Consider the following 288,358-nt stretch of genomic DNA (forward strand, 5'->3'; position numbering starts at 1 on the left):
TTCAATTGACAAAGTGCGTGTAATCACTCCTTTAATCACATATCTGCCAACTCCCATCAACACCTCACACTGAGGTTCATGATATATTATTACTGATGTGGGACTCACATACCAATAGAATTATTTAAATCCTCATTGTCCAGCACGCAGACATTCAGTGTGTACATAAAGGCCTGCTAACAAATGACAATGTTCATTTGAAATAGTAATTAAAGGCATTCCCAAAAGGCGACGCTTGTGCATTTTACTTGAACCCACCAGGCAGGTTCGTGTGTGTAAACCGCACTTCTGTCAAACTGTACTGCTGCGAAGTTAACCAATTGGCTTTTATTTCTCTGACTTGAAGGGAAGATAATTAACTCCACAAAAGCAAACAGGCTGTGTGAGCGGGGTAATTTTAAAGGCCAGGGTCAAGATTAATTTAACGAAAAGAAAATACATCTTGAAAAATACAGCTGTGTGGGGGCGCTCATCCCCGTGTCATGGCAGCATCAGCGTGGCGCGCGGGCTTTGGAAGAGACAGCAGTGTCATCCTCCGAGAGCCATGAGCTCTGGACTGGCCCACACCAGTCTGAAATGAGGGTGCCTCGAAAATGCAGTTTCTGAAAGAGATTCACTGAAGTGCATTTACGTCATTCATGGTAAACTACATGACTGAAGAGTGCACGTGGATGCAACATGCAAATTGTTATGAGCAAATTTCGGGCCAGATGTACGAACGTTTTTTGCTGTTGCAAACGGGAAATCGTCCCGTTTGCAACCACAAAATTGGTCTGGCCCATGTATAAACCCTATTTTGCGAGTCTGTAACCAACTACCGACTCGCAAAATAGGGTTTGTAACTCGCTATTAGGAAGGGGCGTGCCAAGGGCATCCCTTCCTAAAAGCGAGTCCAAATGGTATGTATCATTGTTTTGCGACTGCAACCACTCGCAGTTTACCACCTACTTCAAGTACGTGAAAAGCCACTTGCAAACTAGAAGGGGCTTCCCCTTTGTGAATGTGTGCGAAAATATTTTGTAAGAGCAGGCATTTTTCATTTTTACTGCATCGCGATTTCCTTTAAGGAAAATGGGCCGCATTAAAAAAAAACATGCTTTATTAAAAAAGCAGTCACAGACATGGTGGTCTGCTGACCCCAGCAGGCCACCATCCCTGGTTAGGAGTGCTAGCCATTCCTAATGGGGTCGCAAATAGCACCTGCCTGATGAGTATTAATGAGGCAGGCAATTGGCGACCCCATTAGGAATCACTAAAAGTGTCTGAGACACTGCTGTAAATTGCATTTTGCAAGTCGCAAATTGCGAGTCGCAAAGCGACACAATATGCGGCTCGCAAAATTTAAGGGTCGTACATCTGGCCCCAAAAAACTTATAGCATCATAAATTTAGATCAACATGATCTGACAAACAGTATGCAGTATAGGTGACCCTTGCTCAAGGTTCCCTTTTGAAGGTCAAAATCCATCACATTATTTAACATATGACTTATAGGGTCGTCTTACATGAGTGCCACGAGGGCGCAATGAGCGTTTGCGCCTGCTTTGCACACCCTCTGGGCACTTTGGCATTACAGAAGGGGGCACAGACGCTAGTGCGGCCCCTTCTGTCTTACTGATAGTGCTGGCGCGCGTAAAGCGCCAGCGCTATCTTCAGGGGCATTCCCTCATTTGCCTGGGGGTGTGCCCTCATGCAAATGAGGAAATTCCTTTGACTCTGTGCCCCTGCCCTATTACAGATGCGGGCGCAGAGGCAAAGAAGCCCCCAGGAGGTGCACTCACAGTGAGCCATCTTAAAGGTGGAGTACTGTCAGCGTGCCTTCTTATGGTAGCCGCTGGAGGGGGAAGGGGATCCATGGACCCCCAGATATCCCCTTGCAGGTGCGTGCACTGACTGCACCTGCATGCAAGGGAATCTCTACTCTCCCTTAAAAGTGCCGGCAGGTTGCTGCCCGCACTGTGAAAACACGGAGCGGCTTCAGGGCAGCAGCTTCGTTTTTGATAGGAATGCGCTGCTTCCAGCGCAGAGTGAGTTCGTGGCTGCCCTGGGGGCAGTGCATTCCATGTAATCGGGCGAACTTTCCCTGTTTGCGCCTAGCGCACCTATTTTAAGGTGCATCGGGCGCAAACAGGGAAAGTGCACCCTTTTCATAATAGAACCCATAGAGTAAATCAAGTTCATTCATTTGCATTCACATGTTGCAAGCAGGCGACCAATCATTTTGAAGTGCATTTCCAATGCAGCTATTAGATAATTTCCGGTTTGTGGATTGCTTCTTGTGGAGGCTGCGCACGACAGCTTTCGGCCAGACCTGCAGTACCTGCCTGGGCATCCTCCTAGGGTCTGTTCTCATCCTCAGCTTTTTCATAAAATGTATGATTTTTATGAAAATCAAAAATTTCAATGCCAATGTCATAGGCAGATAAAAAAAAATCACTTTTCAATGAACAGTGCACCTGAACATTACCTACACAGTGACGAATGCCACCATATGTGTAATATATATTTATGCTGTGGCAGTGAAAATAAATGTGGCCATACATCACATTATTTAGAGCGACTGTAGCAACACACACACACTGACACATTTATTACTGGAGTGCAAAGGTCAAATTTAAGTTTATAACCACAGTAGGGCGAACCTGACATGAGAAAATCAGTGTTGCCTCACAGATTGCGTATTACAATTGTTGTACACCTCTTCCATGTGATTTTACATTGCGCCACAAACTTAACCCCCTGCATCATGATTTAGTTAAAATATATATTTTTTAAAGCAAACTTGAAAAAATGCCATAGTACCGGCCATATTAGCAGAAGTGCAGAATTAAATATATTACAATTGTTGAGGGAGTAGAGGGGCGTTATAACCCACTTGAGGTTAGCCTCGTGTGAATCATAACCACGACCCACTCTCAGCAACGGTGATAAACAGCATATGACACTCTGTGTAAGTATACTATAGTCGAGCCTGCGGTGATAAACAGCATATGACACTCTGTGTAAGTATACTATAGTCGAGCCTGCGGTGATAAACAGCATATGACACTCTGTGTAAGTATACTATAGTCGAGCCTGCGGTGATAAACAGCATATGACACTCTGTGTAAGTATACTATAGTCGAGCCTGCGGTGATAAACAGCATATTACACTCTGTGTAAGTATACTATAGTCGAGCCTGCGGTGATAAACAGCATATTACACTCTGTGTAAGTATACTATAGTCGAGCCTGCGGTGATAAACAGCATATGACACTCTGTGTAAGTATACTATAGTCGAGCCTGCGGTGATAAACAGCATATGACACTCTGTGTAAGTATATTATATTGGAGCCTGCGTGATGAACAGCACATTACACTCTGCGTAAGTATATTATATTGGAGCCTGAGTGATGAACAGCATATTACACTCTCTGTAAGTATACTATATTGGAGCCTGCGGTGATGAACAGCATATTACACTCTCTGTAAGTATACTATAGTCGAGCCTGCGGTGATAAACAGCATATGACACTCTGTGTAAGTATACTATAGTCGAGCCTGCGGTGATAAACAGCATATTACACTCTGTGTAAGTATACTATAGTCGAGCCTGCGGTGATAAACAGCATATTACACTCTGTGTAAGTATACTATAGTCGAGCCTGCGGTGATAAACAGCATATGACACTCTGTGTAAGTATACTATAGTCGAGCCTGCGGTGATAAACAGCATATGACACTCTGTGTAAGTATATTATATTGGAGCCTGCGTGATGAACAGCACATTACACTCTGCGTAAGTATATTATATTGGAGCCTGAGTGATGAACAGCATATTACACTCTCTGTAAGTATACTATATTGGAGCCTGCGGTGATGAACAGCATATTACACTCTCTGTAAGTATACTATATTGGAGCCTGCGTGATGAACAGCATATTACACTCTCTGTAAGTATACTATATTGGAGTCTGCGTGATGAACAGCATATTACACTCTCTGTAAGTATACTATATTGGAGCCTGCTGTGGTGAACAGCACATTACACTCTGTGTAAGTATATTATGTTGGAGCCTTCAGTGATAAACAGCATATTACACTCTGTGTAAGTATACTATAGTCGAGCCTGCGGTGATAAACAGCATATTACACTCTGTGTAAGTATACTATAGTCGAGCCTGCGGTGATAAACAGCATATGACACTCTGTGTAAGTATACTATAGTCGAGCCTGCGGTGATAAACAGCATATGACACTCTGTGTAAGTATATTATATTGGAGCCTGCGTGATGAACAGCACATTACACTCTGCGTAAGTATATTATATTGGAGCCTGAGTGATGAACAGCATATTACACTCTCTGTAAGTATACTATATTGGAGCCTGCGGTGATGAACAGCATATTACACTCTCTGTAAGTATACTATATTGGAGCCTGCGTGATGAACAGCATATTACACTCCCTGTAAGTATACTATATTGGAGTCTGCGTGATGAACAGCATATTACACTCTCTGTAAGTATACTATATTGGAGCCTGCTGTGGTGAACAGCACATTACACTCTGTGTAAGTATATTATGTTGGAGCCTTCAGTGATGAACAGCATATTACACTCTGTGTAAGTATATTATATTCACCGGCTTAGCTAGAGCTTGTGGCGCCCGGGGCTATCCCTCAGATTGCCACTCCTGGGGGGTAGGGGGGGGGCTGGGGAAAGGGCGGCAAGCACTTGAAAAAGGACCGAGAGACACGTAGTATCACCGCTAATAGTTACCTCGATCATGCAAGTTACATGCACATACATAACACGGTCCAAGGCTACACAGTTGAATACACCGGTGACTGGCAGTGACTGGCAGTACAAAAGAGAACACACAGACTGCATGATCTATCTGGGGACTCAGAAAAACCGTATGTGACATCCATCAGAGAGCTGTATGAACAATTCCCTGGTAATCCCCTCAACACAATGCAAACATGCACGTACATAACATTGTTCAGGGATCCATCATCTACAGCTGACATTAAATGACCATTCATCATGGTCCCCCCATTAAAGCAGTGCACTTTGTGATCTGCATGGTACATGTTCTTTGCAGCAGGCACATTAACCTTCTGTGCTACCTTTCCAGGAGTCAACCCTTCCACTAGACAAAACTGGGATGTCTCTCTAGGAGGAACATTAATCACCGAAGTTATCATGACATTTTTATTGTTTCTGAAAATTGCTGGAGGCCAGGAAAGTGGCAGCAATTTTTTTTAAACCATAATATACTTGCAAACACTACGCACCCACCCGAAATAGGTACCCAGTGCGGTCACACCGTTTGCACCGCTCTAACCTGCTCAAGGTTCAAGTGACCTCAGTGACAGAGTCACAGTGACTAGATCACTGTCGCTCTAGGGTGTTCTGCTTCGTAGGCCTGCCCGCAAGACTGGAGATGAACTTCAGTATGGATTGTGGTGGACAGGCATTCAAGGTTAACTCACAATTGACACCACTAGGGTACACCTGATTGTGCTAAGACATCAAGCCTTCTAAGGTCTAGTGGGGCCTTGTAAGGTCTAGCATGGGAATGTGCTCCCTCAGTAGAGGGGTCTGGTGGACTGGTCATGAAGGATGAACCCAGCTCCCCAGTTCCAAATTCGACAGCTCTGGCCATAGTGCCACATCCTCTCCCCCACTGAACACCATACTGCCCCACTGAGAGAAACTCACACTGCCTTCAGCTATAACCTAATTGTGCCCGCTATAAACACTTGGATGTGGCTCAATTCAAATTATGCACTTGATAAGAGTCATATGCTGCCTAAAAAAAAAAAGTAAAAGCAAACACTTATAGGGAATGCAAGATTAAGTAAAGCATGTGAAATGTAAGCAGAAAACAACATGGTTACCTTAACGATCTCTCACTCACTATTCAGAAATCAGCGAGTGGTTTTACCTGAAAAGTTAAGGACATGACTACAGGGCCCTGAAGGGAACCGTTTCAATGTCCATTGCTTTTATCCTTAATAAACGTAAGCAGTATGGTTTAAAAAGACCACATCCATAAACAGAGCCATGGTGCACATTTTGTTTTCCAATCCATCCATCAACCAGGTATTGCAGTAGCTCCAGGAATGGTGCACTTCCCCACCTGGGGACAACAATGCTGTTCAAAGAAAGACGAGAAAACAAAAGTAGCGCTTCACTGCAAAGTCTGTAAAGTGAGGCTGATGTGTTTGGATGTGAATAAAACCAATCTGGCCACTTTAAAACCACTCTGTCTTGCTTTATTTAGTTATGTATTTATTTTTCATATTTAAAACCTTCTATTTCTCTCCATCCCGCTGCACTTTGGAATAGAAAAATGTCAGAAAAAGGGCATTTCTCGCAAGAGTGTTTTTCGTTTTTGGATCCATTTCACAGGGAAGCAACTAAATGAAAGAAGGAAAGAGGTTGTGAACCGTTTCTTCAAGTCACGGTTTTCGGTAAGTGAGGAGCAAGACAGAACGAGAGGGAATAATAGGAAGAGAGGGGGGGACAGCTGCCAGCACAGAAAAGAAGAGGACATTGCCTGACTCCTATTCCTCTCTGCCCGTCCCCGAACGTCCAGGAAAGCAAGCCGAGCCTTATCTGAATGTCTTTGTCCTCCCCCAAAATAGTGCCGCCCGGGGCGGACCGCCCCCCCCTAGCTACGCCACTGATTATATTGGAGCCTGCTGTGATGAACAGCACATTACACTCTGCGTAATTTATTACATTGAAACCTGCAGTCTCCCGTCTCTAATTTCCTCATTGCAGGCAACTTGCGACTTCTCTAGACATCCGTAATAACGAAACGGCATACTTGACCAACTGCAGACAGTTATTACAGTTGAGTTCTGACATCACAAGGCCTTCTTCCAGAGCCAGTGGAAGGTTAATGCACCTCACAGGTCGCAATTACAGCTGCCGCAGCAACAACGAAAAAACACAAGAACTTGCCTTTCCTTTTTCATGCCTGTTTTTTAAAATGAACACTGACCAGCAGAAAGAAGGTATTTATGGCACCATGGGGCATATTTACAAGAACTTAACGCTGCCATAGCGTCAATTTATTGAAGTTACGGGTGCTTTTTTTTATAGCCTCATTTACAACTTCACACTACCTCCAGTTAGTGGCAATTTTACGGCATAAATGTGAATTTTGAAGATCACTACTTCTGTTAGCGGGACATAATGAAAATGAGATGCAAGGTAGGTGTCCCTTTGAAAAAATTGCAGCTAAACACACAGCTCAACATTTACAAGGAAATACCAGTATGTCAATAAACCCCCAAAACTGCAGCTAACTCAAATTAGCAGCAGTTTGCTAACGTCAATACTTACCCGTCTTAAAAATGGTGCAAACACACCTGTATAAAGGAAGACAATCCCAGATCATCATTGGCAACCTCAATGACTCCATAGAGCTACTATTACTGCAACTTGGAGCGCCAAGAAGACCTCCACCACCACAGAGGAAGCGCCGCAGAAGAGAGCAGGTCTACCGCCAAAGGAGCACCCTCATACACCTCTGTCCGAATGAGGCGATAGCTCATTACAGGCTAAAAAGGTCCTCCATTCTACGCGTCCTCAACCAGAAAGCGCCATGGTTGCAGGCTACACCCCAGCGCAGCACAAACATCCCTCCGCAGACCAAGCTACTTGCTGTGCTGCACCTTGGCCTCAGGCACCTTCCAACCTACCATTGCCAGAGTGGCCGGAGTCTACCAGGCATCTTTCTCCAGGTTTCTTCCCACTGTCTTGGATGCCATCATCAGTCTGATGCTGCAGCATCCACGCTTTCCCAGCACTGCACAAGAACAACTCACAAACAAGCAAGGCTCCTATGCCATTGCTGGTTTCTCTCATGTGTTGGGGCAATGGACTGCATCCATGTGGAACTTGTGCCTCCTGCCGATACTGCACACATCTACAGGAACAGGAAGCAGGCACACTCAATGAATGTGCAGGCAATTGTCGACCATCTTGGTGACGTCGCCAAGTATCCAGGCAGCGACCATTATTCATACATCTTCCACCAATCGGTCATCAACCAGCGGTTCCAGAATGGCATCTATGGAAATGGACTGCTTGTTGGTAGTACAAACTGAACACACCACACACCTCAAGTCACTCAGTCATGTAGCTCAACTATGTGAGAATACACATGCAGCAAATTGCATTGTGCATATATTGTTACTGGGCCAACTACTATACACAAACACCTAATGGCTTAAGAACAACATATATGTAATTAGTTCCAACAAGGGAGTAGGCTAGAAATACTCTCACAAATCACTAAGTCACTCAAGGAATACAGATCTTGCAGAACTCATCAGAAAAACATTGCAGGAATCAATGCAGCGGGAGCCACAAGACGTGCTTGCGCTGTGCTGCATTAATTCTGAAACAAAGGAATGCATCATATGTACAACAAGATGACAGATCACTCTGCTATCAATTAGTTGACATGCACCATCACAGGCACCCATGCGCCATGGTGCAAGGGTGCCTGCGTCATGGGGAGGAAAGTATTTCTGCCTGAAGGGACACCATGTTGCACAGAAACAATCAGAAAAGTGGATGTTCTCTTCCTATGTGTTGTGTCAGAATGCAGGATGCATAGAAAGAGCATACAAATAAGAGAAATGTAAATGTATCTCCATGTTGCGCATCCCTACATATACCCTGATGCATTTCCAGGTATACAATTTGTACCAAAGCCGGAAATGTAGGCAACAAAATGGGTATTGTGTGGGAAAATAAACATCAACACCCATGCGCCCCCCCAACACTCAATAAATCGGCTTCAAAGTTGCCATATCCCCAATGCAATTAATAGACATGTGCTTTGGCTTGACATGTCCCAGTAAGTAGAGTGCACCAGGTAGCAATGCTGCTGCGTCTCACACAGTGACCCGCCTGGGGTGCAAGGGCGTAGTAACTAAGCCACATTGAGTACAACATTTAGCATTCAAGTGCTTCTGGTGCCAGCTACAAAAGTACAAAATCACACAATGATGGATATTGCAGATGTACATTCATAGTAATGTGCAAAAAGTCAAGGTGTCAAGGTACCCATACACCCTGACAGTTACAACATGGGGGTATTACACAGGACCGGGCCAATGGCATCATAGTTATGTGCAGTCTGTATAGTATAGGCAATTCAATTGCATTGATGCAGGTCGTTGGTATGTACCACACCATGTGGAAGGAGAAAGTAGAAAGCCGCACAATGGACACAAAGTCAAAATGTCTACTTCAGCTGATCAAGGTTATGCACTGTCACCATGGGTGATGACCCCCATCAAAGAGCCCCACACACAGGCCCAGAGAGACTATAATGTGGCACTGGGACGCACAAGGGCCATTGTGGAACGGATGTTTGGAGTCCTCAAATCCAGGTTTCATTGCCTGGACATTTTGGCGGGGAAGATTCCTGTACAGGCTCGAATTGGTCTGCAAAATAATACTGGTCTGTTGTATATTGCACAATATCTGCGTAAGGACTAATACACCTCTGCCAGAAGACCAGAAAGAGCTGGACAATCTGGAGGATGGGCTGAATGAAGAAGTTGATGCAACCCACCCTACAACTTCAGCAGCTGCACCATCAAGGAAGGAGGCCATCATCCTAACTTCTTTTCATAATGTCAACTCTCCAATGTGTTGTATCACTCATAGCTTTGAACAAAAGGTCCCACCTTGTGATGTAGCACAATAAAATATCACTTCAACAATATCTTGCCTGCTTGGTTTGTGACTTCAGAGAGGGAACAATCATGTAAAGTCACGTTATCAAAACAACAGTGTCACAGAGATCAATTACCTAGCAGGGGATATGACACCAACTAAAGTAAGACCGGGAACGGGCAAATGTTTTGGGCATCGGAACTTCTGACTGCATATGGTTTATCATTGAGAAATAAAAAGATCTTGTTGTGTGGTCTCCTGAGCACAATCAGGTCTGTTTTCACACAAGAGCGTAGTACTCCATACAATGTGTGTCTGATGCATCATTGTAGCTGGGGTCGCACAGCTCTAATCCATTTTAAAGTTTCGAAACACAACATCTCTGTGTAATCTGTGCCCCTGGAAAAATGGTCACTGACAAAAGTCACAAAGATAAATGACAATCGTGGACTGGATCAACGTTAGGGTGTGGAGGATGAAGAATCGAAGGATGGTAGAGCCAGACTAACTGATGAATCAATACAGTGCAGGGAATGCTTTCACCACCAGGCATACTCACATATTCTGCATTAGCAAGTGACACTCCCTCCCTAGCTGACACGTGTCACTGTAATGACAAATAAGCACGCCTTGCATCACTAACACGGTGCATGATTCATCATTCAACACTGCACTGATCTAACAATGCAATATTTTTATCTGCACAAACAATGACACATAACTCAGCCATGGGTCAACTGGCAAGGCATCGGCAATCACCAACATGTATGTAGGACCAGAGACAGGGCAATGCAATGGCAAGAAAGTGTTGATGTCACATGCCCAACAACATGAGTGTGGCATGGCAATAAATGTGGAGAACTGGCTATATCCTCATCCCATCACACTCACTCTGTGTTGACAACTCAAAGACAGAGAAAAGGCATACACATGAGCGAAGTGCAATAGGGAAACCAATCAGTACAACCAAAACATGCAAGTAACCTAAAACCAATTACATTAGTAATGGTCAATGTATTGTGTAAGACGGACCACGAAAAAACATGGTAGCACAATGAATTTGCTTCACCTCTCTCTGGACTGCTACTACAAGTTTACCAATTCCAATGGCATGATGTGTGTAATCTAGAGATTAACCACACTCTACAAGTCAAAGTATCCCTACATCTGCAGGCACAGATGAACAGTTGAACACAAATACACAATGCATCTAAAATGAAATGAGCATGTCACATACCGTTGTATATCTCAAGTTATGTGAAAAATACTCATGAACACATATTGTTGCGCAAGATGGCCAGGCACTATGTATGACGTGTGTTGCAGTCCAGTGTGGCCAACCAGCCACTCTCCTCCAGTCAGGTGTATGCTAGCCAGAAATCTCCGCCGGGATAGCATTAAGGGAAATCCACCATACACCCAAGAGCTCACCACCATGGGGCGAGGAAAGGCTCTAATCCTCTGCTAATGACGTCACATATTACATCACTCATGACATGGTCAGTGGCATCACTCTTGACATCACTGATGACATCATCCTTGTGATAGAGTGACGGTCGCGCAAGTTATAGTTATCTGAACTAACTATAACGGGGGAATTTCATTGGTTTTTTACGAGTGAAATATCCACCTAACTATAACATGTGTGAAACCTATGGTTTTTTAAGTGAATTTGCAAGGTTTTTTAAATGCTAATTCCTAACTATAACGTGTGTGAAACCTATGGTTTTTTCAGTGAATTTGTACATTTTTTTAAATGCTAAGTTATGTATGTATTATTATTTATTTTATATATTTTTTTTACAATAAACTAGGTATTACATTTTTTAAACTTTTTTTTAATGGTTTTTCACCGTGCGCGCACCCCCGCGATTTTAAAAAAACAAAAATTAAATGTTTTTTTCTGCCTTCAGGGTCCTTTAGGGACCCCCTGACAAAGGCTAGGGGGTCAGGAACTCTCTACCCTGCCCCCTTTTCACGTTCGCCACCTTCCTTTTCCACTCTCGCACTGAAAACAAACAAAATGGTGTCCGTCACTTCCTGATTTCGACCGATTCGAACGTTGACTGACATGTAACCACCAGTCAGAATTACGCTCGTGCACGTTAGGGTGCACGCACCGTGCGCGCACGGTACGCGCACGGTGCACGGCTATAGATATTTATGTGCTTTAACTGCAATTTTCTCAGGAACTACTGAACAGATTGACTCCATATATGCAAAAGGCACATCCCTGACCTGAGGACTACCTCTCTGCCAAATTTCAAATAATTCTGTTCAGCCGTTCGGGCTGTACCTTCGACTAAACTCATCAGACCTAACTTTGGCAAGCAGATACCATGTTCCACAGTGCCCACGGAAATCTTGGTGGTACAAGCAGTGTGCATACGGCTCTTGTCCAGACACGACCCATGGGCCTCCTCCACTCCATGTCCAACCTTCTCCTAACCTGGCTTCAAACCGCCACGCCCTCTCCGAATATTTAACTCAGCCAGCAGAATCTGTCAGTCACAATTTCACAAGTCTGGGTACAGCAGTGTACACCAAGTCTGTAGGGGAACCTTCAGATGCAGGAGATTTTTTTATATATATATATATATATATATTTTTATATATATATACAGCGCAAACTAGACCAGAAGATATCAGGTATCAGAGCGCTTTACATGAGCACCAGTTTTGTTACAGAAAGACTCATTCATTTTTGTTAGGTACGGGAAGATTAAGTGATTTGCCCAGAATCACAGGATGTTGAGCGTCATTGTCGAGACTCGAACCCGTTTCTCCAGCTTCGAGGTCGACCATTCCAGCCATAAGGCTACATCCCCTTCCCAAGAGATGCAACTGGCCCCTCTTAGGTGCAAAGTCACAGGTCTCCTGTCACACAAGATTTGCTCAGGTCATGGCCCTTACCCTCCACAGCGTCCGGCCAGCACACCCTCCTCCGGCATGATGATGCTAAAAGGCGAAGCCCAACATTGGCAATCTCCCCTGTCACCCCATTGTAGTGTTGGTGCGTGTCATGCAATGCAGACTACCCTTTATTGTTGAGCAGGAGCACTTCGACGGATCACAGCTACAAGGTGCACCGTGCGGGCTTCTCATGTCAGCAATGTGTACATGTGACATGCCAGACTTTGCCACCAGGTAAGGGTGATTGCTGACATGCCAATGTCTACAGCCAGGGACCACAGGCTCGTGCATAATGCACGTACCGCCTCTAACTTCAGTCTGCCGTAATTCTGCAGCACCTGTGCTTACCACTCTGGGTCTCAAACAAAGGTGCAGCGTGGCCTCAAGGCCATGGGGACTGTCTGCGCTTCCAGACATTGGACACCATGCTGTTGTAAGCAGTGCGCAATGTAAAGTGCTGCATTGCTGTTTTCGCTCACACTATGCCACTTTTCAGACATGAGGCACACATTCAACATTTCCTCTTCACCTGGGACTCTGGGTCTACATCATGTCTGTTCCTGGCTTTGTGGGGGTTGTTGACCTGTGCAGAATTTGGTTATTCTGGTGCATACATTTCCTAATTCCTCATCAAAGGTGTCTTTGTAAGCTCTTTCAGCCTCAAGAGGCAGACAAGTGACGGAGGGCTGACTTACGACAAATATTTTGACCCTTAACTGTCCAGCTGTCATTTTCTTTTCTCTCTAGCTTCAAGATGTGTATGGCTGTCATGCTAGAGTGAGGGGCAATTCAGTCTGCCACTAGCTGATCCTTACACCATATAACGACGTATTATACATATGTCAATAACATGACAATGGATGTGGCCGATAGACACCGTACAAAAAGATTTGCCGCTGTGCAACCTCTAAAACGCATAGCACATCTTGAAATCATGCCCATGAGGGCTTTGCTCAGACCATTGCAAATCTGCATGCATTTGACTCCAGCTAAGCAAATACTCAAATGTGATTCTGTAGTCAACCTTTGCGTTGTATGCAGCGTCATAAATCTTCAATGCAAGTAGTGAATGCTTGTTGTTCAAGTTCATGTGTGTTGCAAGCCCTTAAAACTGGTACAGACATCACAGCAATGTATAATGTAACAGTCTCATATGTAGTCACACATACAACCAGTGGTAATCATTATGACTACCACTGATGCATGCATTATCTATCACACATGACAATATCTAGATATGCATCAATGTGAGGAACGGGTACATGTTGACAGCTCAGGTTTACTGACATCAAGACAAAGGAGAATGACCAAAGTCACCTGCACAACACAGATCACACACCATAACCATATGGTGTTGTTAGGCATGCAATATCCTGCAATATGGTACATTTGCTGATCAACTAGCACTTAGCGTAAAAAATGTGGCAGCGTCTTTCCATAAGTGATAATTTTTTTCAGAACCGCCATGGAAAACACTCGTTTTATACATGTTTCTACAATGAAAAATTCCTGCTTACCTCTTGGCAGCTAAGGTTTTCTCGCGGAGTACAAAAACGTGCCGTCAACACCCAAGAAGTGATGTCAGTCTGCATCCTGTTTCATGGAGGAGTACTGTACACTTTCTCTTTTAACCACACTGTTAGTGTGAGTTGTGGAGGTGTTTAAAGGTGTCTGCTGGTGTTGTTCTGTAACAGAGTGGTTTGACATCTAATCTACTGTCCCTACTGTCCCTGTTAGCTTGTCGGGAGTTTGTTTTAGGGGTATATTTTTAAGCTTTAACAGTTTTTGGGGTATTTACTTGGATTTTATTTTTGAATAGTTGGTTTAGTTGTGTGTTTGGAGATGCTGGGTGTGTGTAGGGAGGGCCAGATGTCAGGGGGGGCATTGAGGGGCTTCCCCTGGCTGGTTTTATTTTTACCATGGATGAGAGAGAGTGGGGGACGGGTCCTGCAGGGCTATGATGTCAAGATCAGGAAGGTGAGGTGAGAGCACCTCCGCAACCACATGATGTTTACCTGCTGGATGGACAGGACTGTCCATTAGTGAAAACACTGATGGCAGGATGGGGTCGGACGCGAGGGAGACCTATTGGATCACCTGTGGATCATTGTTGGCAGGCAAGGTGGTAAGTAAATGACAAAAGTTGTATGATATCACAGTGTGGTTTCTCTGTTAACAACTGTAGTCAGTGACACAATTTAATATACCCAACAGGATGCTGCCATCCACATTTGGTAAACTGAAGCTGCCTAGTGTGCCTGCGTTAATGTGCATGATTGACCATGTGCAGGAATGTGTTCCCTTCTGCACATAAACAATCAGAAAGTGTTTTATCATGTTTCTATGTGTGCTGCGCAAGGCAGCATACATAGATAGTGGCGAACACGATTCGTCTGTGAGGACTCGCAATGTGCAGGAAGAGCCTATGTGAGCTCCTATTATGAGCCCCAATGTACCCCAATGTAGGTCTAGGTAGTCGCACAACCTTTTACCTACATTTGCCCTACCTTGCTCTATATTACGGCTCCGGTGCTGACCTTTTACCTAGTTAGGTGCGAATAAATCTTGTGTGGTTTTCTTCCAAAACTAGCCTCATTTATTATGCATGAAGATTCTTAGTGTCACAGCAGGATTACCATCTTCTGCATAATAACTCTGTACAAAGGTCACCACTATTGTCATCCTTGGCCCACAGTACCAATACAGATCTAGGTACCTTTCGGGTATATGAGTACCACATCTAAGCAGGGCAAACCAGAGGAGAAGCTTCAATGCTGACATGAGACCCTGATGTCCCTGCACGCAGACACTCCAGAGCACAATGGTCTGGCATCCCTCGCGGGGTGTCTAACTCGATACCAAGACGGGGTCCTTCATTCGCTCACATCAGGTAATGGGGTTGGTTCTTGACAAGGGGGATTCTTGGCTATACACCTACATACATACTAGGCACACTTAGGTACATCTAGTTAGGGTTTGAATCTTAGGAGTACTCATGTATACTGCCATGTAACTATACACCTGCATATATTCATTGTTTTAGCACGATGGTAGAATTCTACCTTTCATTTACTCTGTTGGTGCTTATAACCATATACTTTAGTTTCCGTCCAATGGTTGTTGCAGCACATGTATTTTATACTAGAATAACGCTGGTTCAATAAATGTTTATTGAAAACGTCCCCACAGTTTATTCTGTATATCTCTCTGAGAACATGTGAGCATGACTGACTGAGTGAAAAGTACTGTACTGTTTGCACGATCCCGGAGGGGTTCGAGAGTTGTCATGTTCCATGTTCGATAGTTGCCAGAAACTATTCACTCCGTGGTAAGGTAGTGGGGCTTATAGTGGCACTGTGAGCTAGCTGGTCTACAGACTGACCTATCCTTTGGTGGTGTCTGGAACCAGTCTGGACATCAATCCCTTAGTTTATGTTGTCTACACGCACAGATCCTATATAGATTTGTGAGAACTACATGACACTGCACAACACAACACACATGGCAAAACACAAAACTTGATGGAATCACTCGTCTATCCCCGTTTTGCCGGGCACTAAGGATTTTTTAACAGTTCCCAATGTAGGCGCAGGACCATTTGTGTGCCACCATCTTAAATCTGCTCCATTGCAATATGATATGGGTGTTGTGGTGTAATGCCTATCGCAACACCCATTCCCATAGGAACACTTCACACAAAGTTCCGTGTGAAAGGCTGCCTTATACACAATGCAGGATCAAACCACGTCAAGTGTCACAACCATGTGAAAAATGATAGGCCCATATTGACAACACAACATCAAGAAAAGTGACGTTGTGGAGGCAAATAGTGCCTTGTGAAGGTGTCACTCAAGTTGTAGTCACAATATGATCACGTATACTTGCAGGATTGTCTTGTAGTCCACAAGGCTGAAATGGTCATGTGTTGTGTATCAGATAGGCAAAGCAGATACCTTCATGTATGCAACATGAACAGAGACATAACTGTTACAGTTCATCAAATTGAATGTAGATGACTTCAATAATGAACATGACACATGTGAAAAGTCATGTCTAATACAATTTTATTTAACATGTGTCACAGCTGGGACACCATTGATTACTCAGAGGGCCGTTGATGCCTTCATGGACCCACACGCCACTTGTGAGTGCCTCTGTCATATATTTAGCATTTTGTGAGAACAGAAACATTTCAGATGAATGCTCCTGTATTTAGTTGAGCACAGTCTGGGTGTGCATTACATGGACCTCATCTCTAGTGTGATGAGGCAGCATTAAGTTGAGATTTAGGCACCTATTTATGATGTACTGATGGAGAACAGCATTAGCCTTCATAACTTTACGTTGCACAACCCCAGTTTTCTCAATTCATCCCTGCACCGTACTAGGCACTATGTGGCTTATTTCAGTGCTTTGCCCTGTAATTGAGCATTTTTTGCAGCATCCAAACCATGTAGGCACTCTGCCACCATTGTGCAAGTGGGCCTGCTTTGGTGCTAGCCATAAAAACTGGACACTGTTATGATGAGAATTAGTGTTTGCACCTTATCATGGCACGTTTGTTGCTAACATGCATTTGCAACATGTTGGAGCAGATTGGCAAACAATTTGGAATGACAACACCCTACATCATTCTTTTCAAAGGGTGCCCATGTACATTCTTTTTTATCTGATGTTCGCTCCTATGGTATCCATTGTGTCCCTACTTTTCATTTTCTTTGGATGCTGTGGCTGTGGGTGCTCACGCCCAGATCAATGCTGTATGAAATTGTCACACAATGGGCCAGCAATTTGCATAGTATTGTGATATCAAGTGTTAATTTGTATCCAATTCACAAAGTTATATGCCTTTTTGGTAAAGTATCATGTATACATGGCAGCTTTGGTTCACGTTGCATGACTACAGCTACATGAAATTGAATTGGGTTAATCTCAATCAATCAGGGGTTTATAAAGCGCGCTACTCACCCGTGAGGGTCTCAAGACGCTGGGGGGGTGGGGGTAGCTCCGGATCAGTCGAAGAGCCAGGTCTTGAGGCTCCTCCTGAAAGTGTGCAGTATGGGGGAGCGTCTGATGTTGACTGGGAGCTTGTTCCAGGTCTTTGCTGCAACGTAGGAGAAAGCTCTTTCGCCTGCTCTGGTTCTGCGGATGCGAGGGTTCTCTGCCAGGGCAAGGTCGGCAGAGCAGAGGTTCCTTTTGGGTACGTGGAAGGAGACTCTTTTGTTAAGGTATTTGGGTCCGATGTTGTGAAGGGATTTGCAGGCGTGAGTGAGAAGCTTAAATGTTACTCTCTTCTCGATGGGGAGCCAGTGGAGGTCTTGTAGGTGCTGGGTCATGTGCTTGTGTCGTGGCGTTGCGAGGACTAGTCTGGCTGCGGTGTTCTGGATGGTTTGGAGCTTGTGTAGCAGGGTTTTGTTGATTCCGGCATAGAGGGCGTTACCAAAGTCCAGTCTGTTGGTTATGAGTACGTGGGTGACGGTCTTTCTGCATTCGGAGGGGATCCACTTGAAGGTCTTACGGAGGATGCGGAGGGAGTTGAAGCAGGTTGAGGCGACGGCATTGGTCTGGCGGGTCATGGTGAGGGAGGAGTCTAGAATGATGCTGAGGTTCCTGGTGTGGTCTGTCTGGGTGGGTGGATTTCTGAGCACAGGAGGCCACCAGGAGCTGTCCCACGCAGTGGGGGAGGGTCCAAGGACGAGAACCTCTGTCTTCTCTGAGTTCAGTTTTTGGCAGATGTCGCTCATCCAGGCTGCAATGTCATTCATTCCTTCTTGGAAGCTGAGTCTGGTGTCTTCGGGGTTCATCCTGGCTGATGACGGCTTATAGCCAGAAACCGGTCCTAGGATGCTTGATTCCGGTCCAGGGAAGACATGGCTTGGCAGTTCGGGCTGGACTGTTCCCATGAGGCACAGGGTCAAGACTGATTTGCATATGGCCATGTCTAAACTGGGGTGGTGAAGTGGGCAAAAGAACAATGATTTTACCCAGATCTCTTGACTGGGGGAGAATGTCTGCATTTTCAGCATTCCGTCCATCATTTGTTTGTTGTAACGAGGTTCCTGGTGTGGTCTGTCTGGGTGGGTGGATTTCTGAGCACAGGAGGCCACCAGGAGCTGTCCCACGCAGTGGGGGAGGGTCCAAGGACGAGAACCTCTGTCTTCTCTGAGTTCAGTTTTTGGCAGATGTCGCTCATCCAGGCTGCAATGTCATTCATTCCTTCTTGGAAGCTGAGTCTGGTGTCTTCGGGGTTCTTCGTGAGAGAGAGGATGAGCTGGGTGTCAACGGCGTAAGACACTATGCTGAGCCCATGCTGTCTGATGATGGCGGCAAGGGGGGCCATGTAGATGTTGAAGAGCGTGGGGCTGAGCGAGGATCCTTGGGGTACTCCACAGTTTATCGTTGTAGGCTTGGAGAGGAAGGGGGGGGAGTTTGATCCTTTGGGTTCTGCTGGAGAGAAAGGGGCGTATCCAGTGGAGGGCGGTTCCTCATATACCGGCGTTGTGGAGTCTGGCTGTGAGGGTGCGGTGAGAGACGGTGTCGAAGGCTGCGGAGAGGTCTATCAGGATGAGGGCCGCAGTGTGGTCCTGGTCGAGTAGCATTCGGATGTCATCAGTGGCGGCAAGGAGGGCAGTCTGGGTGCTGTGGTTGCTGCAGAATCCGGACTGCGAGTGGTCGAGGATGGCGTTCTTTTCGATGAAGGTGGTCAGCCGGGCGTTGATGAATCTCTCGGTGACTTTGGCTGCGAAGGGAAGGAGAGAGATGGGCCGGTAGTCTTTCAAGTCTGTTGGGTCGGCCCGGGGTGTCTTGAGGAGGGGCTTGACCTCTGTCCGCTTCCAGTCATTGGGGAAGATGCCGGATTCGAGAGAGGTGTTGATGGTCCGGCCTAGATCGAGTGCTATGGTGGCGGCGGCTCTGTGGTAGATGTGCAGTGGGCATTGGTCCGTGGGAGCTCCTGAGTGGGTGTTCTTCATGGTCGTGTCTTCAGTAGTAGCAGGTTTCCAGGTGGTGATGGTCGGCTGGTTGTCGGTGGTGGGGAAGGGGGTGGTGTCCGGAGTCTGTTTACTGAAGTTGTCGTAGAGGGCCTTGATTTTCAGGTGGAAGAAGGAGTTGAGCTTGTTGCAGAGGTCCTGGGATGGTGTGACATCCGTGGCTTCGCTGGGGGGTTTGGAGAACTGCTGTATGATGTTGAAGAGTTCTTTTGCGATACTGGTGTTGGTGTGGATTTTGTTCTTGATGAAGGTCCGCTTGGTGGCTCTTATGCACTAGTGGTATTCATTCATGGCGTTCTCGCGTCAGCAGGAGCGCCTGGCTTCTTGGAGGTCAGAGGTGAACCAGGCGGCCTTCAGGGGGTGTTGTTTGACGGGGAGGTGGAGGGGTGTGAGCTTATCAGCACAGCCGTCGATCCAGCGGTGTAGTTCTTTGGCTCAGAGTTGGCGTCAGTCGTGGTGGAGGGGGGGTCATGGAGGAGGGTGGTGTTGAGGTGTTCCTCTGTGATATTGCTCCAGCTCCTTCGTGGTGGGCGCAGGGTGGGTTTGGATGCAGTGGTGGTGGTGAAGGTGAAGTGTACGCAGTGGTGGTCTGTCCAGAGGGGCTGCGTGGTGTGGCTGAATTGGATGTTTGTCCCTCCTGCGAAGATGGGGGTCGAGAGTGTGTCCAGCTCTGTGGGTGGGGGTGGTGACGAGCTGCTTCAGTCCGAGGTTGGTGAGGTTGTCAAGAAGGTTGGTGGAGTGGGAGTCGCTGCGGTTGTCGAGGTGGAAGTTCAGGTCTCCGATGAGAATGCAGTCTATGGAGGCGATGGCGTGGGGTGCGACGAGGTCGGCAATGGTGGTGGCGGAAGAGGTGTGAGTGCCGGGGGTCTGTAGATGAGGGTCCCGCACAGCATGGTTCTGGGGCACAAAGGAGACAAAAATCAGCAAGGGGCACAAGGGCAGACTCGGGTACAAGGAGACAGAAAGCAGCAAAGAGGAGCGGTTGCACTTGATGGCGGAGCTGCGGGGGGAAGAGCAGGTCTCTGACCAAGAGGTCAGGGGTCTTGCTCGCACTCCCTCACAGCAGCCGCCATTAAGTAGGGGAGGGGGCGCAGCTGGGAGGCGGGAAGCGGGAACCGGCAGGGGGGAGGGGCCGTGGGGGCAGCAACAGTGGGAAGGAAGAGAGGAGGCAGAAAACAGGCGCGAGGGGGAGAAATAACAGGAAAAAGGCACAGAACAGGCACAAAAAAAGCAGAAAAGCAGAAGAGTGGCACAAAGGCAGACTCAGGCACAAAGGAAACAGAGATCAGCAAGAGGCTCAATGGCAGACACGGGCACAAAGGAAACCGAATCAGCAAGGGGCACAAAGGCAGACACGGGCACAAAGGAGACCGAATCAGCAAGGGGCACAAGGGCAGACACGGCACAAAGGAGACAGAAATCAGCAAAAGGAAAAAGGCACAGAGACAGAACGGGCACAAAAAACAACAAAAAAAGTCAGAAAAGCAGAAGAGGGGAACAAGGGCAGACTTGGGCACAAAGGAGACAGAGTTCAGCAAGAAGTACAAGGGCAGACACGGCCACAAAGGAGACAGAAATCAGCAAAAGGAAAAAGGCACAGAGACAGAACGGTCTGAAAAAAAGGCAGAAAAGCAGAAGAGTGGTACAAGGGCAGACGCGGGCACAAAGAGACAGAAAGCAGCAAAGAGGAGCAGTGGCACTTGACGGCGGAGCTCGGGGGGGGAGAGCAGGTCTCTGACCAAGAGGCCAGGGGTCTGTATTGACTAATTTAGTCAGTGTATATTGTGAAGTTCCGATAACACTTTTACTAAGGCATAAATGCAAATTGTGTATGTCTCTCCAGCTGATGCATGTGGGTTTCACAGTGTACATACAGAAGGGGAAACATTTGAGGGATGTTGGTGATGGGTATGACCAGACATGGAATCCATGTACACCTTGGCCTGAGATAGCTGTCACCGATGATAAGTTCAGTCGAGCAATAGTTGTGAGTGACAGGTATTACTCCAAAGAGGCAGACTCATACACAAGCTGTGAGCTGGTGTACGTGACAATATTGGATGAGTGGCATGACCCAGAGGCACACCTTGTTTGAATGAGTCAATACAACTGTAAGACATAATTAGGTGCCCAAATTGTATTCCTGACATTAATCACTGCCTTGCTTCAAATCTAGTCAATGTTTGACTTGTTGGTGCAATCACAAGGCCCCTATCGCCACCGCAACTTTTAGCACAACATTGTGGTTGCAAGAGTGGCTTAGCCTTAGTCACAAGAGAGCGCTAATCCACTTAACGTTGCTTAGCACTAACTTGTGCGTTAGACCCTCCCTTTCACATCATATTTTGGGTGAAAGGGGTGGGCAATGTTACATCGGAAAGACCATTTTTTGGTATGCTCGTCCATATCTACAAGGGCAGCGTGATGATGGGGGACAGCGTAATAGTTAAGACTATGGCAAACATGTTCCTCAAATATGTGCCAGAATGACAAGTGTTTATTTACTCATCATATTTGCCGTTACTATGTGTGCTGCGTTATGCGGCACACATGGAAACAACAAAAGGCCACTGATTGTTCATGCGCAGGAAGGTGAGCCTTCCAGCACATAAACAATCTTCTGCTGACCGCAGACACCCTTGCACACCTCTTACATGCAGCTTTGTAGGTCAATGTAGAAAGTCCATGACTGTTACATCTAGGTTGTTCATTGATTTGGACGGTTGCCCTGAATGCCAACAGTAAGGGCCATATTTATAAGCCCCTGTTGCACCTGTTATGTCGTCCACTCAGACCTTCCTGTAGTGCTGGTTGTTTTACCTTATTTACAATGCAGAATTAATCTACTTCATGTGGCTTAACACTGCATTGTGGATAAGGCACCCTTACATAGGCAACTTTGTGTATGACTCTTGGTCACTAGATTTTGGGGTAGAGATTCAACTGCACCCCCCATTGATGTTGGCACTGCCACCTTTTTTTGTAGTGTTGAATGATGAAGAGGACACTCATGCACGTAAGACAAGGGATACAGCGATGAGGAGAGGAGATGTGCTTGGATTCCCCTAATATTAGATTACAATATGTGATTCAAGGTGGTCAACACACATTGACACAGGTCAAGCCCATGAATGGATGTTTATGTGCAGAGAGGAGCATGTTCCTGTTCATAAACTATCATTGCCTCTTTCCCGACACCCTGGCACTTTTGTGAAAGGGTACCTGTATTGATGCAGGCTAGTTTCAGACTGTGCCTGTCGGTATGACAGGCACAGTAGCAAACGCAGGGGTGCATTTCTTTTTTCTATTTAGTACAGGAGCATGATTTTTCATCAAGGTGAAGCATTATATTTGCAATTTGTACTTGAACACACTTCACCATCCTGTGGTTCAGCTACTACAAAGCTGCTACATAACCGACAACTTTTAATATGTATATCACTGACATCATTTGTGTAGCATTGTTTTTGTTGTAGGTGTGGAGCACGATGTGAGTCAGCTTTGGTATGTGTGCTGAACACATGTGTGTGTCCAATTTTCCCTCCGTGTGTTTGAGACTGAGGTCAGGACACAAAACTGACTGGCACACAGCTATGTGACCATGGTGGCGATTTTTGTTTCATGTAGCAGCTAGTCTTGCTCATTTGGTGGCTTGCTACAACCGAAAGATGTTGCAATGTCTAAGACGGTGACACGTATCATGCAGCACCCCAGGGAATGCATTTCTTGTCTTGATGGTATGAATTTAGTACATATGCTCCTTAGACCAGATTTTGAACAAACGTGGTGCCGCAACAATTTAAAGTGTTCATGGCAGCATGTGTCTACAGACACAGGATTGGGCCAGAGTTAATATGGGTGTGCCCTCCCCTTTTGTTTTCCGCAGCAGTGACAATGATCACTTAATGCAAGCAGGAGGACATCGGACTTTGAGGCAGCCTTCTGCGCTTGTTGCACAGCAGACATCACAGGTATGGACACATAGATGATACATACTGTCGGGGTCATGTTAATTTGATGCATTTGTTACTGGAAGGATGTTTACAGACATCAATAGCTATGCATTTTATCACTGCCGCTGTTGCCTTTACTTAAGGCACAGTTTCCATGCATGTCAATATGTGCCTTGGACCTCCAACACCAGGATCATGGTGACGATAACATTCTGCCAACGAAACATCACAATAAGATACTTTCATGTGGATAACTGCATTTTGAGGTATTATAGCAAGACAATGTGTGGCCAAATGGCATGCATCATTGCATCCTTGTGAATGAGGTCCATTCCCACCCTTTACTCACCATGGACGTAAGGGGGAATGGGCGGAGTCTGTAGCCTGTGATCTTTAGTGGTTGTGTTTTACTGATAGTCGCCCCTTTTCAACTGTGACACCAAGGAATGCATGCACGGGTATTCACAATAAAAATCATGCTGTAATGTGATGAAAGGACAACACAGTAATTACTGTGTTGGTTATAAAGGACAAGGGAACCCAATCAGATTGGTCAGGGACCTTGGGTAGTCATGAGTTTTAAACACAGTGGTCCCTAGACAAGGACAATGGATTTTTTCTGAAAAATGAATATGGAACCAGAATCAGAGCTATATTTGAAGCTGTCCAGCCAGACAGATATATTTTTAATTCTGAGATTGTAAAATCGAATCAATGAAGTGGGACACAAGCCTGCGTCCTACTTGGTGAACATGCAAAAAAAGGCAAAAAACAAACAGGAAAGCTCAGGCAGAGCGGTTAGCTTGCATGTTATACATTTGCTTTGGTTGCTTCGAACATCCTTACTGAGAACGTGGCTCTTGCCCAATCCATTACGGCATCCTTTACTCAGGCATGTAAACACAATGGGTTTATACACCAGGGTGGTCCCCCGGGACTTTGAAGGGATACAGAATTTTAGCTTCTATAGTCCTACTTCTTTGTTGTGTGTCACAATGTAAACTCAATGTCCTGATGATGATCCCAATATTGCTCAAACAGGTTCAAAACGTCGTCGACCATATGTACTCTGCAAACACTTTACCACTGCATATTATTTATATGTAGGAACTTTGGCAAACTTTATTATTTTCGGCCGGGCTTTGCTCCGCTGCCCCCCCTCGAGTGACTGTCCTTGTGGTCGTTGTCCCCCCCTGAGTGACTCTCTTCGTGGCAGGGCTTTACAGCGTGACCAGGACTTCAACCCCCAGCAGCCCCGCTGACAACGAGCACGCCGCCGACGCTGATAACGGGCGCCAGGAGGTGTATAAAGGTCTGGGCGGGGACGAGGCCCCTGTGGAACTTTGACAAACTTTATTATTTTCGGCCGGGCTTTGCTCCTCTGCCCCCCCTCGAGTGGCTGTCCTTGTGGTCGCTGTCCCCCCCTGGGTGACTCTCTTCGTGGCAGGGCTTTACAGCGTGACCAGGACTTCAACCCCCAGCAGCCCCGCTGACAACGAGCACGCCGCCGATGCTGATAACGGGCGCCAGGAGGCGTATAAAGGTCTGGGCGGAACCTCGTCCCGCGGGACACGTGCGGGACGTGCCGGGAGAATCCCGGGACAAGGGCGGGACCATCTGTGGCCGTCAGGGGCCGAAGGAGGGTGGGCTGGGCCATCCCATTGACATTTGTAGAACTAAGTAAGGTCGTATTACTGTATGTGCGCTAGGACACTGCCAATCGTGATATAAGCTTATAAATTATTGCTGACTAAACTTGTTAATCGCCTACACTGCCATTTTGTATATATTGAGCGATTATGTCGAGACGCCGATTAAAACCTGTTACAGATACCAAATCGAATACCATAGATACATATTTAACAAAAGCAGTGAGTGCACTGGCTGAGGAAATAGATTGTACTGAAAGACGGATCTCAATGGGAACAGGCACAAGGAGTGGGGACCAGGTTAATGTGACTGCAGAGGTTCATATAACTAGAGAGGAAGGAGTGATCATTGCAGATGGGTCACCAAGCATAACCTCTGTTATAGCTTTGGTTGATACAGAGAATTCACATAGCACCCAGATTCCAATTATACCTGATTTACCTAACTCCTTCTCCCCCCTACAGCCTGTGAATGTAGCGAAAGGTGGCAAAAGGAAAAACACAGGTCAGGGAATTAGTAAGACAGTCAAAGGAAAGCATATAGTTACAAGAGGGACGTCGCAAAAACAGAAAGTAGAATCGGATAGCGGGAAACCTATCTGCTCTAATAGTATTAGTATGAAGGTTCTTACCGGGAACATTACTGAAATAATCCGACCATTATATGAGAAAATAGATATTTTGACCAGAGAGGTTTACAGACTTGGTGGGCATATGGACAACCATAGATCGCAAGTTCAACTAGCTACTTCAAGAGACCAGATTAATATGACAACAAATAATGCCCCTACGAATTTAGTAACTAATAATTCGTCAAAATCAGCACTGGTCGATGCTAATAGAGGTCTAACTATTGCTAGTAATTTAGATAATAGGAAAAACCCAGAGGAAATGAACCAATTAATCGAAGTTGAAAGTATTATGCCAACAAATGGTAAAGGAACTCAAAGGATTGAAACCTTAGAACAGGTAGGAAAGCCACGTAATATAGAAAATTTTAATAATACTCATATACCAGCGGCCATTAACTTACCACCAGAATGCGGGCCATATGTCGCTGTTCTTTCCAATGTACCCAAATTGCGGGAAGGGCAAGTAGAAAACAACCAAACTCTAAAAAACAAAACTCTGCACTGGTTATCTAAATATTGTGGTTTTCCCACAATGAGGGCCGATCAGATAATACTGACCCAAAGGGTTGGATGGATAGGCCCATTACCAAAAATCTTTGATGGGGACTGCATAATAATTAATTTTAAGACACCAGGTTGGGTTTATAAATCAATAATTAACGCGCCTCCACCATCTAGCTGGGATTTTAATATGACACTATTGCCATTGGGATACTTTTATAGACATTTGCTTGCAAGTGATCATGTTGCAAGCCAAAAGACCTACCATCCAACTGTTAATTCAATGTCCTTAACAGCAAACCGTGTTACATGTTCTGCTATCCCGCTGTTTAACAGATTTCAACCCCTGGATACATTGGAGGATAACGATTGATGAGAGAGCCCCGAGGTTGTATCTCTAACCAAAGGTAAAGTCAGTGGGGTAGACTACGGGCCAGTTGTCAGCAGAAACGAAATTAGTAAATATACAAAACCCAAGCAGGTGGCCTTAGATAATTATATTATTGGGAATGATGTTTCTGTTGTATAAATGATATTAACAAGCGAGAAGTTGGGTCACTGAATACCGAAACTGCAGCAAATGCAATTACAATAAGTCCAAGAATGGAAAAAAAAATACATGGGGGTTATACATTTATAACCTGGAACATTGCAGGTCTTGGTAAAAAACTAGATACACTTTTTTGGCAGGACTTTATGTCCTGTAATAATGATTTTATCTGTTTACAAGAAACATGGAGTACAGATCCGGTTGTGGTCGAAGGATATTCGTCATATTGTTTAAATGCTATACCGTCCACAATAGGAAGAGTCAAGGGAGGACTGCTGTTACTTATATCAAACAAAATACTTGGGTGTAAAGTCGTAAGCTACTCGTCTATATGTAATCACAGCCAAATATTGAGATTCGAGTTCCCAAAGGGTAAGGATTTGATATTAATTAATCATTATAATTCTATCTTTTCCAGTGACAGGGGAGATTTACTGGAGGAATTAGAAAAGGAAATTGATAGGGTTTTGGCACTTTCTGGTAAACTTGCCATTATCCTTTGGGTGGGTGATTTTAATATACGGAACATGTCTCTCAACTCAAGTTAATTCTTGTGGCTTTATGAAAGTTGATAGTAGTAAAAACGAGAATGACGATGATATATTGCACTTTCCCCATTGTAGATATGGTACAACTCTAAGGGCCTCATGTAGGTAGCCAAATACCGGTCGGTAACGGCCGATTTTCGGTAATTATACCGTTACCGACCGGTATTTTGGCCATTGGTATGTAGGGGGACATATTTTGCTTTCGGAATTTACCGAATCGGTAAAATTACCGAATCGGTAATAATACCGAATCGGTAATGTTACCGAATCGGTAACTTTTCCGAATCGGTAATTTTACCGATTCGGTAAATTCCGAAAGCAAAATCGAGATGTAGGGGGAGTGTGTGTGTGTGTTTATGAGTCGGTATTTACCACCAACTTATAGTTGGTGGTAAATAATGAATGTATGTGTAAATGCATTTTTACGCGCGTAGCAGTGTGCAATGTGGCATACATACATGCCCTTAGGGCATGTATGTGTGCCACATGTGCACACATGGCCGAATCAGGGGTGCAACAGGGTGTCAATGTGACACCCTGCCACCCTTGTATGTGTTCCCCCCATTACCGAATCGGTATTTACTGATTCGGTAATGAGGCATACCTTCCCATCAATGGGAAGGTATGCCTCATTACCGATTCGGTAAATACCGATTCGGTAATTACCGACTAGTAACGAATCGGTAAAAATTACCGACTCATTACCTACATACGAGTTACCACTTCTTAAATACCGAGTCGGTACGGCTCGGTATTTAAGAAGTGGTAACTGGTACGCTACCTACATGAGGCCCTAAATATGTTAATGGCAAAATTCGACCTTGATTTATTAGACTGTTTTTTTGAAACAATTTTTATTGAAAGAAATGTACACCTTTAGTAATACAGGCTTCATCCTCATAACACAGTTCGTTATCAAATCTATCATCGTATAACACTCATTAACCGTATTTTGTCCTTGCGACTACCATGTTCACACATCCTACTGTCTGTCCCATCTAATCTCCCGTACTCTTGTCGTGACCTCCCCTATAGTGCAATGTTGCCCATCCTTTATTCGCTTAGTTCGGACTCTGAGGCCGACCGAGGGGGTTCACATATATTACCCCTGAATGTGTTCCATTTTCCCCAAATCCGCTGCCATCTACGGGGGCACCCCCTGCCGCTACACATCACCCCTTCCGCCAACATGGCCCCGTCTAGATCCCGACACCACCTCGTGGGGGAGGGGGCTGACTGCGCCCCCCACTGTTGTGCAATGTTTCTTTTTGCTAGTGCCATACCGAGGGCCACCCAGGTTTGGTCGGCGCGGTTAAGATCCGTGGCATCCCACACATTAAGTAGACACATCCGTGGCTCCGGGGGGATATCATGCCCGGTCACCCGGGAGACTGTTGCCATAACCTCCCTCCAGTATAGGGCGATGTCAGGACATTCCCATATGGTGTGATAGAAGGTGCCATGCAGGCCGCATCCCCGCAGACAGAACGGAGATACTGCCCTTCCTATTTTGTGAAGTGTGGGTCTCGTGTAATATACTCGATGTAGTATTTTAAGTTGCACCAGCTTTAGTTTTGATGGGACCGCCACCTCCCGCAGAGACGCAAGTGCCTCCCGCCATTCATGTTCGTCCATTGCTCCCACCTCTACCTCCCAGTTCCTTTTAAGGATCTCTGTAGGGTCTTTTTGGTGGTCCACCAGCTTACGGTATGTCAGTGATATATCGATTTCTTTGTCAGGTGGTCCGTAAGCAATCGATCCTCAAGCGGGGAGGATTCGGGTAGTTTAGTCCCGCTAGGTATGGCTCTCTTCATTGCGTGTTGTATTTGCAAAAATCGAAAGTGCTCTGTCCGCGTCATCTGAAACTCTGTCTGCAGCTTCTCGAAAGATATCATCTCCCCTTTCTTCCAGAGGTCGCCGACCCTGGAGATGCCTATGAGGTCCCACCCCGCAAATTCTTTACTCAAGTGTAGCATACCTATCTTAGGGGAGACCCACAACGGCGTCTGCTGCGTAATCACCCCCTCCCATCCCAACCTTCTCTGTGCCATGTGCCAAACCTGAATGGTGTGTGCTGTGGGGCCCGTCAGTCTAGTCTTCTTGGTTTTGTCGTATAGGGCGTGGAGGACTCCCATTAGTCCCAACAGGTGCCTGTCCATACGTAAAGCTGGGTCGTCTTGTGGCATGTGTAGCCATTGATTGACTATTATGAGCTGGGAGGCCCAGTAATAGAGACGTATGTTAGGCAGAGCGATTCCCCCATCGTACCAACTCCGCACCAATTTATTGAAAGCTATTCTGTGAGGTTTACCCTCCCACAACAGACAGCCCACTTCTGCCTCGACCGATTTAAAGTATGATTCCGGGACCACCATGGGCGCGTTCTGCAGTGCGTAAAGGAAACGAGGTAGAGCCATCATTTTGAACAATGCTGCTCTCCCCAGCAGCGTCAGCGGAAGGGAGTGCCAGTGCTTGACGTCGCTCTTTCATCTTTTCAAGGGCGGAAGCAGGTTGCGTTCAAGGAATAGTGCTGGATCAGGCGTGATGTTTATGCCGAGGTACTTGAAACCCTCCCTTGCCACCGATATCGTCACACCCTGAGGGAGCCGTGGTGTGGTCCCATGTAGGACGTTAAGAACTGATTTCGCCCAGTTGATCGAGTAACCTGAGAATCTACCATAGGATTCGCAGATGTCAAGTAGGCTACCTATGGATTGCTCCGGCCGTGTCAAGTATACCAAGATATCGTCCGCGTATAGTGAGATATGGTCATCCCAGTTCTCCGTCCATCTTAGCCCCGATATAACTGGATCCTGTCTTACCCATGCCGCCAACGGCTCCAGCGCTAGGGCGAAGAGCAGTGGGGAGAGAGGACACACCTGTCTCGTTCCTCGCCCCAATCCAAAGTCTCTCGAGAGTCGGCCATTCACCACCACTTGCGCCAGAGGTTCTGTATATAGCAACCGCACCCATGAGCAAAATTTGGGCCCGAAACCAAACTTCGTGAGCACTGCGAAGAGAAAGGGCCACTCCATTCGGTCGAAGGCCATAGTCGCGTCCAGCGAGATAATAACTGCGTCTTCGTGGATGTAGGGGCCACTGGCCAATATGCCGTGCAAGCGTCTCAGATTCATTGCAGTGTTGCGCCCTGGCATAAAGCCTGACTGGTCCGGGTGGATCAGTGTTCGCAAATGGGGCTGTATGCGGGTCGCTAATATTTTAGCCAATTTCTTGGCTTCCACGTTGAGAAGTGAGATAGGTCTGTAGGAGGTACACTAGTGTGGGGGCTTCCCGGGCTTCAGTATCGTGACCAATGTTGCGACCCTTAGGTCACGGGGAAGTTTGCCTTCTTTCAGACTGGCTTGATACATTTTCAGCAAGTGCGGCACCACCGTATCCGCCTCCCGTTTGAACAACTCCACCGGAATCCCATTGGGCCCCGACGCTTTCCCCGACTGGAGGCAGTTAACCGCTAGGGCGACCTCCTCTACTGAGAGATCTTTTTCTAGTGCCAGAGCGTCTTCCAATGTCAGTCTTGGAAGTTGTATATCTTTTAGGAATATAAAATTATCCTCAGAGGTAGTCGCCACCGCAGAGGTGTACACCTGCTCATAGTGATTCGCAAAAGCCGTCACTATGTCATCAGGGTTCGTCACGACCACCCCGGAGGGCAGTGTGAGCCGTGCCACCCAACGGCTGGCTTTCTCTTTTTTGTCGAGCCATGCTAGCAATTTGCCCGCTTTATCCCCATTTTCGTATATTGTATGTTGTGTTTTTGTGAGACGCATCCGGGCTGTCTCCTCAAGATAGTCTCTGTTTGCTTGTTGAGCGAGGTTGCGTGTGTGCGCGTTTGCATCTGTGGGGTCTCTGGCGTGGTCTCTCTCTGCCGTGGCCACTGTTTCCTCTAGCTTAAGAACTTGATGTGCCGAGTCCCGTTTATGGGCCGTGATTACTGCGATGGCCTGTCCGCGTAGTACAGCTTTATATGCCTCCCATAGAACGAGGGGCGAGGAGACAGACTGTATGTTCTCCTGAAAATAGTGTTTCGTCGTTTTATGTAATGTTTTTCTTACGCCTGGGTCCTTCATGTACCCGGGATGGATCGGGAAAGTACGTCTCTTTCCCGGGAGGCCTGAGGAATAGGTGAATAACATCGGCGAGTGATCCGATATACCCCTGGGAAGGTGTTTAATCTCCTGCATTCGGTCAATACAGGTAGGGGAGGTGAGAAAGTAGTCAATACACGAGAGACTGTTGTGCGCGCTAGCTTGATGTGTGTATTGACGATCTGTGGGGTATCGCATGCGCCAACTATCCAGGAGCCCCATTGCATCCATAAACTCCCGCAATGGCGAGGGAGCTGCACCCTAGAGGAGTGCCTGTCCCACTCCCCGTCCACCGTGGCATTGAAATCGCCCCCTACTATCAGATCCCCAGGGGGAAGGCCCAGAAGGAAACCTCCCAGAGCCTGAAAAGCCAGCGAGTGCAGTGCTGGGGGGATGTATACCGTAACAAAGTTGAAGTTGCGTCCCTCCCATTGTCCCAACATCTTCGCAAATCGTCCCTGGTCGTCTGTCCATGTCCTGGTCACCACCAAGGGGCAGCCTTTATGGAGGAGGATCCCCACTCCCCTGGAACCGGAGGTAAACTCCGAGTGTGCTATCATTTTAAAGCCCCATCTATCAAGCGCTTTCACGGCCGTGCCGACCAAATGGGTCTCTTGTAGGAGAGCCACGGACGGCGAGTGTCTCTTGATGTATTGTAGCACCAACCCCCTCTTAATCTTGTGACCCAGGCCGTTTACATTCCACGATAACACGGTCAACGGGGCGGCCGTGGCCTGTCGATCAATCTGTTGTACACTCGCCGTAGTCATGATATTGCTTGTATTGCGTGCGTGTGCACCCATGCGTCTCGGACCAATCCTGTGTTATATTCACCCATACAAACTCAAGGTGTCTACTGAACAATGAAAAACAAAGAAAAAACAAAAAAAACATAAAACAATCCACTAAGAAGAAACCTCCCCCTTCCATCACCCCCCTCCCTGCTCCCCTGCCAGGTGGATCCCCAACTACCCGCCACCCCAACATAGCAGAGTGCTTTAATCCAATAAACACAACTTGCGTGTAGGGGGGGGAGAAGTCAAAGAGCTGTTGCAGTTCTCCCCAACCTCAAAGAGAGTCTTGCAACCATGATCGCTGTGCATCGTCTCGATTGGTCCTGCTACCCTTATCCATCGTGAGCCGAATCTGCGAGGGAGGGTCGCCATGTCCATGTCTTCCTCGCTTAGTCAAGACATTCCTCGTACTAGGCTCACCACCTTCCATCGTCGTCGGTCTTAATGTAGCTTCTCGCCCTATTGCTCCCCGGCATGCGTTCTTGCAGGATTTGACTCCTTCCGCTCCTTTCCGGATAACTTAAGGTCTTCCTCCTCATCATTATCTTGTCGTTGTCGCCTCCTTTGTCGCCCGTTACCCTCCACTCGCTGCCAACCCTCAAGCCAGTCATAGGCCTCCTCCGGCATTTCAAAGAAACACGTCTTCCCATCCGCTACTACCCTCAGTTTTGCCGGAAACAGCATTGAGTACGGAAGCCCCCTGCTGCGAAGTTCCTTTTATACCTCCATGAAGCTTCGTCGACGCTGGGCAACCGCCGCCGTGTAATCCGGAAAGAAGGAGATCTGGGAATTTTGGATGCGTACCGGCGGCGCCACCCTTGCTGTTTGTAGGATGGTGTCTCGATCCCGAACGTTGAAGATGCGGGCCAATATAGGTCGGGGGGCGCCCCAGGTTTGGGCTTGCCCCCCGGTACTCTGTGCGCCCTTTCCACGGAGAAGTGGGTGGAGAGCCCCCGCGGCTGAAGCTTCGACTGTATGAGCTCCTCTACGTAAAGGTCCATGGCGGGACCCCCCTCGCTCTTGGGGACCCCCGTGATGCGAACGTTATTCCGCCTGGAGCACCCTTCCTGATCCTCCAACTTTGCCGCCATAAGTCTATTTTCAGTCTCCAACCGACCAACTCTCTGGAGCAACGAGGCGGTATTTTTAGTGAGGGTTTTCGCCACCTGCTCCACTTCTGTCACCCTGGCGGTCATTTTTGAAAAATCAGCCCGGAGGAGGGAAACCTCGGTGGAGATCGAACCCACCGTGGATTGCACATTGGTAAGAGCTGCCATGATATCCTCCAGCGTAACCTTGGTTGTTCCCCCGGAATCCGGGGTCCCATCCGACAGTTCCTTACGCTCCGACGGGCCATGCAAGTCTTTGGCGAATGCATATTTGTCAAGTTTTGCCTGTGCAGTCGTGCGCTGGCCCCTGCCCCCCATCTTCTCCTGGTCCGTTCAGTTGTGCCAGGTAATCTCTGTCACCTGCCGCTGGAGCCGATGCCCAGCGCGGCCTCTCGGTTTTCCCTGCTCGCTGTGCAATAACTGGTCGGTGGGTTCTGGGGCCTGCGCTGCCGCCCACCCACCGCTAGAAGCAGTTCTTTTCTTTCTTGGGGTTTGAATCTCCCCTTGCTGGAGATCCTGGGTGTCACAGCGCCGCTGGAGTTCCGCGCCTGCCAACGCTCGTCGTCTCTGCTTTCCCGGATCCTTCCCACGTTGGTTGGGCTGGTGGAGGCCCTTCACCGAATAACGTTGGGATCGCAGCTCCGCCTGAGTGCCACCTTGAACCCCCACGTACGGTTCTCAGTAAATCGTAGGGGCCCCCGGGAGGACCCGACCTCCCCCCCCAACCTCGCAGTCCAGGCCAAGCTGTTTATGCGCCCTCTCTCTGCTTCCTGGCGTGTGGCCTCATGCGTCTGGGCCGGCCCCCCTGTTTTTGCTCCGGGGCACACTGCTCGCCTATGCCAGTGCGATCTTTCCTGATATCTTCACCACCGGCGATGCGCCCCCTTCAGGCGTCCCTTCCCTTCCCCGCCGGGCCTCACCTTCAATATCCGGGTTTTTAACAAAAGACAGACCCCGGCTGCAGGTACTTGGCAGGGCCGCTCTGTCTCGCGCTCCCTCCGTTGCTTCTCCAGTCCCAGTGGGACACAGTTCATAGGGGCCACAGAGGGGACCGAGCCTCGATCTCCCCTCACACCCTCAGAGCCCAGTTATGTGTGCGCTCCCTCCTTGGTACCTGGCATTCGGCATTTAACCGCGCGTGACTCAGCCGGCTCCCTGTGGTCACGCGTCCGGGCACCCATGCACCGGTGCCGCTGCGGGCGTTTCTGGTGTGATCGCCACCGGGATGCAGGTTGTAAACACCCCCGGCGTCTCCCTCCTCCACCGCTGCTCTCTACGTTTTTCCGGGCCGGCCACCTCACGTCCCCCGCCGGTCCTCACCGCGAGGGTCAGGGTCTCCAGCAAATCCAGGCCCCGGCTGCAGGCGCCGGACAGGGCTGTGTCCTCCCGCACACCCCACGTCGCTTTCCGGGTCTTATTGCGGACCTACTGCCGGACCAGACGATGCCTCACGACCTCCGCCGCCGTTAGCTGTCTTTGGGGCAGGATTTGTGTACGGATGAAGTGCCGGCTATTCAGGGGAAACTCCGCCGCTCTCGGAGCTCCTCTAGTTTGCGGCCATCGTTGTTGGCTGCAGGCCACGCCCCCCGATTTATTAGACTGTTCATTTAGTAGGGGTTATATTAAATGTCCAACCTTTACAGGACGAAATGCCTTTAGTAATATAGACCACATTTTATTTTCCAAAAATAGTTTTTACACTGATTTATGGATATCTGAACAGGCAGTGAGTGATCATAATAGTATTTCCATAGTAATTTTAGACTGGGGTAACAAATTGGTGAATACCGAGGATTGTATTTTAAATATTCTTCCTGTTAGATCTAATGGTTTGAGAATCAAATGGACTGAAGTACACCCACCCAAAGTCCAAAAGGAGGTGGTTACAAACTGTAGAAATGAAATTGATTACTGCCTCAGTGAAGAGTTCCTTCCTGACACCTTGTTAGAGGCTTTCTCGGATATTAACAAATTAATAAAGATCCTATTAACCAAATATACTAAAAATTTGGAAAAAACACGTCCGAGGTGGTTTGATTCAAAATGTACACTAGTATTACAAAAATTAAAGCTGGCACTGAGGACTATTCCCCGAAATCAATTGTACATACATGAGATGCGAGTAGCATACAAGCAAGCTATATTAACCCACAAAAAAGAACTTCAAGTAGATGCATGGGATAAACTAAATTTGGCAGCTACCACTAATAACAGCAAACTCTTTTGGGAAACTGTAAACAGTCCCTATTTGCGAGATAAATGTACACCGGAATTGACGTACCAAGTGAACTGTACTGAATGGATCGAACACTACACTAATATCTTTAACCCAGATAAGGTGCCTTTAACCACAACATCAAACATAGATCCTACTTGGCCTTTATTACCTATGTTAATTGATGTGGATGAAGTACAGGAAGGGCTAATTAATAGTAAAGAAGGAAAAGCACCAGGTCCGGACGGTGTTCCGATCGATCTATATAAAAATGAAATGGACCTATGGGCCCCAATTCTTACGAGGGTTTTTAATATTGCGGCTACAGGGAACTTCCCGAAATCCTGGGGACAATCTTTAATCATTCCACTATTTAAAAAGGGTTCCCGCTCTGAAGCCTGTAATTATCGTCCAATATCTTTATTGGATTCTTCAATAAAGGTTATGAATAGGGTCCTTTTGAAAAGGTTGGAAACATGGGCAACAGACCACAAGATTTTAACTCCAGTCCAATATGGATTTAGGAAAGGTCTTGGTACCCTTGAACAATGTGTGAATCTGGATCTGTTAATTAATAAATATACACTAGTGAAAGGGGGTAGCTTTTTTTATGTTTTGCTGATTTAAGCAGTGCCTTTGACTTAGTGGACCACTCTCTTTTGTGGTCTGTACTGCTTGAATCTGGGGCACCGGAAGAGATAGTATTCTTTCTGGCACGAGTGTATGAGAAACTATCCTGTAGTGTACGATAGGGGCCAACTGGTGAAGGAACCCCCTTCTTTGACGTGAGAAGAGGTATTAGGCAGGGGTGTGTTTTGGCCCCTCTTTTATTTTCCCTATTCATTAATCAAATAGCCACGGTTTTAAATCAGATTCCAGCAGATGCACCGATGATAGATAAAAAGGCAGTGCCAATACTACTATATGCTGACGATGCCGTTTTATTATCCCGTACCCCACTCGGCCTTCAACAGCTTATTAATAATTTTTCAGATTTTATTAAAGGCAGGAAACTCATAATTAAGAAATCAAAAACTTATATTATGACATGTGGTAAAAAGTCGAACTCATCAAGATCTTTTTTTTTAGATGGTTTTAAAATTCATGCTGTTACTTCCTTTTGTTATTTAGGCATCACTTTCGCCGGAAGTGGTAAATGGACCAAGGAACATGAAAATATTAGATATAAAATGATTAGAAATACCAATGGAATCTTTAGGTTTGCAGCTAAATTAGGGGACCGGAGGGTAAAGGACATGGTGAATATATACAATGCAAGATGTGTCTCCTCAGCCCTTTACGGGGCCGGAATATGGGGTCATTATCCGGCTGTTCAACTCCAATTAGATGAAAATAGTTTTCTTAAAAGATTGTTGAGTGTTTAAGGACTGTTTAAAGTTGGACTTCTGTACCAGTATACCGTGGATGAGTTTCATTAACCATTGGTGTAAATGTTTATTTGATTTTAATATTCTTGATGAGGCTGAGCACACAGTAACATTATCCAAAAAAGAGATAAAAGACTGTTTTATATCCTTTAAGAGGGGGAACGAGATAATAATATATCTGAGACCCAAAAAACACTTGTGTTCTACAGGCAACTTGAACTTAAAAGTGGATTCCAGCAGTATTTGGAAGATGTAACAAGAACTTCACACCGATTTGTATTATCTCGTCTCAGGCTGGGAATTGTCTACCATCTCGTAGCCTTCCCGGACATGGGTAAACGTTCCAAAGCCAAGTGCCCATGTGACAACATCTCTAATCAGAGTTGCTGCCATTTTTTACTTTTCTGTAAATTTTATGTATCACTTAGGAAATACTATCTAAAACCGATCTTTTTAAAATATAACATTCGTTTAACCGTAAATCAGGGGTCTTCAAACTGTGGGGCGCGACCCCCAGGGGCGCCGTGGAGTGATGCAAAGGGGGTCGCGCCTTCCCAGTCACACTTCTGCCCGGCCCAAGGGCTTCAGCCCCCCCCCCACACTTCCCCGTCCTGTGTCTCAGCCCGGCTGCTGCAGTGAAACTTGAGCTGCTGGGGGCTCAGCTGGGCAGTGTCTGGATTCCTATCTCCGGCACCCCCGTGTTTTTTTCACAGGTCTTTAAAGACCATTTGCATTTTAACATGCCTTTGTAAACTGCTTACAGAGGCTTAGGTTTTTTTGCTGGTTGCAGTACCCCCTGGGTCCCCACTGTGCCTATTCCTTACATTTGGATTTTACATTCACTGCCGTAGTGTGAGAATGCATTTCATGGAAAGGAATACAAAGTTGGCTTCCTGGGGGCGCCGTGTGTGAAAGTTTATTGTGCTTTTGAAGCACCTGCTGCAGCGTTTCTTTCCCGGCAATTACCAGGCCTCACATAAATGTCAAGATAACTCGTGTGATTAATTATCTTCCTGGAGAGAGATCAGTGTTTTGTATAGTTGAGGTTTTGACTTAGGTGAAGTTAGTGCAGAGGGTTAATATGCCTGCTGCAAAGAACGTGTACCAAGTAGATTACAGAGTGCGTATGATGTGAAGAGATCAGCAGGTTACTGCTTTCAAAAGAGACATCCTTTTGTTACTTGCAATTTATAACTTAAAGTCCTGATATAGAATAGTGAGCTATTAACTTTCATCCTAGAACAGCATGCACACTACAAAGAATACCTTATTAGACCATTGATTAATGTTGCAAAAAGGGTTAATTTGGCTAGAAATCAATTCTTATTATTAAAGGAAACTTGGTCACTGTTAAAGGGTGCTAGTGAGAGAATCCGTGGTGGGGGTGGTCATTGGGGGGGCACCAACAAACATTGTCGCACAGGGCACCACCAGCACTAAAGCCGGCCCTGGGAAGTATGCACAGATAAGCGCTGAAAATACCGCTTTAGGTGACTGCTTTTTTTTGTACCGACTGGGCCATCAAAATAATCTGCTGGTAACCCTAACCATAGGACTGGAAGTTTGTTGCAGGATCAGCACATTATTTATTTCCTTCACCCTCGATCCCCGATTAATGCCGCAATAGTTTAACTTAGATCTTAAAGTCTACGCCCCGTCAATAACATGCTGAGTTACTTCATGGGTCTGGGAATGCACCCTGCATTCAGACAACTCATTCCTCATTCTCGCCCTTTATTGTCACGCTCACCTTGCACTCACAGTGATCACAATGCACTCACACTGATCACCATGCACTTGCACCATTCACCCGCTCACCTTGCACTCACAGTGATCACTCTGCACTCAAAATGCACTTGTCCTGCTCACACTATACCTCAACCTGCAGTCACACGAGTACACTACTCATCCTGCACTCATGTGACACTTCACTCACCTGTCCCCGTCACTACTCAATATGCAACTCACTCAAACAAGCCCATCAGTAATCATACATTCATTCATACCATTCTGAACTTGCATCCGCACCCAAAATGAGAGAGGACAGCAAGGGAGTGAGAGAATTTGATTGAAGAGGTCAGGGATGAGGAGAAATGTGAATTGCCGAAGAGAAGTGTGGACACGCAAGAAGTGAGTGTGATCCAAAGGTGAGGGCTTCTGTTAGAACAAAGGGGAGATGTGAAAGAGGAATTGGGGGACTGGAGAGGTGTAAGATACAAATAGACAAAAATTTGAATGAAGAGACGAGGTGAATGAGAAGTGCTGAGGGGCACGGGAGGTGACAGGGCCAGAGAGGCCATGAGATAAATGTGAGAGACTGTTAGAGATGAGGGCAGTGAAAGGACAGAATGGCAAGGTGAAGTGAGAGGTTGAATGGGGAGAGTTCAGAAGTTGTAAAAAGGGGTGAAAGAAAATGACCTGCAAAGTGAGAGAGGGATGCGGGGTTAGGAGAGGAGAGAGGGATGGAAGGGAGGGGGTGAGAGGAAAGCTGCATGGGTAAACGGCTTAACTCTACACAAAACCGCCAGGGTTTTAAGGGACCCCTGCTTCTTCCGGTCAGGGCCAGGTGAGCTTCCAATGTGGCAGCACGTATTGCTGCAGAGTGGAAGGCCCTTCACAAAGGTTGACGTGAAATCTTTCTGATGATAATTGCTGTTTTTTGGTTATAAATGGGTACTGATTGGGTGAAATCTTTCCTCAGCGTTACTTTGTGTAACAAATATCAAAATAATGAAGCAATGCTATCCCAAAATACGCGGCATCACATAACCTCATTTACATTTTCATCCCACGCAATTTAGTCAACCGGTTTAGACATTTTTGTCAGGAGGGGGTCCTTACGCCTCAAAATGTTGACAGGGGGGTCTCGGTATCCAAAAGTTTGAAGACCTCTGCCGTAAATGCTATGAGATTACTATGTAAACTGGAGACTCCAGATATCTGTTTTTATGTGGCTAGTTTTATTATGAAATGTAGAGCTGTTAGACAGTACTTTGAAAAATATTGTCTTTTTGCAAATTTTCACATAAACATATGGCACTTTATAGCGATTTGTTTAGCCTTATGTACTGTAATAGTTGGTTAAGATATTGCAAAATTGCACATTTATATATTATAAGTAGATGTCTTTCATTATGAATCTGTACAGCTTTTTGTACTGTAAAAGTTACTCAGGTATTGCCATTTTGCACATTAGAGTATGTCACTTTATAGCGAATTTGCACAGTTTTATATATTGAAATAATTTTATGAATCGATACTTTTATTTTAATTTTGGCATTTTGTAGCATAACGCACTTTGATGTTCTATTATGAACATGTATTATAGTAATTATTTAGACGGAGGAGTACTGTTAATATTGTGTTTGTAATAATTATATATGAGGAAGATTTTATAAATGTTGATTTAATTGTTCAGCTTATATGGTTGTGTCATGCAAACCGAATAAAAGCTTATTGAACTGAACTATTTATATGTAACGGTGTCTCACAATATTGCTGCTTGCACCAAATCAAATGTATAACATGCGAGCTAACCGCTCTGCCTTAGCTTTCCTGTTTGTTTTTGCCTTTTTTTGTATGTACACCAAGTAGGACACAGGCTTGTGTCCCCCTTCATTGTTTCGATTTTACATTCTCAGAATTAAAAATATAGCTGTCCGGCTGGACAGCTTCAGATATAGCGCTGATTCTGGTTCTATATTCATTTTTCTGAAAAATCCATTGTCGTTGTCTAGGGTCCACTGTGTTTAAAACTCATGACTACCCAAGGTCCCTGACCAATCTGATTGGGTACCCTTGTCCTTTATAACCAACACAGTCATTACAACACAGCTCACCTTAGGGCAGAGGCAGGTGAAATGATGGAAAGTGTCCTTGTTAGTAACAGCTCTACTCCCGCTGGGTGTGGACACTTCTGGTGACACCTTTGCTTCAGCCTCACACTCTGATGTACTGAACCCTGCCTGCCTGTGGTCTGCTGATGACCGCGGCCCCCGCAGGGGGCCAATCGGCGGTCGGTGCCTTAGTGCCCCCGGGGCACCGGTCACCCCTCCCACTGGGGGGGGGGGGGCGGGGACGCAGACCGGAGCCCCCCTCCTCGGGCTGGCCGGAAGTGACGCGCAATGCATGTCACTTCCTGGCCCTGGTGTGAGGGGGAGGCTATTTAGCCTTCCCCCACCCTCCCGGCGACCTCTTTTGCCCTTGGATCGCCCATAAAATAACCCACCCATTACATATTCTGGAATTATATAATAAACCTGCAGCATTGTTACCCAACACCAACTGTCTTGTGTGTGTCTTTTGGGTAACCTATTATGGGGGAGGGGGGACAGCGGGGTGCCCCTGGGGGTACTATGTGGGCTGAGCGCCATGTTTCAATCACTGCAGCAGTCGGGCAGAAAGGGCAAGCCTGGCGTAAGAGTGGGTGAGATTAGTGCAATTTCCTTGTTGAATCTGTGTGCAAATATCTGACATATTTAAGAACTAGTTTCAACATGCTGTGACTGCCCCTCAAGGGGGGGGGGGGTTCACCAATCCTTCCTCTTCCTCCTCCCCTCGATATGAAAGTGGTGAAGGCGGTGCTGTGCAGCTGAAGGAGCACGGTCTTAAACCGGAGGAGAAGCAGCACCCTGTGTGTGCTGTGGAGTGCGAGGACTGCCCATATATTGTAAAAACAAATACAAACACCATGAAGGATAGAAAATAAAAATAAAAAAAACACAAGCTACATGTAGGGCATGGATGGGGAGGGAGAGAGGAGGGAACAATGGAGGAAGGATCCGGAGATTTCTGTTATCAACATAGGGCACGCATCGTGCGGCGTCCATGCGGGCGGGGGCAAGAGGGTGATTTTAAAAGTTAAGCCAACGCCAAAAAACAAAAGTAAAAGCGTGCACAGCATGCTACAAATACGGCCGCCATTACTAAAGCTGGCGTCCCACCAGTGCTCTTTAAATTTAATTAGGCAAAGAATTCACCAGAAGGCAATATCGAAAGGACACAAGTAAAAGGTCCAGTCGCCATGGGAGGGTACAAATGGAGACAAGGCTGTTTACAAATCAGACGCCAGCATTTACGAAGGACACTGACACAAGCCAATGGCAAATATGGGCAGAAAGTAGGTGAAGCTTCCATTACATACTCCCCTACAACAAGTCTCCCCTAGAGCAGCGCATGCACGCTGACTCTAGGCTCGACCTAAAAAGGGCCATTTTCAAGCAGTACATTTAGTGCAAATGCTGCCTTTCCTAATGGAACGTAACCATTTTAGGTGATAGCAGTCTAGTCTAGTGACGCAAGCTTACTTCGAGCATCACGTAATTATTGTGCATAGTGTGAAATATTGAACACGTTTACTTACCTAGTATACAGAGCTAAGAGGAGGAATGCTGAGATTGTTTTCAGAAGCTACGTATTCTAATATATATTTCAGACTCGCCAACTTGCCGTCAGGCAATGCATATGACGTCACACGAAAATGATCAGTGCTACATTAGATACACTCCAGGAGGTTTGTGACTGTGCTTATATTGAGTGAGTTAGTGTGTTTACAAAGCGCCCATTGTGGCTAAACCTCTTTCAGTGCTCTGAAGGAGCTTGCTGCCTGCTTGAACCCTGCAAAACAGCCAATGAAATGATCAACATCACCTGTGCTTGTAAAACGCATGTAAGTTTCCCTGTAAGTGGGAAAGTGAGCTTAGAAACTGGTGCATATTTGAATAGATAATAGTGTGGCCTTAATGCGCTTGAGCCCTGCTGGCAGAGTAAAGACACAAGTCTTAAATAAAACCGCTCCATCAACCCACTGAGCCATGGGTCCCAATTCACAGGGGAAAATTTGGAATCTACACCCCTAGTTCTATGACGTCACCCAGTTGCAGATTTATGAATGGGATTTACTCCTGCCATTGATGGGAGTAATGCTATGACTGCTTCCAGGATGGGAAGGGTGGGTGTTGGAAAGAAGGCTGTGATTACCCACAAAGTAACATACCATAGCATCATACTAGACGCATCGCTCACAATGAACCGCCAGATCAACGCCGTATCCTCGTCCTGCTTCAACACCCTCCGCATACTCTAAAAAACACTCAGATGGATCCCATCCGAATCCAAAAAAACGGTCATGCATGCTCTCCTCAGTAGCAGACTGGACTACGGCAACGCTCTCTATGCCAGCATCAACAAGAAACTACTTCGCAAACTCCGGACCATCCAGAACGCCGTAGCCAGACTGCTCCTAGACATCTCCCGTTGCAGTCACATCACCGAACAACTCCGCGATCTCCACTGGCTCCCCATCGAAAGAAGAATAACCTTCAAACACCTCACTCATGCATACAAGGCCCTCTACAACACCGGACCAACATACCTGAACAACCGCCTCTCCTTCCACGCACCCAAATGACACCTCGATCAGCTGACCTCTCTCTGGCTACCATTCCACGCATCTACAAGACCAGAATGGGGAAAAGTCCTTCTCCTACCTCGCAGCCAAGGCCTGGAACGACCTTCCCCTCCACCTCCGGCAAACTCTAACTCTGCTCCAGTTCAGGAAGGACCTCAAGACCTGGCTCTTCGGATGACCCCAGCACTCAACGGAGCCCCAGTTCCTTGAGACCCTCCCTGGAGAGTGGTTGCACTTTACCAACCCCTGATTGATTGATTGAACATACCTGGGCATGCACTAGCCACACCTGTTAGCACTCACACACCACCCCTAGAGTGAGCTTCACTGGCCTGTACAACATTACACGGCGGTGCACTCTTTTTACACGAGTGAGGGATTCCACCGAGGTCATATTTTGTGAACTCCTCGCATGGAAACCCACCATTTGCATGTGCGAGTCAGACTAACGCGCAGAGATCCACCCACTGCCATCTCAGCAGCGAAAAGGAAAAATTGCGGCACTTTCCTTTGTAGTTGAGCTCCAGAGACGCCCCCTCCTGGGCCATTCTTGCATCTCTCGGGAGGAACCTCTGATAGGGGGGTGTACAAACAACGCTGCAAAGCTGCACTGCAGGCTCCCGGGAGAGCAATCTCTGACAGTGCTTCAGAACAGCCTGGGAGGTTCTCGAAAGTAAGCCCACAACCTGGCTCACAATAAAGGTGTCAAAGTCCACTGCTCTCGCAGCAAAGGTCTGACGGGCCCCCCTGTATGAACAGTAGTGGTACATCTGTCACTCATGTTTACTTTCAGCTTGTGCCCTGACCTACGACCTCTGGTTCTGCATTTCCTTAACTCCCACATGAGGCGCCTGGCTTATTTCTATGATGGTGAGTGCAAAGTGGGCGATACCACCAGGAAAGGGGTGGATTTATGCCATCCTTGCCTATTTATGCCTCTGCCAAATGTTGTTGGGTGCAGGTCAGCGGTTCCTAACCCGTGGTCCGGAAACCCCTGGGGTCCACTATGCCTACTCAGACGGTCCACGAATGCTTAAAAAATTAAATACAAATAAAGTGTACATAAACAGAAAAGAAAAATGTAAAATTGGAAATTCTAATGTGGTTGCAAAACTGTTGTAGGTTATTCCTAGATGACACGTCTGTGAATGGACTCAGGGCATTATTGGCACACGGAAGGCCCATTTCAGTGTGGTGTGCAGCACTGTGTCCGATTACATATTTTAGCAGTGAATACTGTAGTGTAGGGGTCAAGGGTTGGAAGAACAGCCCATACCAAGGTTATTGGAGGTAAGTATAGGTTTATTTACACATAGTTAAATCACTACATTGGGAGAGTGCTGGGGAGAAGTCCGCTCCGCTCGCCGGCTCCGAGCGATCTCACGGCACCCAAAATGGCCACCGCGCTCTACGTCATCACGCCGTGCGTGAAGACTAGAGCGCGACGCTACATATCTCCCTTCTTTATGGACAAACATTTTTCACATAAGGTAACTCTGACAGTCTACTTGCGGGCGGACTCATTCCCGTCTCCCATCTCAAAGTCTCTATACTTCGACGGTCTTACCACTGCTCTCCCGGTGCGGATGCATCTCACTGGTGTGCCATACGTGTACTCAGTCCCCTCTTGGGAGTTTCTCGCCTCACCACATTCAGTACTCAGGGGGAGTCCCCTGCTCGGAGATCCACTGTAGTTTTCCGAGAGCTCCGAGGCACCGGAATTGTTCCCGACCTCTGCTTCTGCATCTCTCTCTCTTTCTCCGGGGTTTCCTGTGCTTGCTTCGGCTGGGTTGGCTTCAGCTTCTAGGGTCTGGGGAGGTATCACCTGTCCTCTTTCTCTTCCGTTCCATCGCAAAATCTTGTTGCATTTAGACATCCTGTCCTGTGACCAAACTTTCCCATCACTCAGTAAGGCTGACCGGTTCTATACCTCTTCCACTTGGAAGGGTGCACTGAATTTGCTGTCCCCTTTCCTTCTTAACTGGGCTAGTTTAACTCGAACCCACTCTCCTCTCTCTAGCTCCGTCTCCTTGACATTTCTTCTTTTGTTGAAGTGTTCTGTGTATATTCTTTGTGCTTTTTCTAGGTTGTGGTGCACTACTTGCTCGTGATGGTGCGCTCCTTCCATGCTACATTGTCTTTCGTGAATGGGTCTCTACCCCTTAGGATCTAAAAAAGGGCTGTATCCTGTGCTGGTCGGGGTAATCCTGTAAGCCCACAACATGCTCTTCAATTCCTTCTCCCAGTCCTTTCCTGTTCCTATCGCTGACTGTACTGACCCCCTGATGACTCTGTTAAACCTCTCGGCTAGTCCATTTCCTGCTGGATGATATATGGATGTGTGTTTGGCCTTTATGCCATTCCTTCCCATGTATGCGTTCCACTTCTCAAATGCAAACTGGGGCCCATTGTCGCTTAGGATGGAGCGTGGAATACCTTCCCTAAGGAAAACAGCCGTTAGGAACTTTAATATTTTGTCCGTGTCCATGTCTTCCTGTACGTCCACCTCCGGCCACTTGGAGTACCAGTCTACGAGTACTAACACGTATTTCTGGATTCCCTGACCATCCAAGATCGGACCCAGAATGTCTATCGATAGGTCCTCCCATGGGTTATCAGGGTTGTCAAACTTCCCTAAGGGTGGTCGCATAAGGCTCTGGGACTTGTCCGCTCTTTGGCATTGGTCACACTCTCGCACGTGCCTTTCTATCTGGTTGTCCATCGCCAGCCACCAGTACATCTGCTTCGCCCTGAGCTTTGTCTTTACGATGCCCAGGTGTCACTCGTGAATGAGAGCCAGTAAATGCGGGATCAACTTGTTGGGGGGAACTACCTTCTCTCCTCTCCTCAGGAAGATCCCTTGGTCGCAAACTGATAATTCCTCTCTTACTTCAAAGAATTTCCTGAGCGCCACCTCCATATGCCTCTTCTCCGGCCATCCCTTTAGTAAGCAGTGCTTAACTGCTCCTATGTCTGCGTCGGTCTCGTACGCTTCCTTCCACTCTTGTTCACTTATCACTCGTTTGTGATCTTCCATGAATGCCACTTTGGTATCCTCCTCTTCAGCCGTGCTTGGAGCTTCCTCCATAGCTGATGCTCGACTGAGGTAGTCAGCTACCCTGTTCTTTTGTCCTAGAATGTGTTCCACATCATACCTATAGTCTAATAATTTCAACGTCATCTTCGCGATGCGGGGTGTCGCCGTAGCATGTCCTGACGACGTGAGAAATTTGACTAGGGGCTTGTGGTCTGTTCTCAGCTTGAATCTCGTGCCCCATAGGAACTGGCGGAACTTTTCCATGGCCCAGACTATCGCCAACATTTCTTTTTCTATCACGCTATACTTCTGTTCCGTGGGAGACAATGATCTCGATGCAAAGCTGAGGGTGGACAGTTCTCCTCCTTTCGACTCCTACATTAAAACTGCTCCTAGACCCCTCTCGCTCGCATCCGTCATCAAGACTGATCTAGCCTGCTGATCGTATCCACACAGGGGTACGGCTGTGCTGCTGTCCATTTTTGTCCTCTGGAACTCTTCTTGTGTTTCTTTTGTCCGTTCGAAGTTGATCTTGTCCCGGAGGAGTTGTCGCAAGTGGTGTGTTTTTGTTGCAAAGTGCTGTACGAATTTGCTATAGAACTCGGCCATGCCAAGGAATGACCTGACTTCCTCCTTGGTCCTTGGGGGTGGTGCTTCACATATCGCCTTGACATTGGACCGTTTGGGTGTGATGCCTTGGTCGCTGATCACGTGCCCTAAGTATGTGACCGACGTCATACCAAACCGGCACTTGTCCCAATCTGCCGTGAGTCCATTGCGTTCCAGGACTTGTAGGACTTTCGACAACTTGGCATCGTGGTCTGCTTTGTTCATGCCCATTACCAGGATGTCATCTTGGAAGTACTGCACTCCTTCTACTTCACGGAATAGCTTGTGCATTAGTTTCTGAAATACGGCAGCCGCCGAAGCCAGTCCAAACGGCATCCTGCGGAACTGATAGCACCCGAAAGGAGTTATGAATGATGTCAACTTCCTGCACGTATGGTGCAGTGCTATCTGGTGGTATGCTGAGGTGAGATCGATGGTCGAGAACCATTCACCCCCTTGGTTTTTGCTAGCATCTCGTAAATTCTTGGTAGAGGGAACTTTTCTACTATTATGTTTTTGTTCAACTCCCTCAGGTCCACACACAGACGTATTTTTCCGTTCGGTTTCATGGCGACCACCAATGGAGCCAACCACTCCGCACTTGTTATCGGTTCAATGATTCCGTTTTCTTCTAGCCTGTGTAATTCTTGTTGTACCTGTTCTCTGGTCGCCAGCGGGATATTCCTCACCTTGTGGCACACCGGTTTTGCGTCTGCTTTGAGCTCTATCTTGTGTGTGAATTTCGTTAATTTGCCGACCTTGCCGCCGAACACAGTGGGAAATTCTTCCTTCAGTTTTCCTACATCTGGCCGCTGGTCCTCACAGGTCATCAGGACTTGTGTGATGCCTCCAGGGTTCAACTGTATTCCCAGATCTCCTTGGTCTATCCACCCTAGGACTGAAGGACCCTTCTCTGCCACATACAACTTGCACCTAGCACTTCGTTACTTGAATTCGAATTTCAGACTGCGGTATCCCACCATGGGAATGGGGTTTCCCGTGAATGTGACCGGACGGATGTCTGGGGGCTCCAGGTGGCAACCCATGTGGCTCTTGAAGTGTTCGTCCCACACATTTCGTTGTATTATGGTGTAGGGGGATCCGGAATCTGCTACCATCTGTATTGGTATTCCTCCTGTCACCAGGTCGCATAGGGGTTTCTCAGAGCGGTTGCAGTTGATCCCTAGTATGTGTTCGTCTATGCACAGCACACTGTCGTCATCCTCATCATTTTCTCCTTCCTCTTCTGCCTCTTGTGCGACATACTTGACCGCTATTTTTTTTTGCTTGCGGCGACACACTTTTTCGTAATGCCCAACTATCCCACAAACCATGCATTTGGCCTTGAATGCCGGACACCGCTTGTCATACGCTGGGTGAGACAGACTGCCGCACCTGTAGCACGTGTTCTTGCTTTCGTTGCCTGGTTTCCTCGCCTGTGCTGGTCTGGACGTCCATTTGGTCTGTGTCCTCGTGTCCCCTGTTGCTCCCTTGCCTCTCTCTGGTGGTTCTGCTTCCGTAACTTTGTTCACCATGAGCCTAGGGACCGTCTCTTTTTTCGCCGCCTCCGCAGATCTCTTCGAAAGCTCCGCCTTTTTTACCATGGCTATGACTTCCTTCAGGGTCGCCTCTCCATTGACCCATAGCTTGTCCTGTATCATCGAGTTAGTGGTGTGCATGACTAGTTGGTCCTTGATGAATTCATCATGTAATGTACCGAACTTACATGTGACTGCCAATTTCCTCAACGCTGCTACGTATTCATCTATGGACTCTCCCACTGCTTGTTTCCTTTGTTGGAAGTTGTATCTGTCTATGGACGTGCACACCGCTGGTCTGTAGTGTTTATTTAAATCATCTATCGCGTGCTGGAACACATCGTCATCCGCTGCCTGCCTTGGCGTGGGAACTATGTTCTGGAATACTCTGATGCCTTCCGGACCTAGGTTGTGAAGCAATATCCTCTTCCTCCTTTTGCTGGGAAATGCTTCTCCATTCTCGTCCTCCAGGGCTTCTAGATAGTTCATAAAGTATTCCCTCCAGTCCTCCCATTTCATCGAGGGATCTCCCAGTTTGGGTAGGAAGGGGCTCTACTCCCTGGCGACTCCTCTTCTCCCCTCGGATTGCCTGGCACGCTTTGTCTTTGCAGACGTGGGGGCTCTGTTGCGCCGCCGCTCCACCCCCTCTGCTATGCTCTGCCTGCTCCGCCAGGGCCTCCCTCGCTTCCTCTCACTTTTAGGAGGTGAATGACCTTGTTTCTGCGCTTGGGTGCCTGTTTTTCCTGGGCCTCTCTTCACTCCGCGTTAGTAGACCGACGTGTATCTGCCGCGCCCGAACTCGCCCGCACTTTCTGCGCATTAGTGTGCTTCGGGGCCATCTGTTGTCTATGGCGCCGATCCTCCCTGTCTCGTGGTCAGGCCCTCTTATCACTGCAGCTCCGGGCACCACCGCCTAGTGTGATGTGCGTTTCCGCGTGTTTTGCTGCTTCTTGCGCCGTGCGTCCCCTCTGCTGCGCTCTCCCTGGATGTGTACCTGTTATTGGTCGATGGCTGTGTCTCCGGAGCACCTGGCCACGTGTTTCACCCAGGTCAGTTGCTTCTTGGCCCTCTTCCTTGCTGATCCCAGATCCTCGTCATTGTAGTGTAGGGGTCAAGGGTTGGAAGAACAGCCCATACCAAGGTTATTGGAGGTAAGTATAGGTTTATTTACACATAGTTAAATCACTACATTGGGAGAGCGCTGGGGAGACGTCCGCTCCGCTCGCCGGCTCCGCACGATCTCGCGGCACCCAAAATGGCCACCGCGCTCTACGTCATCACGCCGTGCGTGAAGACTAGAGCGTGACGCTACAAATACACCTTTGGAAAAATAAATGCCCCTATACACTAGGGAGAGAAAGCCAATTAAATCAGTCAAATAATAAACTGGCACCATCTCACACTGTGATGAAGAGTGCTCCGGGGAACAGTTTAGGGAAATCAAAAGAGAGGTTCTGGCAGTTTGATTACAAGGCACAGAGACCCATAGAATCCACCGCTCTCCATGTGGTTGCAGAACTGGGAGCCATTGAAGCCGGCCGAGCAGCTCAGCAAATGCTAGTTCTAACTAGGGTGTGGCGTAACGGTCCGACCTTGGAGCTGGGGGACCAGTCTCGAGTCTCGGCGTCGGCTCAACATCCTGTGATTCTGGGTAAATCACTTAATCTCCCCCCGCCTACCAGAAATGAATGTGTCCTTGTGTAACATAACTGGTGCTCATGTAATGCGCTCCAATTCCTTCCTGTCGAGTTTGCGCTATATAAAACTGCAAAAAAAAAACACTTAGGGGGAGATTTACAAAAAAGGCATGCAACGCAGTGCAGTGCCTTGCGAGGCTGTGCTGCGTTGCGCGACAGGGAGGGAGCAGGAGAGCACCACATCTTCAGAGATATGGCTCTCTCCTCCCCTTTCCCTTGCGCAGGCGCTGATTTCAGCGGCCGTGCGCCATGCACACACCCTAGCGCTAGCGTGTGTGCATGAGTCTAGCATAGGTTTTGTACAGGAAGGGTAACCTTCTTGTACAAAATACTAATGGGCAGATTTACAAGAACTGGCGCATCTCTGCATATTAGCAGGGATGCGCCAGTTAAAATGCGACATGCAAAAATACCCTTGCGGCACCACGGATGCGTCGCATTTACAATGCGCCGCACTGTGGCGCAAGGATAGACAGATGCGTGTCGCATCTTTTGTCGTAAGGGCAGCCCATTACTGGAGTTGTGTCGCAAGCACGACGCAACTCCAGTAGTGCTCAGGGGCGGCCTATACTTATTGTGCTGCGTCACTCCTTACGCCTGCTTCAAGCAGGCATAAGGTTTTGACGCAGTGGTGTCGTAAAAGTGACTCAGTGAAATCTTGTAGATTTCACTGCGTCACTTTTACGAGGCTTTCTTGTGTCGGAACGCCCACCCTGCATACATTATACCTGACGCAGGTATAACGTAGCGCAGGGCTTTACAACGTGACGCATCTCCCTAGATGCGTCATGTTGTAAATATGTTGCAGCGTGGTGCATTGTTTACGACACCGCTTCGTCACAAAAGTGATGCAGCGGCTGCGTAAAAGTGTCGCAAGGGGCTTGTAAATCTGCTCCAAAGCCTAGACGCGATGGAATGCTTTTCTCGCTTTGCATGCGTGCTGCACAGTGCAGCACAGCACACATGCCAATCGGAAAAGCATGAAGAAATTAAAGCATTTCTCCTAAGAGTGCCTCCTTGGAAGGGGCGTTAACTTTTTGTGCAAAGCCATGTCTACAAATCTTTGTAAATATGGTTTTGCGTCAAAAGGCATGGGTGCTTGCATGGGAACGCCCATGTTACACCCATGTATCGCCCCCTGGGCGCTAAGTAACTCAGAGCTGTGCTTTGCGCTGCTTTGCGCTACTTTGAGGGTGCTGCGCTTTTAGGTAGTGCTCATATTTCGATTTGCTGTTTCGTAGCACAGTAAACCCCAGCACGATGCTGCAACACAAAAAGATGATGGACGGACTGTTGAACATTGTCAAACATTCACCCCCGGTCACAGATCTGGGTTTAATCCATCCTTTTTTTGCTCACCACGCCACCCCAGTTCAGACATGCAGATATGCAAATCAGTCTTGACCCTGTGCCTCATGGGAACAGTCCAGCTCGAACTGCCAAGCCATGTCTTCCCTGGACAGGAATCAAGCATCCTAGGACCGCTTTCAGGCTTTCAGCCGTCATCAGCCAGGATAGCTTGACTCCAGTGACGTAGTGAGCACGGGACCCCCGTCTGGGCATACCCTTCCCACGTCTGGGCATACCCTTCCCACATAGGGTGAAAATGCAACACAAAAAGATAATGGACGGAATGTTGAACATTGTCAAACATTCACCTCCAGTCACAGATCTGGGTTTACTGCGGCAGCACAGTAAAGCCTGCAAAAAACATGCAATAACTTCACTCCAAAAGGAAGCGCACAGACCTGCAGCGCGCGCGCAGACCACGGCACCGTGACGTGTATGTCCGGGTGCTCTCACCCACCTCAATTGTGCTCATTGTTTGTCAGAAATGCCGCTGACCGCGGCCCACGCAGGGGGCCACTCGGCGGTCGGCGCCTTAGTGGCCCCGGGGCCCCGGTCACCCCTCCCCACTCCCTCCTTCGGGGGGGGCGGGGGGCAGGGATCCTGATGGTTGCCCCCCTTCGTGTCGGGGGCCGGAAGTGACGCGCAATGCGCGTCACTTCCTGGGCCCAGGTGCTGTGCTTACTAAGGGAGTTGGTCCGGGCATGCCTGCGCATCAATGTCGAGTTTAAAGCCAGGCACATTGAGGGTATTCAAAATGTGGCCGCTGACGCTCTTTCTCGTTTTCAGTGTCTCCGATTCAGGGAGGCCTGGCCGCGGGCGAGAGCGCAGATGACCCCATTCCCGGACCATCTATGGAGGATCCTGCAGTGGGACTGAGCCTGAAGGAGATGGGAGAAAGAGCTCTGGCCCCAGGTACCAGAAAGCGCTACAGCGCCCACATGGCAACATTCAGAGCAACTTCTGTAGCGCTGGGTACTTCAGGGGCTGCGTTGGTGTCCCAGGTCCGAGCATTCCTGGTGTGGGCTAGGGGACAGGGGAAAAGCCGTTCATGGGTAGGCAGCCACTTGGCGGCTGTAAGCCACGACACCAAGTTGTCTGGCGGGGCGGATCCCACTAACTCCTATCCCATCCGGGCCGCCTTGAAGGGCTGGGCTAGGGAGGAGCCCAGGGCCCCTGATAATCGGGCCCCCATTGATTTCGAAATCCTGAAAGGCATGCTAGGGGCCCTCGAGCTAGTCACCTACTCTCATTACGAGGCCACGCTGTTTTCAGCCACGTTCTGCTTAGCATTTTTTGGGGCTTTCAGAGTCAGCGAGTTAGTGGCTAGGTCCAAGGTCGACTTTTCAGGGGATGCGCTGGGAATTTCAGATGTGTCCATTTCCGGGTCACTGACCATTCATTTACGCAAGTCCAAGACTGACCAGGCGGGGCGGGGGATCAGGGTGGTTCTTCAGCCTCTAGGTGACCCCAGGTTCTGCCCAGTACAATGGGTAAAGGTGTTGTTGGAGTGCAGACCGCCCGGCCCTGGCTATCTTCTGTTGCATTCAAATGGTACCCCCGTAACTAGATACCAGTTCGAGCAGGTAATCAGGGCCAGCTTAGCCAAGGCGGGGCTCGCCCGGCCGGACAGAAGGTATTCCAGCCACTCCTTCCGCATAGGCGCTGCCACTGCCGCTCACCTGGCGGGATTGGAGGCCGCTCAGGTGAAGAAATTGGGGCGTTGGGAATCTGATTGCTTTAAGATATATGTTCGCCCGTGAGGCAGCTTTTAGTAATGTGTTGGTGATTTTATAGTTTGTATCGTTGCAATCACCCTTTCTGATTAAATAACTTGTGTGTACACCATGTCTCCTCTTTATTAGGGCGAGTGGTGTGGGTGATCGGGCATTCATTTGTCGCCCGGGCGGCCCAATGGGCATCGCACCGGAATTGGATGCGACACTTCCCTCAGACTGAAGTCGAATGGATGGGGGTGCCGGGGATGAGATGGTTCGAACTCAGGAATAAGATCGAGCAGAGACTAAGAGCACACGGGTCCACCTTGCCCCACCTGTTGGTGATACACCTGGGTGGAAACGACCTTGTTACCCTAGGGAGACGATTGCTGTTATTAGCCATGAAAAGAGACTTAGGGGAAATCTGCAAGCGTCTGGGCGAGTGTGAGATCGTGTGGTCGGAGATCATTCCCCGCAGGTCTTGGCGGGGAGCTAAATCCCTAGAAGCGGTAGAGCATTCCAGGAGGCGCATTAATGGAGCAATGCGTAAGTTCACATCCCAAAGGGGTCTGGGCTTTATTCGTCATGAGATGATTCGGGGGAATGTAAAGGGGTACTTCGACTTGGATGGAGTACACCTCTCCCAAATAGGCATGGACCTGTTTTTATTGGATTTAAGCGAAGCATTGGTGAATAGAGGGTGCAGGTAAAGAGCTAGGTTGGTGGGGGGCCCTGGCTGCGACGGTTAGCCGCCTCCAGGGCTGTGGCGGAGTTACAGGGCGATCTGGAAGCAGGCCGGTACAAAGGGTACCTCTGCGCGGCACCACGTGGTGCCTGAGCCAAAACGAGGAGCCTCCAGAGAGGTCCCGGAAGCCGGTCGGCGCCCCGCTAGGCCTGCGGGCGGTTGTGGGCCTGAACAACCGGGGGTTTGCTATGCGACGCTCCGCCCCGAGAGGGGGGGTGTGAGTAGAATTTCAACGGCACGTGAACGAAAAAAGAATCACTTGGGGGGGGCAGCGCTTGCGGGTCGTTCCCGTGCTGCCCGGCTCATCAGGCGGGGCAGGTGAAGTAGATGGCCGCCTGCCCTTGGATCGCCCGTAAGATAACCCACCAATTACATACCCTGGAATTATGTAATAAATCCTGCCCACTTACAACTGTTTCTTGTGTCTTCTTTGGGTAACCTAATTTGGGGGAGGGGGGAAAGCGGGGTGCCCCTGGGGGTACTATGCCGCTGACCGCGGCCCCCGCAGGGGGCCACTCGGCGGTCGGCGCCTTAGTGGCCCCGGGGCCCCGGTCACCCCTCCTTCGGGGGGGGCGGGGGGCAGGGATCTTGATGGTTGCCCCCCTTCGTGTCGGGGGCCGGAAGTGACGCGCAATGCGCGTCACTTCCTGGGCCCAGGTGTGAGGGGAAGGCTATTTAGCCTTCCCCCACCCTCACTGGCGATCTCTTTGTCGCCCACCTCGCCTTTTACCCTCCCTACCGCTTACCCGGCGTGGTGTGGTGGGGTGGGGTTTTTTGCTGAACGTTTTAATGATTTCCTTTTCGTTGCAGGCGGAGTTACAGGGCGATCTGGAAGCAGGCCGGTACAAAGGGTACCTCTGCGCGGCACCACGTGGTGCCTGAGCCAAAACGAGGAGCCTCCAGAGAGGTCCCGGAAGCCGGTCGGCGCCCCGCTAGGCCTGCGGGCGGTTGTGGGCCTGAACAACCGGGGGTTTGCTATGCGACGCTCCGCCCCGAGAGGGGGGGTGTGAGTAGAATTTCAACGGCACGTGAACGAAAAAAGAATCACTTGGGGGGGCAGCGCTTGCGGGTCGTTCCCGTGCTGCCCGGCTCATCAGGCGGGGCAGGTGAAGTAGATGGCCGCCTGCCCTTGGATCGCCCGTAAGATAACCCACCAATTACATACCCTGGAATTATGTAATAAATCCTGCCCACTTACAACTGTTTCTTGTGTCTTCTTTGGGTAACCTAATTTGGGGGAGGGGGGAAAGCGGGGTGCCCCTGGGGGTACTATGAAGCGAGGCTGCGTTCGCTCTTCCTGGGAGCCAAACCCACTGTGACCAGGGACGGCCTTAGGCATGTGCAAGCTGTGCACCTGCACAGGGCCACCAAACCCCCCAGGGGCCACCACAAGGAATCGGATACAATACATATTCGTGGCGGCCCCTGGCAGGGATTTGGCGCATGAACGACTGAGGCGTGCTAAATCCAATGTGATGCACGCTGAATGGTTGTTCTTATACTCTTTTTCTTTCTAACCCAGTCTCGTCTTTGTGTGGGGTCGGCCTTGTTTCGGGCTCTTCTGGTAGGTCTTGTGCTTGTTTAGAACTTTTTTTTCAGGAGAATCAAGCTTGTTTTAATAGTCCAGATCTGGCACCTCCGGAGGCTCGCATGCGCGCGCATTCGCAGTGCCCGCGAGTCCTGCAGCGAAGGGGTTACAGAAGCGCCACGCATCACTGGCGGCAGGAGGGGTGGCAGCACCCGTGCCCGGCGTGCAGCGAGCAGCACCGAGACCGGCCGAGGCCATGCACCGGCGCGCCTAGAGACCCTGGGCAAGAAAGGCCGCCTTGCAGAGGATAGCATGCCAGTGTGCAACCTTTGGTGCCAGCTGCGAGGTGAGCAGCCCGAGGGTCAGGGCATGGGGAGGGGGAGTGAGGAGGTCAGCGTGTGCCACTGCAGAGTGAACCCGAGGGAAGGTGAGCCATTGGACGAGGGTGTGGGGAGCCCTGGGGAGGAGGGCAGATCAGGCTTAGGAATGTATCCCAGCCCGTGGGGGTGAGGAGCCGGGGGCGTGGGGAAGGTTGGGTGAGGATGTTATTGTAGATGGTGTGTGCTTTGGGTCTGGGTGGAGGTAAGCCATGTGAGGTGGTGAGCTGGAGGTATTCTGGTGGTCATGGGAAGGGAGGGCATGATGAATCGTGAGAGAGAGCCTCTCTCTCACGATTCATCTCTGAGAGGGCGCGGGTCGGAGAGGTGGTCACCGTGCGCCAGCGGTAGGGAGTGGTACAGATCGGCGCTGTATGTTGAGGGAAGTGTGAGTCAGGAGTGCAGAGGCGGTGTTTACTTGTGGCTGAGGGGAGGCATGGTGACTTTTGGAGGTGTAACTTGGGAGGCACGTTCGTATTGGGGGGAAGAGGAGAGCAGGGTACGAGGTGTTAGGCGTAATGTTAAGGATTCATTAAAATGATTACAATTACTTATCAACAATCATGAAAACAGAGTATGAAGCTGATACTTGTGATCTAATGAGTGGATCTGCCTGCACAAATCTTTGAAAACATCGAGTGTTCGAATGTACTTGGCATTTGGTTATGTCTGTTTATATGGTGTTGAGGCAGACATGAAATGCAAGCACCTATGGATGGACGCCTGGAATAGGATGGCAGTGCCTACCCATGTTAACTCAATCTAATGCCCTTTTGCAGAGACCTTGGTAGGAGACTGGCTTCTTGATCATTTCTTTAATTGCATTCCAGTGCTTGTCATGTGACTAGCAGAGAAAACTAGTTTAACTAGTCCTCAGTTTGCAATTGGTGAAGCAGCCTTCTCTGTCCATACTAGGGGCATAGTTACCATTGGTTCAGCAAGTACAGTGGTACTGAGACCCAAAACCCTCAGGGGCCCATTGAACCCTGATAATTGCTATATTTTACTTCCTGAGCAGCAGCCAAAGGGGCCATTTTCCTTGCTTATGCCACGACCCATGGGGTCGTTGGTACGCTGTGCTAGTGATTCATACGTTTGCTTGAAAGTTGTCTCCTGAGTGGATGTTCCTTGCACATTAATTTTGCTTCAGTGAACCTCTAGTGCCTTTTCATAGCCTTAGGACTCACTGTAATTAATCCTGGTTTAATAGGTGCTCTGAAAGCGAGCAGAACTGGTTGCTGGAATATGGCACTATACAAGAAACCTTAATTAAATATATTGTATTTTGTCTTTTGACAATGTGGTAAAGTGGACGAGTCTTTGGTTACCTGTAGGCTGTCTTCAGGATCAGTTAGTGACGTACTGAGACAGGTCTCTGTGTGCCATGATTTCAAGGTAGCTTACTCTCTTCCTGCTAAGGTCACTTCCCAAATAGATCATGAACTATTCTCCAGGCTCTACTGTTCTCAGTGGACTGAGAAAACAGACCTTGTATGCCAAGTCACATGATCTACCCTATAGTTTTATAACACTCTTCAAATAAACCTTCCATATGTGGCTAGTCCTCATAATGTGTCATACATGTAGTGGGAAGGGTAATTACAATCAATCAGTCAGGGTTTGTAAAGCTCAGCTGCTTCACACATAAGGGTCTCGAGGCGGTGTGGGATTCATGCTGCTGGATCATGCTGCTTGTTGGTTGAACAGCGAGGTCTTGTGGTCCTTCCTGAACTGCTGGAGCGATGGTGAGGCTCTGAGGTGCAGAGGGAGGGTTTTCAGGTCTTCACTGCCAGGTGGGAGAAGTAGCGGCCTCCACTGTTTTATCAGCGGCTGCATTGGGTGGCTGCTAGGGAGATGGTTCTGGAACATATTTTCCTGGTAGGTTGCTGGAAATTCACTCGTTCATTAAGGTATGCTGGTCCTTCATTGTGTAGTCCAGGGAAGACATGGCTTGGCAGTTCGGGCTGGACTGTTCCCATGAGGCACAGGGTCAAGGCTGATTTGCATATGGCCATGTCTGAACTGGGGTGGTGTGGTGAGCAAAAAAACGATGGATTTAGGCCCAGATCTCTGTACTGGGGTGAATGTATGACATTGTTCTGCATTCTGTCCATCAACTGTTGTTTTTGCAAGAAAATAAAAATGACACATCAAAATCTTTCAGCAGCCGCCACTGCTGATTGTCTTCTTTTTTTCCCTACCCACTGCTAGCCTCGCCCGCTGCATTGCAAGCAAAATGAAGAGAATTCGAGTACACAAATCTGGTTATTCGAAACGAAAGAGAAAGGTGGCTCAGCAGGCTTTCGTAGTGTCACAGGAAGGAGCAATCCTGAACTTTATCACCCAAGGGAAACCTAAAGATGGAGAATCCTCTGGCCAGAGTACTGCTGACGCACTCGGTAAAACAGGCGCTGACGACCATAAAGAAGAACAAAAAAATGATGATATCCATGAGTAGAATGATACTCATGAGCAGACCAATGAAAATGAACAAGGTGACTGAAATTGATACAAACATGCAGCAATTACCAACTCAGGATGAGGATTATTACAAAAGACCCTCAGACAGAGAAACTGAAACATCATTCATCGGTCCATCAACATCTGGCATTCTGAAGGAGGTTCAGAGTTTACAGACGGATGATGCTGGTATTGAAAAGGAAGCCAAAGAACAAGACCATGTTACAGACCCGTGTTCTGAATATGATTTATGTGATTGGAGGGATCCATCTTTGTGGCCGAACTCTCTTACGGACGCGCAACGTGTTTTTCTTGTTGAAAGGGGTCCCTCCAGAGACCCAGATTCTAAAACAAAGTATCCAAGTGATGAGCACTCAAAAAGTAAACGTTGTTTTTCTGTTACCATGTTACTGGTCATCTAACGCCTTTTCTGGACGTTTTATTAAAACACCTTCCTGAGCTCCGACCCTTCCGGGGCCCCCTACCTGCGCTCCCTGCACAGGGCCACCATGAGCCTAGAGCCGCCCCTGCTGTGACTTGCAGGGCGCATCCATAGCTCAGCCCCAGCAACAGGCACAAAACGCACCGAGCTATCCCCGATTCAGTGTCAGCTGCCCCGGCCCTGTGGTGCTTTGGTCAGCAGGGCGTTCATGGAGGCACCTTCCGCTTTTTATGAATTTCCTCTTTTTTTCTGAGATCTTATTTTTAAACTTGTTCAGCAGATTTCGGGAGCATTTGCGCAATTTCAAGCACATGGGTTCGCTCTAGCTTGACTCGAGGAGGGGAGGCGGTCCTTGTGGAGAAACTCTTCCCCTTTCCCTCTCTGTGGTCGGGCGGACAATGCCCCCTGCCAGAGGGCGGAGGGCCAACAAAGGCCAGATAAAGGATTACTAGCAGGGTGACTAGCCCCGCCCACCCACAGCCTCTAGGTTACCTCGGGCGTCCCCAGTCACTGCTGCTGAGGCGAGGGCAGGAGAGGAGCGTCAACCCTCGGTTCACCCCTGCAATGGCTGCCTGGGTCCCCCTGCTTCTGGCCGCCCTGGTGGCGGGGTGCGTGCGAGGTGAGCTCTTAGATGGACGAACGTGTGCCGTACCAGATATTGCAGGGCTTAATTTGTGCCGGTGGTGGCAGGTGGTGGGCATCAGCAGGGGTTTAAAAAGAACCTGCTAAAGTGACATGAACAGAAATGGGGTGCAGGGTGGTGGAAGAGAGAGGCATGACATGGAATCCAAACTAGGGGGCCTTCGTATTGTTGTCACTTGGCAGCTCGGAAACGGTATTTTAAGCAAAGGTTTGGGCCCTGAACTTCTATTATTATTTACTTTTTTACAAACTAATCACTGCCGCTGTGTGTGAGGGAAGCTTCCATTGCAGCCGCCTGTGCAATTTAAGTCAGAGATGCACTCACCGCAGCCACGTGTTTTGCAAATGTCCTTTGCTGACAGCAAAGTTTGTTTTATCCTTTGCACGCTCTACTATGGAAGCTTTGTATGTGAAGGACGCTTGCCTAGCTGCTGCCTGCGATGTTTCTAAGGGAGCCATACATTCTGTGCTTTACTTACGTAGGAGACTCGAGTTTCCTGCAGCGCCTCCCTCCAGGCACACCATTCACACAGCTTTCTGCAATCTGCACACATAAGCGACACTACTGCAGAGCGCATGCAAGGGCCAAATCAATAGTGGTTTTCTCAAAATATGTGTGGATTTTCACTTGTAAATAGATTTACACGTTGATCTAATTTACACCAGCATGATTTAACATGTGTGCTATTAAGATTCTTAAAGGGGCATGCTGGGGGTGTTTCAGGGTGGGAACAACTGCAAAAGTTGATGAAAACTTATATATTCCCAAATTCCTAAACATGCATAAAACTTCGTGGGTAAATCTACTCTCTCTGGAAACATCTGTATGTTACTACATCCCCTGTCACGACATCGCCTGACAGTACACCCCTTTACCACTACGTTACCTGGCTTTACCTCATCTTTGGTGGTGGGAGGCCCTCAAACAAGATTTTTAATTAAAATGACCTTTGACCTGTTTTTGTTTACTGAAATAATCCCTACACGTAACCTATTTTATGTAATTTTTATTCGACAATGTATGTCAGGCAATAAAGTGGAGGGACTGTAGTGGGGCCACCCTGAATAGGGTCAGAGTTTTACTCCTGGTAAAGCAGGAATGGAAAGTGGAGGGAGCCACCCCAAACCCGGAGGAAGAAAAATAAGTTAGCCAAGGAAAACACACTTAGGAATTCAATTTTCTCAAATGGAAATTATTTTTCTTAATTGTTTTGTAATGCACTGGTTTATGAATAGCGGTGGTGTTGAGAAAATAGCCCGCCAGTTCTAGAAACTGTCTTGTTCCCGAGTCATTCAGGCACATCTGTTCCATTCCCAGATGTGTCAATGTTAACATGTTGTTATTCCCCGAAAGTTGCGGTAGTAGGTGCTTCCTAGGTGGAACCCAAGGATTCTTTGTAAAAAGAGAGAAAGGGGTATTTGTGCTGTTTAGTGAATTGAGACACAGAAGTACAAATAAGACTCTGTGTTGTACAAAACATGAATTTGTACTTGTAAAGGGATTTACCAAAGCATAACATTTTGCCATATCTCACAAATAGAAAGCTTGAAGTGTTTTTTTTATACTTTCTATAATTTATTTCATAATATTTTATAGTTTTGGAACTGTACTGTCTCTGTTCTTTTGCAGCTCCACACACACACTTCTTGTTTTTACATATTTCTTACAAATCTGATATTTTCATACTCTCACAGATTCAGTTCAGCACTTTCTCATAATAATTCTAACATGCACTTTGCATCAAATGCATTACAACACCTTTTGACAAGGCTTTCAATATTTACAATACCCTTTCCTATTTTGAAATCACTGTCTTCTTTATTACAAGATTATATTTATTGACACACCCTTGTTAATTTACATTACTGCATCATATTTTCAAAACCAGCACTGTCTTGTACATATGATAGCAAAATGTCATATTTATTGTAGTATCTTCCTGCATGCCCACATTCCTTCCTCTCATCCACTATATCACTCATTCACATGTATCACCAGACTCTCAAATGTTTTGTCTTGGTCTCATAGTTAATGCACCTCTTTCTACGTCAATCTTTAAATTGTTCATCATATTATTTATATCTTCAGTCCGGAATATTTTTTTTACAAATCTCTTTCAAGAAAACCAGTGAAATTATATCTTAATACTTTAACAATAAATTATAACCAGGGCCACTGGAATTATGGGATTGTGCGGCTGTGGCATTTTCGTGTAATTTCAGATTTGCCACATTTGCCACATAATCCATAATCTACTGCATGACCTGCCATAAAAATTGTTACAGGCTCGAATAGTTCAAAAGTTAATTAAAATACAGCAACTCTTGTTTCTGTGTAGTGGATGGCCCTTCGAAAAGCTTGACCGGTCACCTTTCTGTTGCTTATAGCTATATTTGGGTGTTGAACTGGTGATAATGAGGTGCAACCAATGCTATAATTTGATCCTCCTTGCCGCATAATTCCAGTGGCTCTAATTATAACTCCTGAAGATGTAAAGTTTGCAAGAATTGGTGAAAAACATTTCAAAGAGTGTACAGGAACGAAGACATGAATAATATGAAATAAAATTGGGAGAATGTAATGATGAAGAATTATCATGTAAAATGAATTTGAAACTACAAAGGAATGCTGTGCACATCTCACAAAAGAAGTGTACCTCAAACTCCAGTGCAGCAAGGCCCTTTGTTGTGCTGCGTTGCGTGATTGTGAGAGAGCTGAAAACGCCATATATACTAAGGTATGACGCTCTTCAGCTCTCGCCCTGCACTGGTGCACTAAAGTCTGCCTAGCGCCAGTGCAGGCACCCTTGCACCATGTTGCAAGCGTGCGTTTGTTGCAGGCAGGATTCTTTTGAGCAGGAAGAGACACTTTTCTGCACAAAACAATCCTTAGAGGCATATTCCGGTTTCTATGTGTGCTACAGAATGCAGTACACACGGAAAGAGGAAATAATGAGGAGAAATAAAGATATACTTCCGGGTTGGCACACAATTTTGGCACATACAGAGGTTTACAAGTCTTTGTGAATCTGAGTTTGTGTCCAAATGCATGGGTACACCGATGCACCGCCCATGAAACACCTACCCAATGCAAAGTGAGGCAGGGCTACGGAATGTGTTGCGTTACTTTCTATTTAGTAAACCAATCAATGTGGCTTTGTGTGCCTTGGTAAATGCCAAAAACAATTTAGCATCAGGCCTGCAGTTCAAAAGTGATGTAACCCAGACACATCATAGTCAATGTCCCCCCCCCCCCCCCCCCCCCCCCCCAGTGTTGTTAGCACTAGATTCCAAACTTTGGCACTGGGCCAGAGAAGGCACCAGGGGACAGATTTACTAACATTTTGCATCGTGTATGCACCACTCTTTTGGCCCAGCCACTACGCAAAATGTTATTTGAGATTTGCAAAACCATGCAAATCAGATTTGCGTGGGATTAATTTCAAAATGTAATGCGAGGCCTCATAGAAGGAGGCGCAATGAGGAGAAATATTGTTATTTTTACCCATTACTTCCTCTTCCAATGAGTGGTGCATTCTGTAGCATACATAGAACGAGGAAAATGCCTTTAAAGAGTGTTTTTATGCAGGAAGATATGCCTTCCTGCTCAAAAACAATCCTTCCTGTAACGCAGACACCTTTGCACCATAGTGCAAGGATGCCTGCGTTGTCACCAGGCAGCACACATTGCACAAGCACTGGGAGGTAGGGAAATGTTCCATATCTTAGTAGACGTGGCGCATTTGCTCTCTCCCTTTCACGCAACGCAGTGCAGAATCTTTGCAGGCTGCCCTGCGTTGCGTGAATTGTAAGTAAATCCGCCCCTAGGTTTGTGGATACACTTGCCACTGGGACAGAGTAAATCAGGGAGTGAAAGAGGCAGACACTGCCAATGGGATAGAGTCATTTTAAATGCTAGAATGAAATTCTAACTTGGACACAGGGAATTAAATTAACTCAGTTTGTAATATTCATAAGGCATTGCCCCTCTTGAGGCTCATCTTGTTGGGAACTCTCTAAATTATGCACTGGACGCCCTAACATCTGAGAAAGACAACAGCCACGCAGATGGCAAAGGACTGACTGTGTAAAAAACATGGAAACATGCAGATAAATGCATGCTACATGCTACAATGAAAAGGCACGGGGAATTCGGCGTCAGTCAGATGAAGACATTTTTGTTTTAGTAAAAGGCAAAAAATAGTAATATGGCAAAGATCATGTGGACATAAGTGTGCACATTTTTGGTTTTATTTCACAAGAACACAGGCTGTTTTCAGGCTGATGAGGTGGCGGCTTAAGCAGAAAGATAGCGGGCAGAAATCTAACTTTGGCTCATTAAAAGTCTCATCCTTTGAAAATTGGTTGTTTTTGTTTCTGCTTTTTACAAACTGCTGCAACCTAGTCATAATGAAAATAAAGCAATTTGCTGTGGTGATGTGGGCCCACATGCTTCTAATAATGGTGACACAGAGGCAGTAGAGATACTTGGTTGACTAGCCCAGAGCATGTGCATCCGGCTCCTTTTATTACCAGGGTCACCTGACCGGTGATGCCTGTGATGAGTGGGTGTTAAATGTGGGTGCAGCCGAAGACTCAACTCTAGAATGTGTCCAGTAGGGCACTACACCCCTCCCAAACTTTATTGGAAAAGAAACAAACAAAAGTCCAACCTATGAAAAAACAAACAACATTACACAGCGCCTGAGGCTCTTCAGGCGATCTGCTGGGTAGTGCTGGATCTCTGGACTGCAGGGCCAGGAAGTTTCAGTTCACTTCGGCGATGTAGTTCGGACCGGACTGGTCTCACGGTGTTGGAAACTATTTACACAGTTTATTCGGGGAGCATCTGGAGCGGTGGTGGTGGCCACTTCGGAGATCTTCTATAAAAAAACAATAGTTTTATTTATTGAATTTGACCTGTAAAAAGTCACTGACCATCAGTATGCATATCTCTGAATATGTTACATCAGATAGGTATGACAAGAGAGTGCATATTTCACTCAGTCCAGCGATTTGGATAATTGTCCATTGTGCTTCGCCATTTCCAATTCGACTGTTGGGGATATACACAGGTCACCTCTGTGCCTATTCCACCCGCCCCATTTCTTAACCCATTTCTAGGGGCATCCGCGAGATTTATACACTTCTTTCTCAGCAATCATGCACTTATCCATTTCAGCCGCCCAAAGTCTGGTCAATGGCCTGTCTGCTGCCTCCCATTTCATTGCGATTGCTCTCTTGACTAACGGGTACCCTAGTGTGGCAAACTGCTGTTCTACTTCCGTGAGGTCAGTCGCTTCCCAATTATTAAGGCGCCCCAGCGGTGGTGTAAGTTTTAGCTGCTTCCCAGTTGCATCCTGCATGTGTTTCGTTGCCCCATCCCATAAATAGCGTATGTGTGGACATTCCCATATAGTATGACAGAAGGAAGCCTCTTGATAACATCGGCGTAGGCATAAAGCACTCTGTCTAGTTCCCATTTTTCCTAAGGTCACTCCCGTAAGATATGTTCTATGGAGAATTTTTAATTGGATTAGTCGGAAACGAAGAGTGATGGCTGCTTCCCTTGGGGACATCAGTGCCGTCTGCCAGTCCTCGTCCTCAATATGGCCAATATCGGTCTGCCACCTATCCCTCAGAGCCTGAAATGAATCTGGATTTGTTACAGAGTTTACGATATGTCAGTGATATAGCTTTGTCCAGAATGGGCTCAGAGAGCAGTCGGTCCTCCAGGGGGGACAATTCCGGCAGATTACCTAGGTCTGGTAAAGCTGTTGTAAGTGTGTGGCGAATCTGCAGGAAGCGAAATATCTCCCCCTGGGCTAGGTCATATTTCTGCTGTAGTTCATTAAATGTAAGGATTTTGCCCTTCTTTACTAAATGGCCTATTGTGGAGATTCTGATTGTGTCCCATTTATCAAAGCCTAGTTAGTAACACAAGAGCCCAAGTTGTTGAATAGACCACAGTGGTGTGGCCTAAATCAATACCCCGGTCCACCCCAGCCATTTAGTTACCTGATGCCAAATGCTGACCGTCTGTGCAGTAGGGCCCACGTACCTCCCTTTCCGGGTCTTCATATATAGAGCTCCGAGGCACCCCTCTCTTCCCATCTGGTATCTGTCTAGCATGTAAGCTGGGTCCATCGGAGAACGGTATAGCCAGTGATTTATTTCCACTAATTATGAGGCCCAGTAATAAAGTCGTATGTCCGGAAGTGCGATCCCTCCATCATACCACCCCTTAGTCAGTTTTTGCAGCACTATGCGAGGCGCTCCCCCGTCCCATAGAAGTGATCGGACCTCACTTTCAATACTTTTAAAATGAGAGTCTGGGACCTTATAGGGGCAATTTTGAAGGATATATATAAAATCGGTAAGAGCCATCATTTTAAACAGGGCAGCTCTGCCTAGCAGAGAGAGAGGCAAAGATCTCCAGTGTTTAACATCATTACGCCGTTGTTCTAGGGGAGCGGCTAGATTTTTATCATAAAAAAGGAGGGGATCCGGTGTAACATAAACCCCTAGATAGCGGAATCTGTCAAAGGCTATTTAAATCTTGAATCCCGATTGAAGCCGGGGGACTGGACCGCGAAGGACAAACAGCACCGATTTGGACCAGTTGATGGCATACCCGGAGTATTTGGCAACATTAAAAAAAATATTCAAGAAGCAGTGTATTGAGGCATACGGGGACGCTAGATATACCAGGATATCATCCGCTTATAGCGAGATCTCATTTTCGTGACCTTCCGCCTATTTCAGCCCTCTGACTGAGATGTCCCCTCTCACCCAGGATGCCAATGGTTCAAGGATTAAGGAAAAAATCAGGGGGGATAATGGGCAACCTTGCCTGGTGCCTCTGCCCAGTGGAAACACTCGGGACGTGCGGTTGTTAACCTTTACTTGTCCCCGCAAGTCTGTATAGAGGAGCCTAACCCACCCCAGAAACTTCAGGCCGAACCCCAGGCGTCCCAACACCTCGAAGAGATAGGGCCACTCTATAGAGTCGAACGCCATGCAAGTGTCTAAGAGAGCACCCCTGCATCTTCATCTAGAAAGGTTTAGCGCCCCAAGACATTGTAAATGCGGCGAATGTTTAGGGCCGTGTTTCTCCCTGGCATAAAACCAGATTGAAGTTAAAACAAACAATCCCTTGGATGCCAGTACATATGATACCACCAAGCCCACTGCTAGGTTGAAATGTAACTAATTTAACCCACATCCTATTCAGAGAACAACCTATACAGAAACACGAATCATCAACAGACTCATTCAATTATAAAAATACAAAACATTTTTATTTCATCGTTAATGTCACAATAAAAACCATCTAATTAAAAACTTTTTTCCTTTTTTAAAAATCTCACTAACATGTATCTCATACTTCATATAGACAAATCATGCAATGATCACAATTTTATGCAGGACATACGTCACAATATAAACACAAGAGAAAAAGAAGAAGTTTCTAGACAATACACTCTGTCTTTAGGTGTAACATAGCAAATGGGGTATTAAAAACCCAGCCCGGTTGCACTCCTCGTTTTGCAACTTCAGGATCGGATTAACCCTAAGATTATGTCAATCAATATGCGTCAACGCGTTTCGATGGTTTAGCTTTTCATTCCATCTTTATCAAGACTGTAGATTAATTTTTCTCTGTTATTGTCCTGTATAAGGCAAACATACATGTAGAAATATGTTTATATATATCTAATACACAAATGATCTCAAATAACAATAGCCCCCCAAGCGTTGTTACTATAATGCACAACCATATTCCATAGTACGCAATATGCGACATTTACACAGTGTTAATAATTTGTTCCCCCTTTTTTTTCACTTAAGTTGTCTCTCTCTCAGTTTGGTCAGTACAATCAAGACAGTATAAAACGGTATACCCCTTTCCATGTCTATCCCAGGGCATCTTTTGCCTATTTATCATCCCACTTTATCCTCTTTTTTGGAAATAAACGGTGGACTATCCCATTACCTTTGTTATGGGAGGAAGGCATTCAGCTGTTATATTTTACATGTATTTTCTCTTCTCTCTAATTTCTTCTTTTTGCCCACAGTTGGTCTTTGAACAAAAAGAGAAGAAAAAGCCGTTTTGTTTGCTATTTTAATTTTCATATTACATCCCTTATACATAATTTGTTGCGGACAAGCTTCCTACATTGCTTGTAATTATTTTTTAATTTTTTGGATGTGTGGATCCCACACCAGTTCGTTTGTTGTATTCAATATTTTAAAATAGGTCCGTCCACAGATTTTGCCAGGAATTAGCACCTACAACATAAATATAGCATTTATTTAATGCTCTATCTTGACGTTTGTACGTTAAACTAAGTTTCTACTTTCATATTGACATACCTTATTAGCGTGTTTATTGTATGCGCAATGCCCTCAGAGACAACCAAACTTCTCTTTCTTAAAAATCGGGGGGATTCCAAATACTCCAAATAAAACCAGATTGGTCAGCATGGACCAATGAGGGAACAATTGACACCAGGAGGGAGGCCAGGAGCTTTGCCAGCACCTTCGCCTCGACATTGATTAATGAAATTAGTCGGTAGGATCCGCAAATGTCATCAGGTTTACCCGGTTTCCGAATGACAACGATAGAAGCCAGATGCTGGTCATCCGGTAGAACCCCTTCCTCAAGGCTCTCGTTGTACATGCTGCGAAGATGGGGTGCGACCCGCTGGGCCGTAGATTTAAGAAATTCAATAGGGCCTTCCCAGACTGGGTACTATATATGGATTTGCATATTTGTTCATCAGTCAGATCCTCCTCCATGACACTTCTTTCTGACTCTGACAGGGTGGGTAGGCGCTTATCAGCCAGCAATTGACCGGAGTCCTCAGCCGTATACGTAGTGGAGGAGGTATAAACTTTTTCTAGTGTAGTGATGATAGCTATCTCCCTATGTACAATGCTAAGTTAGCACAACCGCGTTAGATGTTAGAAAGCCATCTTGCCGCTTTTGCTGCTTTTGCACGCGACACTGTTATTGCATGTTATTATTTGAGAAATGCTTACTCGACTTTGCTTCACATGAGAACTGTCTGTTGTTAACATCCTTAACAGTGAGCAGCGACCTTGCTCTGTACATTGTGTAAAGAAACAGTCTGGGTCGCTAGACGGTGCATGTTGTTGGGTGCAGGTTGATCGGCCCACTTTTTAGCCATAACATGCACGCAGCTGCAGATACCTGAAAGACGAGTGCTTTTAATATTGTAGTGCAGCATGTTTTAGATTCATTCGGCAGAAGAGCGTTCCCAGGAGAGAGCCTAGCTGATCCTGTGATGTGATTCCACTAAGCTGATCCATAAGGTATGGGGTCCCCCATGCAAGCCTATGAGACCTTCTATTAGTATAATAATAATAATACTATTAGTTTACTAGCGAAAGGAAGGTGGCTGATTTCCACTGTCATTTCACTATGATTGCTCCTTTCATATTCTATGGTATTGTAACAATGCTGATGGTTCTGATCTTGACCATTTGTCTGCTTTTGTTAGCCAAAGTACTGCATCTTAGGACACGAGGTTTATAAAATAAACTCTTTAAACTTTAACCGTGTCTCTGTTTATTCTGTTGTGGACTGATATGAGAATAATAACGAAAAGGTATTTCTGATTCCCACCATTCCTGAGAATATTCTACGTCCCTTGTTCTGGGTTGTCTATACATTGGGACCGCCGAGCTAAACCTCGGATAACGAATGGGGCACTAAGCTAGTCGGATAAGGGGTTCTGAGGGGAGTTTTTGGTACACCACAATTCTCTGAGGTCCTGGGTTCCTGCGCATAGTTCTGTGCATAGCAGAATCCCTGCAACACTAGATGGTCAGCAAACGCCTCCGCAATGTCTTGTGGATCAGAGAGCTGACCCGCTCCGCTGATGGTCAGTTTGGGTACCCATCGTTCTCCTTGTTCCCGGCCCTGTCTCCCATCTCATAGACCCTATGCTGCGTTCGCAGTAGTCTAGCCGCGTCTTCTCCCTCGCTAGAGTTTTGTATTCGAGCTACTTGACAGTCAAGTGATGCAGGGTGTCCTTACAAGCGCCTCCAACTGCAGGAGTTCACTCTCCAGCTGGGTAAGGTGTTGATTTTGTTTTGCGACATACCCCACTTTCAGTGCCTGGGCCTGCCCATTTATTACCACCTTATAGCCTTATAGGCTTCCCATATAATCTGTGCCGAGTCCACGGAGCCGAAGTTTTCATTAAAATAGTGGTCTGTCTGTGTAAGTAGAGTCTCTTTTATATCTGGAATTCTGAGCAACCAGGGATTGAGGACGATAGCGTTACGACACCGTCTAGTATGATAAGTAAGCTCAACCCACACCGGCGAGTGATCTGAGATGCATCTCGGGAGACCAACATCTGCAAGGTGTGTGAGAAAATAATCTATGCAGGACATGCTCTTGTGTGCGTTGGAGTAGTACGTATAATGAGTAATGTCTGGCTGTAGGGCACGCCACACATCCGTCATGCCCATAGCTCACGTGAAGTCAACCATCTGTGTATTTGGCCACGTCAGGGGACGTAGGGGATGTCTGTCTCTTTGGTCGTCCATAGTCATATTAAAGTCCCCCCCAAAATTAGAGTTCCAATGGGGAGATCTACCAAGATTTTCCCCAAGTCCACGAGCGCCTCCCGACCCAATGCGGGGGGAAGATAGGCCGAGACCACATTTAACGGTTTCCCTTCCCAGCTAGCCTCCAGAACTGCAAATCTTCCCTGAGGGTCTGCCCAAATGCAGGTGAGAGTGAGTGCGAGGCTTTTTTGAACTAGGATGCCCGTCCCCCTCGAGCCTGAGGTAAATCCTGCATGGACCAGCAGCTTATAACCCCACCGCATGAAGGCCTTATAGTTATTCCCCACCAAGTGTGTTTCTTGCAGCAATACCATATCAGGGGCCTTTCTCTTGAGATATTGCAACACAACTCCGCACTTTATCTTGTCCCCCAACCCATTCACGTTCCACGTTAAAATGGACAGTGACGTTTCTATCGGAGTTCCCGCCATAGTGTATGTGCAAAGAGCATGTGGAAACCTATGGGCACCCTGTGAGGGGCAGCCGCCATATTCGATACCATCATGACCAGGTGGGTCGACATGGGAGGGCCTTTGTGTACAGCTCGACTAAAGAACCACTTGATTGCATATCTGACATTTGAAACGAGAACAGAGGCAACCGAATCAGATTTTCGACATTCTGTGATGAAAATAAACCCAACAAACATCGCCACACAAACCCATATGACTATCTTACAAACCTCAGGCAGATCCCCCCCACCCAGCTCCCCACTCCCCGAAATTACCCCTCCCCCGATACCCAACACTCCCCTCCCTGCCCCCCTGCCTGTGGATTTCGAACTACCCACTTCCCAAACATAGCAGAGTGCCTGTCGCCCCTCCCCCATCTAAGAGTGCCTGGTCTACAGCAACTAGCCCTCCCCCACTAAAGCTACCTGTTTTTCCAAGACAGAAGCAGTCATGGGAGACACCCAGACCCCGCCTTCGACCATCATCGCAAATGACAAAATGTTCACAAATGTTCAACATCTGGGAGTGCTCAAGTGGAATGGCTATGCCCCTCCCAGTAACAATGAGGCTACGCCTGAGTCCAATGAAGACAATAACCGACCCCCCAAGAGTCACTTATCTGTTGTCCATGAAGTCTCTTGCAAATGTCAGAGCCCTCTCGTAATTAGCTTCGGGATGTCGAGTCCGTTGCTGTACTTTGGGAGTTGTTCTAGGTCCCCCGAGGAGGAGTAGGGATGTCGTGCCTGGATCCCCCTGGTCGCCCTCTATGGGGTTTCTCCGCTCGGCGCCAGCCTTCGATCCAGTCCCAGACCTCCTCTGGTGTAGAGAAGAACCAGGCTTTGCCTCCATCCTCGACTCAAAGCTTCGCAGGAAACACCATGGCATATTTCACCTCCTTATCCCGCAGTGCTTTTTTCACTGCTAAGAAACTGCGTCGCTGCGTTTGGAAATTTTGTCGTGAAGTCCGGGAAAAAGGAGATAGCGCTGTTGTCCAACTTGATTGGCAGATTCGCCCTGGCTGTTTGAAGGATGACGTCATAGTCCCTAAAGTAAACAATTCTAGCAATTATCTGGCAGGGGGGAGCACCCAGCCGAGGCCTCCCACCCAGGACTCGATTAGCTTGCTCCACCGAGAAATAGTTTGAAAGGTTCTTGGTTTGGAGATGCTTCAGTATCAAATCTTCCATAAATAGGTCAGTAGCAGGACCCTCCGCACGTTCCGGCACTCCCAAAATGCGCACATAATTGCGCCGAGCCCTGCCTTCATAATCATCGAGCTGCTGCTCCATTTTTGCTTGTTTATTTTGCAATTGAAGGACTTGTTGCTTAAGCGTGGAGGTGTCTTTATGAAGCTCAGCAGTGGTATCTTCCACTTCTTTTACTCTGTCATCCATTTTCCGGAGATCGGCCCTGATAAGGGAGACCTCCACATTCACTGAATCAATACGGGATTCAAGAGAGGTGCGCACTCCGTCGATCGCCACCATAATATCCTGAAGCGTTGGTTGTCTCTGCGCTTCCCCCGTTTTATCCCAGGCAAATTTCGCCAGCTTGCTCTGCCTTGTACTCTTCGTACCCCTTCCTCCCGCCACTGTCTCCACTAGCAGGTGTCCTGGGGCCAGGTGACTGGGGGTCCGACCTGCTACTCACCGCTGCTTGCCCAAGGGACGAAGTCCGTCAGTGGCCTGTCGGGTTTCACAATGTCGCCACCCCAAACTGCGGCAGTCTACTTCAGCGTTGTGCTGGTAAAGGTAGTAGGGGCTATCACCACCCCTAGGTTGGCACTTCGTGGCAGTGTAGGAAGAGGGCACGCACTACGTTTAGCTCTACGGTACTGGTGAAACCATACGCCGGCTGCAGGAGTAGTACCAGAGGTCAGGCTATGGTTGTCTTTCCTGAGCCATGAGGTGCCTTCAGTCTACGCTGGGATCTTCCACCTGGGAAAGTAATGGAGGCGTCCCCACGGCCCGGGCAGTGAGGCCTAGGGGCCATCAGACACTTACACCCGTGGTATAGTCAGGGGTTCGGCAGGTGGGGGAGACACACCTTCCAGCAGGCCTAATTCACCACTAATAATGTCAGCCGTACCCCCCATGGCCTTAGGTCAAAAGAGTCTCGCCCCCGACATCTCTCCGGGCTCTCCAGGCACGGGCCCCTCTTGTTAGGTCAAAGTAAGCGCTGCACCTCCCGGGGCCACTCCAATACACGCTGCAGATATCAGGCGGCAGGCACCTTGCGGGACACTTTCTCCTCTCACTGGCGCTGCAGGTCAGCGATAGTGGACACAGCTCCCCGGGTCAACCGCGAGCAAAGTACTTGGGCACAGCGTCCATTCAGCGGGGCTATGCCTTAATCCAGATCCATCCGTAGGCCAGTCACCAGTGTGTCTCCCCTGCCCTCCGCACCGGCCAGGTCGCTGTTTCCGCAGGGCCCTGCTCCGCTGCTCGCCCCTGGGTCGTAAGTTATATGATCGCTCTCACCTCTGTACCGACGTCCCACTCGGCGTTAGTTAACTGCCGTAAGCCAGACATTCACTGTAGTACACCTCGGCTCGACCCAAGATGCGACAGCCCGGCCCAGCACTGCCGCGTCCGGGCGCACACCAGTTGCTGGTGTCTTGGCCGATCGGGCTGCCTCCACAATGTTCTCCCCACAGCTCCTCAATGGGAATGCTCGCCGTAGTCAACGTCTCCCACGGCTCCTACCAGGCCGGTTCTGGCTGCATTTTCACTGTCGCCATTTTACCGTTTTCACCGCTGCAGGCCCGGGAGCTGCCGCGGACTCTGACACCGTTTGCATACGGAGTCACTGCCTCTCCACAGATAGCCACACTGCAGGGTCGGGTTCTCCGCTCCCCAGAACTCTGTTTATTAATGGCAAAACCAGGATATTTGATCAGATTGGTGATGAGGACTACGGAGCTGCTTTAGTGTGCGGCCATTCCCTCCGGCTGCAGGCCACGGCCCCCGAGATCTTCTTGAAGATGCTCAGGCTCCGGTGGACAGAAAACCTGCCAAGACTGAGGATGACCTTGGCAGATGAGGGCCTTCCATGAAGGTGAGGAGGCTTCCCAGTGCCCGCTGGTAGAGCAACTTCAGACTTGCCGCTCCTGCCTGGACTACCCTCTCACAGGAGTCTCCTTGAGGCCCTTTCTGCTGTCCTGCCACGGGACCATGTGGCATGTGCAGGGCCTCTTGTAGGCTGTGTGAAGGCATCACTGAGGAACTGCCAACAGGACCACAGCCGAGTCCCTCATGCAACCGCAAATGGTGGTATCCGAGGGACTGCTTGCTCTCGCCGCCAGGACTCAGGTTCACATGCCTTTATCAGATGGTCTTTGGGTGACCAGTCTCCGTCAGCGAACTCTATGTTTCCCTGTGCCTGTTGTGGAGCTGCTGCAGATGCATCTCTCGTGTCGGAATTCCCCTCTCACTGGAATTCCCTTGAGGCCCTTGCCCCTGGATTGTCACCTGACTACGTGGGCTGTGCGGGATATCTCGTAGGTCGTGCAGAAGGGTTGCTGCGGGACTCCCCACAGAGCCACGGCGGAGCCTCATGCAACCCCAAGGGTGGATGGTCCACTGGTCTAGTATGCTCTCTTTGGCAGGTTCGCGGGAGTTCACAGAAGGGTACTGGGTGGCTAGACTCCCACAGCCCCAGAAATGTCTTGTTGGTCTCCGGATGTTTCAGTCATTTGGATCCACTCTGATGGTGCGATGCTCCTTTGGTGTTTCGGGTGATGTACCTGGGCAATGAGGACAATTACCTTCTTACGTTTAGGCGACAAGTGGCAATTTCATGCTTGAGGCAATATTGTAGAGTGAGGAGGACTGGAAGGACTTCGTGGCAACTTGCGGTTATCTTTTGGCAGGTGAAAATGTTTGCCGGGATGCCGTCAATGCCAAGCAGCCGGTGACAGGTGACTTGGCGGTCGTGCTGTGAAGCGTGGGGCCTGGATGCAGATCACGCTTGCTGGTGGCTTACAATTGATCCTCCAGTGAAGCTGTCTCCAGTGACCCCTCTGCATCCTAGTGGCTGGCTTGTGTTGGCGTATGCCCTCTTGGGTAAAGACACAAGTCCTCGGTCTTGTCGCTCTTCTCTCTTTTCTCTTGCGCACCTGTGGTGGTTGTTTGTCCTATGGCATTGTACCACTCTTTTCTCCTCCTTCATGATGTGGGGTCGTGCCATGCTCTCCATTACTTCCCGACCAGGTTTCTCGCAGTGATGTTGTGTCATACCACTTGCCTCATGTTCATTCCACATGGACATCTCGCTGGTTGCATCCAGTTCTTATGACTGTGTCTTTTATTTGCTACAGACCTGTTGCAGGTCTTTCCTGTCGTGAGGACATGGCTCTTCTTTGTGCTGACCACTTGCCGGTCCAATCCCTTCCTAAGGGGTCTTCTCAGTGCTCCACTACCAGGATGGATGGTCACCTTCTTCCATCTTCTTTGCTCAAGGGCATAGTGTTTGCGCTTTGAGCCTGCACCATCGTGGCGCTTGCTCCTGCCTTTGTTCAGGCATGCTTTGCAAGGTCGGTCTCCTCGTGTGACATGCTCCTTCTTGCTTGCAGTTCGATGTGGTGTCCAGCCACGTGTCGCATGTCTTCAGTGCACATGTGTGTGGTGGCAGCTTGTCACTGGGACTGTGCAACTCTCCTCTCGCCTGTCTTGGGCCACTGGTGACTCCGTCTTGAGGCATTGGGAGGGAGGACACTCTGTGTCATCTTTGGCCCACCGCAGGGCTTCGCTGGTGCAGTGGAGAGGTAGAGGCTCATGTTTCTGCATCCTGCATCCAAGCCATGCTAGGCCTATCAGCTCCTCCCTTTTCTCTTGGGAGCACTGGGCATGTGCAGCATGTCTTTTGTGGACACCCAGCGGGCAACCAGGCTGTTCATGTCTGTGAGGGTGTCCCTGCTCTTCTCACTTGCGGTAGTGGCTGACCACCACTGAGCGGCGTGATGGGCTTTCTTTTTCAGTTCCTGCTTTTATTTTTTTATTGAGGCTGCAGGCAGCTGCCAGGGGACGTGCAGTGCTATCTTCACGAGGGCGGTGACTGCAGACAGGTGGGTGCACGTGCTCCGCACAGTGGTCCACGAGGTTCCCTTGCTATCTAGTAGGGCTTGCTGTCTTTAGCTTTGCTGCTTGGGTTTAGGTAGACTCCTGGCAGCTTTTGCGGTTGGGAGGGAGGGGTGGAGGGGGGAAGCAGGCCACTGACAAGATTATTGTGTGTAAAAGGCCGCTTTATTGGAAACGGGTGCACATTACAAATTAAAATCCTTGGCCGAAACGCCTTCCAAAACTAGGCCTCACTAAATATAACATGCCTAGCCCCGCCCCCCGCCCCCTCCCCTAAATACCTTCGAGCCCGCCCCCGCCCGTACATTACAACATTACAACAATATAAAACATTATAAAACATTATAAAACATTACACTCCTGTATAACCCCCCAACAATCTCTAAATCCAAACCTTCTGTTAACCAAAACTCCCCTGCCTGCCCCTTTTCAGCTATCGGCCCCCAAACTGTGTAACCGAACTAAACTTACCAAACTAACCTTTCCCTGTCGATAACCCCAACTCAACCACAATAACTCCACCAACCTCCGGTAAAACTGACCAGAATTCACCATAACCCCCGCACAGCACCTGCTCCAAGCGACAAAGTACAAACATAGCAAAAACCCCTTGCACACCTGTCCCCAAAAAACGCCTGAAAATACGCAAAAAGGGGAAAAACTGAAAAACTTACACTAAAAAACCAGCCTCCGAAACGAAAAAAGAGTGGGGGGCAAAAAACCAAACGTGTTTTTTGAGGGGGGGCAAGGGTGGGAACAAAAAACACGCCACTAGCCTAGCTCCCGGCCACCAGGTCACCAAACCTAAAATGGTGGCCGGGAGCGGGCGCCCAAGGTATTTATACCTTTGCAACATTTGTTACTTTTTTGGGCTATCATTGGGCTGCATTTGGGCTGCATTTTCCCTACCGGCAAGCCCAAATTCAAAACGGCCGCGCAGGGCCAGCAAACCCCTCCCTCCACACACCCCCTCCCAAACTGCCCAGGGGTGGGGACTCCCTGCGGTCGCCTTCCCCCCCCAAGCCCCCCTTGGGGCAGCTGTGAGCTTGTGTCCCCTTGTGGGGGTTATCGGTGTCTCCCTCTCTTGAAGAAAGCGATGGGCAGCCAACATCGTGCATGTGGTGCTATTGGCTCCCTCTCAGTCTTTTTCTCTCTGATTCTGCCACTGCTGGAAGTGGTGTATTTACTTCCACTCTAGGCCACTGCAGCCTAACTAGTGCTGCTGGTCGTTTCCTTGCAAAATGGTTCAGTGTTTTCCGTGTGGTGCCTCTCAAAAGCCACTAGGTAGCACTGCGGGCAATAACAGAGAAGCCACAGCAGCTCTTTTTTAATACGCGGGCCTCGTGGAAGTTGGAGTTGCCTGTGTGGAGAGAGACACTATGTAGGTGCGGGCCAGCAGGGATGAGAACATCAGTGAGCGCAATCAGGCTGGGAAGGCCTGTGTGCCTGCTTGCTGTGCGGACACAAAGATTTTGCTGTGTTCACCGTTCACTCTGGTGTAGGCTCGCAGAGGCGATGCAGGTAGTGACTTCTGGTGGGCTGACAATTCTTGAGGGCCACCTGCTAAACATGGATGAAGGTATGCAGGGGACACTTCATGTTATTTACACATGCCAAGCGGCATGCCTCTTTGAAAACTTGAGCTGCGTATGAGGGCCTGCTTCATGTATGAGGCGCGGGTCATCACCATGACACAAGGTGGCGTTTCAGCAACTCTTTCTCAGCGTGGCAGCCTCCCTAAAGGTGTGCGCTATGCAGCGCTGGAGAACCCGGTGCACGGTCAGTGTTTGTTGTGGCGCCGCTCGTCGATGGTTTCAGCTGTGCTGTGCAGAATGTAGGGAACGTGGGGCATTACCTCCTCGTCCGTCTTCCCGTCCCATTCCTTAACAGTGAGCAGCTTGCCTGCTCCCCAGAAACCCTATACCTAGCAGAGTTTTTAACACTTGCCCCAATATGGCGCCACCTATCAGGTGAGCATAAAGGGGGAGTGTGTCACACAACATCCTGTTCGTTTTTTTCTGACTTCGTCAGTTCTCTTTGCCTAGCAGGGCGGTTAGTCGGGTAAGTGTTTGTTCCCTTCTTTTTTTTTTGGGGTGCGGCCTGCTGTAGCAGCCGCCTTTTCCAGTTGATCTGTTTTGCATTTGTGTTTAGGTGGCCCGCTATAGCGGCCGCTTGTCCTTGTGTGCTCGCTTTGATGGCGCGTTTGTTCCTGGGCACTTTGAAAGAATTGGTGCATGGAGTGAAGACCGCGGTGCAGTGGTGGGGGCTCGTTCTCCATCTGTGCTTGTATTGAGAATGCGCGCTGTTGTATGCATGTCCCTTACTTGGCATTTACGTACGTGGCCTGCCCTAGCGGCCGCTTCTGGTTTGCCGATGCCTTCGCGCCTTGCTTTAGCGGGTGTGGGCCCTCTGATGCTAGCTTGCTGCGCTGAGCGTCCTCTGGTCTGGTTCTCCTGCCTCCCTTGGGGTGTTTTCCATCTGACTGGCTCATTTTTAGGTCTCGCCTAGGTAGCGCACATGCGCTACTCTAGGAAAAAGGACCTCTTGGAATCGCTCTGGACTGACTTCCAGCCTATAGCTTGCTGTTACACGCACCGGCTCGTGAGCGCGCCGCGCACCACTAGCGGGACTTCTGGTCTATGGCTTGCTGTTAGGAGCAGTGATTCGCGAGCGTGCGGGCACCCCTCGCGGGACGCTGCAGCTGCATTCGCGACCACGCTTGTTCAGGTTTGTATTTCATTATTCGCAAAAGGGCAGCAAGAACTGGACAGGCGCCTGAGGAGAAAAGCAAAATCTGCAGCTAGCGGGGTCACAGGCCGTATCCTTTGCCAATTTCACTGAGAAAAAAAACACGTGTGCCCAAGTCGGGCAAATGAACTCCTCAACAAAGGCAGACTGCGGCCCCACTTCCAATCCGCTGTTCTAGGTGGAAAAAAAAGAAATGCCCCAAGCAGCCACACCTCAACCCGAAACGAAATGAGAGAGTGCTGCACATGCATTTCCCCACCCCCTCCACCCTGTCTATTCCCTCTACTCCTGCACCATCGCCAAAAACAACATGATAATGAAACAAAGATATAATTGTTGAGCGTTTAAATACTGCAGCACGTCCCGTGCTTGTGCTCGGAACTATTCACCCTCTAAAAGATGTTCTGAATGCATCGCATATTTCCACTCATAAACAACTTCAGTGAGAGAGTGCTTCGAGGGCTGCGCTTAAAAAAATCCCAAAATACATGTTTCATATCATCCTGGAAATAAAGAAGGAAAGCCTGGTGGCTTCCTAGAAGAAAATGCTTTTATTGTTTTCAGTTTACATTCATATGTGCCAGAACCGAGCTGAGGGGCCAATAAAAGCACCAAACGCTGGGCTGCCACCCTGGTGCCAGCACAGAGCTCAAGAACGGATGCCAACCACAGACTGCCACTAGAAACTCAATATACCCTCTATACTCCCTCGATCACATCCCGCAGTGTCTTTCCCAGCTGACGCCAGAACTCGGCAATCATTTAACATCATCACTACCTATAATTGTAATATTTCCTCACAGATGCGAATTACCTCAGATTCAAGCGTTGCAGTTAAAGCTTATAAGTAAAGGTGAGGTGGGTGGGGGGGGAGCGGGAAGATAATCTAAGACGTTGTGTTTAAAGGGTTTCTTTATGTGAGAAAAAGGGGGGGGGGAATAACGTGCCCGAGGGCATCAGAGGCTCAATAAGTACATTTAATAAATAAAAAAGCAACCCATTATCGGGCTGCGTTTCAACCAAGAAGCACATTTCTTACTGCACACAGAGTTCAAAGACCCCACTCCTCCTCCATATACTGGCACCACATGAGCACCAAAAATCATTCACCACCACCATTTTGCCGAATTGGAGTGGCGTTGGAGAGTGCAGACTTAACATATGGATAACAGGCATGAAGATGCTAATAGAGGACCGTGCTTGCAGAAGTGGTTTGGGGTTGTCTTGCTTGGAGCTGGGTTGTTGCTGTTGACATGGCCCTGTATCTTGAGGGTACTTTGCCGTGATCCACCATGGGTATCCAATGCATTTCCGGGTTTTTGAAAGGTCCCTTTATCGTACTTTGCATGAGTGACTGTTACAAAAGATGCTTAGTTAGAACTGGTGAATCATCTGAAGCCTGTGGAGGTGTTTTACCACACTTGGAAAAGCGCACAATGGGATTTTCATTAGACATTCTGCTATCCATGCCTTTCTAATTAATTATGTATAGTGTTAGTGTTGGGACGGGAAGTCTCCTGCATGTCTCTAGAGAGAGTGCTTCCCCTGCCTTATGGTAATCTCCAGGCAAGTCACTCAAAAGCTACTGTATGGTTTCCAGATCCAGACCTCAGTGAGCAGGACAATCATACATGTCCACTGAGGGTCTCCCTGTTTACATGGATTGAGACCCTAGAGCTTGGCTCTGAGGTCGAGGGGGCATCCCTATTTTTCAGAGTGGCTACTGCCCTCTCTATTAAGGCTGTGGTAGACTGACAGTGGTGGCAGCAATTAATCTATAGTCAGGAGGGGTGAGTCCCTAGGCACACTCCTAACCAAGTCTGTGCAGTCTGCCATGCCTGGGGTCCGGTTGCCTTTGTCTACCTGACGTGTGTTTGAGAGCCCGTAGGTGTACTGGGGAAGAATGGTGAGCTGAGCCAGTGTGAGGAATGCGAGCTGTTCTGCTGGACATCCCAGCTCCCCGTGCCCCTCTCCATTTCCTTGGAAAGGCCTGGTGGGCTGGGGTAGACACTCAGCTCTTATCTGGGTTTAGCTGCACTAACTCTGCTAAGAGGACCCTCCCCCACTGGTCAGTGCCTCCTGTGATGGAGTTAACTAAAATTCCTCTTGAGGGATGCACAGGCTGGGACCGGAAAACATGGAGGGAAATTGCGCATGCTTTAGCCATGCATTGAACATGCCATGAAGGGTTTGTGATTGGAGGGTATTCAGGATGCAAAAGTAGCAGACCCTCTGATTGGATGAGCCTATCAATCAGAGGTGATAAAAGTCTGGCCTGAGTGGTCAGCTGTTGTTCAAGACTGGTCTATGACTGAAGAGGCGGCCACACCAGGTCCGTCTGAAGATAGCCAGGCGCAACCCGCAGTGTGAAGGCAGGAGATAAGACACTGTTCACTGCCTCTGGAAGTAAGGCAGTTTTCTCTATGAGGGATGGAGTCTGCTGCCAAGAGTTCAATGATAATCCAGGGCATCAGCAACATTGGAGACAAGCTGTTTCTGTTAGACTTGTGGAGCGTGCGCTTTTGAACAAGGAAATTGCAGACAGCTGCCCAAGGTGTGGAAAGGAAGCTTACAGCACATCACGGGAGTTGGTGTGGAAAGGAAGCTTGCGGCACATCAAGGAAGCTGGTGTGGAAGGAAGCTTGCAGCACATCAAGGGAGCCAGAGAGGCGGAAGCTTGATTCTAGTCCTTGAATGGGAGATCAAATCCCCTCTAACCTCCTCCCCTGCGCTGTGGGAGCCTGTACAAGCAGGGAATAGAGGCCAGTGGAACAGGCACCCACCTTTCTTTTTGTGATCTCTGGGGGTACCAGGGTGAACTGGCACTCTGTCCAGCCACTACCCTCCTACAGCCAGCCAGTGGCTACTGGACTAGTGGCACTCCAGTAAACTGTGCCAAGACATCAGGCACCTGTGGTCAGATCCCTGACACCACTAGAGTGGTGTCCTAACTCACGACAGGAGGGCACTTCTGTTCAAATCAAATCAAAATGCTTTATTCGGTTTGTACAAGTACAACCATATAGCAACATACATCAATACGGTTAGAAATCATATTTATGTAAGTTAAATAATAAAACGTTTAAAATTACATCACTATCCATGCCGATATTGTTAAATAAATAAGGTATATCTCTTTTGGGTACAGAGTTAAATTTGGTCACTGTATACATTTTAGCAGTAGTTATTAAGAAGGAAGTTAATTCACTTTAGACATTTTAGCAGCAATTTGTTTGTGATAAGGGTTTGTGCAAACGCCAGTGCAAGAATAAATACACATACAGACAATATAACTCAACAGTAAATCACGAATAGTCATAGAATGTAACGGCCAACGGGTGAGCGGGGATAACGAAGGAAAGAAATCATATAATTATTGATTTCCTGTGCCAAATACATTTTAGAATGTAGGTGGCCACACGATAACACACATTCGGGGAAGCCAAATCAAACAACAATTGTATTGCGGCTCTTGTATTGTACATGTTATGTTCTAAAAATAGTTGCTTCAAATAAAACTTTCTAAAACCAGTATAAAAATTACAAAAAAGTAAAAAGTGGCAGATGCTCTGTTTAGATTTCCCATCGCATGGGTACAGACATAACCCGGGTTTTTTTACGGTAGGGAAAGCCACCAAATGGTGGACTATACCCAGCCTCAGGCGTGCTAGAACAAAGCGATGAGAATTAATGCTAACGAATGTAAGATAGGATGGGAGTCTTGTGCTAAGGTTGTACTCCAAGTATAATTTGAACGTACTTTGCATTGCATACTCCTTCATTCTGGTCCCTTTTGCATGATCCAAATAGGTGGTTTTGAGGTCACGCTTTGTTAAAACCGATTCTGTTAAAATATCTTTAAAAATATCCTGACCAAAGAGAGTCTTATACCAGGAGTGAATGTGTTTTAGCCAGGGGATTTTCGAATGTCGATCAAGTTTGATACAGTCCAAAACTACTTCCTGGGTAAACCTGGTTTCTTCTTTGGCCCATATGGACCGCCATAGGGACAGGGGACGCAATGCAATCAGGTCTGTGACATAATTTATGCCTAGCTCTCTGTGGGTAATCTCGTTTGAGGCAGAAACGGGGAGGTATAATAGTCGTTTCAGGTACTTATTTTCCTCTTGCTGGATGGACAGGGCAATCTGAGGATTATATCCCCATATCCCTGCTCCATACAGAACAGAGGACATGCACCTTGAGTTGTAGATGGAAATCATCTCTCGGATTCTACGACCCCCCAGTTTAGAGGCGAATCTGAAGATGCAATTTGTATTTCTGGTCATCTTCAGGCCAACACAGGATTGCTCGTTTACCCATCTCCCATCTCCTGAAAAGGTAATACCTAAGTAGCAAAAATGTTGGACAGCCTCAAGTTTATCCCCATCTAAAAAGAATGACTTGTTTTTCTTTATTTTCTTACCACAAGTCATGGTCATAGTCTTACCCTTGTTAATTTTAAGCTTTCTGCCCTGAATAAAAATATGAAACTTCTCAATTAACTTTTGCAGCCCATTCGCAGTCCTGGAAATCAGGACCGCGTCGTCCGCGTATAAAAGGACGGGTATTTGCTTTCCATTGATGATGGGGGCATCAGCATAAGATTCTTGTAAAAATTGATCAACCTGATTTATAAAAAGGGAGAATAAAAGGGGGGCAAGCACGCACCCTTGTCGGATCCCTCTTCCAATTTTAAAAAGGGGGGTGCATTCACCGTCTGTTCCGAATCTAACCTTACTTGAAAGACTACTATACATTCTAGCCAAGAGGTGGATGATTTCAGGTGGTGCGCCCATGGCAAGTAGTACTGGCCAGAGCAGTGCGTGTTCCACTAGATCAAATGCGGAACTCAGATCGGCAAAGCACATAAACAAATTCCCCTCCTTGGCTTTAGTGTACTTGCCGATAATAAGTTCAAGGTTCACGCACTGCTCCATGGTTCCTAGACCCCTTCGGAACCCAAACTGAATAGGCGAAAGAACATTATTGTCTTAGGCCCAGGACTCTAGTCTCACCAGAAGTATACGACTCAAAATCTTTAACGACGAGTCTAAAAGTGAAATTGGGCGATAGTTTCGTGCTTCAGCCCTAGAACCCTTTTTAAAGAGTGGCACTAAAATGGATTGACCCCATGAGGTTGGTAACTTATCCTCGATTGCAGCATTAAAATAACGGGTTAAAATGGGGGCCCATAGAACAATCTCAGATTTGAAAAAGTCCACGGGGACCCCGTCCGGACCCGGGGCTTTCCCCCCCTTACTCTTTTCAAGTGCCTCAATCACCTCACTTAATGTCACCGAAAACAATAATTTCTCCCATTTAAAACGGGTTGGTGTATCAGTTAAAACATTAGAATTAAAAACAGAAATAAAATCAGGGATAAAATCAGAATTAAAAATCCCAGTGAAGTGTGCTATCCAGGCCTGACAACTAACATGCGAGGTTAGTTCAGGGATGTTGTCGTTCTTCAAGAACGGGCTATTTACAATGTCCCAAAAAAGTTTATGATCTTTGGTATCTGCAGCCAGATCTAATTTTTCCCATGCCTCGTCCTGCAATTCCTTCTTCCTGGTGGAGAGTGCAATTTTGTAATTATGGCGCTCTTCCCTGATCTTACAAACGTCTCTTGGTGTGGCATCAAGTGAAATTTTTAACCTTTTTAATGACTGAGCACAATGGTCATCAAACCACACCGCCTTGACTTTCCTTGATTTCCGAGGTTTATATGACAGGGATTTCTCAATGGTTTTTGTAATAGTTAGGAATTTGGATAACAGGATTCGTGGGCATGGTTCCGGCGATAAGCAATACTCGACCTCTCCACAACAATTTGTGATCACGTTGGCAACAAGTTTACGACAGGAGGGCACTTCTGTTGCTTTGGGGGGGGGTTATGGGGCTGATCAATAACATTTGACTTCACATCATGTGCTGAAACTATATCCTTTCAATCCAAAGATTGGTATCAAGGCTCTAGGGAATGAGAGCAGCCCTGTGTAACATGTCTGTAATATGCAATGCTTATTGTGTGTTTTCATGTTAACTGTGTTTTTATAGTGCTTGGCGTCTAGGCACTATAATACTGTTTGGGTTCAGAACTCTGTCCCAGAGGGTTTTAGAGACATCTGGTTTTCACTGTTTATCCTAGTTTTATGTGTAGCATAATTATCTTGTGTGTATTAAAGTACTTTTCTTTTATAAAAAGTAAAGCACTGACTGGACATTGAGTTTATCGGCTGGTGGTACGGTGTGCACTGTATTCTAAATGTTTAACCCCACTTCACCTCCTTGAGTAAGTCTTACACTGCTCTGTCTCGCTACCCTGAGAGACTCAAGTGCTGGAGAGGAGTACTTGGTTATCCAGTTTTGGGTCCACCAGTACTGAGGCCCCAGGACACCAGTGGAAAACACTCCAGTTGATGCGATTGGAGCGCAGTTACCCCAGAGTGCCTTGGTGCTCAGGAAGCCGGGTCTAACAGTTAGTGAACGATATTGTGTATATTGGGGGTGAGGCACGGGGTCCGGATCGATTACCGGACCCAGCGCTGACCACGGCTGACTTGTCGTTTTGTGAAGCTGCTCAGCATTGCCATATAATGCTCTCTGGCACTTACATTGTTAACATATACTAAATGGTTTTCAACTTGCTCCTAAGTCATGAAGATTTCTTTTAGTAACTCCTCGAGTGCTAAGTACAGATTTTCAGCTTAAGTGGTTGAAGTCACACCCTTAATTACATCGAATTACATCAGCCACAACGGTATGAGAGACCCCCCTCTGTTTTTTCATCCCACTTAAAGGTCCGAAAGGCGAGATCTATTGGCTATGCCACTGCTTGTTACACTTCTGCCTACTTCTGAATTACGCGAGAGGTCGGGTGCCACGGGACTTCATTTTCTTTTTATACGTGTCCTTTTCAGTTGGTCCCTGACCTCTGCTCTGGCTCTGCTGCTCCAAGTTTGGATGCCCTGCGCCTCCTTATCAATGAGGCTGTTGCTGCTGCTTTCCGGGCTCGTGAGGTGGATGGCCCTCCTCACAAAGTGCCTTGTGGGTCTCTAAGGCAGCCTGGTCCCTCGGCTGGTGATGTGGGGGCCGAGGAGGAGGATTGTGTGCATGGTCGTTTTGTTCAGTGTGCGGAGCTCTCTGATTTGTTTGGCCATGTGTGAGGCAATTTGGGTTTCACTCCTCCTGTGCTGGAAGTCCTGGAGGATGCCTTTTTTTTACTCAGTATCACCAGCCTGATCCTGAATCTTTGCTCCTACACGGTGCAGTGCTCAAAGTACTTACCCATGAGTGGAAGGATGTTGATAAGTCAGTTTTACCTCGCTTTTTTAGTAAGCGTTATCCATTGGACGGGTTTTCTGCAGAGTTCCCTCAGACGGTCAAGGTTGACAATTTGATGGCTGGCCTTTCCACACAGGGCTTGGTTCTGTCAGATGATGCCCTTCCTTCTGACGCTGTTGATAAACGGGTAAAAGGGGCAGTGAAGAATTTCTATGCCGCTTCCAACTTTGCTGTCAGGGCTACGACCTGCTCCAACTACATGGTCCAGTCCCTGCTTAAGGATTTCCAGGCCCTGGCTCTTCTGTTGCAGGAGGGGGAAGATGCCTCCTCTCTCTTGGCTCTGATGGAGCTGCAGGTGCGCTATTTGTCGGACAGTTCTTCTGATTATTTGTGTGCTGAGGCGGCTGCTTCTGGGGCTTTGATTGCTGCTCGACTGCATATCTGGATGCGGTCTTGGAAAGCTCAGTCCTCACAGAAGTCAGTCCTGCTTAAGTTGCCATTTGGGGTTTCCAAGGTGTTCGGGCACCAGCTGGAGGATTTGGTCAAGCAGTCGGCAGAGAATCGTGAGCTTGTGGCTCCTGTACGCCCTCCTTCTCAGGGACGTGGGTTTGGATGCTGCTGTGCCTTAGGCTTTCCTTCCGCCAGTGGTGCTCCGCAGCCCTTTTGTGGCAGGGGTCGTGGCCAGGGGGCGACTGGTGGTACCAAGACCCGAGCCCATTCCAGTGGTTCTGCATCCACTCCTTCTCCAAAGCAATGACTAGCTGCCTTTTCCAGTTGGAGGTCGTCTTCGCCTCTTTGTACATCAATGGTTGAGTCTTCCTGATGCCTGGGCGGTGCAGACGGTGTCCGCACTTTACCAGATTGAGTTTTCCTCTCCTCCCCCTCTGGTCTTCCGGGAGACTCCTCTGCCTTGCCATCCTCTGAGGCGGGCGGCCTTACTGGAGGGCGTGCAGCTTCTATATTCCTCGTCGTCATTTTTAAATGGTGGCTTTGCTGTTTATCCTGCATCTGGTGCTGCCGGGTTGTTTCCTTGACTCACTGGACCTGATGAATGCCTATCCGCATGTGCCTGTCCATCTTGCGGATCAGCGGTTTCTCCGTTTTGCTGTGAACTCCCGGCATTTTCAGTTCCGGGTGCTTCCTTTCAGCCTTTCATCGGCACCAAGGGTTTTCACGAAGCTCTTGGTCCTTCTGGTGAGTATTCTCCATTCCAGGGGTCTTCAAGTTTTTCCCTACCTTGATGATTGGTGATTGGTTGATTGTTTCTCCTTCTTTCTTTCAGGCTCTGTCGGATATGGACCAAGTCTGTCGTCTTTTGGAGTCCTATGGGTTCCTCATCAATCACAGGAAGTCCTCCCTCCTGCCCTCCCAGACTCTGAGGTTCCTGGGGGCTCTCTTCCATATGGATCTTGGAATGGTGTTCCTCTCCCAGGAGTGACAGTTGACTTTGTTCAGGCACCTTTTGTGGGTTTTGTCCCAGTCCCAGGTGTCTGTCCAGCTCTGGTTGCAGAGTCAGCTTCTCCGGACTACGACGCTCTTATTCCTGTTATGCCGGGGATTCGGGATGCTCTCCAATGGTGGTTGTCCCCTCAGTCTCTTTCCCGGGGTTTCGACCTTCTTCCTCCTCCGGCTGTGGTGGTGTTGTCAACCGATGCCAGTGCCGGAGGGTTGGGGTGCGGTCCTGGGTGCTTTCGAGGCTCAGGGTTGGTGGTCCCAGTTCGAGTCTCTCCAGTCATCGAACTGGCAGGAGTTGCAGGTGGTTTGGTTAGCCCTTCTGTGGTTTGCTCCTCTCCTTCTGGGCCGTGCTGTCTATGTTCAGACCAACAACTAGGTTGTTTGGGCTTATGTGAATCGTCAGGGGGGCATGTGCCGGTCTCTCTTTCTCCTTTTCAGCAGTATCGGACTTTGGGCTGAACAGAATCTCCTGTCTCTGATGGCTGTCTAACTTCTGGGGAAGGAGAATGGACCTGCAGACTCTCTGAGCAGGGTGGTTCCTTCCTCGGTGCCCATGTGTCTGTCCCCTCTTTTGTTCGATCAGATCCTCCTTCAGTTCGGCCTTCCTTGGTTGGATCGGTTTGCCTCGGAGGATTCGGCCCTTCTTCCTCATTTTTTCAGCCTCGTTCCTTTTCGGCTGGCCTGGGCAATCAATGCTTTCTCCGTTCTGTGGTCGCTCGGTCTCCTGTTTGCCTTCCCGCCCCTTGCCTTGATTCCGGCGGGTCCTCCGGAAGATTAGGTTGGATCGGGCGGAGGTTCGTCTGGTGGTGCCACTTCGGTCCTGTCGCCCTTGGTTTCCCCTACTTCTGTCCTTGTCGGTGTGCCCCCATTGGCAGCTTCCCCTGTGTCCCTCCCCTCTGCGGGCTCTTCTTCTCCGCATGTCTTCTCTGCACCGCCCCCGGCTGGGGGTTTGGCACTTGAGAGGTTGAGTATGTTGGACCAGGGTTGTTATGTCGAGGTGGCACAGAGCATCCAATTGTTTCATAAGCCTTCCACCCTGAAGTCTTATGACCAGCATTAGAAGAACTTCTCCTCCTGGTGCCTGGGGCAGGGTCTGTCTTCCTCCTCCGGTGCGGCTGTGCGGGCGCTGGACTTCTTGTGCGATGGGTTTGTCCTGGGGCTCACTGTCTCCACTCTCTGTACTCAGTGGGCTGACATTCTTGCTTTTCAGGGTTCTTCTGTCTCTTCTGTCTCCCCTTTGGTGGCACGCCTTTTGCGGAGTTTTTTGATTCAGCGTACTGTCTCTCACTCTCCTGTCCCAGCCTGGGATCTTCCCCTGGTTCTGAGGGCCTTGACTGGGCCCCCTTTTGAGCCTGTGCTCTCTGTGGACCTTAAGTTCCTTACGGCTGAAGTTCTTTTTTTTGTGGCCATTTCTTCTGGGCGGTGTGTTGGTGCTTTGATGACTTTCCCCCTTTTTTACGTTTTTGATCTGACAAGGTGATTCTATGTCCAAGTCAGTTTGTACTGCCCAAGGTTTTGTCTTCTTTTCACTGTCAGGAGGATATTGTCCTCCCTGTCTTTTTCCCGGACCCCTCCTCCCTGGAGGAAGTGGTTCTGCATTCTTTGGATGTCTTGAGGGCTCTCCACAACCATTTGGATGGGACCAGTGCTTTTCGGAAGGTTGATTCCTTGTTTGTTACGTACGGTATCTCTGGGAAGGGGCTGCATCCTTCCTTGTCCACCTTGACTCGTTGGGTGACGTGTGCTGTTGTTTTGGCTTATGAGTCCGGTCAGTGTCCTCTCCCTTCTTCTGTCCAGGGCAGGACCACCCGGGTGTATCCTCCTCCTGGGCCATGTTCAAAGGTGCCTCCTTGTGTGACATTTGTAATACTGCCACGCGGGCCTCTCCCAATACCTTTGTTTCCCATTACGGTCTTCAGTTGGGGATGGCGGCCTTGGCTGCCTTTGGCGCTCATGTTTGTCTGCTGTACATGGTTTGTGAATTGTACTACTTTCGTTTTGATTAAACGGACCTGTTTTCTGCATGTCCTGGTCTTTTTTCTTACAATCAATGTGTGCTTGGGTACGGGCTCACTGTTAAAGAATGGGACGGGAGGAAGGACGAGGAGGTAATGCCCGGTTACTCACTGGTAATCTTCATTACTCTGAGTCTTGGTCTTCCCGTCCCATTCCTGAGCCCTTCCCTCCCTCCCTGGTTTTTCTTTCTGGTTGTTTTTGTTTCTGGGTTTCTTTGGTATTCTCAGGACGTTGCATGACGCACTTCCCTCTTTATGCTCACCTGATAGGTGGCGTCATATTGGGGGAAGTGTTAAAAACTCTGCTAGGAGGCATAGGGTTTCTGGGAGTAGACAAGCTGCTCACTGTTAAGGAATGGGACGGGAAGACTAGGACTCGGAGTAATGAAGATTACGGGTGAGTAACCGGGCATCTTTCCCTCGTGGCAGAGACCGCCTTGCTGTGTGGCCAATGGGTGCTTTCAGGCAGTGCTGCATTGTCTATATGTGCCAATGTGGTGCCGTGGCAAAGGTGCGTGGCTCATTATGCCGCGTTGGTGCTTCTCTTTACACATGGGGTCATGGCAGTCTTCTCAGCGCTGCAGCCTGTTCCTTTCTCAGCAGGCGCTGTGGAAACAAGAGTGGGGCATGCCGTGCAGGGGGCGGTGAATCAGGGCTGGTGCAACCTCCCTGGGCTTGGTGGCCAACGCGGCCCTGCCGTAGCTTCACCGCAATTCAGATTTGCACCGGCAAACAGTGGCAGACAGGGGCAGCTTGTGCCTCAGTACGCGCGGGCATAACCACTCCTAGGCCTTGCCATACCTCAGGGGCATTCGGGGGCTCGTCCACTCGTTGCTTTGGATCCCTCCAGTTTGTGCTGCGACTCACCAGGCAGATGGCATGGGGAGCACCGGATTGTGAGAGATGAACAGTCTCTTCTTTCCCATCTCACGGCCGGTCGGTGTAGCAAGCTGCTGCTGAGGGCATGAACTCGCCAACGCGCTCACAGCAGGTGCGGGGGTGTCTCCCATTCCTGCAGCTCTTCTTCCCCCACGTGGAACAGTTGAGTAGCAGCCATGGTACGCATGGGGTCAGACCCTTTTATTACCAGGGTCACCTGACTGGTGACCCCTGTGATGGGTGGGTGTTAAATGTGGGTACAGCCCAAGGCCAACACTAGAAAGTGTCCAGCTGGACACTACAGGACACTACAGTCCAGAGAACCTGAAAATTGTTTATTGCTGAATGAGATAATATCCAGTCCAGAACAATCCATAGATTATCGATTGTTCTACTCTACTTAATGTAACATTCAATTACATGTTTTGCTGGACTAACATACAGGAATCGGTGTTTCTGTGCAGATTCCAATAAATCTTTCCCCCAGTACCTCACACAGAGATTTTTGATTTCCAATGTATCTGTCTCATTGCAATTGTAATCCTGATGGAGCCTTTAAATGTCAATATCCCCCTGTGGGTACTCATAATTAGGGGTGGCGAAATTTGAGTTATGCAAAGTTCCGTGAAACGGTAAAAAATCTCCGCGAGCTGCGCAGAATTCCGCGAGCAAGCGGATTTGCTTGTCCTCCCATTCGCAATGCGTTTTTCCTCTTCGGGGATGCTGTTTGCGTGCTCGGGGGGAAATATCTCGCGAACTTGCCCATGCGGTCGCCCATTAGCGCGTCCATCTTGTTTCACTTGTCCCGCCCGCTCGCAATGCATGTTTCCTGTTCGCGAACGCGGATATCCGATGGTGCGTCCGAATGATGTGTTCGCGATCGCAAACTCTCGCGGGATCGCGCAGCCCGCTACCAAAATCTCATGGCGCACGCAAACGGATGGGAAAACTTGTCGGCGAACGCAGGGATCCCGGGAAAGTCGCTCCCGCGCGCGTGAACATGAATTTTGAAAGCGCGTACAAGGAAAAAATTGCGCTATGCCGCAGATCTCGGAATTTTCAGCAATTCCGTGTTCTCCACGGAACGCCGAATTGCCAAAATTCCACGAGCGGAGTGGAATTTACCGCCCAGGCCTACTCATAATGAGTAGAGTTACAATTTTTAAATGACACAACTACTTTCCTTTTTTACATAGAGTTATATTACTTTCCCGCGTTTTATTTTTAGGCACAGTTAGATGAAGAGATTTTTTCAGACTCGCACAATTTCGGGTCTAGCGTCGAGGCAGGGGTTCGAACCCTGGTTCTCAGCTTCTAAAGCCTAGATTAATATTATGGAATTTGTTACGCTACCTAAATTGAATAGATATTAACAATTGCGTGTAATATGAGGAGCATGCACATTTCATAACATGAGCAAGCATTAGGAATTTGAACAGGAAGCTTGGAGGTGAAACAACTTGGAAACCATATGAGGTATAGATGCCGAACTGAAGAAGCAGGAAGCAGTAGTTTGAATAAGGGCTCTTTAATGTAGAGAGTAAACTTGAGACCTCATCCTCCAGCCAAGCCAGTGCAACTGACAATAGCTTCAACGCATAACATTCTCTTCATTACACATTCTTTAAAAGAACACAACGGCGGCTGACATCATCATGTTAACATGGAGGCACAGAATCATTAAGTAAGAACACTACATTACCTTCCCCTTTTCATCCATCAAACTAGGAAAATAAAAAAACATAAACAACAAGTAATAGAAAATAGAGACGAACTGGTCAGCATCATGACATTAATCTTGTAGTCGAAGAGGAACCTTCTTTAATCTGATTGGTCTCATACTTTCAGAATTTGAGAGATTATTTTGGTTTCCAGGAATAGCATTCTGGCCTTCACAATTCTATTGAGGTTCCAGACCCTATGATCCTGCGTTCTCACTCCGTTGCCCAGAAGCTTATCAACTCTGATAGGTTGGCTAAACTTGGATTCACCAAACCTTCTTTCAGGGAGTTTTATCCTGACCATGTCGCCTACTTGAATGACAGTTCTTTTGACAGATTTTCTCGTATCAAAAATCTCTTTTCTCTTCAACATTTTATTTAACTCCTGGTTCTTCCAATCAATAACTTTACCAGTTACACCACCCACTTCTAACCTCTTAGAGGACACCCAAAGAGGATTTACTTGAGTGCCTGCAACCCTTCTTTTGAACAAAGTGAAAGGAGTAGCACCCGTAGAGGAATGTGGGGTAAACCTATACTCAAACACCTTCTTCTTGATAGCTTCTTCGCAGTTATAATTAGAAGTCAAGGCTAATTGCATGGCCTCTTTCAACACCCTCACAAATCTCTCAACCACCCCATTGCATTCAGGATGATAAAGGGACGCCCGCTTATGGGTGATACCTCTCTCACTCAGAAACTCTTCAACCACTCTGGAGACAAATTGTACCCCATTATCAGTCAGCACTGAATTTGGCAACCCTTCATTTGCAAACAATTCATCCAAAAAATTGATGACCGATAAGGAGTCAACACAATTCACGATCTTGATAGATGGCCACCTGGAAAACATGTCCAAACAAACTAGGACATACCGATCTTGTGACTTTACCTTAACAGGGCCTAAAATGTCGACAGCAATATCAATCCAAGGACCAGTGGCCTGCTTCCTTACCAGCATCGGTTGAGTCCTACATTTTAAAACTTTATCACTACTGGCACACTGCGGACAGTCACGCACCAATCTTTCTACAAAAGTATCCATCGCGGGCCACCAATAGTTTTCTCTAAGTCTCTCTTGGTTTTTGCAATGCCCATGTGACTTGCATGTGCATTATCCACAAGTTTTTTACGCAAGGCCAAAGGGACAATCAATCTGCTTCCTCTAAAAAGAAGATCACTGGAAATCGATAATTCTTCCTTGATAGACCAAAACCCTTTAACCTCCTCATCACACAACCGTTTCTCACACCATCCATCACGAATATAAGAAACCACCTGTTGTAAAACAGAATCATCAGATAAGGCCACACACCATTCCTCTTCAGTGACCACACCTTGAGTGACCAAGCACACTTGTATGTCTTCTCCAAAGTCCTCCCCAAGAAAATAATTATCCTCTTCACCCTCGGAGCCAGATAAACCACCGAGTCTCGACAAGCAGTCTGCTAGAATGTTACTAGCGCCCGGCAAATAAGAGACAGAAAACTCGAAATCTTGCAAAGCAACCACCCATCTCCTAATCCTATGTGATACCCGATCAATCCCTTTATTCCCAAATACTTCCTTCAAGGGTTTGTGATCAGAAATCACTGAGAAAGCTTTAACCCACAAAAACTTCTTGAGCTTGCGAATGGCCCAATATACAGCCAAAGCTTCCTTTTCCACGACTGAGTAGTTGCATTCAGCCTCCCTAAGAGGTCTTGAGATAAACAAAATAGTATTGTCTGCACTATCCCCTGGTTGCAATAATACGGCCCCTAAACCTTTCCCACTAGCATCTGTCATGACAAAGGACTTCTTCTTGGGATCAAAACTAGAGAGATTGGGTGCTTTGTTCAAACAGTCCTTGATTAAATCAAATTCATCACTACACGATTTATCCCAAACAAACTCGCTCCCCTTTTTTAACAAAGATCTTAAATTTTCAGTTTTTTTTAGCGAAACCAGGAACAAATTTATTGTAGAATTCTGCCATACCCAAAAATTTTGTAAGTTCATCTTTGCTCACCGGATAATTGAGGTTGGAGATGGTTTCAACTAAAGAAGGCATGGGTTTGATCCCAGAGCCAGAGATTGAATGACCCAGATATTCAATCTCTTTTACATCAAATTTACATTTGTCCAATCTAAGAGTAAGGCCATGATCTTGGAATCTGGAAAGTATAAGACCCATTCTCTCATCATGCTCACGCAAGCTACAACCATACACAAGAACATCATCTTGGTAGACTTTGACTCCACCAATCCCGTTTAGTATATTCTCCATGACTCTTTGGAATACCGATGCAGCTGATATAAGACCAAATGGCATCCTTAGAAATTTATAGGTTCCAAAAGGTGTTATGAAGGTAGTCAATTCTTGGCAGGAAGGGTGTAGTCTGACCTGGTGGTAGGCGGAAGACAAGTCTAATGTTGAAAAATGCGTGGCACTACCTAATGAGGATAACATTTCTGTTATGTTCGGGAGAGGATAGTGATCCACCACCACAGCCTTGTTCAGTTCCCTCAAGTCAATACACAGCCTGGCCTCACCGTTGGATTTTCGAGCCATCACAACCGGAGAAACCCACTCCGTGGCTTCTACTTCTTTGATGACACCATTAACTAGTAGCTTGTTTAATTCATCTTTCATTTTGTCTCTGACCAACAGGGGAACATTCCTGACTTTGGCTACTACTGGGACCGAACTATCTTTTAACTTAATTAGATGTTGGTACTTTTTTAAACATCCAAGCTTTTTATCAAAAACCTTTGGAAACTTGTTGATCCAATTGTTGCGGTCAGAGATGGAGGCTATAGTCGGAAGATCCCTCAGACACACTGAAGGTGTTTCGTTAGGATCTAAATAAACACCAAGATCCCTTTGATGAGACCAACTTATCAAAGAGTCTCCCTTCATAGAAACGTAAATCTTGCCTGCAGTGACCCTACCTTTATAATCAATCATTCCTTCAAAGTATCCTAAAAGATTTATTATTTGTCCACCGTAACCCCTTGGGATAATGTCTGGTTTAAATAACTTCACTTTTGTGAGTAGATATCCCATCCTCGTCGCCAAAATGAGGTATAGATGCCGAACTGAAGAAGCAGGAAGCAGTAGTTTGAATAAGGGCTCTTTAATGTAGAGAGTAAACTTGAGACCTCATCCTCCAGCCAAGCCAGTGCAACTGACAATAGCTTCAACGCATAACATTCTCTTCATTACACATTCTTTAAAAGAACACAACGGCGGCTGACATCATCATGTTAACATGGAGGCACAGAATCATTAAGTAAGAACACTACACCATGGCTAGAGTACACGCTCGGCTGAAATAAAACAAACAACAATGAACCTAATTCAGTTAGTGACATGGAGGTTGGGAAATTGTTTAGCCAATAGAAACATTACTCCAATGAGCCAAATGTGCAAGGCTTTTATTCTGAAGAGCAGCCGAGCCCATGGGCTAGCATGATGGGGTAGTTATTGGGCATTCCCCGGACATTAGACACCAAGTGAAGAATGTTGATCCGGTATTTCATTTCCACATAAAGTCTGTAATGGCGCACGGTATCGTAGAGTTATTTCGCTAAAACATGGCCAGCGGTGAATATTCTCCCACCCTGCTCTGCATCTTTGTAAAATAACACCCAGCCATGGTATGGCCACAACTCATGAAACGGAGCTCTCCCGATATAAGATAATGATGCCCAAGAAGAGGGCACCAGCATGCGCCAATTGAGAGGGCAAGGTTCTAGGCGCTCAGAGACTGGGATGCATTCGGACAAACTCTAAAGTACCAGTCCAGAGTACGGTTCTGCAGTTAAAGTCGTCTAGGTTATACATTTTGGCCAGACTTACAAGCCCCTTGCGCCAATTTTGCGTCACTTTTCCCATGTTAAAAATGACGTAAGAGTGGCGCAAGGGGCTTGTAAATCTGCCCCTTTCACTTTATCCACCAGGTAAGAGAGGCTTGAAGGAAGAACAAGTTATTGGGGCTGGGGGGGGTGGGGGGTATGAACATACGGGATAGGCAGTGTCTGGTGGTGGGGAGCTGTTGTAAACCTTGTCTTTTATCCGCCCTGTCATAAGCCCAGGGAATTAAATCGACAGGAAGAGCGGCAGTGCACTAAAGCAGTGTGGGGCAGCACCAGCAGTGTGAAGTACCATCACGTGCAGACGCACTTGTCCCATCTTCTCTTTCCTCCCCTCTCCACCCCGTCCCCTCGGCGTTGTCTCAGATTAAGTGTATCCAACGCTTGATCTGGGGAGCGCGGGTGGGCATCAGAGATCGGGCATCGTCCAGTGTTCCCGCTTCTACCAGGATCTCAGGTTGGTCACTCCAGTGGGTTTACTGGCTGTATCCGCTGCCCTCTCCGCTGGACCACCGCTCAGAGCCCTGAGGCACAAAGCAGAGTATTTCCACCTTTGTGTAAAAACAAGCCACACATCTTACCGCCCTCTTCGTGGGCCCAGGTCTGTGTGCAGCAAGGGTGACCTGGGCCCTAATGCTAGAAAGGAAAATGGACCCCAGGGCCCATTTTTCGTAATAATACAACCCACATTGGGGTGCAGTGGCCACTCACACACCTGTCGCCAGTGCCCAGCCTCTGCTGCCCTTGATCTATCCCCCCTGGGGGCATCTCTCCGAGGAAGCTGTGCCTGTCCGTTTGTAAACAAGGAATGGGTCCCAGAGGGTGCCCTCATTTAATGGGTCATTTCTCTGCCACTATCATTGGCTCTCCCGCCTTTCCTCTTTTCCCCGGGTCATCAGTCTGAGGCCCCAGGGGCTTGGAGGATCAGAGCTCTGCCACCCTGCTTGCCTCCTCCCTGCCACCCCCTGAACTCTCCTTTTTACAAACACAACCATCCCTGAGCAGTTCACACCGAGGCGCCTGTTTCTGAAGGCGAATCGTGGTGTGGGGGCGTGGCTCCTGTGCTCTGAAGCTGAAGGAGGACAAACCCCATTATTTAATTCTGCAACTCTCCTGTCACTCACTCCTCTGCAGTGATTGCATTGGACAGCTGAGGTTTAATAGTAAAAGAGTGCATTTGCCACTGAGTAGCTTAGCTTGCATTTATATTTCATTTATGGTGTACACACATTGTTTTATTAGCATTCATCTGAACCCAAAAAACCCCAACAAAATGCTTACAGAATACTTTTTTCTTTTTATCCACTTCTGTGGCCCCCGGCCTTGCCACAGGGCACTCAGGAACACAGTTCACACATTTTGTTATTTAAATGAATACAGCCCAGAAAAGCCTTGTGCTTCCAGCCCATCTTCATTTACAAGTAGTAGCAGATGCACCCCCCCCCCCCTTGGGAATACAGCCACAGGCCCTCAGGGGGCGAGTCCCACCTATTGAAGACCTCTGCCATATAGGGACCCACCAGCAACAAGTGATCACAGTTTTCAAATCCCATTCTGATGCGACAACATCTTGCATAGTATCGTCATTAGCATCCTTTTCCACCCCTCCAACATAATATACATTTCCCATAAATAAACACATAACACAATTTTTTGTTTGGGTAAAGTTGCTGCAGGTTTATTACATACACCGTTATGTAATAGGTGGGTTATTTTACGTGCAGGCAACCAACTGGGCCGCCTGCCCGCCTGATGAGCCAAGCAGCGCTGGGACAAACCCCGTCTGTGCTGCCCTTACTAGTGATCCTCTTCCCGGATCATGTGACCGTTGGTACCTTCTTACTCACGCCCCTTTCAGGGTGGAGCATCGCATAGCTAACCCCCCGGTTGTTCAGGCCCACAACCACCCAAAGGACTAGCGGGGCGCCGACATGGTTTCAAGGACCCTTCCATGAGGCTCCTCGGATTTGGCTCTGGCACCCCCTATGGTGCCATGCAGAGGTACCCTTGGTACCGGCCTGCTTCCAGATTGCCATGTAACTCCGCCTGCAGCGAAAAAAGGAAAACATTACAATATTCTCTGCCCCCCTCCTGCCACCACCACGCCGGGTAACCGGTAGGGAGGGAGATGGCGTGTGAGGCGATCAAAAGAGGTCGCCAAAATGGTGGGGGAGGGATATATACCCTCCCCCAAGTCCTGGGCGCCCAGGAAGTGACACCCCTTTTGCGCCGCAACCAGGCTGGAGAGGAGGGAGACTCCAACCAGAGTCCCTGCCCCTGAACGGGGCGGGGGGTGTGGGGTGCCCAGGCAACACTGGAGTGCTGACCTCTCTAGTGGCCCCCTGTGGGTGCCTCGGTCAGCAGCATTTCCCCTAAATTTCAGTTCTGCTGTTTCATTTGGTCAACTGATGGTTCAACAGCTGAGTGGGTTGAGTGCCTGCTGCGGGCATCTTTGTGTAACCTGCAAGTTATTGGTTTGAATTGTGGAATCCCAAAAAATGACACTGTGTTTTAACTTCTGAAGGCCTGAATAACAATATACCTTACGTGTTCAATCTATAAGACGTGATTGTGCAAAATTCAACCTCTGCAGGCACAAACAGTAAAAACTCTGATTCAAAGAAACAGGCTGGGCTCACATTTAGGGCCGGAGATTGAACTCGTATGAAGAGAAAACCCACATGTATGGCCAGAGGATGAAGGGCATAAATATAAGTATTGGAACTATGATGGCTGCAATGGGGGTGTGGGCAGCCATTTTTGGGGCGAAGCAGCAAGAAGTGTGGCTGTTAGTGTAAAATTAAAAAAGATTGGGAACGTAATTCCCAATAGATCCCACCCACTTAATACTTTGCGTATGATAGATCCAGCCCACTTAAACCACTGCGTATGATAGATCCCGCCCACTTAAACCACTGCGTATGATAGATCCCGCCCACTTAAACCACTACGTATGATAGATCCCACCCACTTAAACCACTGCATATGATAGATCCCGCCCACTTAAACCACTGCATATGATAGATCCAGCCCACTTAAACCACTACGTATGATAGATCCCACCCACTTAAACCACTGCGTCTGATAGATCCTGCCCACTTAATCCACTACGTATGATAGATCCCACCCACTTAAACCACTGCGTATGATAGATCCAGCCCACTTAAACCACTGCGTATGATAGATCCCACCCACTTAAACCACTGCATCTGATAGTTTCTGCCCACTTAAACCACTATGTATGATAGATCCCACTCCCTTAAACCACTGCGTATGTTAGATCCCGCCCACTTAAACCACTGCGTATGATAGATCCCGCCCACTTAAACCACTACGTATGATAGATCCCACCCACTTAAACCACTACGTATGATAGATCCCGCCCACTTAAACCACTACGTATGATAGATCCCACCCACTTAAACCACTACGTATGATAAACCACTACGTATGATAGATCCCACCCACTTAAACCACTACGTATGATAGATCCCACCCACTTAAACCACTGCGTCTGATAGATCCCGCCCACTTAAACAACTACGTATGGCAGACGTTCCGTTGCTGCATGTGGCGGGTAAGGGTGGGAAGACGGGGCTTGCAGGGAAATAGCAGTGGGCACACTTCGGAAAATAGTCAACACTCACTAAGTAGAATCTTTTTTTTTTTAAGTTTGAGTTTATTGAAGAAATAAAGAAGGGAAGGAGAAGGGAGGGGAACAGGGTATAATCATCATGATAAACATATACAAAAAACAAGCAATTCAATAGAAACTCTCATTAAAAGCAAATATAACAAGCATGAGAATTACATGAACAGAACCTACGTATATGAATGAAAAATACCATATAATATAGTAGAACGTAATATCATAGCAAAAAGGCATTAAAGAAACAAGAAAATCATGGTGGCTTACGCACCTCAACTGTGTTAGGGTCTGGAGAGGCGTGCACTGGAGCAAAGGAGGAGAGATAAGATACCAAAGGGAGCCAAATGAGGTCGCGTTTAATTGCTAGGGAAACGGGAGATACGTAATTAGTATCGAGGCGATGATGGAAGCAAACTGCATTCCAACAAGATTGGTAGGAGACATTTGCAGCCTGTTTCCAATTAGAAGTAATGGTATGGAAAGCCACAGCAACTAGAAGGTCAAGTAGTAGATAATGGGAAGGAGATTGCGGGAGTGTCGGTGATAGGGAACCTAGAAAAAGTTGCGAAGAGGAAAAGGGAATTTGAAGTTGGAATATCTTTTGTATTTGCGTCCAAACTAGGTGCCAGAAATTGGAGATAGGAGGGCATTCAAACAGCATGTGTTTGAGATCTGCAACGGGACAGGAACAGGACCAACAAATAGGGGAGGTGTCAGGTGAAAAACGGGATAAAACATGTGGAGTACATAAAGTTCTGTTATAAATTAAATATAAGGTTTGGGTAGTATTAGCAGCTCTAGAGGTTTTATGAAGCTTAGCCCATATTTTGGCCCAAAAAGGTATTGGCCAATCCTGAGAAAGATCCAATTCCCATGCATTCTCGATTTTAGATTTTAGTCTGCCAGTGGCGTACCGGAGAGAGTTATAAATAGCAGAGGCTGAGGGAGAGGTCTCCAATAATAAAGAAGTAGCTTTGCGGTCCAAAGGAATATCGGTAGATGGCGCCAAGGAGCGAAGATATAAGATCAGGACTGGGAGAAGGGCATTGTATTGCGATCGAGCAGAAGAGGGCAGTGAGAAAGAGGATTGAAGTTCCTGGAATGAGAGAGGAGTGTCTTGGGAAATTAATTGAGAGATCCAACACAATCCTCGAGAATGCCATGTCTTCCAAAAGATGGTGCGATTACGAATTTTGAAAAGAGAATTGTGCCATATCGGTTGTTCATGAATGGAAAGGAGGGAGGGATAAGATGATATTATGTAAGGGAGAAGAAGAGTATGGGAATGAGAAATAACAGGCGTACGAAAGCGAACTAAAGAAGACGTGGAGGATAAGAACTCGCGAAAGGTAAAGGGGGACAGAAAGGAAGATTCCATACTTAACCAGACGGGCGGATAGTGCGGAAGGTCAGAAGAGAACCAACGGGTCGATTGTTTCAAAGAGAAAGCTCGATGATATTCTCTGAAATCCGGAAAGCGCACACCAGACTGGGCCTTATCCTTGCGCAAGGAAGTCAAAGCTATCCGAGACCGCTTGCCATTCCATAAGAATTTCAGCAACAAGGAATCAGTCCGTTTAAAGAAGGAAACTGGAATGTGTACGGGAAGCATGGAAATGGTATAAAGAAGAAGAGGGGATAACATCATTTTTATAGAATTGAGCCGACCCCACCAGGACAGAAAGAGCGGGTTCCAACGTTGAATAGCCGTGTCCATTTTCTTGAAGACATAATCAAAATTAAATTTGAGCGTATCAGACAAGAGAGGAGCGAACCAAACACCCAGTTATTTGATCTTAGATGGTTGCCATGAGAAACCCGTTTGGGAGAAAAGATGCTTTTGACAAATAGGGTTTAAAGATAGAATCTCGCACTTATCAGCATTCAGGCCATAACCAGAGACCTCGGAGAAGGAAGACACCTGCTGGAGAAAAGAGGGAATAGAGGAAACAGGATCAGAGCAGTAAAAAAGAATATCGTCAGCATAGACCGAGAGTTTAACCTGACGCGACCCAAATTTAAAACCAGAAATACTGTTGTCCAGACGAATTTTGGTAAGAAAGGGCTCCAAGGCTAAAACAAAAAGTAGGGGGGACAGAGGACAGCCTTGTCGCACTCCCCTGTGTAACGAGAAATAATCCAAGGTCATCCCGTTGACAAAAATGGAAGCCTGGGGGTTAGAATAGAGTAAAGAAATAATAGAGATGAATTTGGAAGAAAAGCCGATCCAACGCAAGGCCTGAAACATAAAATCCCATCCAATCCTGTCAAAGGCTTTCTCCGCGTCTAAATAAATAGCCGCGAAGGGGAGTGACAAAGAGGAAGCCTTGCTAAGTATATTAAGAAAAACACGGGAATTGTCAGAAGAGAGATGGCCCTTGACAAAGCCTGATTGTTCAGGGCCAATGAGATCGGGTAAAAGGGGATCCATGCGCAATGCCAAAATTTTAGCCAGAATTTTATAATCCGTATTGACCAGGGAAATTGGTCTGTAATTTTTGCATAACGAGTGATCCTTATCTTCTTTGGGAATTAAACAGATTAAAGCCTGTTGGAAGGAGCCGCTGGAAGAACCCGCTGCAAGGAAGGATTGGAATAATAGTAACAGTTTAGGGAGAAATAGAGAGGCGAAGTGGCTAGAAAATTCAATAGTGAAACCATCAGGGCCTGGAGACTTACCGTGCCGCAATTTAGAAACAGCATGGGAGATTTCAGAAAGTGAAATGTCCCGTTCTAGGGCAGTAAAATCAACGTGAGAAGCCGGGGGTGAGGGAAGCGAATGAAAATATGAAAGAATATCCGTAGTCTCCGGGATAAGTTCGGGGGTATAAAGATTGTCATAGAATTTAACAAACTCAGAAAGAATGTCTTTATCTTTAAAGCAAGAGTTCCCAGTGGAAGTCTTAATGGACTCAATCTTTGTACGCTCCTTTCTTATCTTTAAGTAATTGGCCAAAAGTTTCCCCATTTTGTTCTTATCCCCATACTACCTGGAATTACATTTTAACAAAAGGTTAGAGGCAGCATCAGTTGTAAACTTATTGAAGGAAATTTTCGCATTAATAAGCTTTTTAAGAGAAAACTCAGATTTAGAAGCATGATAATCAAGCTCTAAAGTCTTAATAGTAGCTAAAATGCGTTCGGACTTGGCTTCTCGAAGTTTCTTTCGTTGGGCTACAAAATTAATAATAAAACCCTTAGAGGCTGCTTTAAAAGAATCCCAAACAATAACAATAGAGGAATCAGGGGTATGATTGAGAAGGAAAAATTCAGTGGCAAAGGCAGTAAATTCAGAACAAAAAGTAGGTTCCAAAAGCAAAGCATTGTTGAAACGACATCTGCCAGCGTGAGGGGAAAAAGGAAGTAGGTCAAGGTCCACATGAACCGGAGCATGGTCCGAGATTAGGATGGAACCAATGTCAGAGCGTATAGCGTGCTGGGATAGGGATTTACTAAGGAAGATATGATCAAGGCGGGATTGTGATTGATGGGGAGGGGAGTAAAAACTGTATTCTCTAAGATCAGGATTACACAATCTCCAGATATCCACCAAGGCACTATTTTGAAAGGTGTTAACAATTTGAGAGTGCATCCTAGAGGGGACAAATTTAACATTGGAATGACGATCGAGGAAGGGATCAACAACTTGGTTACAATCTCCCCCGAGAAGTATGTAATCTCCAGAACTAAGTAGAATCTTTAAGGGATTTCACACACTTTCTCAATCGTTTTTAACGCCCTTATTTGACATTTGAAAGTGGTGAGCATAAAAGTTCAGGATGAGTGACTTGTGACGAGCGAGTGTAGCAAGCCAGCCCAACCATCATAAGGGAGGTTTGGAGGGAGGTTTAATTTTGGTGAGGTTCGGGGTGGGGGTTCTCCCCCCCCCCCCCCTTCCCAGAAAATTTTGAAGAAAAGAGTGGGCAAATAGTGGATTTTCAAGCAAATTTGTGAAAGCAAGAAGGTTCACTAGGCTATTTTGAAAGTGTAGTTATGATATCAATAATGAGAGATTTCATATGATTGCTGCTCATTCAGTATAACCACAGAACTTCCCAACAGAGTTTGAGTAACCGCAACCAATCAGGGGGCAAGGACGAGAACAGGACACGCTTGTGAGACTGTGTTTGGCTCTATGCTCTTCTGGCATGGTTACTCGGGGTGTGAATGTGCATTGTGTGCAGACTGCAGAGGCCTGCTGCCAGCCTTCCGTGCACACAGATAGTGCCAGGCTTATGCCTAGCTAGTGATAGCTGCAAACGCAGAAAACATTATCAGCCACCCCCCACCGCTCTTCAGTGCGGCTGCGGGGCGGCAAAGGCAGAGACCGCCATGGGCAGCAAAGTGCCTAGCTACGCCACTGCCGCCGCGTGAGGGAGCTGACCAGGGCCGGCTTTAAGGCAGTGCGACTGGTGCGGCTGCACTGGGTGCTGACCTGCGGAGGGGAACGCTGTGACCACAAGGGGTCGCTGTGTTTAGCAATATCTTATGATAGGAGAGATGAGGGGCGCTTTTGCAGGTGGTAGGGAGAGATTCCGAGGAGGCGGTCATGGGGGCGCCAAAAGTGATTGTCGCACTGGGCACCACCAGCGCTAAAGCCGGCCCTGGAGGTGACAGGGTCACAATGTGATCGTCCAGTGCGCAGAGCTGAGCTCCGGATTGGATGCGCTTTGTGCGGTGGTCTGGTCAGGTCGGGCCAGTATATTCGAGCACTTTAATCTGCCACCCCACTCTGGGCATCTTAATAATGAGAGTAGGAAAAGGCAGTTTTATTTATCTGAATTCACAGATACCCAGGTCTTTCAAAAATTGGACCGCACAAATATACCAACATTTAAAAAAACATAATCAGGAGAATGTATTTCTCCCATTCACTTCAATTGAACCTGAGACAATTTCACTGCGTGCATGATCTGAGGAGTGGCACGGTTGGAAGGCCGAGGCACAAAACTACAAGTTCCAGAATGCAACGTGGCAGGAAGTGCCACGTGAGACATTAGGCTGCTTGGCAGCGTGCACACCTCTCTACTTCACTTTGGGGAGGGAGTCTCAGACCCTCTTGGGGTCGGTTTCAAGCCAATATGCCAGAGGCATCCTCTAGACTCAAGTGAGCCCCCCCTCCCAGGCCCCCCCAAGACCCCCCCCCTGTTCATCAGTGCTCTCTACTGTAAAGCGCTCTGTCACCCTGTCTCCAGATTGTTGCGCTATATCGGGAAGTACCATAAATATGCTATAATTTACTAGAAAAAAACAGTTAAAGCTCCGAGGGAACACGGGGCAAGAAAGTGAGCAGTTGATCTCAATCAATCAATCGATTATTATTAAGATTTGGAGCTCCTGAGAGTTTCACATAAAAGTATACGAATAAAAAGCGCTCTGATATGTCAAGTCATCCAGAGCTGTAACAACAGTGACAAAATAAAATACATACAAAATCAGAAAGTCATCAGGTTTGTTGACCGGTGCAAGGTACAAGCAGCATGTTAAAACGAAGTGTGCAAATACGCAAATATTAGACCAATTTTACCATTCTATTGAAATACTGACAAGAGCACAATGTCAATCAAGGTAAGCACACGCGACTTACTCGGTTAAAAGGTTTAAAGTGATTGTAAACGCGCCAGGAAATATTCCCTGAGTAGCAAAAGGAAAAACAATGGTTCCTTTATAATGGGAGGCCAGTGTACCAACAATGGGCAGCTTTGTAAATTGTACAAACAGAAAACACCCTCTCTGTCAGCACTTATTCTGTACTATAAATACATTATTAATAAGGACATCTGCCGGGCAAACCTTCATCACCCTCCTCTTCATCTCCACTGACGTCAGTGGGATGACCCACCACAAACACCGTTCAGCCTTCTCTAGGAGCTGCTGCAGGAAGTGGCGCCATGAAGCTTTGAAGTCAAGGGGCCTCTGGCCGGCGCCTGAAAGCAGCTGTGGCCAGATGTATGGTGCTAATTGTATAGCTCACAGGCACCTTAAGGCCACCTCAAAGCGCTTACGGTGAACAGGAACGTCTGAAAAGAGGAGTGGGGAAACATAGGAATAAGATGGAGGGAGGAAGGGCTCTCTCTTGTGGACGGAGTGGTGTTTGCCAAAGTGGCAGAATCGCCCAAGCCGCAGCGCTGAAAAGGGAAATGACCTTTTGGACTGCTTTACCAACTTCTCTGATCAATGCTGGCAGTGCCACTGTGCCAAAGTTATTTAATGCACACATTCACTCACAATCAGAAACAGCGAAGAAGTAAGAACACTCGTCGACTCGACGTTGGGTGCAGCGTCGTACATCCCGGCGCGCATCCATCGAACGAAGGTTGTGAGTGACCTGACCCAGCTCGGCCCTCAGCCCCACCCCGCGACTCCTCGGCCAATCCAGACACTGCTCCCTTGCTGTTTATGTTAGGAAACATCATGAGAGGAGCGTGACCGTTGGCTCAGTCAGGGTCGTGACCATTGGCTCGGTCAGGGTCTGACAATGCCCCAAAGGAGACTTGGGGGCTGTGGCAGCAATTCAATCAATCAATCAGAACATTTATAGAGCGCGCTGCTCACCCGTGAGTGTCTCAAGGCGCTGAAAGGGGGAATGGGTGCTGCTGCTGCTCGAAACCCAGGTCTTGAGGTGTTTCCTGAAGGTGAGATGGTCCTGGGTCATTCGTAGGTGTGCGGGGAGGGAGTTCCATGTTTTGGCTGCCAGGTAGGAGAACGATCTTCCCCCGGCGGTGGTTCTGCGAATCCGTGGGACGGTGGCGAGGGCGAGGCTGGCGGAGTGGAGCTGGCGGGTGGGAGTGTAGAACGAGAGGTGGTTGTTGAGGTATTCGGGGCCCATGTCGTGGAGCGCTTTGTGTGCGTGGGTGAGGAGCTTGAACGTGATCCTCTTGCTGACGGGGAGCCAGTGCAGGTTTCTCAGGTGGGCGGATATGTGGCTGTGGCGAGAGATGTCGAGGATGAGTCGTGCGGAGGCGTTTTGCATGCGTTGTAGTCGTTTCTGAAGTTTGGTGGTGGTTCCTGCGTATAGGGCATTTCCGTAGTCCAGTCGGCTGGTGACGAGGGCCTGGGTCACCGTCTTTCTGGTTTCAGTGGGGATCCATCGTAAGATCTTTCGGAGCATGCGCAGGGTGTTGAAGAATGATGACGAGACAGTGTTGACATGCTTGGTCATCGTGATGGAGGAGTCCAGGATAAATCCCAGGTTGCGTGCGTGGTCCGAGGGTGTTGGCGCAGAGCCCAGTGCTGATGGCCACCAGGAGTCGTCCCAGGCGGATGGGGATTGTCCGAGGAGGAGGACCTCCGTCTTCCCCCGGCTCCCTACATTGTGCATGTAGGCGAAGGTTCAAGTGCGCATGTCAGAATGGACAGAGCAAGACAGCCGTCCAACCCGACATGTGCACTTCACCCCAAGGAGGAGCGCAGCTGATCTGTCAATCACTCAAGCCTGAAACTTCCATTCCCTGCCCCCCACCCCCACCTCACTCACCTGTTAAAGGAAAACTTAGCCCGGATCATGCCGTGCCGCGCACCGCGGCTAACAAAGCAAAATGAAAACCGCAGTCAATAAACATTCATTTAATATGGGGCAAATAAACAGGGGGGTGATGCCCCCATGCCCAAATACAGAAACACCCCTGCTTATTTGTGCTCCAAAACCTTTCTCAGAGTATAGTGAAGGACTATATCACCTCCCCAAAAAAATTCTGGACAAGTCTATAAAAGAAAGAAAAGCGAAGATGCATTCGCAATTCAATCCTATCCATTTAGGCAAATAGTCCTATTTTGGGGTAGGTTTATTTATGAAATTCAACTATTTTCATAAATTTCCTTGCATATAGGAGTGCCATCTGGCCTGTTCTATATCGACCCTGACGGTATTTTAATGTCCTTGCCGGTTCAAAAAAGAGGTAAATCCAGTAAAGCCGGTATTCTCTTCTCTTATCATTATATGCATTCAATAGTAAGGGGCAGATTTATTATGATTTCTCGCAGCGAAGCAAGCCACAGGGCAGGAACATGTTGTATTTAACATCACTCCTGTCCTTTCTTTGTGCTCGCGCACAGTTTGATGCCTAGCGCCAATGTGGGCACCCTTGCGCCATTTGTCCTACAGCTGTCTTAATATCTCCTGACAGATGATTAAACTAAACAAAGACAGAAAGGCTATGCTAAAAAAGGATACAGACAATGTCATTCAAAGTTCTTCTTCGGAAGGGTATCCGGGCGATGAATCTTAAACCGTGAACAGAAGGCGGGTATTTTTCTCAGGGAAAGGTGACAACCATACTTGCATATGCTGCCACATTTTTGTCAGTCTCAAAAAAATCAATAACTCCGAAAATTGTAAGCACAAGCTGGTAAAGTTAGTTTTTATTGGAAGAACGAGGCCCATAAGAGTATTCGCTCTGAGGAGTGTGGCTCGGAAGGATGCAATATTTATTGCACGCCAGGGACCACACAGAGCCCCCGCCGCCGCTGAGCGCGGAGTCGACCGACGCCACCTTCCGACGTGCAGGGGTACTGCGGATTAAGTCTGACGCCTGGGGGTAATTCTAAGGTAAGGAATCTATAACTAACTGTTTCTTTCAGATAAACTGTAAACGTGAAGCTTTGCAGGTCGCTAAGGAGCACCAGCAGGAAACAAACACTTCTAACAGCAAGTGTGACGTATAAAAAATACCCCAGCACGTTTTACTTAGTCGCTATAAACTGCTCCACGTGCCCGTGTAAAAAATAATGTCACTTAACTTGCAGCCATTTCCAAGCTCACTTGCACCTTTGATAGGTGGAAAAATGCAGTTGATTTATAAAAAATAAAAATAAAAATGTTCTTTTCGTATTTATTTGTGATTATGTTAAGTTGATGTTTCTGTAAAATAGACCCTTTACCTTTTACATAAGGAATAATACAGAGGCATGCCCCTATTGTGACGTCACTTCCAGTGTCGTCATTCATCAATTGCATATGGTAATTAGCCTCCCCACAGTTTTACCTAGGACTTGTGCCGTCAGAAGCAGCCTCTTCACCGGGACTTCTGCTGCCAGCTGGATTGGGTTCAATGCTGCTTGTTTCTTTAAAACCGAGCTGTGTTGACATCAGGCCTGTAGTTCCGGGTACCAAATTCATAAAATATTTCCTCATCTTGAGAAACGTGCGAGATAAGCTTCAGCTTTAAGCCTTACCAATGGGGTTTGTTTTTGGGATTTACTTATCTAAAGATCAGGGCAGAACACTCAAGGTGCCCTCAGTTGGCATTATCTTACCACACGCGGCATCACTGTTTGAGAGCCAAGTGTCACCGCATTCTTCTTTTTAGTAGGTGTTACTCTAGTTATGTTATGTTAGTAAAACTTATATAGCGCACGGTTACCCTACGGTGTCCTGGCGCTTGCTACAGTCCTCCTAACGGTTCTGGCCAGGAGAATTTAAAACAGCCATGTTTTGAGTGCTTTCCTAAATGCAAATAAGTCCTTAGAGTTTCTCAAACTGAAAGGAAGCTCATTCCAGGCCTTAGCTGCCCCAGCAGAAAAGCTTCTGCCTCCCCATCTGGCTCTCCTTATGGTCGGTACTACAGTTAATTTTTCTCCTAACGAGCGTAACAATCTTCCGGGCACATACCACTGAAATTGTTGTTTCAGATGAAGTGGGCCTAGTGTCTCCGCTATGTTAAGGTTTGTGGTGTACAGCACCATCATATCTTTTGGCTGCAACCTGGAACTTAGGTCTTTAAAGCAGTCTGTGTAGAGTATATTTTTAAATGTATTCTATGTTTCAGGTGTGCCCTGGCTGCATTGTCCTGAACATCCAACTTTGGCAAATTGGTAACCCCTGTTAATTGCTTGTTTCAGTTTTTCATGGTATTTGTTGCGGGGCATTTGAGGTGCACCATTGGTTGGTTGTATTGTGCCTTCTGGGCAGTGCTTAATTTGTAAACAGATAAGTGCCAGGGCCCTAGTCAGGAGGCCACTGCAGACTGCACCACCCATGGCCCCTGCCAGCGCTGCCAATGACAGTCCCAAAAGAAATCCTATCACGTTTCTACAAGTGTGACAATTCAGACTATTTCCGGCCCCCAAAGCTACAAGAATGGCCAGGGCCGGCTTTAGCACTAATGGTGCCCGGTGCGACAATCATTTTTGGCGCCCCCACACCCAATTATCGCCTCCCCAGATTCTCTCACTACCACCGGGCAAAAGTGCCCCTCATCTCTCCAATCATAAATTATTGCTAAACAAAGTGTCCCCCACTGAGGTCAGCGCCCCCTCCACAGGTCAGCGCCCTGTGCGGCCGCACCGGCCGCACTGGCCTAAAGCCGGCCCTGAGAATGGCTTACGCGGATGGTATTAGTAATTTCTAGTGTATATTGAATTAAGTAAAAAACTGTTGTTCTGCCATCTCTGTATCACAGAAACCGGGCCACCATGTGGCGGACTGTTGTAAGTGCTGGTGTTGACAATGTAGTGCCGGTGCCGAGCACCGGAAACCACCGGCTCAAATTATGCACTGCTTCTAGGAAGTTCACAGATCTGTTAATGGGCACTGAAGAAGTCCTGCTTTGTAGCTTACTGCTGGGCAAAGCTTCATTTAATGACATACCACTGGCAACCACGAAAAATACATGACGTACTGGAACATGATGCTAACGTCAAGTAATATGCAATTGATGGCAAAAATATTGAAATGCTACGAACATTAATGTGCTTTTTGGGCAAACGTGTGTAATAACTTGATTACAACTCATATTTGGTATTCCATGCATTAAGAATGATGTCATAATATTGCGGTATGGGCAGATGACGCTACAAATGTAACGTGGTAAAAGGTGATGAAAACTTTACTTTATTAATAACCCAAAATGTGCGGTAACAAGGTCACCACCAGTTAATCACCATTTATTGGTGCTGGACGCTAATTCTGGAGGTGATACCTTGTGGTCTTTACCTACATAATTGGTACAGACTATAAATGAGCCCATATATGCTTGATAGTCGAATAGTATTATGTGTTTTGTGGGATTTACAGTAAGGCCCTCACTACAACTGGGCCTATAAATTCTAATATGAATTGTAACTCATTTCACGACACATATAACTATAGTGGGGCAGATTTACAAGGACTGGCGCAACCCTGCTTATCAGCAGGGATGCGCCAGGTGAGATGCGTCACACAAGTTTACCCTTGCGCCACCACAGATGCACTGCATTTACAATGCGGCGCATCGTGGCGCAAGGAGAAACAGATGCGTGACGCATCTGATGGCGTAAGGGCGGCGCATTGCTGGAGTCGTGTCGCAAGAGCGACGCAACTCCAGCAATGCTCAGGGGCTGCCCATATCTAACATGCTGCGTCACGCATTACGCCTGCTTCAAGCAGGTGCAGGGTTTTGACACAGCGGCGTCGGAAAAGTGACTCAGTGAAATCTTGTAGATTTCACTGCGTCACTTTTCCGAGGCTTTTTCCGACGGAACGCCCACCCTGCATACATTAAACCTGACGCAGGTTTAATGTGGCGCAGGGCTTTACAACGTGACGCATCTCCCTAGATGCGTTACGTTGTAAATAAGGTGCAACATGGCGCAAGGTTTACGCTGCCGCTGCGTCACAGAAGTGACGCAACGGCGGCGTAAATGTGTCGCAAGGGGCTTGAAAATCTGCCCCTATGTGTTTTGGGATGAATATTGGCAGGTCAAAGCTGCGGATATTTATGGGGCAAATGTTCAGCATTTACTGGAACAGGCAGATTTTGGTGAAAGAAAGGACTCAAATCTGTGTGTTATTCCCCCAAAACTCATAATCGGCAATAATTATCGCACTAATAAATACCGAATCCCTCAGTGCCGGTTTTTATTGAATGCAATTATTATCGCACCAGACAGTGGCCAACTCCTAAAGAAGTTTGGAGGATTTTAGAAGCACTCATTTTTTTATTCTTTCTTTTTTTTTTGCTAATTACCTGCATTGCCCAAATTAAAAGAGAGTCCTTTTTTGTCAAACATGTGGACCTGAACTTACCTGCTGTCCGCCACATTGTCGCTCTTCTGCAGCACAGGCTGAGGCTTCAAGACACTCCTACGGCCAATCTAGATGTTGCTCTCATGCTGCTGGCAGTATGCGAGAAGCACCATGATTGGCCTGCACCACTTGGATTTGCGCTACCACAAGGACTGGGAGCCTGTGCCTTCTGTCTCCACCCGGCAATGCAGCGCGCATGTCAGTTTGGCTGTCCTAGGACGGCCGGCTAATCCCACATGCATATTGAGCAGCAGTGCTTACCACTCCTCCTATGTTGTCATCACGATGGCCACGCCCCCTAGACTTGGCCCTATGAAGTAAAAAACAATGATAATAAACCATTGTTATTATCATTTTATTTTACGAGTTTTGCATCTGTGCCGGCAGGGTAGGGCGACACTCTTACGCCATAACGGAGGAACCGCCACTGCTTACGAAGCCCTGAGCTTTTGTAAGGAGATTTGGAAATTTATAGCAAGGCCCTGGTGTAATATTCACAATAATCTAAAATGAACAGTGGTTCCCACAGAGTATGTCTACCATCTTAAGCATCCTAGGTAGAAATATTGTAGAATGACACCAAAAGTAATGCAATTGGCATTTAATTCTTGCTACCACATTAGATGAGAACAGTAACATTTGAACACAATTGCCAAACAAAGGAGCACAAGAAAACCATGAGGAAAGTTACACGCGATATTCCAAGATGGCTGCCGTCTCTCTAGAACATGCGAGTGATCATGGCCTGCTGGGAATCGCAGTCCATTGGCAGTATGGTGCTGTGCAGCATGTCTTCCGTCTGTGCAGTCTCAGTCCAGACAGCACCAGCACTCCATGATGACTGCCAGCTTTTCCTTCGCTGAAAGCAACTAAAACAAGCCGATTTGGAGTACCGCCCCCACACGCGTGAGCCGCACTCACCAGTAAGCTATACCCCCAGATCTGGTTACTCACAGGCTCAGGGTCAAAACCCATTGCCAAAATGACTTCCATATTCTTAGAGACCTTCGCTTGACGAGGAGTTACCTTGTGCAAGTAGATTCTCACTCAGAGGAATTGCTGAGAATCTATTTGGAGGGGACAGCACGTGATAAAGAAAGTAAGTGGGATGGAGAAGTCAGAAAGGTGATTAATAGAATTTGTAAAATTAGGTGAAGTTGTATTGCACGTTTTGTGAAAGCTTCTAATAAATTTGCTTTTATAGCTCACTTTTAGGGAGCTCATGGTGAAAAATGCACCATTTTGACATTATTTCTTTACTGTTTTTTGGGGGGGCTGGAACGGTTCTTTGGACCGGATGATCCCAAATAAACCCTGGAGGAGCTCCCTTTGGGAACCATGGGCTGCACACTCTTGGCTGGGTTGCGAAGCATTCAGTGTGTTTGCACACCAATTGTTTTGTGACCCGACCCACATTTTTTCACTACGACACATCTGTCATAATGCAAAAAGAGCCTTCAGTTGTAGAATCACGCATCATTATTGATGTGTCAGGGTTCTGTTTTGCAAATCCTATTAAATGCATGGATGGAGGCCTGCAAGGGACAGCAAACCAGCATTAATGAATTAAAAATTGCATTTGTAAGTCCTGCTTGGCAGCATAGCTGTCTTGAAGACCCAACTCGCAAACTACATTTTGGAAACCACAAATGACTACCCTTGGTGGTACCATTTGATGACAACAACATGCACTTCACCTCGGTCTCTCCTACTGTTTCTGTCTGGAAATCCCTGGCATGGGGCGGAGATCTCCCCACACATTGGTATACCGCTTTGTGATAAAAGCATGAGACCAGTAGGAGTGGAAGGAAAATGGGGAATAATTATTCCAAATTGGATGGGGTTACGGCAAAGTTAAAGCGAGTTTTAGTGAAGGACACGCTGATACAACATGACTGGACTTATACTACAAAGATAATTGTAGTTCACGAAACCCACTTCTAAATTGACTACAGCCGTAATAGTGTCAAAACCGGCTTAAATGTGCACCGGTCCCGCTTTGGAGTAAGTCAACCGCCACACATGGCAAACCACTTGAACTGCAACACACCACCGCAGAAATTTGTGGCAGTAAGGAATCCAACTAACATCCCATAGGAATTGATGTTAAATTAATTCTACATCTATCTATCTATCTATCTATCTATCTATCTATCTATCTATCTATCTATCTATCTATCTATCTATCTATCTATCTATCTATCTATCTATCTATCTATCTATCTATCTATCTATCTATCTATCTATCTATCGCTAATTTTTGGTTCTAAAATTAAGTTTATTTATTGAATTTAAAAACAAATGTAATTCATACTTATTCAAAAAATAAATGATTAACATCAACAATAATAATAATAATGACCAATAATAATAACAAAAGTGACAATAATAATTTATTTATAAATAAAATTGGTATATTTCAATTTGGTATGTTTCAGTGCAAATATAATTTGACATGGTAATATGTCGTAATTTTTTAGCTATTAGCTCCATGTTAATATTAATTATTTGAAATGATTTTACATTTATATTTAACATTCAAACATTTTTCTTTTTTTTTTGTTTTGAGTAAACTTCATTAACTTTCCCTATGCTTTACAGTGGGGAGATCTCCAAACTGGTGATAGATATCTCCACCAACAGCCAGAAAGTTACCAAAAGTAAATTTACACTCATAAACTCAGTGATAAGAGGCTCCATCGTGGAGACATGTAAGTCTACTTCTGGGTGTAAATCTCCACTCTGAAATGGTGAACAGCAAAAAGTGGAGATTCACTCCTAGGAGTAGGAGCGTGAGTAGATCTAGACGCTAGTGATTTAACGTTTACATTTGGCCCAGCACAGTGGGGTAATACTCTTTCACCTTATGTAACTGGCTGTTTGGAGGTATCCTTTCAATGCAAGGCATAAGGGATTATTTTACATTTAAAAAGCACATTCATGGCCCGATGCACGAAAAGAATGTCCTCAAGGTGGTCTGAAATGGCCCAGCAACATTTTGTGACCTATTAGGATGCATTACAAACTGTCAAGTTGCAGAGGTTGCCGAACAATGGGCCTAATTATGATTTCGGTCAGATGAGCGTCCGACCGACATAATAGCGGAATGGAACCGCCCGACCATAGGTCGTGGTTCCACCCGCTGTATTCGGATGCGACCGCCCTAAGCGGGGTCGGAAACATCCATTTTACAATTGCAGCTTGTGTGGCAGTTGGAAAAGGCCTGCAGCACAAGCTACAATTGTAAAATGTATGTTTGCAAACATCCATAGCCATGTGGCAGGCACCATGCCGTGCCTGCCACACGGTGCAGGGATGTTTAGGGGGTACCATAGGTGCCCCCCAGGCCACATAGCGCAGAGCCAGGTGGGAAGGGGGCCCTGCTAGGGACCCCCAAAGCCACTTTCTACCTGCCTTTTCATGGCTGGTGGACTGGCATGAAAGGGCAGGTGGAAAGCGACATCATAATCCCGACGCCGTCATTATGGGATTATCATTTCGCCCGCTGCCCCGACAGGCTCTGTGAGCAAGTCAGAAGCGGAGCGGAACCCAACTGCGGGTTTCCCTCCGACCGAATGTATTGTAATACGACGGTTGGAGGGAAACCATTGATGTCAGGCGGAATGCCTTTGACTAGCTGTCCGATGGCTTTCTACCCAACATCATAATTGGGCCCTAAGTTCTTAATTAATATTAAATAGGTAGATCTATTTTTGAGACCCCTTGTAATTGGCTACAAACTCAGGGATGCTCAGGGATAGTGTCCTGCACATGACAGCAGACGAATCTCCCTGTATTTGCATTCCCAAATGGTAGACCTTTTTTGTTTTTACAGTGCAGCCCCTTTTCATTACAGGAAACGCTGCTGCTTTACAAAAACCAATCCCTATTGGGAACACATCTGGGAGAGCAGCCAGTGGTCCCTCGAATCATTGCCTGCTTCTCCCAAAATCACCCTGATTCCCAAAGGCAACGCTGTCAGATGGAGATGGCTTTCCCTTTCCAAATGTGTTACCACCTCCATTGAGGAGTCAATAACTTTTCAATGGTTGGCAACCACAATTGCGGTCACAAACCACTGATACATGCCACTATGAATTGCAATTAGGACAGAACTCCCTTTTCAACAGTGCGTAATTTGTAAATAAATAAATGCCAAGGCTCTCGTCAGGAGACCACTGCAGCTAGCACCACACATTACCCTGCCAGCGCTGCCGTTGACAGTACCAACACAACTACTAACCGTCACACTCCTACAAACGGGACCAATCAGACTATTCCAGGCCCCCAAAGCTGTAACAATGGCTTGAGCAGTAGGTATTAGTCATTTTTATGTATATTAAATTAATAAGCAACTGTTTATGCACTTATTTGTAAATTAGACAAACAGTGCCACCATGAGGCAGGCTGTTTTTAGTGCCGGTGTTGACAATTAAGTGATGGTAGTGAGCACCGGAAACCACCAGCTTAAATTAAGCACTGCTGTTCACATTCCTTCATAACTATGATTTGGAATTCTGTGCTTTACCCATTTTGCGAGTCAGAAACGCTATTCCGACTCACAATATAGATTTAGTACATAGCAATAAGAGGCTTTGCAAAAAGCAAAATGGCTTTCTACAACTGACGCTCAGTTCTTTGTTACTTATGCATTGTATAATAAAGCAATGCTGTTTTGAAATTCTTTATAATAAATCAGGCACTTCTTATTCTTACTTTTATTTATATGTCCAGATCTGAATGTGTGCTCCTGTTGCAATATTAAAGCCAGGCTTATTTGATTTCCCTATGTTTATTTTCTGCGTGGGTGCAGCCCCTGTTGCTAAAGGGGACAGAGGTTATATTCAGAAAAACAGAAAAGATAGGCTGTGAGGGAGATCAGAGGGAACATGCAGTAAACAAAGTTGAGAAATGCAGAAATGAAAAATTAATACTAGCCTTTCAAAATTGCTCAGATTCACACACATTGTGATGTAAACTTTAAACCCAGAAAATAACTTGAACAGTGTTTTGCATGTATTCAAACACAACCAATGAGAAACTGAGCTGAACACCCTTCTGGTGACCTGTCAAGAGTGTAATAATGGTAATTAGTTGAGGTGCACACCGCCCTCTTCCGTACAATACTGAAAGAGTAAGAAAGTCAAAAATAACACAGCAGAGGGGCACCCATCATCAGATGCACTAAACCAAGTTAAACATAAGCAACTATAATGTTGCTTTGTTTGTAAATATCAAGACATTTAAAATGGCCAAAATTTAATTTACCTTTTTGAGAAACAGGTTTGTTTTAATAAAATATAATGCTGTTAGCTCATGCCAGTATAATTAATGCTCCTTTATTATTACTTTGGTTACCTTTATATTTTCCTGTATTACATGTGTTGGTAATTTCTGTCCTAGATGTCATTTGTTTACTTTACTCAAAGTGCACAAATCCGTTCTGTGGTAATCTTGTAGATTGTAGGCATGGCCTTTACCTGTGGGTCTGAAAAGGGCATGTTTTCTTTGGCTGACCCCCCTCACCTGCATGGGCTTGGCAAGGGTTAATGTCCAGCAGCCTTGCTTGGGCCCTGACATATTTCAGGTTTGTTAATGAGTCCAAGGCTGGCCAGCAGCCACTGTGGGTTGAGTAAACATTGCAGAGCGTGTTCCAGTAAGGCTCCCTGGGGGAGGTGGGCGTTGTGGACAGCTTACTGCTGGGTGATGGCTGGATCCTTTGACTCGCATGTTTGTAGAGTGCAGGGATTGTAGGTCCCGATTCTGCTGTAAAGGGCATGTCTAATGTCCAACGCATTCACTGGGAACTTGAAAACTTTTCAGAAACACTCGTCACAACTAATAAAAAAAAATACAATAGCTTCTTTTTAGTGTACTATTTCATACTGTACTTTTGCGGTGTCTAAGCTCTTTAAATCAATCAATCAATCAGGGGTTTGTAATGCGCAGCTACTCACCCGTGAGGGTCTCAAGGCACTGGGTGGGGGTGGCTCCGTAGGGTGCTGGGTCATTTCTGAATTGGAACAGTATGGGGCTTTGCGGGAGGTGGTTCCAGGTCTTGGCTGCAAGGTAGGAGAAGGACTTTCCACCCGTTCTAGTCTTGTAGATAGCAGGTGCAATTATTTTCCAATGTATTGGCACAAAGTTTACCAACCTTGCATGGATGTATTATTTATTTTATTTTATTTTATGTAGTTTATAGAGCGCACAGCTACCCCCGAAGGGGTGTCCCGGCGCTAAAAACCTGAGCCTCCAAGGGAGAAGAGGGAGCAAAACAAGGAGAAACAGTAGGGTGACTCAGAGTTCGGAGAAGAGCCAGGTTTTGAGTTTGTCTCGGAAGATGGGTTCGGAGGGACAGAATCTCAAATCAATTGGTAAAGAGTTCCACAGTTTAGCAGCAATGACACTGAACCCTCTGCCACCCATTCTAGATAATCTAAAACGGGGCGAAATCAGGAGGCGGAGGTCATTGGATCTCAAGGATCTGGTGGAGCGGTATATCGAGACACGTTTTTTCAGGTAGTTGGGTCCGCGGTCGTTGACGGCTCGATAGGTGAGGGTAAGGACCTTGAACTGGATGCGTCTAGCCACTGGGAGCCAGTGGAGTTCCTTACGATAAGCAGAAACAGATTGGCGGTAGGGGATATTACCAATCAGTCTGGCCGCAGCATTCTGGACAATCTGCAGCCGGCCTACCAGATACTGGGGGGCACCAGCATAGAGGCTGTTAGCATAGTCCAGGTGGGACGTGATGAGGGCTTGGGTAACTGTACGGCGGGAATCCAGGGGGAGATAGGGAAGAATTTTTCTGATCATGCGCAACTTCATGAAACAGGCAGAGGTCACTTTATTAACCTGAGTTTTGCATGAAAGGGAGTCATCAAACTGGAAACCCAGATTCCGAGCCGAGTGAACGGGAGAGGGGGCGGGATCAAGCGCCGTGGGCCACCACCAAGAAGAGGGGATGGAAGCTTTCTGATTGAAAAACAGAACCTCCGTTTTGTCTGCATTCAATCTGAGGTGGTTAGCGGTCATCCAGACACTGATGTTGTTGAGGCACTGGCGGAAGTTGGCGAATGCGGAGTCCGAGTGGTCCCTGAAGGAAAACACCAGCTGAGTGTCGTCAGCATAAGAGACCACCCTGACTCCGTAGGACTCCACAACGTCGGCCAGTGGAGCAAGATAGACGTTGAAGAACAGGGGGCTGAGAGCGGAACCTTGTGGCACCCCGCACGACAGGGGTTTTTTCTCTGACTTGAAGGGCCGCAGCAAAACCCTCTGACTTCTTGTCGAGAGGAAGGACTCGATCCAGCTGAAGGCAGTGCCGCCAATGCCTATCTGTTTAAGTCGGTCAAGGAGGATGGGGTGGGAGACCGTATCGAAAGCTGCGGACAGGTCGAGGAGGACCAGCATGGCCTCCTCGCCCCTGTCCACGCATTCCCGAATGGTTTCAGATACTTCCAACAATGCCGTCTCAGTGCTGAATCCAGCTCTGAATCCGGATTGTGATTCGTGCAGTAGAGAGTGGTTTTCCAGATATTCCGTGAGTTGCAGCTGCACGGCTTTTTCCAGGACTTTGGCGGGTTTAGGGAGAAGGGAGATGGGGCGATAATTAGCAAAAACAGTGGGATCTGCATCAGCTTTTTTTAGGATGGGAATCACCAAGGCCTCCTTCCAGGTGGTAGGGAAGAAGCCGTGGTGGAGGGAGGCATTCCAGATGGAGAGGAAGGAGCAGGCCAGCGAAGGCGCCAGTTCTCCCATGAGTTTCGCAGGGACAGGATCGGAGGGGGCGCCGGATTTGCAACGGGTGAGTAACCTAATAGCATCATCCCGGTTGAGTTTATTAAAAGAAAGAAAGGACGGAGAGTCTGGGGGACTAGTGGGGGAAAGCAGGGGGGCTGGCCCTATGGGAAAGGAGACACAAAGTTTATTTATCTTTTCGAGGAAGTAGTCTGAAAGTCCCTCGCATAGAGCCTGACTCGCGGTGTTCTGAGGAGCCCTGGCCGGAGGATTAATAAAGTCTTTAACAATGTTAAAAAGGGTTTTAGATGAGTTTTTGGCCTTGGTAATTTGAGAGGAAAAGTGATCTTTCATAGCGATTTTTTTTAGTTTGAGGAATTTTTTCAGGGCAGATCTGTATAAAAGTTTGGCTTCAGGGTCGTAGTTTAGTCTCCACTTGCGTTCGAGAGCTTTACATCTGCTTTTCTCCTCACGGAGGGGGGTAGAAAACCAGGGAGCGGAGGGTCGCGATCTGGCGGAGGTGATGATTTTCTGAGGAGCAATGGAGTCAATCGCATTGACGACAGCAGCATTCAGCCTAGAGACATTTTCATCTATATCAGAGGAGAGGTACTCCGTCTGAAAGTGGAACACCGGGTCCAAGGTGGCACATGTAACCTTGTGCCACTTTCTTCCCAACTCCTTCCTAGGGGCCAGGGGGGCAGTTTTTCGTCCGAGAGCAAGAGAGAAGGGGATGAGGTAATGGTCAGTCCAGGTGAGAGGGAGGGGTGGGAGGACAGTAATATTCGAGAAATTGGCGAATATGAGGTCCAAGGTGTGACCAGCCACATGAGTGGGACCTACGACTAATTGTATGAGATTTAGGCTTTCCATAGTTTCCAACAGATTGTTTGCCTTCACGTAGAGAGGGTTGTCTACGTGGAGGTTAAAATCACCAAGGACTAAGAAATATTGGTGTTTGAGGGATAAATCAGCCAATTGGTGGAAGAGGGCAGTGAGAGAAGGGGAGGTGGCGGTAGGGGGGTTGTAAACTAATGTGCCAGCCAAGATAACTGCCGCGGAGTCCGATATAGAGAAGTACATGGCTTCAATTATACCAATATTAGTAAGTTTGGTAGAGGTCAACTGGAGATAGGATTTAAGGATGGCGGCTAGACCGCCTCCAGATTTACCACCAGCCCGGTTCAGGCATTTTATATCATAACCTGGGGGAATGGCCAGATAGAGATCCAGAGAGGAGGAGTCAGTGATCCAGGACTCGGTGAGGAATAAAATATCCCATTCGTCTGAGGAGATAGACATCCAGATGTCATTGGCATGACGGGGGAGAGAGCGGCAATTAATCAAGCCAGCTTTCAGGGTCCGAAGATTAGAGGAGGGTGGCTGTGATGGGGGACGAGGAGGGAGACAAGGTTGGTAGGGCGGGAGAGTGAAGTTACATTGCGGGCAAAGGAAATGAGCAGACTCAAGGTGGTTTGGGATGCAGCGAGTGATAGTCGAGCAAGGGCGGGGGTTTAGTAGGTGTAGTTGGGTGTTGGTCCAACACGTACGGACAGAGTCAGTGGGAAAAGCAGGGGGTCTGGCCCTGGGCCCGGTCCAGGCCCGGACGGGCCCAGACGGGCTTGCCTTTGGCGCGCCTTCGGCGCGCTGACGGCGCGCCCGCTGCGCCCGTCCGCTGCGCTTCCTAGCGAGACACATAATTTATGTCTGTGGAAATGGGCGTCATGGGGGTGTGGCCAGCTGAGGTGGGCGTGTCCGCCGTGGCGCCTCGCCCTCAGTGATGGCGAAATGGATGGTTCGTTGCAGCGCTAGATCCGCTGTTTAAGTGCAAGGGGTGAGTGATTAAAATGAGCAAAGTATCACACAGCAAAGTTTTTAAAAAGACAGGTTCACTCCCGGCTTCCGCCTCAGGAGACTCACGATTTAAAGTGACGCGCTTTCCAGCTGCGCGCACTTATAAGGACGAGTAAGGGGGCGTGGCCAGCTGAGGTGGGTGTGTCCGCCGTGGCGCCTCGCCCTCAGTGATGGCGAAATGGATGGTTCGTTGCAGCGCTAGATCCGCTGTTTAAGTGCAAGGGGTGAGTGATTAAAATGAGCAAAGTATCACACAGCAAAGTTTTTAAAAAGACAGGTTCACTCCCGGCTTCCGCCTCAGGAGACTCACGATTTAAAGTGACGCGCTTTCCAGCTGCGCGCACTTATAAGGACGAGTAAGGGGGCGTGGCCAGCTGAGGTGGGCGTGTCCGCCGTGGCGCCTCGCCCTCAGTGATGGCGAAATGGATGGTTCGTTGCAGCGCTAGATCCGCTGTTTAAGTGCAAGGGGTGAGTGATTAAAATGAGCAAAGTATCACACAGCAAAGTTTTTAAAAAGACAGGTTCACTCCCGGCTTCCGCCTCAGGAGACTCACGATTTAAAGTGACGCGCTTTCCAGCTGCGCGCACTTATAAGGACGAGTAAGGGGGCGTGGCCAGCTGAAGTGGGCGTGTCCGCCGTGGCGCCTCGCCCTCAGTGATGGCGAAATGGATGGTTCGTTGCAGCGCTAGATCCGCTGTTTAAGTGCAAGGGGTGAGTGATTAAAATGAGCAAAGTATCACACAGCAAAGTTTTTAAAAAGACAGGTTCACTCCCGGCTTCCGCCTCAGGAGACTGTGTCGCCCTGCATGGATTCGACCTGGAGATCTGTATACCACTCAATTCTCAGCAGCAAATTACTGAGCTGGCCGCTGCTTTCACCATTCACCTACCTGATGCACCACTAGAGGCGCTTGGCGATTTTTGCCCTATGTGTACCGCCATCTGTGGTAGCGTAAAATAACCGGAACACTGCACAATGTGTAAAACACAAGAGATAGCTTTATGGGCCACGGTCATCTCCATCTTCTGGCAGTAACCCAAAGGCATAGAACCCCCACCTGAACATGCCTTGCTCTACATTCCACATTCCACAGGACTGGACCCTGCAATGTGGAATGTAAACAAAAGTTCATTTCACCACACTAAACTTGGCCTTTATAGGTCTGGGTTAGAGACAGTTTTAGCTGTCTTGCCAACCTCATGGTTTCCCAAAAAGTAATAATGAAAACGCATACAAATTTTTTTTGCAATTTGAATCTTATGTGTAGTATCTTTACGACTGCCTATCTTTTAATGTGTGGATTTTCCACCACAATATACTACTCGAAAAATTCCTTTGTGAATTGCGAAAAAATCATAAACTTACACAAAAGTGTAAGTTTACCTTTGAGAATCAGGTCCATTGTCTTTTTTCTTGGAGAAAATCCCTGTTGACTACGCCATCAGCCGGTTGAGTCAGATCTGAAGAAGGGCTCATCTCTGTCTACTGTTCAGAGTGCAGGACCTCAGAGGGAGCCTCGGTTTTGGCGAGAATTTAGAAGCTCACTGCATCAACAGCAGGAAAGTTTTGAGGGGGTGAAGTCCGAAGCCTGGCTGGGAAGGTCTTGTCAGCTACTCCTCAACGTCAGCCACAGTTGAATCCCTCCACGCTCAGACTTAGAAACTTTTGTGGAAGTCAAACTTCTTTTCAACGGGGCAAGCCAGAAAGTTAAATCCGACCAGCATTGTGACTTCAGCGACTTGGCGGCAGTCTGGTGGTAGTCTCTGGTCCTTTTTGGAAAAAGTTTAGAAAAGATTTCCAAGTTTCCATCTTTGCAGTTCTTGATAAGGAGAGAGTCCAGTCTTCAACAGCCATGAGTCCAGCAGGACTGCCTGGAAGCCACTTGGGGGTTAAAAATCAATCTATCAGAAGCCACTAGCAGGGCCAAGGGCAAATCCAGTCAGCTGGGCTTAACATTATGTTGGCTTCTTGCCGCTTTTCTGTTCCTAGAGCTTTATAGGAAGGTAACCAACTTGCCCTTTGAGTGCACTTTCAGTCCTGGGTACAGGTGGGAGCAGGTCAGTGCCTTGAGGTCTCTCTCCACAGGTTACAGTACGTGCAGTCCTCTTTCTGAAGTCCAGGGTTCAGGACTTGCAGTCCTTGCTCTGTCTTCCACGGGTCCAGAGGTGTTCTGAAGAAGGTACCCAAGGGTGCCATGTTTATGCCTGGTACTAGCTTGTGGGTGGGTGTGACTCCCTGACCACTACGGTAAATGTTCCCAGGGGTCACCCTGCCCACTTTGACAACATTTTCAGGGGAGTTTGCCCTAGACAACCCCATGGTGCCCTGCTCTCTCACAATCCAATACGGCAGAACTTTTCTTCTTCAATCAGAGCTCTGGGCATACCACTGAGGTGCATAATGAGGCACATTTTGAAGCAGTTGCACCTCACTATTGTGTCATTTTTACACTTTAACACTATATGGGCTAAGACTTTACCTGATTAATATTAGTTCAACAGCTAAAATACAGCAATCAGCAACAGAAAGGTTACTTACCACTGCGCCTCTATATGGAAACACATGTGAAAGTGTTCTTAATAACTTTCCATCTGTTTGAGTGACAAACAATTTTTGGTTAAAATTTGAAAATGAATACAGAAGATGATGGAGTATGTTCAAAGTGTGTCAAATTCATGATTATGTGGAAAATGCAGTGACCACAGAATCTAATAATCCCAGGAGGCAATGATGTCCCAAACTCTTTAGGGGTTCTGGACCCAAACGGAGCCATTATGGACTTAGGGGGCCGTTATGATGGTGTGCAGATCGCCAGCGCCTAACCGGCGGTGGTGATCCGCACGCCATAACTCCCCGCCCGACCGCCATACTACCATGGCGGGGGGTAAAGCGGCAGGCGGAAAGACCGTCCGCTGATTTTCCGCCGGCAGGCAATCGTCACGATTGCCTACCGGGCAGAAAAGGCCCACAATATGGTGGCGGTGCCTTGCAGGCACCACCATCCATATTATGATGAGTGTGGTGGGCATGCCTTTCCATGGCGGAGACTCCGCCATGGAAAGGCATGCGGAGAATGACTATGGGGGCCTGTTGGGGGCCCCCGGGAGGGGGTGAGGGTGGATGGCTGCACTGGGGGGTACCTATGGTGCCTGTCACGTTGTGCATTGCAATGCACAACATGCCCCTGTAACATTGCGGCGGGTGCTGTTTACAGCACCTCCCGCCACAATGTTAGAGGCAAAAATGCGCCCGCCAGTGTGGCGGGCGCGTGCTAATTTGCCTCGTGGGACCGCTGCACCTCTGGCAGTAGGTCCCATTTCCCGTTACGGTGGCGGCCGGACAAAGTCCGCCCCCATCGTAATAGGGCCATTAGTTGGGGTGCATGCGGTGGGACTACTGCAATATGTGCTATGAAAAGAAATCTCCTTGGGTACAATAAACACATGCAGCAAAATCACATATGCATCACAGACCCTTCTGCCTCATTAACTCTTCACAAAGGATTTTGACCACATAATTCATGCCCTGGAAAACACTGCCATGTGCACATCCTTAGTGAGCAATGTCTCCTCTTTACCTTCAATGATTTTATGTAAAATCTCAGAATAATGTCATAGTTCAAAGCCAGCATCTCTCTCAATCAAAAACAGATATCTCTCAAAGGCTTTCAATAATCAAAGGCGTGGTTCTCATTTCTTGAGACTCGATTAAGGGCTGCTTGGGACTAGTGTGTTGTTCGGAGACTTGCAGGTAATGCAGCCTATTAACAATTCACATGGTAAGTCTACACTTGTAGAATTTCTACGAGGAAATGTACTCCTACACTTTTGAGTAACTTTACAACTTTTGGGAATTTACAATTTATGAATGTGAAGTTAGGCAAACGTGCAGACTTGCATGTCCCCACCCTCTGAAATAGAGGGTGGAGGCAGTACAAATATGGAATACAACAGTAAAGTTACTACTACTAGTGACTTTGCTAATGTATTTTTTGTTCCACACACTTGGTGAAGTGCTCTGCAATGTGGGCGGAGATCTCTGTATGATACAGTAACTATAGAAGGGCAGTCTGTGATTGGTGATGAGCTAACCCTTTCTTGGGTGGATGCATGTCCCTTCCTAAACCCCTCCCTAACTCTCTTTAGACCCCCATACTCTCCTCTCAACCCCTCGGTAGTAACTAATTCCCATTTCCAAGCCATTCTTCTCTGTCTTTCTCACATAACCAAGACAATGTATACCTACGTGTGCACAGATTTCCGCAGTTCGGGCGTTGATGTCCTTACAGAAAAGATAGGGAGTCAGAGGAGTAGACCTCCAGTTGTTGGTATGTGACTAGCCTTTTGTAGTATGTTTCTTGTAATGTTGTAGTACTATTAAACTTACTACAAAATGAAGTTGTGAATAGGCCCCACTGTTGCTTTCATGCTTCATTCTGTTTTAGAACAATGGAATGCTGAGAACTCTGCTGAAACAGGTCCTACCTCATGTTCGGGGTCTTCAACCACCAGTGTAGCCCTCCACAGTGGACTAAAATGCTTTAATATGCACTGACTTCTTCCATACTCCAGAGATTTATAATTAAGATGCTTGGGGGATAAGTGCATTTTTCACATTTCAAGATGATGCCGTGCTATCGGGTGAAGATTAAATCCAGGTAAATTCATGTGAGAAGGAGGAAAGACATACCATACCTCCCAGAAAGGAGTGGGGAAAGGGCAATGGGTTTAGCTTATTAAAAGGGCAGTCTGAAAGGTCTTCCAGGTGGGGTTCCTGTGCTTCAGGATGTAATGTGCCCCTTGTGGCCCCTTGTGAGAATGGCCAACAAGGACCAACAAGGCACCTGTAGATATCTTGGTCCAATCAGTAGCTTAAGAATTAGTCTTATCTTAGTTCCACCAGATCCTTCCCATGGTGCTCTAAAGCTGCTTCCACCTCCCTTCAATGATAATGGAAGCATTGTTTGCGGTTGTGCCCCTGCCAGTAATAGTCCTTTTCAGCCATGACAATTGTCTTGAACTATTTCAAGAATCATTGCATCATCATAGAATTCCAGCACATAAATACCGCAAGAATTTCCTCCTTGGAAACTCTGGATCAGCACTATGCACAGATGCCACTGTAAGATTACAGTGCAATGCTACTCAGGAACTTCACCTCCTTTATGCTATTGCAGGGCTCTCACTTCCAAGTTCAGATTCCAGACTAGGAACTGAATGACAGGGGCTACAACCCATTTTTAGGTCTTGCCTGCGACAGCACATGTGCTGCATGCGCTCTCACTTGTGAGAGATATTGTATACAATCAGGGTCTTACAGCCCCCATCCACTGCTTAACATTTGTTGGCTTCACTGTCACTCTTATTTTCTATCTTATAATTGTCCATTGCATGCCGGCTTTACTTCCTCTTCTTTTGGCTGGAGCATGGACCAGGTACTAATTGCTTCAGCTTGATTGCTGTTCTTCCACTGATAGCACTAGGATTGAGGTACTATTTTGATTAGTTCTTCTTCCCTGTCATCCTTGTTGAACCTCTTGCCATTTGGAGCCATGTTTTACTGTGCCACATGCACTTCAAAGAAGCCATTTCCTCCCTTGAAATGGATATTTATTGTGACAACAGATGCTATGTGCTCCTTTTGTGACAACAGATGTTTTCTGCTTCTAAATGTATTTACACTAAGACATAGACATAGGTGGAATTGCTTTCTTTATGAGATAGTTTTTTTCCCCCAAAAAATACTATTTTGTTTTTCCTTTTACACACATGGGGAGATTCACTAATTTTCTCAAAATCACAAGAACTAATAGCATCGGCATAGCTAATAGGTGTCACAGTTGAAACTATTGGCTCTGCACGGCATTTTCTTCATGATGTACAGCATGGGCACTGCCAACTTTGGCAATGATTTGTTGCCATGCTGCATAGCAGCGTACGTGCTGGGCAGCATGGCTGAAAGTAATAGTAAAAAAGACTGTGATGATTCAGTGCTAATGCAGTTTTAAAACAAATAGTGCATTAGCCCTGGTTGCATCATAGTGCTTTCTTAAGTTAGTTTTGTCCACAGTTGAAAGCAACTGCATTGCCGTACAGCATGGCTGCAAAACATTGCCAAAGCCAATAGCTCTCATAGGCGAGACCTATTGGGTTTGCCAATGCTTGTTCCCATCCAGGTTGCTTACAAATCTAGGCTATTTTAGAATAAAAGTTTAATCTTCTAGGGAGTCAAAGAAGTCTTAGCTTGAATGGCTAAGCAGAGACAGAAGTCATTAGAAGGGAAGTAATTGTCCCTGACACTAGAGTTGCCTCCTGGTGAGTGTGTGGGGGTGGGGGAGGGAGATGGAGGGGAGCATTTTTGCACTTTTTCTATTGACAACTGCCATATATTTCCTGGTGCTCACAAACAGAAATATTCGTTTCAGAAGGCCAGCCTGCCGGCAGAGGGTTTCAGACACCAGAACTGGCCAGGATTTGCTATTGGAAACTCATCAGCCCCAAAATGAAGTTTGGTGGCCAAGGGGTGGGTAGAATGGAACATGTGCAGGTTTATGTCAAATGTCCTATTACTACCCACCTCTAAACATCTTCAATTACATGATTCAATGGGAACTAGCCAGATTTGGTTTGGTCCATTATAGAAAACTTCCAGTCATCCTGGGAGAAGGCTACCAGCCTTTCTTTTCCTTCCCAGCGTAAATGAATGGGTAACCTCCCATCTCTAGAGTGGTCAAGGCAATAAACTAGACTTTTCTGTAATCAGATTTTTAATAGGATACTTTAGGGTCACCAGCAGGGCACTCCTATCTCCGCCCTTAACTTCACAAAGGATCAAATCGATTGCTGAGTCCCACCCTTGAATGCATAGCACACTTTTTGGAGGTCAACACATTTACTGGCTGGATAAAACATCTCAGTACCACACTATCATGACCTGGGATATAATCAGGGCACCTAGAATTATGTGGAAATAAAAGACCAAATTATACAAATTATATGACAGGTTTGATTAAAATAGCGCTGCAGAGAAAGGGAAATTGTGCAACCTAGTGCCGCAAATTCTTTGAAATGTTTATATTATAATTTAACATTTTAGTACAGATTAACACTAAATGGGTCCCATTAATATAGAAGTTATACAGGTTTTTAAGAAAGAAGTCACAACACATTTAGCAGATCCCAATCAAAGCGTGTTCATGTACTAAACAAAAATGATTACTGCACAGAATCGCTCTTTTATGTAAACTGCCCTAACTCTTAGAGTAGCACAGTTTCTATCAAACGTACAATGCTGCCTTTAGCAGAAAGTAAACCTATATGTTCATACTTTTTTTTCTTTAACAAAAGGTGTGTTGCGTTTTTTTGTGGGCATCCCAGAAATGTTTGTTAGCCTAGTCTTCAGTTCAGATTTAGTCTGTGTCCAGACTGTGACAAGGTACTTTTCCCCTAAGAAAGAGCCCTGTAAAAGCCACATTGTAAAATGGTTATCTATAATGTAAGTGTCTCACAGGGAGGCAGTGTAAGGATCATGCTGTCAGAGCCTGCAAAGGGACAGTGCCTGGGGCGTAGCATAAACGTGCCGTATAATGAAACAGAGAAGGAGTCTTTGGTTTTACTCTGTTTCAATTCAGCCTAATTCGAAAGGTTTTTTCCAGCTCCAGAAAATAAAAGTCCTTCTTCAGAGCTCCAATAGGGGGCACTGGTACCATTCACATCTTTGGTGTCTGTTTAATACCTGAATACAGCATGAAGGTTGACCAGCTGCGTTATGCCACGTTCATTATGTGACTTTTTTTCTTTGATCTAGAATGTTGCTTTTTGTTGTAATATGAAAATTATGCAGCTGGTGATGCATTATGTGATCCATATGAGAAATCCATTCTAATGCAGAAAAAGCAGCAGCGGAATCCCATATTTCTAAATGACGTTCCAGTGCCACAATCCCCTTGTAAATATGCCCCCAGGTCTGATGTGTTTCCAAACAGATACTTAGCACCTGAGTTAAAGATGGGTGTTAACAGCAAATGCTCCCATTTGTGGGGGAACAGTAGGAAAGTCCGGCAGCAGAAATTTCTCGATTTGCAGAATTTCTTTCAGCACACTATCCCTTTCTGGGAGGAAAATCCACTGGTGTATTCTCCACCAGATTTAGAAATTCCTCCACTAATCAGTTTCCAATCAAATACTAAAAATTTGAATTTTGTCTAAAATTGATGCACATCTGACACAAATTCATACTGAATTTCCAAGAGATGGACATCACATGACCCTTACCCGTGGAAAATTATATGAACTTTTAAAATTTAAAGGAAAGGCGGAAAATGAAAACTATAAGATGGTGTGCATTTTTTCCTAGGGATTTGCTCTTTGGACAAAAGTATTGTGTGGGGATTAAGGTCTCTCGCCAGAAATTCTTCAAGCAGGATCTCCATTAGAACAGCTTCTCAAAGGTGCAATTCATTCCTTGTGTGGCAGTGGAAGTTTAATGATGGACATTAACCTAATGACACAGCCTGTAGGAACCAACCCCTTTCTCATCTCTGATCATGTTTGTCACCCAGCGGCTTCCAACACTAATCTCTCTGCTCCTTCCCTCTTATAGTCTCAGAGAGTGTTTCCTGCTACAGTAGCTTCAACAACGCCGATGGCACCTGCGTGGACTACCTTGGGGATGATATTTCGGAGGACGATTGCTGTCTGAACCTTCAGTATGGCTTCAAGCGCGATGAAGACTCCCCCTGTGAGGCTTGCTAGTAAGTGTGCTTGCTGACTGGAGATGAGCGGGTCAGACCCCGTGAGGGGCCAAAGGGCAGGTTGGGGCTAGTGGGCATCAGCTGTGGTGGTTGGGGCTGTTTGCCTCTGGCATGCTGGGGTTTTCGTACTTAGGATCTGCAAACTGGACCAAGTTACCACTTTCTGCACTTGACTTTGACGGCAGCAAGAGCGAGCAGTTAAAGGCATTTAAGAGAGCTAGTGTGAGAGGTAGTGGTGGTTCAGAACTCAGAGTCAAACAGCAGACACCAATATTGGACTGGTTAGGGTGAGGGATCAGGTTTATATGATGCTTAATAAATCACCTTTTTGGAGGGACACAGCAACGTAGAGGGGAAGAGAACAGAAAGGTGGGTATAAAATGCATTTATGCATCTCTTCTTTTGGGCACAGGAGCGCTCAGTTCTTATTGTACGTCTTGCCTTGATTTTTAGGTCTTGCCTAGCATTGCAGCGCATGCGTTGCCCACTAAGCGTGGCATATAGTTAGAAAGGAGATTTCAGAAGGGGGCTTGAAGCCCCGCCCTTCAATTTCATTGGCTGGCATCACCGTTTATGCTAAACGGTGGCCTGTCATTTAAATTGAGGTTTTTTTGTTGCCGCCCTTTCTCCTTTTGGGACGGCCCCTTCGGACTGGATCGCTTGCTTTGCGGCTGTCGTGAAGCACTTTCTTTTCTTCAGGAGGCGTGTTATATAAACAAGCCGTGATCCAGTCCGGATGGGCCGTCCCAAAAGGAGGCAGGGCTGCAGGGAGGCACAACGCGCATGGCGCGCTTTCACTTTATAATTCCATGGGGTAGCGACAGCTTGTTTCACTTACACCCATATTTGGTTTGCTCTCCATGCTTCCGCTCTCTATCTCTTTGGTTCTCACCGACTTGTGTTGTTACTATGTCCTCTTGTTTCTCTCTCCTTCCCGTAGCATTTACCCATCCCTCCTTTCATTTCCTGATGTTCTCATTATGCCTTTGTCACCCCTTTCACCCTATCCTTGCCTTTTTTAAACTCTTCTCTTGCGTTTCTTCCCCCACTGTTCTGCCTTTAGCTCCAGCTTCTGCATCAGCTCTTGCTTCCTCTTTCCTACCACTCCCCGCATTTCTCTTCACCTGCAGCTTCTCCCTCTCACATTGCGTCTCTTTCACTGCTGGTTTAAATATGACTCTAGATATGTCACGGTCCTCTAAATGAAGTGTGAATGGGGCCCACCGTCACAAAAGAAGTACTGTTACCAGACAGGGCTGCCCCCTCTCTCCCCCCTCCTTTTCGACCTGTACATTGAGCCTTTTGCTCAGCGGCTGAGAGATGAGTCAGGTATTGCATCTTTGAAGTTCGGATGTGGGAGAGGAAGGTAGACCTGTATGCGGACGACGTCTTGATTCTTACATCTGATCTAGAGTCGTCCTTTCCTCATGTCATTAGGTTGGCACAAGACTTTGGGCAGGTGTCCGGTTATGAGGTTAATGCTGAGAAAACTGAAACCATGTCGTAGAACCTGCCGGAGTGCCGATATCAGACCAAAAGTGACATAAGATATTTGGGGGTTAGGATTGTCCCGAACATAGACAAGATTTCAGGGACTAACCTTGCAAACGTCTCTAGGAAGCATCAGAAACTTATGGAATCTTGGGTCCACCTCCCATTGGCTATTTTGGGTAAAATCAACCTGATCAAAATGGTTATACTACCAAAAATTACTTTTCTTTTTAATACTATTCCTTTGCATTTTGAAAAGCAGGCGATCGATACATTTCAGAAAGCAATGAATTCATTTGTATGGGCTTATAAGGCCACGAGGATAGCCTGGAAGAAGCTAAGGCGCAGGAGGGAAAAAGGGGGCCTTACACTGCCTGACCTTCAGTACTACGCCTAGGCCTTTCAGCTATCGCACTCAAGAATGCTACTGAAATCCCCAGACCACTCGAAGAGGTGGTTCATGTTCTCCGCCATGCTAGATGGAGTGGGGTTGTGAATTGAGGGGTTTCTTTTTAAATATGGTGATAATTTTTTTTTCGAGAAGATCAGGCTGAAAGTCCTCTTGGGGATGGCTCATACTTGGGCCAGAATCAAGCAATGTACTGGCCTAAATTATTTCTCAAGTTTGGCTCCTCTGTGGGATTCTCCAGGGGCTCCAGACTGTTTGAAAGACAAACTGGCTACACCACTTAAAACAGCAGGGCTTATGGTGTGGAGGGATTTGGCTTCTGACGGGTCACTCCAATCTTGGGCGGCACTTCACAATAAGTTAGAGGAGGGCATGTCTAGGTTTAAATATCTGCAACTGCAGAGCTGCTCCCAGAATCTTAAAAAACCTATAGGCACAGAGAACACTCTAGAGGAGCAACTGGTATCGAGGCCAGCGGCGAGGAAAGACGTTTCTTTCTTTTATTGGTCCAAAGAGGAAGCCATTGATGGTGATTTTAAACTAGCCGAAGAATTGTGGGGAGCATCTATACCAGACGAACACTGGGAAGACTTTTGGAAAACTTCCTTTAAAACCCTGTTTACATTTGTAAAACCAGCCTGGTTTAGGAGGAACCACTCCTTCACTACCCACAGGGCTTACCTATCCCCTTCAAGACAAAGGGCCCACCTGTCAGCTGCAAGAAGTGTGACCTAGTGAACGCCTCAGACATACATATGTTTAAAGATTGTCCAGGGATTGCTTAATACTAGGGGAGAGTAGGGGCAACTTTAGCTGACATCTTGGGAACCCCAGTCCAAATTTCTCTTGCCTTGATCATCTTTGGCATAGCCAGTGGAGTTACAGGCCCTGCTAGGGGGTCCTTATTCTACGCAATCGTGCTCGCTAGAAGAGAAACATGTAGGAGATGGGCAGAGGTTACACCCCACGCATTCAGAAAGGCTGTCCTCTCTATATAAGACCTCCAAGATTGATTTGGGTAGATTGCAGAATAGTAAGAAGAAAGCACTATGGGATTGTTTACTTAATTGGTCTCGTTGTTCGTTTTTTTTTTTCCTGGGCGAGTTTAATTTTAGGGGTTTAAGCTGCTATGCAACCACTTTGGAAAATAATTTTTGGATCCTATGATTGTGCCTCTCTGGAAGCTCTCTGACTGTGTTGGGCTTTTTCTTCCCCAGTCTTCACATCTCGTGGGCCAACATTTTACAGTCATGGGTTACGATCTATCAGAAGAGAGTGGGACCACCTCTTTTTACAAACGGGGGTCAGCGACATTCCTTAGGATTGTTGTTTGACCGGTAGGCGGGCGGTATCTTTGGGCCTCATTTTGATTGCCTACTTCTCCTTGAAACCGAGTAACGGTAATTACATCCTACTTTTTACTTGACTGGGGTCTGAGAAGAATGAGGATTTAAAAAAAAAAATAAGTACTGGTTATTGCAGGAAAGAGTAGTGGCTGAGACCCTGTTTGTTTACTTACATGTGCACTGAATAGCTTAGGCACCAGGCCTTGAGTCACAAGCTTCTCAGGGAAGGGGAGTTAATTTGGAATCCTCTGGCATCCAAAACTTTGCTAGAGAAGTCTTTCCTCAGGAAAGGCGGCAAAGTGTCCTGTGTTTTTGAGTGATTCATAGTCCGACACGAGGCAGGCTGTCAGGTCCCAAACCTCACCCTGCGGGGGGCCGGGAGTGCACAGGTCAGATCGCGTTGGATGCGGTGCCTGTTCCGCCGTCATGATGGAGATCTGGCTCACGCGCACTTGGGCTGGTCTGGGTGAGGGCATGGGGAGCCGGATGATTTCGTCATTAGCCACCGCCATGTCAAGTCTCCCTGTACAGCACGAGACCGTGACTGTGGAGATGTTGGCCCCATGCCAGCCAGCATCTTCGATCCGCGTACGCGGGGACTAAACATCACCCGCCGCAATGCCCCCCCTTATACTGCGGCCCCCACGCAGCTTTATATGAGAGCGGCCATTGTAACTCTGGTTAAGGCACGCCTTCCCGCCACTGTACTTGGAAAGTAATTTCAAAAGATCTTAGCTTGAGGTACGTTATTGCTCTGCATGGGCACATGCAGAGCAAACCTACAGTATAACGCCTTGTAGGATCATGAGTTTACACTGGCCTGCTTAGTCACTGTCAACATGCCTAACTCGTTTGCCGCTTCTACAACCATCAAAATTAATTATGCATACTCCTTCTTTGCCAAGCATATCTAGTCTCCATTTTGTAATTCCAAATGCTTCAACGGCAGACCAATGGCATCAAGCTCTACACAAAAATAGTACAGCACAATACAGCACGCCTAACGGAGACTCATTCATTCCTCTGCCAGCTTAGATGTTAAAAAAAAAAGGTGAAAAAAGCGCCATATACATAGCACTATAAATGAGCAGTGTAACCTCCCTTTAAACCACATCTGACAACATAGGATAGCTCATGGAGCGCTGGGGTTACCACCCATGTGCAGTGCACCAAATTGAGCCCATAAATACGCCATGTTCAAGGAACCAATGGCCTAGCCCAAACACAAAAATCATAAATACAAATGGCATTTATTGAGCAGGCTATCTGTCAATAAAAATCCTCAGGGATGAATTTTGCATGTAACACTAGCGCCACCCTTCCCGTCTCCGTTTTGGACTCCCTCCTTTGAACCTTACCCCATCTTGTCCTATTTTCTGGACTAAATCCCTTGTACTCTATACTGCACCTATGGTTTGAACTAGCTTTATGTTATGGAAGCCACATTAACATAATGTCCATTTTCATACATACGCCTTGGTGAAATACGGCCTCGACTGGTGTGAAGGGATTCAACTCCAATACCAACTCAGAAGTCCTGCAACAATGCCGCAGCACCAAACTAGAGAAGTTCTGTTTGTTTGGAGGGGGTGGGTTGGTGATCTGTACCATAGCAGGTGAGGTGTGGGTACCAAGACATGCTGATGTACCAGAGAGGGTGAAGTGTGTCGCAGCGCTTGCTGCTGCACCAGAGCAGATGGGGTGTGGGAGTTTGCTCCGGCTGCGTCTGATGAGACGGTATATAGAAGGGTTTGCTGCTGCTGCGTCAATCAGATCGCGTTTAGTGGTTGTTGATGCAACTGTACCCATCAGAGTGTGGGAAGACTTTGCTGCTGCTGAGCCATATCAGACTGTGCAGGGACAGAGTTTGTTGCTGCTTTACAGGGTTACATGAGGTATATACGTGGGGCTGCTGGTATTGCAAAAAAAAAATTATATATGTGGGATGAGGTGCTGTGCTGTACCAGAGAAGCAGAGGTGCATGCAAGCTGGTGTTTAAGTTGTAGCAGGTTTGCTGAGGTGCTTGGGAGAGATGCTTTTACATCCATGCTTAGTTAGACAAGGTGTGAGGCAGGGGATGCTGTGGCTGTACCGGATCAGATGAAAAGTGGGAGCCTATTGCTGTACAAGGCCAGAAGAGATGTGTTGTAGATGTTTCTGGTGTATCAGACAGATGAGGTGTGTGTGGGAAAGGGCGCTGCTGAGCACCAAATCAGACGGGTGTGTGGGTGATGGGGTTGCTGCTGCGACTATACCGAATCAGATGAGCTGCGTGGGGGATGCTATTCACAGCACCAGATCAAAATGTTATTTGGTATGAAGTGATAATTACTGTACCAAATCAGATGAGACCGTAGGGGTGCAGTTTCTAAATCAGATCGGGGAGAGGAGTTGGCCTGGGGAGAGGCGTTGGCCTAACGGTTAGTGCGCTCAACCTCGGACCTGGGGAGCTGGGTTCGAGGCTCGGTAATGACGCTGAACATCCTGTGATTCTGGGCAAATCACTTAATCTCCCCGTGCCTAACAAAGAATGAATGTGTGTCCTAATGTAACGTAACTGGTGCTATGTAAAGTGCTCTGATACCTGATTGGATTCGGGTCAAGTTCGCGCTATATAAAACTCTACAAAAAAAAAAAAGACGTGCGGTGAGGTGTGCTGCTGTATTAGATGAAGTGCGCATGTGTGTAGGACGTGTCTATTGCTTTATGAGGTGTGTGAAGGGTGTTGCTCAGATTAAGAGTGTATGGGGTAAGGAGTTGCTTCTTTTCAATCTTAAATGATGTTTTTAGTGAGGATTTTGTAGGAGATGACATTTGGGTGGGTGTCAGCTAATGGTTGTTTTAGTGTACCACATCAGATAGATAAGGACAGTTGCTGTGCTTGGCGAAATATTGCACGAAGCTTTGCAGTTCAACTATATCAGATGTGAGGGTTGCACCAACGATACCATAACACACAACAAGCATGTACAATGCAATAGGTCTCGCATTGACATTATTTTAAGCTGTTGGCATTGTAAAGGTTTTTTTTTTCCCCCTTTGTGAAGCATTAATCAAATGGTGTAATGCCAAATGGCAATAGCTGACTTTGTTGTTATTGTCTAATCTATTGAATTGTTTTACATATTACAGTGTTTTTCTTTTGCTTTAACCCGTTCCCCGCTCATGACGGAACCACTCCGTCATGAGCCACGGGTGCGCTGTGCTCATGACGGAGTGGTTCCGTCATGCTGCGGCCGTTGGCGGCCGCTCCTCCCACGCGGCGCTAATTCCCCGCCTGTGCGGGCGATTAGCGCAGTGGGTGGAGTCATGACGGAACCACGCCGTCATGAGCACAGCTCACCCGTGACTCATGACGGCGTGGTTCCGTCATGAGCACAGCGGCGCCGTCAACCCCCCCAAACCCCCCCAGCGCTGCGGCGGAATTCGCGCCGCAGCGAAGGGGTTAATAAAAATGCCCGCTCTCTTTCCTCATTACAACACAGTAGATGCTCACAATACAGATTTTATTAAATTTAGAGCCCCCATAACAGTGAACATGCTCGTTGTCACCCTACACCCCACTCCACACCAGTGGTGGTATTTAACCCTGTTACGTTGCAACTACGTACCCTGCAGCTCTCACCTGCACAGCACCATCCCTACTTACGAAATATGTTCAGTAACGGACACGCGCTATGCAATAAAATAGGTGTTGCTTTTGATATTTTAAATAACAATGGCTTTTAATTTTTTTAAAGTTATTGCCATTTACAATGCCAATAGCTCCAAAATTCGCAGTTGCGAGACCTATTGCATTGTAAATGCTTGTTGTTCTTCTCTTGGGGTGGGTACCGCTCATTTTGCTCTTCATAACTATCTGCAGACGTCCTATGCCCTCTTGGGAAAACTCTGCGGCGCATGCAGTGGGGGAAGGGGGTTTGCTGTTCCACACCTTCTAATATGTTCCTGTTTGTGGATCTTGAAGTTTGGGGTCCAATGTGTCATGGAGGATAGGGGTCTCGGGGTCAAGTAGGGTGGTGTGCACATTAGATGCTTTTCACTGGGTCTCTCATTCTTTTTGGTACTTGAGGCATTTTCATGTCATTACTCACTGGAAAGCATTGCTTTCCTCTAATTTTGAAATGATGTGTTTCAGATGGGGACTATTGGGGTAGCGTGGCTGTTTATGCCTTTCCTTGTTCCATTCCTTACTGCATGAGGTGCAGGCCCCACTTACTCTTCTCGGCACCCCTTCTGAATCTACGTTTTATGTCCATGTTTTACTCTCAAATGCAAAAAGAACTATTGATGGACGGAATACAGAATAAATCAAAACATTCACCCCCAGTCAAGAGATCTGGGTTAAATCCATCATTCTTTTGCTCACCATGCCACCATGCCACCCCAGCATTTCGTCCATCAATTGTTTCTTTTGCATATGTCGCCCTAAGTGGGAAGGGTATGCCCAGACGTGGGTCCCGTGCTCACTGCACCACTGGATTCAAGCTAGCCTGGCTGATAAAGGGTGATGCCCAGAAACCGGTCCCAGGTTGCTTGTTTCCGGTCCAGGGAGAACCTGGCTTGGCAGCTCGGACTGGACTGTTCCCACAAGGAACAGGGTCAAGCCTGATTTGCATATGGCTGGGTCCAAACTGGAGTGGTGTGCTGAGCAAAGGAATGATGGATTTAACCCAGATCCTCGTGACTGGGGGTGAATGTTTGCATTGTCCAGCATTCCGTCCATCAATTGTTTCTTATGGATGTTTTACTCTCAGGCAAGACAGCCAATTCCCTTCTTTATAAAAAAGACCTCCCACCCACCCCCTTCCTTCTTTGCCGTCTTGCTACAGATAGCTCCAGATATCTGTCGGAAAACAACACTGTATACAATACTAGAGGTGGGCGAGCCAACATATGAATGGGGAAGGCAGGGCTACAGCTGAGCCAACGGCCTGGCTCGGACCTCAGAGTCCGTGAAAGAGCCAAGCCCTGAAAATGTTAGCTATGATAGTTATAGACCACACACCATGCAAAATATGTCTCTTCAAAATTAAAAAAAAAATTCTTTAGCATGTGAAAGCTTTGACATTATTACGTCACATTATAGCACTGCATTGAGAAGAACTTTATTAAAAGTGGTGATTTTTAAACATGAATCTTGAGTGATCTAAGAGGCAAGACAGACCGTTGTCATGTAAACTCTGTACTGGCCCAGATTTTGGACACTCTAGACGTAGAGATGAGGAGGTTTGCCTCAAGAGTCTTACTGCAAATGCATCTTTTTATCGACTAGTCACAAGTCAGCTTGTGACTCAAACTTGCGCATCCTTTTCTGTGCATAAGCCACCCGTTATGGTCTCTTTGGCACCCCTTGACAGGCAGTACCACTGGCACCATCAGCATCTAGCCCTGTAGTGTTTTGCAGCAGGCCTGAGGCGGTGCACGTGAAAAACAGGTGATAGTGAAAATAAGTGTCCTTTCCACATGACTTTTTCAGCCATTTGTTGCAATATGGCACCTTCTTGTGGCCATTTGTGGTGGTGCTGTAAGGCAGCTGTCTTTAGTCAGGCCCACTGGAATGATGTGATTCTGTGGCTGCGTCTATTTTCGCATAGTTATGAATTTGCTGCATTTGACGCATGGATTTCCATCCTCTGCTGCAAAATCTGTAGATTTTAACAAACAAAATTGTTTTTAGCTCAAACTGACCAAAAGTTACTAAAAACGTGGGAAAGTGTCTGCGCGCAGTGGAAGGCCTTCGGCAAAGGTTAACTGGTCATCTTTCAGTTGCTTATTTCTTTATTTGGTTGTTAAACTGGTACTTATGGGGTGAAATCTTTGTCCACACAGTATTTCCATGTGTGACAATTACAAAATAATGAAGTACTACTATAATAAAATGTGCCACGTTATGCTGCATAATTTGCCTTTTCTTGTGGCATAATTTAGCCATCCATAACGCATAATTGTATTCTCTCCTGCCGCATAATTTTGTGCTCCCCTGCCGTATAATGTTGTGCTCCCTGCCGCATAATTTATTTTGCCCTCGCCAGCCCCTGTGCCAAGAATCCTGAGAAAGACCTTCATCCCCTCCTTCCTCGTCGACAGCATTTCCTTCTGTAGCTGTGCTTCACACATCCTCTCGTGAAATGAAATATGTAAAAAGCGCCTTTGACCTTTCCGAAGCTGTTAATTTTCTGCTTTGCTGCCTCCACCGGGTTGTTTGATTTCAAATCTCTCCCACTCTGATATATCTCGCGCTGTAACCGCCGAGGGAGGGTGAGTGGTGGCTGCTCCCCGTGCTCGTGGTAAAGAAGCGGAGGTTTGTAATCTAAAGAACATTTGCTAAAAGGTCAGATTTGGCTGGTGGACATTTTAAAGCAATCGCGCGCGCGCGTTTGACGTTCTGAACGCAAATGCGTGGGGGCGCCTGGGGTGATGGCTGTATCACAAAGGTCGTGGGGACCCCTTTGAAACCTGGCTCGATCCCGATGAGCGGGAATGACTGAGCACGTGTAACTGTTATTGGTAATTTATGACTCTATCCAAAGTCGCAGGCTCTCTCTAGCTTCCGCCTTCTCCATTCTCCTTCTCGCTTCTCACCCTCCTTCTCTCGCTCTATCCTGCCCCCGCCCCCCTTTAATCTAATATCATTTTCACCTCTCTCCTGTCTATCCTTCAGAGCGGTATAGCATGACCCGTGGAAATATGAGGCAGCTTAGTTGTTTCAGAAACTTTATTGCAGGGGGGGGCGGGTGTGGGGGGAGCGTTATAGCTGTGATGCGGGTGGGGTTGCTTCCTGACATTACCTCCTCGTCCAGTCTTCCTCGCCACAGTATTCACCAATGAGCCTCCGGCTCCACACAGAACTCCAAGTAACTTAAAAGAGCAGCGCTCTAGTCTCCCCTCCCTCCTCCAATCATGGCCCCCAGTGGCTTCAGCCAATCCCATAAAGGGATACAAACCAGCCAGCCCGATCTGTTCTTTTTTTCTGCACTTCTCCGAGTGCTGCGTTGCCTGTGTTGACCGGTGGTGTCCTCAGGTGAGTGGGGCTGGGTTCCTGCTTCAGCGGTCCCGTTATGCCCTTGGGTATTTAGTTTGGGGGTAGTAGTTCGATTTAATGGTTGTGTTGTACCTCCTGCTACTGCCTTTGACGCCGCTGGTCCTGCTCTAGCGGACTTTCAGCGGCGTTCGTCTTGTTTGTTTGTTGGCCTGTGTCGTGCGGTGACACTGACGATCCCTCGTGGTCTACTTCATTTCCCGGCCGCGCGTCCTGCTCAGCGGACGTAGCGCGGCCGGATGCCTTTGATCTGGGGGCCCGAGGCTCCCGGTCTCATTGCTTACCTGCTGTTCCTGGCGCGTGTGCGTGCTGTGGGGGCGGGTGGCTCCCGTGGGCGTTTCTTTCACGGCTTCGTGGTGAGTTCCTTGTTCACCTCTGCCTCGGTCCTCGCTGGCTGGGTATGTGACCATGCGCGCGGCTGTTTCTCCTCCCTTTATGGGTGGTTGGTCTGGTTACGGGTTCTGGCTGGTTTGGTTTCCTAGCAACCCCGGGGCCTTTTAAGCCAGGCGTGTTGTCTTCTCCTCTGCCTGTGTTCTCTTCGTGCGTTCACTGGTGTGTTGCTGTCATGGAGTGTGGTGATGTTCCTGATTCTGCTCCTGAGGCTTCTGGTTCTGGTGTCCAGATACCGTCTATGGCTGTGTTACAGCAGCTGATCCATTCTGCTGTTGCTGCTGCTCTGCAAAGTCAGACGCCTGTTCCTCCTGCTAAGCGGGCTAAGGTGGAGGTAGCTGCGGCTGCTGATTCTGACGTTGAGGAGGATGTTGATGTCAGAGGTCGTTTTGTGCAGGGTGCCGACCTGAAGGAGGTGCTGGGTCACATTAGAGAGAACTTGGTGTTTCCTACTTCTGTGGTTCCTCTGGATGACGATCTCTTTGCGCAATACCAGCGTCCTGCGCCTGATTCTTTGCCTTTACACTCTTCGGTCTTGAAGGTCCTGGAGAATGAATGGAAAGATGTGGACAGAGGCTCCTTTCCACGCTTTTTGAGTAAGCGATACCCGCTGCAGGACTTTGATGTGAAATTCCCTTCTTCGGTGAAGGTTGATTCTTTGTTGGCCAGCATGGTGTCTCATGGTACTGTGGTGTCTGAGGATTCTTCTCCTGCTGACCCGGTTGACCGTAAAGTGGATGGTGCGGTGAAACGCACTTTTGCGGCTGCTAATTTCTCTATCAGGGCGGCTGCCTATGCATCTTACACTATACAATCCTTGCTGAAGGATTTTCAGTCCCTGTCTGAATTGATGGACCAAGGGGAGGATGTTTCTTCTACCCTGGCGATGATGGAGCAACAGGTTCGGTTGCTTTCGGATGTCTCCTTTGACTCTTTAGGGGCTGCGGCTTCCGCAGCTGGGTCTTCGGTGGCTGCGAGGCGTCAGTTGTGGCTTCGTTCGTGGAAGGCTGATGCTGCGCAGAAAAATCTCCTGATGAAGATTCCTTTTTCTGGGGTTAAACTTTTTGGGTCACTGATGGATGACATGGTTAAGAAAACGGCGGAGGACCGTAAGCTGCTGGCTCCTGAGCGAGCGGGTCACTTCCGTTCATATGGTTCTCAGAGAGCTTTTGGCCCTTCTCGGAGGGGTCGTGCTGGTCAGCCCTTTCGTGGGAGGGGGCGTGGCCGGGGTGCTCCTTCCTTTGGTAAGACCCGGTTCTCCGGTTCCTCTTCCTCCTCCACTCCTGCACCTAAGTCGTGACTGGATCGCTCCTGGTATGGGTCCGGTTGGGGGTCGCCTCCGTTTCTTCCTGGAGTCTTGGAGACGGTCTGTTTCGGACAAATGGGTGCTGCAGGTGGTTTCAGAGGGTTTGCGGATTGGGTTTATCCTGACTCCCCCAGACTGTTTCAGGGCTACTCCTTGTCCCAGAGATCCTGTAAGGAGATTGGCGCTTTTGGACGGCGTCGACTCACTGGTGGTCAAGGGTGCGGTGGTTCCTGTTCCCATCGATCAGTTGGGGCTGGGCGTGTATTCCATCCTGTTCCTGGTGTCGAAGCGCACTGGAGATCTTCGCCCTGTGATGGACCTGAAGTGGGTGAATACTTACATCCCTCACGAGAAGTTCAAGATGGTTTCCCTTCCGTTGATCCTTCCTCTGATTTCTCAGGGCGACTTCCTTGCATCGATAGACTTGAGGGATGCTTATCTCCATGTCCCGGTTCATCCGGATTCCCAGAAGTTTCTCCGATTTTGCGTGTTGGGTCAGCATTACCAATTCCAGGTACTGCCATTTGGACTCTGCTCTGCTCCCAGGGTCTTTACTAAGGTTCTGGCTCCTCTTATTGGCCTATTGCATGGGGAGGGCATTAGTGTGTTTCCTTATCTGGACGACATTTTAATTTCTGCTTCTTCTCTTCCCAAGGCGGAGTTGCATGTCAAGAGGGTGTGCCATGTCCTGGAACGTCATGGGTTCCTCGTGAATGTACCGAAGTCCTCCCTGGTTCCTGCACAGGAATTGACTTTCATTGGGGCTCTGTTCAGGACTCAGTTGGGTATGGTGTTCCTTCCTCCTCCCAGGATTCTGTCCCTGATGTCTGCTGTTCGTGCCCTGTTGGTGGGACTGTCTCTTCCTGTGAGCCTATGGCTGAGGGTTCAGGGTCTGATGTCGGCGTCATTGTTGACGGTGCCGTGGGCTCGCCTTCACATGTACCCGGTGGTATCGCACATTTTGTCGCATTGGGACCCCTGTTCCCTAGATATGACTGTTTTGATTCCTATGTCGGAAGAGGTTCGGGTGGTCCTGGGTTGGTGGTTGGTCGAAGGTCATCTGTCCAGGGGCCGCCCTTTTCTGATTGTTCCCACCCGCGTGGTCACTACCGATGCCAGCCTGCTGGGGTGGGGTGCTACTCTGGGGGATTCAACGACTCAGGGGGTTTGGCCTCAGTCGGTGTTGTCATGTTCCTCCAACTACAAGGAGCTGAAAGCCGTCCTTCTGGGTTTGTTGGATTTCTCGAGTCTGGTTCAGGGTCACCATGTGCAGGTTCGAACGGACAATCAGGTTGTGATGTCCTATATACACCATCAGGGAGGGTGCAGAGTTCGATCCCTCAGTTGCCTCGGCCGTCAGATTTGTGGTTGGGCGGAGTTGAATCTGGAGTCCCTGTCTGCCATTTATCTTCCTGGCACGGAGAACACTGTGGCGGATTGTCTGAGCCGGGTGTTTCCCTCCATGGGCTCTTTGTCCCTGACGCCTGTGATTTTCAGGAGGTTGCAACGGATGTTTGGTTGTCCGATTGTCGACCTCTTTGCTTCCCAGGACAATTTCAAGATCCGTTGCTATTGCACAATTATGCCTTGCCGGGATGCTTGGAGGGTGGATGCCCTGTCGTTCCCTTGGCCGAAGGGTCTCTTGTATGCCTTTCCTCCTGTTCCCCTGATTCCGGCGGTCTTGCAGAAGATCAAGAGGGAGGGATCCTTTGTGCTTCTCATTGCTCCGGGTTGGGTGCGTCGCCCTTGGTTTCCCCTGATGTTGGAATTAGCTGTGTCTCCGGGGTGGGCCTTGCCATTCAGTCCTTACCCTCTGTTGGGCCCTCCTCTTCCTCTGCCTGTGTTCCGGTCCTTGGGTCTGCGGGCCTGGCTCTTGAGAGGGATTCGTTGATGCGAACTGGCTGTTCCTTGGCTGTAGCTGGGGTCATTCAGCAGTCCAGGAGACCTTCTACCCTTAAGTCCTATGCTAAACACTGGGATAATTTTGTTTCTTGGTGTCTGGGTCGCGATCTGTCGGTGGCTTCTTTGGATCCGGCTCGCATTTTGGATTTTTTGAATGATGGGTTTGTGCTAGGCTTGGCCATTTCGACTCTTAGGGCTCAGTGGGCTGCGATTCAGGCGTTCCACGTCCTTCCTTTGATTTCTGTTTCACCTTTGGTTGCTAGACTTTTTAAGTCTCTATCTTTCCAACGCCCCCGTCCTATTATGTGTCCTCCACCTTGGGACCTGCCTTTGGTTTTGCGCTCCTTGCAGTTGGCTCCGTTCGAGCCTTTGGAGTCGGTGGAGTTGAAGTTTTTGACACTCAAGGTGGTGTTTCTTGTGGCGATTGCTTCTGCCAGACGTATGGGGGAGCTGGGTGCATTCCTTCGTTCTGCTCCCTTTTTGATGGTTTTGCCGGACAGGGTGGTGTTGCGCCCTCATCCTACGTTCATTCCTAAAGTGGGTTCTTGTTTTCATAGGTCTTCTGAGGTGGTGCTTCCCTGTCTTTGTCCTGATCCTTCCTCGGATGAGGAATCCCTGTTGCACCTCTTGGATGTTCGGCGTGCTTTATTGATATATTTGTCGCGCACGTCTTCGTTTTGCAAAGTGGACAACTTGTTTGTCAATTATGGTTTGTCACGTCGCGGTCTGAAACCCTCCCTCTCGACGATCAGTCGCTGGATTAAGGAGGCCATTTTGTTGGCGTATGCTTCGGTTGCTGAAGTTCCCTCCCTTCCTGTTCAGGGGCGTTCCACCCGCTCTGTTGCTGTGTCTTGGGCCTCCTTCAAAGGGGTGTCCATGGAGGATGTTTGCCGGGCTGCTACTTGGTCTTCACCTCATACGTTCATGTCCCATTACCGCCTCCAGGTTGGGGGTGGGGGTTCTGTTTCATTTGCATCTTCTGTGTTGACTGCGGGGATGCCTTGAGGGGTTGTATTTGATTGCTGTACCTCTGTATATTAAATCTGGTTTCACTGCACGTTGCTGTGGTCTTTTCCTTACATGAAGCTGGTTGCTTTGGTATCGGCTCATTGGTGAATACTGTGGCGAGGAAGACTGGACGAGGAGGTAATGCCCGGATTACTTACCGGTAATCTTCATTACTCCGAGTCCTAGTCTTCCTCGCCACAGTATAGTTTCCCTTCCCTCCCGGCCCTGGTGGTGGCTTCATGTCTGCGGCTTTGGTTATCAGATCGGGCTGGCTGGTTTGTATCCCTTTATGGGATTGGCTGAAGCCACTGGGGGCCATGATTGGAGGAGGGAGGGGAGACTAGAGCGCTGCTCTTTTAAGTTACTTGGAGTTCTGTGTGGAGCCGGAGGCTCATTGGTGAATACTGTGGCGAGGAAGACTAGGACTCGGAGTAATGAAGATTACCGGTAAGTAATCCGGGCATTTCTAGTTAGCTACGAGCATGTGCCGGGAAGAGGCTGGTCAAAATGACGTGAATTGTGAGGACCTGTCCGTCAAGGAGCTCTCATTTCATCTTCCTCCGGTGTATTATAAGATGGAGGCTCTGGTTGTGGGTTTGGCTGGTTATGAGCTCTGGTTGTCATTCTGCCACCCTCATGGCCAGCTGCACTGGGGACCTTCTCTCCACGTTAGGTATTGCATTTTCTAGCGCAGCACCCTGGAAAGTGAACAGAAGCGTAGGTACAGAAAGTGATTTGTCGAGGATCACACAGTTTGGGAAATAGCTTGGATTCAATCACGGGTCTCCTTGTTCTGAAGTTTGCAGATTTGTTTATAGACTCTATTCACTGCCTATGGGATTAATCGTGCTAACCTGCAGCCTTTGTTAATCAAGGTATTAGTTAGGAATACCACTGGAAATTCAAAGAGCAATTTCTACAAAAATAAAATCTAATCTTTTTTTGTATTTGTAGGTGCCTGTGTTATTTTTCAATCCTTTAAAACTTATTGCAGTTCTCAAATAGCGCATTAATAACGTTTCCACAATAAAGTCTTCATAGTTACCAACTTTAAAAATTAAAACTCTTGCTGTCACAGTGTTGTTGTTTCAAAGCATTGTAAAGTAATTGTATCCCAGCAAGAAATGTTCTCCTAACAGTAGTACTTTTTCTACTTGGTTAGAAATGATTGGTCGTTTTCGGACATTTAGGGCCACATGTATGACCGTCAGATTTTTGGACTCACAAATTGCTTTTTTAAATAAAGCAGTTTTTTTTTCAAATGCAGCCATTTTCCTTAATGGAAAATGGGGTGCATTTCAAAAAATAAAAATGAAAAGTTTTCTATTCATTTTTTTTTTACATTGGGCAGCAGGACAGTGGTCATTAAGAAAATTGTTGGCGCCCACATTCACAAAGAGGAAGGGGTCCCTTGGCGAATGGCTTACCATCAATTTGAAATAGGTGGTATTCTGTGAATGTTTTATGATCACATTCCCGGTCGCAAAACATTGATACATACCAGTGCAACTCGCTATTAGGAAGCGACGCCCTTTAAACGTCCCTTCCAAATAGCGACCCGCAGACCCTATTTTGAGAGTTGGTAATAAGTTACTGACTCGCAAAATAGGGTTGGTACATAGGAAAATGCATTTTACTGGTCGCATACGGCCTGATGAGCTGTTTGTGATGGGGAATATGCTTCTTACATCTGGTCCTTAGTGTATTGATTTTTTTGATGTTATTAAAATATTTGTTTCCAGCACACTTCAGAATTTCAAAAAAAGTGTGTTGTTTGTGCTTTCCTAATTTTTATATATTCTGAAATATTTACACAGTTCATTTACAGACATTTAAATTTTATTATGTGCTAGAAAAAAACTTTTTCTTTCACACACCCAGAGTGTTAGATAACTTCTCTCACTTTGAAGTCAGAGAAAGAAAAGTAAACACCATGCTCCCTCAGAAGACAGAGCCTAACATTTGACCCCTGCCTTTCATTGCACAGCAAATGTGTCAAGATTAGTACAAAATGTAAAAGCCTGTTTACAGAAAGTGAGCACTTGTGGAACAATACAGTAAACAGGGTATGCTTCACAGGAGGAAAAAAGACATGCTGGATAGCCCAAAACAAATAAAGCCAGCATATAGGAAGCAAAGATGTGAGTTACAAAGCCAAAGGTAAGCCGTGGGTTTCAATTCATTCCCAGGTAAGCTTTCAGAATGTCCCCAAGAAGTCTTCAACAACCCGACGGCTGTGCAGTCTGGTAGGCTTCGATCTAACGAGGCAGGAGCTGCTCAGGTATTGTCAGGGGCTGATGTTTTCAGCTTCAGGAAGTGGATGGATGTTCCTTCAGCTTCCCAAACCTCTACGGCATCTCTGGGACTGAGCATCAGGGAGGCAGAGCGCAGTTTGGCACACCCTCAAGATGGACTCAAATTATTACAGTTCTGTGGAGCATTCACTGTATCTTGTATAGGGTGCCATTTATTTATTTATTTTGCAAAAGGTTTTGAAGCCACACAGATAAACAACCACGTGGAACATGTGACATACACTGACACAAACATACACACACACACAGCTGCAACCCGTGCATGTAAGAGCAGTGGGCCTGGTTGTGGGGGGGGGGGGGAATTTGACAGACGACCACGAGGGAAAATTAAATAAATAATGAATTTTCACTCGGCATCGTGTGTCGAAATACCCCCCAACCAGCACCAAACGCCCCACCGCTCTTACCTGTAAGTAAGTAAAATTTTATTGAATGATTAATTAAAATCTTACAATTAGAACACTCTTTAATACACACCCTTTAAAAGATAGCAAATGAGTCTAAAATTTATAATAGTCTATTCATGCAATTTCCTCAAATACTAACACAGAAAAATACATTATAAACATCAGTGCAGACCAGCGATTTACTTAAACATTTAAGAAAAACATACTATTTCTACTAGCCTTTAAAACATTGTTACTTAAAGGCAAAATTATCTGCATAGTGCAAAAAATGTATCCCTAGCTATTTAATATTTCCAAATTATACCGCGCTTAACTCACAGGCATCCAGTTTCTTTTTGTACAAGTATCACAAATTTGGTAAAATTAGAGTTCATTATAATGTCCATTGGCCTAAAACAAGCTACCATTGCTTGTCTACATGTGCGAACACCTCTGTCAATGAACCCATTTTTCAGATATCGCTTTCTTTCTGCCGCCATTACTGCACATATGCAAACCAAATGAATAGTGTTTTCCTCCCCTAAATTGCATAGTCTGCAGGGGGTCGGCGTAGATGATCTCAGCCACGGCATTGCATGTTCTAAGCCTGGCATGTTGTCAAATCTTGCTTTCATATATATATTTTTAGTTTGTACTGACCAGGGTATTTCTAGATATGGTTGCACTATTAGACTCGTATATTCGTTCACTGTCATCCATGCATGCGACCGCTTAATAAACAGTTCCTTGTCCTTCAAAAGAGATAGATGTTCTACTGATTTAGTAATTATTTTCTTGAAAGCTTCATGAGTTAGAGACATTCCCCAGATCTCAAGAATTGATAATTATTTCAAAGCCATCTGAAAATATTTATAAAAGGATGGCTTTTGATTCCTTTGCATCTCTTGCCATAGTAAACAGCACATTGGATTATTAATTTTAGTTTTAATTTGTTTCCAGGTCTTTACATCTTGACCCATTCTTGCAATTTGTTTATTGCAGAAGCCAAATTTCAGCCTGATCTGCACAGGCGAAACAAATATTTAACATTTTTTGTGATAACATTGTTTAATAATGTAGAGTTCATACCATAGAGAACTTCACTTCCATAGGTAAGGCTGGGAGCAATTTTGCTTTTATTACTTTTAGTAATGGGACATAAGTTGGACCACCCAAAGAGCTGTGAAGTAAACGAAAGGCCCCTTGTAAACTATTGTCTCTTTTTTTCATCTCTGTTTTCTGGTGTAAAAAATATCCATTTTCATCAAACAATATTCCAAGGTATTTATAGCATTGCACCTTTTCCAGCTGTCGCTTTTGCAGATACCATTTATATTTACTGCTATTCATTACCATATTGCTGACTTCCATTACTTTAGTTTTGGTTTCATTTATTATAATTTTATTCTCCATTGAATACTTTGCTGTTTTGTTTATTAATCGCTGCAACCCTATCCTTGTTTGACTTAAAAGGACGACATCGTCGGCATATCATACATTTGACATTTTTTTATCTGCCAACTTCGGAGAGTGTGCTAACTCCTTGTTCAACATTTCCGTGAGATCAGACAAAAATAAGTTAAATAAATACGGTGCTAAAGCACAACCTTGCTTTAGGCCTTGGGATGTATCAATTTTCCTAGAAAGCCTTGTGTCGTTGCCTAATCGAACCCGACTCCAGGTCTCAGTATATAACAATTGGATTGCTTTTAAAAGGCCGAGGCTAATACCATAGTGATGCAATTTCCTCCATAAGATTTGTCTATCCACACAATCAAAGGCGGATTTAAAATCCGCAAAATATAAATATAGTGACTGTTTTTTCGTTTTATATTTTTCCATTAGCGTACCCAGTATTAAAATGTTTGTTGAGGTCCCTTGGCCTTGTACAAAACCTGATTGGTTCGGAGGAATTAAGAGCTTGCCTAATCCATTAACTTTTTAAGGAGAATTGATGCAAAAAGCTTAGCTTCGATGTCTTGTAGCGTAATTAGTCTGTAGTTGGCTGATAGTGACCAATCCCCACTTTTATAGATGGGTGAAATTATAGAACCCTTCCAGGACTCGGGTATGATCCTTGATTGGAGTGCTTGGTTGAATACTGGTGTTAGATAACGTGACCAATATAATGCTTTCACCTTATAAAACAAGGCTGGAATCCCATTAGGGCCAGAGGCACCATTAGATCTCTGTTTCTTAATGAGACTGCATACATGGCTTTCTGTTACAATTATATCAGCATTCTTATTTTCCTCTGCCTCGCATATGCTCTTAGTAATGGAATTCATACCCGTACCTGGATTGTGATTTAAATGCGCATCTAAAAACGTGACCCATTCTGTTTCAGCAATTGTCGAGGAGGTAGATTTCCTACTAGCTCTATTTAGTTTATTAACTAGTACCCAGAAATCTCTTGCGTTACTCCTTTTACAAGTATTTAAAGCTTTTGCCCATAGCTCTTGTTTTGCTTGCATTTTGTCCCTCCAGGTTAATTTCCTTACTTCTGCATTTATCCTTTTAAGTTTTTCGCCGTAGATTTTATTGCCTGGGTGCTTCTTTACTAGCCTTAGGGTTCTATTACGCTCTGTTTTTAATAGATGACATTCAGAAGATATTTTGACCATTGCCAGTGCTTTTCTTCTCTGTTGCCCTTTATTACCATCTTTTTGGGTCTGAGTTGAGATTAATTTCTTTGTAAAAAGGGACCATTTTTCAATAGCGTTGGAGAAGTCTCCTTCAAAATATGTCTCTGCCATTGCTTGTGCACTGGCTATGAATGAATCTTTAGTATTTGCTAACCAATAAAGTTTCTTGTAATTTACTGTTGTTGTGTCTCCCAGAAGTGTCCTATCTTTTTCATGCCTAATACCATTTAAGTTTAACTCTAGTATTTGTTGACTGTGATCACTCCTACCTGTTCCCTCTATCTGGTAAGAAATATTTTTTTTAAATAAGTCCAATGATGCTATTGTGTAATCTAGCCTGGACTTGATATCGCCTGCTTGATACATCCAGGCTGGTGGGGAGTGTTGCTGAAAACGCCCGTTTAGCACCCTTAAGCCTATACTGGCACATGCATCAACAATGCCATTTGCGATTCCTTATTAGCGAAAAATAAGGATTCGCTAATAAGGAATAGCAAAAGGCTATGCATGTAGAAATCGCTTACAAAATAGCGATTTCTAAACATTCCTTAATTGCGACTCGCAAATTGCGAGTCGCAATTAAGGAATACCTCCCCATTCATTCCTATGGGCCTAGAGGCCCATAGGAATGAATGGGAAGACATTCTCAATTTGCGATTCTCAATTAGAGAATCGCAAATTGCTCATGCAATTTCAAGGGTGCCAGGGTGTCAAAAGGACACCCTGTTGCACCCCTGAAATCTGCATATGAGTACATCTTGCACACACACATGCCCCAAGGGCATGTGTGTGTGTAAAATGGAGCTTTGAAAAATGCACTTTAGTGCATTTTTCAAATTTTTTGCAAATTACCATGAAGTTCAACTTCATGGTAATTTGCTCCCCCTATTAGCGAAATCGCTAATATTTTTACTTTCATGCATTGCAATTAAGGAATCTCAATTTGAGATTCCTTAACCTCTTCAATGCCCATGACGAGCTGGTCTCGTCATGGGCCGCGGTTGCGCTGTGCCCATGACGAGACCAGCTCGTCATATACCCCGCCCGCTAATGCAACGGCCGGCACAGGGCGGGGAAAGGGGCGGGCACTGAAGGGGTTAAATGCATTCGCAATTTAAGTAATCGCAATTTAGAGATTACTTAAATTGCGATTTTTGCATTTGGGATGATGCATCCCAAATGCAAAAATACCGGTCGCAAAGGGGCAGATTCTGAGAATCTGCCCGTTTGCTACCGGTTTTTGCTTTGATGCATGTGGGCCATAGTTTCTAAATCGTTTAAGAAACTCTTACCAGATTTTTCTTTCTTTTCATTCTTAATATCCGTTATAGCTGGAAGGTTAGGGATTGACCATAAATGGTTCTGTTGTTGTACTTCATCATCTCTAACATCAAACCACCACAGGTTCATGGTAAAGTCACCCGTAATGATGATCTCAGGTTGAATATCATTATCCAATTTGCTGGAGTATCGTAGTTGTTAGGTACTTAACCATTGTTCTTCGTGAACCGGAATCAGGGTGAATATATACGTTAATTATTACGAGGGATTTACTTATTGTTTGCTCTTTATAACATATTATAACAATCAAACAGTCATTTAGACTTTAAGCATCCATCTTACTCTCCATAGTTAGTTTGGTTGAAATAAAAGTAGCAAAACCCGCACAAGATCTGCCGTATTTGCTTGCTTTTGTTGCCAACGAATAATAGCCCTTAAAGTCTTCTAACCTGAAAGGTGCAATTGCCCAGGTCTCTTGAAGGCATATCATTTAAAAATGTTCCGACAGGGAGGGTAGGTGTTCTTTCTGGATCTTTGATTGTACACCGTTTATATTCCAGGAGCATATTCTAATCCTATCAATTGGGCTTATTGACACCCTTGAAGGAGCATCAGGAACAATCCGTCAGTCTAGCGTGATATTGTGTAGAGCTGCAGTCAGCCAACCAAACTTTACGGTGTCGGATGGAGCATCTTTGATCTCCTCTATTGCTTGTTGGGCTTGGCCATTCGTTATACCTATCGGGTTTTTTAATATTGAGTATTTCTGATTTTTATCGATTTTCTTTTGGTTCTTAGTTTGTGATTTAGGTGAGATAAATGGGCTGGGGTACGAGGGCTGGAGTGGGGTTGTTACTTTTATTCACCAATCCAGAAAGAGATTATATTCTTGAATAATAAGACCAGCAGCTGTAGATGTAGTCCAGGTTACTAGTGTTGATTCGTGATTATTGTGGTGGCTTGCTCGAAATTCAATTGCTTCTATGTCAGAACTTCTAATTCTTTCCAACAAGGGTATTGCTTTACACAGTTTTAATATGTTCCCTCCATTCAAGATATCATTGTTCCCCCTGGATATATATTCAGGCATGAAAATTACTTGCTTCGCACCCTCTTTTTGACCAAGATTTTTTATCTTACTTTGTTGAACACAATTTTTGTCTTTTCCTTGATCGTAGTCAATTTGCTTCCTAGTGTGTTTACATACTTCCTCATGACATATTTGTTGTTGTTTAAGTGGCTGTTTTCCCTCAGATCTCTGGTCCCTTGGAGTATAACTATCCTTCCTGTTTTCGTGCGTTTCTTTACTCTCATGAGCCACTCTAAAGTACTCTCTTTTTGACTTTTTATTTTCCATTTGTGGTTGATTACTTTTCACTGTTTGATTACAGTCTTCAATATGTAACATTCCTGAGAGCTGATTTTGTTCCTTTTCGACTGATTTTGTATTATCTATTGGCTCATTAATGCCTTTATTCTTTATGGCTGCATGTACGTCTGCGAGTTATTTGTTAAATAAAGGATAAAATGGTTTTGCTGGTAACATTTCCTTGACATCTTGTTCCTGGTTTGTTATTCTTCGTTCATGGTTATTACCTCTATTTGTTGTCTCTACTTCAGCAGTAGTTATATTTTTTATTGCCTTGGAAACTTTGTTTCTGGCTTTCCATTGTTTTTTCCTCTGTCTTTTGAACTTCTGATGATACATCTAAAGATGTTAATTGTGATGAGCATGACATTTTTACTACTTGTTCATTCCTTTTGTCCGCTATTGAATCTATCAAATTTTCTTTAACTGCTGTATTATCATTACTTTTCATTGCCTCTTTAAGTAAGCAATTCATCGGACTGGCTTGATTTCCAAGATTATTTAAGTTTCCTTTCACATCATCAATTATTGTTCTTATAACATCTGGAATGGTGGCCAGTTTATTAATTAATGGAGCACAATTATATTCTATGTAAGGAGATATTGGTTGAGCTTGTGCCCTTATTATTAGATTATTTAATGTTGCTATCTTCTGGTCTATTCCGACTACAGTGGATGCCATTGCACACAAAAGGTCGATTTGCACCTCCATATCATTGGACTGATATGTTAGAGCTTCCATAGTTAATTGCGAGGTTCTAAAAAATAGATCCCAGATTGACTCCGAGTTCCAGGTTCCGATTCCCTGTGCTCCCGGGCTTTGACTTTGCCCATTTATAAATGACTGTTCTTTGTAGTCGTCCTTTATGGGACTTTCGTGATTGTGCCACTTGTCGTGTAGACCAGTGAATTGTAGCCTACTATTTTGTTCATCTTTTTGATAGGGCGTACTCGCACGCAGCAGGGTTACTGGTTTACTATTATATTCATCCATATAATGTCTTATATGGGCGCCATTATTTAGTTTAGACTTATCCTGGTCCATCTTTTGGAAAATATTTGTTGCAGTCAGATTAAGGTCCAATTGCAAGTAGTTGGGGAGGTTTTTGTCTTCCCTTGTGGTTTTAGCCCCATCAACCCCTTCTTTTATATGGTCTTGCTGGAGTAGATTTGTTTGAGCCAGATTAATTAGAGCCCCTACACCATTAGCTTTCCTTATATTAACTTACACTTCAATTGGCATCCCTGTTTTTAATAGTTGTTCGGTATCACCCGTTACTTGCTCCGAGTAGTTTGGGTTTTCTTGCTGCGAGTTTACAGTTAGGGGAATAGTTAGCAGCTCTAAGTCCGTTATTTGATCCCAGTGGTTGCTTAGGTCTTCAATGGAATTTGACAATGACAAAGACAATGAGCATTGGAAAATACAGAGAGACTGCGAAAGAAATAGCGCAATATGCAATGGAGAAAAAAAAGAGGGAAGAGGATGGAGAGGAAAGATAACAAAGAGAGTGTCATAGAAGTGTGGGGGCAGAGAGGGTGAAAAGGACACCCAAAAGAAGGAGAGACTGACAGAAGGAGTTAGAAAGAAGAGGACTAGCGAGAAATGAAGAGAACACGTGAGAAGAGAGAAAGAGACGAGGAAGGAGAGTGGAGGGAGACAGCATGATAGGGGAGAGAAAGAAAGAGGTGAGAGTAACAGAAAGATGAGAGGAGGAGAGGGACAGAAAGTGAGAGGAACGGAGAGAGAAAAGGGGAACGATAGCAAGCGATGAAAGTAACAGAGAGAGAAAGAATAGGAGACATGGAGGGGGTTAAGTGCACAGACGCCTCTCCTTACCCACGCAGGGCAGGCAGTTGCCGAGCGCCCTGTTACCAGGCTGCGCTCCCGGCTGCCGAGAGGTGGGGGAGGGACGGGTCACATTTCACCGGAAGGGGGTGCGCAGTTAGCAGGGGGATTATGAAAGCAGGCAATGAGCCCATGTTTGTGATCACATTCCTGAGCAATGTAGTCTGTACACAAAAACACAAGTAGCAGCATACTAGGGCACATTTAATACTACAAACACACGCGCAGATCATCTCACATATCATCACTGCTCCTGCACACACAGGCTGGAGGACACTGAACTCTACCAACACGTACGACAGGCACCGACAGATAGAATCAATCTCTCTTTGACTCACACACACATGGACAAACACATGAACAGTTAATCACCACTGTGACACACACAGACTGAGGTACGGTCCTCAGACACGCTCAGACATTCCGAACCCCAAAAGCTCTCTCACACACACATGTCACGGCAAACCAAGGCCTGTTTTCAAAGTTGGAATGGAAGACCAGATTTTTTCTCGTCGAGCTCTGGACCTTCGCCGCTGACAGCAATTTATACCCAGCTAAGGATTTTACAGAAGTAAAAGTCACAGAGACAGTAAACTTCAAGGCGGATAGAATCCTATTGCAGCAACACACCCTATAAACAGCAGTGATTAGAGAGGAGCACTTGAAAAATCTTGTTGTTCCGGCAATGCCTTTATTTGCTGCAGAAAAGCAACTGTACTCTGCGTAATCACGCACAAGCGATACTTGATTAAGTAGCGGTATTTAAGTGCTACGGAAAATAGAAACTTAGGCGCGAATATTTAACGGAGCGCGGGCATTCGGTATAAAATAAATAAATAAATGGAGCGCGGTGTCCCTAAAGTGGGCACCGCGCTCCAATGTAAAGTAAAAATAATAAATAAACAGCGTGCGTGCCGCGCTCCAATGTAAAGTAAAACTTAATAAACAACAAGCCGGAATGACACTAAATAAAAAGCATGCGCCGCGCTCCAGCCGGAATGACAAAAAAAAAGTCCTCACCCTCTAATTAAAGAAGATAGTAACGCCGCAAGTAAAGCATCCAGTCCTGGTGGGCAGGGCTAAAATTGGACAGGGTGGTAACCAGGAGGGACTAAAAAGCATCACTTACAATGTGAAGCCAGCGTTTAGCATGGAGGATGACGCAAGCCAATAGAAACAGGGGCGGAGCCTGCACTGAACTCCTGACACCGTATTGATTCCAAGAAGCTCTCGCATCGCGAGTGCAGCGCATGCACGCTGCTAACGCCAGGCGAGACATAATGATTTGCCCAGGATTACGCAGTTTAATCAAGTGGGGAAACTGGGATTAGAGCACGGTCTCCTGGTACAGAAGTCTATAACTTGTCCACCTAACCACTCCCCTCTTCTCTTCAAGATACTTTTCCCAGTGAAGACAAAAGGATGCATGCATTACAATGTGTATACGGAAGAGTGAAAGTGACTAGCTCTGTGCACATTATCCTTTAGGGCACAATATTCTGTGGTGCACTTCCTCTCTGATCATAATATCTGGTTTTCCCTAGCCCTGTTTCTTGTTTTCCTATTGAAATCTCGAATAATGTCCCTCTTGAGACTTAAGTTTTCTTTTATCAGTTTATCTCTTTTAGAAACACTGATATATTGAAAAGACGTCTTGCACTCCCCCTTAGATCTTTAAAAAAAACTCTCTTTTTATTTACCAATATAGTTTTAAAATCTGCTTGGGGGGACCACCATGCCCCCTTGATAGGGCGACACCTGCTCAGTGACTAAGAAACTGGAGTTTGCGGTATTATACTGCTTTTGCTAAAGAGACCTGTGAGGGTGGGACCGCGGAGAGGTCTGCGTGTTGTGCTCTGGAGTTGGCAGTGAGATCTCACATTTAGAACTGCTGGTGTATCAGACCTTTCCTGCTGGAGGGGCGGTAGTCCAGTTACGTTACCCGTGGTGTCTCGTTTTATTGTATAGCACTATATTGTGTTAGTGCGCCTCGTGGTGTGTTTAGAGTTCGGCTACCTTCATGCGCTGGTCTTCGGGACTGCATCATAGATCAGAGTCTGGTGGTTGTTATATTGGGGTCATCAGTGGTGTGCACTTGGTTAATATGCTTCGTTGGCATGTATGTTTGCTTGTATGTGTGCGTGAGCATAATTGTTCTTTTGCGTATTCAGTGGTGGGCACCAGTAGGGGTGTGCCTTGTTGTACGGGTGGCAGACATGGAGCCAGCACATTCATAGCATTTGCAAATATGTGTTGGAGGCTGTTCAGTCCACATCTGCTATCTTCCCCTTCTAGTCCTGTCTCTGGGTTTATGTGCAGCGACTCACAATGTGCAGGTCCTCTTTACTTTAATTCCTGTCGCTCTTCATCTTTTGGCCCCTGGGCATTGTCTGTCACCGGCCTACATTGCCACTTGATGATTGGTATAAGGATTGGCAGAGAGTGCTAAATTGGGTTGGCAGAAGCACAACAGCACTGTTGAGGGCACTAATGAAAAAGAGCTTTCCGCTCTGCGTACTGAATACTCAGCCTCGCTCCATCACATGAAGATCCCATCTACTGTATATGATTTGCCATGCTTTATGTCTTAGATGTGTTGAGCATGGTAGTGCAAGCGGTTGTGTCAATAACCAGGGAGGTGAACTGTGGTTATACTGAATAAGCAGCAACCTACGTCATTATCATATAAAATCACTTTATTGAAGTCATACCTATACTTTCACAATTGCCTTATTAACCTTCTTGCTTTCTCAAATTAGCTGGAAAGTGCACCATTTACCCACTCTTTTTCAAAAAAATTCTTTGAGGGGAGAACGCCCCCAAACCCCCCCCTATAACGGTCGGGCTCGATCGCTATGCTTGCGCGCCATAGGGCCCTCATCAGGAAATTTTATGCCTCACCACTTTCAAACGTCACCAGCCGCCACTGAATGAATGAATGAATGAAAGTACTTTATTCGGCTTCTGTCATTATAAAAAACCATAAAAGCAATTACATAAAAGATACATCTCATATTTATACACAAAAATACTGATATAACAAATGTTTTATAAAAAACATTAAAAGGGATAAAAATATAAAAAAAGGTGCAGGTGTAATACTCAAAGGGGGTCAGTAATATTTATAAGTTTGTAGGAATTAAGAGAGAGAAACTTGATTAATCAGGTTCAGGTTTTTAAAGAATCTATAGTCGGATAGGTTTTATAAATTCAATCGATGTCGAAAAATAAATTTCAGAAACTTAGCGATTGACCTTACTATCCATTCCTGATCCAATTGCTGTAGAGCCAATAATGCTGGACAACACCTTCTAATTCCCGTGAGCTTTAGAAACGGTATTAACCATATTTTCCTGTGGTCCCTATAAAATTTACAGAAGAAAACTGTATGGATTGTTGCCTGTTTAGAGATGTTGTCACAGGGACAGCAGGATGGAACCTTGTCCCAGTTGGTGTTTGTTGGGAAGGCTACCAAGCGATGGAACATATTCAACCTAAATCTGACCAAAAGAAATCTTTCAAAGGTGGTAAGATCATATGTCAGATATGGCTGAATACTAGAAGTAGTTTGGAGAGCCATGCTTTGTTGTACAGTTGATTTTGATATTTCATTGGCAATCCGTAGTTCTTCAAGATGGCTAAGAGACGCCTTTTTCAATGATTTTCTGGGTACCGCTCTGATCAAGGTTGGGACCAGATAGTACTTTTCCGTGCCTAGATTAGTTAGGAAAGATCTTATATGGGATAACCAACCAATCTTGTTTACAGAATCCATCTCCATACAGTCTCGGATAATTAGTTGTGTAAGTGTGTTCTTATCCGAAGACCATATACGATGCCAAAGTAAAAGGGGTTGTATTCTGGCTAGGTCTGAGATGTGGGGGATACCCAATTCTAGGTGACAGGCGAAAGTCGATGCGCTCGAAGGAAGAGATAAAAGGAATTTCAAGAAAGCATTTTCTATCACTTGCAAAGAGTGTGTTTTTACGTGCCCCCACAGACCAGCCCCATATAGCGCTACAGGTTGACATTTAGCTAGATATATTTTTAAGAGTTCTACGGGTGGTCTCTTTCCCAATTTTCTTGCAAAATTAACAATAGCCTTTGTGGTTCGTACAAGCTGAAGCTTTCTAGATTCAATCGCTGGTTTCCATTGTAATTTGTGATCAATAATAATTCCCAAATAGGGATATTGATCTGTCATGGCAAGTTTCTCTTGTTTCAAATACATTTCCTTCATTCTTTTTTTACTAGAGCCAGAAGTCATAACAAAGGTTTTTTTAATATTTATTCGTAGATCTAAAGTGCCCATAAAAGCGGAATATCTATTCAATGCCCTTTGTAGCTCAATCGGGGTTCTGGCCAATATCCCCGCGTCATCGGCATAGAGTAAGGCCTGAATCTGGCGATCTTTTACACGTGGGAGGTCCTGACTCCCCTTCAACATGGCTTTCTCCAAGCCGTTGGTATAAAGCGTAAAAAGAAAGGGGGCCAGGACACAACCCTGTCTCACTCCTCTCTCCACGCAAAATGACGCGGTTAATTCTCAATTAACCCCGAACCTTACCCTAGCTGAGTCGTTGGAATACAGTTCACGTAGGAAATTTATTAGTGCTGTATCTACCCCCATGTCCCGTAAAATGGACCATAATTTCGTATGGCTAACGCAATCGAAAGCCGCAGACAAGTCCACATACACCATGGAAACATTGCCTCCTTTAGCAGATATATATTTTCCCAACAATAATGTCAGGTTTAAGGCCTGATCAACTGTTCCAAGCCCCTCCCGGAAGCCGAACTGAATGTCCAATAAAATTTGGGCATCCTCAGCCCAGCCCTGAAGGCGTTCTAAAATGATCCTCCCCGCCATTTTGCCCACCGAATCCAATAATGAAATTGGTCGGTAGCATGTTACGTCTTGACGATCCCCTTTCTTAAAGATGGGGACCATAATTGTTTTGGACCAAGAATCTATTAATCCCACCCCACATGCCGCATTAAGTACTCTTGTCAAAATTGGGGCCCAGAGTCCAAGATTAGATTTAAATAAGTCTATTGGGACCCCATCCGGGCCCGGAGCCTTTCCATTTTTGCTAGCTTTTAGTGCTAATGTCACCTCTTCTGTGGTTATGCCAATATTTAGGGGATAGGATATTCCTAATGGGGTTAGGACTGCAGGATCCTGGGTATCCCCTTCCGTGGGGTTGATTGCAAAGATCTTTGAAAAATGCTCTACCCAAGCCTCCGCGTCAATTGCCACCTCAATAGTTGGAGAGTCTTTAAAATTACAGAGAAAAGGGGATTTGACTATGTTCCAAAAAGCGGAACTATCTTTATTTTTAGTGCTTTTCTGGAGTTGCGCCCATAGATCCGACTTGAGTTCAGTTTTTCTTGCTTTTAAGGCTGAGTTATATTCTCTCCTTAAAATTCTTATTTCCTGGGGCGCCCTGTCTATTTTTTGCAAAGCTTTTTTTAGTTTAGAATGTGCTATCGTACATATGTGATTTAACCATCCTGGTTTTTTCAACTGAGTTATTTTTTTTGATTTCACAAACAAGGCATTGTTAGTTGCTTTCAGGATCTCCCCGAAGTGTGCCAAAAGTTCATTATCCGTGGTATGCAAATCCAGGCATTTTACAATGTCATGAAGGACCTCTTTCATTATTCTATTTTGAATTTCTACCGAATCCACCTTTTCCCATTTCAGGGAATATCCATTAAGTTTACCGAGGTGAAGAGAATTTTGCCTTAATGCACTGGATAATGTTTGGATTTGGAAATCGTATAATGGCATAAATGTTATGGTCAGGGCACAATGGTCACTTATTACAGTAATATGCGTGTCAAATTCGTTTGCCCGATTACCCACCGAGTTTGATATTAATATGAAGACAATAATAGAGTGACTTTCTCTACCAATGAAAGTCGGATCCGGCCAATCAGTTTCAGGATTCCTTCTATTGGCAATTACAAGATCCAAATCGATTAATGTTTCGTTTAAGATAGCGCCTGCGCCAGTATGCAAAAAGTGGAGAATTGGCTCCTCTTGTTCGTCTGTTAACCCACCCAATAACCCATTATTGATTTTGCAGAGATGTAAACGTGGGCTTCTTTTAAGCATAACCACAGGCCAGAAGAACCTTGTGTTTGGATGATTGCCATGTAACTGAGGAATAAAACGACAGGGCAGACCAGGAAAAGTCAAAAAAGAGCACAGTGGCACAGCTCTCAGTGCCATGGAATGACCTTTGTCTCTAATGACGTAAGACTCTTCCTGCCATTTCCAGACTGAAAATAGAGCATGTGCAGGCACACTAGATACACGTGAGAGCAGTAAGGCAGCTGGAGAGATGTAAGAGCCCTTGGTTGATGATGTCATATTGACGCTCTTCTTTGTTTGTCTTGCGCCCTGCAGCCCTGCAGAATGGAGTCCATGGAGCGTCTGGGGGCCCTGCAGTGTGACGTGCACCGAGGGGGTCCAGTACCGTCGGCGGGCCTGCTACGGCCAGGGAAGCTGCAAGGGAGATGAAAAACACGAGAACAAGATGGAGACCAGAGTCTGCTCCATGCAAGACTGCTGCCCACGTGAGTGCCCAGAGCCCCTCCACCCGCCCACAGACTGTGCCAGCCTTTCTGTTGCTTTCTTTATTCTAATTAGACTGTTGAGTGATAGAAGTGAGCCGCTCAGTCAATTGGAGGATTTCAATTTTGGGGCAGAGGGAGCCTCAAGATGGCAACCCCAGGGAATCAGTATTCCTGTAATAGAGAAGATATAAGTGCATTTTCAGTGGTACAGGCTGGCTCTTGGGGCATAGAGTAGGACTTTAGCAAAGGACATATGCTGCTGGAATGGTCGTTGTGGGGCATGGAGTAGGACTAGAGACACGGATGAATTGGTAGTTGCGGGCATGGAGTAGGGCTGTAGTCACGGAGGCCTGCTGCTGGATTGATTTTTGTGAGGCTTTGAGCAGGACTCCAGGCTTGGATATATGCTGCTGGATTGATTCTTGTGGGGCTTGGAGCAGGACTCCAGGCTTGGATATATGCTGATGGATTGATTCTTGTAGGCTTGGAGCAGGACTCCAGGCTTGGATATATGCTGCTGGGTTGGAAGTTGTGGGGTTTGGAGCAGGACATCAGGCTTGGATATTTGCTGCTGGATTGATTCTTGTGGGGCTTGGAGCAGGACTCCAGGCTTGGATATATGCTGTTGGATTGATTCTTGTAGGGCTTGGAGCAGGACTCCAGGCTTGGATATATGCTGCTGGATTGATTCTTGTGGCGCTTGGAGCAGGACTCCAGGCTTGGATATATGCTGCTGGATTGATTCTTGTGGGGCTTGGAGCAGGACTCCAGGCTTGGATATATGCTGCTGGATTGATTCTTGTGGGGCTTGGAGCAGGACTCCAGGCTTGGATTTATGCTGCTGGATTGATTCATGTAGGGCTTGGAGCAGGACTCCAGGCTTGGATATATGCTGCTGGATTGATTCTTGTGGGGCTTGGAGCAGGACTCCAGGCTTGGATATATGCTGCTGGATTGATTCTTGTGGGGCTTGGAGCAGGACTCCAGGCTTGGCTATATGCTGCTGGATTGATTCTTGTGGGGCTTGGAGCAGGACTCCAGGCTTGGATATATGCTGCTGGATTGATTCTTGTGGGGCTTGGAGCAGTACACCAGGCTTGGATATATGCTGCTGGATTGATTCTTGTGGGGCTTGGAGCAGGTCTCCAGGCTTGGATATATGCTGATGGATTGATTCTTGTGGGGCTGGAGCAGGACTTCAGGCTTGGATATATGCTGCTGGATTAATTCTTGTAGGGCTTGGAGCAGGACTCCAGGCTTGGATATGTGCTGCTGGATTGATTCTTGTGGGGCTTGGAGCAGGACTCCAGGCTTGGATATATGCTGCTGGATTGATTCTTGTGGGGCTTGGAGCAGGACACCAGGCTTGGATATATGCTGCTGGATTGATTCTTGTGGGGCTTGGAGCAGGACTCCAGGCTTGGATATATGCTGATGGATTTATTCTTGTGGGGCTGGAGCAGAACTCCAGGCTTGGATATGTGCTGCTGGATTGATTCTTGTGGGGCTTGGACCAGGACTTCAGGCTTGGATATATGCTGCTGGATTGGTAGTTGTGGGGCTTGGAGCAGGACTTCAGGCTTGGATATTTGCTGCTGGATTGATTCTTGTGGGGCTTGGAGCAGGACTCCTGGCTTGGATATATGCTGCTGGATTGATTCTTGTGGGGCTTGGAGCAGGACTCCAGGCTTGGATATATGCTGCTGGATTGATTCTTGTGGGGCTTGGAGCAGGACTCCAGGCTTGGATATATGCTGCTGGATTGATTCTTGTAGGGCTTGGAGCAGGACTCCAGGCTTGGATATATGCTGCTGGATTGATTCTTGTGGGGCTTGGAGCAGGACTCCAGGCTTGGATATATGCTGCTGGATTGATTCTTGTGGGGCTTGGAGCAGGACTTCAGGCTTGGATATATGCTGCTAGATTGGTAGTTGTGAGCCATCAAGTAGGACTTCAGCCGCGGAGATAGATTGTAGGAGAGATAGGTGTGGGACATAGCGCAGGACTCCAGACATGGTTGCATATTGAAGCAGTGGCAGGGGTTGCGGCATGGAATAGGAGTCCAACTTTGGTTGCTTGGTGTTGTAGTGCTGGTGGTGAAGGCAAGCAGTAACAGTACTGCTGCGGTTGCATGACATAGGATGCTGCTGGTGGGGACATAGAGTAGGCATCTGGCTTTGTTTGTGTGGTTGGTGGTGCTGGTTGTGAAGACTTGAAGTAGGACTCCAGCTTTTTTGCATGGTGTAGGAGTACAGGTTTTGAAGACCTAGAGTTGGACTTTTGCTATAGTTGAATTTCAGCCTGTGGAGAGAGGCACAAGGAAGGTTGGAGGATGGAGGGATAACAACTGTTTAGCTGTGTAGGGATGGCATACGGCTCAATATTATGAGCGACCAGGCTTGTAAGCACTGGTGCAGGGTGTTGACATGGACAAGTAGTATGTTGTGGTGGTGTCGACAGTATGGAGAGCGTGCATGCGATGTCTTTTGGAATCGTGGGACTTAGGAGGAACTTTGGCCACGTGATCTGAGTAAACATTTAATAGGACCGCTGGCTCCATGATATCACAAGAGGGTACATTTCCCTTTAGGGCAAACGTGGCTCTTCATCTGCGCAAAGCATAATTCGGAGACAATCGAATGGTGATCTAAACATTATGACCCTTGATGAGGCCAGGGAGGCAACCGGCCCAGCTCTACCCAGACAAGACAGAAGAGAGGCTATCGGGGATTATGTAGCACTAGCAATCTTGCATGGCTGCACCGTATGCACATTTGGCTTGTTTTTTTATGTCTTAGGCCTAGGTTTTGTCTAACCCCAGCCAATGTGCTAGTCGAACAATTTTTTCATATGTTGCATGACTCTTCCTTCTCTGCCTGCTTGACTCCTGTCTATCCTCTCTGCACGTTACTCTCCTCTCTAAATGCTTCTCACTTTCCTTCCAGGCTACCAACTTCACTCCTCTTTGCTTCGGTCTGCCCTCTCTGCCTGTGTATCCACAGTGACTCCTTTCCTCTGTTTTTTAGGTCTCGCCTGCGAATGCAGCGCGAAGCGCTGCTTTCGGCGAGATCTATTGTTGCTGACTTGCCTCGGAAGTGGGACAGGAGATGTGCACGCGCAGGCTTGTGGCGGATTTGAGTTGGTGTACGCGCTTACAGCCACGCGGCGTGCACATCTCCTGTCCCCCTTCCCTCGCAAGCCAGCATGCAGTTTCGCTTTCGATTGCCATTAACCCCATGGTCCCCTCCACAGGCCCGTGATTTCCGCTTCAAGAACAAGAACGTCTGGATACCTGCCCCCACAAACCAGCCCTCCCGCGGACGGAGCTCAGGCAAGAGCGCAGCTTCTGCCCCCCACCCCCATTCCTCGCCGCCTCACCTCTGGGGGCAGACTGGTCGCGGTGCTCTGCCGGTTGTTGTTGGTTCTCCGGCGGCGCTGCTCTCCAGGCCCGAGCAGAAGAGCTCGGCCATACGGACCTCCATGGCGTGGCTCCGACCCCCGGACTCCCCGCCCCCCACCCGGCAGCAGCGGCTCAGTTCCGCAGGCCCGGCAGCAGCGGCTCAGTTCCGCAGGCCCTCTCCTTCCCGGGTGGCACCCCCCTGCCCAGTGACCCCTGCACCACGCCCACGTGACCCAGACTCTGCTCGGGCCCTGCCTCCCTCCCCTGCAGGGTATAGAGCGCCCCTGCCCGTGGTAAAGACGAGGCTCGCTTGACGCATAGCTCCTGCTGCCGCCGCCTATGGGCGCCATGAACCCGTCCGCTTCATCCGTCGAGGTGTTAATCCGTTCAGCGAGCTGCTAATGAGCAAGGGGCGAGGTGTAATGTGCCAGGAAGCGGGCCTGCCTGACCCCAGCGTGCAGTTAATGCCTGTAATGAAATAAGTGGCGGGAGGGGCCCGGGTGCGCTCAAATGATGCCCATTTGTTACAGGAGCCAGGGTCCCTCCGTGAAATGTCACCTCGGGTCTGCGCACCCGGCCTCCCGGGTCCGAGGCGCTCTCTACGAGTCAGTAGCGCCTGGATGTAAGCGCCTCCGGCGGCCGGCGGGGCTTCTGGGCGCAGAACGCTGCCTTCATTGAACCACCGCAATCTCAGAGGCGCTAAACCTGGCCGTGCATGTGCCGAGCCGGGAACGCGTTGGACATGTGTGGAGATTGCTTTTTGTCATATGTGCGTAAAGTGCCGGCTGGAGGCTCACTTTTGGCTTTTACAAGGAGGTCCCCCTGGAAACCGGAGCCGATAAATAAAGGCATTTTAGAATGAAAGCACAGGCGGGGGGGCGTTGTGCTCGATATGTCACATCAGGGGCGCGGCTGGTGCAGGGGCCTGTAGACCATGGTCGAGGGGGCCTGCTGCACCCCAAGATTAGCTGTGTTCCACCACCAAGCCAAGGGGTCCGGGGCCTGCTGGCAATAAAACCCCATGGCGCGCTTGCTGGGGACTGAATGTGCACTGGGTTCCGGCTAATCATGTTCCCAGTGCCTGTGTTCATTCCCAAAACATCAAAGGATACTTGTTTTTCTTTTTTTTTTTTTTTTTACTTTAATGAGCACAGCGCTATACAAAGCAATAGGTGTTGCTTTTGGTATAGTAAATAACAATGGCAAAAGGCATTGCCGTTTACAATGCCAATAGCTCCAAAACTCGCAGTTGCGAGACCTATTGCATTGTAAATGCTTGTTCTTTATCTGCCCCTCTTCTCTGGCTACCTGTCCATTCTTTGTATTTAACTCTTTTCTCTCTGCCTGTCTCTTTTCCCTAGGTTCCTGCTCATGTTCTAGACCCTCTCCCTCATTTTCCTAACTTCTATCTGCTGAGACATTGTAACCAAGCTTTTTGTGTCACCCTGTTTCCCAGAGGATGGTGGCTGGTCAAATTGGTCCCCCTGGTCAGTATGCTCAGTGACTTGCAAGTCTGGAACCATGGAGAGGACGAGAGAGTGTAACAACCCGACCCCAACCTGCGGAGGAACCTGCCATGGCACAAAGAAGGAAATCTCCAATTGCAACACCGGGAGGGTCTGCCCAAGTGAGTGCCGGTTTCACTCGTCCCTCCGACGTGGAAATGAATTGAGATATCCATTGGGTGACGGGGAGAAGGAAACCCATTCATAGGTAGAACCTTCCCAGAATGGGACTAGACTAGGGGAACGCAAAGCTGATGGGTGGAAAAAGAGACACGGCAGTTTTAGCGCTCAAGGGAGCATGGCGTTTTTTGGGAAAACCCAGTGGCGGCTAGCCTTGATAAAAAATGGAGAGGAACGTAGGCGCTCAACTCACCATAAATGCAGAGCTTGAGCACGACCGCTGCAGCACTTCTCCATTCCACGAGCTGGAAAAGGAAGGACTTCCTTCCTGCTGGTGGACCGGAACTCCAACCAATCCTGGATCTGCTTTGATGCTGTGCAGGCAGCTCCAGGATTGGTGGGAGCAAGCTTACCCAGTGCTCATTTTGAGGCTGTGGGACTATGGCCAGCAATCCCCAGGCAGTGTAACAGCCTGGGGATTGCTGGGATCTATAGATCGCATGTCGGGCTGGCCGTCGCAAGACGGGCGGCCAATCCGACATGCGCACTGTAGACCAGTACTGACATCCTGCATTTGCAGGATTCATCCCCACCGCGCCCTCGCACTATGCACAGCGCGAGCCGGTGCAGAGGCAAATAAATAAAACGGTATTGAAATGCCATTTTACTTATTTATGTGTGCCTACTGCGCTCGCAGCAGACATGGCAACGCTCCTCCGCTCCTGAGGAGGAGTCACCTCCGGGGAAACCATGGCCTAATAGGGTAGAGGTGTTTTGCCACTCAAGGTGGGTATGACATTGAGTAGACTCAAGGGTGATGACCATTGACAATATCAATGGCAGTTTTGGAGCTCAAGGTAAGGCTGAGGTGGGGTTGATAAAGTTATGGGACAATGGTCAGATGTTGTCTATAGCACAAGAGGAGCTGGAGGGAAGCTGGCATTAGATAGTAAGAACCCCTCTGGGTGATCTGCTGATGACAGTGGTAAAAATTTAAGTGAAGGTAGATCTGGCTTGATAGACCAGTGCATGATGGGCAGAAGGCAGCTATGACGATGGGGGAATGCAAGGGCTGGTGGGACTGGATTGAGAAGACCATAAGATGGTGGGCAGATGATAACCGCGTCAGTTCGGTAGTTTAATGAAAGGAGGCGCTCCATTTAGAACAGTATGAGGAGAGGCTAGTGATGTCATTTTGAGCCTCAAAGAAAGATGAAGCTGGTTAAGAAGAATATATGTTGATGAGGAAGTGGTAGTCATGGCTCTTTAGGAGCCCAATAGAAGGGAAAGATGGATCGAGTTGACTGTGGGTCATTGAAGGGGCCGTTGCAGTGATGGGAGATGGGAGCCATGAGAACTCAGGAGTTATGGGGAAACCAAGACTGGGTTGACAAGATCATTGGTGATGGTCAGACTATAGGCACAAATGCTCAAGTCAAGAATGGGAAGTGCAATGGCCATATTATAGCCATAGAAGTTCAAGAGGTTGATGGAAGCGCAAGCTTTAAGCCGATAAAGAGGTAATGCTGCGATCACGGCCATGTCAATGTGGCAGCACAATGGAAGGGAAGCTGGCTTGAAACTGGACTGGGAGGTGATCAGAGGGTGAGCGGTATCTCAGGATGGTGGAGCTGCATGGAGATTTCCGAGTTCAGAGTCAGGGATGCCAAGTAACTCAATTCCTGTGAGTTCAGGTGTCAACGATTACAGTCAGCAATTGGGCGATGCTTCAGGAAAAAGACCATTTTTCTTTGTTAGATATTTTGCATGACAAGTACAAAAATTAGGACAACACATGTGCCCGTTTCAAATCACACTTCTTTAAAGCTTTACATTTTTTAAAGGTGAGTGCTTGCAAAAGAAGAAAGCGAAATTAACAGCAAGTTGCCTTGAACTGGCAATCTGCCACGTGGTCAATAATGATTGCACAAGTCTTATTCTTCTTTTCGTTTTACAGCTGTAGTTTCTTTTGTTGTAGACTTCTGTCACTCATGGAGTTTTGCTTTGCTTGCTTTTATTATTACTGTGGTTTTCCCATAGATTGACCTAAGCAATGACATCCACACCCTTCCAGTTTGAGCAAGTCCAGTGTGACATCACTTCAGGACCCTGATGTCAGACCCCCTGTGGGATGCCAGTGTTCGCTCAGTGCATTTCTTTGGGAAATATTAATGTTTTAACATTGTAGACAAATGGTGTGTGTGGGGTGTACTCATGTGGATAAATTCTAGGTAAGGCAAGTGGGATATCTGACAATTTTTGGCAGGTGTTCCTCATCTACCAATCTCTAACTAAACACCTAAGTACCATACTTTTCAAGAACTACAATAAAATGTGTGAATAAATGTCATTAAAAAGCAACCTTAAGGAAGTGAGAAAAACATAACTAGTGCATGGTCAAGGTTCATATTTACAAATTTGGATAAGCCTGCCCTGTACAGGTCTAGCACAGTCCCGCTTTGTCTTTACATCCAGGCCTGAGTAGGGACATAGAAGGAGTGACTTGACCATCCATGTTAGATACTGATGCACAATCCCATGGTCTGCTGTATCTTTCTCCTCTCTAGCCCACGGTGCTTGGAGTGGTTGGGGTGCCTGGGGTGAGTGCTCCAGCAGCTGCGTACAAGAAGCTGCAAGAAACCTACCGACACAAGTACGCCTCCGACAGTGCAGCAATCCACCACCCTCCACCGAACCACCAGGAAATGACTGCCCTGGGGCTGGGAATGAGGTCAGGGATTGCAGTGGCCTTCCTTTCTGCCCAGGTAAGAGACCCCCTTGCATTCCTACTATGTGAGAGGTAAGGGTGATCGGGGAGGCACTGAGGCAAGACCCTAGAGGGACCAACCGACACAACACAATACTTTACACATGATATTGTGTGAAAATTACATATAGTAGAGGCCGCTTTTCCATGAACCTTCTGCTAGGGCCCTACAGAAATGGACATGTTTGTAGAGTGTGGAGGGTCTGATCTCCCAGCATTTGGGGAGTGGGATTACAGGTGATTCAACTGTAATAGAGAAGTGACTAATAGGCAGTGCTTAATTTGAGCCTGTGGTTTCCTGTGCTTGGTACCGGCACTTAATTGTCAACACCAGCACTATTACAGTCTGCCACATGGTGGTGCTGTTTGTTTAATTTAGAGACAAGCACAGCAACAATTGTTTATTAATTAAATATACACTATGAGTGACTAATACCTGCTGCCAAAGCCATTCATTCAGCTTTTTGAGTCTGGAATTGACAGAATTGTCACACTTGTAGTAGTGTGATGGTTATTAGTTGGGTTGCTACTGTAACTGGCAGCACTGACAGTGGTGGTGCTAGCGGAAGTGGCCTCCTGACTAGGGCCCTGCCACTTATTTACAAATTAAGCACTGCTAACAGGAGGTAAGTGTGATTTACTCAGTTACCTTTTCATAGTACTAGAAGAGAGTACCTCAAGCATATTTTCATGGCGCTAGCAGAAGGTGAGATATTTTGAAAATGATCTGACGCACAACTAACATTTCGTGTGTCACTTTTAAGCTCTGTGCCCCAACCTGCAGAAAAGCAGAAGCCAGTTATTTGACAACACTTCTCAGAAACAACACCATTTAATAGCAAGAGTTTATAAAACATCCTGTGTGGGAACACAAGTCATTATCTGCATCAATCTATTCACCTATGTACACCTTCTTGCTGTGAACCTGAAGGACAGAGAAACACAGTCGTACCCCTGTTAAGTAATGTCTGTCAGTCGATCCTCCACGGTAGAGCTCAGTGTGATTTGCAGCTGTGGGGTCCTAGATGTTAGCTATGAGATCTGCCTTCAGTAGGTTGTACCTGAATGCCCTGTCTGGCTACAGGGAATAGCAGTTACAGTCGTCTCAGACTCCTAGCTCACCAATGTGTGATCCTGGTCCAATTTCTGAAGTTGAGCTTGGACTCTTGCCGTGAAGATACGACTGTAGGTCAGAGTTGAAATCCTCCAGAGCAACGAGGATGAACTTGTACAGGAAGCAAGAAAATGTTTTCTGAAACCTCTGACCACTGGTTGCCAAACTCCAATGTTGGCACTTTACATACACATTTGAAGGGGGTTCACCTGTGTGATTAGCAGGTGGATGGAACAGGTGCTCCGCCCACCATTACTCCATTTTGTGTTTTTTCTTTGCAGTGGATGGTCAGTGGAGTGAATGGCAGAAAGAAGGCGAATGTTCAGTGACCTGCGGAGTTGGGCGTGATATAGAAAAGCGATTGTGCAACAATCCAGCTCCGCGCCACAATGGTCGTTACTGTGTTGGTAGCGACACCAGGTCATGGACGTGCAACACTGGAGTGCCCTGCCCAGGTAAAATAGGATAACTTGGAACTGCAGGTGAGACAAGGGTCTGTATCTTCTTAGAAAAATAATTGTGACATTTCATCAATTCAGTAAATGTCCTCGGAAGTCATATGTCAAGTCCTTTGGAGCTGCCCTTTTGACACCAAGTTGGGTCACCCCCGTACCACAATAGGGTCTACTGTTATTATGGGAGTGGCTAAAACAATACTCCTTCTCCTGGACAATCGGGGGCTCATTTACAAGCCCTGCGCGCCGCAGGAACGTCACTTTTTGTGATGTTCCGTTGGTGCACAGGGCTTAGCCATATCTGCAAGGCCACGTAAAACCACCCTGCATGGCTTTCCATGGCCTTTGAGATATGGTGTGAGGCAACGCAGCTCAAGCCGCTGCGTTGCCTCACACTACGATGGGGATGCGTGCCATGGGCATTATGGTGGGTGTTCCCAAGTAACATCCACGGCATTTGACACATTTCCAGATTTACAACGCGTGTTAAACACGGGAATGTTTCAAAAGCCTACACTTCCCCCGGGGAGGCGTAAGGGAGGCCATACGAGGAGAAATAACATTATTTCTCCTTGTTTTCCTCTTTCTATGTGTGCTGCAGAATGCAGCACTCATTGGAAGAGGATATCACTTCCATGGATTGTTTTTGTGCAGGAAGATATCCCTTCCTGCACAAAAACAATCATCCCTACAATGCAGACTCCCTTGCACCATGCAGCAAGGGTGCCTGCGTTGGCGCAAGGCAGCCAATTGATTGTCAGCGCTGTGAAAGAGGACAGGAATGCACTGTAACTGATAGACACTTATAAAGGAACAATGGTCCTTCACAGCATAGGTCATAAACACCAATGAACACAGAAATGCAATGATGTCTATGTTTTAGAACTCCCAATGGAATTTATAATGTTATTAAATCAGAATAAAGAAACCATGAAAGTGGGACAGTATTCAACGAAAAAGGGAGTTTCAGAACTTAGGCATTGCAACGTGTGGCCGAAGTGTGATCAGTAATTAAGCCATTAACATATAACTAGCGCAATTGCACATAAGTAAATAAACAAGATGCTGAGGTCGACAACATTTTGATCCCTAACATAATAATGGGGTCATCATCCGGACAAAACAAGTGATGCCTGAGGAAAATGTCTGCTGGAAGAAGAAGGGGAGCAAAGCAAAGTGACTTGCAGCGCAGACCTACGTCAAAAACTAGTAAATAAGCCCCACAGTTCGGAACCCTCCCATCAGACAACGCAGGCTGCAGAGAGCACAGCGGAGAGCATAGCTCGGATCCCTCCCAGGGTACAGCACACTCAGAGTCCTTCCAGTGGTTGGCACAACTCAGATCTGACACCCAGCAGTCAGCACAGCTCACATCCTCTCAGCATTCAGCTTATCACGGATCCCTTCCAGCAGTCCGCACAACTCAAATCCTTGCCAGTAGTTAACAGAGCTCTGATGTTTCCTAGGGGTTGAAAAATCTTAGACCCGTCCAGTGTTCAGCATGTCTCTGATCTGTCCCAGCAGTCCACACAGCTCAGAACCCTCCAAGGATTCCGCCTAGCAAGGATACCTCCCAGGATCAGCACAACTCAGATCCCTGCTGGTAGTCTGCACAGCCGTTAACACATCTCTGATCCCTTCTAGCAGTCAGTACAGCTTGGATCCCTCATAGTGCTCAATAAATCTGCGTTTCCTTCAAGCAGCCTGAACAGATCAGATCCCTCAAATGGTTAGGAGAGCTCAGATCCCTCCTAGCAGTTATCACAGCTTTGATTGCTCCTACCGCTCATCACAGCTTAGATCGTTCCTTTCAGACAGCCTTGATTCCTCCCACCCGTAAGCACAGCTTTGAGCTTTCCCAATGGTTAGCGCGTCTTGGATCCCTCCCACGAGTCAGCAAAGCTTAGATCTTTCCCAATGTTTAACACAGCCTTGATTCCTCCCACCGGTAAGCACAGCTTTGAGCTTTCCCAATGGTTAGCGAGTCTTGGATCCCTTCCACGAGTCAGCACAGCTTAGATCTTTCCCAATGTTTAAGACAGCCTTGATTCCTCCCACCCGTAAGCACAGCTTTGATCTTTCCCAATGGTTAGCGCGTCTTGGATCCCTCCCACGAGACAGCACAGCTTTTATCTTTCCCAATGTTTAACACAGCCTTGATTCCTCCCACCCGTGAGCATAGCTTTGATCTTTCCCAATGGTTAGCGCGTCTTGGATCCCTTCCACGAGTCAGCACAGCTTATATCTTTCCCAATGTTTAACACAGCCTTGATTCCTCCCACCCGTAAGCACAGCTTTGAGCTTTCCCAATGGTTAGCGCGTCTTGGATCTCTCCCACGAGTCAGCAAAGCTTGGATCTTTCCCAATGTTTAACACAGCCTTGATTCCTCCCACCCGTAAGCACAGCTTTGATCTTTCCCAATGGTTAGCGCGTCTTGGATCTCTCCCACGAGTCAGCAAAGCTTGGATCTTTCCCAATGTTTAACACAGCCTTGATTCCTCCCACTCGTAAGCACAGCTTTGATCTTTGCCAATGGTTAGCGCGTCTTGGATCCCTCCCACGAGTCAGCACAGCTTAGATCTTTCCCAATGTTTAACACAGCCTTGATTCCTCCCACCGGTAAGCACAGCTTTGATCTTTCCCAATGGTTAGCGCGTCTTGGATCTCTCCCACGAGTCAGCAAAGCTTGGATCTTTCCCAATGTTTAACACAGCCTTGATTACTCCCACCCGTAAGCACAGCTTTGAGCTTTCCCAATGGTTAGCGCGTCTTGGATCCCTCCCACGAGGCATCACAGCTTAGATCTTTCCCAATGTTTAAGACAGCCTTGATTCCTCCCACCCGTGAGCATAGCTTTGATCTTTCCCAATGGTTAGCGCGTCTTGGATCCCTCCCACGAGGCATCACAGCTTAGATCTTTCCCAATGTTTAAGACAGCCTTGATTCCTCCCACCCGTAAGCACAGCTTTGAGCTTTCCCAATGGTTAGCGCGTCTTGGATCCCTTCCACGAGTCAACACAGCTTAGATCTTTCCCAATGTTTAACACAGCCTTGATTCCTCCCACTCGTAAGCACAGCTTTGATCTTTGCCAATGGTTAGCGCGTCTTGGATCCCTCCCACGAGTCAGCACAGCTTAGATCTTTCCCAATGTTTAACACAGCCTTGATTCCTCCCACCGGTAAGCACAGCTTTGATCTTTCCCAATGGTTAGCGCGTCTTGGATCTCTCCCACGAGTCAGCAAAGCTTGGATCTTTCCCAATGTTTAACACAGCCTTGATTCCTCCCACCCGTAAGCACAGCTTTGAGCTTTCCCAATGGTTAGCGCGTCTTGGATCCCTCCCACGAGTCAGCACAGCTTAGATCTTTCCCAATGTTTAACACAGCCTTGATTCCTCCCACTCGTAAGCACAGCTTTGATCTTTGCCAATGGTTAGCGCGTCTTGGATCCCTCCCACGAGGCATCACAGCTTAGATCTTTCCCAATGTTTAAGACAGCCTTGATTCCTCCCACCCGTAAGCACAGCTTTGAGCTTTCCCAATGGTTAGCGCGTCTTGGATCCCTTCCACGAGTCAACACAGCTTAGATCTCTCCCAATGTTTAACACAGCCTTGATTCCTCCTACCCGTAAGCACAGCTTTGATCTTTCCCAATGGTTAGCACAGCTTGGATCCCGCCCACGAGTCAGCACAGCTTTGATCTCTCACACTGTTCACTAGAGCTGGCATCCCACCTAGTGACTGCACAGATTGTATCCCTCCACAACTTTGCACTATCTTTCTTAGTGATCAGCACAGCTCTGTTCTCTCCAGAAATCAGCACCTCCCAGGTCCCTCCTGGTGGCGAGCACCGCATTCATCTGCCCCATCAGTTAGCGCAGCTTGTATCCCTGACAGTGGTCAAAACAACTTGGTCCATCCCACTGGTCTGCGCAGCTCCGATCTCGCCCCTCCCTCAGCACAGCTTGGTCTTCACCAGTACTTAGGATGTTGTGGTCCTCTCCAAGGACATTTCAAAAGCAAGAAAATTGCAAACTGTCTCAAAACTGGATCCAAGAAGTCAACATCTGTTGTGGCTTCTGGTGAGGTGAAAATTCTACTTGAAATGCTACTTCCAATGGTAAATCTGACTGTGTGTCGTAAAACTAGCTCATGGCCCCTTCTACTTCTGAACATGAAAATCTACCAGTGCTCAAGTTTGGAATCTTAAAAGACTATTTGGTTTCCCCCGCTTCATTCTGACCCTTGATTTGAAAAACAGGAGGTGTGTATCGTGCGTTACCAGCATCTTGCTGAACATTTGACTTCCATTTTTGTCATGAAAGTTATTTATTCCTGGTTTTTTAAGGTTAAAACTGTTTAGACTTAAAACGGGCATTGGCAAAGCCAACAAGTCTGGCTTTGCCAAGCCTGAGATTATTTTTGTTTTGCAAACATACGTGACAGGCATCAAACGTTTTGAAGTAAAAATATACGATTGAAAAGTGGTTTACACATGTTCGCACGAAACAAAAGTAAAAAAATGACCCTTGCAAAAATAAATTTAAAATCCTGAAGTTAAAGCAGAAATAAATGAAGAGATGGGCCCACCAACCCTGCCACTGAAGCGCACTACTTTTTAGGCATTTGTTTATACGACAATAGCATTGCTCACAGTAAACGGAGCGAATGAGTAATGTGAGATCACCCATTTCCCCATGATGTTGCTGTGGTGGGCGGAAGCAAGATGATAAGGCAATCACCATCGCTGCCGCAATTTAGGAAGGACCTCAAGACATGTCTCTTCGACTGAACCGCAGATTCCAACCCCCTCCCACTCCGCAGCGTCTTGAGACCCTAACGGGTGAGTAGTCGCGATTTACAAGAAACTTGATTGATTGATTGATAATGACACTTGTATAGACCAATGGATGGAATGGGCTGACCCGAAGTTCCTGTGTTTAGGTACATGTGTACGCATTTTATTATGAATTTGGGGGAAACATGAGGCCTGTGACACATATACGGCCTCTTTAAAGATAACTGGTGCTCCCCCTTTTCAAGAGTGGGTCATCCCAAATATTTACCCCCTTATATCCCCTGCTCCTTCTCCCACAATAGTGTTTTGTCCAGCCCATTGATGACCCTGTGGCCACTGAGTTCTTTTCTTTGCCTGTGCTTCCCAGTGGACGGACGCTGGAGCGAGTGGTCCGAGTGGAGCACGTGCGATAGGATTGGGGTTGCGATCAAGTGCACCAAGAAAGTTGGCATCCAGAAGCGCACGCGGCGCTGCGAGCCGCCCCGGGACGGTGGGCAGCCCTGCGTGGGCTCCACCATCGAACACCGGAGCTGCTACAACATCAACCTGTGCCTACTCAGTGAGTACTGCTGGAGTGTGCATCACAGTTACAAACACGTGTGCATGTGGCGGCTGTGCACTGGATTATACTTCGCCCTGTACATTTGCCATACACACACAGACACTTATACCCACACACAAACACACACACAACTACTTACACACACACAAAACACTTAAGAACCACCCTTTTGCACACACACACACACACACATTTGCAACCGCACATACAAATACTTACACACACTCTTACACACATAAAAACATACTTTCTCACACACACTTACACACACAAAAAAAACTTTAAGCAAGCTCTTACACACCCACATCCACATACGAACTCACACTTACACCCACACACCCAAATACTTACTCCCACGCACACAAACACTTAAAAACACACGCACAGATACAAGTACACTTGCACACACACAAACACACTTACACCACACAATTTAATACTTACTCACACTCAAACACTTAAAACATTCTCTTACACACATGCACAGACACAAACACCTCCCACCCCCACACTCCCACCACACACACACATGCACACACTCTTAAAAATACACTCTTAGACACACAGATTCACGTACACTTTCACACAGACACACGCGCACACACACATACTTACACAAACACACACAAAAATACTTGCATGTATTAACGCACACGCCCACTCAAGTACACTTATGCACATAGGCCCTCCAATGGAATAAAAGTGACAAACTATTCGTGTTCTTAAACTGTCCTGTTTGTGTGTCCAGTCTGTCTCTCTGCTTGTCTCATGCAGGGTGTCTTCTGTTGAATTATCTGCATGTCTTTATGGGCATCTAAGCGACCCAAACTTTGTGGGGCTGAGGGGATGGTGAGCGGCCGTGCACCCTAAGTGGGAGAGATTAAGGACCCTCCGAGAGTGCATAGAGGGAATCATGACCCGATTGTCTAGATGATGGAAACTTCTCTAAAAAAAACTGCTCCAAATCCAACAAAGCGGTGTCAGAACCCTATTCATTATTTGTGCCAAGAAGGAAGAAAACTCCAGTGTCAGCCAATCCAGTTGGTCTAGTAAATTCCCCCATGCTGTATGGGGGGAGGGGGTGGTTTTAAATATGTGAAATTAGCAGCAGTGATGGAAATATACAATCGTAACCCCAAAACCACATTTCTGAAAGTTTTTTACTTACCAATGGTGGGTGTGGCGTCCGGGTCTTTTCGCTACAATGACTCCCCCACATCTGCCTCTGGTAGCTCAGTTTGCCTCACTAAAAAGAAAGCCTTCTTTTCTGGTCACGGTTAAGCTTAGACAGTCCATGACATTTGTTTTTATTTTTTATTTATAATAAATGATTTGTTTCATATAGCACTGTCTTGTAACACGAAGCTACTTCGTAGCACTATAAATACTGCCACTGCCACCAGCTCCATATTACGAATTCCCCCCTATAGGTGAAATTGCTACTTCACAAGGGGGAGACCTGCCCATTGCTGGTGTTCAGATCTGGGATTCTGTGGCGGGTGGACTGTGTTTGATGGGGCCTTGTCTCTATTAAAGGCGTGGGATGTTGCATTGAGAAAGTCAGGAGGTCTGGTGTTGGCTACTAGTCTTCTGGCTTTGTCAATTCATTTTTTTTTTTATTTGTCATGATTTTTGCAAACCTATAATGCTGGAGCAGGGCCAGCCCCTCGTTAATGTAAAAAAAAAAAAAAAAACACTGGCTAAAAGCAAAAATATTTTTGGGTCTCAAAAATCACACATTTCCATAATAGTCCCTGGCATTGAAGGGAGCTACTTTGTGTGCAGAAAAGTAGCCTCATTCTATAATACTCCAGTTGAGCCTCATTGTGTAGAGACTTCGCCATGTGGCTAGAGCTGCCGACCTTAGAGCATGGTGAACCAGGTTCGAATCCCAGCCTCGGCTCAACATTGTGTGATTCTGGGCAAATCACTCAATCTCCTGATGCTGAAAAGAAAAACATGTATAAAGCAGTCTGGTTCAGTTGTAGAGTGCTCTTGGATTAGGTTTGCACTATAAAAAAAAGCTGCAAGAAATAGTACGAAGTTTTTGGAGAGCAGCATTGAGTGTCCCTGTGCAAAACTCACAGTCGGTCTTGATATAAAAGTGTAGGACTAGTCTGATTTGCACTAAACTCAAGGATCACACCATTCAGGTGGCTTCCATGTGAGCAGCTCCATTGGCATTGCTGGTAAGCAGCGTTGTTTCAAATATATGGGGTGTCTGTGTGGAAGAAAAGTTGTAGGGAGTAGCATTGTTTGATTGCCAGCAACATGGCTCAGTGAGTTAAGCACTGCGCGCTCCCATCTATGTGTGAGGTTCAGGGCGCAAGCTTCAGTTATGGATGTCTAGTCATTCCTCCATCTCTGGTCAAAAAATAGAGTACTATTGAATTCGGGATTTACAACACTTAGAAATGGTGTAAAATGTAGGCTTCGGTACTGTAAAACTAAAGAATATTATTAATTGTGAGAAGAGTGTGTTGACACCCTCAGCAAGCAATGTTGTTTAAAATGCTCACGATCCATTAGTCCAGATCTTCCCTTCCTGGTTGCGTTGCCTATTTTAGGTTCCCATACCACAGACTGACTCTGTTCCCAGCAGTATTTATTATTCTCTGCACCGTCTACCAGACAAATAGGCACCCCCCCCGTCCACGGTCTATCTATGTATGTGTCACGACATCGTAACTCTTAGTCCTAGGCGGGCCGAAGTGTAGGAAGCAATGGAATGAGACGATATTGTATTATAAGGATAAACGAACATAACCTAGTCATGCGATGGAATAAAAAGACCCAGTGTTATGAGGCGAACCGAACATAATCTAGTCATGTGGTGGAATGAGACAAATTAGTATTATGAGGATTAACAAACATAATCTAGTCATGCGATAGAATAAAAGAATACAGTGTTATGAGGATTGCCAAACACAACCTAGTCATGCGATGGAGTGAGACAATCAAGCATTATGAGTATTACTGAACATAAGCGAAGGCATGCGATAGAATGAGACGATCCTGCATTGGAAGAATTAACAAACATAATCTAGTCATGCAATGAAATAAAATGAGCCAGTATTATGAGGATTACCAAACATAGATTAGTGATGTGATGGAATGAGATGAGATGATTCATTATTATGTAAATCATCAAACATAATATGGTCATGCGATGGAATGAGACGATGCAGTGTTAGGAGTATTACCAAACATCATTTAGCCATGCGATGGAATAAGACAATTCAATGAAAATCAACAAATGTGATCTAGTCATGCGATGGAATGAGAAGATGCAGTGGTAGGAGTATTACCGAACATCATTTAGCCATGCTATGCAAGGAGATGATCCAATGAAAATCACCAAATATGATCTAGTCATGCGATGGAATGAGAAGATGCAGTGGTAGGAGTATTACCGAACATCATTTAGCCATGCTATGGAATGAGATGATCCAATGAAAATCACCAAATATGATCTAGTCATGCGATGGAATGAGATGATGCAGTGTTAGGAGTGTTGCCGAACATCATTTAGCCATACGATGGAATGAAATGATCCAATGAAAATCACCAAATGTGATCTAGTCATGCGATGGAATGAGAAGATGCAGTGGTAGTAGTATTACCGAACATCATTTAGCCATACGATGGAATGAGATGATCCAATGAAAATCACCAAATATGATCTAGTCATGCGATGGAATGAGAAGATGCAGTGGTAGGAGTATTACCGAACATCATTTAGCCATGCTATGCAAGGAGATGATCCAATGAAAATCACCAAATATGATCTAGTCATGCGATGGAATGAGAAGATGCAGTGGTAGGAGTATTACTGAACATCATTTAGCAATGCTATGGAATGAGATGATCCAATGAAAATCACCAAATGTGATCTAGTCATGCGATGGAATGAGATGATGCAGTGTTAGGAGTGTTGCCGAACATCATTTAGCCATACGATGGAATGAAATGATCCAATGAAAATCACCAAATGTGATCTAGTCATGCGATGGAATGAGAAGATGCAGTGGTAGGAGTATTACCGAACATCATTTAGCCATGCGATGGAATGAGATGATCCAATGAAAATCACCAAACGTGATCTAGTCATGCGATGGAATGAGACGATTCAGTATTATAAGAATCACCAAACGTGAGCTAGTCATGCGATGGAATGGAAAAATCCAGCGTTATGAGTATTCCTGAACATAATCTAGGCTTTCACTTCTGAACCTTCTCTTCCTACCTGCAATGCTAAATTTATGAAGACAAACCAAAGAATGCCAAGGAGCAGACTCTGGAAGAAATAGTGTGTAGAGTTATCTAGTGTAGTGCACGCCTCAGTTTTTAATTCAGTAAGATGCAGCCATTTGAGCCCAACCTCACATGAGAACTGTTGGTTCTATGTTCACTACCACCTGATCCCCTAATTGCAGTCACTACAATAAAATGAAGGTGATTGATGAAGCCCAGGTGGCCGTTCAACAAATGTGCATGAGCCATACTTTTTCAGGAACATCCCGGGGACCTTACAATGCCACGTCGTATGATTTTGGAAGCATTGCCAGGCTTGTCATAAGGTATTGCAAGGCCTTGGGCCAGAGCAATGCTCAGCCCGATGACCACACGTTTTGCTTTTGGCATCTAGTGGAATCACCAATTAAATTGCTGTATTATTAATCAAGTCGGCAGGCTTTCTTACAATTAAATATCTATAAATGCAGTTTACTGAAGAACTGCGAGGCCCTGGAAAGTGTGGGTCCAGCATTGTAATGTCCCCCTACCTCTTCTGATGATACCCTGGTCATTGCTATAACCTTGCTAAAGGTTGAAAGCACTGTATGTATCATTATTATATAATCTGTTTATTGGCATTTCTTAAGGTTTACAGCACGTATTAAAGCCAGAGCAACGTTGAGCATTAACAATGTCCACGGCAATAACACATAGTATCATAAGACAGGCATATGTCCAACTCTCGAAGCAGTAGTCGAGGCATTTCGGCTGTGGGAACCATAGCGTCCCTGTCAAGTTCTTGCCACCGAGAAACATTCCTCCCATCGGAGCCTGTCAACATGCCGGCTACCTTCCCCAGAAGCTGTTCCATAAACAGTTAGTGAACCAGGATAGCACTGTATGTATCATTTAAACATTTACAAATAAAGCCTCACAAAGGCAAAGGTCGGCTAAAAAACTAAATATACAGATAGCACGCGGCTCATGTAATGCCCCTGCAAACACTGGTTTCTGTACATACTGCACCTGAGCTAGAAACGAGCACAGCTACGCCCCGAGCCATGCACCCTAGGTAGAAGAACACAGGATGCAGGGACACTGCTGCGTCTCGAGCAGGCCCTTTTCCTCGGATCTCCCTTCCAGCCCACTCCAGAAGATCAGACACCCAGAGGCATATTTACAAGCGGATATCGCACCAGAACTTCACTTTTAGCGACATTCTGGTGGCGATATGCCCTACTCCATATTTATAGAACGGTGTTAAGCCACTTTTTGTGGCTTAATGCCGCCTCGTAAATAAGGCCCCTTTACATGCATCACTTAGCGTGAAAGGGGCGTGTAATGGGTGTTGCTGTGGGCACTTCACCACAACGCCCATTGATTTGTGATGCTGTCCCAGATTTAAAAGGATATGCAGATCTGAGGCAGTACCAAAAACTTACACCATGGAAGAGCAAGTATTAGAATGGCGTAACAAGGAGAAATACTTTTATTTCTTATAGTTTTTGCCTTTTTGTATGTGTGCTGCATTCTACAGCACACCTAGAAAGAGCATAACACCACTATTGATTGTTTATGTGCAGGAAGGTGTCCTTTCCTGCACATAAACAATCAATAATGACAATTTGCTACTTCTATGTGTGCTGCAGAATGAAGCACACATAGAAGCCACAAACCACCATTATTGATTGTTTATGTGCAGGAAGGGACACCTTCCTGCACATAAACAATCATTCCTTGCAATGCAGGCACCATTGCACTTTTGTGCAACGGTGCCTGCATTGGCACTGGGCTGCTAAATTTAGTGCTAGCGCTAGGGAAAACACAGGGGTGCCCCGTATTCTTGTAAATACGGCGCATCCCTGCATCTTGAAAATGCCGGTGTGCAGCACTGCTAAATTTTCCGCAGCTCTGCGCTCCGCTATTTCCTTGTACATATGCCCCAATATATTCTAGTTGTTGAACAGAGGTTGCAGCATCACAGAGTAAACCTTTACATGACAATGGGTTACAGGCTCTTCAAACAAACCAAAGAAAGGTGTCAGTAATACTTGGAAACAAGGGGCAGTTCATGGGGGTGCTACGATCTTCCTGGAAAAGTTAATAATAAGGACCTTTTTCAGTGAGTAGAAGGAAAAATTCTAGCATCTCTAGTTCTACACTAGGAGATCTAAAAGCCTTAATAGCCGCCCACTGGATCTTTAGTTCGAGGGGTGCTAATCTGGTGTGGAGTCCTGACAACAAAAGTTTAAAATCTGAGGAGGGGAAAATGTGACTCTAAACCTTTAATTATCACAAAAAAGAAGAGACAAGGGACTAAGCCTTCCCTGACTCCCCTACCATAATAGAAATCTCACTCAACAGAGAAGTGCTACAATAGGTCAACTACTTTACCCAAAGGAGAGACTGGGAGGTGCTAAAATTAACACAGCACCCAAAATGTGAATAGTGCACCTACATTCAACAAGGACAAAAAAAGAGAGAGGGGAAAGACAATAAATGTCTTAATACTGCCCTCACACACTTTGCAGTGTCATGCTTCATCATAGGCCTGCATCGGACATCCAGGTGCAGACCAACACCTTTGCCTGAAATCCAAGACTGAAAAGATACCCACCGAAAGGTGTGTGTCTGCCTTGTCGATTGACAGCTGGACCTCTCTACTGCCGTGACTGCATTTGTTCCTCTAAAGTCTTAACCTTTACATTTCTTAGCCCATGGTTTGATGCTGCAGGGACTCAAAGAATGAATGGAGGGAGAAGGAGTCCAACCAAAGAAGCCACCCTGAGCTAGGGGGACCTGACTGCTGACAGCGTTCCTGGAAGGAATTCCCAACACGTAAAAGCTCTTGAGATGACCGGAGCACGCCATTGAAGTAGTCTCCCAAAACTGTGGCTCGGAACGCCTGTCGGGTTCTTGAAGTTGATTTCTATCCATACCTTTGTCTGAAGAGCCAGTGTAGTCAGTACTACCACTTCACCCACTTTGCTTGTCAATAAAGGCTTTTGTCAACTATACTGTTGGCATAAACCAACCCAGCAGCTGCATGGGGTTTGAGGACCTCTGTTCACATTGGTTAGTGGAAGCAGGCAGTGGGCATGTCTCCTCAATGGCTTCAAGAAGAGAAGAACCAATGGACCAAGTCACAAATGAGGACCTCAGGTGTGTGGCACCTCAAAGTTTAAGGATGTTTGTGCAATAGACACTGTAAGGCTAATGTTATCTTACTTCATAGACCACGTTTTCAGCCACATATGGGAATACTTGATGGCGTTCCAGAGCAGACCGGAGTTACTGGGCTCAGATTGTGACCATCAGAGCATTTCATCACGGGTGCTCTGCAACCTCTTCCTTTCTGTAAGGGGCGGCTTCTTGCCTTGATCCATCATGAAATCTATGATGGATCATTGGACAATACAGCCCTCCACTGTCCCACCGGCACATCTCCTTCAGCTCATCTAGGGCCAGGTTGAGGTCTGCTTCTTCCTGTCTGCCATCTGCATTTTATGTCTAGGTTCTGTGGGGAAATATCTGGGTTTTTGAACTGCTGTTGTTGTTTCCTGGAATAGGAATCTGATAGTCCGTCACCACATTCTACCAATTATAGGAACTTGAGGGGTTACTTTGCTCAGATTGTAGGAATCAGAGGAGCATATTTACAAGGTCATTGCACCACTGGAGCCTCCCTTTTTAGGACGCTCCGGTGGTGCAATGCCCTGTTCCATATTTACAAAGCGGTGTTAAGACACTTTGCCTGGCTTAACACCGCTTTTTAAATATGGTACCCTTTCACGCAGGTATCTGCATGAAAGGGGCGTGCAATGGGTGTTGCTGTGGGCGTCTCATCACAACACCCATTGCTTTTTGGCACTGCCCCAGATTTACAAGAAGGTGTAGATCTGAGGCAGTGGCAAAAACTAACGGCATGCAATAGCATGTATTAGAATGGGGCACCGCAGAGAAATACTTTTATATCTCCTTGTTTGTGCTCTTTCTACACACATAGAAGGAGCAAATCCCCTTTAAAGATTGTTTATGTGCAGGAAGGTGCCCCCTCCTGCACATAAACAAACATCCCTGCAACGCAGACACCCTTGCACCATGACACAGGGTGCCTGTGTTGGCGCTAGGCAGTTTTTTTTAGTGCCAGTGCAAGGGAATATACAGGTGTGCACCGTATTCTAGTGAATATGGGGCATCCTGGCGTTTCACCGTAATAGGGAGCCCAAAACTGGGCACCGAGGTCACCATTTAGCACTTGACCCTCTGGCTAGCAGAGTCGATCAGCTCAACGCTTTTTTCAGGCAGGTGGTGCACGCGGACTAGAGAATTTAACTCAACAGCACATCTATTAGCAATCAATAATGTAATGTTCAACCAGTAGGCCTTTCCAAAGAGAAGAAGTATTTAACTTGCAAAGGGAGGTGAGTCCTCAACACCATCTTTTTCCAATGGGAGATGGGTTACAGGCCAGAGATACAAAGGGCCAGAAGATCTACAGTGCTGTGACCTGGTTGACTGCTTCCTAACCCATACAACCATATCGACACACATAGACTGAGGTTTTCAGTGCTTGTTAAATTAATATAAATGCCCAAGAGCTAAGTTTACAATTAACTTTTCCATGTGATTTATTTGGATTATTTAATGGACCTGGCCCCATGGGGTATTAGGTTTTATTCATTTTATTTTTATTTATAGTTTTATATAGTGCGAACTCAACCCGAAGGTATCAGGTAAGAGAGCGCTTTACATGAGCACCAGTTTCGTTACAGACAGACACGTTGATTTTTTTTGTTAGGCACGGGGAGATTAAGTGATTTGCCCAGAATCACAGGTCATTGAGCCTTGTTGCCGAGACTCGAGCCTGCTCCCCAGCTTCGTGTAGACCGCTCTAGCTGTTAGGCCACATCCTCACCCCTCACAGTACACTTTTTTTCTGCATTGTCAGTGACGTTCCACTGACACTACACACATATTTCGGATTGCATGGACTGCTGAGTATTGTTTCAAACGTCTCCCTAAACCTCAGGGTCTTCACACCTGATAGAGCATCTCTTACCACTGTACTTTGCAGAGGAAGCCAACTATTGGTCAGAATGGAGTGAGTGGAGCCTGTGCAAGCCTCCCTGTGGCGAGTCCACCCGAAGCCGCACCCGGAAGTGCCAGCCTGTCTTGAGCGGATATAAGTGAGTATATTTAAGGGTGTACCTAAGGGCATGGTTGACCTTGAGCCAGCGGGCATGAGAATGGATCAACATCACTAGAGTAAAACTTAATTCTAGGGAAACAAAAAGATTAAAAATTATTTAAGCATGCACTGAGAATAGTTCAGTCCATATATACTCCACCCCACCCACCTTTATCCTTTTCTCTGCCTTAAACAAATGTATTTAACTTGTTCCCATTTCATTCTACCTAGTTACCTCCATCCATTCCTTTGATACATACCCCTGTTTCCCATTCTGTCCCTCAGTTCCAGTCTCCTGTTGCCTTATGCTCCATATCCCGCTGAAGCCCTCACTAAGTAGACCCACACCCCTTTTCTTGACACTTGTCCCCATATCAGCATTAAACTGTGGCCATCTCCCCTTTATGTCTGTGGCCACTTGGACCGTGGTGAATTCTTAATTTGCCACCTACAGTACACTAACAAGGTGGAGCCACGTTGTCCCTGGAGTCAGCCCAACCCGTCAACTGGTCCCATTGCGAGAAGAAGGCGTTCTGCATATACTGACACGTGTAACCTGTTCAGGTGTTAAATAATGAATATATATAACACTGCTGCTAATTCCGAGTGCGTCATTAAATCCGGACTCAGGTGGAAGCGGAATTCTGAGTTGCACAAAATTAGCGCTTGGTCCAGCCATTTTTGCCACCGCAAATTCCTCCAGGTGTTTTTCCAGTTCAGTAAAACCGTTCCCGCCTGTTCGTACTGACCTGCGGAACTCGGAACCAGGAAGGAAAACTGCCCCGGGGAAAGGACAAGGTGCAGTAGTGGTTTTCCATTGGTGGTTTTACATCTCTGCATTCCAGAACGACCTGGAAAGAGTACCATAGTATTTCTGGTTAAATTCGGTTTGTAAACACTGTTTTCTCCCATTTCTGGTAAATGTGGGTAGTAAAAGTTAAATTGGAAAAGGATGCATTGCTTTTAGGAATCCCTGAACCTCTTTGCATTGGAGAGCCCATCCATCACATCTGCACCACTGCACCACCTTCTCCCTTTTGGGCTCAGTCCTTCTTTAATTCTTTTGAAATCTTTTGTTCCTAATGTCAGTGTGCTTCGATGAACGTGTGCTGGATAACACCGCTACTACTAATAATAACCACCACGGCAACAAATCTTCTACAGCCCTGCTTTGTGGTTCGCACACCTCTCCCTCTTTCCCGAGCGCACCACCCCCAGGTGGGGATTCCTGTCTAAAAAAAGCCACTGGGTCACTATTTTGCCTCTTCACTGACTTGACTCACACATGGGTCATGTGACTCCGTTTAAGAAACAGTTTTTCTTTGCCCTCAAAGGTGTCAATCTTCACCGTTGCAAGGTTTGTTGAAGCAATTTCCAGTCCTCACAGCAAGGTAGAGCTACCTCCACAGGTTGCGAGCTGGACGGCTAGCAGTCCAGGAGTTATCAAGGGGAAAACATAAATGTTTCTCTGTTTTTCTTCCTAGGAATGAAACCGGGATCCAGAAGATAAGCGAGGTCTTCTTTTGGGGTTCGCCAAACGTAGTGTGTGAGAAACTCAACGAACAATGGCGAAGGGTAGATGAGATCCAACCCTGCAAAAATGTTTATGACTGTGACGAGCTGCAAGGTAAGCTGAATTGTAAAAAAAAAAAAAAAATAAGCTAAATATACAGGCTAGCCTGAGCACCCCAATGTCTTCAGTCTTAGCTGCTAATGCCTCTCTCCCCCAGTGATAAGCTCTGTTTTTGAAAATTTGATACTACAGTGAAGAGACCCTTTTTTTTATATTTGGGTATTTCGTGCTTTCATCTTGGGATATTTTTTCCACGTTAGGTGTCCGCGTCAGTTTGGCCTCTTTTTCCCCAACATCCTGGGGATTCTAGAGGTACCCGGGGTTTGTGGATTACATTGGAGGGCACTGAGAAAATTTCCAAAATTTGCTGTACAAGAAAGTGTATGTTTTGTTTCCTAAAAATAGCATCAGTGAAAGTTTTGCTGTGGTACAATCACCATCTTTCAGCAACAAGCTAATTTGTAAAAATTATTTTACCACACGTTTTGTATTTTGCTGAGGGGTTGTTCATTTTTCGACATTTCTTTTTTGTTTCAACCTATTTGCAGTTTGAGCTGGAAACAGGTGTGAAACCTCTGGGAAATCCTGGGAAGTTTTACATTTCTGAAAAGTAGACAAACTTATGAATTCAGAAAAGGGTAATTTGTGTAGATCCCTGAAAATTTTCATTGATAAAATATTCATTGAAATAAAACAAATGGCAGTAAATAGGAAAAATAGCCATTGATGACATTTTGATCAGTAATTTTTGTGTCTTGATGACTGATTCACAACTGCAATACACAGTTACGTTTGATAGAGCCTTCTGGGAGCGGAGATAAATAGGATTTGCAGGTTCTCCAAAAACTGTGCTGCAGCTTATAATGATTTTTCATAATGTACCGAACATGCAGAAACTTATATGGTAAAGTCAACCGAACGAAAAATGGGTATGAAGGAAACCTATGTATTTCTAAAATGTGCACATGATACCGAGTTTAGGAACAGTTGTTATATGGAAACCTTTGAATTTAGGGTTACCCACATTATCAATTGATTCAGACGGGCATTTTGCATACTGTGTTCTTTCTTGCTTACTGACTTACATTTGGAAGCCAAAATTGTAGACAAATCCAGGAGTCAATAAAGAATACTCTACTCTTCTGTGTTTCTACACCCCTCCCAATAACAAATGGTACCCGACCTGTATGGCTTGGACTAGCTCTCACAACACAAACACCCAGAACATGAGATAGGGACAAAACATTTCCTGGAACAAAAACTATATAAAAAAAAAATTACAATGTGGGTAGCTGCAGAATTTGGGCTCTAGCTCAAGCGTCACTCAGAAAAACATATTTCTGAAAACTGGACATCCAGGGGAGTCCATAGTTGTGTGACTTGCATGGATCCCACAATGGTTTCTTACCCATAAGGGCCTGAATGCTGCAAACTTTGGCTGTAAACATGCTTTTTCCTTATATTTCCGTGAGACAAAGTTCTGGAAGCTTTGGGGATCCTCAAAATTCCTACCCCCCAGCATTCCCACACTTTTCCCAGTAGAAATTGTCCCTCACTTGTAGAGCTGGGTCTAGCGCTAGCAACACGAAATATCCCAAAATGCGACATAGAAACATAAAAAATCTGAGCAAAAAATTACCTGGTTTGGCGATGTCAGTAGCTACAGAATGTGGGGATGTGCGCCGTTGCCACATATGGTTGGTTTCAATTGGTGAAATGGTATGGCTCCATGTCTTGTTTTGAGGTGCTTTGTGCTAAGAGTGCTGGGCCCAGCCACACAAGTGACTTGCTATTTTTATCAGGAGATGCGTTGGAACGCTGGACGGTAGAAATTTTGAGGATCCCGGCAGCAGACAGAATTTTCTCTCACAGAAATATGAGGAAAATGTGTGATTTTAGCTAAAGTTTGAGGTTTGCAGGGCATTATGGGTAGGAAAACAGCTTGGGATCCACACAAGTCACACCACCCTGGACTCCGCTGGGTGTCTAGTTTTCAGAAATGCCTATGTTTACTAGGTTTTCCAGGTTGCGGGCTGACCCGAGCCCGATTAGTGCAACCATTTAACATGATAAGTGGGATGAAATGATGATAAACTCGCACTCTGCTAGAAATAGAAAACAAAATGTATGTATTAGCATGAAGGGGATCGAAAGACTGTTAAGGCTTTACATGTGGGTTTGGGGTGTCCAATGGGCAGATGAGCTGAACCCAACCACATTATTTCTTCAAAAACTACTCTGGCATCCGGTGATCTCTTTGCCTCCCACTTCCCCCCAGGGAGCAGGTTGGTGGCAAACCCCCAGTCTCCTCTGCGGTGCAGGGGGGGGGGCAGAAAGACTGTTGCCACCTTTGGTATTTGGAGTAAACCCAATGCCTTGGTGGGACGGCCTACTTTTTTTTTGTCCCACTGCAAACATTCCTGATGTCTAGTGTGCTTTCTAACCACCTGGAGGAGAAATTAGAGGAAAACATCCTGGGCCTACACCTTTCTTTTTTATCTAAAGTATATCCCTGGTGTCTAGTGCTCTTTTTACCCCTTGGGCGGCACATTGTGGGCAACCCCCAAATGTGCTTCCTAGAAGGGCAGAAAGACTATATTGCCTCCTTTAGGGAGAGGATATGGCCCCCTGCAAGGTTAGGACACCAACATCCCTTTTGTTGAAATCCCTTGGTGTCTAGTGGGTTTTCTACCCCGACCCCAGGGGCCAGATTGTGAGCAAAACCCCCAATCAGCCTTCTGGTGGAGGTGAGGGGGTGGAGCAGAAAGACTGTGGTGCCCCTCGCTCCCTTGGGTGGGAGCATCGCACTATGCTAGTGTTGGCGGCCCCCACTCCTTTCAATTGTTTTTTAATTCCCTAGTGTCTAGTGGTCTTTCTACACCCCCAAAAGGGCAGATTGGGGACACACCCAAATTGCCTTCTTCTGGGTGGGGGCATGGCCCTGTGCCAGGATGGGCTGACCCTATGCCTTTCTTTTATTTGATCTGTGACTGGGGGTGAGTGTCCGAAAAGATTCAGTGCTCTGTCCGCCCATCATCTCCTTGTGTTTGCTTTCTTTTATTTTAAGCATATTCACACAGCTTCATTTTTAGGAAATTTCTGAATCTCAGGTGATTGAGTTGTACCTTCAGATTGAGTTCATTAGTATGAAATGTTGTGTGTGTAAAAGGTACTATAAGTAGGTACCACCACTCTTCTTGTCTATAGTGTGCTTGCATGTTTGGGGTGAGATGGCGATTGCTACTAAATAACTCCCGCGTGCCATCCCATCATCAATATCTGTGGAGTTTTGTTCCCCATTGGGTACTACCCACCACTGTCATTCCTTTATCTTTAATTTTAGTTTTCAATTAATTTTATTTTGGCGCATTGTTTAATTAGTGGGTAAAGAATTCCCCCCCCCTCCTTTGACCGTTTTCATAGTACTGATAAAACTGATTCCCCCCGTTAAGCAGCGTAAGTCATCCGATGCATTAACTCTTTATACCAGTATACCTAAAGAGCCTCCAATCGCCACTGAAAAAGACAACCGAGTGGGTTAATAACTGTTTTTTTCACTACCAGTGTGATTTTAATTATACCTGCTAACTGTAGCACAATGCTATTTACTGTATACGAGTCGGCGGTTCAGTTTTCTGGTACCATACGAGTCAGCGGTTCAGTTTTCTGGTACCGCTCGACCCCCGTCAGCAACGCGCATGACCGTAATTGCAGCGATCCATACTCTGCGCAGCCGCAGTATACGTCGGGTAGCTCTCCCTCTGCCCACACCGGCACGGGTGATAAGGGCGTACACTATGTTTGGCACGTAGACCCTTGCAGTGGTGGGAATATTTTGGCAATTAGTGACCGTATATATAGTGATCGCTCCGGACTCCATTCACACCACGGAGCCGCGAGAGGAACGTTGCTAGCAGGGAGTACCTCTAAGCTAGTAAGTACGGCATAGCCGCGTTTCTGCAAACGGGATCACCGCTACCTCGACCGAGTGAGTACCCCCCACAGTGCTGAGTATTATGTTTTTTATCCTTACAGAGTGCTAGTTAGCACAAACGTCCTCACAGGCTCATGATGCAACTGACTTCATCCTAACAAGTATGCATTCCTTCTTTTACCCCAATAATTGACTTGTGATCTCATCAGACGATGACTACAGCGACCATTGGAATTGATATAGAGTGTGTGTTTTATGTTAAATGTTGGTTTCTTTTGTATTTGTTCCCTTTTTTTCCAGCGCACTACACGGATACTGATAGGCTAAATATCACGTTTAGACACTATGTAATTTCACTTTTACAGGTCACTATCTCCACACCAGAATTGTCTCCTTGTAATATGTTGTGTGCACCTTTGTGTTCTTTTTCAGATTGACACTGAAGGCAGCACCTTGTTCCTGGCCATTTACCACAATAGGCACATTTGGCTACATTCGACACATAATATTATTTATGTTGAGACAGTATAAATCTGTCACATGTGAGTAGGGTAGGGATCTGTGCACCCCGTCCTGAAGAAGAAGCTTTAGGCTTCGAAACATGTCGACGCACGCAGGAGGTTTTGTACATTAAATACACAAAAACCTCCATCACACCATTTTAACAATACCAGCACGGAGGTATATTAAAACTCTTTTTAGCCCTCACATGCCAGGTATTTTTTAACACTCACTCATCCATTCACTTCTGACCCTACCACTCACTACCCTCACACACCACACATAGTGATTACATCAGTGCTCCCGTGTATCCGTTGGTTAGCAGCACGCCGCGTTCCGTAGAGGGAGGCGAAGACCCCTATGATGAAGCATGACACCAAGGGCCCTTTTGGTGTGTGAGGGGTGTTTAAAAAACACTATGTGCTTCCCACCATTGTAGGAAACACATGCGACTCCAGAACCTGTTCTCTTTCTTCGCCTATCTTACGAGGGTGGATTCTTTTTGTTCTTAAACTATAATTGGGGAGACTAAATCCACCCCTAGTGTCCAGGTGGACATGTTCTCTCTCCGCTCCCTCCTTTTGATTTGTATGGGGTGAGATGCAACCTAGCCACCATTTGGGGGCTTTGCCCTCACTCCTTTCAAGTGACAACATGGCTCGCAGGGGACAGCAAGACATTTTCTATCTTGCTTGTTTCAAGTAGGTGACCTTATGACTAACTTCCCACTCTCTGGTCGGCCATGCTTAGTGGTGGTTGCCAGTTTTGGTGACATTTATAGCACATACTAAGCATCGCTGGATAATTCCTAGACAGTGCTTCATCACTTGATGTTACAGCGCTATTGAAGCAGGTGAGGAATATAAGAAAAGAAAGGGGTCTTTTGTGAGCGGACCCCTTCCACAAAAGAAAACAAAAAATAAACAGGGGCTGCGGTTTCCCGTAATATAAGAAAACAAGCATTGGCATAGCCAATAGGTCTCGCTTTTGGAACCTTATAAGTGTTTAGCCATGCAACAGTTGCAGAACTAAATACTTATAAGGTCCCAAAAGCGAGACCTATTGGCTATGCCAATGCTTGTTTCTGATTATTACTGCTCTGTAGTAATGGCGGCGCACGGGTGCCACCATTACTACATAGAAGTAAGAAACTGGGGAAAAAAAACCTGGCTCACGGAGAACATCAAAGCAGCCCTGCGGCCGTGAAAGGGATCGCGATCAAACATCAAAGCGGCGACCGTGAAAGTGAGGCGCGCCTGCCCGCACACATGCACTGTAGCTCTAGGCTACAGTGGTAGCACTTTTTTGAGCCCTCACAAAAAGTCTTGCCAGTCCAGTGCATGCGCTGGGTCAGGCGAGACCTAAAAAGGGTCTGCCCCGTAAAGATGAAAACATAACCGAATCATTGCCCACCCTGAAGAATGTCAAAGGAGGTGAATCAAAAGGGAATACATCCTTAGAGGCACATTCCTCTTTCAATGTGCGCAGTACACATGAAAAGAGGTAATAACGAGGAGAAATAAAGTTATTGCTGCCTGTTATGCCTTTCTGTGGCGGGCACAGGTTTGGGGTGCATTACTGCCTTTGTAAATCTGGGATTGTGTCACGTTCCAGGGGTGGATCCACGGAAGGGTCATGCTCCATCCATGTAATGACTACCACTATGAACTGTAACATAAGGCACCGCAAGCCATTGCGTTGCATTACGTTTCTTTCCAAAGTCTAGGAAGGTGATGCACACCGCCCCTTGCATGGTTTTGTAAATCCAACTGAAGCTTTTGCGTTGTCCTTGCGTCACCTAGCGCGATGCAAGGACACTGCAAAGGCTTAATAAATCTGGGCCTCAGTGTGGTGAGGTTGCTGGGGGCACCTGGATACGTGGGGTTGATAATTATATACTGGTGTTTAGCAAATAACTTGTGTTGTTTACAATGTAAACTTCTGTTTTGAGAATATTTATCTTAGCTTACCTTGCAGTTAGTCTTTCTTTGCTTCTCAGTCATGTTTCTGTGAAACATTCTCAAACTTTCTCAAAATGTGTTGTACTGTCCAGGCATTTGAAGGAGTCTGCTTTACGTGATATTCCATTCCTGACACTTCTCTGTGCAATGGGACTGTACCAATGAGGGGTGAACTGCTGATAACATTAATGTGGAAGGAATTTGATGTGCTCCTATTTACAAATTGTACCAAAACTTCGGATGGAAAAGTGCAGTGGCCAGCAAGTCTCTTTCACCATAGTCGCAGTCTCAATGTGTCGGCATTGCAGCCCGCTCCTTGAAATACCATAGGGGCAGGCAGTAATGTGTTTGGGGAGAGGAGTTGGCCTAACGGTTAGGGCGCTGTGATTTTGGGCAAATCACTTAATCTCCCCGTGCCTAACAAAAAAATAAACAAGAATGTGTGTCCTCATGTAACGGAATTGGTGCTATGTAAAGCGCTCTGGATTCGGGTCAAGTTCGCGCTATATGAAACTCTGCTAAAAAGAAAAATGTGTGAGCTGTCAGAAATTGAGGCCTTGAGCTCTGACTATGACCCAAGGCATGGTCCACCTGAGGGCATGATAGAAAAGAAAGTTTGATACTCTTGATCAGAAGTATAGTGGAGATAAAAACAATACCTATTGATCCATGCACAAGTTGGTGGTGCAATACGAACCCTCAAGCCCTGGCCTTAATGGTATACTATGTGATGTCTTAGCAAGGCTAAAATACAAGTGTAAAAGTAAACTACAACTCCCACAATACCTTGCACCATGAGCAGTATTGAAAGACTATTTATATAGGGTCATTATGGCAAAAGGTATTTATTTGCAGTAATACACGAATGGCTAGAATCATAACATCCTGCAGTGCCGATTTTCGTTGCTGGAATTGAGTTATGGAAGTGGTCTCCCCAAGCGGCTTGGCAACGACAGTACGAGCTGTGCCTCATGCTGAATGGAAACCACATTGTTAATAAAAGCCTTGAGCATAGGTGGGTAACATTGCGATGTGAAAGCAAGTGCTCAATTTGTAGAAGTCATGTGACAATGAGTCGCAGCACTACATGTTCCAAGGTGCACCATTGTTGATCACATTGTACCAATGCATGTAAGTTTAAATCTCAGCTGCATAGCGTTCATAATGCATTTGTACTGTTTTTCTCATTTGTGCAAATTTTGCCTTAGAATAAAGTGACTGCGTGCAAGTATTCCAGAGTAACAGCAATATTTCAAATACCAGGGCTGACCATTAGTTTTGAAAATTGCGCGAAGATTTGTCAAACGGTGCAAAGATATTGGGAAAAGAAAAAACGCTTTTTGAATAGAAACAAGGTCCTAACTATAACTACCTACTGGAGATCGCCAGTAGGTAATATATATATGTCATTTGAGATGTCATCAGTAATGTCACTGACCATGGCATGAGTTATGTAATATGTGATGTCATCAGCAGTGCTTTGCAGGGGCGCCAGTTATAGTTACCTGAGCTAACTATTACTGCTGAATTTTTCTGGTTTTGTGCGCGTGTAATGTAAGCCTAACTATGAGGTACCTAAAACATCTGTTTTTTCAGTGAAATTTTTTTTATATATATATATATATATATATAAAAGGAACCCTTTTGTTGATATTTTCGGGCCGGGCTTTGGCGGTCCGCCCGTCGACGCGCCCTCTGTTTTGGAGGTGGTGGGCATACCGGAGCACCTGGGAAAGAAATATATACATATATATATATTCACTGAAAAAACCATACGTTTCAGGGGTGTTATAGTTAGCTGGACATTTCCCTCGTACAAAACCCTATAAATTCCCCCGTTTTAGTCAGTTCAGCTAACTATAACTTGCGCGTCCCCGCAATGCACTGCTGATGACATCACATATTACATCACTCATGACATGATCAGTGACATCACTGATGACATTACTGATGACATCTCAAATGACATCACTGATGACATCACTGATGACATCATCCAGTGAGTCTGTGTTTCTGTAGAGTTTTAATATGTTTAATATATATAGGGAAAGACCTATGGAAGAATGAGTGGGTGTATAAGTGTGTGAATGGATGATTTTCTAGGTGTGTGACTGACTCTATAAGTGAGTCATTAAACGTATCTTACTGCAGACTAGTGACTAAACTGTGTGAATGTCTGTATCTGTCTGTCTGTTGGTGTACAAGTGCCTGCATGGTTTTGTGAATAGCTATATGAGTGTCTACATGAGTTATTGATTGGTTGTCTGAGTATCTGTATGGGTGCATGAGTGTTTGTGTGGGTAGGGTGTGTGTGACTCTGTGCATAGATGTGTGAGTGGGCGATTCTATGGGTGCATGGTTTTAAGAGTGCATCTATGATGGACTGTATGGTTGGGTGAGTGTATGTATCAGTGTGTTAGTGATTTAATGTATATCTTAGTGGTACAAGTGTGAGTAACTACATATGTGAAAGGCAGGGTATATGTGTGTAAGAGTATATAACTGGGTATATGTGAGAGTGTGTGATTGTGAGAGTGGCTGTATGGATGAGTGTGTGCTTGTATCAGTAATTGTATAAGGGCGTAAGAATGTGGTAGTATTTTTATGAGTAAATGAACTTGTGTGTGTATAACTGTATAGGTGAGTAATTTGGAGTGTGCTTAATTATTTGCATAATTGACTAGGTGTGTGAGTATGTCTATGGATGATTGGCGGTGTCTGAGTGTCTATATAGGTGTATAAATGCATATGATAGTCCTGTGACTGTAAGTATGAGTGACTCTACAAATGAGTGAGTGGAGGTGTGTGTAGAACTAAGCGTCAATGAGTGGGTATGTAGTTATTGGTATTGTAGTATCTATGGTTTTGAGACTGGCTGTCTGAAATTTTGAGTCGGTGTATCAAAGATTATATTAGGGTGTGAGAACTTAAGATGCACTAATTTATTGCATGGACGACGTCATCAGTGATGTCATTTGAGATGTCATCAGTGATGTCACTGACCATGTCATGAGTGATGTAATATGTGACATCATCAGCAGTGCATTGCGGGGGCGCGCGAGTTATAGTTAGCTGAACTAACTATAACGGGGGAATTTCTAGAGTTTTGTATGAGGGAAATGTCCAGCTAACTATAACACCCCTGAAACTTATGGTTTTTTCAGTGAATTTCTAAGGTTTTTTAAATGCCAATTCCTAACTATAACGTGCATGAAACCTATGTTTTTTTCAGTGAATTTCAAAGGTTTTTAAATGCTAAATCCTATCTATAATTTATCTCTAAAGCTATGATGTTTAATGATTTTCATTGAATTTCTAAATTTTTGAATTTCAGTGTGTCAATTCCTTTAATTATGTTTTTTTAGAATACTTTTTTGTCACCTTTTTTTTAACTTATTTTTTCAATTAATTTTTTTAAAAAGTAAAAAATATTTTTAGTTTTTATTGGTTTTAAAAAAAAAATTGTTAATGTTTTAAAATATATTTTTATATTTTTTAAAATAATTTTTAAACTATATTTTCATAACTTTATTTTTTATTTATTTTTCCCATTTTTTTGGGATCCCCGCACCCAAGGCGTTAGGAACTGCGCACCGTGCGCGCATTTTGCCGTTTTAAAAAAAGAAAGAAAGGGGGCCCAGGGGGTCCTTCTGGGACCCCCTAAGCAACACTAGAGGGTCAGTGTATTTCTACCCTGCCCCCTTTAAATCTTTCACACACTTATTTCCCTTACTTAATCAGCCTCTCTTCTACCGAGGCACAAAATGGCTGCCAACAGTTCCTGGTTTCGAATGTAGACAGACACTTGACACTTGACAGCCAATTAGCATTCAGCGCGTGATCGGGAGGGTGCGCTTGGTTCGGGGAGGGTGCGTTTAGGGTGCGCTTAGGGTGCGCGGATCCTCCGAGGCCATAGATATATCTATCTTTTTTAGTCTAATTGTCTCAGGAACTACTAAGCGGATTTACACCATTTATGCAAAAGGCACAAGTCTGAACTGAGGACTACCTCTTTGCCAAATTTGGTGTAATTCCGTTCAGCAGTTCGGGCTGTAGCTGCGTCAACAGGTCCTATGGGAAATTGCATGGGGAAAACGCGTTTTGGGACCCCCCTTTTTTCTCGGCCCTGCTTGACGAATCATATAAAAAACTTTCAGGATAGGAGCGGACCGGAGCTGGCCAAACGTTTGGAAAATTTCGCGAAGATTCGTCAACCGGTGCCAGACTTATTGGGAATAGAATGTTGCGGATTTCCTATGGAAAATAGGTCCTAACTATAACTACCTACTGGCGACCGTCAGTAGGTGATATATATATATATATCACTGAAAAAACCATAGGTTTCACACATGTTATAGTTAGCGGAAATTTTACTGATAAAAAACCAATGAAATTGCCCCGTTAAAGTTAGTGCTGGCAACTATAACTCACGCGACCGCAATCCTCTGCTGATGCTAATACTGTATTTAGACACTTATTTGCCCATGTCTTCTTCCATACATTTTTAGCTATACATATATTACAAATATTTTTTTTTATAAAGACACATATGTCATCAGCAGAAGATTGCGGTCGCGTGAGTTATAGTTGCCAGCACTAACTATAACGGGGCAATTTCATTGGTTTTTTATCAGTAAAATTTCCGCTAACTATAACATGTGTGAAACCTATGGTTTTTTCAGTGAATTTGCAAGGTTTTTTAAATGCTAATTCCTAACTATAACGTGTGTGAAACCTATGGTTTTTTCAGTGAATTTGTACGGTTTTTTAAATGCTAAGTTACTTTACGCCATTCGAGGCGTGCGCGCCCACTTAACGCAGTTCGTTCCGTGCACGGTTTTTATCTACTTTAATAAGCCATGTACATTTGGTGGCCTTCGGCCACCAAAAGCACAGGGGGTGGGGTCAATGTGGATAGTGTTTTTTTTATTTCGATTTTATAATTTCATGTTGCCAAAATATAGTTTTTTTACCATTGGAGCGGAGCGTAGCGCCCCACCTATTTTGAGAAATTCGCGAGGATTCATCGACCGGCGCAAAAGTTATTCAAAATAGAATGTTGCGGATTTCCTATGGAAAAGGGGTCCTAACTATAACTACCTACTGGCGACCGCCAGTAGGTAATATATATATATATATATATATATATATCAAGAGAAAAGCACCAGACTTGGGAGGCCACACACCTTGCTGAATAATTTATTCCTGCAGGGCAGCATTGCACATCGACTGTGAGCGCACAAAGTTCGTCTTGTCAATTTGTTTCACCTTACGCGTTTCGGGCGTCACGGCGCCCTTGTTCACAGGTCTTTGACAAAGGTAAACAGCAGAATCCCGGTCCTCTAATTGACAGCTTTTTTAAATCTTTCCCACTGGGCGTGGTTGCGCATTGCATGCTGGTAATTAGAGTTTGTAATGTTAGGGAAATCCTTTTCTTACCGGCTGCTGTTTCACATTAAAATAGTTCAAGATACCTAGGTAGGTCTTCGTAGGTTACACAGAGGTGGCAGGACCGTAGTAATCCCTTTTGGCAAGAACAGCAAGGCTCCGTGTTGCGCATTTGATAACGCGCTGGACACCGCTTTATGCGCAGGGGGGCTTCCCGCGACCACTGGTAGGCGGCCATTAATATCAAGAGAAAAGCACCAGACTTGGGAGGCCACACACCTTGCTGAATAATTTATTCCTGCAGGGCAGCATTGCACATCGACTGTGAGCGCACAAAGTTCGTCTTGTCAATTTGTATCACCTTACGCGTTTCGGGCGTCACGGCGCCCTTGTTCACAGGTCTTTGACAAAGGTAAACAGCAGAATCCCGGTCCTCTAATTGACAGCTTTTTTAAATCTTTCCCACTGGGCGTGGTTGCGCATTGCATGCTGGTAATTAGAGTTTGTAATGTTAGGGAAATCCTTTTCTTACCGGCTGCTGTTTCACATTAAAATAGTTCAAGTACCTAGGTAGGTCTTCGTAGGTTACACAGAGGTGGCAGGACCGTAGTAATCCCTTTTGGCAAGAACAGCAAGGCTCCGTGTTGCGCATTTGATAACCCGCTGGACACCGCTTTATGCGCAGGGGGGCTTCCCGCGACCACTGGTAGGCCGCCATTAATATCAAGAGAAAAGCACCAGACTTGGGAGGCCACACACCTTGCTGAATAATTTATTCCTGCAGGGCAGCATTGCACATCGACTGTGAGCGCACAAAGTTCGTCTTGTCAATTTGTATCACCTTACGCGTTTCGGGCGTCACGGCGCCCTTGTTCACAGGTCTTTGACAAAGGTAAACAGCAGAATCCCGGTCCTCTAATTGACAGCTTTTTTAAATCTTTCCCACTGGGCGTGGTTGCGCATTGCATGCTGGTAATTAGAGTTTGTAATGTTAGGGAAATCCTTTTCTTACCGGCTGCTGTTTCACATTAAAATAGTTCAAGATACCTAGGTAGGTCTTCGTAGGTTACACAGAGGTGGCAGGACCGTAGTAATCCCTTTTGGCAAGAACAGCAAGGCTCCGTGTTGCGCATTTGATAACGCGCTGGACACCGCTTTATGCGCAGGGGGGCTTCCCGCGACCACTGGTAGGCCGCCATTAATATCAAGAGAAAAGCACCAGACTTGGGAGGCTACACACCTTGCTGAATAATTTATTCCTGCAGGGCAGCATTGCACATCGACTGTGAGCGCACAAAGTTCGTCTTGTCAATTTGTATCACCTTACGCGTTTCGGGCGTCACGGCGCCCTTGTTCACAGGTCTTTGACAAAGGTAAACAGCAGAATCCCGGTCCTCTAATTGACAGCTTTTTTAAATCTTTCCCACTGGGCGTGGTTGCGCATTGCATGCTGGTAATTAGAGTTTGTAATGTTAGGGAAATCCTTTTCTTACCGGCTGCTGTTTCACATTAAAATAGTTCAAGATACCTAGGTAGGTCTTCGTAGGTTACACAGAGGTGGCAGGACCGTAGTAATCCCTTTTGGCAAGAACAGCAAGGCTCCGTGTTGCGCATTTGATAACGCGCTGGACACCGCTTTATGCGCAGGGGGGCTTCCCGCGACCACTGGTAGGCCGCCATTAATATCAAGAGAAAAGCACCAGACTTGGGAGGCCACACACCTTGCTGAATAATTTATTCCTGCAGGGCAGCATTGCACATCGACTGTGAGCGCACAAAGTTCGTCTTGTCAATTTGTATCACCTTACGCGTTTCGGGCGTCACGGCGCCCTTGTTCACAGGTCTTTGACAAAGGTAAACAGCAGAATCCCGGTCCTCTAATTGACAGCTTTTTTAAATCTTTCCCACTGGGCGTGGTTGCGCATTGCATGCTGGTAATTAGAGTTTGTAATGTTAGGGAAATCCTTTTCTTACCGGCTGCTGTTTCACATTAAAATAGTTCAAGATACCTAGGTAGGTCTTCGTAGGTTACACAGAGGTGGCAGGACCGTAGTAATCCCTTTTGGCAAGAACAGCAAGGCTCCGTGTTGCGCATTTGATAACGCGCTGGACACCGCTTTATGCGCAGGGGGGCTTCCCGCGACCACTGGTAGGCCGCCATTAATATCAAGAGAAAAGCACCAGACTTGGGAGGCCACACACCTTGCTGAATAATTTATTCCTGCAGGGCAGGATTGCACATCGACTGTGAGCGCACAAAGTTCGTCTTGTCAATTTGTATCACCTTACGCGTTTCGGGCGTCACGGCGCCCTTGTTCACAGGTCTTTGACAAAGGTAAACAGCAGAATCCCGGTCCTCTAATTGACAGCTTTTTTAAATCTTTCCCACTGGGCGTGGTTGCGCATTGCATGCTGGTAATTAGAGTTTGTAATGTTAGGGAAATCCTTTTCTTACCGGCTGCTGTTTCACATTAAAATAGTTCAAGATACCTAGGTAGGTCTTCGTAGGTTACACAGAGGTGGCAGGACCGTAGTAATCCCTTTTGGCAAGAACAGCAAGGCTCCGTGTTGCGCATTTGATAACGCGCTGGACACCGCTTTATGCGCAGGGGGGCTTCCCGCGACCACTGGTAGGCCGCCATTAATATCAAGAGAAAAGCACCAGACTTGGGAGGCCACACACCTTGCTGAATAATTTATTCCTGCAGGGCAGCATTGCACATCGACTGTGAGCGCACAAAGTTCGTCTTGTCAATTTGTATCACCTTACGCGTTTCGGGCGTCACGGCGCCCTTGTTCACAGGTCTTTGACAAAGGTAAACAGCAGAATCCCGGTCCTCTAATTGACAGCTTTTTTAAATCTTTCCCACTGGGCGTGGTTGCGCATTGCATGCTGGTAATTAGAGTTTGTAATGTTAGGGAAATCCTTTTCTTACCGGCTGCTGTTTCACATTAAAATAGTTCAAGATACCTAGGTAGGTCTTCGTAGGTTACACAGAGGTGGCAGGACCGTAGTAATCCCTTTTGGCAAGAACAGCAAGGCTCCGTGTTGCGCATTTGATAACGCGCTGGACACCGCTTTATGCGCAGGGGGGCTTCCCGCGACCACTGGTAGGCCGCCATTAATATCAAGAGAAAAGCACCAGACTTGGGAGGCCACACACCTTGCTGAATAATTTATTCCTGCAGGGCAGCATTGCACATCGACTGTGAGCGCACAAAGTTCGTCTTGTCAATTTGTATCACCTTACGCGTTTCGGGCGTCACGGCGCCCTTGTTCACAGGTCTTTGACAAAGGTAAACAGCAGAATCCCGGTCCTCTAATTGACAGCTTTTTTAAATCTTTCCCACTGGGCGTGGTTGCGCATTGCATGCTGGTAATTAGAGTTTGTAATGTTAGGGAAATCCTTTTCTTACCGGCTGCTGTTTCACATTAAAATAGTTCAAGATACCTAGGTAGGTCTTCGTAGGTTACACAGAGGTGGCAGGACCGTAGTAATCCCTTTTGGCAAGAATATATATATATATATATAATTACCTACTGGCAGACGCCAGTAGGTAGCTATAGTTAGGACCTAGTTTCCAAAGGAAAATCGTAACATTCTTTTCCCAATAACTTTGGTGCCGGTTGACAAATCTTTGTGAAATTTTCAAAACTGGTGGGACGCTCTGGTCAGCTCCTATCCTGAAAGTTTGGGGGTGGTTCGTCAAACGGGGGGATGGGAAAAAAGGGGGGTCCCAAAACGCGTTTTCCCCATGGTATTTCCTATAGGAAATTTTAGACACGGCTACAGCTCGAACTGCTGAACGAAATTACACCAAATTTGGCAAAAAGGTAGCCCTTGGTTCAGAAAGCGCCCTTTTATTTAAATGGTGTAAATCCGTTCAGTAGTTCCAGAGAAATTAAAAAAATAGAGATCAAAAAATCAATTTCCCATAGGAAACTTTAGACACGTATATAGCAAAAACTGCTGAACGGAACTGCACCAAATTTGGCAAAAAGGTACTGTTTGGCTCAGAAAGCGACCTTTTTAAAAATAGTGTAAATCCGTTCAGTAGTTTTTGAGAAATTAAGAAATAAAGATAGTGATATCTAGAGGCACGGAGGTTCCGCGCACCCTCCCGATCACGAGCTTAATGCTAATTGGCTGTCAACACTCCAAACCAGGAAGTGTTTGCAGCCATCTTGTGCCTCGGTAGAACCGAGGCACAAGAAAAAAGTAAAACAAATGCACAAAACAAGAAAAGGGGGCAGGGTAGAAACACCCTGACCCCCTAGGCCTGCTCAGGGGGTCCCACAAGGACCCCCAGGGCCCCAAAAAACATTTTTTTTTTAAATCGCGAAATGCGTGGAGGATCCACGGATCTGGCCGCGAAAATAAAAAAACGAAGCGCGGGCTCACGCACTTCATTATTAATTAGCCCCTGGGTGGGCCAAGTCCCGGGGGCATGGGCAAAAAATAATTGCAGGGGCCGAAGGGGACCCCCGCAGCCCCGGGGACCGCCACCCCCCAGGGCTTTCTATAAATAATTGCGGCGAGGGGCACACAGCCCCCCTCGCAGCCCCAGGGACTGCCACCCCGGGGCTTTTTTTTTAATGTATGGGGGGCCTCAAAGGCCCCCCCCAAGCTCCAGGGACTGCCACCCCCGGGGCTTTGATTAATTATTTTGCGGGGGCACACGTCCCCCTCCTGCTGCCCCGGGGACCGCCACCCCCCGGGGCTTTTTTAAAAAGATAGTAGACCTGTGTGGGGGGGGCTCGAGCCCCCCCACACGCCCCAGAACCGCCACCTCCCCGGGGCACTAGTATTTAAATTCGGGGGTCCGTAATGGACCCCCAGGGATCACCACCTCCCCTCTTACTGGAGGAACTTGGTGGGCTAGTTGGCCCCCAGGGGCCCTCAGGATGGAAGGGGAATTATTTCCCCAACTTAAAACACGCCAACGGGCGTGTTTGCACACGTCACCTCAGGCCCCGCCTCCTCCATTCACCACTGTGCAAACGCGCCCCGTGGCGGGTTTTAAAAGGTAGTTTTAATCCCCCTGCCCTATTATGTACTAGGGCCTTACAGAGGAGGTCATGCTAATCACAGGGGTACCGCAACGCATATTGTTCCCTAGTGTATGTAGGGGTTTTCACTGTATTCTAAGTGTCTTTTAGCATAGCACTGGCTCTAGTCAGAGTCAGTTACCACCAGTACCCGTCTGAAAAAGTTGTGGGCACAGGATGATTTTGCAACAAGGTCTCTTTCTTTTCCTCTGTTGGTTCTTTCTGCACGTCTTGCTTGTTCCTGCAATTTTCTTCATCTTTGTGGACTTCTGTTGCCTCTTTTGCTGCTTTCTGTGCATTTTTTCTTCTTTCTTCACATGTCCTATCTCTGTAGGCATAGTTAGAAAATAGCATTTAAAAATCCTTTGAAATTCACTGAAAAAACCATAGGTTTCAGGCACGTTATAGTTAGAAATTAGCATTTAAAAAAAACCTTAGAAATTCACCGAAAAAACCATAGGTTTTAGGGAAAGTTATAGTTAGATGGACATTTAACTCGTACAAAACCATAGAAATTCCCCCGTTATAGTTAGTTCAGCTAACTATATCTCGTGTCCCCGCAATGCACTGCTGATGACGTCACATATTACATCACTCATGACATGGTCAGTGACATCACTGATGACATCACTGATGACATCATCCGTGTGATAATTTGATGCATCTTCTCACACCCTAATATAACTTTTGATATTATTATTATTATTATATTATTATTATACATTTATAAAGCGCATGGTTACACCAACGGTGTGTCCCCGCGCTAAGGAGATCGCCAGAGTGAGTGGAAAGGGTGTCTGAAACGGCAAGTTGCATCCCGAGATGGTTATATTTATCATGGCTAAGGTTGTATAAATAGCCAAGTTTTTAATGGCTATTTATTCACACTCTAAATTACAGACTGCCAATCTCAAAACCATAGACACTCCAAGACCAATAACTAGATACCCATTCACTGATTCTTAGGTCTACACACACATCCACTCACTCACCCGTACAGTCACTCATACTTACGGTCACTCAGTACAGGACTATCATATGCACTCATACACCTATATAGACACTCACACACTGCCACTCATCCATAGAGGTACTCACACACCTAGTCAGTGATGTAAACAATTAATCACACTCCCATTTACTCACCTATACAGTTATACACACACCAGTTCACTTACTCATACAAATAATAGCACATACTTACGCTCTTATACAATCACTGATACAAGCACAGACTCATCCATACAGCCACTCTCACAATCACACACTCTCAGTTATAGCCATTTATATACTCCAACACACATATATACTGCCTTTCACATATGTAGTTACTCACACATATACAACTGAGATATACATTCACTCACTAACACACCCATACACACACTCACTCACCCATACAGACCATCACAGATGCACTCTTGAAACCGTGCACCCAGTTAATCACCCACTCACACATCTATGTACAGAGTCACACACACCCCCCACACAAACACTCAGGCACCCATACAGATACTCAGACAACCAATCAATAACCCATATAGACACTCATGTAGCTATTCACAAACCCATGCAGCTGCTTACACACTAACAGACAGACGAATACAGACGTTCACAGAGTTTAGTCACTAACCCATGCATTCAGTAAGATAAGTTCAATCACTCACTTGTAGAGTCAGTCACGCACCTACTAAATCATCCATTCAGACACTTATACACCCACTCATTCTTCAATACGCCTTTCCCTATATAAATTACACATATTTAAATTTTACAGAAACACACAGTCACTGGATGATGTCATCAGTGATGTCATTTGAGATGTCATGAGTGATGTCATGAGTGATGTCACTGACCATGTCATGAGTGATGTAATATGTGATGTCATCAGCAGTGCATTGCGGGGGCGCGAGTTATAGTTAGCTGAACTAACTATAACGGGGGAATTTCATTTGTTTTTTACGAGTGAAATGTCCAGCTAACTATAACATGTGTGAAACCTAAGGTTTTTTCAGTGAATTTGCAAGGTTTTTAAATGCTAATTGCTAACTATAATGTGTGTGAAACCTATGGTTTTTTAAGTGAATTTGCAAGGTTTTTTAAATGCTAATTTATGAATGTATTTTTATATTTTTTAAATATTTATTTTACAATAAGCTACCTATATATATAGTTATAGATTAACTTTATCCTGTAATATGGAATGGCTCAGTTTTTTTTTTTTTTATTTGGATAGAGTTGAACAGCATAGTTAATATCTTCTATAAACTTATAAACAATTTTTTTTTTTTATGGGTTTTTGTCCGTGCGCGCACATGTGTACGTACTCCGTGTGCGCATGCATACGTGCTCCACGTGCGCATGCGTACGTCGTGCGTGCTCCGTACGCGCGCGTCCTCCATACGCGCATGCGTGCGTGCTCTGTACGTGCATGCGTGCGTGCTCCGTACGCCCATGCATGCATGCGTGCTCCGTGCGCGTACGCGCATGCGCGCGTGCTCCGTATATATGAAAGTTTGAGAGCCACAATCCTGGATCACCATAGCCATGGCGAAAATCAGGTACGGACCACAGCGTGATGTTTCAAAGTGCAGTGCTTTATTGCAGAAGAAAGTTTCAGCATCAAAACAATGTAACGGCAAGTGCCCAGCATGACACATTTCGACCGCGTTTCCACGGTCCTGATCTCATCTATACATATATGTATGTTTCAATGATATGGTTACCATTCACAGCGAAGCACAGCTCGTATTGTCGGTACCAAGACTCTTGAGGAAACCAACGTTTTTTAGCTTTATTGCTCAAAAACTTTGTATATACTACGCCACTGAGGAATCAAATACCAAACAGATGTAATTTAATGTAATGTAAAAGGCATTTCTACAGCACAACTGTTACCCTAAAGAGTGTCCAGCCGCTCTGCATGGACAGCGCAAAACCTAGGGGCAAAGGAAAACAGAATCAGCTATTAGAGAAAAGCCATGTTTTTAGCTTCTTCCGGAACAGAGTGGTGGATGTGATGCGTCTTAATTACAGAGGGAGATTAGTACTTAGAGATGGTCCCAAAAACTAGAAGGACCTGCCCTTCATTCTGGATTTACGGATCCAAGGGATTTTGGCCAAGAAGAGATTGGCTGAGTGCAGACTCCTGGAAGGGACATGGAAACAGATTTTCTCTCTCAGGTACCCTGGGCCTGTCCCATGCAGGGCTCTGTGGATTAACAGTAAGTTCTTAAAAGTAATCCTCTTCATGGTGGGAAGCCAGTGCAGTTCTCTGTGAAACAAAGATGCATGCATTCTCAGAGGTAGGTTAAGTACCGTACAAGCGGCCGCATTCCGAACCACCTGCAACCCACTAATCAAATATTCGGGCAGGCCCAGGTACCGTGCATTACCATAGTCCAGTTTAGATGTAATCAGAGGCTAAACCACCAAATCTCTAGACAACAGAGAGAGAAAGTGCAGAAACGTTAGCAGCATAAGCAACATGCCAAAGCAGGTCTCTTCTAATGTATTAACTTGAGAGAGAAAGGAGAGTTGCCCATCAAACGTAATGCCTAGATTTTTTATAGAATTAGTATGGGTAAATGGAGGGGGAGCATCCTTCGGCCAAAAGGCCTGACAGGGCTCCTCCGAAGAGAAGAAGAGAAGATCTGTCTTTCCCATCTCACACTTCAGTTGGTGGGAGGATAGCCATTGGGAAACTTCAGCCAAACAGTTTCATATTTTTTTCACCAGGAGGTCCTTCATCCTTACTGCATGAAAACAGCAACTGTTTCATGCAGAGTTCTGATTGGGTGCCACCACATCAACCAGGAAGTGGCAGAAGCCATCTTAGGACTCTGGACCCAGTCCGAAGCCCTAAAAGAAATGCCAAAACAAGACATAAGGGGGCAGGGTAGGTATATCCTGATGCCCTAGGCCTGGTGGTGGGGTCCCAGATATATTCAGAGAGGATCCTCAAATCTACTGTAAAAGGTTTTATAAAGTGCACACTCCCACACTGAAATGGACGGTGGCAGATAGGTAATTTAGGGGGAAAGGGTGCATGTCCCCCCCCAAGAATATAAGAGGCTCCGGGAACCCCAACCCCGGGCCGATATTTAAATGAAGAAGCGGGGGTCATGTAGCCCCCCCTTGCAAAGCTTAAAAAGACCCCCGGAATCTCATCCCATGGGGCTGACATGTTTATAAAGGGGAAGGAGGCATGTGGCCACATCCCCAAGCCTCTAAGTGGCCCCGGGGACCCAATCCCCTGGGGGATGGATATTTAAATGAAGGGAAGGGGGCCTTCCATCCTGAGCCTTAAAAGGTCCCAGGGGCCCTATCCCTTGGGGCCGAACTTAAGTTAAAGTGGGGGAGGCATGTGGCCCCCTCCCTGAGCCTCTAAAGGCCCATGGGATCCCACCCCCGGGGCCGACTCTAATACTCTGTCCCGGGGGGCCCACCGACAGTACAGAGTAGTTTCCCTACTCGCACTAGCACAGGCAGGGAAACATATTTTTGTTTCCGCCAGATGGGAGCATTTTTAAATCTCCTGCCAGACGGGAGCATTCATTCCTTCCTTGCCTGCAGCAGCGCGGGTACGGAAGGCATGTCTGCTCCCAACTGATGTGAGATTTAAACATTGCTTCTGCTAAGCAGACTTCTATTTCCTTGCTAGCACTCCTGCTGGCAGGGAAATAGAGCAGCATTTCCCCCGCCCGTAGGGAGCATGCAAAAACACACCTGCTCTCTCTGGGCTTGACAACTGCCAGCTCCTGCAGCATGCAGGGAGACAGCTGGTACCGCGGTGTGGCGAGGGTGCTTGTCATTATAAAGGGGAGGGAGGGGGCGCGGTGTGAGATGGCTTTGGCACAGCTCGGTGTGTGCCCCGGGTGGGCACCCACTTGTAATTAAGTCAGGCCCTGGGGGGGACAGTCCCAGGGGCTGTAATAGGCTCTGGGAAGGGGGCCGGTGGCTTCCCTACCCTTCTATATTTTGGCGTCATGGGATGGGGTCCCCAGTGCCTAATAAGGGTCAGGGAGGGGAGCCACACGGGCCCCCCTCCCCTTTACAATGACATGCGCCTTCGCCATGCACTGCTTCTTACCCCACATGTGACATCACTCATGACATCTTTTATGAGATCATTGATACTATCACTGCAACATTTCTAGTGAAATTATTGGAAAAAAAACTGTACACGGTGAGGGCATGAGATATAGTTACCTTAGAGCAAAAGTTATAATTGCCAGAGCTAACTATAACTGGTGAATTTCAGTGGTTTTGTACATTTACAGCATTATATTTTTACTGAAATTCTCAACTAACTATAACATTACTTCAACCTTTGTTGTTTCAAGTGAATATATATCTGTATATGAAACACTTCACAAATACTTCAATGAGAATGTTAGCAACAATTCATCAAAATGAAAGAAAAAATAAACCCACCTCCCCTCTATTATACAAAACATATAATAAAGGCCAACATTCACAATTGTTTGTAAAATGTGCGTAAGGGCTTTCTAGTACATAGTAAAACTGCCTGCGACCTTGTCTCCTTGTAGTCCAACATTTAGGACTTTGTTAAAGCTGCATTAAACTTTCAGCTTGTGGACTAAATATCTGTTCTTCGCGATTTTATTAATAATCACTACTGCTTTACTCTCTCTTACAGATTAATTCAAGTAACAACAAGGAGCACCAACAGCTTCTCAAAGAGAGGGAGGACGAAGACCTTCTATTTCTACTTTAGTTTTTGCACCCTCTACTCTTCTCCCTAGGATTTCTTCCCTTACCTTTGTTCCTACCAGTGGTCTTGCTCTATCTGTCACTTGGATCCTGTTGGTCTCTGCAGTTCAGTGAGGATCCTATGCCTTGGTTTGCAGTCATGAATCGCCCATCCCAGTCGCTCAAGGTTACAATGACTTGTGCTTATTAACTGTGCTCTGTGTCCTGTGACCTACTGTGTGTAACAAACAACATATTTCTGTAATTTTACACACAAAATCCCAGGCTGCCTTGGACATTTCCTCCCATGTCTTGGACATGTTGTACATTCATCTATAACATGAAAGACCCAACCCTCCATGGTGATCCAGGTGGATAAATTATTCTTAGGTTGTTGTGATGTGGAACCTAAGAGAGGGTTTCAATTTGTATAGGTTTTCTTCCGACTAATAATTCAGTGATTTTCCCAATTATTTCTCATCTGAGACATGGAAAAGCTGGTTCTGCCTCCTGAAGAAGGCCTTGAATGCATGATGGACGTCTGGCTAGTTGAGCATTAACCACTACCCTTTCTTGTGCCAGTCTCTTTCCACTACCTGCCAATAGGTCATGAACATTACCAGGCCATGTTCCTGCCACCTGGCACCACTCAACTGCAGGCCATGCACATGCCGCACCACAAAGAGAACAGATAGCCAAGCACGAGGGCATTCATTCGTGATTTTAGTGGTCCTTTGATTTTTGGTAGCCACAAAAGCATATTGTATCGTCCAACACTATTTGAAAGTGCTATTTCCTTTCCTTACTTTGTTTCACTTGAATACTGCACAGACATACTCACGGGGTGTGCTATCTTATTCGAACGTATGTACTAAGCCAATCAATGTTTTATTTTTATAACTTTAAAATAAATGTAAAATCAACTGACCTGTTTTGTAGTGTTTATTGAGAATAACTTTACTGTCTCTATCATATGAGGCCTATTCCAGGAATTCACAAAGGATTCCGTGCATAGCCGTGCATAGCCGTGCATAGCCGTATGCGTTTATGAGTGTGGACATCTCCATCTCAGGTGCGGAGAAATCTGCACTGTACATCCCACTCATGGCATGGTGGAAGTGAGGAGGAAAAGCTTTCTTCATAGGACGAGGGCCATATTTGTTAGAAAATGTCAGAGCGTGAAGCAACACCAAATTTGACAGGGCTGTGCTCCGACATTTTCAAAATGCAGGGATGTGCCATATTTACTTCAATACGGCGCACTCCTGTGTTTTTCTTTGCTTTGGTGCTAAAATTAGCTGCCTAGCGCCAACGCAGGCACCCTTGCACCACTGCAATTTGCCTGAATACGTAGCCTGACATTTGACCCTTGTCTCTGAACGGCCAGCAAATGGGAGTCATTTTGTCCTTTGTCACACACAGGGTGGCACAATCAGTTCTGCAGCCCTGGGTGGACATTCTGTCTTACATGCCCTGGGTAGCATATACCAGGGACATATATGTAAGCCAGTCTCTGCCAACTGGGAGTAGCCAATTTGACATTCACTTTGTAAGGAGATAGAACACTGGCACTGCGGTCTGGTTAGCATGCCTTGGTGCATTCTGAGTGTCAAAAAACAAGCAGCGGGTAGGCCAAATGGGGGCAAAAAGTGGGAGGAAACATTTCATAACATAACATTTCACATAACATTTCACAACATAACATAGCATAACATTTCATAATATAACAGAACATTTCATAACATAACATAACATTTTATAACATAACAAATTATTTCATAACATAACATACATTTTCATTGAAATAGGAAGGAGTAATGAAGCACCTGTATGTAACCACAGCTTCTGCCCTCCCTGACTGACTCTAAGGCTGTCCTTATGAGTGTTCTTTTAATTCTGATGGTCCCGGTTATAGGGGTTTCTGCACCCATTGGAATTATGGGTTTAGCCCGAGCACTACTTGGGACTGATGTCCCACACACAACTGAGCTCCGAGCAGGTAAGTCTCTGGATGGGATACTGGGGTGCACATGTGGAAATCAGAACAGTAAGTCCGATATCTGCATGTTATTCTGTAAAAACTCATAATCGCTATTGATTTCCATCTCCAAAGTTACCAGGTCCCCCAGTAACAGTAAATCAGCAAGAGGGAAATAATGGGAATGTTTAAGGGTCGCTAATAATGAGGGTGTTGGTCTTGGCTCTTTCTGCAGGGTCATCCTCAGATTTTTTGCCTTTTTGTTTGTTTTGTTGGCTTTTAGCACTCTAAAAACTTTCTCACTGCTAAACAGTGCTAAAGTGCTTGTGATCTGTCCTCTAAACATGGTATTATACCCAATTGGCATGTTTAATTTACTCGTGTAAGTCCTTGCCAGACCACTCTCCCAAAGGGGTTTGACACTAGTCTATTGTGACCCCAGACAATCTGGAGTCAGGGCAGGGAGGCAGGAAATTCCTGCAACTGGACCTGCCTGAGGGCCCCTCATGTCCTGGACCCTTGGCGTGGCCTCAGTGGAGCTCCCCTGAAATGTTGGGCTCTCTGTAAATGTGAACAGGACTGTTTGAGCCAAGATCTTCCTGCCAACGCCAACCGCCAACGTGAAGCTCTGACGAACCTGACTCTTCAAACTATAGCGACCACCAACGACGCCTAGCAGAGCTAGGTCTGCACTTTGCGCTGCAGCATTGACAGCTTCCGGTGACTGCCAATGTGAAGCTCCAGCAACGACCGTGTGCAATGCCGAAAGGAACTTCATGCTACAGCGGAGTCCTTCTGTGATGCCCGGCCTGCCCTTGTGCTACATGGACGACCATCCGCGATGCTCTCCCTGATACTGGCGGCCCCTTTCACCGCAAACGGAACTCTTCAAGCAGGACTTTGAAGGCAACTCTTTCAGTAGGACTAACCCGGTTCCTGTATTCATCACTCCATCAAGGTTTACGTAAACTTTTGACTTTCACCTGACCTCGCACAACCAGATAGCCACGAGTGACACTTTGGGCTTTTTGACGCTATTTTCACTTAAATCTTTTAAATTTCATATCTCCAGCTCTACTGATTGTATTTTATGTTGTTTTAGTGTCAAATTATTTATTAAATTTAATTCGATTTTTCTAAATTAATATGGGATTTTTCTTGTCTTGTGTTTTTACTTTATTACTGTTTGAAATGCTACATAAATACTTTACACAGTGCCTCTAAATCAGCATGACTGCTTTTGTGCCAAGCTAGGAGACGGTCACCCTGCTGTTTGAGTAGGGTTTCACCCATCTCAACCAGTAACCAAATTGATAACAGAGGGCCTAAGTGAAGTGTGCCCCCACTACCTTTCATTAAATTGTAGTTGCATCCTCCCCTTTTATTTCGCTCTAATCCTGGTTAGATGTCAGAATTTAAAGTAAGACAACCGAAAAGGTTAGAGGAAAAGAGGAGAAACTTCGAGCTTGAAATGTAATGCAGCCTGTGTAGCAACCTATTGGATTGAAAGTCAAAAGTTGTTTTATTTTTATTTTTTTCTAATATAAATAGGTTTTTGCAGGTATTCACCCATGCATGAAGGTACTCTAGTCCTAAACACCATCCCCACCTTCCCCAATGCTAACCCCATCACTTACACCATGAGGTTGTGTACCTGAACCCCAGTGGGTACTTTGAACGACGAGTGGTTTCGGCTGCTCGGCTCTCTATTCTCAACACCGCCCTAATGACAGTCCACCACATGGGGGCGATGTCTGCTAATTTTCAAATGAGCAAAACAGTATTTAATACTTCAATATACATTAAACATAAATAATACATTCCACCCAAGACATTCTTATAGCTTTGGATGTCCTGGAATAGTCTGAATTGTCACAGTTGTAGGAGTGTGATAGTTACTAGTTGTGTTGGTACTGTCATTGGTAACGCTGGCAGGTGTGATGGGTGGTCCAACCTGCAGTGCCTCCTGAGAAGGGTCCTGGCAGTTACTTTCTTTTTTTTTTTTACATATTAAGCACTGCCGAACCCTAAAACACAACCCTAACTATAACACTAACCCCATTGCTAATTCCATCTCCCTCCCTTAACCTGTGCAAAAGCCTAACCCACACCCTCTCGCTACTCCTAAACATATCCCAACCCCAGGGCTTTAAGTGGGCCGGGTCCCACTGGGTCTGAGCACCGGCAGTTTTTTAAAGGAGGCCTCGAAATGGGTCTCTATCGGGCCCTGTTTTGTGCCCTGGCACAGGCGGTCAGTTTTTTTCCGGACTGCAGTGACAGCAGGCACAAAGATGTGCACAAGCTCACACTGCTCTTCTCACTAGTGGAGAAGTTACGGCATGGCGTCATGCCAGGTGAGCATTGTAGGGGAAGGGAAATCCTTTAAAGAAGGACATTTTCTCTCTGGATTTCCCTTCTCTTTTTGAAACTCAGGAGCTGCAACATTGTCCTGGTGTCACCAGGGCTTTAAGTGGAAGCTTTTTCAATATTATATACAAGCCAAAGTTGCTTCTTATTTATCTTATGCAACTAACAACCATTGGCAAAGCCAATAGTCGTGGCTTTTTGTAGGTGCAATGTTACTTGTTGTATCATATATCTGGGTGCAATGACAGAAACAGTAAAATGTAAGTCGGGGGCGGCACACTATACTCAGCACAGATTTGTAGCGTATGTGTTTCTAAGCCACGCCCTTAATTACACTGGCCACGCCCCTTTGAGAGACCACCCCAGTTTTTTCATCCCACTTAAAGCCCTGCCCAACCCTAACAATACCATACTATTACTCTTAATGTGATCATTACCCAACCCTAAAACTTTCACAAACCCTGCCATTAACCACAACCCAGCTTTCAAAGTTTCAAACTTTTTGGGACTTCATGCTTCTTTTTCTAAACTTTTGCTATTTCTATCTAAATTTGAATTTTACACCATCTCCCGTCCTCTTCATTGCTTTCTTCCTACGTCCTCACTTTGTAAGTCCACAGTCATGCATGCAGGCCCCTGCTGCTGTTACATGCTAGGTGAACATGCGTCCTCTCCGAGATGCTTCGAGCTCTGGCGGTTTCACCCACAGGGCGACAGACACAGATTCCTGGGCCTCCAGAGGGTGGGAGAACAGGTTCCGTCGAACCCACAGAGCCCTGCAGAAACCTCATTACGGAAACCGCTATTGTTCGTGGCATTGGGGCAGAATTAGGAAGATTCCGCCGTGTGTTGTTGTAGGATCAGTGCGACGGTGGAAATCCGTTCCTGACAGCGCCCCGCCCTGCTGGGGGCTTGGCCGGCTCTAAAGTCAAGGGTAGGAGTGGCTTGTTCAAGTAGAGGGGGCGTGAGACGGGCTCCTGTTGGGCAATTGTAAAGGCGCCTAGAGGCCAAGCTTTCTAGGAAGGCTCAATGACCCCGAATGAAGCTCATTTTAAATAACACATTGAGAGTTGTAGACCTATCTGTGTTCTGAAGAGCTGAGCCCAAATACAGAGGAGCGGAAGTGACATCACAGAAACGTCAACACAGTTAACATCGCAGGAAGTGACATCATATTAGATCAATCTAGACCACATTGAAGCGCCACTTATCGTTTTTTTTTTTTAACAATCCATTTTGAAAACTTGAAGCTGCGGTATTTTGATAAACGGTAATTCATGAACTGACAGTTAAAATAGCAAAAGTCAAAATCAAATCACTTTATTTGGTAGGTTTTCCATCCATAACAACAATTCGCAAACAACATTTCATTCAGTTTAAAACACACTAGATGTTATGAAAAAGTTAAAATTGCAAGTAACATCAATTAAAATAAGATAAAGTTGCCATGTGCCTTCACAGTATATCATGAAGTCTACAGAATCGACCCATTTCGTTTTACAAATAATTAAATCGCGAGCTGTACATAGTTCGACGTCAGTGAAGTAAAGTGCTATGTGCCCTAAGTGCATGCTTTAAGAACGAACCTACATGAAGGCATGCTTCATGGTCTAACACTAGAGAACATAGCTCTGCACTGTCTGATGTCATTGCATTTCTTAAAAAAAACTGAAATTAGGAATAGCCTTGTATAAAATTCATAGAATTTGAAGAGCAATAAAAAATGTACCATAGTTTGACCTGACTTCTTGTCACACGGGCAGGGGATCGAAGCAAGGTTTGGTTGATACCCAACTGGAAAGCACAATAGATATTTTACGGTGTTGGCGCGGGATCTGAATAGCAAGGAACGCGCCCACCTCCCGCACGGATGCTCTAAGTAAACAGACGGTGGCATCGAGACACATAAGGACAAATAAGCAGTGATGAGTGACTTACCTTTTATATTTTGGAGGTGATTTTCCTGCGATGATTCATAATAAAAAGACAGTGGCTACAGACAGTGGCTACAGACAGTGGCTACAGACAGTGGCTACAGACAGTGGCTACTTCCTTTTTATTAATAGTAGAGCATAAATCTTTCTCTATAAATGCCTTCTGCATACCAATTTTTCCCAATTCCAATTTAATGTATGCCAACCATGGGATTCGGAGGCCCTTATCACAGGAGAGGCAGTCATTTGTTATATCTCTTGTGAGTACAACCTTCTCATTCGTCCACATCGATATCCAAAATAACAAGGGCAACATTCTGATAAAATCATTTATATACATGAGGTTTAGCTCATTATGGCAAATAATGTTAGGTGATGAGATTGGTACTCCAAGGAGTCGCCTACAAAACCTGTTTTCGTCATTTTTTATAGTTTCGCAGTTCACAAGCCCCCAGATTTCAGAAACATGGGTGGCAGTAGGAACGCATTGAGATTTATAAATTTGCATCATAGCTTTCAGTTGTCCAATCAATCAAACATTTATAGAGCGCACTACATACATCAAGGCGCTGGGAGGGGGGGCGCTACTGATCGAACAGCCAGGTCTTGAGTAGCCTCCTGAAGGTCAGCAGGTCTTGGGCCTGTCGTAGGCTCAGTGGGAGGTTGTTCCAGGTCTTGGCAGCGAGGTGGGAGAAGGATCTCCCGCTGGTGGTTGTTCTTCGGATACGCGGGACGGTGGTGAGTGCGAGGTTAGCGGAGCGGAGCTGGTGGTTGGGGATGTAGAAGGAAAGTCGTCTGTTGAGGTAGGCTGGGCCGGTCTTGTGGAGTGCCTTGTGTGCGTGGATGAGGAGCTTGAAGGATATCCTCTTGTTGACGGGCAGCCAGTGCAGGTTTCTCAGGTGGGGGTGATGTGGCCGTGGCATGGTACGTCGAGGATCAGTCGTGCCGAGGCGTTTTGGATGCGTTGCAGTCATTTGATGAGCTTGGTCAGGGCTTCCGCGTAGAGGGCGTTTCCGTAGTCGAGTCTGCTGCTGACGAGGGCCTGGGTGACTGTTCTTCTTGTATCTGTCGGGATCCACCTGTAGATCTTGCGGAGCATGCGAAGGGTGTTGAAGCAAGAGGAGGAGATGGCGTTGACTTGCTTGGTCATGGAAAGCGTTGAGTCGAGGATGATTCCCAGGTTGCGTGCGTGGTCGTGGGTGTCGGGGCTGCCCCCAGTGCCGTCGGCCACCAGGAGTCGTCCCAGGCTGAAGTGTTGGAGCCGAGGATGAGGACCTCAGTTTTGTCCGTGTTCAGCTTCAGTCGGCTGATCTTCATCCAGTCGGCGATGGCCTTCATTCCTTCGTGGAGGTTGGCTTTGGCGGTGATGGGGTTTTTGGTGAGAGAGAGGATCAGTTGAGTGTCGTCGGTGTAGGAGATTGTTGAGGTCGTGCTGTCGGGCGACGTGTGCGAGCGGGGCCATGTAAATGTTGAACAGTATCGGGCTGAGGGAAGATCCCTGGGGTACGCCACAGATGATCTCGGAGGCTTCGGATCGGAATGGGGGGAGGTGGACGCTCTGGGTTCTGCCGGAGAGGAAGGAGGTGGTCCATTCCTGAGCTTTGTCTCGGATCCCTACGGCGTGGAGGCGTGCGCGTAGTGTGCGGTGGCAGACAGTGTCAAAGGCGGCGGAGAGGTCCAGGAGGATGAGGGCTGCGGTCTCACCTTTGTCCAGCAGGGTCCTGATGTCGTCGGTGGTGGCGATGAGGGCGGTCTCAGTGCTGTGGTTGCTGCGGAACCCTGACTAGGAAGGGCCCAGGATTCTGTTATCTTTGAGGTATCGGGTTAGTTGTCTGTTGACTATCTTCTCGATGACCTTGGCCGGGAACGGGAGCAGAGAGATGGGCCGGAAGTGCTTGAGGTCTCTAGGGTCTGCCTTGGGTTTTCTGAATAGGGCGTTGATCTCGGTGTGTTTCCACCACTGCTTGGTTGGGGAAGGAAAACAGTGATCTGATTGCCTTTGAGAATTTAGTTCTACGATATGTATTATTATGAGACCCTGCCCCTGAGGCAGAGAACATGACACCCAGATAAGGAAAAGTCTTTACACTGGTGAGGGAATTTTTGCCTATTTGTATGCAGGGCAGTTGGGTGCAGTGTGGGCCACAAGCCAAGATGTGTGATTTAGTTAAATATGTTCTAAGGTCAAGGGTGGTTACAAAATCTGTAAATGCAGATACTAAAAGGCGCAATGCGTTTGGTGTTCGGGCCATTAACACAGCATCATCTGCATATAAAAGTGTGGGTGGAGGATTCCCCTTAATAAATGAGACGTCACTGGTTATCCGAGCATAGGAAGACTAGAGATCGTTAATGTACAGTATAAATACAAGTGGAGCCAACACACACCCTTGACGGACACCTCTACCAATCTCAATATCTTTACTCACTTTCCCATTGTCACTTAGTCTCACTCTGGCTCTCATATCTAAGTGAAGATATGCGAGAAAGTGGACAAGGGGTGGATCCAGGCCCTTGCGCAGCAACATGTGCCATAGTTTATTTCTGTTTACACAGTCGAAGGCGGCACTTAAGTCCATGAAAGCCATATAGAGTGGGACGCGCTTAGCGACTGTGTATTTACCTATTATTAGGTTTAAATTGGCACATTGCTCGATTGTCCCAATCTTGCCTCTAAAACTATGTGCCTGTGTTGACTCCAGGCTGTCACACGTGTGCCAGAGCTTGGGGAGAGAAGTGCTCCATATCTTAGTAAATATGGTGCATTTCTGCTTTCTCAATTTCACCCAAGCTCCCTTGCTGCGTTGCTTTGTGTGAACGTTTAGTAAATCTGGTGGAAGAGTGTTTCTTGAATAAGAAGCATATATTGGAAACTTCTAGTTGTCTTTCCTTAAAACCAAAGAAGTAACATTTGTTTCATCACAATATTTGATCTAAACTTGGAACGACAATAAACTGTGGCAAAAGGAGGTAACATTTTGCTAAACTACAGATATTCTAAGTGCTATTTAAGCTCTCAACAGAAGCAATGCTGGTTTTTTAAAAATGGGAGGTTGATCTGATAGAAAGGGAAAGATCTTAATGGGGGATCAGGGAGGATTACTGCTTTCTCATTCCTCACCTGAGACAGAGGTGGTGTCTTAAGCATTTCACAAGAATGGGATTTGTCGTTCATTGAATTGGTTCATCTGATTGACGTATGGGGACAGTATCACACAAAATAAAGTGACGTCCAACTTCATTATCGGATATACTTAGTGCAAACTGTCACTCAAAGGCATATTCTTTACTTTGGAGATGGTCTACAGTGGACCTGGCCTACAACAGGGAAATTGACCTAAAACTAAGACATTGACCTAAATCTAAGAAATTGAGCTATTGGTCCATGGAGAGAACCACTTGGCTAGAACTGGGTGATTACAGTGGCCAAAGTGCATACTGGAAGTTCATCAAAGAAATGTATCTAATAACTTAAATGGCACTTTAGACAAAGTTGTCCTTGGTAGTGGAGCAAGAGCTACTAGTTTGGGGGGAAGTTGCTTGTCCCCCGGTTTGATTGGATAGGTTTGGGAGCGGCTGGACCATTACTGCAAAGGATCGGGGGGCTCGTGTTTTTAAGTAAGTATTCCATACAAAGAATTCTGGTTGAGAGATAAGCGGGTCGTTTTTGTCACAAATAATACGTTCAGTGATGTATAGGGCTATGCATAGAAGGTGTTGTTGAATGGTTCTGGTGAAGAAGCTTATGTAACCACTTGATCTGTGGACTTTCCTATAAATGTACGTGTTGGCATCATCTCAAAAAAGACACCCTTTGAGTTATGATTAATTCAGTATATCAGTGGTAGAGCTGTTCTCAATCAATCAATCAGTGGCTTGTAAAGCATGACTACTCACCTGTAAGGTTCTTGAGGTGCTGGGGGAGCTGCTGGTCCGTTGAAGGTGCTGTGGTTCAGTCAAAGAGCCAGGTCTTGAGGTCCTTCCTAAATTGAGGCAGTGACGGTGATTGCCTGAGGTCCAGAGGCAGGGTGTTACAGGTCTTTTTTGCAAGATATAAGAAGGATCTTCCTCCGGCTGTGTCCTTGCGGATGGATAGATGTCGTTACAACGCACACTTTTACAACGCATGCACTTACAACGCATTTTTTACAACGCAACATCCACTACAACGCATTCCACTACATCGCATGACACTACAACGCATTTTTAAAAACTACCTTTACAACGCATTCCATTACATCGCATACTACCTTTACAACGCATACCATTACAACGCATAATATTACATTGCATTTAAGGTAAGTATTGGATAGTATAGGGGTAAAAATTACTATTCTTACTCCAGGGGGTGCAACAGTAGGGTAAGTGTTGGATAGTATAGGGGTAAAAATTACTATTCTTACTCCAGGGGGTGCAACAGTAGGGTAAGTGTTGGATAGTATAGGGGTAAAAATTACTATTCTTACTCCAGGGGGTGCAGCAGTAGGGTAAGTGTTGGATAGTATAGGGGTAAAAATTATTATTCTTACTCCAGGGGGTGCAACAGTAGGGTAAGTGTTGGATAGTATAGGGGTAAAAATTACTATTCTAACTCCAGGGGGTGCAACAGTAGGGTAAGTGTTGGATAGTATAGGGGTAAAAATTACTATTCTAACTCCAGGGGGTGCAACAGTAGGGTAAGTGTTGGATAGTGTAGGGGTTTTAATGTAATATTATGCGTTGTAATGGTATGCGTTGTAAAGGTAGTATGCGATGTAATGGAATGCGTTGTAAAGGTAGTTTTTAAAAATGCGTTGTAGTGTCATGCGATGTAATGGAATGCGTTGTAGTGGATGTTGCGTTGTAAAAATTGCGTTGTAAGTGTAGTGCGTTGTAATAGTTGCGTTGTAAAGGTTGTTCCCCCTTGCGGATATGTGGGATGATAGCCAGGCGGTGGTTGGGGTACACAGGTCCCGTGTCATGGAGGGTTTTGTAGGCATGTGTGAGGAGCTTGAAGGTGATTCTTTTGTTTGCTGGAAGACAGCGGAGGTCTCGCGGTGGCTGGTGACGTGGTTGTGGCAGAGTGTGTTAAGGTGGAGTCTGGTGGAGGCGTTCTGGATGTTCTGCAGTTTATTGAGGAGTTTCTGGGTGATGCCGGCATAGAGTGCGCTACCATGGTAGATTCTGCTGCTGACAAGTGTGTGGGTGACCGTCTTTCTGGACTTGGTGGGGATCCCCTTGAAGATCTTTTGGAGCAGGCGTAGCGTGTGGAAGAAGGATGATGAAACAACGTTGATCTGGCAGCTCATTGTGATGATGCTGAGGTTCTGTGCATATTCTGTGGGTGTGGGGGAGGTTCCAAGAGCTGCAGTGCACCAGGCGTAGTCCCAGGCAGAGGGGGTGGAGCCCATGATGAGGACTTCGGTCTTCTCTGAGTTGAGCTTGAGGCAACTGTTCTTCTTCCAGGCAGCGACAGCTCTCCTCCCATCGTGAAAGGTGCTCTTGGTGTCTGTGGGTTCCTTGGTGAGGCAGAGAATCAACTGGGCATCATCGGACTTAGGAGAGGATGTTCAATCCGTGGTTCCTGACGATAGCTGCGAACGGGGCCATGTAGATGTTGAAAAGCGTGGGACTCAGGGAGGAGCCCTGAGGCACTCCGCCTCTGATCTCTGTGAGTTTTGAACGGAACGGACGTAGTCTGACTCTTTGTGTTTGGCCGGTGAGGAAGGAGTGGATCCATTCCAGAGCTTTGTCGCAGATGCAGGCGTCATGGAGACTTGTGCATAGGGTGCGGTGAGAGAAGGTATCGAATGTTGCCGAGAGGTCCAGGAGGAGGAGTGCTGCAGTTTCGCCTCGTCGAGGAGGATGTGGACATTGTCTGTGGGGGTGAGGAGGGTGGTCTTGGTGCTGTGGCTGCTTCGGAAGCTGGATTGGGAGAGGTCCAGGATGTGGTTAGTTTCAATGAACTCAGAAAGTTGGGCGTTGATGACCTTCTCAATGACCTTAGTGGGGAGGGGAGAAGAGAGAAATGGGTCTGAAGTTTTTGCGGTCCGTCGGGTTAGCAAAGGGTTTCTTCAGCAAGGGGTTGATCTCTGCATGCTTTCAGGCTTCCAGAAGATGGCGGAGTTGATAGAGCAGTTGATGGGGCGGCATAGTTCGGGGTCAATGGAGGTGCCAGTTTTGTTGAAGATGTGATGCAGGCAGGGGTCCGAGCGTGCTACGGAGTGGATGCTCTTCATGATCTTGGAGATGTCGTTTGCCGTGAGAAGGGTCCAGCTGAATAGGGTCTGTTGGTGTCTGGTGTAGTAGGGTGTGGTGGTTGTGGGTGGGAAGGTCTTGGGGAAAGAAAGAAAGAAAGAAAGAAAGAAAGAAAGAAAGAAAGAAAGAAAGAAAGAAAGAAAGAAAGAAAGAAAGAAAGAAAGAAAGAAAGAAAGAAAGAAAGAAAGAAAGAAAGAAAGAAGTGGGCGTGCTGCATTTGGCTGGAAATGTAGTAGCATTTGTTGACATATCTGAAGTAAACAACAGACCTTAAGACAATGACATACGCAAAAGAACATAACAACACAATGAAAACTAAACGGAAAAACACAACAGACATTCATAGCAAAATGAAACACAACACAACAATATCACATTGCAATAACGCAGCACAAAAACACTGCAGCACAGAAACAACAGAAAACATCACCACCACTACAACATGCAACACAACAAATATGCACAAACAGTATTGTCACATTTCTACCACCAGAAACATGCTGTCTTTTATGGTGGTAAAAGGTGTTTGCATCAAGCCCTGTATTAACTTACAACCAAAGGCATAAATTATTGGCAGTCAAAAACGTTCTGAGATCCTTACCGATATATTCCCAAACGTTCCAGAATTTGGAGCTCAAGAAGGCAGTGTTTTAATTCCACATCTTTCAACGAACAGGGACAGATGGACAAGAAGTGAGAGGGAGGCAGTACCAGCTGGTGTCTTCAGAGAGTGGTGGGGGGGGTGGGGAGGAGGATGGACGGATGGCGGAACAAACAAAGAAAAGACAGAAAAGACTTACCTGCTGCATCGCCGCATCACACTCCTCTCCACTGCAGGCACAGGCTCCCAGACTCCACTGCGGCCAATCCTGACGCTGCTTTCTTGCATGAGAGCAGCACCAGGATTGACTCGAGTGCACTCGATTTGTGCTCCCATTTAGACTGGGAGCCTGTGCCTGCATTCTCCAACCCGACACTACAGCTCGGGTTTAAGAGAGCTTCAGTGCGCATGACGGTTTGGTCATTAACCCCTTCAGCGCTCATGACGGAACCACTCCGTCATGAGCCACGGGTGCCGTGTGCTCATGACGGAGTGGTTCCGTCATGCTGCGGCCGTTGGCCGCCGCTCCTCCCACGCTGCGCTGATTCCCCGCCTGTGCGGGCGATTAGCGCAGTGGGCGGAGTCATGACGGAACCACTCCGTCATGAGCACAGCTCAACCGTGGCTCATGACGGAGTGGCTCCGTCATGAGCACAGCGCCACCGCGCTGCCCCCAAACCCCCCCCCCAGTGCCGCGGCGGAATTCCTGCCGCGGCGAAGGGGTTAAGAGACCGCTGGCCAAACTGTCATGCGCACTGAGAGAAGTGCAACTCGCCCTAGTGCCTGGCATCCCCTGGCCCAGCCTTCAAGCCTCAACTCCGACAACAAAAATAAAACGATACTAAAAAAACAGGTTGATTATCGTTTTTTTTTTTAATGCCTGCTGACGGCGGTGAGAGGGGGGACGCTCCCCCACCTCTAGAGGGAGGACCGACAGACTACAATAAATGAAGGAATACAATTCTGTATGGTGGAGCGGAAGAGCACTGGAATATCCTAGCATTGCCAGGTCAACAGGTAATCAACTCATGAGTCCTAAACTTCGGAGAAAGATTCTATTTGTTGTTTAGCTCTTCCAGAGGCAGCCATCTTGAAGGGCGGAGAACAAAGGATCCTGCCTTATATCTACAGGGATGTTCTAGCCACGCACAAATCCGGCTAAGGGACGAGGTAAGGCGGAAGATTTGATACTGCACCAAGTTTTAGGCCATGTGTGCTGAACTATGGATCTTTCTAACACAACCAAAGATTTTAAGTTTATTTTTCAGCCATTTAGGCATGTTCAGGTGTAAGGCCTTAAAAAAACATTGCAGGCTGATCTGAAAATGCTGCGTCCTTTACATGGCCATTTGACTTAGTAGTGGTGATATATATGGTGAAATTTCCCAGTACTGTAGATTGTTATGCTGCCTGTAGGACCACCTTAATTTGGCACCGTTCATATCCTATAGTTCAGGTGGGAAACGACTATTACGTAATGTACTATTTCGTAAGCGCCCTATTTACGAATGCTAAGCTTGACTTCAGAAGTCTCAGCTGAAGGTGTGTGCTGTTTGCAGTGGCATTGGTGTGTAGGGTTTTGTTTAGTTTTTTTTTTGTTTTTTTAAAATAACTTTTATTGAGAGAATAAACACAGAGTTAAAACAGTACATAACTGGAAAAGGATGTAAGGAATGATAAAGGCATCAAATATCTATAACGTCCTTTGAAGCAAGAATAATACACAATAACATAAATAAATATTGTGATAAAAAAAGGAAGAGAAAAAGAACGCTTATAAAAGGAGAAGAGTAATAAGGACTGTGTTTAGTTTATTAACCAGTAGGAAACCTAAAGATTTGAAGATGTTAATTATTTCAGTACAAGGCCTGCCTTACAGAGGTTGCCTTGCCAGGAAGTAGCTATCTTACGGTTGGGGTCTGAGCAGATAAGGGTGAGCTGCGTTTTAGTCCTGTTCAGTTTCAGGGCCACCCATTGCTATATTTGAGTAAGACATTTATTGACCTGCTTCTAGTGTGAAGAAGTCTAATGCAGAAGCAGTTGCATTTTTAATTCTTATTGCACTAACATCAATTCCCCACTAGGTGGCGCCAAAGCATATTAGTATTGTACCTGTCGGTGGAAAACTGTGAAAAAGAAAGCCGAGCGGAAATGAAGACTAAGCTGTTTTTAATGGAAATGCTAAGGGCAGCGCCGTCGCATAGTTCTTCAATCTGAAGAAATTCAACTCTGCGCCTCCCCCAGGAGGGAGCCTGCCTGGAGAAGTATGACCGCAGACCACCCGGCCGCAGAACGTCAAATCACAATTGAGAACATGGCTGACCCCTGGCCTGAGTGCAGCGTCTCCGAGGGGCCCACAGACCTGCCAGTGGGCCAATTACTGTTGTCACCTTTCTAAGAAAAAAAAAGCAAACTGGCTTATTTTTTATTTTTGTATTCTAGAACAACCGATAAGTTGAAGATGAAACGGAACGTGTGTAACATTGTCAGCATTCTTTTGTAACGTAGCAATTGGCCGTCTGTTTCTTCTAATGATGGTTCTAAAACGATCTACACAGATCTCAAGTACTTTTTAATTGTTCTCTTTATGCTTTTGCTACTTTTAATTTAAGTTTTAGATTGCAAAAACAAATAATCAAGATTTCACTGCTTTTCCCCTTTTTTTTAAATGCCTAGACATCAAAATACAGACCAGGCTGCTAATAAAAAGGACGAGGTGGCAACCCTAGTAACAATCCTGTTAGTTACCCAGCTCCAACATTTAACAACATTTTAGAAGAGAAAAGTGGGAGATTTTAAAAAACATAATCGGGAGAATTCATTTCCCCCATTGACTTCTATTAATAAGGAGGCAATTTCAGACGAAAGACAGGCAAATGTTTGTCTAAATAACGGGACTCTCCCGCCTGAATCGGGTCCATTGGCATGTATGTTTGTTAGCTATATTTCGGCTACGAAGGCTAAGATTCTAAGACAGTCTTAACACAAAACCATACATGCAAACATTATAGAACAAGAAAGTGTGAGATTCTGAAAATATGGGACTGCATTCTATTAAAACAGATGCACTTTTATGTGAGAGACAGCGAAAATACAGCCGTTTTTTATAATCTTTTTTATTAAACATTGAATTAATACAATTTGCACAGCAGTGCATCACTTTTAGCCCTCTCGGGCACAGGTTTGCATTACACCCCCAAGGCAAGTCAACAATGGCACATTGTATCTCATCTTTAAACGGGAGTTAGATCGGGAGTCTCCCGCCTGAATTGGGCCTGTGGTCACGTATGCACAAGATCCAGTCCTAAGGTTAGCACAGGAATCCGTGTCACCAAGGACACTACTGCTGTAGTTTACTTTAAGAACCTAATGCATTCTGGGAGTTGTAGTCCTGGTCCATCTTCCTTGCTCCAATTGAACTAACGCACCTGAAAACATTGATCTGTAAAAGGAAAGAAAAGAACTGGACCATTTCACCCTTGGTGACATGGAGTTATCTGGCGAACCTACCCAATCATTGTCCCTAATGGCTTTGGGGTCTTGCAATCACAAAATATCTCCCCTAGCCTCACAGTCTGTCCAAAATACACAGGAGCGTGACCTAGTGGCTGTAAGTCTCCCCTTAATCTTGCAGCCGTTCCAAAGGTCTCTGAAGCTGGTGTGGTGGGGTTGGAGTGGGGTTGGAACGGTGTGGTGGGGCAGAAGGAGGAGTCTAGACCTCCTACCTGCTCCAGTCTCTCTTATTCTTGCAGTCCCTCCAGGACACACTTTAAACCTGAGCCTGTTCTGTTGGCTACAAACTGCCCCTGCTCTTGCACTATGTCTTGTTGACGTAACTCATGGGAGCCTCCCCTGATTTCTAGCAGATCTCCCCTTACTTTCGCCGCCTACCAAACAGCCTGATCACAGGGAGCGCGTCTTCGTTCTGTAGGGTGACTATCACTCCTGCAAACCTGTCCGCATTACTTGAGCTGACCACGCCTGTCCTCATAGCAGAAAAGTGTCTTCCTCTGTTGCAGCATGTTTAATTTACCCGTGTGTGACATGGAATCTTCAATGAATGCCGCAAAGCATCTCCATCCGCTGCAACCAATCCAACGTCTCCTAACATGGAGCCTGCTCTCCTATTCCCTTCTATTCTACCCATATGGTCACCTTCTCCAGGCACTCAGTGTTGTCTTCATTCATGGTCTCTATGTGATATCTCCCAACCTTTCCCATTTTTGGTGCTCCCTTCTCATAGACATGTTGAGTTGGGCTCCTCAGTTAGTGATGCTGTTAAAACTTGCTGCAAGTTGAGGCCTTCTTCTTTCAGAGTGAGGCGGACCCTGCTGCTCTCCCTTGGGGTGGGAGTTCCCAAGGGAAATAGAGGAGGAAAACAGAGAGGGAGGATGGTGGAACATGCCGTATGTATGTTCTAGATGCTGAGAGCCACAAAAGGCAACAAAGCTAAAAGGGTATCCCCTTAAAAAAATTCTAACCTCCCAGCTTGGCTAAGGGGGTTCATCATCTCACTTACTGCACGGTCTATGACCTGGGCAGTCCCTGAAGAACACGCACATGCCTACACGTATCCCACCAACCTCAGTCTAGCAGGCAGACTCAAAAGGAGTGAGCAGCAAGCAGCAGAGGATTCTGGGAAATAAACAGTTTCAGTTCTTGGTGTGTTCATCACAAGGGACCATAGGGGCCTTCAGTGCACAATAGTGGTGAGACAATCCGAGGTATATGTCTGTAGCTGTGGGTTGAGGGGTGCGTGGAGAAGACACCTGCTGGGAGCATATTATCACCGGAAATTATCGCCATGCTAGCGCTGTATTAACAACGCATAGCGCAATGGCGATAATTATTCCAGCAATAGCGGTGTTTTCCATGGAACATCGCTGGTTTTCCAGCAATGTTCCATGGAAAACGGCGATATTCTTGATGATAGGGCCTGTGGTCTAAGCCACAAAATCCACCCCCCATGTTAGGTATGCCTTAGTCAGGAATTTAACAGACGTTAAATTCCTGCGTTAAGGCATACTTCACGTGATTTCAAATATCGCTACCCCTCATTGATAATATCGCGAAGCTGCCTTCGCGCTATTATCCCATGTTGTTTTCACAGCCACGCCTCCTTTGCATCTCATTATCGATGCGAGGCGAGGCGTGTGAAAAACAGGCGCTAAGTCAAGGAATCACGCGCTAGCGTGTCCTTGATGATAATGCGATAAAATTATCGCCGCTTTTCAGACGCTAAAGCGGCGATAATTTTATCACGCCGCTTGATAATATGCCCCCTGGTGACTTACCGAAAACTGTTGTTTTTCTCTTTCTCTTCCTTTCCTCTTGGCTGCAGACTGTTTTCTGCGACTGATGGTGACCAGGAGACTTCTAGGTCGTGCTAAAAGCCTTGCACACCTTCTGTAATCATTGATTTCAATGAGGGTCCTTGATGATCGTTTATTTGCCCTCTAGGGTGCTTTAAAATGAAAAATTTAAGATTATTCTCATTACACAGAGGGGAATCTATCAATATATGTTTTTGGGGGGATTTTTTTTTAAATCTAAATAAAATTGCTTCATTTGCTGAACATTTTTCTACAGTGCTATCCACCTGAATGGTAATAGTGAATTCTCAGGACGAAAGAGGAGATATATTTGAAAAACAAGCATTAAAAACAAGCATTAGTAAAGCCAGTAGGTCTGGTGTTAACAACCAACTTTTGGCATTGCCAATGTTAGTGAATGTTTTTTGTAAAAATGTGCAAAGGAATAATAATAATAATCCACATTTGTAAAGCACAAACAATCACCCGTAAGGGTCTCTAGGCGCTGGGGGCCGTCGGGAAGATTAAGCAAGCTATTGCCCAGAGTCACATGGTGCTGGGCTAATCTGCCGCCGGGGATCGAACCGTGATCCCCAGATTCCGGAGCCAGTCGCCCTGGCCGCGGCGCCACACCTCTTCCCATCTTTTTGGTGTGTAATCGCACATTATTCAAGAATAGCCACCCTTTGCAGGCAAAGCTCTCTCCGTAGAGAAGGTCTTTGGAAGGCATGCACTTTCTTCCATGCCGGCTGGAGAGGTCAGGTCCTGCAAAGCCTGCAACAGCTCAAATAGGCAACTCCCCAAGAGATCTAGCAACTTGCCAGCCATTTCGCAATAGTGTTACTATGCAGCAGTACCTGCACAAACAGGAAACGGACGGGCGTGAGGCACGGGCCTGCAAGCCTTGGCACAGCCTGGTGAGCAGGAAGGACAGAGGCTTCTGTACTTTTTGCAAATGATATCTTCATGAATCACATCCGACCAGAGTCTAGAGTTAAGTTGAATCTTACGATGTTGACAATGCCGGTATCCAGGTCTCGCCAAGAAAGATGACTTAAATGAGGCTACATCCAAGGGCAAATTAAGGTCATTCGAAGAGACGAGACTTGGGCTACATTTTATGTCTCAGTAGCAACACCAATTGAAAACCAGCTGTTCCTACACAGCTGTGGACACAGATATGTGGGCCTGCAGGCCAGGTTCTCCATTTCCTATCCCAAATAGCCATTGAAGAGCTATGGACGACCGCCTTCCAGTGGCAATGCAGTCATATCTTCCAGGTTGTTGACCTGCCCAATGTTCTAATGAGCTCGGTTGTATCATTGTATGGACCGTCAGCTGTAGTGGCTTTGCCTTATCTGGAAGCTGCAGGCGGTGTTGTGTTACTGATGAGTTGCACCTTAGCTGGAACAGTAATGAGAGGTGGTTGTCAGAAAGCTGCAGTAAATTTACTGTCCCCTGTTGGATGGAGCGTAAATCCCTGCGGTGGAGTGGATTCCGTGTTTGCGATCTTGTCCCTTGCACATCAGTGTGTTGCGCAATGACAGAATGAACCCTTCATGATCTACTGAAGTACTGCATTATTACCCATAGCAACCTACATCACGCAAACATCGCTGAGCTGACCGCTTGGATGCAGTGAAGGAAAGCTCTGGTCACAAATGTTGTGTCTAAGCTTTTGCACCTCCTCCGATTTAACTGCAGTAATGGAAGTTCTCAGTAAGATGCCACTGCAGTAATAGGCAGCCTCCAGCGAGACGCCATGGCATTGGTGCCCGCATGCGTGATGTCAGTGCAATAAAGGCAGCACTCTCTGTGATGTCATCTCATTACTGTCAGCTCACAACTTTCTATCACTGACCTTCCTCCTGTGGAATGTCACTGAACTGGGGTTAGCTCCAGTGTGATGTAGGTGAAGGGAGGGCTATTCCATCTATTGCGATGATAAAGAAAGCTTCGATGCAGCTGCACGGTGAGAACTCATCCCATTGGATAATGGTGGCGTGGCGATAAAGCTGCGGTGAAATGAGAATCAAAGGACACTGAATATACTCCTAACAAGATGGTGGTGATGAGAGACAATCAAAGGCATGGAACATGTTTCTACGTGTAGTTATAAGAAGAACTGAATAGTACTGCAGCAGGAAATGGAAGACAAGGGTTAGCAAGCCCCGTCTGTAAAGTTTGATTTGAAAAGAAGGGTCTTTAGACGACAAGAAAACTTTGGAACCCCTTCTACTAAGTCACATGTACATGGTGGATATTGCCCTCTGGGTGTAAGGATCTGTCCTTAAGATTTTAGGTCTGGAAGAAAGAAAGATGGGTCGGTTTCTCGTGGTCTACCTCATGTATGTTGTTGGCTGAAACAGCTGATATTGTCTTGCGTTATCCTAGTGTGTTATGTGGATGCTGCATTGAGACTTATGTGTGTTCTTTTCTTGACCGTGTGGTCCTCAACATTGGTGCGATGTGACTACGATGCTGCAGATCAAAAATGAGCCGCGCTCTTTAGACACGATCTGCATTAATGAGTTTGCTGTAGTCGAGCATGGATAAAACACCACTATTAATTGGAAGGTGTTAGTGTGCGCTTAGATAAAGGCAGAGCCCCACATGACTACTTAGTGTTGTAAGAACTAGCCCATCGTGCTTTTTCTGACTTGTAGAGCAAAGGAGAGGCCACGGTCAAACAATTGCACTTTTACAAAAACAAGGGAACCCAGAAGGTAGATAAAGACCTTGGGTAACAGTTTAGTATTAGAACAGTGGTTCTTAAACGCAACAGTTGAGTAAATAGGATATTTATAGACTTGAATCAGTACTATAATGCGAGTGTCCAGCCGGACAATCAATTTACTAGATCAAAAATGTCAAAGAACAAAAATACAAACGTAGCAATTACGTGGGACACAATCCTGCATCCTACATGAACACATGACAAATACATTTAGAACGAAAACAAATCAGGCAAGACGGGGTAGCTTGTGGAATATTGAGCACAATTTCTAGCAAGCTTAGAGAAACAGTAACTGTACTTTTTTTATCATGTGCGATTAACGTGCAAACTGTTTACATTAGTCGACGACGTTTCGATCCTTTAAAAACAATAATAGGATCATCATCAGGACAGTTAAGGTGCAAGCCTGAATCAATGAAAATAGTCTGGATAGTGCTTGCGGGAAAAGGTTAGCCGTACGCGGACTCAGGAGGGGCCGGAGCCGCAGTAATGATGGTTCTGGGGATAAGGTGGTGAAGATATTCAGGCATTTTTCAGCAATACGTGAACCGGGTTCCCAGCTATTGAGCATCAGATCTCACATCATTCTGTGCATCGCCACATGCTAATTTATTGAATATACTATCACGTATTGCAGAAAAACGCCCGAATTTCTTCACTACCTTTCAGTACAATTACCTGGGGGTCATGTGTGCAGTTGTATTTATTTCACTTTTGGAAGACTTTCAAACTTGTCTACACTTTAGGATACCTAAAGATTTGTGGGGATTGCACACGGACTTTAAAAAAAACTTGATTGTTTTTATATAAGTGACAACAACATCACTTTTAGACAAATGAGTGAATCATACTCATAATGGCAGCTGTTATTTCTCCCTAATATATCACTATATTGTGGTGGCATTGTGGAAAGTCCCCGAATGAAACCTACATTATTACACTGCAGTATTCTCCGACATGTTGGCACCATTGTATTCCTGATGGTTCGCACACACGTGAGTTACATGTGGAATAGTTGTTGATGGTTGTTAAACTGGAACGCAGAAGTTGAAGCAAAAAAATAAAAACATTAAAAAGACAATTACTTAGAAGCACAAAAGAGTATATCTATACCCATACACGGAGCTGCACAAAAATGAATGAAATATCAAATGTCAATGTAACAATCTCTGGGGCAAAGTCATCAGGAACACGAGTTCCAGGGCAGGGCTTATAAAAGCACGGGCAGGGTTTCAGAAGGTGGCGCAATGGCCTCTCCCCGCCGCGAGGAGCCTTCCCCTCGCCTGGCGCGCGTCGGCGGCACGCGCCCCGGCAGTAAACGCCACCACACCCCGGCATTACCTCACCCCCCCCCACACCCCGAACAAGCCCGGACGGATCACCGAAAATTCCATTTTTAAGATCTTCGCAAACAGTCGCTTCAAACGACGGCTTTGTTGTTGGCGGGGCGGGCGGGAGAGGGAGGCCCGTGTGGGTTACATATTTTTTCCCCTTCTCCTCTTTAAAAAAAACCGTGGGCGTGTTTTTGTTTTGAAAGGTAGCCTCGGGGCCCGAAGTCCTCGCTAAGTGCTGCGCGCGTGGGGCTCCTTTGTCTTGGCGCAGCAGCTGCCGCCCGTGGCCTCGGGGCCTGCATTTCTGCGCGCGGAGCCGGCCCGACCGGTTTTTCTGGGGCCATGAGCGCGTGTTTGGTTCTTAATCTGAGCCGCTCCGGGGCCCTTTCATCTCCGCCTTTCAAGCCGCAGCTTGCCGCCCTCGCCCATTTGTAAAGGGAGAGAGGCAGCTGCAGGGAGGGAGGGGGCCGGGGTTGGGGTTTGGGGGGCACCTGGATTCCTGCCGAGATTAGAGGGGATTGCTCCGAGAGGCTGGTTGCAGGAGCTGGGAGGTATGGGGTTCTGTGGTAATGGGGGGCCTGCAGGCTCGCGACACGCTCGCGCTGGAGGGCTGCTTGCTGCCTCGTGCACCGGGCGCCCCGTCTGCATGCACCCTCCCCCCCACCCCTCACACAGTCATAAAAATGTGATAAACTGGTTTTGATGAGTCATGCCCTCTAAAAGTGGCGAATTTCCGTGAATTCAGTTTGATAAACCGAGGCAGCGTCTCGCCACATGCAGTTTTGCCAGGAAATACCTTTGAAGTAAGTCAGTTTGAGTTGGAGGCACACCTGGAGGGGCTCCCAGCTGCTGCTCTTAAGAAAGGTTGATTCCTGGCACACCTGCTCCACGCTTTACCCAGGGGTGTATCGCAAAATGACGCCCCCCCACTCCAAAATATGGAGGGGCAGATTTACAAGCCCCTGGCGCCACTTTTGCCTCACTTTTCCCATGTTAAAAGTGACGCAAAAGTGGCGCAAGGGGCTTGTAAATCTGCCCCGTAGAGTCCACTGAGTCGCCCATGCCTCACAGACATTCTCATTGGCCTCTGGCTGAATTGGGAACCCCCGAAGTTTTGGAGCGCCCCTTAAAGATTGACCCCCACGCGACACCAGGGGCTTATGTGGGTTTGCAACGTCCTCCACGGTTATGGTTTTTCACACATTCTGTGTAGTTTATCGTATAATTATTGGTAATCAAATAGTATTGTCTCACATATGCCTTTGCAGAAAAATATATGGCAATGATGATAGAATCATGAGGTGTGACGATTGATGGGGGACTGTGATCATGACGTCTCGTGCCCACCATTGTATGGGAAAGATCAAAGAATCATGCGATATGGAGACAGGCCATTTTGTTTATCACATCTTACACCCACCTTTGAATGGGAATATATCTAAAGCCATGAGACGGATGGACGGGTGATTGCGATCAATTAATCTTATGGCCAGAATTGTACTGGAAAGATCACAGAATCGTGCTGTAGAGACAGAACAGTCATTGTGATCACCACATTTCACACCCACCTGTGCATGGGAATATTTCTAAAATCATGAGACGGAGATAGATGAGTGATTGGTGTCATGATGTCTCATGCTCACCGTTGTGAGGTAAGGATGATAGAATCATGAGACGTCTAAATGGATTGATTGTTGCGTTCATCATGTCGCATGCCTCCCACTGAGCGGGAACCATCATAGAATCATTCATTATAGAGGTAGAAAGGTTATTGCTCAGATTATGTCACAAACCAGACATTGCTTGGGAATTATCACAGAATGATGCTCAATAGAGATGGAAGGGCGATTCTGGTCATCGTGTCTCAAACACCCTATTGAGCGGAACTAGTCGTATAATCATGTGGAGTATGGATTTTATGGTCATTGACATCATTTCAGAATGATATGAAGAAGAGACGGGAAGCTGGCCGTTGCCATCATGCTTGCTGCTATCACCAACCGTAGGAAGTACCTATAACTAGGAAGCATCAGATGAAAAGGTTGAAGGATCACCCGTGACAGATATTCTTTAACTCAACCAGGTGTGAGAATGATGATGGAATCATGGGCCATAGCGTTGGCAGCGTCACCATGGTCAGCTCGTGTTAGTAACTACTGTATTTACGTAACTATTAAAAGCGCCCTTGCTGTTCAATATTCTGCGAGTGGCTACAGCCCTTGGATTCCACTGTCAGATTTTAGTACAAGAGATAACTAACCCATGGCCGCAGAATGACCTTAACATTTCCCAGCAAAGAGATGAACGGGTTTACAGGATTTTCGTGTCCGATCCTGCAACAGCATGAAAAGGTCTCTAGAATCAGAGAATTTAAAGATGAATGAACCATCTGTAAATATCACATCAAGCCTTATAATGATAAAAGAGTTACTATAGAGTCAAAGGATGCAGAGACGGAAGGGCTATCCATGAACATCGGGCTACCAAAGGGTTTAGAGAAAGAAGGGTCATGTATGAGCAACATGCGTAATTGATCTATTGATTGGGAATGACCATGGGAACAAGGGATATGTAATTGAATGTTATTCTGTTCGATCATGCATAACTCCTCCATGGCAGAGGAATGGCATTCAAATCAATGGGCCTGTTGATGAAAGAATTATCTACAAACATTATGCCAACCCTCAATACGGTGTGGGAAAGACCCTAGAAACATCGTATTTAGAGACAGAAGGGTTAACCATGAACAGCGTGCTCAACTCTGCCACGCTTTGGCATGGGGTGACAATGCAGCCACAGGGTTTAGAGGTGGAATGGCCACCCTTGGGCTCCCTGTCTGACTCATTCATGGCATGGAAGCGGCCATGGACTCCCAGAGTGTGGCGAAAGAATGGTCATGTACAAAGATTTTAGTTAAGAATGGGGTCTAAATGAGCATAGGAAGGAAGAATGGAGAGGTGGAAGGGCCACTCATGAGTACCGTGTCTATCACCGAGATGACACTGGAATGACGGTAACATTAACGGAAGTCATGATGCCCATGAGTATCACGCTTCACTGTACCAAGTTGTGGGAAACCCCATAGAACCAAGCAGTTTAGAGCTGTGGGAATCATCTATGATTTTTCATGTGCAACCCTACCTCACCATAGAAATGACCACAGAATCGATGGGTTTAGAGCAGTACGGGCTGGCCACGGTTGTACGGGCTAGCCACGGTTATTACGTCTAGCCTCCAAAATGCTGTGAGAAGTACCATAAAATCAATGGGTGCAGAGATGGTATTGTCATCAAATAGCATCACCTCACCTGCAATTTGGTGACAAGTCACCATTGCATCAAAGTATTGAGAGATAAAAATTTTGTCCGCGATCACTCTAACCTACCCTTTCGACTCCACCCTGGTGCAGGAGTGGTTATAAGATACAGATATTGAAGAATGTGTTTGCATTCCCAATGTCTAAACTCTTAGTACGATGTAGGAATTAACTTTTTAAGTCAATAGAAGTTGACTTATCAGAATGTATGCTAAATTTTTATCAAACTCATTATGTACCCAATCCTCACTTCCTCGTAGTATGAAAACGATCAGTCACATGATTAAGAATTAGAGAGCGCGTGGAAGTTCAGTATGTCTATAATAGAAGAATGAGAAATGCAGAGTTGGATGAGTCACCATAAATCATCCTACCTACAATAGATGCTGCATGGTTTGAGTTGGACCAGATATATCTCTTCTTTATCATCATGCCTACACCCTCTCCTAAGACCACCTCTGAGGTGTGAGCAGGTTGAAAGAATGATGGGACAAAGACTTGGAGTGGGCCTTCTGAATCAACATGTGTATGCCCCAATCACATATAGTGGTGCATATTTGATAAAAGAATTACCAGATGTTGCACTGAAAATGTTATTGGGTATCATCGTGTACAAACCGCACACTCACTATCGTTCTGACCTGCGCTGTGGTTGGAATGTTCACAGAATGCCAACGTGCAATGATGACAGGATTGCCTGTGAACACATGTCCTACCTCGCTGTCCTCCAATGTAGGGAGGGGTCCAAGAATGACGAGATGTGGAGTGGCCTAGATTACTTTTTCTTAATCCACCTTGTTGCGATAATGGTCTTAGAAAATTGAGTTTCATGGTTAGAAGAGCCATGTATGATATGTGTATGTATGTAAGTATGTGGTGTATGCATAGAAGAAACCTAGCCTTAAGGCACTCCGCACTGTAAAGGATGAAATGCAAAGACACAGTCGAAGAGTGATTGGAGGCGTAGCAGGATTCTGAGTAGATGTGGTCTGTTGGACAGGCCACATGAAGGGCTGGCTCCCTCCCCGCATGACAGGGCCCGAGCCCCGGCCCTCCAGGTGTTACCCACAGAAGCAACCCGCACCCCGTCTCAAGACGGGACTCCTGCCCCCGGACATCTCTGTATCAGGGGGCCGAACCACTACCGGCTCCCTCGCCGGCCCGGCCGCCATCTTGGACACTGCACCACGAGGCCGCGTGGCCCCCGCTCGACCCTAACCCTGGGCCTGGCCAAGCCCCGACATCCCGGCACCACCATCCACCCCGGAGGTGACGGACCACTTGGCAAGTCAATGGGAGAAAGAGGTGTCGATGGCTCTCCCCCGCCAGGTGCCGATCGCCCCCCAGCTCCCCCGGGCGCTGGCTCCACCCCCCTGCTGGGTGTCTGGACTCCCTCATCCCGGACCTCCCGACCTCCAAGTGCGAGGGTCCGGACATCAAAGGGCGCCAGACCTATAACTGGGCCAGCTCCAGAGCAGGTTGTTAGTTGTATCCTGGAGTCGAGAGACACCGTGAAGAACTCATCCTTGACGGACTACCGGCGCTGCCGTAGCCCTGCCTTGTGAACTATCATCCTGCCTGCTGGCGCTGCCGCGGCCTTCTCCATCATTCATCCTCGTCGGGACCTGCTGGCGCTGCCGCGGACCGTTGTAACTACCATCCTCGTCGGGACCTGCTGGCGCTGCCGCGGACCGTTGTAACTACCATCCTCGTCGGGACCTGCTGGCGCTGCCGCGGACCGTTGTAACTACCATCCTCGTCGGGACCTGCTGGCGCTGCCGCGGACCGTGTAACTACCACCTTCACCGGGACCTGCTGGCGCTGCCGCGGCCCGTCCATCTAGAACGCCGAGCTCGAGGATTGTGAGCTATCCATCATATCATCGCATCTACCAGATTGGTAACAAGACTGTCCCGCTACCCCCTTTTCCCAACCAAGAGACTAGAATCGAGGGGACCCCTGAGTCCTGACCTCCTTGTACCATTCTATCGTACCTAAAGATTGCTTATAAAGAACGTTGAACCTTATCATTGTGTGGTGTACATCAGTGGGGGGGAAGTTATTCGTCTGTACGATCGCTGGAGACGGCTCTCCCCGGAGACCTCTCCCCTTGTCCTCGGCCGACCCTCCCGGTCCGTCTAACATTGGTGGCCAGCGGCGCGATCCGAATCAACGCGTAATCGTACAGAGAGTAGCTCACCCCACGACGAAACCACGATGACAACCAAAGAGAGCGGATCCACCGAGAAATTCCAAATGGAGAAATTGGAAGAGTACAGCCATCGTGAGTTGAAACAATTCTGCATTGAACTAGGCATTGCTACCACCGGTCTGAGTACTAAAGACGATTTCAAGCACGCCATTGAGTCGTGGGCAGAAACCGGGGCCGCCAGACCCCAGGACCAAAACATTGCAGCATCAGAGAGGAACACCACGACTCCCGAGGAGCGAAGAACGGGCCTCTCGCAGGAAGAGATCCAAGAGAGAGAAAAGAACAGACTACATGAGTTAGAAATGGCACGGCTCAAAATGGACGGTGAACTAAAATTAGCCGAACAAAAACTGAACCTAGAACATCTGCGGCTCCGAGAAGAACGGGAAGAAAAACAGAGGCAGAGAGAGCTCGAAGAAAAGAAATTAGCGTACGAACACGAGCGCAAACTGGCAGAAATAGACCTACGGAAGCAGAACAAAGAACTGGAGGTGCCCGAGCAACCGCGCACCCCAGGAGCGACAGAAAAGAAAGTCCACATCCCCAAGGATGTCGTTCGAGAGTATTTCCGAGAGGACGACATACAACAGTGGTTCAAGGCCTACGAGATCGCCATGACCTCCCACCGGATCGATCGAAGTGACTGGGGAGCCGGTCTATGGGGGAGGTTCGTCAATGAAGGCCGCGATGCCCTGCTACAGCTCCCAGACCATCTGATGTCATCCTATGACCACATGAAGGCTGCCCTCCTCACCCGATATGGGCTCACACCCGAAATGTACCGCCATAGGTTCCGAGACTGCACCCGGATCCCGGGTACAACTTGGGTGGAATACGTCAACTATTTCAGCCGAGCCTTCGAGGGTTGGATCAAGGGAAGCCACGTAACGACCTACGAGCAACTTTTTAATCTCATGGTGTGGGAGCACCTCTCTAACAACTGCTTCGTCGAGCTCAGGCAGCACCTCCTCGACAGTAAATTGACTGACCCACGGCAACTCGCCGCCGAAGCTGACCGGTGGGAAAGCACCCGAGTAGGCCGGAGAGGGCCGCACGAACAGAACCGGAACAACCAAGGTCAGCACCGTCCCCGAGGAGGAGGAGGAGGCCAGGGACGAGGAAGAGACACCGTCCCGGCCGCTCCCGCTGCCAGCACCCCGCCCCCGGCCAGCCGGGGCAACCCCCCGATGCGCCCGGGGTTCCGAGCCAATGTCACGTGTCACCGATGCCAGTGAGTCGGCCACTACGCCAGCGACCCGAACTGTCCACAGAACCAAACTCCGAGACCCCGCCAGGTAGCTGCCGCCGCCCTGGGGGGAGAACAAATCTCCGAAGGACAGGAAGAATACGAACAGGAACAACAAGAGTGGGAACCGGCCGCCATGGTTCTAGCGTGCCTAGGGGGAAGAGACATGGTCCCGCGGGCTCCCCTACCCGCCAACACCAGAAAATATAGTCAGTGGGTGAACATTAATGGACGCCGGGCCGAAGCACTACGTGACACGGGGGCCAGTGTGACGGCCGTCCGCTGTCACCTGGTAAAACCAGAGCAGATCCTGCCGAACATTCTCTGCCCCGTTCGTTCAGCCGACAATTCGGAGAATCTATGTCGGATGGCCTGCGTCCCCTTCGAATGGGGAGGAGTCTCCGGCATGTTGAAGGTGACGGTCCGAGATGATGCCCCCGTGGACTGTCTCCTGGGGAATGATCTTGAGAGTTCCCCGTGGGCCGCCGTAGAAAGAAGAGAGCACCTGGGGATGTTGGGTCTCCCGGACTGGGCGTGCGTAAACACCCGGTCCATGGCCGCCCATGCCATCCCCCGACCAAAAGAACCAGAATGGCCAGCACCTCCTCCCCCGATCGCTCCAGTAGAGGACACCGACCATACCGACCCCCCAGAGCAAACCCCCGAAGGGCTCGCTCAAACCCAGGACCTTCCCGACCTGGCTCAGTGGCGTCAAGAAGGGGGGCCCACCCAGGAACAGTTCCGTCAAGAACAGAAGACCTGTCCCTCCCTTGAGGGGCTCCGCCAGCAAGCCCTCGCCCAGAGCGCAGGGGACACCACCGGAGCCCATTGGATCTATTGGGACAACGACCTATTGTACAGTGAACCGAGAATCGCGGAGTTAGGGGCCAGTCGAGTGCTGGTGGTGCCCCTCCGTTTTAGAGACTTCCTGTTAAAGTTGGCCCACGATGTCCCTCTGGCCGGACACCTGGGCCAGGACAAAACCTACAGTCGCCTGGTGACACACTTTTTCTGGCCGAAGATGAGAAACGACGTCCTCAACCACTGCCGGTCCTGCCCCACGTGCCAGGCCAGCGGTAAGAGCGGCCGCAAACTCAAAGCACCTCTGCAACCCTTCCCAGTTGTCACCACCCCGTTCGAGAGGGTGGGAATAGACATTGTGGGGCCCCTGGACCCCCGTACAGCACAAGGACATCGGTTCATCCTGGTACTGGTGGACCACGCCACCCGCTACCCCGAGGCTGTGCCCCTGCGAACTGTAACAGCCCCGGTGGTCGGCCGGGCCTTAATGGGGATCTTCTCCCGGGTGGGCTTCCCCCGAGAAGTCGTCAGCGACAGAGGCACAAACTTTATTTCGAAATATATGAGGTCCCTCTGGCAACAGTGCGGGGTCACCTACCGCTTCACGACCCCCTATCACCCTCAAGGAAACGGACTAGTCGAGTGGTTCAACCGCACGCTCCAGGGAATGATTGGGGGGTTGGAAGAGCCCCTCCGTCGCCAGTGGGATGTCCTACTTCCGTGCCTCCTCTTCGCCTATCGAGAAGTCCCCCAGAAGTCCCTCGGCTTTAGCCCTTTCGAACTCTTGTACGGGCACCCTGTGCGAGGGCCCCTCAGCCTAGTCAAAGAAGGTTGGGAGATGGCCCCCCTAAAGACCCCTCCAGACGTCTTCAAGTACCTCCTGACCCTACGCAATCAGACCAGGCGATTCAGAGAGATGGCGAAAGCGAACCTTGAGGCCAGTCAGGAGGACATGAAAAAATGGTACGATCAAAATGCCTCCTCCATCGAATTCGAACCTGGCCAGCAAGTGTGGGTGATGTCCCCCACCGAACCATGTGCCTTGCAGGACAAGTGGACGGGGCCCTTCAAAGTGGTCGAGCGCAAGAGCCCCGTCACCTATCTCATCGATATGGAATCCCCACGGAACCCCCTCCGGGTCCTCCACACCAACAGACTCAAACCCCACTTTGTGCGCTCGGAGCTCAGCCTCCTGATGGCTACAGACAGTGGAGCGGAAGAAGACTCCGAGCCTCTCCCTGATCTCCTAAAGACTCGCGAGACAGATGGTTCCGTGGACGGGGTCCGACTCTCAGATGCCCTCACCCCGGAACAGCGCCAAGGCTGCCGGGACCTCCTGCTGCAGTTTGCGACCCTGTTTTCCCTCACCCCAGGGGTCACCCCCTGGTGCTTGCACGACGTGGACACTGGGGACAGTCCCCCTATCAGACACCGGGCGTACCGCGTACCAGATCGGGTACGGGCCTGCATCCAAGAGGAGGTATCAAAGATGCTCACGCTCGGGGTCATCGAGCCCTCGGACAGCCCCTGGGCCAGCCCGGTCGTGCTGGTCCCCAAAGCTGCTGCCCCCGGCACCCCTCCTGAGCTCCGATTCTGCGTCGACTATCGGGGCTTGAATGCTGTCACCAGAACCGACGCTCATCCCATCCCCCGAGCGGATGAACTGATCGACCGCATGGGGGCGGCCCGCTACCTCAGCATCTTCGACCTGACAGCGGGCTACTGGCAGATCGGCCTCACACCCCGGGCCCAAGAACGATCCGCCTTTTCTACCCCCGATGGCCACTACCACCAATGCCCCAGCTACTTTTCAGCGACTGGTGAACCAGGTCTTGGCGGGACTAGAGGAGTTCAGCGCCGCCTACCTGGACGATATCGCTGTGTACAGCCGCCACTGGTCCGACCACCTCCACCACCTCCGAGAGGTCCTGCAGGCCCTCCAACGGGCCGGCCTCACAATCAAGGCCAGCAAGTGCCAAATTGGTCAGGGGTCCGTGACCTATCTCGGACACCAGGTGGGAAGCGGCCTGGTGGCCCCTCTACAACTCAAGATCGCTGCCATCCAGTCCTGGCAGCCTCCAGTCACGCAGACCGAGGTCCGAGCATTTTTGGGGCTCACCGGCTACTACCGGCGGTTCGTGAGGGACTATGGCAGCATTGTGGGGCCCCTCACGGGACTCACATCCAAAAACCACCCGAAGAAGGTCAACTGGACCCCAGACTGTCAAGCGGCCTTCGAGAAGCTGAAAGCCGCCATGTGCACTGCCCCTGTGCTCCAGGCCCCCGACTACAGTCGGGAATTCATCGTACAAACAGATGCCTCCGACCATGGCATCGGGGTGGTCCTCTCCCAGTTGAACTCCGAGGGACTTGACCAGCCGGTGGCCTTCATCAGCAGACGCCTCCTGGCCCGAGAACAGCGCTGGAGCACTATCGAGAGGGAGGCCTTCGCAGTGGTGTGGGCCCTCAAAAAGCTCCGGCCCTATCTCTTCGGTACCCACTTCCGGGTGCAAACAGATCATCGGCCCCTGCAGTGGCTAATGCAGATGCGGGGGGAAAACCCCAAACTGTTGCGTTGGTCCATCTCCCTGCAGGGGATGGACTTCACTGTGGAACATCGACCGGGCCAAGACCACGCCAACGCGGATGGCCTGTCACGCTTTTTCCGCCTCGACGAGGAGAGTCCCCAAGAGGATGGGTGACTCTCCCCGCCTTCAGCTGGGGGGGACGCATGTTGGACAGGCCACATGAAGGGCTGGCTCCCTCCCCGCATGACAGGGCCCGAGCCCCGGCCCTCCAGGTGTTACCCACAGAAGCAACCCGCACCCCGTCTCAAGACGGGACTCCTGCCCCCGGACATCTCTGTATCAGGGGGCCGAACCACTACCGGCTCCCTCGCCGGCCCGGCCGCCATCTTGGACACTGCACCACGAGGCCGCGTGGCCCCCGCTCGACCCTAACCCTGGGCCTGGCCAAGCCCCGACATCCCGGCACCACCATCCACCCCGGAGGTGACGGACCACTTGGCAAGTCAATGGGAGAAAGAGGTGTCGATGGCTCTCCCCCGCCAGGTGCCGATCGCCCCCCAGCTCCCCCGGGCGCTGGCTCCACCCCCCTGCTGGGTGTCTGGACTCCCTCATCCCGGACCTCCCGACCTCCAAGTGCGAGGGTCCGGACATCAAAGGGCGCCAGACCTATAACTGGGGCAGCTCCAGAGCAGGTTGTTAGTTGTATCCTGGAGTCGAGAGACACCGTGAAGAACTCGTCCTTGACGGACTACCGGCGCTGCCGTAGCCCTGCCTTGTGAACTATCATCCTGCCTGCTGGCGCTGCCGCGGCCTTCTGCATCATTCATCCTCGTCGGGACCTGCTGGCGCTGCCGCGGACCGTTGTAACTACCATCCTCGTCGGGACCTGCTGGCGCTGCCGCGGACCGTTGTAACTACCATCCTCGTCGGGACCTGCTGGCGCTGCCGCGGACCGTTGTAACTACCATCCTCGTCGGGACCTGCTGGCGCTGCCGCGGACCGTGTAACTACCACCTTCACCGGGACCTGCTGGCGCTGCCGCGGCCCGTCCATCTAGAACGCCGAGCTCGAGGATTGTGAGCTATCCATCATATCATCGCATCTACCAGATTGGTAACAAGACTGTCCCGCTACCCCCTTTTCCCAACCAAGAGACTAGAATCGAGGGGACCCCTGAGTCCTGACCTCCTTGTACCATTCTATCGTACCTAAAGATTGCTTATAAAGAACGTTGAACCTTATCATTGTGTGGTGTACATCAGTGGGGGGGAAGTTATTCGTCTGTACGATCGCTGGAGACGGCTCTCCCCGGAGACCTCTCCCCTTGTCCTCGGCCGACCCTCCCGGTCCGTCTAACATGGTCTGTTTCTGCATTGTGATGTAGTGTTCTTTAACGAGATGACCCTTTAAAGAGACTGTCCCAACCCTTTGAGAAGGGTTGGGACAGCCGTGATGGTTCGAAGGTGTTTACCCTGACCCTAAGTGCAAAGGTGGAGAAGCCTTGTTGTCTTGCTTTTTACTTTTTTGGACTTCTTCTCCTCCAGTCTAATGGTTTCCTGGTTTTGGCTTTGCCGAGAGCCAAATGAGATGTTCAGCTTGTAGATGATGCAGCTGCCTACTCTTTCCCCACTTCTCTTGTGTGGGACAGTCTGAGAAGGATGATGAGATACAGCCTCAAAAGAACTGTCCGTGACCTTTGTGACTTACCTGCTGTGATGTGAGACTGTTCATAAAACTATTTATTTATTTATTTTCCACTTATGAAGTGCTCGGTCTCTCAAGAGCATCCAGGCACTTGAAGAGCTGATAGCTAACTGAAGGACAGTCGTACGCGATGAACATACACAACAAGAGGATTCATCAGAGAAGAAAAGTTTTAAGATCACTTCTAAAGGAAAGATGAATGTGCTGATTGTGACTGTCTAAAGGGAAGATGTTCTGCCATTTAGGAACCATCTTTCACAGAGAACGACCACCCGCATGGGTTAGCCTGAACTGCGGGTGGGATATAGAGACGGAAAGACTACTCATAATCATCACGCCGAACTTCCACGCTATCCGAATGTGGGAATCGTCATTATTGACGAAGTGGAGTGGCGAAAGGGTTGTCTGTGACCAATATGTCTTACCTTATCTTGGTGTGAGGATGTCCTCGCCTGGTGTGAGGATGTCTTACCTTCGTGGGAGAATGGTCGCACCATGGAGGGAAATTGTTCTTGCCCTCATGCGAGAATGTGTATACAATGGAGACATGTATGCTTGGAAGAGCCCCTCATGGTCATCATGTCTATTCATTAATGGCTGCCCTGGTGTGGGAATGGTCATAGAGTGATGGTCAGTTGTTGAGTTGTAACAGTTATGCTGGATCACCATGCCCAACCATATGTCTCTCCCTCTAGGATGAGAACGATCATAGAATGGAGAAGGGTATTTTGCAGCTCACTTTCAATAGGGTAGCTGGTAAAAGTGTCTGGAGATGCCCCTTACGGGGTAGGTCACCTCTAGCAATGTCTTCGAGGCACCACTTGTAAAATTACCACTAGGAATGTTACTCCAGGGCCAGATCCAGTACTTTCATTTTGGATATTGTCTCTCTCGTCCCAGCTCTATTAGGCTCCAGTAGTGTCTTCCTAGACCTAATTCAGAAAGAGTTCGATGCAGCTGTGACTCGCTGGGTGAGTTCTAGAAGGACGGCCAATAGTCAGGACCTAAATATGAGAAGGTTATGTGAATGGTTGTTTCCTGGGTCCAGTTTTCAAAGAATAAGCTGTAGCAGTAAATCCCAAACCCAGTCCTGGAAGAGTGAGTTCTAGTAAAGTCTACTTCGAGGCCGGGGAAAGGTAGCTATAGAAGTGCCTCTTGACACCAAGTTTGTGAATGGGTATCTATAGAAGTCTCTCCTTAGATCCAGGTCTTCAATGTTAAGTTTTAGCAGAATCTCCTTGGACCCAGCTGTTAGTGTCATAGCTGCTGTTTCTAGAAGGATCAATTTATGAGTTGTCTGCATAAGAAACCACTCTGTACTTCGTGTCTGTGTGTGATCTACTCCAAAAAAGGCCCCAACATTACTACAGACATTAAAGGGTCCTGGTGCAGCTGTGCTGTTTTTCAGCACCCTAAAGCAAGCTGCCGGCACTCATACCCCAGGCAGGAAACCTTTTTAATTCATGATGGTGCGCGATGTGTAAATGGTAAAACGTACACTCCTTTTTATCTAAGACAGTGCACCACCTCTGCCCCCCCACAGCTCCATGAGACCCTTATGGGTGAGTAGTCGTGCTTTACAAGACACCTGATTGATTGATAGATTGAAGTCTAGTTTTGGAAGTTGTTAGAACTAGACTTGTGTTCCTGATCTGTAAATCCTACTGTTTGGAGAATCTGAATAGGGTTTGGTTGTTGCAGTATTAGCTTTTTGAATGTCTCCTGAGGACCAGATCTTTCTAGATTAACTCGATGGTGTCTCCCCTGGGCCTGTCACTGCAAGGGTTGTCAGTAAAGGTGTCTCTCTAGGTCCGGTTCTGGAAGAAGTATCTTCCTTGGATCATTTCTAGAAGAGGTATCGTAATAATGTTCCAAATGTATTGTCCTGAAATTTCCTATCAACAGCGTGGATGGTGAGTGTTGTGTTGACCTACCTTGAGGGAGCCCAACCATCTCAGGCACACAAATATTCACTTGCGCCTCAAACACACTATTTTACAATATACACAATACAATAAATTATATAACTGCAACAAAGAGTTTGAGGGGCAAATATTTTTAAAATAGAATTTGAGGAAATAAAGCTGAACCTGGGGAAACATCTCTAACTCCTTCCTACTCAGGGCCAGATCCGAAGGGCTTCAATTCAATGTCTTTTAAGGCCAACTCTTTCATGCAAACATGAACAATATGTGTTCAAACATATGTGCATGTCTCGGACTAGTTGATATGTATGTTTCTAAACTTTGTCCATCCAGCCTTGATCCTATCACACCCTTACGCAGGTTGAAGTCTGGTGATTTCTGCCTGTAAAACCTCCTCCTACAGCTCACACATCATGCAAGGATCTTTGTGTACTACCAACATGTACCTTGTGTACCCAGCCTGCACTAAGTGTGAGTGTCTGTGGGTAAGCGTGCCAGTACACTGGCTACTTGTACAGCCTACCTATTATGTTTGTGTGGAAGGAATATACCTATACTGGCTATGTGCACATCCGACACATTACATGAGAATCTCTGTGTTTGCAAGTCCAATGCACACACTGTGAGCACAACCTACACAGTTTCTGTGGGTCTATGTGTGCATCTTTGTATTACATTTTATGCACAGTACTCTGAATGGTCGTCGGTACCTGTGCATAGCCTACTGAATTAGCGAGGGTGTTTGTGCATAGCCTCCTGAATGAGCAAGGGTGTTCCTGCATAGCCTACTGAATGAGCGAGGGTGTTCGTGCCTAGCCTACTGAATGAACAAGGGTGTTCATGCATAGCTTACTGAATGAGAAAGGTTGTCTATGCGTAGATCTCTAAGTGAGTTAGGGTGTAACATAGAACTCTCCCCTACACTGTTTGCATAAAATTTCTAGTATGTTATGGCTTTGCGTAATTCCTTCCAAACACTGTGTGCCCATTCCATTTTCCGAGTAACTCCGTATAGCTACGCCACACACACTGCTAGCAGAGCTTGCATAGCATTTGAATGTTTGTGTGTACAAGTCCCCCATATATCTTGTATGCAGTCTGCATAGTTGGTGAATGAATGTAAAAACCTACTCGCTGTGTGCACCATGTCCACTTATGTGAGTGACTCGGGCCCAGATTTACTAACGCTTTGCACCGGGTTTGTAAGCTGGGATTTATTATGCAACACAAATCAGGATTTACTTTGGAAGGTATCTCAAAGAAACTCAAAGTTCTATTATGTGCTGCTTTGCGTTCTTTTGTGTCAAGGGGTGTTCCATGGGTGATGCACAGGTGTTCCCATGCAAAGACTCATGTGTTTTGATGCACATCACTATCTACAAACTTCAATCGGCACGGGGTTTTGCGACAGAAGGCAGGCGTAACAAGGAGAAATGTTTTCATTTCTTCTTATTTTTCCGACTTTCCATTCATGTGTGTTGCAGTGTACAGCACACATACAAAGTCAGAAAAACCTTAAGTATAGTTTTTGTACTAGAAGGGACCACTTTCAGTAGGAAACCTAAGCTACAGAGTACTCTAACACCTTTACACTGTGGCTCAAGGGTGTGTGCATTGACGCATGGCTGCCAAAAGTGCATGGGGAGAGAAAATATGCACTATATCTCAGTAAACATCAAGCATTATTTCTCTCTTGCCCTTTGACAGCAGCACAGCAACTTTGGTGCAGCATTGCCTTACACAAAGAACAGTAAATGAGTCTAATGTGTGCACACCCACCCATGCTCTGTGTGCATAGTATGCATATCATGGGAGTGTGTCTATCATTGTGGTCTTGTTCCCCCACGCTGTAAACATGGCCTTTATGCTGTATGTCTGTAGTAACTACACTACTTCAGGAGTGTGTATCCAAATGAATTTATTTCAATTGATGTCCTCAGCAGAACAGCTGCTTACATGATGCTGCCACCACAGTAATGCAGCTTTCCCAGAATTCTGAGAATTAGACAATCCAAGTTCTATCTGGACATTCCAGTTCACATACCAATACAGCATGAAGTTAACATTACAATGTCTTTGTATATGTATTCCACACTTTGTGTGCACAAGCTGTATGTTTTGTCCAACTCCTCTCCACATATCATTGGTTCTTTGAGCATTTATTATTTGTGTTTATGCCTGTACAGCAATTTTGTGTCTGGTTTAAACCCCACTCCTGGCCCGGCCCCCCACTAGCCTGCACAGTTTGTTTCTGTGTTTAAGCTTCACCACTGTTAGCACAGATAGTGCAATGTAGTGCAATGTGTGATTGTCTTCATGAACCCCCCCCCCACACACACTGTAAGCGCAGTCTGGAGTGTATGCATTTTGCTGCCAGTCCACAGATAAACCCTCCCACACACAGGGCCAGATTTATCAACACTTGTGCCAGTGTAAAGTCACCAAAGTGACACAAATCAGTGCAAAGTGTTGAATTGCAATTTACTTTACAGCGCAACACATATTCTTTCCCCCTTTTGTGTTTTTCACTCTCTTGCTGTAGATCAAAGTTTGTTGAGGAAAAATAAGTGCCAGTCCTCAAAAATAGGTGCTAGTGGGCCTCACCTGCAACCACTGGCTCAAACTGAGCACTAAAGCTTGGCCTCGTCGCCATCCTATCGTGAGAAAACAATGCTAGATCCATGTGTAAGAACAACCGCAGGTCTGAAGCGGAGTTTATGGGAGGACAGGAGGCGGCGCAGATCAGGTACATGTTTTCCCAGCACTAATAGAGGCCTTCTCCACACACCGTGCTCTTTGAAGCCTTTGGTGGCATTCCTTGGCCTGAGGGGGCTCAAACCACAGAGTATGCGATTACCAGCTGCGGACGGCCATGTTCTGTCAAGTAAAGAGATGCCATTTTCCTTTGAAGGGTGCATCATTCATGCCACTGAGCAGCATTATTAGCAGCTGATCTGGTACGTAAATATATGCGCTGTCACTGTATGTTTGTACACCAACAGTACAGTCCTGTGCACGAGGGTCCATGAGTGAGCCCACCTACTCAGCAAGCTCAGTCTGCAGGTCTAATGAGTCTCAGTCGTGTCCCCATGTGCACATCCTGGGCAGTATATGCCAATGCACCCTACTTAGTCACAGCGACTCATCCAGGCCACTGTCAGGCTTTGCAATTGCGCATTGCATTCACTGTGTGCTTCTATGCCATGGATGCCCCTATGTCAGCCCCTGCAATGCTGCACTGCCCGCACAGCATCTTCTATGCCATGGGTGACTGTCTGACAGTCTCTGCAAAGGTGCACGGCCTGCACAATGCTTCTATGCCCTTGACTCCCTTCTGCCAGGCACTGCAAGGGTGGACTGTCTGCACAGAATGCTTATTTGCCATTGACTCCCCTCTGCCAGCCTTTGCAAGGGTGCACTGCCAGCATAGTCTGCTTCTATGTCATTGACTCCTATGTGCCAGGCTCTGCACGGGTGCACTACCATCAGAGCGTGCTTCTATGCTGCAGGCGCCCCTTTGCCAATCTCTGCAGGGGTGCACTGCCTGCACAGTGTGCTTCTATGCCCTTGACTCTCCTCTGCCAGCATTTGCAAGGGTGCACTGCCTGCATAGTCTCCTTCTATGTCATTGACGCCCCTGTGCCAGGCTCTGCAAGGATGCTCTGCCTGCAGAAAGCACTTTTATGCCATTGAAACCCCTCTACCAGCGTTTGCAAGGGTACACTATCTGCACAGTGTGCTTTTATGCCGCATTCACCCCTCCGCCAACCTCTGCAGGGGTGCACTGCCTGCACATTGTGCTTCTATAACAGAGACAACCGCTCCGCCAGTCCCTGCAAGGATGCATTGTCTGCTTCCATGCCACTGACGCCCCTCTGCCAGGTTCTGTGCTTCTATGCCATTGAAGTCCCTCTGTCTGCCTTTGCAAGGGCGTATTGCCTGCACAATGATCTTCTATGCACAGGCGCCCCTTCGACAGGCTCTGTAAGAGTTCACTGCTTGTACAATGTGTTTCAATGCCACTGATACCACTCTGCCAGGCCCTGCAATGGTGCATTAAATTCACAGTGTACTTCTATGCTGCGGACAAACATCTGCCAAGCACTGCAAGGGTGCACTAAATGCATAGTGTGCTTCTGAGCTACGGACGTACGTACTCCAGGCTCTGCAAGGGTGCACTGATTGCACAGTTTGCATCTATATGACGGACGCCCCTCTGTCAGCTTCTGCAAGGATGCACTGCCTGCACAATGTGCTTCTATGCTGAAGACGTACCTTTCCCAGCCCCTGTAAGGGTGCACTACCAGCACAGTGTGCCTCTGTGTCATAGATGTGCCACTCTCATACCCTGCAAGGGTGAACTGCCAGCACAGTGTGTTTCTTTGCCACTGACGTACCGCTCCCTACCCTGCAAGAGTGCACTGACTGCACAGTGTGCTTCTATGCCACAGAATCTCCTCTGCCAGCCTCTGCAAGGGTGCACTGCGTGCACACTCTGACGTAACCCAGCTCATCTTTTCACTATGGGAAGACCCATCCTCCAGCAGAACCAGCTTCTGCTGTTGCATCACTTACGTCGCTGACTGGATGAAATACAACTGCCTCAAACTGAGCACAGACAAGACCAAAGTGCTGATCTTTGGGAACAACGCCTCGTCATGGAGCGACTCCCGGTGGCTTTACGAATTTGGACCCTCGCCTTCTGACCAAGCCTGGAACCTTGGCATCATTCTTGACAGTAAGCGCTCTACAAAAACCAAGTCAATGCAACCTCTGCCTCCTGTTTTCGCATCCTGCCCATGCTCATTCAGATCTTCTAATAGCGCCCCATCAAAACTAGAAGAAATGTCACTCAAGCCCTAGTTACCAGCCGACTCGACTACGGCAATGCACTTTACGTAGGCATCACTGCACACCTCCTGAAAAGGCTGCAGACCATACGGAACTCAGTGGCCCGACTCATCCTCACCTCCCCAGATGAACACACATCACCCCCCACCTTAGGAAACTTGACTGGCTGCCCACCCAAAAGAGACGGCAATTCAAGATGCTAATCCACACCTACAAAGCCCTTCACAACCAAGAACCAGTATACGCGGCGAAGGCCTGGAACAACCTCCTCCTTCACCTCCGAACATCATCCTCTCTGCCGGAATTCAGGAAAGGACTCAATACTTGGCTGTTCAACTAAACCCCCACTACCGCAGGATTCACAGCATCTGGAGACCCTAACGGGTGATTAGTCCCGCTCTACAAATCCTGTCTGATCTGACAGTGTGCGTCTATGGCACTGGCACACCTCTGCCAACCCTTGTGGGTACATTGCCTGCACAGTGTGCTTCTATGGCACTGGCACACCTCTGCCAACCCTTGTGGGTACACTGTCTGCACAGTGTGCATCTATGGCACTGGCACACGTAAGCCAGCCCCTGCAAGAGTGCACTGCCTACACAGTGTCTTTCAATGCCACGGGCGACCCTCTGCCAGGCCCTTCAAGGATGCACTGCCTGCAGAGTGTTCTCCTATGCCACAGGCGCCCCTCTGGCAAGCTCTGAAAAGGTACACTGCCTGCACGTGTGTTTCTAAGACTCGGACGTCCCTCTGCTAGCTCCTGCAAAGGTGCAAGGTGTGGTTCTATGCCATGTCACTCCACCAGCCTCTGCAAGTGTTCACTCTCTGCACAGTGTGCTTCTATGACTCGGACTCCCTTCTGCAAGCCTTTTCAAGGATGCACTGCCTGCACTGTGGGCTTCTGTGCCACGGGCGGCCCTCTGCCAGCCCCTGCAAAGGTGCACAGAGTGGCTCTATGCCATTGGCGCCGCTCCACCAGACCCTTCAAGGGTGCACTCTCTGCACAGTGTGCTTCTATGACTCGGACTCCCTTCTGCAAGCCTTTTCAAGGATGCACTGCCTGCACTGTGGGCGTCTGTGCCATGGGCGGCCCTCTGCCAGCCCCTGCAAAGGTGCACAGAGTGGCTCTATGCCATTGGCGCCGCTCCACCAGACCCTTCGAGGATGCACTCTCTGCACAGTGTGCTTCTATGACTAGGACGCCCTTCTGCAAGCCTTTTCAAGCATGCACTGCCTGCACTGTGTGCTTCTGTGCCACGGGCGTCCCTCTGCCAGCCCCTGCAAAGGTGCACAATGTGGCTCTATGCCATTGGCGCCGCTCCAGCAGACCCTTCAAGGGTGCACTCTCTGCACAGTGTGCTTCTTTGACTCGGACGCCATTCTGTAAGCCTTTTCAAGGGTGCACTGCCTGCACTGTGTGCTTCTGTGCCACAGGCGGCCCTCTGCCAGCCCCTGCAAAGGTGCACAGAGTGGCTCTATGCCATTGGCGCTGCTCCAGCAGACCCTTCAAGGATGCACTCTCTGCACAGTGTGCTTCTTTGACTCGGACGCCATTCTGTAAGCCTTTTCAAGGGTGCACTGCCTGCACTGTGTGCTTCTGTGCCACAGGCGGCCCTCTGCCAGCCCCTGCAAAGGTGCACAGAGTGGCTCTATGCCATTGGCGCCACTCCAGCAGACCCTTCAAGGATGCACTCTCTGCACAGTGTGCTTCTATGACTCGGATGCCCTTCTGCAAGCCTTTTCAAGGGTGCACTGCCTGCACTGTGTGCACAGGCGGCCCTCTGCTAGCCCCTGCAAAGGTGCACAGAGTGGCTCTATGCCATTGGCGCTGCTCCAGCAGACCCTTCAAGGATGCACTCTCTGCACAGTGTGCTTCTTTGACTCGGATGCCCTTCTGCAAGCCTTTTCAAGGGTGCACTGCCTGCACTGTGTGCTTCTGTGCCACGGGCGGCCCTCTGCCAGCCCCTGCAAAGGTGCACAGAGTGGCTCTATGCCATTGGCGCTGCTCCAGCAGACCCTTCAAGGATGCACTCTCTGCACAGTGTGCTTCTATGACTCGGATGCCCTTCTGCAAGCCTTTTCAAGGGTGCACTGCCTGCACTTTGTGCACGGGCGGCCCTCTGCCAGCCCCTGCAAAGGTGCACAGAGTGGCTCTATGCCATGGCCGCCGCTCCACCAGACCCTTCAAGGATGCACTCTCTGCACAGTGTGCTTCTATGACTCGGATGCCCTTCTGCAAGCCTTTTCAAGGGTGCACTGCCTGCGCTGTGTGCACAGGCGGCCCTCTGCTAGCCCCTGCAAAGGTGCACAGAGTGGCTCTATGCCATTGGCGCTGCTCCAGCAGACCCTTCAAGGATGCACTCTCTGCACAGTGTGCTTCTATGACTAGGACGCCCTTCTGCAAGCCTTTTCAAGGATGCACTGCCTGCACTGTGTGCTTCTGTGCCACAGGTGGCCCTCTGCCAGCCCCTGCAAAGGTGCACAGAGTGGCTCTATGCCATTGGCGCCGCTCCACCAGACCCTTCGAGGATGCACTCTCTGCACAGTGTGCTTCTATGACTAGGACGCCCTTCTGCAAGCCTTTTCAAGGATGCACTGCCTGCACTGTGTGCTTCTGTGCCGCGGGCGGCCCTCTGCCAGCCCCTGCAAAGGTGCACAAAGTGGCTCTATGCCATGGCCGCCGCTCCACCAGACCCTTCGAGGATGCACTCTCTGCACAGTGTGCTTCTATGACTAGGACGCCCTTCTGCAAGCCTTTTCAAGGATGCACTGCCTGCACTGTGTGCTTCTGTGCCGCGGGCGGCCCTCTGCCAGCCCCTGCAAAGGTGCACAGAGTGGCTCTATGCCATTGGCGCCGCTCCACCAGACCCTTCGAGGATGCACTCTCTGCACAGTGTGCTTCTATGACTGGGACGCCCCTCTGCAAGTCTTTTCAAGGGTGCACTGCCTGCACTGTGTGCACGGGCGCCCCTCTGCCAGCCCCTGCAAAGGTGCACAGAGTGGTTTTATGCCGTGGGCGCCGCTCCACCAGACCCTTCGAGGATGCACTGTCTGCACAGTGTGTTTCTGTATGCTGTGGCAGCCCCCCTCATCCCCCGCCGTTGGGGTGCACCCTGTACAATTGCATTGTATTGTGTTGCTTCTATACTCTCCCCCCTCGGTCGCCCACACCCATGGTGCACCAGCCCCGCCCCTGGAGGGGTGCACACCTCCAGAGGATGCTCCTGTGCTCTGGAAAGCCCCTGTGCACCGCACCGCCTGCTCTCCTCGCCGTGCACACCGCAGGCAGCTGCTTCGAGCTCAGACTTGCCGCCAGGCCCGCGCTGCAGATGTCACGTCTCACCTGAGCCTGGCTGAGGCAACAAAGGGACCTGCAGGAAAAAAGCCTTGTTATCCAACCTGACCCCGCCCTCAGCCCGGCTTCTCACATCCGACACCTGCCCCGGCCCTGACATTCCTGGCAGAGCAGTCTCACCTTCCCTGCCCCCAGCCTCACCTCGCCGGGTCCCTGAGTCTCACCGAGGGGCTGACAGCACAGGTGATCGATCACCCGTACTATGCGCAGCACAGAGCTCCTCTATACCTGCTAGTCACCACGAACGCCATTGCTGAATCAAGGCCTAAAATGCACCCCCCCCCCGCCCTGGGAGAGGAAAGGCCTTCAGTGATTACCCCATTTTGAATTCACAATAGAGGAGACGAGCTCTCGATGCAAATTTAGGTGCAGCTGTGAAAGGTCTGGGGTTGAATCCTGGCTTCCCCGCTTGACCCAACTTTGTGATCTTGGCTAAATAATGGGGTTCGCCTCTTGGTGCTGCTAGTCCCCCCTTGACTTTATTCTTCTGTTTTCTTTCCTCTCCTCATGACTCTTTTTCGTGCTTAACCTACTCTCCTTTTGTGTAATTCTACGAAGGTAGGAGTTATTTGGTACCCAATTGTAACTCGCATAACAGAATTCGAGGTATCAATGTTGCTTGGTCTATCAGGACTATTTCACATAACCATCTTACATGTTAACAAGGATCTTGAGAAAAACAATGTAAGGTAACATCACTCCTGTTCTATCAATGTATATCATGTGTAAGACCTGGCTCCCATGTATAATCCTTCTACCTGTACTGATGAACACACAACCTTACTGTCTTTTTTTCCTTCTGTACTTTTTTGTTAAAATCCAATAAAAATGATTTGAAATTGAAAAAATATATCTTGGTGTGCATCTGTTCAATCCGTGTTTACACATAGGGAGGTGATTCAGTCTGCAGAATGTACCGGATAAAACAAACACTGGCAAAGGCAGTAGGTCTTCCACTATACGTGCCAATGTAGACCCATTGACTTTGTTTATACTTTTTGTAGATGATTATCAGATTCTGGAAAGTATGGGCAAAAAAGGAAAAAACTCAATTAATGACGTGTACACACTGTCATGACGATGCTGCGGCGGCCATGGGTGATTACACAGATGCCATTTTTTTTATTTACCATCCCAAGATGGCGGAGCCATTCTTTGAGTCATGACAATGAGATAAATCTGCAAAAAAGGGCCTTTTGTAAACGGAGTGGCCCGGTAATTAACTGCAACTTACTTGCCCTCCAGAAAATTATATATATATTTTAAAGAATGGTATGGGGGCAAGGGGAGCAACGGAGTAACGGTGGAGTGGGTGGGGGGAGAAATCAATGTGGGGGTGCAGCAGAGGAGCCTGAGTGGGGGAATTAAATAACAAAATATAAGCAGAGTGATAAAGCAATGGACGAGCTGAGACGAGGAAGGAGCAACATGGATCATGTGAGGGTGGACATTTTAGGAAGGGAAACAACATGGCTAAAGGCAAAAGAAAAATGCAGTTCCTTGAATGTAAGCAGTGGAAGGATACAAGTCATCCAATTAAAAGGGTCAAAAAAGGTATGCCCCAAGGGAAGGCCAAACACAAGAAGAGGAAGGAAAGCCATTGAATACGATGCAAGCAAATGAGAGTGACAAAAAGCAAGGGTGACCAAGTATGTGTATTGTCCACAATAGGTCATTGACGGCAGACAGCAAAAAGCTGTCCATAGGCAAAACCTAGTCTGAGGGAAGATCAGTTAACCTCTCCCTTAAAAGCCTTGCATAAGCAGCCTGTAAAAATAGAAATTCTTTTTTCAGATAACTTGATTTTATGAGAAGGCAAACTTTCAAGTTTCCAGAGATGGCTCTTCTACACTTCACCTGCTAGAGGAGAAGTCATAGGAGAGGCTATGAAAAGGCCTTCATTTTTGGGTCTGGCCTTTGAGGCAGCTTTAGTAGTGCGCCATCTATTGTTTTCCAAAAATTCATACACAATATACCTACACATTCGGGCCTTTGGTCAGCGGGCTCTAGCCATTGGTCTATTTATTATCATTCACATGTTGCTTTCACCCTCCAGCGCAAATCGTATGGGGTAGTGGTACTGGGAGTAGGGCTGCAGGGAGTGCTGTAGCACCCCATAAATCCTTGGATTTCTGATGTAAAATTAACATTAAAGAGGCCTTTATTTATTAGACCTGACTCATTTATTGTGCATTAAAATACAAACAGTATCTTGACAGGCAAATTAGTTTTGTTAATTATTTGAAAATTGAGAGCTGTGTTTACAATTCCTTTCTCTGACATGTTTAAGATATTTTGTAATTTTAGGTAGTTGCACACTTGGTGGGCTACAGGTGAAAGGAAAATGCCACAGTACCCCAAAAGTCTTCTAACACATAAATCAAGAAGTGTACTTGCTTAACAAAGTACAAATATTTTGAGGCACTAAAGCCAGGTGATGTCGATGGCCTGCACACCCACTACAAAAAAAATTCCAGCGCCCCTGAGCCATGGATTAGCCATCTTTACCAAATTGGTGTCCATCACTTTGAGTGACTGCGCAAAGCCTTTGCACATTGTTCTCATTCACCGATAAATAGTTCCTTTCTTTTCAGTTGCAAAGTTTTATGTTTTTTATATTATTTTTTTATGTTAACTTTAAATACAGGCTATTTATTTATTTTATGTATATATTTTATTGTTTTTTTAAAGACAGCAACGGAGGCAGTGAGTGAGACATGATCACATAGATTACAATGTGCAAATCATAGAAGGTGATACTGTCATTCTACAGTAGGTAACAAAGAGAGCTGACAGGGCCTGGTGACAACCACCCAACTCCTCATGTTTGTAGGCATCATAGTAGTGTCTCGTGCTCACATTACCCTGGGCTCCAATTGAACCAGAGGAGCGAATCGAACATCCCCAGCCCACAACCTAGTCTTGCCATCACCCAACAAATGCTACACAATTAAGGCCACAACCTATTCACGGCTTGCAAGATATATAGAGGGGAAGTAACCTACGGTACAGAAGATAAGCGGCTACAGGAAAGGTGAGTCAAACAGTACCATCATCCGGGGGAATATGTGTGATGACGAGGTGTTGCACACGAGCTAGTTAGGACACATTTATACTGTCAGTGTCAAGGGTGTCATCCTGTTTAAGTTCATTTAGGAGGCACTCCCAAGCTCTGGCCATCTCCATCGGGACCCTCCCTCGCTTAGCATCTCGCATAAGTGCCATACTCTCATATTCTGCCAATCGCGTCAGATCACCCTGCCATTTTTACAACCTTTGGCCCCTGTAGTTTTTCCAATTAAGAATTATCAGCCTTTTTGCCAATATTAATTCAAGGTCTACGATTTTAGTAGTCACTTTGTGGGTATAGGAAACAGTCCCAAAAGACACGTCAATGAGGATGGTACAATATTGCAGTTCGAGATGTCATTCAGGAATGCCATCACCCCGGTCCAAATTTAATCAAGGTGGGGGCTGTCCCAGATCATTTGTAACAGCTCAGCGGCCACCTCACCACACCTGGGGCACGCCTCCTTGGTAGAGTGTGTAGGAGACTGGCTCTGAATATAGTGCCCACCCATGGTGAAGCACTGTAAACTGAGTCCAGGCAACCCTTAGTGATTGTATTTAGATCCCTGATAACCCGAGCTCTCAAGGGGTAGCTGTCGGAAGCAGCTAAGGCATATTCAAGAGGGTGTACCACATAGTCAGTCAGTAAGCCTTCACACAAGAAAGAGCCACAGCAGCAGTGACGGATCCTCCGCTAAGGCGGAGGAGCGTTGCTCCACTGCTTTTTGCAGTGAAAAAAACGGAAATATAAAATTATAAGAATACACATTATTATCATCTTTTTATTTGTTCCTGCTGGGGCTTCTCGGCGGGCTGGATATGCTCTGGTCCCAGAGCTGGGGGAAGAGTGGTGGGCACTATGTAAGTGTTCATGAATGCTTGACCAGACCTCTCGGGCCAGCCAATCATTCATGCACACTTTGCATGTTCTCCATGCAGGCTGCATTACAGCCTGTGTGGAGAACATGCCCAGGGTCCCATTTCTTGGTTGAGCGCTGAACCACGGCACTCAGACCAATCACACTGCTGCATTGTCATTGGCTATGGGGAGCCCGGGCTCTGCCTGTTTCCACAGAAGAAGCCAGGAAGAGGACGGAGGAGAAGCAGCGGCAGCTGACCAGCCAGCAGGTAAGTGATTTTGTTTTTATTTGAACCCTCCTCCCCCTCTTCCCCCCTCCCAGCCCCCACGGCCCCACCGCTGCTTCCCGGGAGCAGTGACCACTGCACACCAGTGTTTATAAAAAATACTGTGGTATTTATTTACGCAGCAATAATAACTAATTTGGTATATCTCCTACCAGGAGATATCAAACACATACAATAAATACTTTAAAAACAGGTAAGTAGCCTAGAAAAACACATGGGGCCCTATAGGGGGACCAAACCGTATACTAAGAAAGTGATATAGGAAGTAAGTACGAAAACAAGACTGTTATCCAAGGATGGAGAAGCAAGGAACCACCAAAGGTGAAGTAGCTAGGGAACCCAAGGCGCCCGGGTGCAGAGTGGCTACACCGGGTCAAACATCCGTAGGATAACACAGGGTAAGACGCAGTTGGTATTTTCTTGTTTTAGGACCCTTCCCAAAGGAGTCCGAAGACACCAATTGGATCAAGGGACGTTGGAGAGCCACCCCACCCATGGATACCCAGGGAACCAGGATATCTACACCAGGGAACCAGGGTGCGTAGGTGTTAAGTGGTGTCGGCACCACCCGTAGGAGCCAATGGAGGATCGTGGAGGCTACAGTGACCCGTGGACCAGGACGGTGGAACCCAAACATGGATTCTGGACAAGAAGTCCCTGAAAGCAGAGGGGACAAATTCCAAACCTCCCAAAGGTAACCAGGAGGAGCAGGAGCACAATGCCACTCCTTGTCAGAGGTACTTGCTGAAGCACAACAGCCTTGTTAAAGCAGATGTGGAGCCCAGGCGATGAATCAGGATCACAGGAGTCCACTAGCTGCCCCTCGACAGATGAAGAGTGCAAGAAGGTCAGTGGCTGGCAGGACCGACCCTCAGCACGCAGGAGAGCCAGCAGGAATAGTTGGAGCCCCTTCGAGGACCCTCTGGCAGCTGGCACAGGGAGTCACAGGTAAGCCTCAGCAGTCCACAGAAGATGGAGGCCCTTGATGCACAGGATATTGGTCTAGGATCTGGGCAATGCTAGAGGCTGGGGCACCTTGGAGCCTGTGAAGGGAGTCAACAAGCCTTGGCAATGGCAAACAGATGCGTTGCACATGGAGACAGTTCAAGTCGGCTGGAGAGGGATTACAGTCGCTCAAGTTGCAGGGAAGACTGGTTAGTCCTCTGGAAAGCCAACAAACCACCACCTGTGTTGCAGAGCTGGTAGATGTCCGTGGGACAGCAGGATCAGCAAACCGTTTGTCGATGTTGAGGTGCCTGGCGGATGCAGGGAGGTGACTCGTTTACTCCAAGGGAGATTCCTTCTTGCTTAGATGCATGCAGAGTACTTGCTGACTCGGAGGATTCATGTCCACAGAGTTGTAGAAACTTGAAGAACGTTGAGACAAAGTTACAGCAGGAGTCTCCCCGCTAAGAGCAGTCTTGTCTTGGGTCCTGGCTTGAAGAAGCAGCAGAGTTCCAGTGTCTACCAGAAGAAGAGTCTTTAGATGACCATAGGAAGACAGGCAGTCTGTCCTTGAAGATGTTGTCCTCACAAATCTAGGAACCCACCCTCAGGGGAGCCCTTAAGCAACCCTAAAAAAGGGAAGGACCTCTTCTGCAGTACCCACCTATCGGGGGCGTCAGGGACACTACTCAGCTGACTAGCCAGTCAGATGCTCCGAGCGGCCACGATTCAACATGGCAGAATCGAGTGGCCACCTAGAGTAGCTCTGGGCACCTCCCTATGGAGGAGCTGTACAGCGGGTGGACACTCCCTTGTCCTTTGTGTAGTTTTGCGCCAGAGCGGGAGCCAAGGGCTCTTGAACTAGACCAAACTGGTTTATACATGTAGGGCATCAAATGTGCCCTTCAATACAGTCTGGTGGTGCTCAGAAGCACCCCACCCTACCTAATTCTAAAGGAGAGGTGGTCACACCTCGTCTTCACAGGAAATCCTTAGTACAGCTTCCCCTGTCTGAGTTAGGCTCATCAGTAGGGTGGCAAAACAGTGTCTGAGGCCAGCAGCAGCGCAGGCTGGCAGGCAGACATTGTAAGACTACACATGTAGGTATTGGGGGTTCTCTAAGGAGCCCCCAAATACATGGCATCATGCAACTAACACTAGTATCTGTGTAGTTGCATGATTGTAACATGTTTGATACCAAACATGACCATGTTCGGGGCAGCCATTATGTATTGGGACATCTCGACTTGTCAGTGTCCACTACATACCTTACAAAGCCCATAGAATGGAGTATGGGATTTGTAGGGGTATCTCTGTTCGTGCAGGGGTACCCACACACTTAGAACCATGCACCTGCCCTTGGACTGAAGGGCTTATCATAGGGGTGACGGATAGGTTAAAAGTGCAATGACCAGTATATAAGGAAAGCCTTATATCTATAGTGAAAGGTGCCGGCACCATTTCACGCAGACTACGATAGCAGCTCTGCAGACACAGTTTGCATGGACTCCAATGTGTGGCAGAATCCATGCTGCAGCCCATGGGAGACCCCTGGTGTGCCACTGCCCTGGGTACCTCATTACTAAGCACTAGGGACTTACAGTGGTACCTCATATGCCAATTGTAGGGTGTACAAAGTACTTACCATCAAATATAGAGGAGACAGCACTGCCACTGGGGTCCTGGTTAGCAGGATCCCAGTGAACTGAACTACAGTCAAAGCACGCTGACACCAGGCAAAAATTGGGGCTATCTCTACCAGAAATATTCTTATTTCCTACATAACCCCCCCCCAAACGAAAGAAGATACAATTAACCTTGCCCAGTTGCATCTTTATTTTCCAAGTGGAAATATCTGGAAAGTCCATCTGCGTTGGTATGGTGACTCCCATGTCCATGTTCCACTGGAAAGTCCTTCACCTGTAGGGAATTGGACCCTCTCAAAAGATTTGGGTTTCTACCTGTCAAACGTTTAAGCCATAAGAGGTGACTGTGATCTGTCTGAACATGGAAGTGAGTGCCAAGCAGGTATAACCTCAACTTCTTCAAGGTACAGACCACAGCAGAGGCCTTCCTCTTTATGACTGACCTATACTTCTCTATAGGGGTCAACCTTCTGCTGATCACAGCTCCTGGTTGATCATGTCTGTCTTCAGACCTGTGGGGCCAATGAAGGTGTGGAACAGCTCTGTCCCTGGTCTTGCTTTGCCCAACATGGCTTACAAGGGGGATGTCATTTGCCAGGGACAAGAAGGATCCCGTAGATTGCTGAGGGTCATCCTACTTCCTAGTACTACCAGAATCTGTCTCCTCTATCGATTCCCGCTACATCCTTGAGGGGATCGTGTGCCGGACACTCCGATATTGGCCTCAGCCTCCACCGCCCTCTTACGATTCCTTTGGAATCTTCTCTTGTGGGCAGAGTGTTGTGCATTGTTCTGGCATTGGTGGATGACTACCTTCGTCTCAGCCTAGTCGGTGGGGCTTGGAGCGGGTCTCAGCTCCCGGCAATGAGTCCATTCAGTCCCAGACTCGGTGAAAAACTTGGTGCCACAATCAGTAATAACCTTCTGCCTCTGTACCAGCAGGTGAAGTTAGGAATATCATTACTTTCTGATTTTCAAACATGAGCACCTCTTAGTTGCAAGCTTCCCTCGGGATATGATCTCTGTCCCTAAAATGCAAGAATCTCATAACCACTGGGCGTGGGGGTGCTCCCGGGGGAGGGGGCCTCACTGGCACCCTATGGGCACACTCCAGTGCAAAGAAGGGGGACAAGCTAACTGAGGCAACAGGAGACCATGCTCGCCCCCTCACTCCATTCAGGCAGGTACACCACTCAAATGTTATTTTGTCTAGCTCTACCCACCACATCTTCTGCGTGGTGTTGTAGGATCCAACGCCTCTTGCTTGCATCCGTAATGCATTTTTTTTAGGGATCCCACTGTCAATTGAGTCTCTTCAATCGTGCGTTCTGCAGTTTTAAGTCTTTCCGGCAGTTTGCGTTTATCATCTCGGGGGATGTTCAAGTCGGTCACCACAGTGTCCAATTTCAGTTCTAACACCTCCCTAGTTTCTGTGATGGCAAGTAGGATAGAAGCCAGAGTGGCACCGGGTGGGGCTGCAGGAGCATGGTGGCCCCGTCTCCCTGGTCACCAGTTGGACGAGTCTCTGACCGCAAGCCACGATCTGCGCCACAACGCTTTATATGGTGACCCATGACAGCCAGTTGGCCAGCAGCAACAAGCAGCCCAGAGCCGGGGCAATCAAGTAGGTCATAAGTTATCCCTGAGCAAAGTTCCAGGATAGGTAAAGTGAAGAGAGATCACACGATCCCCCCTGGGGGTGGCAGAGATGCGGGGGAGGTAATCAGGCCACCGGTCACACCCCAACAGTGTGACCCCGAACTGAAGTATATCATGGTCGGGTTCCTTAATTTCCCATGTAGGACCAGGAGGGATAGGGGTGATAGGTTGTGCCCACAAGTCCACGTAGTAATCCGGACCCAGTGCCTTCCTCCCTAAAGTAGTGGTCGTGTGTGTTTCTGTTCCATCATCTTTCTTCTTCAGTCTTTGCAGCTATGTGGCTCTGTTCCATCATCTTTTTTCTTCAGCTGTTGTTTCTGCTTAGTTGCATTTCTCATTTCCATTACTCAGTGTCACCAACCTGGTGACGGCAACACAGCAGCCAGCCGGTTCTTCCTTGCCTGGCCCGGAAGTCAGGCACCTGGGAGGAGTCACGTTGTTGCGCCAGACCCGGAACTACAAGAAGACGGGAGATTGCGCTGCCGTGGAGAGAGAAAAGAAGACTGAGACCAGAAATGAGAGGAGGGAGGAAGCCAAGCGGAAGAAGACCCCCAGGTGGGAACGCGGGAAAGAGCAACGCAGAGCGAGTCTGTGCCGTCCATGGGAGAGCAAGAAGCCCAAGCCGGGAAGGAGCCACCTCACCGCCAGTTGGCAAGGGATACCCGCCGCATCCCTGGAGAGGCGTGGCTTCACCAGGTGCATACATGTTTCTTTAAATGAAATTGCTAGAAGGGCCAAATTAAGAAGGGGACGTGGAGGAGAAGGGAGGGGGAAAAGAAAAGGGGAAGACAGAACGAGAAAGGGAGAAAGGATAACTCTAAGAAAGGGGGCTTAAAAAGAAAAGAGTCTGAACAATGAAAGGAGGAGAATGCAGAGATTAGGTTGAAGTAAGAAAGAACGGTGAAGAGGATAGTATATTTAGCCCCCCTCATCAATGCTCCCCTGAACCAGATCTGGAACTCCTCTCTCTGTACTGGTATTTTGCCTACAGCCTGGAAAGAGACCCTTCTTGTTCCTATTCTCAAAAAACCTGATGCCAACCCTGCGGTCTATAAAAACTATCGACCTATTTCTCTTCTACCAGCGCCAGCTAAAGTCCTGGATTAATTAGTACAGGAACAACTCTCCAGTTATCTGGAACCGCGACATCTTTTTTATGACTCTCAGTCTGGGTTTAGATCCAGCTACAGTACAGAGACCGCCCTCCTAGAATTTCTGAGACCATTCGGGAATGCGTGGATTCAGGCAAAGCAGCCATGTTGGTGCTTCTTGACCTGTCCGCGGCATTCAGCACGGTCTCACATTCTATTGTTCTAGAGAGATTATACAACTTAGGGATCCATCGCCCCCCCATGTCTTGGATTCGGTCCTATCTGAGCAACGGGACCAACTGGTATCTCTCCATCCTTTTGTCTCCGATGAGAAACCCTTGAGTTGTGGGGTCCCCCAGGGCTCTGCACTGAGCCCTCTCTTCTTTAACGTCTACCTTTCCCCCTTGTGGCTTTGGTTGAATCTTATGGGGTGAGAGTGATCTCCTACGCCGATGACACCCAATTGGTGTTTTCCTTTGAGGATCACTCCGAAGCTGCATTTGCCAAATTCAGACACTGCCTGTGTAACATCTCTTCATGGATGTCACTGAATACTCTCAAGCTCAACTCGGACAAAACTGAGGTTCTTTTCTTCAACCAAAAAAGCCCACCTCCCCCGATGCTTTGGTGGCCATCCGAGTTGAATCCTCCTCCCAAGCCTGTGGACTCGACCAGGAACCTTGGTTTCAGGTTTAATAACGAGCTTTCCTGTAAATACCAAATTAGACAGGTGTCTTCTTTCTGTTTTGGTAAGCTTCACATGCTCCGTAAATTCCTTTACTTCCTCCCCCTGGAGTCCCGACGGACCATCATCCATGCCTTGATTACCTCCCATCTTGACTACGCAAATAGTCTCTACCTCGGGGCACCAGCCTATCTAATTAGATGCCTACAGATTATTCAACACGCGGCGGCTAGATTGATATGTAAATTCCCTTTCGCCATTCAATCCCCCCCCATCCGAGGAAGCTCCATTGGCTTCCGGTGATCAAACGCATTCTTTTTGAGGCTCTCGTTTTGGCTTTCAGGGCTTTCCAAGGACGTGGCCCAGCCTACCTTAGGGCTCGACTCAAGCACTCTAAACATAGCCGTACCCTTAGATCTAACTACCTTCGCCTTCTGGTGACCCCCACTTTCGCCGGTCTAGAATGGGTGGCAGAGCCTTTGCAGTGATCACCGCCAAAACTTGGAACGGCATGCCACTCTCCCTTCGCACTGCTGAGTCAGAAGCTATCTTTCGACGTGCTCTAAAGACCTGGCTGTTTACCAACCTTTAGTCACCTTTCGGTACCTACCTTCTGCCATCTGCCATAGCGCCGGGACACCCCCGTTGGGGGTAGCTATGCGCTCTACAGACGCCTAAATAAATAATAAATAAATAAATTCCTCTAATGAAAGGAAAAGAAAAGGGATACAAAGCATTGCACCAGTTATTTGGGGCTACCAAATATTTCTGTTGTTTAATGACCGCGTTGATTTAGGGTTGTAAACGTGCACCCTCCCTCCCATAACAGCACAAGCAACCACTATTGCTATAAAACAAGGACAGACACTTACCTGCTTCTTTATTTTTTAGAGGGCGCTTGCGGAGAGGGCCTCCGAAAGACCTGGAAGAGAAGAAGACGAGTGAAACACCAAAACAAGGACTTTATTCAATCAACACTGAGATAATTGTACACGTTTGAAAAAAGAAAGAAAAAAACTAGCTTGAGACCACTCTGGGTAGTCTTTAAGCGCCAATTTCAAACAAGTGGTCACACTCAGTTCAATGCCTTCTTCAGTTTTTGCTGCATCTTGGTTCTGTTTCATAATTTTTGTTGCTGCTCAGTTCTCTTTCATCGTTTTTGTTTACAATCTTTGAACTGCTCAGTTCTGTTTCTTGATCGTTATTCGTTCAGTCTCTGCAGCTGCTTGGTTCTGTTTAATCATCTTTCTTCTTCAACCTCCCTAGTTAGTTCTGTTTCACCATCTTTCTTCTTCAACCACCCTTGTCAGTTCTTCCATCATCTTTCTTCCTCAACCTCCCTAGTCAGTTTTGTTTCACCATCTTTCTTCTTCAACCATCCTAGTCGGTTCTTTCATCATCTTTCTTCTTCAACCTCCCTAGTCAGTTTTGTTTCACCATCTTTCTTCTTCAACCATCCTTGTCAGTTCTTTCATCATCTTTCTTCTTCAACCTCCCTAGTCGTTCTTTTCATCATCTTTCTTCTTCAACCATCCTTGTCAGTTCTTTCATCATCTTTCTTCTTCAACCTCCCTAGTCGTTCTTTTCATCATCTTTCTTCTTCAACATCCCTTGTCAGTTCTGTTTCGTCATCTTGCTTCCTTCTGTCTTTGCTGTTGCCCTGTTCATCACCTCCCTCTTCTTTTTCCTTGCTGTTTGTCCTTGCCCTTCTTTTTCCTTACTCTGGATTGGTGGCATCTTTGCCCTGGTGTACTGAGTCTATCTTCCAATGATATACATCATTTATTTTTGTCCTCATATCACCGGTGTTGCAAAGCTGTGCCAATAAGTACGACCTGTACCGCCGTCAGGCCACTTGCAAATTAACAACAAGCCCTGCCGTACCAGTCCTACCAGTTCCCTGGCTACTGGAGTCATGCAGGGATAATCATTGGACATCAGCTTAAGCCCTTGTTGTTTTTTGCCAGTTCAGATAGTCTTCCCAGATCACATCACGAGAGCCCCCTTTAAGTCCTGTATCCATTCTACATATAGTACTAAGTACCTGGAGCCAATTACATCCCTGGGGTGGAAGGGGGTCTAACCATCTCTTACAGATCTCTCGCCTGGCTAAAAGGATCATATAAAGGAGGAGATCTCTCCTATTTGCAGAGAGAAGCTGACTGTAATCTTCATCCAGTCCCATCAGTACCAATGTTGGGTTCATTGTTATATTTGTCTGAAACATATCATTGACAGCGCTCTCAACAGCATTCCAGTAGACCTGTAATTTAGGGCACTCATAGAACATATGGATATCGTCAGAACTTAACAAACCACATCTACGGCATCTTGGGGTAGGTGCTGTTACAAACTTGGCAAGTTTCTTTGGGGTCCAATACAGCCTATTTATTGTATAGAAATGGTATATTTTCAAATGTGCAGGTTTAACCACCTTATACAGAGTTTTAAGGATCGTTGCCAGTCTGATTGCGGCTCCATCATCTGGATATCTTCTGCCCAGATCTTGTGCGGCGCTTTTAATTTCTTATCCTCATTTTCCAGCAGAGTCCAATACCAGTCAGCTACTTCCTTTTTTCTGGGAGCCTCATTCTTTATTTTTAATTCGAACTTCCACACTCCACCTGTCTCTTGCCCGTTAGTCTCCACCCAAGAGGAGAGCTGAAGATACTTAAATCTCGAGAGGGAATCACCCGTTTTCCCCACACTTCAATTCCAGCTTTCCTCAGTGGAAGACTTAACCGGTCTTGAAGACACTCAGGATACCTGTTGAATCCCAGATTGGTAAAAATCTGAGAAATAACCCATCTCGAGTGTCTTCCTTTCCTTGCCCCAAATTTGTAAAGCAAGCCTTTAGTGTCCCATTCCCTCACCATTTCTTCCAGCTGACCACTCCATGTCAAGGATCCTGGTTTACCTAAAAGGATTCTACAGTTCTTAAACTGGAATGCCATACAGATCTGGGAAAGTCAGTCTGCCCTTTGCCAGCTTACGCCTCAGTTTCTTCCCGGCAAGCCTCACTCCCTTAGATGCCCAAACAAAACTCACTAATTTCCCCTGTATTTTATCAATCATTAATTTGGGAAACTCGAGAGGGATACAATTAAAAAGATATGTCAGTTTAGGGAGTACAATCGTTTTAATTAGATTCACTCGCCCGTATATAGTCACGGGTAAATTTCTCCACCTACCAAGTATTATATCCACCTCCTTTGCTGTCTTCTCCAAATTAAACTGGGGAATATTCACCAATGGTTTAATTATACTAATGCCCAGGTATCTAAGCTCAGTTTGTATGCTTCCCTTCCAATCTGATATATTCCAGCACATTATTCCGGTTTTGGCATTATTGACAAGGTACCCAGATAGTGCTCCGAAATCTTTCACCAATGTTTCTACCCGGGGTATGGTTTGGACAGGATCCGCTGTAAAAATTACAAGGCCGTCCGCGTACAGAGCTACTCTATTTTTATATGCGCCCGTGCTGAAGGGGATAACCTGATCATCTTGTCTCAATTTCTGGGCAAATGGTTCAATGTAAATATCAAATAATAACGGGGAAATAGGGCAGCCCTGCCGTGTACCTCTAGTTATCGGGAATCTGCGTGTAAGAGACCCATTGAGGAGGATTCTTGCTGTAGATTGTTCGTATAGGGCCTTCAGTGTATTTATGAAGAAGGGACCAAACCCCATAGCCGCCAGGACTTCCCATAGGTAGACCCAACAAACACGATCAAAAGCCTTGGCGGCGTCCAAAGTTACTATCGCCAAAGGAATTGAACGCGTTGTGACCAGATCTATACAGCCAATTAATTGCTGGGTCGATTCATGGATTTGCCTCCCTGGAATAAACCCTTTCTGGTTGAGGTGAATAAGTTGAGGAGCCAGTTAAGCTAATCTCCCTGCAAAAATGCTGAGAAAGATCTTATAGTCTGCATTAAGCAGGGATATCGGGTGATATGACTCTGCCTTCCCTGGATCCTTAGATGGTTTAAGAATGTGGGACAATTAAATGTTTAATTATCGCTCCGTGGAAGACGTTGACGCACTAATAGATACTATAAAAAAGAAGGCATAATCTGATGAATGAGAGGACAGTCAACTACAGACCAGAAGGGGCAGGAGTCCTGATTATGGTTTCTGGGTGTTAAAGCGCGGTATATACGACTTTTTCTTTTTTCTTTAGACCCCCCCCCCCCCAATGGCTAGCCCAAATAGGCACCTTGAGGCCTGTAATAATAGGGAGGGTTCCCCAGGGTTGGGTGGGGGGGATGTGGGGGGCAGGAGTGGTGAAGGTGCACAGGTGGGGAGCAGTGGGAGAAAAATAAAAAGTCCTCATTATCGCTAGGATTGGAATATTCCGGCCAGTTAGTAATAGTGCGGGGGGAATGGCTCAGACAGGATGGCTATTATAGTTATTCTCACCTGGAATGTGAATGGACTACGGTTAAGATTTAGACAGAGTATGGTCCTGAGCTATTTGGCAGAAAGCCAGGCACATACAATGATTCTGCAGGAGACGCACCTGGTGGCAGCCGAGAGTAGGGAACTATTTCACAGGGTGGGTTGGGTCCAGAACTTTTCAGTCTCTGATCAAGTACTATGTTGTAAGGGAGTAGCAATTTTAATTAGGATGGGTGCGGGGATCGAAGTTAAATCCTCAAGTACAGACAGCTCAGGTAGATGGGTCTCCGCTGTAATGAAACAGGCGGATTTTGAATTTATTTGTGTAGGTTTCTACGGTCCCAATGAGGATGATCCGCAACATATAATAGATCTGGAGTTAAGATTAGCTGGGGTCGTTGCCCCACTAATTTTGGGGGGAGGGATCTTAATGTTTTATTGGATCCAGTTCTGGACCGCTCCACACGAAGGGATGGCGTCCCAGTTTCCAGAGTAAGACGGGCCATGAAAAACATGATCCAGGACCTAGGGCTAGTGGCTGTATGGAGACACCTGAAAGGTCAGGTGACAGGTTATACTTTTCACAGTAAAAAAATATCGCCATCACTCCCAATTAGATTATTTTTTGGTTGAAAGTAGTTTTTCGGCTAACATTAAAAAGATCTCCCACCATCCAGCCCATATCTCTGATCACTCACCAGTATCAATGACACTGCAGGATCCAGGAAGAAAGTCTAATATAAGATGGACGCTTAAACGCACCCTTCTTTTAGACGGGGAGGTGGTGCTTGCCCTTAAAAAAGTTACATCAGAATACTTTATAATTAACAAAGGCACCGCAACTCCTGGGGTTTGAGTGGGATGCTTTTAAAGCATGTATACGGGGGGCCTTAAAAAGTCTTGGTAGCGCAAAGAGCAGAAAAGAGAGGGCAGATCTTGCAAGAATGGAAAATAAAGTGGGTAAACTAGAGGCTGCTATACAACCCTTAGGAGAGGGAGAGGTTGGTAAGAAGACTAGAAGAGGTGCAACTGAATTAAAAAATGTAATTGGATTCTGAGTGTAGGGCTAGGTGGCAGAGAGAGATTATGAGGCAATTTGAGTACGGGGAAAAAGCTGGGGCGCTGCTGGCCTGGAAGGTCGGGGTAGAAAGAACTAGGAATGTGATTAAAGAACTGAAGGGCCCATTGGAGGAGGTGATAGACGATTGGGATGGGATGCAAAATCACGTGATCTCCTTTTTCTCCCGGCTATATGAAGAAGACACCTTCCTTGAACCTTCTCAGCTTAAAGACTGGCTGGGGGCAATTGACCTCCCAAGGTTGACTAGTGAAGGGAAGGGTAGTCTGGAAGCACAGATCACTCAGGAAGAGATAAGGGAAGCCTTGACCAGAGCCAGGAATGGGAAAGCTGCTGGCTTTGATGCCATCCCTTCGGAGGTTTATAAGTCTCTAAGCGATGAAGTTCTCCCAGTTTGTGCAAATTTGTTCAATCTGGTATATTCATTGAAGGCGAATGCTCCAGCATCCTAGAGAGGCCACTATGGTCCTGATTCTTAAACCTATGATATACATCATCATATCAATATCCCAATACATCAACACATTTCTCTTACTGTTTTGGAATAAATAAAAGACCTGCTTTAGGAACCCTTCCTCAGCCTACGGATGGGTTTTAATAAACTGGTGGTAAGTTGTGCTGTGACCTGAATAAGGCCAGGAAGTAGAGTTGAATAGCACTTCCGGGTCAGCCCACAAAGAGAAGTCAGTGGGGTAGCAAGGGTACAATGGGCTACAATACATGCAAGGGAGATGGGCCCCCTTTGGAGCACAGACGGTCATAATTGTGGTGCAGTGCACCTGCTGCAGTAGTGAAAGCTATGTTCAGATTTAGAATTGCAAATTGAATTCAAAAAGTCTGACTTCAGTTAGGAGAAGTAAACTGGACCTCAAGGTGAGATTAGTGCAGAAAAAGACTGTTTCGATACACGTTTGGCCACTTGTGAAGCTTATAATGATATGGTTGTGAAGTTGGATGCCTATATGGGGTGTTAAGGTAAATCATTTTGGTTTGTTTTATCGTTTGGTGTCTAGTTTTTCATAAGATTATGTGAAGATACAATCACTAGTGTGAACGTTGACTGTACCTGTGTGTGTGTCACAATAATTAACCGCCGTCAGCGACAGACCTCATGTCGCTCGTTTGCATTTGTCGCTCGTTTGCATTAGTAGAGGAGCGCTTGGCTTGTGAAGCATTAGGTGGAAGATAGAAGTCTCATTGCACGCCATGGAAAATGCAAATTGATTTTAAATATAGTTTGTTGGATTCAAGGATTGTATTGTATTGTAATTGCATTTATATTGCACTTACTACCCCTGACAAGGCGTCAAAGCGCTTTTTCAGCGAGTAGCACACTACTCCGGAACCCATAAAGGATTAGTGGCGAATTAGTATAATGAAAAACGAAAGTAATTTAAGTTGTGGATACGTTAGTCAGTTATTTGGATTGAGAAGGATAGTGGAGGGATAGAAGAGGGAAAAAGGTTTGCATTTATATAGTGCTTGCTACCCTGATGAGGTTTTGAAGCGCTTTTTCGGCAAGTAGCGCGCTACTTCAGAACCCAGAAAGGAATAGTGGTGAATTAGTATAGTGAAAATATGAAAGTAATTTGTGTACTTGATACGTTAGTCAGTTATTTGGATTGAGGAGAAGGATTGAAAGTGCTGGCAACTATGGGGAACGTGTTTTATAGGTGCCAGCAGCATTTAGCCATGCTTGACAGCATTCGGTGTTATTTGTCGGGGTGCCGCTCTACTGAATGATGATATTAAAAACCTAATATTGTTTTATTCATTCCAGTATTTATACTGTGAACTGTTTTTATTTTATCATTTTATTCTGGAATAACCCGATGTTTGGATGAATTTATGATTTTTGCACATTCTACTGCAAGAAGTAGATTAATGTGTTTACATAATCATATTTTTTATGAATATTTACAATATTATACAGTTCTAACCTAAACTGTACATTTGTATGATCTCGAGATACCTCTTTGTTGTGGGAGCAACATCAATAAAAAATAATAATGCCTGACGGTGTAAAGCCCACACCTCTTTAATCTGGACACCTTGGTGAATATTTATACGGGCATTGCGTCACTGTAGCATCACTTTTCGCAACGCTCCGGTGGCGTTGCGCCCTGTTCCATATTTACAAGGCAGCGCTAAGCCACTTTACATTGCTTAACGCTGCCTTGTAAATATGGTCCGCCTCGGTGCAGTTTTCTGCGGCAAAGGGGCGAGCAATGGGAGTTGCTGTGGGAATTCCCATGCAACACCCATTGCTTTTTGACCCTGCCCCAGATTTACACGGATCTGTAAATCTAAGGCAGCACCAAAAACGTACTCCTCCCCAGGGAAGGCATAAAAGGTGGCGCAACGAGGAGAAATACTTTTATTACTCCTCGTTTTTTGCTCTTTCTATGTGTACTAAGGAGCAGAACACCACTGATGATTGTTTTTGTGCAGGAAGGTGTCCCTTCCTACACAAGAACAATCATCCGTGCAAAGCAGGCACCCTTGCACCATGGTGCAAGGGTGCCTGTGCTAGGCTGCTTTTTTGCGCCGGCACAGGGGTGACTACAGGAATGCGCCGTATTGTTGTAAATATGGTGCATTCCTGCACTTAGAAAATGATGCAGCTCAGTGCCGCAAAATTGCTTGCGTCACAACGCGCCGTCATTTTCTTGTAAATATAGCCCCATGTTCTAATGGTTCTCCCTGCAAATTATGTTACATGTAACTATCTAAAGATGGTGCTGAAGGTCTTTGTCGGAGTGAGTCTAGAAGGGTCCATGGGACTGGAGCATTATATCTGCTATCTAAGTTCCCAGAGGTGTGATGCTTTTATAGGTGAGAGACAGCTGTCAATCAAGGAGTGAGGTGCGCTACGTAGAGGTGCAGGCTTAAATGTCCTTCTGTGATCCGTACATAATGGCGGCTCACCATTGGAGAAATAAGACTGCAGAGATGCCTCCTCCGAGGTCTAGGTCATGCATTGCTATGGTAACAGCATCTGACGATGACATCACAGCAGATTTTCTGCTAAGTAATCTGAAGCCAGCTCCCTGCTTAATTTTCTCCTTACACCCTGTTTGCACTATACCATGCCCCTAATGCTCCAGAAGGCCGTCGCTTTTTGCCTTTGCCCTCAATGGTTGTATTGATGTGTTTTACAGCATGTACAATTCTTTAAATCTATTAAACAAAATCTGAATTCAATTTCCACCTTCAGTTTATTACATAGAAAAATACACATAACATTTACATACATTGATAGTGCTTTGAATCCAAGAAACACGAGAGACCCTCCACTCCCAACCCAGCAACCACAGGAGGTGAGAGAAAACGCTAAAAAAATATTTTCAATATTATTATCAATTTACACAAATGAAAAAATAATAAATAGGCTATTTACAAAGGTAGGCAGTGATTGATCTCATACAAGTTGTCGATATAAACAAGCGTTGAATGTGGCTGGGAAAATGAGATTTTCTGTCTCTAGACACTTTCCCAGGTTTTCAAGAACGATTTCCTTTTTTACAAGAAACTATCATATTCTTGTAAGTAAAAAAGAATGCTGTTACTTTGCACTTTGCTACATTTGGTTGAATGTGGCGGCCGATCCCTCACCTAATGGGTCTTACTCAGGTCTGCTTGATGCTACTTCGACATGCCTAGGATTACAACTTCTCTTTGACTATGGGTGTTTGATAGTCATAAGTATGCCATATTCCAGACCGTTGTAGATCCTGGCGCATTCAGTTTATGATAATTCACTATACTGACTACAGAATTGTGAAAAGGGGACTGGTGTTGGCTGAGATACAACTAGCGCAACACATGAAAGCTTGAAGCTCGGTTGTCCTTAACAGGTCCATTTTGAAGGACAGGACACAATCAGCGTTTCAGATTCCAGACACACATTTAAAATTGTATTTGTGTTTTTTCTAAAAATTGGCAATTAAACGCCTGGATTTCCACAATACATTCAAATTCAAATCATCTAAGTTATCGACACGTTTCAACATCCACCTCTCATCAGATCTCTCTTCAAGGCAATTAGCATATCTGGATTGAAAACGTAGAACTAACCAGGCAAAGCTAATGGGCTGAATATTACTGGAATTCGGAATCTTACAGAATGAGGGCTTCACATTCCTGCAAATCAAAATTATGAATTTAGAAAGGGGGTGTCATCTAATTTATGTCCGGAATCTGACACACTTATTGCATAAATGTTTGGAAGTTTGTTAGGAATTTATCGATCCTGTGAACCGTAGCTAAACAAAACTCACAACATCAGACATTGAGGTGGGCCAACTCACACCTTGTTTCCATTATCGTCTGAAAAACTGTACAAAAATCTATTTTAAAGTATTTGTTTCCTAACAAACCAGATGATCTTAACATTGAAAGTGTCATCTGTCATCAGAGAGGGAGAGATACATAAGAGCACTAGAGGGGAATCAAACACAAGCCAGTCTTCTGCAAGTCTCCTGGTCCCCCCATTTCATTATTAGGAAAAAATAGCACGTCATCAGGAGGCCCTCTCTTCCCTAATTGCTTGTCACCCTTCACGTTCGACCTGGTTGGCTTTCACCTTTTGGCAGTGAATGTTTGCGGCAATTCTATCACCAACATCAGCCAGAATGGTCATATTTGACCGTGTTGAACCAGTAGTGAGACATTGGGTCAGGGATCTTCCCATAGTTCCATAAAGAGGACACGGTTGGGGCATGCCGTTCCAGGTCTGCTGGCTTCAGCAGACGGCTATGGAAGAAATGCAATCATAGTCCCACACAGTGCCGCTTTGCTGGTGTTTACGATGTGCTCCCAGGCCGGCTGACGGGGGATGACGGTGACGAGCTCCTGCTCGATGATGCCCCAACGGAATCGGTGGACGGCTGGCGGATAAGCAGCCACTTTGAGCCTAGGGCCTTTGAAAAATGGTCATCTACACTGCCCGCAACTGAAAGAGCAGTGGCGGAGTCCGCAGGGCAGTACTGCATCCCCAAGCTACGACGGAAGTGCTCCTCGACAACGGGGTCACAAGTGTGTGGCGAGCTGGCAGCATCTGAGAAAAAAATCACAAGGGGAGAGATTTACAAATCATGCTTTCAGGAGGTTAGGGAATTGACAACACATTACAAATAGCAAATCTCTGTTCCTTCCACCCACAATGCATCCACTCTTTGGAGTATACAGCGGGCTTCACTCCCGAGCATTGTCAGCCCCTTCCCTCATAGCATTTAGCACACTTTGTTTGCGGACAAAGTTGTGTGTGTTACGCACGCTGGTCCTACCCTTACCATGTAGATTTACAGTGATGCTCAGTGTTTAGCATGATGGACCACACCTGTCATGGGAGTATACAGAGAGCTTTGGTGCTCCGCTTTGCTGTATCTCCCTTACCCTCTAGGTTTACAAACAGTTTGGATTCTTTCTTTGCACTTGACTTATGAGTAAATAGATCTGCAGGGTTCCTGGACTCTTACCGGGGCTTCGGGTTTCTAGGCGGGGGCAGTTGTTTGTGGGACTGGTTGACGGTTTGTTCCAGTTGGAGACGCATGTGATGACTGATGGACGCATCTGGAACAGACCAAAGTTGCTGTTAGATCAACCCAACAAGGACACCAAAGTGTAGAGAGTCAGAGTGGTGAGTTAGGAGGAAACCAACAAAGGGGCAGATTTACAAGGACCTTGCGCCACTTTTGCGTCATTTTTAACATGGGAAAAGTGACGCAAAAGTGGCGCAAGGGCCTTGTAAACCTCCCCTAAAGTGTGTGAACATACAAGTGAGGAAACTTGAGGCAATCAGAAGGTCAAAAACAACAGAGACAGGGGACACATGGAGGGGGTCAGAGTGAGATGAGGACAAAAGAGACAGGGAGAGAGACCAAAAGAGAGGAAAAGATCTTAACTATGATGGTGCTGTCAATGAAGTGCTGCTTACCTGCTGCAGCATGGAGGCAGGCACCGGGCTGGGTGTTTTGCTGACAGTCGGCACAGGGCTGGGGGTCTTTCTGATGGCGGGCCCTGGGCTAGGGGTCTGTCTGCCAGCGGGCACTGGACTGGGTGTCTGGCTGTCAGCTGGCATGCAGCTACTCCGTGGCTTCTTGATCAATGCCAAAGGCTCATCCAAGGGCAGGCTGGGCAGCGAGGACGTGCAGTGGTACCTCTGCTGGGCTAGTGCCCTCTCTAGGGCCTGGTCGCGGGGGCAGCGGGGCTGCAGTGGTGCCGGCTGACTTGCTGCCAGGCGCAGGGAAGCGGGGAAGAGTCGCTGCAGGGCCCGTGCCAGGGCAATGCGTTCAGATGGGGAGCTCGCCAGTTCTAGGCGCTCTGGCAGCTTGGCTATTCTCTCCCGGTCACACACCTTTGGTCTCTCCAAAACCTGAGACGCTTTGTCGCTGCAGATGGGAATAAAACACATCATTCGTTATACAACATGGTGGCAGCAGCCACTGAACTATGCAGAAACATGATTTGGTGGCGCCAATCAATAATCAACACCTTCTCAATGCCCCTTAACGGCTCTTCAATGATCCTGCCCCCCTAGAGACTTTCAGTCCCACTCAATGGCTCCCCTTGGTGGCGTTTAATCCTTCACTCAATAACCCTCAGCTTCCCTCAATGACTTCTTTCAGTATCACTCAATAACCCTCAGTTCCTCAACGACTCGGGTCACCTCAATGACTCCCATCAGTGCCTCTCAGTACCGCCCTCCCCATGACCTCAATCCCGCCAATGACTCTGTTCCACTGACTGGTTCTCAGTCCCACCCCCCACCGCCTCTCAGCTGCCCCTGTAACTGAAAGACACCCATTGGCCAATCCCAGGCCTCGAGGCAGCATTCAGAGTTCACTTACATGCTGATAGGGAGCGGGGTCCTCTTCCGCCTAGGCCCCGCCTCCTCCGGGCGGATGGTGGGCGCGCTGTACCGCTCAGGGCTCAGCTTTCGTTTGATTGGATAGACCGGGATCCTGTGGCTCGAGACGGGGCGGAGTCGATCTTCTGCCCTCATGCTCGGCTGCCCTGTTGATGCAAAACCGCACAAGGGGTGAGTAACACTGGCGCAGCCCCCCGGTTTCAGCCAGAGGAGAACATGAGCCTCAGAAAACACACACATACACTTAACAACACTAAATCATACAAAGAATAACTCCTTAATGCGGCTCTGCGCATAGGATGACCTCAGACACTTGACGATCCTTCAATGCTGCAATATCCTGGATGCACTCTCAGTGCTCCTATGTACTACAGGTTTCCTCCGTGATCCTATGTACTACAGGTTTCCTAAATATGCCTATGGACCGGAGAGTTTCTCCATGCTCCTGTGTACTGGACCTTTTCTTTCTCGGGGTTCCTGTTTACTGGAGTGCCCTTAGGGGTTCTACATTCTTTAGTGGCTCTCAGTGCGTTCATTGAACATAAGTAGCTCTCTGTTCAGAGAAGGGTGGAGAGCCCTGTTCTATACGTTCCCTCAGTATTACTACACATCTTCTCAGCGCCGTGACTTTACCTAAGGGTTCATATACACGAGATCGGGAAAAATGTCCCTATAGGCACAGCCCTGGGCCAGTGTGCTTGTAAACTCACCTCACACGTGGTCACGTTATTAAACCTCGACACAGAGTGACCATATAGTTTCTATAGTTTTCCTCGATGCTCACGAACTCTCCTCGCTGTACTGGGGGGCGGGCCTCGGTGTCTGTGCACACCCGGGCATCTCGATGCGCCCCAACCACTTACAGACTTCCCAATTCTTTCCGTGCACGACCCCATTCAATGTCCAAATATCTGCACACATGACAGAGCCCCGTGCACACACAGAACAAATCTCGCGGTACTCGCGTGCCGTATCTCAGTGCACTGAAATAACAAATATCAGTGTACACACACATGTGCACCGTGTGTCAGTGCACTGGTATACCACACCTCGCCGAACGCGGAGGTCACAAGACATGCACACGTCCCATGGGGGAGATGTCAGTGCAGATATGTACCATATAATTTCCCTCTTTACAAGCACACCCTGTCACGGTGCGCACAGGTGCGTGCACACATCTCAGAGCGTCCATAGGCCAGATCGCTGCGAACCATATACCGCATTTCAATGAAAACGTATGCCCAAGATCACTGCATGCAAACAGCCGCTCCCAGCGCAAACACAGCACACGTCAGAACTCACAATTATCATTTCACAATGCACACATATATATATAGGATACAGTAGGCAACATATAGCGTGTCTAACTGCACTCGTATAATAACATAACATAGCATGTGTATTTGTAAAGCGCGCGTTCACCCAGGGTTTCTTGGCGCTGAATAACAGATGTTTATTGTTCATAACAGGGCTGCTGTACACTATGCTTCATATACAAAACTCGAAATCGGCAACATAAATCACTTATATGAAGCAGAGCCCAGAGCATGCGCCGGCCGTACCTCAGCGCTCACATATAGCACATCTCTGTGTAAATATACCTTAACTTTCGGTGCACACATAATGCCGAGCTCAGTTCATATATATAGCTATTTGTGAGGAATATATACATCATTTCTAAGTGCACACGTATAAATTAGTGTCTCGTATAGTCATTCTTTAGCTCTGATCCTAACAAGAATCAGTTCCTCCGATAAATGCGTCTAAAGAGAGACGGCTCTTTCCAGTGAGACGGCCCGCAGCTCACGAGTGCCCGAGTCTACCACATATGAGCATGTGCACCTAGCTTACTTAGCGATTGGAAAAGGCCTATGAGGCGCTATATCAAAACAAGATATTATTAATAAATGGGCGCTTGGTAATTGCGCCCTACCGGGGGACATTTTCGGGTTCACTGCTCACGATTCAATGGCACCCGGGCCACCTGGGATAGTGTACGGACACGGGCTAGAAGCACAGGTAGTGGCGGGCGGTAAAGGTCTCCAGGCCAGGCCCATTCAAGCTGGTCAGTTGTTTGACGATTGGCGCACTGCAGCAGACTGAATGAAGGCTCGGGCCTTTGCTGTAGCCTTCTGTGTACGCCCGTCGTTACCCCAGGGCCGTAATTACCATTATTGTGGACATTGAAACAACATATTCAGAAATCCCCGTCTTACCTTCCAGGATGTACACTTTGAAGCCTCGGCTGATGCCCGTGGTGTAGTGGAAATTGGCCACCGCCATCTTGGTGACACCCCTGGGCCTCTTCTGGGGGGTGTGGATGAGGGAGAGTAATGGGACCCCAAAAAAGATCTGAGAGGTGGGGGGCGGGTGGCAGGCAGCGGGGGAGGTGGCTGGCAGGAACTTGGGACGATGCTGGCAGGCTGGCCTAGTACTGAGAGGAAAGTGCCGAAGATCACACGAGCTGCACTGAGTGGCCTTGAATCCGCGCCCTGAGGCTCCCTTTAGCACTGTTGCCGCTCTTTGTGGGTAAGGTGCTGAAATCTAAGGTAACCTGCCTGCTCCCTGGAGGATATACCACAGGGAGGGAGCGAGAGGGCGACGCCCCTGACGCACGGAGCCAATCCCCTTCTCGGGCCCTGCTTTGGAGGTGGTGGCGCGGAGCACAGACCCTCCCCTCTTCTGTATCTGCTCCGGGCTGAGAGGGGAGGAGGGAGGGGGCAGCCTGGCCTGCCACGGAATTGTGTAGCTCGAGGGCTCAGGTGCCTGACATTCCAGACCCCGGAAAGGATATGTGTGTGCGGTGGGGGTCAAAGGTTAGAGGGGAATGTACTAAACCAAATCATTGAGGCGTGGGCTGCCGAAGAGTCACTCCCTGGATAAAAGAGCCTGTTCTACTCCTTGTGCTCAGCACACATCCAAATCAAATAATATAACATATTCATGAATCAGCTTAGGAATGTTCTTGTAGCTGTGGTGACCATAGCAGTGTGAATGTTGACGACTTCAGCTTTCCCGGGTGTGTCACGGGGCTCGATCCTAGCTGCACAAGACCAGCAAGGGTTCTTGACTGCACCCACCAAAGCCTGGCACCTTCTAGGGTGCATTTACCATAGCTTAACTGCATCAGATGACTGCAGTGTCTCGACTGCCAGGGTTCTTGACAGCAGGGAGCACAGCCTAACAAAGTTCTAGGCTGCACTTACTACAGCCATATTAAGGTTCTCGACTCCAAACATCAAACGACTGCAAATATGGCTGCCCAAGACATATAGTACAAATGGAAATGTCGAGGATTTAATATGGAATTTATTAACATGATTGAGTGTGGGGCGGGGCGGGGCGGGGCGGGGCATGACTCAAAAGAGGTGAAGACTCGAGTCAGCACCGATGCACCTCCCCTCCCCCATCAATGCTAATATAGAGCATAATATGGTTTCTGCATTATTTTCAGGTGTATTTTTTTAACTGAAGGTTTATGAAAGAAACCAGGATGCAAGGAAAATACCACTGAAGAGATATCAGGGCAATTGGGAGAGTTTTCCCTGTGTAACTTGTTTGCTACATGCAATCTGCGAGGCAGTAAAAAGTGCTTTGTTCAATTGTACAATATTGTATTAATAATCTCACATTTGAGCTTTATTAATAAATGTGTGATGCTATCTATCTATCTATCTATCTATCTATCTATCTATCTATCTATCTATCTATCTATCTATCTATCTATCTATCTATCTATCTATCTATCTATCTATCTATCTATCTATCTATCTATCTATCTATCTATCTATCTATCTATCTATCTATCTATCTATCTAAAACCCAGTGGTGATTTCCACTGGGTAGCTTTAGTCAGGATCACTTTTCCCTAAGAAATAGATTTTTTCTTTTGCTAATATGTTAGGCACCGTTTGCTGAATTATAAAACTTTCTGAAAAAAATTCTCATCTACCTCAGCTCCTTCCAGGAAAATTTTGGGGTGATCGTCAAGTGGGGCAGAGAAAAAGGCGAGGTCACTAAACGTGCTTTCCCCAAGCAGGTTTTCGTAGGAAAATTAGACACAGATACACAGTGGCGGCTGGTATTTGAAGGTGTTGGGGAGGCGGTCGCTGGGGGGGAGGGAATGAAATAAAAACAAGCATTGGCATAGCCAATAGGTCTCGCTTTTGGGACCTTCTAAGTATTTAGTTATGCAGCACAATATCCTTGGTGCAACCACATCAACTGTTGCGTGGCTAAACACTTATAAGGTCCCAAAGGCGAGACCTATTGGCTATGCCAATGCTTGGTGTGGTTGTGTGTGTGGTTGTGTGTGTGGTTGTGTGTGTGTGTGTGTGGTTGTGTGTGTGTGGTTGTGTGTGTGTGTCTGTGTGTGTGTGTGTGGTTGTGTGTGTGCATGTGGTTGTGTGTGTGGTTGTGTGTGTGTGTGGTTGTGTGTGTGGGTGTGGTTGTGTGTGTGGATGTGTGTGTGGATGTGTGGTTGTGTGTGTGTGTGTGGTTATGTGTGTGTGTGGTTGTGTGTGTGTGTGGTTGTGTGTGTGGTTATGTGTGTGTGTGGTTGTGTGTGTGGTTGTGTGAGTGGTTGAGTGTGTCGTTGAGTGTGTGGTTGTGTGTGTGTGTGGTTGTGTGTGTGGTTGTGTGTGTGTGTGGTTGTGTGTGTGGTTGTATGTGTGGTTGTGTGTGTGGTTGTGTGTGTGGTTGTGGTTGTGTGTGTGGTTGTGTGGTTGTGTGTGTGTGGTTGTGTGTGTGGTTGTGTGTGTGGCTGTCTGTGTGGTTGTGTGTGGTTGTATGTGGTGTGTGTGTGGTTGTATGTGGGGTTGTGTGTGGTTGTGTCTGGTTGTGTCTGGTTGTGTGTGGTTGTGGTTGTGTGTGTGGTTGTGTGTGTGGTTGTGGTTGTGAGTAGTTGTGGTTGTGTGTGGGTGTGGTGTGGGTGCGGGTGTGGTTGTGGGTGTGGTTGTGGGTGTGTGTGTGGATGTGTGGTTGGGTGTGGTTGTGTGTGTGGTTGTGTGTGTGTGTGGTTGTGTGTGTGGTTGTGAGTGTGGTTCTGTGTGTGTGGTTGTGTGTGTGGTTGTGTGTGGTTGTGTGTGTGGTTGTGTGTGTGATTATGCGTGTGGTTATGTGTGTGTGTGTGTGTGGTTGTGTGTGTGTTTGTGTATGCGCAGTTGTTTGTGGTTGTGTGTGTGGTTGTGTGTGTGTGTGTATGTGGTTGTGTGTGTGGTTGTGTGTGTGTGTGGTTGTGTGTGTATGTGGTTGTGTGTGTGGTTGTGTGTGTGGGGGGGGGTTGTGTGTGTGGTTGTGTGTGTGTGGTTGTGTGTGTGTGGTTGTGTGTGCATGGTTGTGTGTGTGTGGTTGTGTATGTGGTTGTGTGTGTGGTTGTGTGTGTGGTTGTGTGTGTGGTTGTGGTTGTGTGTGGTTTTGTGTGTGTGGTTGTGTGTGTGTGTGGTTGTGGGTGTGGTTGGGTGTGGTGGTGTGGGTGTGGTTGTGGGTGTGGTTGTGTGTGTGGTTGTGTGTGGTCGTGTGTGTAGTTGTGTGTGTGGTTGTGGTTGTGTGTGTGGATGTGTGTGTGGTTGTGGTTGTGTGTGTGTGGTTGTGTGTGGGTGTGTGGTTGTGTGTGAAAACAGTTGTTTGGGTGAGTGAATGTCTTTATGGGTGTGTTAATGAGTAAATATATTTTTCAATGATAGATGTCCAATAAATTAGAAATATAAAAGGCAATGTATGTGACAGTTGTTGTATATAAATACGTATACATGATACTGATTGATAGTTTGAGTGACTGTATGGAAAACTATATACTTATAATAGTGATTATATAACACACTAAGTATGAGTTATTATCTATATGTATAAATAAAGTGTTGTTTGTATAAGTGTGTAGCTGAGTAGATGTAAGTATGATCAATTGTTTCCATAAGTGAGTAGGATGTTTTCATAAGTGATTAGGATGTGTGCTGGTGTCTAATGTCGATACAGGTGTATAAGTATATTTAATAGTGTGCTATTGATCTTTCTCAGCATGTATGAGTAAATGTGTAGGTAAGTGTTTGGATGTGTGTGTAGATCTACAAATGACTGAGTGGGTTTTTACAAACTTGTATTGGTGCGTCAATGGTTTAAACATGGTACTCTATATTTTATACTGAATGATTAAAGGTTATTCTACTGTGTGATGAAGTGTTTCAGGTTGTCACGTGGATGATGTCATCAGTGATGTCATCAGTGATGTCATTTGAGATGTCATGAGTGATGTCATCAGTGATGTCACTGACCATGTCATGAGTGATGTAATATGTGACATCATCAGCAGTGGATTGCGGGCGCGCGAGTTATATTTAGCTGAACTAACTATAACGGAGGAATTTCAATGGTTTTGTATGAGTGAAATGTCCAGCTAACTATAATACCCCAAAAAACCTATGGTTTTTTCAGTGAATTTCTAAGGTTTTTTAAATGCTAATTCATAACTATAACATGTCTGAAACCTATGGTTTTTTCAGTGAATTTCAAAGGTTTTTTAAATGATATTTTTAAAATGTATTTCTTGTTCTAATTTTTTTTATATTCTTTAACTACATTTTTTTAATCTACTTATTTTTATATATATATTTTTAAATTAACTACACATATTTTTAAAAAATATATTTTTTAAATAAATATATATATTTTTTTAATTATTTGATATTCTTTTAAATATACTTATATTATTATTATTTTTTGCTTGGAGTCGCACACCCAACGAGTTAGAATCGTGCATCCGACGTGTAGAAGTCGTGCACCAAACGCGCTGGAGTCGTGCACCCTACAGGTTAGTAGTCGTGCATCCAACGCGTGCACACCAGGGGGCCGCGCTGAGAGCCGCGCTGGATGCGAGACTCCGAATTTTACCATAAAATAAAAAATAGCCCCTATCACTAATTTTTATTATCGCCAGGGACCCTATCCCCCGGGGCTTAGAAAAAATATTGGGGACCATGGGGTGAGCCCCAACGCCCCCACGGTCAAAGCCGGCTCCCAGCATCCTTCGGGAGCCGGCATTGCTTTTCCACATGGGGAGCTGCTGACATGCAGCTCCCCGTGTGGAAAAGCAATATGGTTTGGATTTTGAAAGAGAGAGCAGGTTTCCCTGCTCTCCCTTTCAAAATCCAAACCAAGTTTGCTATGGTAGGGCGGGAGACTCCCGCCCTCTCATAGCAAAAAACAGTGTCCTGGGGGTGGGCACCCCAGGACACTGTAGGAGCAGGCCCTGGGGGATGGCGGTCCCCAGGGCCCTTGAGGGCTCCAGGAGCGGGGCCACGCAGCCCCCCTCCCTCAATACATAAAGCCCGGGGGGTGGTGGTCCCCGGCTTGGGGGGGCCGTTGAGCCCCCCCACAAATTATTATGGGAGGGGCTTTTCAGCCACTCCCAATTTATTTTGTAGCCCCGGGTGGGTGGCGGTCCCCGGGGCTGGGGGCCCCTCTGGGCCCCCTTTAAATTGAAAAATTTTGCCCTTGGGATTTGGCCCCCCCGGGGGCTAATTATAAAAAAAGCTCTGTTTTATTATTATTGTTTTTTACGGCAGGATCCGAGCACCCTGCACGCACTTTGCGGTTTACAAAACAAAAAATTGGGGGGCCCTGGGAGTCCTTCTGGGGCCTCCTAAGCAGGTCTAGAGGGTCAGGGTATTTCTACCCTGCCCCCTTTATACGTTTTGCACACTTATTCCACAGACTTCTTCAGCCTCGCTTCTCCCGAGGCACAAAATGGCTGCCAACAGTTCCTGGTTTTGAATGTTGACAACCACTTGACAGGCAATTAGCATTCAGCGCATGATCGGGAGGGTGCGCTCAGGGTGCGCATATCCAGCACGGCCATAGATATATATGTACATTTAACTGTAACTTTCTCAGGAACAGATTGACACCATTGAGGCAAAAGGCACGAGTCTGATCTGAGGACTACCTCTTTGCCAAATTTGGTGTAATTCCGTTCAGCAGTTCGGGCTGTAGCTGCGGCTAAAGGTCCTATGGGAAATTGCATGGGGAAAACCTGTTTTGGGACCCCCCTTTTTTCTCGGCCCCCGCTACACAAATCATCCCGAGACTTTCAGGATAGGAGCGGACCGGAGCTGGCCAAAAGTTTTGAAAAGTTCGCGAAGATTCGTCAATCGGCGCCAAAGTTATTGGGAATAGAATGTTGCGGATTTCCTATGGAAAATAGGTCCTAACTATAACTACCTACTAACCAAATAACTCAAGGTTTTTGTAAACGTCTTCAGGATTTCTGAAGAACCATGTATATATTGTGCCTATACGGTATCGTTGGGGTCCCAGGTGAGGGAACGAGTAGGTTCCACGAGGGTGGAAGGCTTTGACGAATGTGTGAGTACAAGCCGCCGCCCCCCTCCAGGATTCATGGAGTACTGCCATTATAGGCACAATATATACACGGTTCTTCAGGAATCCTGAAGACGTTTACGAAAACCGTGAGTTATTTGGTTCTATATCCTCCACAGGTTAGGGTGCGCCTTAGGGTACGCACACCACCGTGGTGGGCTGGTCCTGACGAATGCCCTGCGAAAAGCATCTAGTGGCAGAAACATGTTGACCAATTCCTTTTTATTTTTCACTTTATTTTTACTTTAGGATACATCTGGTAAATAGAGCCAGTAAATTATCCTTCACATCTGTTTTTATTTATGCCAGGTTTTCCGCCAATAAAGTTCTTTGGATAAAACCCAGGCATTTTTTTAAATCACCACGTTGCACACACTCTTTGCACATTCACATTAAAAAAAAAAATAACCAGCTCCAGTGTAAACGGGTGTAGTAGCACACCAGAGAGACAATCGGCCTCTCTGGTGGGAACCCTATGATGAAGCAGGTCACCAACTAGGTTGGTGAGTGAGGGTTCCTTTTAAAACTCATAGTGATTTTCATTTTTTTTCCGGCTCTTTGTTGACCAATCACACTCTTCTGTTGTTTAGCAAATATATCCAGAAGCACACACAACTTAGACCCCCTATAGATAAATCCAAACCTAAACTCAACGTAGGTCCCTATGGGGCAGGTGTTCCTTCAGACGAGTACCGAACTTTAGCTGTATAGATCAAATTCAGACTCTTTTTTTTGTTTAAATTCTTTTTATTAAACCAATTCGACAGTCAGACAGCAGATATTCATTGGCAGGCGTCGTCGGTTACAATCGGTCACTGAGTACACAACTCAATACATGTTTCAAACAGAGTTTCGTAGTGGTTAGGGGGTTACATGAGCCTCATCAGCAGTTAGTCTACTCGGTGGGGGACATACATCACCTCTACAGTGGTTCCAAGCTCCCCACACTTTACTCCACTTCCCGGGGCAACCCCTGGCCACAAACACCGCCTTTTCTCTCCACATGCACCAGTCTAGGTCCTCCCTCCACTTCCCCAGACCGGGTGGCTGTGCCGCACCCCACAATTGCGCGATGTTTCTCTTCGCTATCATGAACGCCAGCGTAGCCCACTGTGTAGTGCACACGTTGAGGTCAGTAGGCTCCCAGACATTGAGCAGGCACCTACGTGCCTCTGGGTGGATGTCAACCCCTAACACAGCCCGCATAATTCGGTGTATACCTCCCCAATACTCTGCTATCCGCTGGCACCCCCAAAGGACATGGAAGAAAGTCCCTGGCTCTCCGCACCCCCGTCTACACTCCCCGCTTTCCGCCCGCCCCATACGAACCAGCCCGGGACCAAAATTCAGACTCTTGATGCTGTTAGTGTCTTGTGTTTTGGTTAATGGTGTTGGGTATTGAGGCGTTGAGCTGGTGGATTCCAGTCTATCTTGACATGACATTACTTTTGAGTCAGTCAAGTGTGATAAGCAAGAAGGCTGAAAGTTTAGCTCTCTCACATGAGGAAAGGGCAGATGGACAGGGTCATGGACATTGGCTCCAGGCTGGACCTCTTCACCATGGATGCTCTGGAAGGAGTTGTGGACTTTACCCAGCTCAGATCTGAATATTTTAAATATTAGGCCCAGAGTGGGTGAAAGGGTTATATATAGAGACAATGCATTCAGAAAGGAATACATATTTAATCCTGTCAAAAACAATATGACAAGAAAATTACAGTCAAATTTCATTTTTTTGAGAAGACAAAACGATTAGCATGCTAAGCGAAAATTTACATTTTCATTTTCTAGCGGAATATCATTTGGCGGAAAATGAGACCAGAGTGGAAGCGGCAGCATAGAGTCAAAGCAAGGATGGAATCATTGAGACAGATGTGTTCTGATCAGAAATATTTTTGATCTCTTTCTTAGAAACTATGGTGATTGGATCAGATGAAGGGCTGTCGGATTGAGTTTCATATCCAGGATGCAAATCTAGTCTAGCGAAGGGCTGGGCCAGGGCGCGCTGTATTTGTTTCTAAGAATAGGGGTTTCCCAGCGCTGTCGTTCAGTACTGGGGATGAGTATCTGACCCTCAGAAAATGTAATTTTTTTAGCAAAGTAGTGGGGAAGTCATGCACTGACGGGCATCTTGCAATAACACCATTGCTTCTCTGTATAGCATCATCGGGGAGAGGAGTTGGCCTAACGGCTAGGGCGGTCGACCTCGAATCTGGGGAACTGGGGGGTATATTAACAAGGGCTTTATCTCAGTTTTCTTGGCTTTAAAAGCCAAAGAAGTGGAGATAAAAATATCGCCCTATCAACAACAGGGTGCTAACATGCAAAATCGCATGTTAGCACCCTTTTTCACTACGCTTCCCTTTGCATTTATAATGAGATGCAAAGTGGGCGTTCCAGAGCAAAATAATAGCGACATTTCTCCTATTATTAAGCTTCACGCTAACCCTGTTAGAGACAAAAAAAGCAGCGCTAACCACGGTTAATGCTGCTTTTTTACGTCTGCTAATTTTCAGACTTAGCCATGTTATCCAATGGGAGGTGGATTACATGGCTAAGTCCACCATGGGCTATCAACAAGGCTATCCCTATCCTTGTAGTTTTATCGCTGCATTACCAGCGATAACCTCCCAATATGCCGCTATCGCTGGATTTTTTATCACCTAGGCGGTTAGTGTTGTTAATAACGTGATAACCAGGTGATATTATCCAGCGATAGAGGGCGTTAAAAAAATTAACGCTAAGCGCCCTTAGCGTTAATTTTCCCTGTTCCTTGTTAATATGCCCCTGGGTTCGAGTCTCAGCAACAACGCTGAACATCCTGTGATTCTGGGCAAATCACTTAATCGCCCCATGCCTATCAAAAATGAATGTCCTCATGTAATGCAACTGGTGCTATGTAAAGCGCTCTGATACCCGATTCGTGTTAAGTTCGCGCCATATAAAACTCTGTAAAATAAACAAAAAATCATGGCACCCACTCCACTGCCCTTGTTCACACAGTGAATTTCAGCAGTGCTGTCTGTCAGCACCAACACACAATGCCTCCTCCATCGAGGAAGAAACATCTGTAATCGCCCCATGTTTGAAGATGTGGGATTAGCTCCTCCCTGACTATGATAGATTCAACAACAACTTCCATTCAAGAAAGAAATAGATGGCTCTTCCCAAAGTAATACATCTTTTGTAGAGTTATTCAGAAAATGTGGCCCTATATTGTTAAGTTGGTTTGAGCAGCTCTCTGCCCATAATCCATTACCTAGCATAGCACAAACTAACATTAGCATGAAGTTTATCTTGATCGATGGTTCAAGCTCTGACTTGAGGCAACCCAACGGTAACAAAATCTTGGAGAAGAACCCTGGTTTTGTGAAGTGCTGGTAAAAATTAACCAATTCTTGGGAAAAGATGAACTTCTTGCAACCTTGAAGTAATACACTCTCACCTATCCCTTACACTCCCATGTGAAACAGATGTTCACAGCCCTGATGCTGAAGGGTGCAGTATTACACCCCTGGTAACGCACTGTGAAACAGAACCCTGAGTGTGGCCGCATTGTTTCCGCTGGTGGTGACGTGGTACCCACTCTAAGGTACATAGACATAATTTCCCATCTTCAGGAGGTAAGGACCTCACCTTACAAGAGGCCCTCAGAGATAGGACAGCCTATGTGATCACA

At 46.9% G+C, this 288,358-nt stretch overlaps 2 protein-coding genes across 2 annotated transcripts; one reads left to right on the forward strand and one right to left on the reverse strand.

Moving 5' to 3' along the window:
- The first annotated feature begins 59,223 nt into the window (after positions 1-59,223).
- On the forward strand, positions 59,224-210,204 carry CFP (complement factor properdin). Its single transcript, XM_085629521.1, has 10 exons — positions 59,224-59,564; positions 129,536-129,686; positions 160,838-161,007; positions 165,864-166,034; positions 168,600-168,797; positions 170,195-170,368; positions 175,534-175,725; positions 185,042-185,153; positions 186,640-186,782; positions 209,225-210,204. Exons 1-10 carry the CDS (start codon positions 59,510-59,512, stop codon positions 209,227-209,229), a joined length of 1,371 nt encoding a protein of 456 aa, XP_085485647.1. The 5' UTR covers positions 59,224-59,509; the 3' UTR covers positions 209,230-210,204.
- A 62,430-nt stretch (positions 210,205-272,634) lies between these two features.
- Positions 272,635-278,841, reverse strand: LOC146796806 (transcription cofactor vestigial-like protein 4). The gene is made up of 5 exons (XM_085629522.1): positions 278,523-278,841; positions 276,287-276,452; positions 275,374-275,827; positions 274,916-275,009; positions 272,635-274,494 (listed from the first exon to the last, which is right to left on the reverse strand). The coding sequence occupies exons 1-5, from the start codon at positions 278,587-278,589 to the stop codon at positions 274,241-274,243; spliced, it is 1,035 nt and encodes a 344-aa protein (XP_085485648.1). The 5' UTR covers positions 278,590-278,841; the 3' UTR covers positions 272,635-274,240.
- Positions 278,842-288,358: the final 9,517 nt, after the last annotated feature.

This window comes from Triturus cristatus, chromosome 10 (genome assembly GCF_964204655.1).
Source record: "Triturus cristatus chromosome 10, aTriCri1.1, whole genome shotgun sequence".
Taxonomy (NCBI): Eukaryota; Metazoa; Chordata; class Amphibia; order Caudata; family Salamandridae; genus Triturus; species Triturus cristatus.

What these genes read in the sequence shown, in the direction of transcription:
- CFP (XM_085629521.1), top strand. Translation starts at nt 59,510, where the DNA reads ATGGCTGCCTGGGTCCCCCTGCTTCTGGCCGCCCTGGTGGCGGGGTGC. An exon ending in GGTGGCGGGGTGCGTGCGAG is followed by an intron (nt 59,565 to 129,535) that starts GTGAGCTCTTAG and finishes TCCCTCTTATAG; the next exon opens with TCTCAGAGAGTGTTTCCTGC. An exon ending in CACTGGAGTGCCCTGCCCAG is followed by an intron (nt 170,369 to 175,533) that starts GTAAAATAGGAT and finishes TGTGCTTCCCAG; the next exon opens with TGGACGGACGCTGGAGCGAG.
- LOC146796806 (XM_085629522.1), bottom strand. Translation starts at nt 278,589, where the DNA reads ATGGCGGTGGCCAATTTCCACTACACCACGGGCATCAGCCGAGGCTTC. An exon ending in CAAAGTGTACATCCTGGAAG is followed by an intron (nt 276,453 to 278,522) that starts GTAAGACGGGGA and finishes TTGCATCAACAG; the next exon opens with GGCAGCCGAGCATGAGGGCA. An exon ending in ACCCCGCTCCCTATCAGCAT is followed by an intron (nt 275,828 to 276,286) that starts GTAAGTGAACTC and finishes TCCCATCTGCAG; the next exon opens with CGACAAAGCGTCTCAGGTTT.